Genomic DNA, 230,596 nt, shown 5'->3' on the forward strand with positions numbered 1-230,596 from the left:
AAAGAGCCATGTTAAAATTCCACAGCTACATTATAATCTTTTAACCTTTATTAGCCAAGGTCATCTTCATGTCAGTATCAGGCACTGGGTCATCTGATCTTTTCTTAGAGCCTGTTCAATCCAGCGAGACACCGAAGTGCCTTTTCCAACGTCCTCAGCTCTCAATTGCTGGTGCTCAGTATTTTGCAAGACAGCACTTTGTATTTCACAGGATCATGCTCTGGGGCATCCTTATCAGAGCTAGAACAGTTTTCCAGCCACAAAAAATAAAACCTATGGAGTAGCATATACTGTACTGTGTATTTGAGATGCGACATCCACCTGCGAGGAAGTAAGAATTCTGACTTGACAGGCCTCATTCTTCAGTGAAGCCTATGCTAAATCACTCGCCAAAGAATATTAAAATCCTCACCAAAGACATTGTTGAGATCTTTACTAATTACTGATAGTTACATTGTTGTTTTAGCAGTGTCAGTCCCTGGATATTAGAGAGACAAGGTAGGTGAGGTAATATCTTTTATTGGACCAACTTTTGTTGGTGAGAGAGACAAGCTTTTGAGTCACATGGAACTGAAGAGCTCTGAGTGGCTCAAAAGCTTGTCTCTCTCACCAACAGAAGTCAGTCCAATTAAAGATGTTACCTTGCCCACTTTGACTCTTTGATAGTTACAATGACGAACACAGCAAGATAGATGCATTTGAGGCCCAGTTATCATTGGAGTCTCAAGCTAGCCTGTTTGGAGCATTTTTCTGACACTAAAATTCTCAAAAGCAGGCAATGTGTTGTAATATGTGAAAATTCTACCACTGGTTATGCCCGTTTGGGGCACTAATATGTGCATGCAGATTTCAGTGCACAGAGAGATGGAGAGAGGTTGGGGTCTGAAATATTAGGCCTTTTATGCTCTTTGCTGCGTGCTTTTTATGAATGTTGCATCATTTCTTTTGTGTTTTCCATTGTATGCTTACGTGCCATCATTCAACTTATTCTTATTCTATTCTAAACTTTTTAAAAAGGGAAAAATAAGGCCAGAGGACTTAGCAGAAGGCACCACGTCTGCCATGATTTAGCTTTTATAGACAATAACCATTCCTGGATCCCAGGACACAGTACACACCCTGATCAGAACCAACTACATCTTTACATGTAAAGTTCATTCCTCCCAGCTCCAATATTGACCTCAGTTTTGTACAACTGCACAAAAAGGGGAGCCAGGAAGAAGGTACAAGGAACCTGCCAGACTTTCAGTAGGAAATCATCTTTCTTGCACTCGCTATGTTTTCTAAGCCTTCCCTAATACCTTTGAGTTATTTTCTTTGGCATCAGAGAGTTTCTCTTTCAATAATTGCCGGGCTTGTGTTACAATACTCCTTGGTCACTTTCTCTTTACATCATCCCTAGTACCTTTCCCTTCTTCATGAGCTTTGTAAATAGGCTTCACTGCCCTTCGAGAGGGCTTAATTATTTAACATTAGCCCAAGTGAATTTGTGCTGAACTAGTACTTCCATAGTGATCAACATGAGGAGGTACCAGTGCCCTACCTCAATGGATGGAGCAGCAGGAGGGGGACAGAAAGAAGACAGAAGAGGAAAGGAACAGAGGTGTGTCTTCACCTCTCTCTTGCTGTCTTTCCCCAAGGACCTTGCTGGTGGTTAGTAAATTACTTTTATGCACCAGTTTTTACCTGCTAATACACCTCACATATGCTTTGGTGGGACAGGGCCCAATCATTTACACAAGGCCCGATTCAAAAGACTCCCATGGATTTCATTGGACTTTGTTTGAGTCAGGTCCATAGAGAGAGGGTACCTGAAACCTTGCTGCGGTTGTGGGAACTGAAAAATGCTCTTGTCATGGGGCAAGTGCAGTACTACTAATAAATAGCACTTTGCCTTTATATGGTGACTTTCATTCCAGGACCTCCATGCACCGTACAAACCCTTGGTGAGATAGCGTATGTATCAGTATCCCCAATTTACAGCTAATGATACTGTGGTCCAGAGAGATGAAGCAGCTTGGCCAAGGTCACCCAGCAAATTCATGGCAGAACCCAGATCTCCTGCCTTCCTCCCCATCCCTGTGCCTTAACCGTAAGATCATCTCATTCCCCTTCAGAAAATGACAATCATTCCAGGTTAAAGTGTCACGTAATCCACCACGCTCATTAGCCCTTAGGGGATATGAAGCGCAGGTACTGACATTGACTGAAGTAAACTGGGGAGTACAGCACACATCTAAAGATTACAGCTCAGATGTGGGAAATGTACAGCGGCAGCCCAGTGTTGCACAGTGTGTGATTTTCAACCCCATGTTACATTGACTTGTGGTAACCAGAAGCTATTATTGCTATGGGAAACAAAGGAAAACAGAAGGATCTTGGGAGAACACAAGCAGGTTAGCCGTAAACAATGGGGAGAACAGAGATCACTGCAACTGTGAGCTACAGAACAAACATGTCTGGAAAGCACTTCAAAATTTGTAGCTGCATAACACATAAGAGTGCAATGAGCTTAGATTTGGACAGGTATTAGATCAAGAGGCAGACAGCAGGTTTCTCAGCTCTCTTTGTTTTGTGGCTGTACCGAGTAATGGGTTTTGCACAGTGTTTGCTAGTTGCCCTGTAACTGCAGCAACCAAATAACCCACATTTAGAGGAGTTAATTGTAACTTGTTCATAAGGAAGTTTCTTTTTCTGAGCTAGTAGGAAATCCTTAATTTTCATGACAATGGAAAGAAAAGCAAGTGCCCGGTACAAGATTCAAAAGCATCTTTAGGAAACTAACTCCCAATTTAGAATATGAATAGGGGCCACAAATTACCTGGGATAAACATTTAGCCAGTATTTGACTGCTTGCAAACTAATTGATTTTGCCAAGTGCACTTACATGAAAGACAAAAAAAGAGTCTTTAATGTTAGTTTCACTTCAGCATAAATGAAATATTTCTGAATTGTTTTAAAAATGGATGCTCGGTCCACGCAATCTGTTCATTATACATATTTTATATTTATAGTTTTTAAATTTTGTGTCATTTTTGTCTAATGTGGGAATACTTAAAAGAGAAGCTTTAAAGGAATCAGAGCATCACCTGAAGGTTCTATAACAAAATGAAGACACTTACCCCCTCAAACATCTATTTCCATGCAACTTGCAATATGTTGTTTGATTGTAATTTGCAACACACACTGCAACTAGCAGAAATTTCTTTCATAGTATGTGTGCTCAGGGTAAAAACAATACTAAACACTGCTGATTTCATTTGTCACAAACTTTTGCAATGACACCTTTGTGAACTTCCTTTGAAATTTTTTCATAAATATTGGTCTATGGCTAAGCTATAAGGATAGTATGCTTGGACGCTCTCCATCTGGGGAGTTCAGAGCACTTTAGAAACATTAGTTAAACTTCAAGACACATCCCTAAAGTGCAGTAAGTATTGTTTATATCCATTTTGCAGGTTGGATTAATAAAGCAGAGAGAGAAAGATCAAAAAGCCAATCCAATGTTAATTGGAATCCATAGAAAGACACCCCATTTTGGATCAGGTTCTAAATGAATTTCTCAAGAACACAATAGTACTAGAACCCAGGAGACCCCCTAATCTTTTGCTCTAATGCTAGATAGATTAATTTTTTAAAGATACCTTGTATAATAATACTGATAATAATATTTTGCATATATAGTTAAAAATAAAATACCCACCAAAATTTTCAAAACTGGTTCCTTTGACAGGGATAAAGATTTTTTTTTAGGTTTTTTTTCCAACAATTTTCAGGGATTTTTTTATCCAAACTTTTATTGAAAATGTTATCAACATGATTAGTGAATCTTTTAATCCAAAATTTGATCCAAATTTAATCCAAACCATTTCAAAAATGGCTTTGTAAAGATGAAAAATATTAAAACGATAACATTTCAATAAAAATATGAGATTTTTAAAAAAGAAAACTTTTAAAAAATATTTTCAAAAAGAAAGGCACACAAACGGCTTTTTGATTAAAATCTTTTCATCCAAAAAATTTCAACAGCTGTGGTTGTTGGCTTTGCTGTGGTCATGGACATATTTCATAGAAAGCGAATGACACAGATTCACTGATAACATGCCTGCTCAATATTTTTTTGATGTCAGTTGCAGACTTAGAATAACTAAGAGCATACTGACAGGTTTCAGAGTAACAGCCGTGTTAGTGTGTATTTGCAAAAAGAAAAGGAGTACTTGTGGCACCTTAGAGACTAACCAATTTATTTCATCCGATGAAGTGAGCTGTAGCTCACGAAAGCTTATGCTCAAATAAATTGGTTAGTCTCTAAGGTGCCACAAGTACTCCTTTTCTAAGAACATCCTGTTCTCTAAAGGGGAAAAGTTGTGTGTATCGTTAAATCCTCCAGAGGTTAACGCTTACTTCTCACTGACATGCTTCCAGTCTTCCCACCAACATCTCACTTATAAGCAAAACCCCCACAAACGATTATGGACTATGCATATTTTGGGCCCAACCTTGCAGCAAATAGCTCATGCCAGTGACACTTACTCACCTGACGGAGCACTAGTCATGTTGACTGAAGGTTTTCTCTCTATCACCAGGTAAAAATACCTTCTTAAAACTCACATCTTCCACAATGTCTTCTAACAATGATTTCTTCAAGATAGCAATTCCAATTCAAATCAGACATGTCTGTGTGTTTTAATTGTCTTGCCTCTGACTGTTTTAGCACCCAACCTCCCCAGACAAGCTGTCCCAGAGAACTAGTAGAAACTCCTAGAAGTAAATGCTGTGGGGTTGGCCTTTAAGATTATATGCTTATTGGGAAAGATACTATGTATTTTATACATTGATACAGCTCCAAATACACTGGTGGTTCTCTATTATAATTTGTAACGTGGTAGTTCCCAGAGGTCCCCATCAGAACTGGGGCCTGTGCTAGGCTCTGTACAAAACACATAGAAGACCGTCCCTACCCCCAGGATTTTACAGCCTAAACAAATAAATACAGACTAGATGTGTGTTCAAGAACACAACTGCAGCTAAGGTTTACAACACATGTGTAACACATCAGCAGCATCTACCAAAGCCATGTTGGCATACAGGAAAGTGAAGGAGGCCTAACTGAATGGACGTGGCAACAGCCCTAATTCAGGTAGATGAGAGGGGTCTATCAGCTTTGAGTGGTTTGCTTTGGAGGGTGCTTTTATGTAAGCCTATCAAGATAATAAAGAGCTTAGTGCATGTTTGCGGCATTTAAAGGGTAGCTGGCTATTTGTTCACATTTATTGCAGGTTGTGTCCTATCCTTTACAAAATTCAACTGCCCAAAGCTATTTATGTAAAACTCACCCCCAAGCCTGAAAACCCCCCATACTTCTTGATTTTTTTTTTTTTTAATTTTTTGTTGCTAAACCCTCATTAACTCCACTCATGCTGTCTCACTCTGTCTGCCAGGGCTTAAGAAGTGCTTTTTTTAAAAAGCAACCAATTAGCACCTCATCAGCTCCAATTAGAGGAGACAAAAGCAGTGTAAAGATAACTCAATGAGAGGGGGTGGCACAACATCATGTAATCACTTAAGACAGCATTGAGCATTCACTGTGCTAACTGTGCTGGGCCTATTCACCTTTTTTTCTTCCCTTTAGATGCATTTAAGACTGTTTTGCTGGGAAGCCAGGCCTCCCAGGAGTCTCATAGTTCCCCATTCAGGGACTACCTGTTTACAGCTCACAGAGCAGAAGGACCTAAACAATCCTATATTGTACGCTTAGTGCTTCCTTAAACGTAGGCCTCAATAATGGCATGTTTTCAGTGGCTGGGCAGAATAAGTTAAAGGCTGGCTTTATACTCATTAAGTGTTCTAGCTGTACTGTCTTCTAATTACACGGGAGGGCAACAATATAGTTTTTTCAATGAGAGTTCTTTGGAGCAGTTAATTTGGTGCCTGTACTAAATGCCCCAAACATTAATTAGTGTGGAAGGAACCCTAATTTCCTCAGGAGCTTTCCTCTCCATTTACTCCCCTTGTTTTCACATAGGCTTGGATGAGCCTCTATAATGAAATTACCTCATTAATGCCTTTATTCTTGCACAGTAACTCATTCAAGATCTACCATTTAGCTTTAATTTAATGCTGTCAAAAGCAAAAGGTGCATTCACGGCTTTGATGAGTGAATTTTTTTCTCTCTAAAGGGTGGACAGATTTAAATTATTAAGATGGCAAGTAGTGAGTTATAATTGGATACAAGCAGCACTTCAGTGAATATTAAATGCTTTCAAAGCCTGGCCTATGTAGTCTGCTGACTATTAACTGTGTCCAGCAGGTTTTTCTGTGGTTTCTGAATTAACGGCATCTTAACTACTGTGACGCAAATTAAGTTTAATTTTTCTTTATAAAACCAGTGGTGATGCCTTTTATCCACATGACATTCAGTTCAGTTTTTCCCATTGTCCTAGCCTGACCTCATCACTTGCTACTACTGGGAATCTGGGGCTTCATCCTGTACTCCTTATGCACACACAAAACTCCCACAGTGCCTAATGGGAGACTTGCCCGAGTGAGGAGTACAGGATAGGGATGAATTGCAACTGCCACTTAGCTCTTGATGCTCCCTATAGGGTAACCAAAGCCAAATGAGCTTTCAGGTAGAATCCACCTATCTGACACACAAACAAGCTTGCATTTCCTTTTTAAAAGTAATGATACTTAGCACTTATATAGAGGTTTTCATCCATAGAACTCAAACGACTTACAACTGCCTTCACCAAACAGGGGCACTCCACCAGAGGAGTAAATCACATCATGGAACAAGCCGCTACACTTACACTGAGAGAACCTGCTTTAATACAGAAAAAAAAAAGACAAAAAACCCCACAAACTGCACGCTCCTTGTTGTCACCTACCACCTCACACAAGAACTCATATGGGGTATCATGAAACAATTATAACTCATACTTGATGGGGCCTACATCCTAAAAGAAACCTTTCCCAAACCCCCTCTTCTGGCCTTCAAATAACCCCCCACCTTATCAAGCTCATCATCGGACGCAAGCTCCCTGCACACGAGGACACACCAACTCAAAGCAGCACCAGACCCTGCCATAACACCAGACATAAAACCTGCAGACAGATCTCCACTGCTACAATGATCAACACTCCTCAGAACACACCTTTCAAGCTTAAGCTTATGCTCAAATAAATCGGTTAGGGAAAGCTTATGCTCAAATAAATTGATTAGTCTCTAAGGTGCCACCAGTACTCCTTTTCTTTTTGCGAATACAGACTAACACGGCTGCTACTCTGAAACCTTTCACGATCTGTGGGTCCTACACATATCTATCACAACATGTGGTATACCTCATCCAGTGCACTAAATGCCCCGGTAATAATGATGTGGGTGAAAGCAGACAAACACTATGCTCTCAAACTCACACAGGAAAATGGTAAAAGTTAAAAACACTGTATCACCCACGGATGAACACTTCACAAAACAATCACTCTATTTCTGACCTCTCAGTCCGTACACTCAAAGGAAACCTTCACAGAACCTAAAAATCATTACAACAATCTGTAACCTACTAGTCCCCTTTTTTTGTCCAGTGACTTCAGAGGTGTTAACTGCCCACTTCACTTTGAGTGGTCTCCTGCAACATGTGCTAATGCCTTTTCTTAACAATCTGTTCTACCTTGTATCTAGCTGTAACACTCTGAGGCCTGGTCTACACTGCAAAGTTAGGCTGACGTAAGCCACCTTGCATTGACATAGTTGTGCATGTGTCTACACTTGTATTTATTTCCCACCGATGTAAGTGCCCCATTACACCAACATCGTAACACCACCTCCCTGAGCAGTCTTGAGCCAGGGTCGATTTATAGAGGTCAGCGCAGCGCAAGTGTAGACACTGCATTACCTATGTCGACCCCAACAGTCCTCTGGAGGCTGTCCCACAATGCCTCACACTGACCGTGGTGGTCACAATTGTGAACTCCACTGCTGAGGGTTCATGTAGACCGGCAGCCAGCGGACCCCACGCCCAACTTTAAAATCCCTGCGATTTTTTGAAATGCCTGTCCCTGGTTGTCCAGCTCGGTGAGCACACCTCTATCTGGTCTCCATAAGTGTGTGCAACTGCACATGCTGGCTGGATGCTCCAGACAAGCTCCGGCCTGGAGTAGACAGGAGATATAGGATCTCCTGGCCTGTGGGGAGAAGAGGCTTTGCAGGCACAACTCTGAACCAGTGATAGAAACATCAACATCTACAAGCAGATTGCCCAGGGAATACAGGAAAAGGGATATGACAAGGATGAGCAGCACAGCCATGCGAAAGCCTAGGAACTATGGCAGGCATACCAGAAGGGCAGGGAGACCGACGGTTAATCCAGTGCCATCCGCAGACCTTCCACTTTTACAATGAGCTGCATGCTGTACTTCGTGGAGACTCTGCCTCCCCCCACCCACACAAACCACTGTGGATACCCCTGAGGAGCCTAAGTCACAGGCCTCTCTCGGGAACAGCGATGAGGAGGAGATGGACAAGAAAGAGGAGGCGGCATACTGGGGACAGGCGACTGAGTGAGGGGGTCCAGCTGTGCCACGAACCAGGACCTGGTTTTGACTCCACCTCAGTCCAGTCCATCCCAGCAGCCGAGCATGGGCAAGCCCAATGCTGGGGAAGGAGCCTTGGGCAAAGGTGTAAATACATTTTCCATTACACTGGTGGCACCCCCCCAAACTGAGCAGGACACAGGTATTGACTGCCCATTAATTTACTTGTGCTAGAAGAGAGAGTAATACAACAAAGACAGGTAGAGTTGCTATCTGCTTTTCATTCCCCTCTAGAATGGGGTGTATGGGGGGGGGGGCATGCGGAGCACTTTATTTATGGACAGAGCGATGTCTCTTGAATCCTGCAGAGAGATTCTGATGAAACTTCCATGGAGGTATTCTGCAATCCTCTCCCAAAGAAGCCTTACTTCGTCCTCTGCAGAGGACAGTTTCCCATGCCAGTTAATGATAACTTCACCAGGCACCATTGCTGTAAACAGTCTAGTAGCATACAGGCCTGTGCTCTCTGTGCCTTTGTTACTCTCTCAGGCATGTATCTTGGGCATGAGATATCAGCTAAAACTACCACCACCTGGGGGAAATGGTGCAGTATTCAGTGCCATTGCCCTATGATCACAATTTCATGCAAACGAGCTGAGCGTGGCACTGGGAATCAGGTACTCCAAAGCAGAAGTGTCAATAAACTTGTTTAACACTTTCAGGGAGCAAGGGAAGGAAGGCAGCTCTGAATCTTGAGTTTCACATAAAAAGAAAAGGAGGACTTGTGGCACCTTAGAGACTAACAAATTTATCTGAGCATAAGCTTTCATGAGCTACAGCTCACTTCATCAGATGCATTCAGTAGAAAATACAGTGGGGAGATTTTATATACACAGAGAACATGAAACAATGGGTGTTACCATACACGCTGTAAGGAGAGTGATCAGGTAAGGTGAGCTATTACCAGCAAGGGTGGGGGGGACCTTTTGTAGTGATAATCAAGCTGGGCCATTTGCAGCAGTTGACAAGACAGTGTGAGGAACAGTAGGGGGAGGGAAGTAAACATGGGGAAATAGTTTTACTTTGTGTAATGACACATCCACTCCCGTTCTGTTCCTACTGTACTGACAATAGTACCTTTATGTGTTTTATCTGCAGACGCAGCCATGGCAGGCTTGAAGGGGACCCCTCCACACCTGAGGAATGACTCTCCCAGATAAGGATGAGGAAAAAAAGAGGACATGTTCTGTGAGATCCTGTAAGCCAATGCTGCATCAGACCTTGAACAGAGGGCCTGGAGGGTGAATATTGCGGACTGTTTGGAGAAGGAAAGCGTGGACAGGAGAAAGGTGCAGGAAACGGAGAGGGAGATGCTTCCTGTGCTTGCAATGGTCATGACAGTAGTGCAGATCTCTGCAGGCTCCAGGCTTCTGTCTGAGATGGCAGATAGCAACAAGTACCACGCTGATTCATTGGAAATAGGTGCAAAAATTATGGGATAAAGATAACATTATGGGATGTACAACACTGAATTATGGGAAGGTGATCCTTTTCTCCTGGTCACCACTGTGCGAGTCGTTTCTGCCCCACCGTGATTGGCCAAAACTAGCCAAAAGACAGTGCGCTGGATGGTGGCAGGTTGGATACTGGGATACCTACCCATGGTGCACCACACTCTGCATTGACACAAGCACTCCTGGTGAGTTCACACACCGCCAACACAAGGAGCCATGTATGCACACGCATAAACGATATAGTAACTTTGGCAGTTATATGCTGATGTACCTTGGGTCAGCAAAACTTTGTAATGTAGCCATGGCCCGTGTACCTTTCCCAGACCTGAAGAAGAGCTCTGTGTAAGTGCCAAAACTTGTCTCTTTTGCTCCAATAAAAGATATTACCTCACCCGCCTTGTCTCCATCATATCCTGGGACCAACACAACTACAACAACACTGCAAGCAAAAACCTTTGTCAGTTTCACCAATCACAAGCTTCAGAAAAAATCCTGATCATGACAAGGAAATGATGTACTTAAAGGTGTTATGTGCACAGAAACGAGTGAAGTCCAGGGATGTTTCGCATTATATTTTATCTGTGTGAAGTGTATGCTCTGAAATGGTGCTAGACTGGCATGCCTGGAGACTGAAGGCCTGTATTTATCCACAGGCAAGTTGTAGCATGGGTAGTGGCAATGCAAGCGGCCCTGCCAATGCGTTTCAACTCTGTCCTGGAGGCATCGGTCCTATGCATAAAAGGATAGTTGAGGATCCATGTGACAATAATGTTTCCTTTTTATTTATTTATTTTTTATTATTATTAGTGGCTTGATCCCAAGCCCACTGCCTTTAATGGAAAGACTCCCATTAACTCCACAGGGCTTTGGATCAGGCCCTTGTTCATTAATTTGCTATTAATTGTTTGATGTTTATATGCTGCTTAGAAGATGTGAAATGCTGTATTTCCTAAGAGCTGAGTCGTACAGTTTTATTTTCTCCCGGGAAAGAAGGCACAAGAAGATTTGCTCAACAGGAAATCTTTGGTTTTGTTATATAAAAATAATAATTGAGTTTAATTAACAGAGGACCATACAGAATGGGCTGTTTTTTGCAATTTTTTTGTCTTCATATTATTTGCAGGTGCAAGTTAGGTAATTTGCAATACCCGAATACTTGATTTCGGAGAGAAACAGTAGTGACAATAAACTTTGTCTACAGTTAAGTGTGGATGCAAAGTCACATGCTCATTCATGTGTGTCAACAATTTGTGGTCACAGAAACTGAGGGAAGATTTCAGAAATCTGGTCCTTGATCTTTAATCCATTGCTCATCTTCCCTCTTTTCTTCCTTTCTAAATGATCTAAGATACTTTAAATGGAGGAATATTTACTTTGATGCTTTAGTGCTTAACCTGGCTCAACACCATTCCCCCTGCCTCTGGCTGAATATTGTCAAAATTGCATACAGAAGAGATCATAATGGGAAATAGAGAGGTAATACCTTATCCTATGCTAATCATTACCTACTGGGACCCCCCAGGCACCCAAATTGCGTAATGGTCGTCTGGTTACTATCCTTGAAATCTGGCCCATTACAAGGGCTTGCCTGTTATTTCTGGGGGGAGATAAGGGGAATGAGGTAGAGGAAATGGGATTTGAGGGCCAGGAGCTTTTTATTTCCTGTCTTTGTTACAGATTTTTCTCAATTTGGTTTGTTTTTTTTAAATGGCTCCTTTAAGCCACATATCTGTGCTCTCTGATGTGCACTGGGGCGGGGGGCACTAATTAGGGGCTCAGCTCTCTTCTAGCCCTTTTCAGTGTTGCAGGCTTCCTCTCCAGAGCTCCTCATTGATAGATTGAGTGCCACTGGAGAGAGGACAACTTGAATGTCCGCAAGGGCTTGCACAGCATCATGCTGGCTGCACATTGAAATACTGCACAGTACATTACCAGGAGCCACTCAACCCAAGGAAAACCATCTGGCAAAGGAGTTCATCTCAGCTGGATGTTCACAACACATGAGAGTCCCTGAGCATGTTCAGATATGAACTCTTATAGCATGGTGCTGAGTAGGGCATTAAATCCCTATTTAGAAGGTATGTACCAATTTTCCAGTAGACCTCCAAGCACTGTATTATTGACTAGCTAGCAAATGAAAGTTACCTTTAAAAAAACCCAAAAAGTGTTGCTGTAGGGAAGTCTTTGGGAATTTGGGGAGGGAGGAGTCAAAATCTGAAAGGCCATTAAGGTCTACAGATTGGATTAATGTCCAACACTATATTCAAAGTTGAATGTAAAAACAATGCAATGAAACCGAGGTAAAGAAAATAGCTTGTTGAAAATGTGGCTGCCCATTTCCTCCAAAGGTTAGGCACACACAAACAAATCAGGCCCTCCACTGGTTTCTGGTTCAAAGCCTTGGTCCTGATCTTCAAATCCCTTGGTGGAACAAGTGCAGCTACATTAGAGGCTGCATCTCCACCTACGTATCACCACCACAGTTGCACTCCTCTGGGACAATGCAGATCACAGAGCCCAGTGTGAAGAATGTAGGTAAGAGCTAGGGGCAAGCCATTCTCATTTGAATGCACTGGCTGCAGAACAAACTTCCAGAAGAGCGGAGTCTTATCCAGTTTGAGCACATGTAGGTCATGCTGTAAAATCTTCCGCTTTGCTAAAGCCTTTCTAACATAAGCCGATGGTGTTCACAGCAACAACCCTTCCACCAGCACCCATTCTCTCCCCCTCCAAAATCCCCCAAAAAACAAAAGAAACAAAAAAACCCACTCTCCTGCAAGAAGAGCCAAGAACTCCGTGAAGTCCATCGGGGCCCTTGTTATACCAGGCACTCAGATACTATGGCGATGGTTGCCAGTACAAAACAGTAAGAGGAAGAAACAGAGCAGTGGGGTCAGAAATATAAGAAATGTTATCCTATAAATTAAGAAATGCACCCCTCTTAAAACTTTTGGATTTGGTCAACTAACTAGCTTTCGCTACAAGGGCTATTCCTTTGTCCAAACTACCCTAGCCAGCTGAAAAAGGTGAATTGTCCAAGGAGCCTGATGAAGGTACCTATCAGGTAACCCATCTGTAAATATGGCTCCATCATCCAAAGGGGAGTATTTAAATTTGCAGTGGAGATGAGGGCCTTGTTTACTAAAAGAGGAAATAGTTTGATGTAGGTCCAGTGGCAACACTGAAGGGAAGTAAATTGTGTGTGTGAGAATGATTTGATGGAAAACTTAGTTTCTGATGATTGATGATCCTGAGCTTCAACGTACCAAATCATGCAACTCTCATGACAATGTAAAGGCTCACAGTTTACATATTTTGAGAAGTGATTACTCCTGGACTAGGACAGGGGGTTGAGATGATGACAGAGCAGTAGATCTAAACTTCTTCTTCTTATGTGGCATCTCTATTACTGAAGGTTTGCAGTCACGGTAGCCCATTCTGTATGGTCCTCTGTTAATCTCTATGTGGATAAATAGTCTTTTTGATCCACACAGGATACCACATCGCCCATCCCAAATTTTTTTTTCTGCCTGTGTTCTTCTGCCATCAATCTTCCTGAAAGGGCCTGTAAGCATGCATCGCTCACTGAACCTCTTTAGAACATGTCCTGCAAATAGATTCTTTTCTTTCCCCGTACAATCTGTCACAAGCATTTGCCAAGTTCTAATAATCTCCAATACTTTGTAGTGGGTTATATGATCTATGATATTTTCAGAATTCTTCTGTAACACCATAAATGAAAGGATTGTAATTTCTTTATTATTGACTGTTCTTTTATGATCAGTTATGTCCATGTTTCACAGCCATAATTTAGCACAGAGCAAATGTAAGTTTTTAAGAGTTGGAATCTTGTCGTCAGATTTATGTCCCTTTTCCTCAGATGTTTATTCTTCCAGAATGTCTCTTTCGCTCTTGCTATTTTGATGCTGACATCAGTTTCCAATTTTCCATCTTCTGTAATGATGCTTCCTGAGTAGCAAGCCCTAAGTTACTGTGAGAAAAAGAGAAACAGGAAGAGAGGAATAACTCAAACAAATAAAAGCACATACAAATGACATTTTTGAGGAAATGTAAGATTATGAGGATGAAAAAGTGGGCAGATTTTTAAAATGAGGAAGAAAATGGTGAATAACCAGGCTGAAGTAAAAATTGCAGAATCAAGGTATTGAGCAGACCTCACTAAGGGAACAAATAGAGGGAGTAAGGAAAAGATGTAAGTAGCAGTGAGGCACCATAGTGCTAGCAGAAATACAGTTTGCAGACATGACCCTGGGTCTCATGTCGGCATCTCATAGCTGGTACTGTAGGATAGAAAACATCATGGATAGATGAAAACCGAGCAAAAGCTGCAGTTGATCCAGTACTGTTGGACTGTAGCAGAACAAACATATTGGGAAGTAAACCAGTTTTGAGGAATTATGAGCTGTTTGGAGCTGGCGCTATTGTTTTGTACATTACCTCGCACAGTGGCATTCTGGGCCATGATTGGGTCTCCTAGGTGCTACAGTAAGACAAATATATAAACGAAGCTAACTAACTAAAATAAATAACAAAAGAATAGGATGCACTCTAAAGAGCAGGACTTTGCAAACAATTTCCCCCAGAACAATACCTTGACCAGCCTTCGGGATGGGTAGACAGTAGCAAATTGGAAAGTTGGCCAAAAAAACCCCAAACAATCAATGCCGCCGATCACGGAAAAGTTTTAGATTTGTAAGGCAATAAGAGTCATTTTAAAGGTAATGTAGCCCATATAGGGGAGACAGGCAGTGTACTAGTGCCCCCTTCTGTTCATGGAGAGCCTCAAATGAAGAGGCAAAGCAGTAAGGAGACCATACGCTGGGGAGGGGGAAAATAAGCGCATGAGAATGCGAAGGGTAGCTTTACAGAGGCAATCAGAGGAGAAAGTGACAAGTATAAGAGTGGATGAAGAAACAAGGAGGACATATTACCAACAGTGACACTGATCATGTAAAGGCCTTGAGGAATTAGAAGAAGAACATAAAGAGGAAAATCGGGTTCAATACACAAAAATGTTAGATGCAGTTCATCTGAATGGAAATGTTAAAGGTCAGATGCAAAATGAATGGAAAAGAAAACAGGGACCATAAAAGCCTGTGCAGGGATGATTTCGGTGTCTTGGACTTACCTGAAATATGGCTGGGAAGCAAGATATCAGAGAATGTATATATTGGGGATATGCATTATTAAGAGATTAAGGGAGACTTGAAAGAAGTGAAGGAAAGTCTTCCTATAGCAGCTGCCTGGCAGGGCCAACCCTCCTTGTTTCCAGATGCTGACGAGGTTCAGGCGGGAGGGGATCACTCCTTTTCAGCCGCAAGTTTCAATGCTTGGTTTCAGCCCAGAAGTGAATTTTAGCCAAAATCCCTTCACTCTTTTTGGAGTTATGGAAAAGTGAAAAAAAAAATGAATGAATTTGATTTAACATGGGGAAAAAATGGTAAGACCCTTTTAGCTCAAACGTAACTCAACGCTAGCTGGCCTTTACAATTTGAAATATTCACAGAGGCTGGAGTCTCACGGAGATCTAGGCTCTTTCATTGTTTCTTCTTTTCCCCTCCAAGAAAGAATAGTAGTTATAAGATTTACAAACTCAGAGCCTCATCAGCTGGGTGATAGTAACTTTTGCTAATGCTGGGAGCTGTGATGCTATCTGTGGTTATAAGTTATTTACATGATACATCTGTCCCTGTGAGCCTACTGCTGTAGTCTGAAGGGTTAATGTCTAGCTATTCCACCTGGAAGCAGGCGGGGCACACCCTGACTGTCTCCTAGGAGCAATGCACACATTGCTCTATCCAAGGACAAGGGCTAGATATGAACCCTGAGAACTTGATTGTTTGGACAGCAACTGTGGGAGGTTTTTTTAGCCTGGGCTCAAGGCCTGAGAACCAGGATTGTAGTAGATAGAGGATGGTAACTAAGCATATGAATCAACGTCATACATTCCTTTGTGTAGCAGTGTGTAATGCTTAGGGGGAGAAATATAATAAAAGGAGAAGGTGGAAGGCAGGGGGGGCAGAACAGCCCATCTCCGCTGACCAGCCTGCTTGCTTGCAAAAAGCTGTGTTCTGTCTCATCACTGAACCGCAACAACTGGCGCCCAAACGTGGGGCCCTCAGCACTCACCTCGCCCGGCAAGGGTTTCAGACGCGTCACTCATCCACTTCGTGGATCCCGGTGAGTATTTTTCATTGTGGTAAGTATGGGAAGCTCCCTCTCTGCTTTGCAAGTGCAACACCGTAATGAGCTGCAGTATTTGCTGCGTAAGGCTCAGCATGACTGCCCGGCTCGAGAACTCACTCTCCTGCTACAGGAGGTGCGTGCCAAGTGCCCATGGTATCCTGAAGCTGGAAGCCTTAAGCTAGCGGACTGGGAGCGATTGGGCCAGACATTGCACAAAGAGCCTCGGGCACCCGTGCAGGCTTTACATGCCTGGCACCTCTGCCACGACGTGGTACAGCGTGTCGCCTCGGACAGACCCTCCCTCGCGAGGCTGGTGCTCTCGCCACCCCCGTCCGCCCCTGCAGCCATCCCCCCTCCTGGCGATGCGACACAGCGTGTCGCCTCGGAAAGGCCCTCTTCAGCACCAACAGAGGAGCTGCCGATCCTGCCACCCCCGTCCGCTCCTGCAGCCATCCCTCCCCCTGCTTCGCCCCCAGTGCCTCTATTACCACCGCCTCCCTGGCCTTCCCCACCGGAGCCGGTGTGTGATCACCCTCCCCCCATGGGGCCCCCCGGAGAGTCATCTGCATCTGCTCAGAAGCTTTCGCTGGTGCAGCAAATGGTTCACGCAGCGAAAGCTCGATCAGATCTTACAGCAGAGGAGCTGGCTGATCTGGTCTCCGTTTGCCCGGTGACCTGGCAGAATGATGACCAGGGCAACCCCGTGGGCACCTGGACCACTCTGCCATACTCGGTGGTTAGAGAGGTAAAGAAAGCAATTCGTGAATTTGGCCTGACTAGCACCTTTGTGCGTGGTCTCATTGAAGGGATGGGTGCTGGGTACTCCCTAATCCCTGAGGATTGGAAAACGCTGCTGCGCATGATGTTGTCACCCAGTCAGTATGTTATTTGGCTTAGTGAGTATCGGCAGATGGCAGAACGCCAAGCCCAGGTATATAGAGAGCAAGGTATCATTTATGAGCATTTGGCAGGGGAGGGCCAGTTTGCTACTATTGGGATGCAGTCTCAACTCCCTCAGGCCGTCTTCCCCATTATCTCCACCTGTGCCCAGCATGCCTTCAAGAAGGTCCCGGATTCAGGCAAGCCTACCAAAAGCTTTGTCAGTATCCGTCAGGGTGCCTTAGAGTCCTTTTTGGATTTTACCAACAGATTGCAGGAGGCTATCCTCCGACAGGTGGATAACACTGAGGCAGCTCACGAGCTCCTGTTAAAATTGGCAGTTGAAAATGCAAATGAGGATTGCCGCCGTGCTCTCCAGGCAGCACAAGTCTCTGGTATTTTAGAGCTCTCAGACATGCTGCGGGCGTGCCAGAACATTGGCACACAAGCCCACAAGGCTGGAGTTCTGGCTGCCGCCCTCAGAAAAACTGGGAAGGAGGGGAAGCGCTGTTACCGCTGTGGAAAGGAGGGTCATTTTCAGCGGGAGTGCCGCTCATCTAAGGCACCAGCCCGACCCTCAAAGAAGTGCCCCAAGTGTGGGAAAGGTTATCACTGGGCTAATCAGTGTCGTAGCGGGTCGGGAAACCGCGCGACGGGACCCCCCGAACCCAGGGCCAAACGGGGGTGTTTCCTACTCAGGCAATCGCTCCTCTGCCTTGGAATCCGTAGACTCTATGAGGGCAGCGACTGCTGGAAGTGCAGGGCTTGATTTGATCATGCAGGAGGACACTGACTTTCAGCTGCCAGGGGAGGTCTGTGCCATACCTACACAGGTGATGGGACCTCTCCCTGCCGGCTTTGTAGGTCTTGTTCTCCCTCGCTCACATGCTGGGAAACAGGGCTTTTTTGTCATTCCAGGGGTTATTGATGCTGATTACACTGGCATTATTAAGGTTCAGGTGTGGACTCATCTTCCACAGTCGCTCCCGCGTGGACGGTCAATTGCACAATTGATTTTAGTCCCCTATCAGGTGCCAGCTGCCGAGGATCGAACTCGGGGTGGAGGAGGCTTTGGATCGACGTTGTCTCACTCGCCGTCTTACAGCATCTTCTTGCCACTCGTCATTTCCCTTACTTTGTTGCTCATATTTGCAGTCATACCCCTCTGCCTGGGCCACTCACTGAGGGCAATGCACGCGCCGATCGCGCGTTGCGTGGTCAGGTAAATTCCCTTTTTTCTGACCCCATTGAAAGCCATGCCTTTTTTCATCAGTCTGCCTCTGTTTTGGCCCGGCAGTTCCACATTCCTGCTGATCATGCACGTTCTATTGTTCATTCCTGCCCCCACTGTGCTGCTGCTGCTCCTACTTTTTCTTATGCTGTTAACCCCCGAGGTACCGCAGCAAATCAGCTGTGGCAAATGGATGTTACTCATGTACCACAATTCCGCCCCTATTCATTTTTACATGTTTCCGTTGATACTTATTCAGGTTTCCTTTGGGCAACCCCACAACGTGGGGAAGCCACTAACAAAGTTATTCACCATTTGCTGGCCTGCTTTTCTGTTATGGGTCGCCCTTGCCAAATTAAAACAGATAATGCCCCAGCCTACTGCTCTGCAGCCCTCTCCACCTTTTGTGCCCGCTGGGACGTCCGTCTTAAACACGGAATCCCTTATAATTCCACGGGCCAAGCCATTGTTGAACGTGCCAATCGCACACTCAAAACCTTGCTAGATAAACAATTAAAACAAGGGGAGCTGCATCTCCGAACCTTAGGAGACATTCAACAACAGATGTATATTCTTTTGTTTACTTTAAATAATTTAACACTGAATGCAGATCAGCAGACCCCTGCGGATCGGCATTTTCACAAATCTGAGGTACTGGAAAGACCGCGTGTCTTTTACCGTCAGCTGCCCGATCCACAGTGGCTGGGCCCAGCACCTCTAATCACTTGGGGTCGGGGATATGCTGCTGTGTCTCTCCCTGCAGGACCGTTGTGGGTTCCAGCCCGGTGCGTGCGACCAGCACTTAAACAACATGGCATGGCACCAGGGGCTGTCAAATCCCATACCAGAGTTTCAGCTGACCTTGGAGGAGACCGCGTTGCCCCCCGAGTCGACAACGGCGGGACGGAAACGGAGGAGGCGTAACGTCCCAAGCCAGCCCGTGACAGGGGGAGCAGTAAAAGCATTGGTCGCCACGGCTCAACGAAAACTGGCAGCAGATCAGCAGCCAGAAACTCCTAAGACTTTGTTTGTGGCGATTCTCGCCCAAATCACTGCTAATTCTGTGATGATTGTGTGCCTTTTGTGCCTGCTATTTCCTGTAGGGGTTGGCTCGGAAGCGCCTCCCCCGTTACAAGCCCGAAGGAGAATAAGATACTGCTCTTTGCTTATGCTAATCTTTTCTCCCAGTATTTTAGCATGGCTAATTGGGGCCCGGCCAACTATACTCTGCCTCGCACGGCTATATTCCTTCACACACCGTACCCGGCCGGGGCTCACAATGTCACCTGTGCACGTGTAGTTAACTGCACTAGTACAAAGGTGCCCTTGGGCTGTCAAAAAATTTCTTAATCCCTTTTAAATTGTTCCCATGCTGTTGATGTTTCATATAATTATGGCCATATCATCCTACCATCAGGATGGGTTTTTACTTGTGGTTCATGCACCTTTAATTATATTCCTGCAAATTTAAGTGATGGCACCCTTTGCTGTCTTAGTAGAATGATACTTATATTGCCTTTTGCTGGTTACAATTGTAGTAAAAGAAGTGTATCCCTTTTAGATGATTATATTGCAGATGTTAAGCTTTTGGTTATTTTGTGTTTGTAATCATTGGGCTTATTTTTTGTTGTTGCTGTGTACAATGTATTCCTTCCTTGTTAAGACTTTGTAAAATTTTTGCCCTGGAAAGCTCCCCAGGTTATGTCCTTGTCTGTCTGGGAGTTAAATAGCATGATAAAACAAATTGGCGGCTACCATGAGATGGCCAATTATCAATAAACAAAAAAGGGGAGATGAAGGGTTAATGTCTAGCTATTCCACCTGGAAGCAGGCGGGGCACACCCTGACTGTCTCCTAGGAGCAATGCACACATTGCTCTATCCAAGGACAAGGGCTAGATATGAACCCTGAGAACTTGATTGTTTGGACAGCAACTGTGGGAGGTTTTTTTAGCCTGGGCTCAAGGCCTGAGAACCAGGATTGTAGTAGATAGAGGATGGTAACTAAGCATATGAATCAACGTCATACATTCCTTTGTGTAGCAGTGTGTAATGCTTAGGGGGAGAAATATAATAAAAGGAGAAGGTGGAAGGCAGGGGGGGCAGAACAGCCCATCTCCGCTGACCAGCCTGCTTGCTTGCAAAAAGCTGTGTTCTGTCTCATCACTGAACCGCAACAGTAGTCCCCAGGTGCTGTAGATGGATAATTGAAGCCAGTGTTCAGAAGAGAAGGTCAGATCTCCATCCCGCTCTTTAGTGTAATCACTAGGCACACTTGAGTGCACTGCTGGTCTCTCTCTGGGGAATGCTAGAGTAAAAGGTGAGTCTTTCAGCCTGAGGGATGGGATCAGACGAAAATGCCACATTTATCCAAATGTTCTTCTCGTTGGATGGCAAGGTTGATAAAATCAGGAGCTCAGAATGCATTATAAACAGGGATAGTCTGCACCTCACTATTCACAATCACAGAATGTTCCTATTTGGGCTTACTTAGCTCTCTCTTACTCCTCTCCGCAGATGAGCCCCACCCCTTCTCCTCCTGACCTGCTAATGCTAGAGAAAGTGCTAACCTACAACTATCTGTTCCTATTTCTGTCTGTAACTTAACATGTCAGATATAGATGCTTCACAGGGGATTATGCAACTGCCTTACTTATCACATGTGGTCCATGCACTGATTAATTCCTAAATATGACCGGTGTCTATGTAGAATACCTGCTCAAGTGTTCAATTTATTTGGATCAAAAGAGCCATGGCATAATCAAGCGTTTAGTTGAATGAGCAATTCACTTTGAATAGCACAAATATTTGGATTCAAGTGTATGTCAGTAACGATCAATTGAAATCTTAATAATGAAAGCCTGTGGGAACAAAATGGGTATAAAAGAGAGGGAAAGATTCTTTGTGGGGGTAAGTCATTGCAGAATGACTACCCAAGAGGTTTCCCCACTGCAAATATACAGGTTAGTTAGGTTCTGAGCTAGAGCAGAATGGGACACAGAGCTGACGATGAATCAGTCTGGCCAAAGTACACAAGTACAACCCACCTTCATATTCTGTCCTTTGTTTTCTTTGGTTTTAAAAGTCTAGGATGAGAAAAATGATAACCTCTTGATGTTAAAAGAATGTAAGGAAGTTGCAGGACCTGCTGGCACCACTGGGTAATTTTAACTAGCCAAGCACACACTGGTTGAATGGCCGCTGGGGCCTGGTTAGGGGAAGTAATTATTCTCACATGCTATTTGGGAGGCGCTAACTCACAACTCAGCCTTGTGAAATACATCAGAGTTAATAACGGCAGCAAGTGTAGGGCTGTCAAGGTTCCTCCCCCACTCTGAACTCTAGGGTACAGATGTGGGGACCTGCGTGAAAAACCTCCTAAGCTTATCTTTACCAGCTTAGGTCAAAACTTCCCCAAGGTACAAAATATTACACCCGTCGTCCTTGGATTGGCCGCTATCACCACCAAACTAATACTGGTTACTGGGGAAGAGCTGTTTGGACGCGTCTTTCCCCCCCAAATACTTCCCAAAACCTTGCACCCCACTTCCTGGACAAGGTTTGGTAAAAAGCCTCACCAATTTGCCTAGGTGACTACAGACCCAGACCCTTGGATCTTAAGAACAATGAACAATCCTCCCAACACTTGCACCCCCCCTTTCCTGGGAAATGTTGGATAAAAAGCCTCACCAATTTGCATAGGTGACCACAGACCCAAACCCTTGGATCTGAGAACAATGAAAAAGCATTCAGTTTTCTTACAAGAAGACTTTTAATAAAAATAGAAGTAAATAGAAATAAAGAAATCCCCCCTGTAAAATCAGAATGGTAGATACCTTACAGGGTAATTAGATTCAAAACAGAGAACCCCTCTAGGCAAAACCTTAAGTTACAAAAAAGATACACAGACAGAAATAGTTATTCTATTCAGCACAATTCTTTTCTCAGCCATTTAAAGAAATCATAATCTAACCCATACCTAGCTAGATTACTTACTAAAAGTTCTAAGACTCCATTCCTGGTCTATCCCCGACAAAGACAGAATATAGACAGACACACAGACCCTTTGTTTCTCTCCCTCCTCCCAGCTTTTGAAAGTATCTTGTCTCCTCATTGGTCATTTTGGTCAGGTGCCAGCGAGGTTACCTTTAGCTTCTTAACCCTTTACAGGTGAGAGGAGCTTTCCCCTGGCCAGGAGGGATTTCAAAGGGGTTTACCCTTCCCTTTATATTTATGACAAGGGCGCTCCCGTGATGAAAAGTGCCCTGTGCACAGTTAGGGTTGACACTGTAATGCAGGGTGACTTTCTGAAACAGGTGACTCAGTGACTATGAACTTTAAATGGGTAGATTTTTAAAATGAGGAGGAAAATTGTTAATAACAGGCTGAAGGGTTAAAACAAAAAATAAAAACTCAAACCACAGAGTTTTGGAATCTCGCAAAGAACGTCATCTTTGAGGCACAGAAGGTGTGAGTACCTCTAAAAAGAAAAGGCAATGAGTAGAGAAAAACTACATGGTTAAGCTTCCACATGAGCTTATTAGGGCTAAAAAAAAAAGCATCCTTTAAAGAACAGAAAATGCTTTCAGGATGACATCAATAGACAGGAAGATGCAGAGCCAAGGAAGATATTAACTGTAAATTCAAAAAAGGACACAAGGCCAATCTGACTAAGGCACCTCTTCTGTCACAAATACTTTCCCATCTCTGCCCTCCAATGTGTCTGTAAGTGTCTAACCTGTGCCAGGGAAACCCCTGTGAACACAGACTCTCCACAGGGCTGCAACACTGCTAGCACCAATGGCCACCCACAGAGCTTTGGAGAGCTGCAGTGACAGTCCCTCAGAAGTGGTCTGCTGGTGCCGTGAACCTGGTGTGGCCAAATGATTTCGGAGTGAGTGGGTGTGGAATAAATACACTTTGAAGGAATGTGAGCTGAATGAGCACAGCACAGAGAATCACCCCTGAGAGCTAGTACCTTTCATACGGAAATGGCAGTAGGAGTGTGAGCCTGTTGATGCTCCCAAACTCTACGGGGCATTGTAATTCAGGAAGTTCCTATAGTTTAATGCCAGGTAGTAGGGGACAAAAGACAGAGACAAGGCTCCTCTCACTCAGCAATTCTGAAATATGTTTTTGAAAACGAAGTAAATTCCCAAACAAAAAGCTCTGTTATTCTAAAGTTAAAGGTCAAGCGTATGTACAATACCACTTACTTAAAGGTTAGAACGAAACACTTCAGAAAAACATTAACAGAAAAACAATAAACAGGCACTGGAAAACCAGGAAATTCTGAGTTAAAGTTAAACTTAGTCATAGATTAATAGATTCCAGGGCTAGAAGGGACCACTGTGATCATCTAGTCTGAGCTCCTGTATAACACAGGGCGTAGAATTTCTCCAAAATAATTCCTAGGGCAGATCTTTCAGAAGAATATCCAAGCTTGATTTAAAAGCTGACAGTGATGGAAACTCCATCCTGACCCATGGCAAGTTGTTCCAATGGTTAATTACTCTCATCATTAAAAATTTACACCTTATTTCCAGTCTTTAACCTAAGCTGGTAGAAATAAGCTTAGGGGGTCTTTCATATGGGTCCCCACATCTGTACCCTAGAGTTCAGAGCGGGGAGGGAACCCTGACAATAAATAAAATAAAATAAAATAATAATAATTAATAATTCCTCATGCCTTTGATTGGGTACACTCTGGAACTGCTAGCACTGTACCACTATGTGTGGAATTGGGAACAAAGACAGACTGGACATGGTAACCTTAGGGCAATTTAATCGAGGAAATATGGACACGTTGAATTTCCCTAATGATTCAACTGTGCCATCTGCTGGGGAGCCATGGAAATACAGCACTGTAACTGACTTTTAATACAGAAGGTAACAAGGAACTCTAGAGCGTCTTTTACAGTTATTAGTTGACTCTGCATGGGATGATTATTTTCACCCAGTAATTTCTTCTTGTAGTTTCATGTGCCTCTTGATATGAAGCATTGGTCACCCGTTGCTTTTCCCATTATGCTCCCTGCCTGTGGAATCTCCTTACTCTGGCGACTTACGCAGAGTCTCCTACAGCTTTAAATTAGTTGACATTTTATTTAATTAGTTCTGCATTCGTTTATCAAAGGCTTGATCCCACAGTGCCTAAGGTCAAGCTTCCCAGATGGCTCCCTGTTTTGCACTGTTGGGAAGTGTTCAGAGGTACCTGCCAGAAGAGCACCCTATAAAGAGAAGTGATTGATTAATCATAGAAGCTAGAGGTGGAAAAGCCTGTTAGGTCCATTACTCTATGTATATAAGTAAGAAAGGCAACAGCTGAGGAGAGTGAAAATATAGTTCTTTCTTCTGAGGTTCCTGCCTCCAAAACCCATGGATCCATAGCCTCACCCCACTAAGACTAACCCCAAACATTCCCTTTTATGCAGCTGATATGAAGGGATTATACTATAGCAGGACAGAATCAAACAGCAGTGCCTGGAGGTCAGGGAGGTGAGAGATTCCAGCCAAACTGAGGGTCCTTCCAGGTAAAGGATAAAGTAGACTGGTGGTGCTGGGGACAATTGCACTGCAGCTGTGTGTGCTGACCCTCTCCTCTGGCTAGAGGATTGTGGCTAGAGCCTGTCAAGCCAGATCCTGACAATGAATTCAAGTATACTGAGAAAGAAAATAGAAATGGGGAGAAGAGAGAGCAAGCAATGGACTCATGTCATACACTGTGCATTATTGTTGCGTCTGCCGACATACTGAGCCAGTGCTGTGGATGTGAGTTCTTTTGAGTGGCTGAAATAGACAGTGGAACATCCTTTGTTCACAGCCAAAAATCTACAGATTAGCACTACCCCGGTTAGATCTGATGCCAGCTGCCAGGCACAGATGTTGATTGTGCTGTAGTTTATTATTCGTAGCTCCTGATTAGACATGTCCCCATGTCCTCAGTCCCAAGATATATGAACAGTAAAAAATATCTTACTGGAGTGAAATATCATTTCCTTCCCGCGCCAGCCCACCTACCAAATCATGGCACCAATTTACAGCCACAGCTAGCCCAATCTAAAACCAGGGGAAGGGAAGTTTTCTTTCTAGTTACCCTCTTTCTCACTGGGGAACCCAATTCCAAACCAGTCTGTTCCACTGAGATGGATTTATGAGTCTCTCTCTGTGCCAAAGCACAAGCTCTACCTTTGTTTTTGTTTTTTTAAAGGACATTATTACATAAAACCAAATGTAACACTTCATTTGTCACGTCTTTAATTTCCTGCCTGTCCCCAACGTTTAAATCAGTTCTTGTGATACCATCTGGATTTCCAAAAATGTGCTCCCCAAGGTAACTTGAGTTGTGAAATATTGGGCAACACATGACCAAGTTTTTCATTTTCTCTGGGAATGTGTTTTCGAAAATTTTGATGCTGTGTATCAGGAGAATGAAGAACTGTTCTTGATTTTATTACCTCTTTCTTGATCAGTCTCTGATCAGATACAGTCTATATTCCTTTCCAGTTGACCCCTAGCTCACAAAACCAGAAACCAAAACAGTAACATACAGGATACTACCCATGATCACACTCCATAAGCAAGTCAACATGCACAAGATAAATTTGAAGAATGTGTGAAACACACTGTAAAGTACATAGTGTAACTTTATAGGGAAGACGGTAGAACCGTACATTAAAGCAAGACAAATCAAAAATCAAAAGCATTTTCTACCTGAGATTGATTCTCCTAAAAATTCTCACAGTTGCTACTACCAGTCCAGCTCCATCAGTGGTACCTTCAATGGGACTGGTAGCGTAGATGTAGCTGCCTGTATTTTAACCACCAAGGCCTGGATGCACAAAAGGAATTAGGTGTTTTTGACACTGCACGTCACAGCATCTAACTGTTAGGCACATAGAAAATCACTGCAATGCATAAAGCCTGAGTTAGGCGCCTAGGTTTCTCTATAATGACTGGGGAGAGATAGGTGCTTTAAATTGTGATTCACAGAAGCCAGCACATTAGGCAGGGACCTGCCCGAGCTAGCTAATGGGAGATGCTAACCAGAGGGGTGTGCTAAGTCCCACCTCTCTCACGGATAGAGGCACCTTAGTCCAGGTCATGGGTGGCAGGTGAACACACCTTAGGGGAGGCTAGCCCCCGGTCCCTCCTGCTCTGTCCAAGGCCCAGCCTCTTCTGCCCCGGAGTTTCCCCCGCCCCTGGGGGTGGAGTGTGGGTGAGGCCATGCCAGGTTGTTTGGGGAGGCACAGCCTCCCTCTCCCTACGATACCCACCGCCCATGGTCCAGGTTGCAAGGAGGCGCTCATCTCTGCTTGCGATTCTCACCCAGGATCCCTCTTCTGGAGTAAGGAGCCAACACTATTTTTGCAAGAAAATGGGGGAGGATGGAGGAGGACCTCCCTTATAACTTTTAGCCTAGTGGTTAGGATAGTCAACTGGGAGACCCCCAGTTCAAGTGCTCTCTCTGCCTGAGGGGGGAAAGGATTTAACAGGGGTCTGCCACCTCTCAGGTGAGTGCTCAAACCACTGAAGCTGTGTACTCTGGATAAATAATTAAAGGGTCATTGGAGCAGGGGACTAGATCCTGGTCATTCACAGCCTGGGTGAGTGCGCTAACCATCGGGCTATCAAGGCACGCTCTCTCTCTCTCGGGATCTTATGACTCCTTAATCATTTATTCACAGCTTCAACGGTAGAGACTGAGGGTGCCCAATGTCAGAATATCCCGCTGCCCAGTGATTGGAGCACTCAACTAAACAAGTGGTAGATCCCTGTTCAAACCCCTTCTCCTGCTCAGATGGAGGGGGGACTTGAACCGGTGGTCTCCCACATTTCAGGTGAGTGCTGTTGTGATAACTGGGCCTGCAAATTGTGAGTTCAACTGTAAAAAGTGAGTGAAAGTTCATCAGTTGTCATAATAACCTATAATAAATATTAATGAGAAAAGGTACACAAGGGACATACACAGACAGACTGAATTAGCCCAAACTAAAAGGCCTCCTGACTAACTCAAGGACTGTGTTAAGAGCGTGCCAGTAAACAATAGAAGTGTGGGACCCAGAACTCACTGAACCAAAATTGGTGTGTCGGAAACTAGGCCTAATTTGTGGACAAAATAACAAGGAGACGGGATAGTCCACTCATCACTCCCTTTGCAGGTCCTTAAAGAGACTGTGGGGACAAAAATTAGCTATGGGAGTGAGCTTCATCGTCATGGCTTCCTGAGACCCCAGACCTTCTTGGTCCTAACCCTGACCACACCAGGCAAGAGAGAGGGACCCCGATGACATTGCCCCTGCCACTGGTCTAGCTGAATCCTGACCACCACCTGGGTTGAAATGGATTGGACTTTAACAACAACAAGTTCCAGCCCATTTCAGCTAACTTCTCTTTTCTCCAAAAAGACAGGTGTTACTATCTTTGATACCACTAAGAGACTGTCAAACAAGGGGGGTTTTCCTTCTAAAAACTCTCTCCACCTAGAGGCGAAGGGCACAAGAGACGTTGTTAAAATGAAAGCCTTAGTTAATACTTTACATTTCAAGTGCTGTAATTGTTTTTCCCTTCTTTTCTGTAGATTTAATAAATGGTCAAAGGATTTTAATGGTGTGTTCGCCATGGTATTAAGGAGACTGAGGTCGCTGTTTATCAAACCCCAAACCCCAAACCCCTTGTTTGAATTTTTTTTATTGCTGGACAGCGGCTGGGTTATGTCACTAAAGGGGTTGGACTAGATGACCTTCTGGGGTCCCTTCCAACCCTGATATTCTATGATTCTATGATTCTACTCAGGCTTCAGGTTGAGGCCCAGTTGGCAGGGCTCAGGGCAGTGGGGCTTTGGCTTTCTGCCCTGGTCCCCAGTGAGTCTAATGCTGGTCCTGCTTGGCGGACCCCCTGAAACCTGCTTGAGGCCCCCCCAGGGGGCCTCACTCCCCTGCTTGAGAACAGCTGGTCTAAGGCACCTGTCTCTCCCCATTCATTGGAACCTAGGCCCTTAAGTCAGGCTTTGTGGATCACTGTGTTGTTCCTGTAATTTGTTAGACCCTGCGACGCTCGTAATCGCAAGTCCCTTTGTGGAGCTAGGCCTTTCTGCCTTCCCAGCCATGTCAGAAGCACCCCCTCCCAGTACTTCCTGAGGGCGGGGTCTTTCCCCTCTGGACGAAGCCATGCCATGTAGGGAGTGTTTGTGGATGTGCCACACACAGAGATCCAGCAACTGGGCCACAACACACTCCTTGAAATCCTTCTGGCAAAGAGTTGATAACTCTTCTAAAAATGGCCCTCTTTTCATGCCTGGCTGAAATAGGAACAACTTCTATTTGGTTCAAAAAACAAGACTCAGCTAAAAAAATTATAAAGTTAAGCCAGTTATGGTTTACTGTTAGCTATGGAGGAGGCGTTTAAGGCCCTTAAGCATAGAATCATAGAATCATAGAATCATAGAATATCAGGGTTGGAAGGGACCCCAGAAGGTCATCTAGTCCAACCCCCTGCTCAAAGCAGGACCAATTCCCAGTTAAATCATCCCAGCCAGGGCTTTGTCAAGCCTGACCTTAAAAACCTCTAAGGAAGGAGATTCTACCACCTCCCTAGGTAACGCATTCCAGTGTTTCACCACCCTCTTAGTGAAAAAGTTTTTCCTAATATCCAATCTAAACCTCCCCCACTGCAACTTGAGACCATTACTCCTCGTTCTGTCATCTGCTACCATTGAGAACAGTCTAGAGCCATCCTCTTTGGAACCCCCTTTCAGGTAGTTGAAAGCAGCTATCAAATCCCCCCTCATTCTTCTCTTCTGCAGGCTAAACAATCCCAGCTCCCTCAGCCTCTCCTCATAACTCATGTGTTCCAGTCCCCTAATCATTTTTGTTGCCCTTCGCTGGACTCTCTCCAATTTATCCACATCCTTCTTGAAGTGTGGGGCCCAAAACTGGACACAGTACTCCAGATGAGGCCTCACCAATGTCGAATAGAGGGGAACGATCACGTCCCTCGATCTGCTCGCTATGCCCCTACTTATACATCCCAAAATGCCATTGGCCTTCTTGGCAACAAGGGCACACTGCTGACTCATATCCAGCTTCTCGTCCACTGTCACCCCTAGGTCCTTTTCCGCAGAACTGCTGCCTAGCCATTCGGTCCCTAGTCTGTAGCTGTGCATTGGGTTCTTCCATCCTAAGTGCAGGACCCTGCACTTATCCTTATTGAACCTCATCAGATTCCTTTTGGCCCAATCTTCCAATTGGTCTAGGTCCTTCTGTATCCTATCCCTCCCCTCCAGTGTATCTACCACTCCTCCCAGTTTAGTATCATCCGCAAATTTGCTGAGAGTGCAATCCACACCATCCTCCAGATCATTTATGAAGATATTGAATAAAACCGGCCCCAGGACCGACCCTTGGGGCACTCCACTTGATACCGGCTGCCAACTAGACATGGAGCCATTGATCACTATCCGTTGAGCCCGACAATCTAGCCAGCTTTCTACCCACCTTATAGTGCATTCATCCAGCCCATACTTCCTTAACTTGCTGACAAGAATACTATGGGAGACCGTGTCAAAAGCTTTGCTAAAGTCAAGAAACAATACATCCACCGCTTTCCCTTCATCCACAGAACCAGTAATCTCATCATAAAAGGCGATTAGATTAGTCAGGCATGACCTTCCCTTGGTGAATCCATGCTGGCTGTTCCTGATCACTTTCCTCTCATGCAAGTGCTTCAGGATTGATTCTTTGAGGACCTGCTCCATGATTTTTCCAGGGACTGAGGTGAGGCTGACTGGCCTGTAGTTCCCAGGATCTTCCTTCTTCCCTTTTTTAAAGATTGGCACTACATTAGCCTTTTTCCAGTCATCCGGGACTTCCCCGGTTCGCCACGAGTTTTCAAAGATAATGGCCAGTGGCTCTGCAATCACAGCCGCCAATTCCTTCAGCACTCTCGGATGCAACTCGTCCGGCCCCATGGACTTGTGCACGTCCAGCTTTTCTAAATAGTCCCTAACCGCCTCTATCTCCACAGAGGGCTGGCCATCTCTTCCGCATTTTGTGATGCCCAGCGCAGCAGTCTGGGAGCTGACCTTGTTAGTGAAAACAGAGGCAAAAAAAGCATTGAGTACATTAGCTTTTCCCACATCCTCTGTCACTAGGTTGCCTCCCTTATTCAGTAAGGGGCCCACACATTCCTTGGCTTTCTTCTTGTTGCCAACATACCTGAAGAAACCCTTCTTGTTACTCTTGTTACTTGTTACTCTTGACATCTCTGGCTAGCTGCAGCTCCAGGTGCGATTTGGCCCTCCTGATAACATAAGCATGTGCTTATGTAATAGGCTTGGGGAAAACACTATGCTAAGATTAATATAACATTCCTTTCCTGTACCTCAGCTTACCTCTCTACTGGGGTACAGAATAGAGTTTAGTCTTTTCAGAACTTATGTAAAATATACAGAGTTAAATCTCAGAGAACAAAAGTGACACAAAAATCTCTAAAGAAAAACACATTTACTAAATCCATCCAAGTGTGTGTGTGTAAATGCAAAACAGTTTACTTATAAAACAATTGTGATTATTGCCAATAACAACTTTTTAAAGATAACACTTTCAGGATGTCTTCCTCAAGTTTTTTCCTACCCCAGATTTCAATGCAAAATGTCAATTATGCCCACACACATACATATGGTGCCCTAGGACTCTTTTATGGGAGGATTTACCCACTTCCGTCTCTGAGTTGTGGTCTCCAAAACCTCTGTAGAGCTGCAAATTCCTTTAAGTTCCTATAGTCTCCTTCAAATTCCCCTTGAATCTCTGCAATTTTCACAGCCTGCAACCATTCCAGTCCTCCTCTTCATCTACAATGTGAAGGAACCTGCAGTTAAATCCAACAGAACTGGAAAGTCCCTGGAACACGACACTTACAGCCACTCCTTCTATGGTTGCGCCATTACTGAATGTACTGTTTGGCTCCCATTCCTGCTATTTATAAACTCCTCCCCCTCCTGTTGAGTTCCTGTTGGTTCCACTTTCATAGAGTATCTCTGGGTGTCTTCTGCCAGAGTGCTTGCCCACCATGGAAATCACCTAAGTCGCTTCAAACCGCTAATGAGTATTCCTAATGCCTACCACATGCAATTTCTGGATGATTCTTACCTATCCAGCAGGGTCATCCCATCCAGCTCCAGCCAGTGTGCAGGCACACAAAGCACCACAAACAAAAACATAAACCAAGTAATAAATGAACATCACCTCTCCAGCGGAAAGACTGGGAATAGTACTGTTCTTATTCTTTGTAATTGCTGCAGGATCCAGCCTGGTCCCACTGGGCTAGATGCTGTTTGCGCACATAAGAAGACATTCTCTTCATCCCATTTACCATCTAATTTATCGGGTCAGCCTGTGTGAGAATTGACTGTTTCAATTTTCTCAAAAAGAAAAGGAGGACTTGTGGCACCTTAGAGACTAACCAATTTATTAGAGCATAAGCTTTCGTGAGCTACAGCTCACTTCCTCAGATGCATATCATGGAAACTGCAGCAGGCTTTATATATACACAGAGAATATGAAACAATACCTACTCCCACCCCACTGTCCTGCTGGTAATAGCTTATCTAAAGTGATCATCAGGTGGGCCATTTCCAGCACAAATCCAGGTTTTCTCACCCTCCACCCCCCCACACAAATTCACTCTCCTGCTGGTGATAGCCCATCCAAAGTGACAACTCTTTACACAATGTGCATGACAATCAAGTTGGGCTATTTCCTGCACAAATCCAGGTTTTCTCACATCCCCCCCACCCCCATACACACACAAACTTATTGTCGGCCAACCCAGAGAAACAAATTCCTGCGGCATCCTGATGGATACTTGGAACTTCATTAGCTCAGCGGGGACAGAATGCAGATCCTTCTGCTTTCATGGTTTCTGCCCCAGCCACTGGGCTAGCCGAGAATCTCCGTTAGCTGCAAGCACTCTTGGTAGCTGTGTTTCTTCCTATGCCATACCAGGCACCCTGGACTGGGAATTTGGCATGATCATGCAACTAAGTCTGTATGGGCACAGCTGCTTGGAACACAATGCAGAGGTGCAGGGGTGTGCCTGCAGTGTCAATTACAGGATCAAGGCCTTAGTCACTGCCCTTGGTTGTTGGTGTGGTAATTTCACCCGGCCTCGGGGGATAGAAAGTGGGTAAAACCAAGATAAGGTGACTGTAATATCACAAAAATTGTCTGCGGGCCTCTGGGCCCTGTGTAACTGCTTTTGACTCACTCTTGTAAGTGGCCTTATCTGACACCTCCCAAGCATGCTGGGAGTACACACAGGATAGTCCCTGCCTCAAAGAGGTTACAGTTTCGGTTCTTCTGAGAGAGACAAAGGGTTAACAGAACAGAGGGGAGGCCTTGTGAGGCGGGAGGGCATGATTTACAGCAATAGGATTGCACTGTTACCCAGCAAAGGTTAGTACACAGCACAGCGAACATCTTTTGTTACAGCAGCTTTGCTGAGTCCCTTGTTCTATACATCGTAGCACTAGCTGGGCTGGGCAAAGTAATTGCTAAATTTCATGCTGACAGACGGCACCCCTTTCAGTGTTAAGTATGCATGAGTTAGTGAAACAGTTCAGCACGCAAACCACAGCCCCTCTCTTCCCCCAGCCAGATCCTGTTTTGCCAGGAAAAATGTCCTTTCTTGGTCACAGAAAAAAAAAACCAAAAAAACAAGCAGCAACTGAAACGCAAAAATACTCCCCCCTCCTAGCTTGGGGTTTCTTACCAGCCCCAGGAGTAACAAACAGCCTCACCTGTCCTTTTCCTGGAACAGTGGCTCTGATGGGCTCTCCCTGAAACACCTGTATGAGCCTGACTGGGTGTTATTTCCCTGTGTGCCAGGGACAGCATAAAACCTCTGCATTCTGCCATCACACTGCGACGCTGAGGGATGAGGGTGGGTAAATGACTTTCCCAAGGTCACCCAGGAAGTCGGAACCAGGATTCTGACAGAGCATTCCTGACTCCCAGCCCCCATTCTAACAACTGGATAATAAATATTGCCTCGGACATTGACATTTTTCACGGTATTTTAAACTATGAGCTTCCCCTAACGTAGCTCCTCTGTTCTGCTACACCAAAATGCAAACCACGTTGGATACGCCAACTGTAAACAAAGAGACCCTATGACTAATTATGTTTATTCTGACATAAAGCAAATTAATTTACATTAAATGCTTTCATGCACAGACTGTGTTGAACCTTGTATAATGAGTATGACAAGCCTTAGGACTTCAAGATGCTGATAGTTTAGTTAACAAAACGCAGAAGAAATCTGATTATCGTTTTCATGTGGTTTTAGAATCGTGTTTTGAAGCCACTTCATTGTAAAATGATTTCCAGCTGTTATTTCCTCTTTGAATTTGTTTCACATTATTTAATTTGTGCAACTTTCACATTTCTAGACTTTCAAAAGGGAAAGTACCAGCATCTGGCTCTCTCTATTTCTTTTAAACATAGGTTTGTCAGTTTTGAAATATACTTTTTATGGTATATAATCTGCAAACAAAGGAAAGACAGATTGTAACTGCGCCATCTACAACACTGGCAAGAATGTATCTGAGTGACATGGCCAAATTCTGCTCTTATTTACACTCATGCATGTATATAACTGAGAGCAGAAACAGGCCCAGTGTGTGTATTGTTACTAAATAAAAATGTGACAATGTCAGTCATTAAGATGAGCCAGAGCTGGTCCAGAGAACCAGATTAAATACTGTATTACAGTGAGAAAAATGTAAAAGGAAAAATAGCCAAGAAAGTACTCCAGACTATCTTTAACTTCACATGCTGAAAGACAGCCCTTTGCCTCATCTACCAGGCACATCTATTTGTAAAAGCAAATGCAAACTATTTTGGGATCATTAGCAGTTTGATGTAACTGTTTCTGACTCTCATAAAATGACTGGCACGTGTAATGTGGCTGTGAAAGGAGAGATGCGACTGTGCTGTGGTCTGAGGCTAAAGTCTCTTCAGGTGAGCAGTTAATTGCATAGCAGGTGACCATAGGTAGGTTGCGTTCTGAGGTGTCACAAATGATGGAATCGTCTGAGTGCTGGCTTAACAAGTCAGACTATTTCAGTGCTACTTTCTTTGTTAAAACGTGTCTGTGATTATTGACAACTCGTCTTGGGACCCTCAGCCTAAGTGACACACTAATTCATGTGGTTTATGTACCCTAGTGGAAATTTTAGTAGACTGTAGAATCAGTCATCTTGCCTCTGCTGGTGTCTACTGTAGGAGTAGTAACAAGTAGCTTAGCTCCCTTGTTCAAAACCTATTTTCCCAACTTGAACCAATGGAAAGCGATTGTAAATTTGGATTTCTGGTAAAAGGCCCAGTTTCTCTCACTTCTTCTTGTCTATGGCCTGAGGAAACGAGTCTGTTTCTCAATAGGCAATGTGTTGTGCTGTGAACGTAACGTCTACTGCTACCAAGCAAAGGCTATTCATTTTCTGTACTTTGCGCATAGTTTAAGCCATGTCCTTATCTATCAGTGTCAGCAGGAGCTGTGTGGCTAATTCCCAGAGCAATAGCCATATGTTTTTGCAACAAAATTTGCAGTCACAGTGCTATCACAATATAGATGTTTCCCCACTTGGTCTGTGTAATGTCAGAGTTCATAAATAGCACCTCAACTCCATAGCACCAAAACAATCAGTGTGAATCTTAACTAATAGCCATGATCACCATGATCTGTCCTGGGGGATCTCAAGACAAACCTGGAGAACTGATTTAGACTGCCTACAATGAGCTTTCTCTTAGTCATGCACCAGTGGGAGTTCCTAACAGTGGTAACAGTGGCAGGGTGCTATTGTAAATCAGCTGCCAGCATTTTTACCACCATGTCATCTAGACCTGTTCTGAGAAGGTGCAGACACTATGGGGTTACTTACTTCAGGAGCCAGTCTCCATTGGCATTGTGAGCAACAGCTGGGCTGCACCAATGGTAGTCCACTAGTGGGTGTGATGGTGGCAGACTAGGTGACAGGTCATGCCGAGGTCCACACATCTCAACTAAACACTGACAAATACAGAGCTGGAACCAGTCTCGCTCACCTGTGGGTTAGTATTGTTAAAATAGGTATTAGAGTTATAAGAATGTGTTTAGACTTAAGTGAATGCTTGTGAGTTGCTCTCACTTATAACATCTGTATCCCATACTGTAAGGTCATATTTGCATTGTAAGCCTCTGTAACCGTGTAAATCACCAGACAAGAGAGAGAGACATTAACTAGCTTGAAATGCCGGCCTACAATAAAAGGTGTTATGACCTGCCCCTCAGAGAAAGCCCTTTAACACCAGACAAACTATTGTGGATCATCAAAGCAGACAAAAGACTTTACTGATTTCTCTTTCCCCCATGAAGAGGAGAATGCAATGAATTCCCACCATCAGCTGAGCTGGCAACTCAGAGAACAGGGAAGGGAATAAAAATCCCTGACAAGGGACAACAGAGAGATAGAAGCTGTATCTCTGTGCTGCTTAGATTCTCAAGGGCAAGGTTTTCTAGGCATAAGCAAGAGATCCTCAAATACTCCGCTTGGGATAGCCCTAAAGGACATATAGAGCTTGCTTCTAATAGAAGCTATTACTTTTTGAAACTTAAGATTGGAACTCATTTACAAGAGTAAAGCAGGCAAACATATAAACCCACCAATAACTCTCTTATTCCCTTTTCCTAGTTAATAAATCTGTATATAGTTTATTATAAGGATTGGGTGCAAGTGTTATCTTTGGTGTGAGCTCTAAGGTGCAATTGACTTGGTGTAAGTGACTGGTTCTTTGGGACGGGGAGTAACCTGAATACTGCTCTGATGTTTGGTGTAAGGGATAATCTATCACAAAGGCAAGCTTGCCTAGGTGACGAGATAGATCAGTGTATGCAAGGGGACTATCTACGACTCCATGGTTAGGCTGTTGTAGTGCCTGAGGCATTTACACTTAACAAATGGTTGCTGAAATCGAAGTATAGAAATCATGGCCAATTTGGGTTTGGGGCCCTGCCTCTTAACAGCTTGCCCTTAGGTTGGTACTTATGCTCTTGAGCTACTGCAGGACAGCTTGACAGTGGGAACAGTGTGGAAACCACGACAGGGCCCTTAAACACATATCTCTACCTTTTAAAGATCAGCAGTGTGGATATAGCAGTACGTACTAATTCATTAATACCAATACAGTGCGGATACAGCAGTATCATACTCCCATTTCTTTGAAACTCTTGGTAGGTGGATCTACTCTGAAAAGTGATTCTGTAAAAATGACTTCCTGAAGTTTCATGTTAATTGCCCTCCAGAATGTGGAATAAAAAGATGGCGGTGTGTTTCTCTTCCCCGCCCCCCATCAGTCCTCCAAACTGGTAATGGAGGGTTAAGCTAAGTTATTTCTTTCTTGTGCATCATCGCTAGTTATAAATGTCCTGGCTCTCACTACACCTGTGTATCCTCACTGTCTTCCATTTTTGCATGGACACCTGTGCATCCCCGTGGCTTCACCGAGTTTGCACAGGTGAAACTGACTGGAACTTAGTAAATAGTTCGGCTGGCGTTGCACAAGAGAGAGCATGGCCAGCTCACTCCAATGTAAGTGTGTTGGCTCTGCAGGGCTAGTCAAAGTGAAAAGCAGTAAACATTGTATTCTTATCACTAACAAAGTGCATAGACCTCTGAATACAAAAAAAGGACCAAGCTGAGTAAGAAGGTGCCATGATTACATAACCACCTTTTAGAAGTGAACCATATTCTGTTGAGTTAAGATCAAAAGTGGAAAACACTATGTAAGAGCTGGGTATTAATGAATTAGTATTATTAATGACCTCACAGGAACATTCACCTGCTGCCTCCTCCCAAATAACAGTTGACAAAATCAAGCAGGACCATGTGTGCATGCATGAATGCGTACGCGTGCGTGTGCACACCCACACATTGCCAACTGGCCACATACATGGAACACCAACAAGAATGAAACTAGTTTCCCAAAGTAAAGATTTCTGTCCAGGGAGAGCAGGCCCATTCAGTCCGCTGGTAGAGAGAATTGTTATAAATGAACAGGTGTTACATATTGCTGCAAAAAGCAGCTTTATGTTGGGAATAATATTCATCAGACTTTGACCACCTAGAAGTTCACAGTGCTACTAAGGTATGAGTGGTAAGGCTGGGTGAAAATTTTCCATAAACACTATTTTTGATGAAAAATTGCTTGTTTTTTGACAAAGCGAAAATGTTCACAAAAGGTGTTTGCTTTCCATGGAAAATTTTGACACTTTGTCAAAAAACTGACCACCTGAAAACCAAAAGGTTTTCCTTTTTGGGTCAAAACCCCAAAAATTTTGATTTAGAAATACTGCCAGTGTGTCTCATAAGAGCTGGGACAGCCATGATGCACTGTGGCATCTCAGCAAAAGGGGAGACTCTGGTGCATCATGGGAGATGTGGTCTGCCCAGGTAGTCCAGCCCATAGAAGATAAGGAGGGCATGAGACACCTGAACTACAATGCCCATGAGGCACTATGGCAGCATTTCTAATTTGAAATATTCAGCATTGATCTGAAAGATTTTGGCTGAAAAATTTCAGGCTTTGATTTTTTTTGTCTAACAGTTGAAATTTTTCATGGAAAAAACCCCCCATTTTCTGACCAGCTCTAATGAATAACATTGTGCACCATCTGAAAAGATTTAGTAATAGATTTCTCTATTTTGATACAGAAGGGCCTGTATAACATACTTTGTTACATGTGAAATAATAAACAGGAATCTGACTCATGTTTCAGGGGGCTGATATTCTTTTGTAACTCCTAGCCATTTTGTTTTTACCAAAACAAAACCTGGAAAGTTTCAGGGAAAAGATTTGTAACAAAAGCAACTCCCAACAGCATAAGAAAAATATCTTTGTTATTAAGAGTACATCATATAATCATTTTTATATGCATCTTAGTATTTCATATACTTATTATAAATAACATGAGCAGTGTAAAAAAATGTATAACTGGAACAAAATTGTGAGTCCTGGCAAATTAAAAACAAATTCATGGACCCAATTCTCATCTGCCACGACATCAGTGGGGTTCTAATTTATAAACTATGAAATACAACCAGGAAGTGACTTGATTAGAGACTCTTTTACACTGTGATACAACAAGCTATTACTTGAACCCTACTTCAACTTCTTTTTTCCCCCTGGTTTTCTGATTTACCATGACTACACTGGACATTTTCAGGCCGTACTTTTTGCTTTACTATTCCAGCTTTACACGAATGGCTAATCTCATATTGACTTTGTACACTGTTGGGAGACTCAAAAATTTCTTCCAGCTTTGTTGATCTAATTTTGTTAAAAAACTAATACCAACCCATTAACAATACGAATTCTGCCCATTACTACATATGTCTGAAAATGTTTCAATTAAATATTTATTTCCACTATTAATAAAATAATGAACTTTTCACCTTAGTATCCTTCTCTTTTAAACTTAGCACATTTTTAATTCATCAAAATAATATTTCTTTCTAATAAAATTATACATGGTATTTAGGAGATGAAACAAAAGTTGTCATGTGCATGAGACTAAGTAATGAAACTAGCCAGAAGGGTGACTGTTGCTGTATCCATATGTTGGGAACTTGGTTGTTTTTTTTTTTTGTTATTTTAAGAATTATAAAGGAGTAAGTAATTTACAATTTAAAAAGCCTCGTCTTGAATCGATTTATCTTATCTGGATTTTTAGTGCTTCAGGTAGGTCACAGAAAATACCTAATACCTTACCTTTTTCTCTGAGGATTTGTGGGCGTGTGTATGTATATAAGTCTCTCTCTCAGAATCCTAAACTGAACAATTTCTGCTACAACTCCTTTATTGTGAAAACTATCATATGGTTAACTGAAAATATAAGAAGAAAAGTCCCTCCCAAAGATCTCTGCTCTGTAAGCACACCTAGGACTAGATCATCCCAGAAGAGGTCACTCCTGCCAGAGGAACTCCTGCTGCAACGTGAAAATGGCAGACCTTGCTCAATAGCACCATCCCCCAAGTCCCTGGGACCCAACCAAGGCCCTCTGTGGGGTTGTGAATCTGTGGTGGGGCGGGGCAGGGGGAGAAGGAAGCCCAAGGATGAGACCAGAAGTATTGCTCAGTTAAATCTCCTACCCCAGAGATCTACAGCGTGTTTGCTCAAGAAGTAACACCTTAGGCCACGTAACATTTTCCATGGTTACCCTCCTTTTAAGGATGCCACAAAGGGAGTGGCCAAAAAGGGAAGCCCATTCAGCATAGCTTCCCCAGAACTGGGCTGCCACAGATGAGGTGGACAGAAAGCTGGCTAGATTGTTGGGCTCAACGGGGAGTGATCAATGGCTCCATGTCTGGTTGGCAGCCGGTATCAAGCAGAGTTCCCTAAGGTCGGACCTGGGGCCAGTTTTATTCAACATCTTCATTAATGATCTGGATGATGGGATGAATTGCACCCTCAACAAATTTGCGGATGACACTATGCTATGGGGAGTGGTAGATATGCTGGAGGGTAGGGATAGGGTCCAGAGTGACCTAGCCAAATTGGAGGATTGGGCCAAAGGAAATCTGATGAGGTTCAACAAGGACAAGTGCAGAGTCCTGCACTTAGGACAGAAAACTCCCATGCACCGCTACAGGCTGTGGACCGACTGGCTAAGGGGCAGTTCTGCAGAGAAGGACCTGGGGATTACAGTGGATGAGAAGCTGGATATGAGTCAACAGTGTGCCCTTGTTGCCAAGAAGGCTAACAGCATATTGGGTTGCATTAGTAGGAGCATTGCCAACAGATCGACGGAAGTGATTATTTCCCTCTATTCGGCACTGGTGAGGCCACATCTGGAGTATTGCATCCAGTTTTGGGCCCCCCACTACAGAAGGGATGTGGACAAATTGGAGAGAGTCCAGCGGAGGGCAACGAAAATGATTAGGGGGCTCGGGCACATGACTTATGAGGAGAGGCTGACGGCACTGGGCTTATATAGTCTGCAGAAGAGAAGAGTGAGGGGGGATTCGATAGCAACCTTCAACTACCTGAAGGGGGGTTCCAGAGAGGATGGAGCTGGGCCGTTCTCAATGGTAGCAGATGACAGAACAAGAAGCAATGGTCTCAAGTTGCAGTGGGGGAGGTCTAGGTTGGAAATTATGAAAAACTATTTCACTACAAGGGTGGTGAAGCACTGGAATGGGTTACCTAGGGAACTGGTGGAATCTCCATCCTTAGAGGTTTTTAAGGCCTGGCTTGACAAAGCTCTGGCTGGGATAATTTAGTTGGGGTTGGTCCTGCTTTGAGAAGGGGGTTGGACTAGATGACCTCCTGAGGTCTCTTCCAACCCTATCTTCTGGGCTGGAGAGGCATGAGTGGGAGAGGCATGGATGGCCTTGGCCCCTGGAAGAGCCCTATACACAGGTTGTGGGGGCTCTTCCCCATGCCTGTTCCACTGGGGACAAGGGCCTGCAGAAAACCTTGTGCCCAACCAATTGGAGTGACATGATGGACATTCCACTAGGGGAACCTTACTAAGGCCCAGATTCAGGAAGGTACTTAAACATATGTCATAGATGTCAATGGGACTACTTGCACACTTAAAGTTAGGCATGTGTTTAAGCAACTTCCTGATTCAGGGTCAGAGTTCTCCTCCCATGGGTATTGCTGCACACCAGGGCAATCTGTCCCTTTGGGTGTCCAGAAGCTTTAATTTGCTGTTTTCCTAGAACTGAAAAAACAAAGCCGAGAACTAAAACCAATGCCTTATTTTAGATCACATTTTCTGTGGTGGGAAAAAATCTTGATTGATTTCCAAAACATCCTGTTCAGTAGTTTATGTTCCAAAAAACCCTCAGGTTATTAATGCATGGAGAATATCAACCTGATCCAGCAGATTAAGTGCATGACATAATTGTATGTATGGGTATATATACAGTTTAAGATTGTGACTATAAATAGTTACCTCCATGAAATTAACTAAGGGTAGGTCTACACTACAGGGCTATGTCAACCTAAGTTACACAACTCCAGCTACGTGAATATTGTCGTACTTTGGATCGACTTACTGCGGTTTTCACACCACACTGGGTCAATGGGAGAAACTCTCCCATTGACTTACCTTATGCTTCTCATTCCAGTGGAGTACAAGAGTCGACGGGAGAGCAACTGGTGGTTGATTTAGTGGGTTTTCACTAGACCCACTAAATCAACGCCTGGTGGATTGATTCACCACATGTCCATTCCCTGATAAGTGAACACAAGCCCTAAGTGGGCCATATACAGCTCACCTAACACTAGTTTAGGTCTTCCATTATGCTGACTCAAAGATTATTCCACTTCTGGACACACCTTCCTTCCCACAACCCCAACCCCCACTGCTTGGTTCTCAAAATATTTCAATCTGCAGCTCACAAAACTCTTCAGAGCATTGAAGGTCCATGAGCTACTGTAATTAGCCTAACCTTTACTGATTATGTAGTCAGTTCTTTTTAATTTGGGATATATACAAAAGATCAAGAAAACAGGAATGAAGAAAAAACTTATTGCATATGATCTGCAGAAATATACCCATAGGAAGGAATTGAAAAGGTATCTGAGGATAATTTGCAAAGAAACTTCGCAAATTTCAAGATTTCCTGAGATTCCCTGCTCCTTTGCTGACACACTGCAGGGCTAATATTAAGAGTTTGAACTACATGGTTAATATAGTAGGGGTATGTCTATACTGCAATTAGACACCTGTGACTGGCCTGTTACAGCTGACTCGGGCTAACTGTGGTGTAGACGTTCAGGCTCGGGGTTCAGCCTGAGCTCTGGGACTCTCCCACCAAGCAGGATCCTAGAGCCCAGGCACCAGCCTGAGCCTGAATATCTACACTGCAATTAAAAAGCCCCTTAGCCTGAGCCCTGCGAGCCCGAGTCAGCTGGCATGGACCAGCCAGGGCTTTTTAACTGCAGGGTAGCCAACATGGACAGTACTACTGGCATAGGAATTACAGTAATTGCCCTCTGGAAGGGAGACATGAAAGGAGACCCCCCTCCTCCCCCCAAAAAAGCCCCAACCAACCCACGCATCTTGGAAAGGTGCTGCTTATATCACTGTCCATACTTGCTCCAGGGAGAACATACAAGCCCTGGAGATGAAGTGGAGCAATGAGGGGTTTTCTTTTGCACTTGTCACAGGGAAGCTGTCTTAACACTACAAGTACTGTAGGAAGAGGAACCATGCAAATAAAATGCTTGTGCTTAATACACTGGAAAAACTGTGTAGACTATAATGGTGGCAAAGTGCCTGCCAGGTTCAGGAATCTTCCCGGAGAGGTAATATACGTCATAGATGACTAGGGGTACGCTAACTTGTCAATCCAACTTTTCAGTATGGATAGGTGTGAGGAATGAGTTCCCTGTTAATTCTTCAATCCCGCTTTCAAACAACGATTTTCTCTCTGGCCCCGGGGCAGTGACGTGACTTTCTCCAGAGTTCACCCATGCCATCCCAAGCACCAGCGACAGTGTTTGGTCATATGTACTCCTTTATTCACTGCTCTTCATTATATACTGAGTCAAAGATTCTTGTGACATATTACACTTAGAAGAACGTCAGTTACCTTCAACTCAGACAGCAGATGCTAGTGCTAGTCGGTAGAAACAACTTGGATGAAAATTCTTTTGCAAACATTTGGCCTCATTCTGATCTCATATACATCAGTGTATCACTGTTGAATTCAATGGGATGACTTTCACGGGTGTAAGTGAGATCAGAATCAGTTAGTGTACCCCAAGTCATCCACAATGTATATTGCCACTCCTTTCAGATAACTGAACCTGACAGTCATTTTGCCACCACCAAGGGTTGGTTGATTTTATCTGTGTGAATCAGCAAACTTGTCTCATTCACACCAGTTCTTCCTCTTAGTAAATTTCCTGCTCCCTTACCCACCCCCACATCACGTATAGACCATATTCTCTCATTGCACAGCCAGAAATCTATTGCTGACTAGATCTGACTGCCTACACTGGATGAGCAGTGGGGTATTTTTAAGGGACAAGCAGAAGTAGTTTTAGGACACACGCATCCCCCAGCTTTACCTTAGCCCTCATTGTATGACACTTCGGACTGACACTTAGCCAACTAATTTCTATTACAATAATGTCTACATACACGAAGCACAAAAACTGACAAAGGCTGGAATGTATGTAACCACCACTAGTAGATGTCTCTGTAAATAGAGAAAGCTACAGTACATGGGGACAAGAAAAGAGAAAACTGGAAAATTATCTATATATTTTACATCATCAGTGCATTTTTATATTATACAACTCTGAACATCTCTCTTTGCTATATATAACCAAACCTAGCTAATGATGGGCTGTTTTGTGCATCCTAGAGTCTTTGGGTGCAATCCTTTGCTTGTAGTCCTCTCCAGAGCCAAAGTCTACTGTGTCATGATAGTTTGTAAATTCCTGAGGTAATGGAAACTCCTCTGCTGATGAGTGAGTCCTGTGTCCAAACACTCGCTCCTGCAGCTCAGCAATGTCATTTCTGATGTCTGCCATCATCAGCAACAGAAAATCGAATGAGCCTGGTGGGCCCTGCAAACATGACGTGTGATCATTAATAATACCTGTTACTTAGTGCTTTGATATTTTCCAAGCACTGCCCAAATATTAACGTACTTATGCTCGGTGGAGTACTTTAACAAAACATTGCTTGGTGTTGGCTGCCTGAAATAAAACATCTCCCCTTCAATCAACCTGGAATAACTCAGAAAAGCAGCTTCAAATGGTAAATGTGTTTAGCAGACAGGGCTCCATCCTGCAAGATGCTGAACACTTCTGAGAGTAGCCAAATGCCTCCGAGCCCCTCTGGCATCAGCCCTCATCATTTCAGGAAAGTCCTCTGCACTGAGCAGGCACAGAGCATAGTTCAGAGGAGATTCTTTTCCTCATGCTCCTTCTATTTTAAAAAATAAATGACTTACTTTTTATGAATGGAAGATTTATAATAAAACACAATCAATAGGAGAAACTGAATTTTAAAATGAATCAGTTTCTCTACTGTGACCCAAATGCTGTTTATCAATTATTAAATACATTTCCATTTGTAAAAATGTTTTTCCATCTGGTTTTATCTCATTTGACAAAACCATAATGGTTTTTAAGTTCTCTTCACATGGATAAGTACACTGTGCCATCCTCAGATTGTGGACGCGCTGGTGGACCACCCATTTAAGAATCTGCCCTGTAGAAACAAGAGTCTGAAAGGATTTAACAGGCTGCAAATATTCATCTTTGTCCAGTGCTACGTCCCACTCAAATCCCAGGTAAGTCCTATTTTGAGGATGTAAGTGGTGACTAAGGGCCAGATTTTTAAAAGGTATTTAGGTAGCTAAAAATGCAGATAGGTGCCTAGTGAGATTTTCAAACTCACGCCAGTGCCTAACTCCATTGGGAGTGCTTGGTCTGCTGCAGAGGACTGAATTTCACCCTGACTGAATAAGTATATGAGAACAAATACTCTGCATTGCATCTCTCTCTCTTCTTCTTTTAATCTTTATTTGTTAATTGCACCAAACCCCAATTAATCCCTTCTTATTGGATGGTGTTCCTTTTAAGCAAAATGTTTGCTAATCCTGTTCCAATCAGGCACCTGTTACTGCCGTTTACTATTATTAAGCTAACTAGTTCTGTGGGAGATGTCCCAGGATAGTGCCTTCTAACAATGTACAGTACACCATAATGGCATTGTGATGCAATGTATCCACTGAAGAGAGAACAGGGTACATAGACAAGTGTTACGCTTGATGAAATCTTTAGGTACAAAATCCTGATACAGTAACAGAGACATAGAGGGATTGCTTTCACTATAGGTATCCGACTGTGACATTGTTACTAGATCATGTCCTTTCTCTACTGTGGGAATCCTAGGGGGCTGGCAGTGATACTTACAGGTGGCCCTTTTGGTCCTGGCGCTCCTCTCTCCCCCTGTAATAAATACCATTTTAATTAGCTGTGATTAAAGCAAGCAGAAAATGACATAGCTTTGCCTCAACTGAGGCACTCATTCATCCCTGTGGATCAAGAATCCCTTGGTAACTGTAGGCTTCATCCAATAAGGTGACGTAAAATAAGAGGAACAGGTAGGACAGCTTCCATCTAGCCTACACACTGAGGATTGAATCAGGGACCTCCAGAACTTCAAGCAAAAGCTCCTAGAAGCTTGGCCTAAAGAGCCAATCCTCCCTAGTTCAGTCTGCAATAGACTCATATCCCAGGCACACTGCGGACCTGCCACATGCTCTGACCAGTGGGTTACACAGGTGCTACAGGCTAGTAGGCCAGCTAGAACATTTGCCCAGCATATGCCATGAGGGAACTAGCAGCTGGCTATGAGAGCTAGGGGTTGCATGGAAACCTCAGACATATTTCTTTGTCAGAGACTGGTCTTCAAGGCTGTCTCAAGTGTCACTTCTATGTACAACTCTGAAGCACGTTTAAATGTCCATTACTCCTGGCCGGCAGTTGGAGTAATTGAAATTCCTACAAGTGGCTGCTATGCACCCACTTTGAAGTCACTGGATTTAAGAACCGATACCCTGGCTACATGCTCACCCACTTTCCCCCAATTCAACGGGGCTTGTTTACTGTAGGTGTAGAGGGTTTCACATATTCCTCCTCACTAGGCAGAAGCACAAGCACAGAGCAATTACTCACATTATTGTTTGCGTCTCCATGCTTTCCACAACCACACTCAGCAACCTGTAAACTTACACCCCTATTAAATACCCCTGAAGACAAAATTGCAAATCTTGGCTGCCACAAGGAACTACAGGAGCAATCAATTTCTGAAAGGATTGTAGAAAACAAGGTTTACAAAATGGCACCAGTAGCTTTCCAATAGCCTGAAGTTATTTTAAAAATAATATATAGTAATTGTCAGTCAAAATTGGTGCTGGTTCTTAAGGATTTTTATGATTTATAGAGTTCATCATAAAAAACTACAACCAAGAAAAGAGTACTGACCACAGAGGAAGTCACATTTCACTAGAGGAGAAAGACTTTACTCATTTATTATAGCACCGTAATCATTATTTGATTGAAGAGCTGATGTTTTGGGTCACCAGCCACATGTAAAACTAAGTGTTTGCGACCATTTGTTATACATGTAAGATAAAAGTTTTCCAAATACAATTTGGTTTTTTTCTGAAGGTATTCAGATTAACAAGAAATGACAGATTTGCACAATCTCTTAAAATAGAAAATCAAGACCAAAAAAAAACCAACCAAAAAAGAAACCCCAGGAAAAAAAGAGATCAGAAGGACATAGGCCCCGATACTCAAAGGTATTAGGTAACTAATTCCCATGGAAATTAATGGAAGTTAGGCCCCTAAATACCTTTGTGTACCTGGGCCATAGTCACCAAGAGAAAAGAGTGAGGAATTTGAAGACTTGGATCAGTCAGATGGAAGCGGCAGAAATTGCATCAGGGTGAAGACGGAGATCAGAAATCAGTATGAAGAACTCAATGCATTTCATGCATGCAACAACAGAAGTGAGAGAGACATGAGCACTTGCAACAGGGATTTTAGGAAGAGAAGTTTCATATCATAGAAGTAATTAGAGCATCTAAAGATAAATTGGTTGATTACTTCCAAAATGGCTGTGATTATCTTTTCTAAAATACATTTTTATTTATGGCCCAGAGACAGATATCTCCACACACAATATGTATACATTTAATAAGATGGCCATCCCATTATAAAAAACAATTACATGTAGGAGCACTTATGTTCCAGCTGTTAAAAATAAAATTACCCACACAAATACTTCTTTTTAAGCTCCATCTTTCCTTGAACACACAATTTGTAAGCATGTTGCTAGAAAGTTTATGTAAAAAGTCAATAGGTCTTTGGCTGCTAAGTGTCAAAGTCACATTTGAAAATGGGACTTAGGCTTCAAGTCACTTAAGTGCTTTTGAAAATGTTACCTTCAGCAACGTAATTATCCTATAAAAAATCCTCCAGCAACCAGTGGGGGTTTTCATTGCAAAACAATTGCAGGAAAATACCCTTCATGGATAAAACAAAGCAGTGGTTTTACCTTGTGAATCAGGTTTCATTTTGACCCGATACCCGATGAAGGACTTGATTCTAATATTCTACTATGGTCATACAATCATAGAAAAGTAGGGCTGGAAGCGACCTCAAGAGTTCATCTAGTTCATCCCCTTGCACTGAGGCAGGATCAAGTATACCTAGACCATCCCTGACAGGTGTTTGTCCAACCTGTTCTTAAAAACCTCCAATGACAGGGATTACACAACCTCCCTTGGTCGCTTATTCCTGAGCTTAACTATTCTTAGTTAGAAAGTTTTTCCTAATATCTAACCTAAATCTCCTTTGCTGAAAATTAAGCCCATTACTTCTTGTCCTGCTCTCAGTGAACATAGAGGACAATTGATCACTGTCCTCTTTAAAGAAGGATATAGAGAAGGAAAGGGCAGATGCTCAGCATAGAAGAGGGGATAAGCATTTTCAAGAGCCAGGGAACATAAATGAAAGCACAAAACAGAGAGTAGGATGAGGACACAAAGGGATTTGTAGGTGGGGAAGATTCAGCAGTGCATAGGGAGTAAGAGAGAGACGCTGAGGATATGGGTGCAAATGCATGGATGGTCTTGAAAGTGAGGGTAAGGAGCATGTACTTGATGTGGAAACAGAGAAAGACGTGGAAGGTCTTTGAAGCGGGGGGTGGAACATGATCAAATCAGTGGGAGAGGAAAATGATCTTAGTATTTGGAATAAACTGATCTGCAATAGCAATCAGTGAGATTGATGATAGCGATTGGGGGATGTATGCATACGGGAAAAGATTAATCCTTCTGGCCTCACCTTGGTACCATCTCTCCCTGGTGCCCCCGGCGGACCCTGCAAGACAAAGGAATGGTTTTCACAAGAATGGAAAGGCTTGTGTATGCATGTGGATGGTGGGGGGACACACTGCATGTTCTTGATAGGAAAGTAAAATACTGACCACTGGGCCCCGTCTGCCCTGCTTAATATGTGATATATCAGGCGATGGTCCAATGGGTCCCATTGATCCTCTAGGACCTGGTTGGCCTGGAGGTCCAGGTGAGCCAGGAAATCCTGGACTTCCTTTTGGTCCCGGGGCCCCTATAAATTAAAAGTGATCCAGTGAAGGTTAATACCCAGTTAGAGACTTTCCATTAGTGTATCAATGTAAGCAGCAAAGTATACAATTTCCCTAATGGATTCCCTTTTCCTTTCTCTCTTTTCTTTAGGATAGTACTTCACTGATGAGCTGCAGTAATTCCACAAAACCAAAACACAGCAATAAGGCAGTCAGGAACAATTCCATTATTCAGAGCAACAGCACCTTTCTTCACTTTCATCCCAGCATCACAAAGTGCTTCACAAACATTAATTAAGGAAACCTCATGAACAGAACTAGACTACAACTGCTATCAGACAGGTGGTCAGGGATATGAAGAGTGGGAAATGAAGAGAAAAGCAGAAATGTCTCAATACTAACACAACAAAGAGCAAATGGGCAAGTTAAACTAAAGAAAAACCTTTTGTAAAAAAGGAAGCATCAGCAAACTTGCAGCAATGGTGGATTTAAGGCTCTACAGAGGAGAGGCACAGAAACAATCAGGACTTTCAAGTTTAGCCCACTTTTATTGGTGATGTGTTCCATCTTTCTTCTACCTGATACATGAGCAGAAACGTGTACTGTTCTTCTATTCCACTTCTTATACTCATCAGCTACAAGGTGACTGTTGACTCAGTACAAAATATACTTTTAAGAGGCGAAGCAAGACAAATGGTTTATATATAGGTCAATAGAAACATTGCCTTTCTTTGCCTCTCAGAAGTAGGCATCATATTGGAAACAAACAATGTTCTCATAATAAGCAACACTAATGTGATATCTGGCTGAACTGCTTTATAACCAGCAGATGATGCATTCCTCTTCACAGTGCATGAACATGAAGGGCACAAGAAATGAAAGTCAAACACTGAGGTGGAAAACAGAACTAAAAATATTTATGACTAGGGTTTGCAAAGGAACCAGACACCCAATTCCCACTGACTTAGCGTGTCATTCCATTTGAAAATCCCAGCCTACTTGTTCACTAATCACATAGGAAATAGATTAGCATAGGTAGTTTTCAACTAGAAAAAGATAATTCTACAGTACCTTGGACAGCGCAGGTCATTGAGAAACTAGATGGAAGAAGTGTAGAGACTACAGTCAAGCCTTGTTCAGAATGATTTCAAGAAGATAATAAACAGTACATTGCAGTCAGAGTCTTAGCCAGAAGAAGTGTCTAAAACAATATTGTCTTTGCACTGATGACATACCATAGACTGAAGACACTCTCCTCCAAGAAAATAAAGCAAAGATTTCTTCTACTCAGAGACTAACTTTCGAGACTAATAAATTTATTTGAGCATAAGCTTTCGTCTCTAAGGTGTCACAAGTACTCCTTTTCTTTTTGCGGCTACAGACTAACATGGCTGCTACTCTGAAACCTGTCAGAGACTAAAGGAGACTGTAATGATAGGAATCAATTAAGTAGATAAGAAATCAAGCCAACTAAGGAATACAGCTAGAACTCTGCAAAACTTCCTAATGAAACCCAGAACCAGGTAAAACTCTCTTGGGTTTGTTACTAATCCAAAATTAGACCTAAGTTAACTGAAGTTAGTGAACCTTTTAGCATATTTGACCTTAGCTTCAAGGTAACAAGGCTGAATTATAATCTTATAAACTCTGTGATTTCTCATGGTTTCAACCCCATGAGACAAAATGCAAAGTGTGTCAGTGGAGTTTTGTTTTTGTTTTTCAATGCATTTGAATCCAGAAATCAGCACTAAAGCAATGAATGAATTCATGCAAAAATATCATGGGAAAAAGGTTTGTTTGAACCCTTGCAAATTAAAAGCACATTTCCTATTGCGTTAATGAGAATGGGCTAAAGTAACAGGCATTTCTGAAATGAGGTGAGGACAGTTTCAGGCTGAGTTACAAAAATAAAAAATGGTGACTGAAATATACGAGATACCCCAGGAAGAGATGGGAAAAAAAATCTATAGGACGTGTATGTGAGGAAATGTTTGATGAAGAGAAAATGGGAAAGATATCGAAGGCACTGTCAGATTGTGATGTGGTGGACTGGCAGATAAAATCAATTTTAAAAGAAAAATGTTGCACACTTAGAATCATATTAAATGAAACGCTTTTTGTTCATATCACTATTTTATATTTGATTTCTCCTGGCTTGCATCTTACCTGGAGGGCCTTGGTGTCCTGGTTGCCCAGGGGGGCCTGGTATATAGGCATTAGATGCAAGCACCTTTTCACCAGTGATTTGTTTGCTAAGGTCTGCAGCGTTGTTTGGTAGCAAAGCAACCTGAGGGGGAAAAAAGAGAAAGGGTTGTAGATCCACTCTAGTTCCCCAGTTTCAATGACAAGCCTTGTTAAATTTCTCTGGAAACAAAGTGAGTGAAACTTTAAAGGTCTTGATGCAGATGAGGTATTTACTACTAATATTCTCACTATTATTTATATTATGGCAGTTCCCAAAGGCCCTGTCAGGTTTGGGGTTCCCTTGTCCTCGTTGCTGTACAGGCACAAACCAAGACATATTTCTCTGCTTCAAGGTGCTTACAATACAATGCCCCAATCCTGCAATACTAGACTGCATAAGGGCAGACTGTTGTACTAGGGTGCAGCCCCCCTGATGACTATGGGGCTCTGGATGGGCACAACTGCCTGCTCACGTCTTGTTCATTGGAGGATCAGGGCATATTTTAAGACAACAGCCAACAAGTGAGTGCAGCAAACGATACAGAAGAGCAGAAGGAAGGGGGCACAAGGGGAAGAAAGAGGACTACAGCAATAAGATCTCATGGCTACACAGCCTGGCAATGTGCGTCACTTGATGGCCCCAAATCACTGAAACTTAAAAAAAGTTAACAATTCAAAATATTCCCTATCAAACCATAACCCTGTTGTTGTGACCCCTTTATGTTTGCACGGCACACCCTAGCCCCAAAGAAGTGATCCATTGGCGCATGGTTGATTATTTCTGTATTAATAATTAATTAATTAATTAATGTGTTTGTTTCCCCCCTCTGCATAGACTCCCCCCATCTGCCCCTTTACTCAGCACCATTAGTTCATTTAAATATACCTGAACTGCCCCCGCAGCTCCTTCAGATGGTTTGCCTCGCCCTATACAACCCCCACCCCCTACCCCCTCCTGTCCCACATGGGACTGTGAGGTCACTATGGCCCCTTGTTTCCCCACGCTCTGCTGCTGTCTGGGGATGGTGGCAGATAGCTGCAGCTGCCAGGGTGCAGAAAGTCCACTGATCAGTTCAGCGTGTTCTCTGATATCATGGCAGTCTGGGGCTATGGAGATGCCAGTGGGACCTGCCCATCATCTAACTCCCCTTCCCTTTCCTATACCTGTCACAACCCAGGGTGCATCTCCACTGCAGCTGGCAACATGCTTCCCAGCGCCAGTAGACAGACACACGCTAGTTCTGCTTGAGCTAGTGTACTAAAAATAGCAGTGAAGCTGGGGGTAGCGCAGGAAGGACAGCTTGGAGTACAAGCCCACCCAGGCCCCCTGGGTACGTACTCAGCCAGCTAGTCTAAGCCTCCACCCACGCTATCCCCTGGCTATACTGCTACTTTCAGCACATTCACTTGAACAGAGCTAGCATGTGTTTTTCTACCCGCATTGGGAAGTGTCCTCCCAGACACACCACAAGAGTCAGTCTCCTAGTCCCACAAAACAGCTCATAGAGCTCAGAATGGCAGATCACATCAGGGCTCCAGAGACTGTACAAGGGTTGTCACATAGTGCTGCTGGAAGAGGGCAGGAGGCTGCTGGAACTGTGTTGCCCCTAGGGGCTGGTTCATTGAGTGGCCAGGGCACAGGTAGCCCCCTCCACTGCTGCTGTTGAGTTTCTCCTTCCTGGAGGTTGCTGGGGCCCTCTGAAAAGACCACTTCCCTCCCCCGCTGTGAAATTCTGTGGAGGAGTCCAGATGATGTGGGGCTGTTGGAAGGGACAGGGAACAGCTGGGACCATGTGCCCCACTACCTTTCTTCGGGGCTGGGGGGACTGGGGAAAGAGGAACTGAGTTTGGGGAGGAGGGCAACTCAGTTAGGCCTCTCTTCCTGCTCTGTGGATGGTTTTGCAGAGGTAGGACTCTCCTCTACTTTCCAATTACAAGCGTGGGAGATCCCAGAAGTGGGAAAGAGGGGATCCTAGGTGATTATCCGGGTCCAAATGATCATATATCCAGTAGGGAGAGACCAATGGTATTTACTCTGAAAAGCTGATGAACAATGCAAATGGGGAGAAAGTAGAGAAGTAACAACAAAATTCTTTAAACTAGATGAAGTCTCATTAACTAGCCAGTCTCATGAGGAAACATCTCTTCTTCTTCCTTGCCTGCACTATATCTCTTCCTTTCCCTCTCCCTCTATTGTTCTTTAACCCTGTAACTGTAGGATTTAACTCAGAAAAGAGTTCTGGAAACACGCTGTATGAAAGTAGCTGAACAAAACAAAGTTGCACTGTACGAAGAGATGCACATTGTGTATCTGAAGTGCTCTTATGCATTAAACACCAGGCACCCTTGTCCAGATAATTAAAAACATTTCACTGTTAAATTTTAAAATATTCTGAAAACCTTCTGTCCCCCAAAAATCGGTCCAGGGGAGACAACAATCGTCGAATCGTGGAAGTCAATGAATGGCTACGCAGGTGGTGTCGGAGAGAAGGCTTTGGATTCTTCGACCATGGGATGGTGTTCCAAGAAGGAGCAGTGCTAGGCAGAGACGGGCTCCACTTAACGAAGAGAGGGAAGAGCATCTTCATGAGCAGGATGGCTAACCTAGTGAGGAGGGCTTTAAACTAGGTTCACCGGGGGAAGGAGACCAAAGCCCTGAGGTAAGTGGGGAAGTGGGATACCAGGAGGAGGCACGAGCAGGAGCATGTGAGAGGGGAGGGCTCCTGCCTCATACTGAGAACAAGGGGCAATCAGCGGGTTATCTCAAGTGCCTATATACAAATGCACAAAGCCTGGGAAACAAGCAGGGAGAACTGGAGGTCCTGGCAAAGTCAGGGAATTATGATGTGATTGGAATAACGGAGACTTGGTGGGATAACTCGCATGACTGGAGTACTGTCATGGATGGATATAAACTGTTCAGGAAGGACAGGGAGGCCAGAAAAGGTGGGGGAGTTGCACTGTATGTAAGGGAGCAGTATGACTGCTCAGAGCTCAAGTATGAAACTGCAGAAAAACCTGAGAGTCTCTGGATTAAGTTTAGAAGCCTGAGCAACAAGGGTGATGTCGTGGTGGGAGTCTGCTATAGACCACCGGACCAGGGGGATGAGGTGAACAAGGCTTTCTTCCGGCAAGTCTCAGAAGCTACTAGATCGCACGCCCTGGTTCTCATGGGCAACTTCAATCATCCTGATATCTGCTGGGAGAGCAATACAGCGGTGCACAGACAATCCAGGAAGTTTTTGGAAACTGTAGGGGACAATTTCCTGGTGCAAGTGCTGGAGGAACCAACTAGGGGTGGAGCTCTTCTTCAAACCGGGAAGAATTAGTAGGGGAAGCAAAAGTGGATGGGAACCTGGGAGGCAGTGACCACGAGATGGTCGAGTTCAGGATCCTGACACAAGGAAGAGAGGAAAGCAGCAGAATACGGACCCTGGACTTCAGAAAAGCAGACTTTGACTCCCTTAGGGAACTGATGGGCAAGATCCCCTGGGAGAATGAGGGGGAAAGGAGTCCAGGAGAGCTGGCTGTATTTTAAAGAATCCTTATTGAGGTTACAGGGACAAACCATCCCGATGTGTAGAAAGAATAGTAAATATGGCAGGCAACCAGCTTGGCTTAACAGTGAAATCCTTGCTGATCTTAAACACAAAAAAGAGGCTTACTAGAAGTGGAAGACTGGACAAATGACCAGGGATGAGTATATAAATATTGCTCAGGCATGTAGGAATGGAATCAGGAAGGCTAAATCACACCTGGAGTTGCAGCTAGCGAGGGATGTTAAGAGTAACAAAAAGGGTTTCTTCAGGAATGTTGGCAATAAGAAGAAAGCCAAGGAAAGTGTGGACCCCTTACTAAATGAGGGAGGCAACCTAGTGACAGAGGATGTGGAAAAAGCTAACGTACTCAATGCTTTTTTTGCCTCTGTCTTCACGAACAAGGTCAGCTCCCAGACTACTGCACTGGGCAGCACAGCATGGGGAGAAGGTGACCAGCCCTCTGTGGAGAAAGAGGTGGTTCGGGACTATTTAGAAAAACTGGACGTGCACAAGTCCATGGGGCCGGATGCGTTTTATCCAAGAGTGCTAAAGGAATTGGCGGATGTGATTGCAGAGTCATTGGCCATTATCTTTGAAAACTCATGGCAATCAGGGGAAGTCCCGGAAAATTGGAAAAAGGCTAACGTAGTGCCCATCTTTAAAAAAGGGAAGAAGGATGATCCTGGGAACTACAGGCAGGTTAGCCTCACCTCAGTCCCTGGAAAAATCATGGAGCATGTCCTCAAGGAATCAATTCTGAAGCACTTAGACGAGAGGAAAGTGATCAGGAACAGTCAGCATGGATTCACCAAGGGAAAGTCATGCCTGCCTAATCTAATTGCCTTCTATGATGAGATAACTGGTTCTGTGGATGAGGGGAAAGCAGTGGAGGTGTTATTCTTCGACTTTAGCAAAGCTTTTGACACTGTCTCCCACAGTATTCTTGTCAGCAAGTTAAAGAAGTATGGGCTGGATGGATGCACTACAAGGTGGGTAGAAAGTTGGCTAGATTGTTGGGCTCAACGGGTAGTGATCAATGGCTCCATGTCTAGTTGGCAGCCGGTATCTAGCGGAGTGCCCCAAGGTTCTGTCCTGGGGCTGGTTTTGTTCAATATCTTCATTAATGATCTGGAGGATGGTGTGGATTGCACCCTCAGCAAGTTTGCGGATGACACTAAACTGGGAGGAGTGGTAGATACGCTGGAGGGTAGGGATAGGATACAGAGGGACCTAGACAAATTGGAGGATTGGGCCAAAAGAAATCTGATGAGGTTCAACAAGAACAAGTGCAGAGTCCTGCACTTAGGACGGAAGAATCCAATGCACCGCTACAGACTAGGGACCGAATGGCTAGGCAGCAGTTCTGCAGAGAAGGACCTAGGGTTTACAGTGGACAAGAAGCTGGATATGAGTCAACAGTGTGCCCTTGTTGCCAAGAAGGCCAATGGCATTTTGGGGTGTATAAGTAGGGGCATTGCCAGCAGATCGAGGGATGTGATCGTTCCCCTCTATTCGACATTGGTGAGGCCTCATCTGGAGTACTGTGTCCAGTTTTGGGCCTCACACTACAAGAAGGATGTGGAGAAATTGGAGAGAGTCCAGCGAAGGGCAACAAAAATGATTAGGGGATTGGAACACATGAGTTATGAGGAGAGGCTCAGGGAACTGGGATTGTTTAGTCTATGGAAGAGAAGTATGAGGGGGGATTTGATAGCTGCTTTTAACTACTTGAAAGGTGGATCCAAAGAGGATGGATCTAGACTATTCTCTGTGATAGCAGATGACAGGACAAGGAGTAATGGTCTCAAGTTGCAGTGGGGAAGCTTTAGGTTGGATATTAGGAAAAACTTTTTCACTAGGAGGGTGGTGAAACACTGGAATGCGTTACCTAGGGAGGTAGTGGAATCCCCTTCCTTAGACGTTTTTAAGGTCAGGCTTGACAAAGCCCTGGGTGGGATGATTTAGTTGGGATTGGTCCTGCTCTGGGCAGGGGGTTGGACTAGATGGCCTCCAGAGGTCCCTTCCAATTCTGTTATTCTATGATTCTATGATCCCTACTGATCTGCAGCCAAGAAAGTTACTAGCTGGGAGTGACCACAGGTGGAGTTGGGAATTTTGCTCTGCCGAACAGAATTTAAGGAATGTTTTAAAGATACTTGGGGCAAATTCATTCCTGGTGTAACTCCGCTGACCTCCTGGATGAATTTGGCTGACTGGCTATTTCAGTGTTCGATTCCTTCACATTTGCATTAGAGAGCTGTATTCTAAAGCACAATGATTCTTATTATCTGGCATTAATTTGTCCAGTCACTTGGAATTCATTGAATTGGATGGTCTCAAGACTCCTCTAGTTATTGCTATTCATTGTTGACATACACTCACCTGCCAACGGTTTAAATGTAAGGCTTTTAATATAAGGAGATGGTAACACTATGTGCCTGTAATATGCAGCAACTTTCATGCAAGGCTCTCCATCAAGGGATGGAGACATTTTGCAAGCATTAATGACTTAAGCCTGGGATGGAGCTAAGTGTTAGTGTCTGTTTTACACCTAGGTATATTGAGACAAAGGCAGGTCAAATGACTCACCACACGTCACACAACAAGTCAGTAACAAAGCCACCGGGGCCCAGGTCACTTCCTCTCCTCTCCTTCTCACTCATTGTAATGCCCCAATATCTACAGCCCTAAGGCTTCAGCCAAGGCAGAGAGAGAGGAAATGAGACCAAGAGCCCTAATTTTGTTTCTTTAAAGAAAAGAAGAGAACTGTATTTTCGAGGAATGGGAATAGGTGTGGTAGAAGGGTTTGCTCTTATCTTCCCCGCTCATCTGACACTGATCACACCTTGCCTGATGAGCTCCTGGCTCAGCTCCTTGTTTGAGCCCTGTTTTAGGGCTGTCAACAAGGGACAGTGATTGTGTAACCCTACCCAGTCTCTCCCAGTCTGTTAATCAGCCTGTTAAGCCTTCTTGCTGTTCACGCTCAGTGCCTTCACTGATGTCATTCCACAACACCTGGTTGCCACACATGGCAGCTGGGTTGGCTGGAGTCCGAAGATTTTTCTTTACTGCAGAGCTAATGCAGGCTCTTACCTGGATGTTGTCCCTAATCTGGCTCCCATCCACACACAACACCCTCTCAGCCGAGTGTGGTGGTGCTTTACACCTCAGCTAGCTTGTCTGTCCTGGGGCACAGGCTAAAACTCAAGTGCAGTTTACACTCTGGGAAGGGGGAGGAGTTGAGTGGTCAGGGTGGGATAGATATTTCCCAGGAACCCCAGAGGAAGCACAGATGCTGGCAGGTCTCTGAAGCTCAGGTGGCCAGTGGGACTCCTGAGGGACCCTCACCAGAGACACACTCTTTATGCTTTATTGGGCCCTTTGTACTTTTATCCTTTGTTTCAAATTAAAATATCTGCACTTCCCTAATCAATTAATTTATGGCCTGGAGATGTGCCAGCCACTATTTTAGCTATTACCCAGGGATTGAACCTGGGACCTCCAGAGCCAAAAGCATGAGTTGCTACAGCTTGAGCTAAATAACAAGGTTCTGTGGGAAGGGGTCTGTAACAGATCCCCAGCCTTTGTGGTTTAAGCATAAGAGGGACACATAACACACACTGATCCCTGGGTTATACAAGCTTGTTATCTTGGGCTGTGATCTCTCATGAGGCGTGAGTGGGATTGTGCTACCACTTGGTTGGGAAGCATTTAAGAACCATCTAAATGCTTCAAGAAGTGACAGTGGTGACTCTGTAAATGAAATCCTTCTCTCTGTGTAGGTATTAAACCAATGCCCCAGCACAGATTTGGGGCTACATTCCGCCAAAGATGCCATTTTTAGATTGAGAGCTAGAACTAAGTCTTGACCACTTGTGAGCATTAAAATTTCCCTTGCACTTTTGGCAGGAGAGTTCTAGGTGTCTTAGAACCAACGTCTCTATAAATTCAAACTAGTAAGTAAAATTCTGCCAATCTCAAATTTCATCTGGACTAAGCAGCTGTGTAGTATTTATATGCACTGTTGAAAAGCATGGAATGTTTCACCCCATTGATGGTCCCATTTGAGTGATGGATTAATTAATTTCCCCTGTATAGATTTTATTTTAATTTGTGGCCTGGAGGTTACTTTGGGCTCTTTCAGGAGCCCAACTGCTATATAAATGCCACTCATTATAGTCATTACAATGACCAGTTCTTCAGTTTATGTTCTGAACAGGAAAAAATGTGTGTAACTGCAAAGGATCGACATGACCAGAATATAAAAACGTCTTCTGTTGCTTGGGTAAAAAAAAAAATCACTTGTACTGTCAACAAGCCTCTTTATTAAATAATTTAGTAAGTAAAAAAAAAATATCTGCAAAGCCAGCATACACACATGCCTCCCCACTGAGTCAGCTGGACCTGAGACATGCACTAAACATGTCAAGTAAGTGAGTCCCGGGTCTAGTTCACTAACTTTTATATCTCCTAGCCAGAAACTGCCTGTTATACAAATTGGTGCCAAACCATGTGTTTCTGATGTTGACTGTTATCCTCTTAGGGATTAACTACACTCACTGACCTAATTCATATTTCACTTTTTGGATGGATTGGGATAATTGTCCAAAATGACCTTGGTTTTCTCCATCCATAACTCAAAAGCCAACTTTTCCTCACAACTTACCTTTTTCTGTCTCAGTGTAAAGTTTTGTGTGGACGGATGTTTAGGGAATGGCAGTGCTAGAAACAAGATCCTCCCACCATCAATGTTTCATGTTACCTATTGTAGTTTTGAGCGGTTCCTATAAGAACTGTAGACTAGTTGATTTTGACATGGTTTGACTGGACTGATTTCTAATAAAGATGCTTACATATGTCTTGGTGAGTAGATGTGCATGATTCCAAGCACTGGATTGCTGACTTGATATATTTTTTATAAATTCTGACAACTCATTTGCATGCTAGATATCCTCAGCCTAGTTCTTCAACTGGCTCATCCCAGTTTCACTAGAGCTATCCTGAAAGCTGCAAGGTTCAGGGTCAGCACAACTTTGCAGTCAAGATGTTGCACTAGTACATCATGGTGACATTGAGTCCCACTGGAGAAATCATTCAAGGTGGCATCTCTGTCTTGATCCCAGCCCTACTACTTATTGGTTCTGCCATCCGTGGTACAATCCACTACAGGCTGAGGCTATATGAGATACTCTTAGGAGAATTCTGCGCTACTGCACATGTGCAGAATTTATGTCCCTCACAGATCTCTTTGCTTTCTTGCAGAAAAATGCAGGGAATCAAATGGAAGCTCAAGAGTGCTCATGCAACCCTCCCAAGCAGTATGTTTTGGGTGCCAAGGGCAGCCGGCAGAGAGGTAAATCACTCTGGGGCAGGGGGCGAGACTGGGGAAGACCTGGCTGGTGGCTCCAACTCTGCACCATTCTCAGTTGCTAGTCCCGGCTGGGCTGGGCAGGGCAGGACGGGACTTCCCTCTTCCCCTGCATGGCACCCGGGGCTGTGTCAGACCCACTCCCAGATTTCTCCCCCAGCTGTAGAAAGCTCTGGAAACTCCCTTTCCCCCGTGCTTCCTGCATCCATTGGCCCTCAGCTGCAGGGGAAGGGATCATTGTACAGGGAGCTGCTCCCCCATCCACCCAACCCCCATGCATCCAGACCCCCCCTACCAAGCCTAACCCCTCCACCCCCACACCCAGAACCCCCAGACAGCCACCCATACCTGTATCCCCACCCCACTGAGCCACACTCCCCCAGCATCTGGACCCACCACATCCAGACCCCCTGCCGAGCTCTATTCCCCCCACAACCAGCCCCCTCCTGCTGAGCCCAAAACACCTTCACCTGGACCTTCCTGCAGAGTCCCACTACTGTTGCACCCAGAACCCCCCAACAAACCCCTGTGCATCCAGACCCCGCCCCACACCCGGATCCCCCACTGAGCTGCCCACACCCAGATTGCCCCCCACAGAACTCTCTCAACCCACACCTGGATCCCCACAACACTAAGCCTCTTCACACTTGGGTCCTACCTTGCTGAGCCTGCTTGCCCACAACTGGTGCACCTGACATGGAGGGGCAGGGCCCTCAGGAGTTTCTGGGGCAGGCCTGGTCCTCACACTGTGTCAGGATTGGGTGCAGCCTCAGCCCTGAGTCAGTGTCCCGGGGAAGAGCTGCACAGTGATCTCCCATCTCTGTGCAGTCAGTGGTCTGTGCTCCCCAATGCCATGCTGGACCCTCCACACTTATTTGACAAATAAAATTTGCAGAATTTTAAAATATTGTGTGCAGAATTTTTAATTTTTTGGCACAGAATGCTCTCAGAGTAATGAGATAAAGGCAACCTAGATAGGCAGGGCCTAGGCATTAAAGCTCTTGCACATGCCTCTGTTAAAAGGCCTTGTTTCCTGTTTGCTAACCTTTTCCTCCAGGCATACGTGCCTTATTCTCATACAACAATTCTAAGTCAGGAGAGTCACTCCTGATCAGCCAGCATGTTTTGCTGTAGACAAGACTTAATTACCAATGGAGATAAGCACACACGCTGAAGTGTTTGCAATACCCACCAAATCTGAGAGCAGGTTATTTAGTACAGGATTTGATGCCAGGCTTCTCAGTTGGGAACAAATAACTGGGCAACCAGCCCATTCAAAGAGCCATATTTACTGTAAATAATTGCACGTAGTAGCACACAGAGGACTTGTCATTTTCTTGGATGCTGTTTGTTTACAGCCAGCATTGCTGTCCTATATGCTGTTTTCATTAAATTAATATTACCTCTAACAAGAGCTGGTTAGAAAATGGAATTTCTGTTCTGTGGGAAACTGCAACATTTCAAAATTTGTTGTTCTGAATCAGAAAGAAAAGTTAAAATTTCCAACTTTCCCACACAACAGAAATGCCTAAAAAATTTCATTCTAAACCATCAAAACATTTTGTTTCAATAACGTCAAATTACAGAATAAAAAATAACACATTAAAATTAGCATATTATAATTTAAAAGTTGAAATGAAATAAAATTAAACAGGAAAGTCCAAATGAATATTACCAAAATGTAAGGAGAAAGTCAAAATGACTCGCTTAGACCTCCTTTCACCAAAATGTAGTTGAAATTGACACGTTCCTGCAAAAGTTTCCATTTTGACAAAACTACATTTGGACTGGCTATACCTGTTCTGTGCAGGCTCAAGCCCTAAATGTTGTGCATTTGGAAGGAATAAAAGGGGAAAAGATGATGCCACTTGTCAACACAACTGGGTTCAAATCCTTGTAAGTGGAACTGGATTTCATGGTCTTATCCTAGTCTGTGGTGGGCATCTGTCTATATCTCAAAGCTACCACTGAATTTGATTTGATTAGCAATCTGTTTGGATGAGGTCTGTGGAATAGCAATTGCTGCCATTCACACATGATTTTAAAATGCTGCTACACCCTATTTCATGAACACAAGCCTCACGTGGCTGTGATTCATCAACACTGGTATGTTTAAAGGTACCCTAAGAAGAACTGCAGCTGTATCTAGTCTCTAATTTACACCTTTAAAATGTACAATGCAATGATGTGACTGACAAAATGTTTGTACCTTTTGCTTTAGTTGTAAAACCGTCTGCTTTATCTGATGAAATTCCTTACAAGAGGCACAACAGGTTCCTGCTTTCACCACGTTGTCAGCCTTCTCAGAAAGCCCAGCTAAAATTAAAACAATTTCCAATATATTTTAAAAGGGAAGAAAACCCAAAGGAAAGAAAAGCATACAGCAGTTGCAAAAGCTACTGTGCCACAGAACAGCCTTTGCGGTTTTTATGCTACCCAACAGTGTGAAAGGAAGAGAGGCTCATGCCATTACCAGCTTTTCAATTATGAATCACAACGTAAGGCTGAGCAATTTCACAGAGGCAGTACAGGCCACATTTTAAACGCAGCTGTTTCCAGTTAACAGCCTGAAATGCCCTTTTCCTCTTTTATATCTGAAAATGTTTACACTTGTACTTTTATCTGTGCATTTACACTAGGCCAGCCCTATAGATCCAAAATGATTTACAATCCCCTCCAACCGCCACTTTTCAAATATTGTAAATGATACTCAAACCCCATGCAACGTGACAATCTTACTCAATTTGCACAAAACCGGTCTTTATCAACACTGACTATTCTGCCGTGCAATGGAGCTCCAAGAGCGAACAGGGCTGAGAATTGGGATTCGTGGTAAAGATTTACAGCCAAGTTAGAGAAAAGGTCACTATAATCGTTAGGTATGTAAGAATGAATCTGTTGTGGAATCTGCAGAATAACCCTGAAAATAAGCATTTCAACCTTATTATTGTTGGCCTCACACAGAGCTAATCACTTTAGCATCACAAACAAACAATCATTGTTTTAATAGTTGTCCCACATGTAGGCTTGCGTAATGATCATCCACAAGAGCCAATAGTAGGAGGGTTCAAACGCTGGACCTTCAGAATTATGGTACAGACTTCTGCGACTGGAGTTAATGGAGGAACTCTAGTAGCAATAGTAGCCGTTTGCCTCTAAATGGACCAGCAGCAGCACGCTTAGCTATTGTGTTATGCTTGCTCATTTGAAAACATACTTTAGTATAATTGTTTGGGTCATGTTTTCATAAATGTGCACTGCTTTTGAAAAATAAAACTGCAACACTAAATACAAACAGGCTTTCTTTTAGTATAGTATTAAGGACATGACTTTTGGATATATATATATTTACTGTGTCCAATGTAAAAAAATTCACATTCATCATGTTCTTCTGTAATACATAAGGATATGATTCTGTCACTGAAGTCACGGGTTCTGTGACATTCTGGGCCCTCCGTGACTTCTTCTGGGCCAGGGCTGGAGCAGCGGCTACCAGAACAGCTGACCGGTGGCCAGCCCCGGGCTGCCAAACAACTGACCAGAAGTCACCCCAGGGGCCACCGCAACAGCTGGCCAGCGATCAGCACCGGGGCTGCTAGAGCAGTGGCAGCCGGAACAGCTGACTGGCAACCCAGCCCCTGGGCACTCAGAACAGCAGTCGGGGGGGGGGAACCGCTGGAACAGGTGACCTGCCGTCTGCCCCAGGGCCGCCAGAACAGTGGCTGCAGCCAACCTCAGGACTACGGGAACAGGGACAGGTCACGGGCTTCTGTGAATTTTTGTTTATTGCCCTCAACCTGTCCCTGACTTTTACTAAAAATACCCGTGACAGAATCTTAACCTTAGTAATACACCAGGATACTAATACAGCTTCACAGCCAATTGATTTTTCTGTAGGATTATTCTACCAGACTCCACACCCAGGAAGCCTTTTGGGATCCACTGCAACAAGTAGTTCTGCCTTTGAGAGAGAGAGGTTTATTTTTCTTATCTTGGTATGTCAGATCAGAAACATGCCCTGTACTTCCTTGTCCTAAAGTACGAAGAAGAAGATGATAAAGAGGAGGTAAGGTTAGCTGATCATCAGTATTAAGGGTATCAGAATTAGTCATGAATAGTCAAAAGATTAGGAGATTCAGACAAGCATCTAAGCACTCATATGCTTATCAAGTGCCTCATTTAACACTCACTGTAGCCAATAGGAGTCTTTTCACTGATTGCATTGGGCATTAGAACATCCCTCAAATACTCCTCTGAATTTTATTTGGTCCTTTTTTCAGCTAGAAATACCAGGCTCCTTTGTGAGCTTTCCAGTGCTTCCTAATAGTGTACAAGATGGTAATACTTGGAGAACAGCTTCCCTCATCATATTCGCCACAGATTCATCAATTTAAGACCAGAAGGGATCATTATATCGTCTAGTCTGACCTCCTGAATAATACAGGCCATAAAATTCACCCAGTTGCCCCCTGCACTTAGCCCAATAAGTTGGGTTTGGCTAAAGCATATCTTTGAGAAAGGCACTTAGGCTTGATCTGAAGACATCAAAAGATGGAGAATCCACCATCTCCCTTGGTAGTTTGTTGCATTGCACAGTTACAAATTTGTGCCTTGTTTCCCATTTGAATGTGTCGGTCTTTAATGTCCAGCCACTGGTTCTTGCTGTGCCTTTCTCTGCTAGATTAAAGAGCCCTTCAATACCTAATGTTTTCTTCCTGTGAAAGTACTTCTACACAGAAATCAAGTCACCTCTTGATCTTCTTTTTGATCAGCTAAACAGACTGAGCTCTTTAAGTCTTTCCCTGCAAGGCATTTTTTCCAGACCTCAAATTCTGCACCTTCTCCCAACTTTTCAACTTCTTTTTAAAAATGTGAATATTTTTGTGCCAGTATTTCTAGACAAAAGCAGGAATTACAGAGACATGCATCATTTTAAAAATAAAAAGATAATCAGGCTTGTCTGTTTTTAAACTACAGTAAAGATGTTGGTTTGGAACAAGTATTAAACCAAAGTCCCTTTCAATTTTTATTTTATCCCAAAGAGTTCACCCCCCACACCCCTGATGACTGGACTGTGTTGAGAAATGTTGCTGAAAGCAACAACAGTCAGAGAAAAATTGCCAGCTTTCTCTGCTGTCTTTAACCCCATGCAATCCCATTGGAACCAGTGGGACTGAGCGGTGTATAAGAAACACTGAATTTGCCCCTAGTTCTAATATATAATCCAGTTCATCTGTACGACCGATGTAGAGCAAAGGTCCGTGCATCAACAAAATATCGTTATAATAGTTGACTGCAGCCATCAGTGAGGTGGTCTAATAGTTGGAAAGGATCATGCTGCAGAGAATTGTGTGAATCTAGTTGGATCCAGTAGTCTCTGTGACCATCAAAACACAATCCAACACGCTGGTGAGAACAAGGATAAGATATCTCCCTATTTCCTGACTTGTGCACGGCAGGATTCCCCTGATGTACACCAAAGGGAGGTGATGTTCTGACCATGAAAACAGTCATCCATCACTACCTTGTGACCCCAGACATCAGATCCAGAGTGTGTCCACTTCTGAATAGAACCAGAATCCATCTGGGTCATGCCCATTGGTCAAGGAAGCAATGAGATTCTGAGGCAGTCATCATTGGTGCAGATACTGAATTCAGGCAGAGTAAAACTTGGCAACCCCAGGGTTCACCAACACTTCAGTGGGATGTTTAAATAAACAGTTTGCATTGTATAAAACTTGAATCTGGGGGCTAAACTACTTGACAGAGTCCCTTTGAACCTGTCCCATCTTAGAAGGCCTCCTACAGTACAAACAATTAAGTCCAGCTCACATGATGTTTTGTTGGCCTTCTTCAGAGCCCTTTACCTCGTTACTGGTGAGCCCTGCAGCTGCTATTGATAAGAAAACTGCTTGGAGAGGCAGTATGTTTCTTTAGCATATGCTGGAAGTCACGATCTTGCTTATGCTGGAAGAGAGAGAGATCCTGCCAGGAGGAGATCTCTACAGGGAGCTGTTCTGAATGCATTCTTTGCACAGAGATTATTTAGTTTATCATCTGTGTTGTATTATCTGGGCTCAGACTGCAGAGAAGGTTTAGTTTGTCCACCTTTGAGTGTGTAACTGTATTGTCTCTGTAATGTGAAAAATGACTGCTGAAGCAGCAAGGATGCAGCCCCTTTTGGTGCCTGATGTACAAATCCAAAGCATATTTAATCCAATCCACTGCTAGTAGGATAGGGCCAATTCTTCTGGCTTTGCAGAGTAAACAATTATTAACTCTCTGTGTAAGGTATGTTATATTTGGAATTATGGTGAGATGTCAGATTTTTGTCTGTTTTTATGTTGTCTCAAATAAAATATTGTCAGAAAATTTGCCTTAGTGTTCCAGCGACCTATATAATGTGACTCTATTGTTCTTTATAAGGTTATTACAACTTAAATGTGTTGCTGTTTTATAATGGTGCAGGAACTTACATTTACCACAAGGTGGCATATAATTTATAGACCTGGAAGTCACCTGCTGAAAATCCTCTTGTTCTGCGTGCTCGCCAGTATTTTGCAGGCTAGTGTGCTTAATACAAAAATAGGTAGGGCCAAATTCTGCTCTCATTTACATCTGAAATCTGTAAAATTATTCTAGATTTACGCTGGTGTAACAGAGCAGAATGTAGCCCTTAGATTCTGCATGCTGCCTCTCCAACTGCTGCTGGTAACTGTTTGAGAGATGGTGTCTTATGCCACACAGGAGACATGGATTATAGTGGAAAGAAAACTGTGTTACAAACTGCTGTTTGCAGATAGCTGAAGTTCATTTACAAATGCCTAGAATATTTTCAACAGTCAATAATCCTGAATGCTATGGACATTCCTCTGTCAGAAAGCTTGAATTACAGAGGAAATGTTAATTATACATATATCTGCAAGGGTATTAGTGACAACACACTTTTTGTTAATGACATCTTTATAAATAAAAGAATTATAAATGTTTGAAAGCTACAAAGAGCAATCGCAGAAACCTAGGGTGCTCCAGATACATGTTTTCAGTGGGACAAATAAAAATTACAAAATGTTTGTGCCTATTGTCCAGCTGGGGTTTGGAAAAGTCAGTGATATAAAATGTACTTTCAGTCATTAATAGGTGAGCCAACTGTAACCTAAAGTTCATCAAAAGATGTTTTCAGTTTTTTTCTTTTTCCCCCCCTCTGTTACTAACTTTCTGTATCTGTGATTAATTTAAATTATCCCAACGTTTATTAATTTAAAGGCATTGGATGATGGCAAACACTTTTATACTTAATACCAATGTTCAAATAAAACAAAAAGCCGAAAAGCTCAACATTCTATATTTATTGGAACAAATTCTGATCTCTGTTGCAACAGTGCCATCCAATTAACTTCAGTGCCATGGAATTCAAGAACTCTACAGCCACAGATGGAATTTAGCCTACTGGTTTAGATTATTAAAACATAAGTTGACTCTCCAGGTATGATTTTGGTGTGTGCCTGAAAGCTCAAAAGCACTAACACTGGGCCATCTGCTAATCTCATTGGTATTAGTGTAAATACAGACTAAAGCCACTTTAGCGATTTTGGATTTATGGAGGTCAGAATCTGGCTCATTTTCCTCTAAGTGAGATCCCACACTGGACTAAATTCTATTCTTAGTTACTCCTGTATTAAGATTTGGCTTATTATTATTATGTTAGCTGCAAGTATTTTATGTGTTTCAGACAAAGTGGTCTAAATTAAGTAGTAAGAGCTAGATTCATTATTCACCCACCCTTCCCCTCCAGGGAGAATCTTTTCCACATGCTTCAAAATACTAGCTTTTCATTTTCACTCCTCTCACACGCAGACATTACAGTTCATTAAATGCTAATTACAGGGAAAAGGTAGCTCCAGAACAAGCCATGGGAATTGCCCTGGGAACTCAAGAGTACAGTATCTCAGGGGCAGTAAAAGGCTTATGCTCACATAGATTTTTTTACATTGTTACAGTAGTGGTCTAGTTGATGAGAACCTAGGTTTGCCATGAATGTACACTATCAAGACACTGAATGAGGTACACATATCTTCTGTATGGATCACATTATGAGACAGTACCTGGTTGCCCCCTCCCATGGCTAAAGGAGAAGAAATCACCAAGAGACTCTCCTACTGGGGTTTTCTTCCCAAACATTCCATCAGCCAGAGGGCCGTGTGTTTTGCACCCCTGCAGGACAGTGAGATGCTAGCCCCAAAACCCTGTGGAGCCCCTGAGATGTTCAATGGGAGGCCAGGGCCATCCATAGGGGTTTTCTAGACAGTGACTGTTCCTAGGAGCACCATGGACAGAGGACTATGGAAGCATGGTACAGCCTTTGGATAGTTCACTTGCTTTTTAGTAATCTAAAGTCAATGGACCAGATTCAGTTCTGTTACCCCAGGGCACCTGAATTTGGCATTGGCTGTATTACATTTCCACAGCTCCCTCTCTATGATGCATCAGTTTTCTTAGGCTATATTTGGCCCAGGATATTACTGCACGCTAGTATATACCTTTGTCTCCTTTGGTGCAAGTCCTCCCGTCATCTTCTCGGATATAGCCTTCATGACATTCACATCTGTAACTGCCCAAGGTGTTGACACAGATTTGAGAGCAGAGAGTCTCATTGTTTGTGGCACACTCATCGATATCTGAAGTTGAACAAATGTTGAGAATCCCCCAAAAGTTACAGAGGTTCAGAGATCAAATAAGATATTTCCCTTACTGGTTCCATTATCTGAAGGGATTCTGAATGGATGGTCAAGCAACCACAGAACTTCAGGGGGCCTGGGCCACAGTTTCACATCAATTATAATTATTAACATGCATGGCCCTTTACACATGACTACCTCTTGACAAGTCCTTGCATCAAAACTTGATCCTGAAAACCTTGGCTCATGTAAATACTCACCCATGCAAGGTAGCGCTACTGAGTTAGCTGGGAGTGGTATAAATCCCTGAATTAGGAGTTACAATCTGAATTGAATCTCAGAGGTTTGCTTTCATAATTTAACATAATTTCCCTGGTTTTCAGTTTGATGTGAGAATCATGCCCTGTTTCATTGCCAAAGACCTTGAATACTGCTCAGAGACTGCATGGGGAAGGAATTAACAAGGGGGGGGGGGGAAACTTATACAGCTATTTACTTAAATCAATTAAAAGCATGCATACTAAAAGAATGAAGGAAAGTAAAAGGAAAGGGTCTAGCACTATTCAACTTCTTCTTTGAAGAATTTCTAAAAAATTGAAAATTCTGCCTGACGCAGGACACAGCCTTAACCAAAGATAAATGTGACATGTTCTTCATACCCACCTAGGCAGTAGGGTTTCTCTCTGTTCCTGTGTCTCTCACGGTCATACCGGTATCCAGGATAACATGTACAAAGGACACGTCCAAAGTTATCTGTGCACTGCTGTTCACACGGAGCTTCTGCACACACATCGTAGTCTAAAGAGAGAAAAGCGTGCTTAAGGGAAACATTGGAAGCAGGCCCATGTGTTTAGGACAACCATATGATTTGATATTTTATCTCATCTTATGTTATTGTTCATTAACAAAGTCCAACTGCATTATCACAGCAGATGGCAGAAACATAAGTGAGATTGTCACAAAACGTAACTAATGTTTTATTGGGGAATTATAATTCCTAGCCACAGCTTTTCTACAGGTCTAATAATTTGAGAAAGAGGCACTTTCTTTGTGTTTGTACAGCACCTTGCACAATGGGATCCTAGCACAAATAAGGGTCCTAGGTGCTACAATATAATAAAATAATAATTAATATGCTGCTTTGGTTGCAGAGAATTAGTAATTATTCTCAGGGAAATATTTGCTTTTTTTCCCCTCCCCAAATTCACAAGTGACAGAAGCAACAGCTGCTGTGTAATATACTATACAATAGCTTACAGATAATTCAGTGGCAAATACATTGAGAAAACGTTTCAGAAAGAAAAGTTAGTTAAAAAAAATACATTAACTGCACCAAACCTACCCTAATTGCCCAAGCAAAGAGCACATAGTTAATAAGATATCACCGTTTTTAATAATATAAATGTGCTGACTAGCATCTGATACTAAGCCTCTTACCAGAGTGTAGTGGAGCTTTCCACTTGGCCCTCTGGGGGTATAGGCTGAAGCCCAAGTGAAGCTTTCATTTGGGCTGGTAACCATTCACTTTGCAGTGAGGATGCAGGCTAAATCACACCAGTGATGATAGTCATCCAGTGCTTTCCCACAATTCCCCCCAGAAGTCCAGAACCATAGACAAATTCTCCCACAATTCACTGGGAAGGAATTACAGAGTGGCTCATCTTACCATAGCACTAAGATCCATGGGATATGCCCCCAGAAGTCCGAGTGACATATACAGGTGAGTGCAGTACCAGAGAGGACACAATGATTTAAGTAGGGCTTTAGAGTCTGGATGCTAATGCCTTGGCGAGGCTAACAATGCTCAGACCAAGATGCCAATCACCCAAGTTAACTCTGCAGTAAAGACATTCCCTCAGTGTGAAGGTTGATTAGCTGGAGAAGAAGGGGAAACTGAGGCAGTGGCAGGGCCCAAAGCAAGTCTGGATAAGCGCTGCTGCAGGCTCTTAGAGTTTATATCAAAATTCATGACAGTGTTGCTTTATATCATTTAAAAAAAACTTCTACACGTTTAATTCAGAGTTTATAAAAGGGCCAGTCCACTGTTTCTAACCTTTTAAAAAATATATTATTTTTAATTGTTGCTTGTATTATTTTGGCAACAAGGACCTGTAACCGTGGTCCAGGAACCCACTGCCTCAGGCACCGTACAAACACAGAACAAAAAGACAGTGCCTGCCCCCAAAAGCTTGCAATTTAAGAAAATGTAAATCTAAGTAAAATCTAAATGTTTTTGCCAACATTCCAACACTCTTTGCATATATACCGTACTTTAAAAATTATTGATTGATTGTTGAAGAAATATTCTGATTCATACTAGTGACTAGCAGCCACCTTGTGAATTGCAGAATTTTCCAAAAGATAAATGTCATAACAAATTACTGATAGATGGTAATGCAGGTTCAGCCCCATCACAGTTTCAGACTTAACTGCACTTTGCTCCCACTCCTGGTCTTCCTTGAAGGCACCCTCTAAAGGTCTCAGGCTCTCAGCCATTACTTGTGTCAGACAGAGAGCTGCACTTCTCTCCCCGCAGACCAGGGTTTGAGGCTTGTAGCCCCTCTGCACCACAGTGTGATTTCCCCAGCAGGTCTGACCAAGGTCTGGCCCATGTGGTTAACCTCTCTTCAGGGGCTACAGCAGTGTACACCAGTTACCAGCCAGTCTTCATACAGCAAAATACTTTCATTCTTAGAGTAAAAGCATTACAGAAAAAACAAATGGAAGTTCCTATATACATGAGAAAAGCTTACCCAGAGACCACCCATCAGTCCTATGGGGTCCCAGTAAGCCAAAGTCCTTCCAACCCTTCGGCAAGGGTTGGGACCCCCCCACCACCACCTTGGACAGAGGATCCTGTCCACTTGCTGAATCAAAGGAAGGACCTGTGCCAGTTCAAGCTCATCCTTTTATACCAAAAGCCCTTTCTTTGTTTCCTAGCCTCTGGAAAAAACCCACTTGAACCAGTATATGCAACCAGGAGGCGTGGAGGGGAGAAGCTCTCTTAAACGGGAAGAGGCAGAGAAATAGGAAGGGGAGTTGTGGCACATCAGGTAATGTGTTTCAGTGGGCCTGATCAATTCAGCGTGCCCCAACTCACTGTGTTTATAATCTGTATCTAAAAGGTATCATGTAATATGTCATTGGAAACTCACTGATCATTAATATTATTTCATGATTTATATATGGGGTGTGTATTAAGAGTTATGGATATAGGCAGGAATGATGACTAAAATTTGCATAAGCCAGGCATGTCAGGGGGAATTGGTAAGCAGCTCTGCCCTAGATGAAAGAATGCGTATTTGCTTCTCTGCCTAGCACAATCATCAGGCAGAGACAACGAAGGGCCATTTACATATTAGGTAAACAAAGCTACCGAGCTATCAAGAGGGGGAGGAGATAGCTTCCAGCAGAGAACAGAAATGTTATCTGCGCGATAAAGTCTGAACCTCTGCATGATTAAGTTCAGGGGGATCTGAACCTCAAATGATAAGTAATTGAATCAACTGATTGAAGACAATATTACTGTATTATAAAAGTTTATTGAGTGAGATGTTTTATGAAAGCAAATGACACACTGGTGATTAATACCATCGTAAAATGTGTGCATAAACACTGCATAAGGAATGATGGATTTCCATTGATATTAAGCTTTACAGTCTTAACAAAAGGAGAAACAGGTCTCGCCCAGACAGGAGGGAATGTCACAGCTATTTACCTGTCTCCTATATCAATTAAGTATGGGGGAATCAAAACAATGGAAGCCCCATTTACATACAGGGTGATGGGAAGCTCATAGAAAGGGGAAAACAGAATGAGGTCATCCTGCCTCTTGAAACAACATCACTGAACTTTGGAAGACATAAGCAAAGACGGAAGCCATCTTTGGCATCCATCACTAGACAGACACAAGGGAACAGAGCTCTTGCAAGCTGGGAAAGATGGCTCTTGCATGCTGAGAAAAATGGAGGAGTTGAAGTCTCTGCAAACTGAATATAGGTGAGAAACCTGCTTAGGCAAAGACCTTTCACCTAGGAAGACAAGGGAAGCCAGCATCTTGTACTTCTGTGGAAGGTCCTGACTGAGGGAAAGTCAGCCATGGCTGAGAAGAAGGAAGACCAATGAGAGAAAGCATCTTGAACAAAGCCTGTAGCTTACTAAATTTAGTTGTAGACTTTTAGATGCATTTTCACTTTTATTTGCTGGTTTCCCTTTCTAACTTTATTCCTTTTACTTGGCATCACTTAATCTATGTCCTCTTGTTAATACATTTGTTTTATTTTAACTATAAACCAACTCAGTGCTGTGTTTGAAGAGCAGAAGAAATTGCTCACCTTGTGCAGTAACTGTGTTTCTTCAAGATGTGTGTCCCCATGGTGCTCCACTTCAGGTGTGCATGTGCCTCTCAAGCCCTTAATCAGAGATTTTCTGTTGGCAGTGTCTGTTCAACCCATGCACGTGCTATACGACCTCATGGTGCACGCCAAAGTATATGGAGCCGCAAGGGTGAACGGCGCTCAGTTCCTTCTCTATTTGAATGTCCAACAAAGAACAGTCTGAAGCAGAGGGGAGGAGGACAGGTAGTGGAGCATCCATAGGGACACACATTTTGAAGAACCACAGTTACTGCACAAGGTGAGTAACCTCTTCTTCAAATAGTGTCCCTATGGGTGCTTCCACTTCAGATGACCTCCGAGCAGTATCCCCACATGAAAAACCCCCTTGTTTGACAGTCTCTTAGATGAGGAGTACTAGTGGCACCTTAGAGACTAACCAATTTATTTGAGCATAAGCTTTCGTGATCTTATGCTCAAATAAACTGGTTAGTCTCTAAGGTGCCACTAGTATTCCTTTTCTTTTTGCGAATATAGACTAACACAGCTGCTACTCTGAAACCAGTCTCTTAGATGGTATCAAAGATGGTAACACCTGTCCTTTTGGGGAAAACAGAAGAAGTTAGTTGAAATGGGCTGGAGATTGTTGTTAAAGTCCAATCCCCTTTCATCTCAGGTGGTGTTCAGGATTCAGCTGGAGCCAGAGGAGGAGCAATGTCATCGTGGTCCCTCTCTCTTGCCTGGTGTGGTCAGGGTTAGGACCAAGAAGGTCTGCATTCACAGGAAGCCACGATGGTGAAGCTCACTCCCATAGCTAATTTCTGCCCCTGCACAATCTCTTTAAGGACCCTTAAGGAGCTTCAGAATTGAATCTAAGATTGAAGACAGTACAGCACAACCAAGCATCGCATCAGATCTGGTGTTGTGGACCAAGGCATTGTGTTTACAAAAAGTATGCACTGAAGTCTGTGTAGCAGCTTTGCATATCTAAGACACTGGAATGTTCTAGATTAAAGCTGTGGAAGTTGCCTTTGATCTGGTAAAGTGTGCTATTATCCTTGGGGAAAGTAGAGCACTAGTTGTGTTATAGCAAGCGATGATACACCCAGAGATCCCCCTTGAAAGTCTCTGTGTAGAGATTGTGGACTCCTTGGATCTCTCTGTGATAGAGACAAAAAATCAAGGTGATTTCCAAAATTGCTTGGTCCTATCTAGATAAGAGACCAATGCCCATCTAACATCTGTCTCATACTGAGATATACGTGGTTTAGGGGAAAATACACCTGGTAATGAATGGCCTGGTTAATGAAAATCCAACAGCACTTTAGGTAAGAATTTACGGTGGCCATTAACAGATCTTGTCCTTGAAAGATATCATAAATGGAGGGTCTGCCATCAAGGCCCCAGTCTCCCTAAGTCTGTGAGCTGAAATGATGGCTACTAGAAAGGCCATCTTCATAGATAACTGAAGCAGAAAGCAGGTTCAGCCTATGGCAAACAAAGGTCCCATGAGGTACTTAAGTACAGGTTGAGATCCCAAGTAGGAGTAGGATCCTTAAACTGTGGGAGAGGTTCCCTAAACACTTAATAAATCTTGAAGACATAGGGTGAGCAAATATGGAAAACCCTCCAGTGGGGGATGAAGTGCTGATATTGCAGCCAGATGAACCTTAATAGAGATAACTGATAACCTGATTTCTTCAGGTTCAGCAGGTGCAAGATGACTGAAAGCAAAGAAAATTCAGGCACTACACTGTCACAGTGACAGTAGTACTTGAATCTTTCCTATTTCTGAAGGTAATTTTAGTTGACTCTTTTTCACTGTTTAGTAATACTTGTTGTACTCCTGTTGAGCAGGCGGATTCTAATCTTCTGAATGCCCTGAGGCAGAAGCCCCCTCAGTTGGGGTGAAGCACGCTATCTGCACTCTAGGAGAGGAGATAAAGGATGGTTGAAAGCTTGAATGCAGGTTGGACACACAGGTGAAGCAGGTAAGAATACCAAATCTGTCTCAGCCAGCTTGGTACTATAGGGATGACCCTGGCATTGTCCTGTCTGATCTTGTTAATCATGCTTCATATTAGCAGTATTGGAGGGAATCCATAGAAAAGGTCAAATAATTCTGGCTGCAGCATGTTGATGGACTGAAGAATGGACAGGTGATAAAGAAAGAGACCAGAAAGGATGAAGCAGAGTTTTTGGCAATGGGGATACTGAGGAAGGAGAATCTGACCAGGGTTTGTCTACACTAGACTCTTATCTCCAGTTAATCTTCATCAAGAAACTCACAGTAGTGAACATATTTGTAAAAGCTACCATGGATACTCCCTGAATGTTTGATCCAGGCTACAAGCATGTATGCTTTGCTTTAGGCTGAGCCCAGAGAAGGAAGAGAGAATGGAATTGTCAACCATGAATAGTAAGACAGAGATAGAGGAAGTTCTGGAGAAAAGATGAGAAGTTCTATTTTTGGCATGTTTGGTTTGAGAAAGTGGGGCAGAAGGAGATGTCAGAGAGGCAACAATAAAATAGTATTTAGCACTCAGTCTCAAACTGCTTTTCTAAATATCATTATCCCCAGGGTAGGACAAGGTAGAACAGGGAAAGGAGAATGAATGGAAATGACAGGAAGAAGGTTGAAGATCAATGACAATGCCATTGCCTTAGGGAGGAGAGACTATTTAAAAAACACCTGCCCCAGAAGGAGAACCAGGTCTTTCTGAGGCAGACATAAAAGAGTAGATGGAGCAGGGTCTGCTTTAGCTCCTAAGCCCTTCCTTGTACTCACTGCTAGTTGCACAGGAAGACGGTACTACAATTGCTTTCTTGGTGTTGTGATTTGCCAGTAATGGCTAAAAGGCAAAGATATACTTTAATAAAGAAGCTAACAACCTGAGACATCTGTAATATACTTATGTGCCTGGGTTTAGATATGCATTTCAAGCACACTCATACTGCCAAGATTATGATGAAACGATGTGTGGGGAGTGGTTACATTTTAACAGAGTAAGTTAAAAGAGTGTTTCCCTGAATCATAGTGTTTCTAGTTTATACACTATGGCCCCGAACAGTTTCAGCTGTTTCCGCTGTTCCTTAGGTCTGTGAAATTCAAGGTGAAACTCAGGTCAGGTTGATATGAGGCCTAATGGAGGATACAAAGAGGGAGGTAGAGAAACCACAGCCAGCGAACAAGTTCATTTAAAGAAAGAAATGCTCCAAGCTTGTTAAGATCCAGAGCCCAGGGACAGCATAACTAAAGTCAATGGAATCATAATTAAGAGCTACTTTCAGGTTCACCTAAATCTGAATACGTCAAAACTAGAAGCACCAATTCTCTTTTGTTGTGGCTTTTTTCTTATCCATAACCCTGTTTCTTCTCCCACAATCTCTGATTCTTAGTGAATAATCACTACAGACACAAGCTATTTTACTGGAGACACCATCCTAAGAAAGCCAGGGGATGGATTTGCAGAAAGCCTGCATTCTTTCCATTCTATATGGTTTCTGTTTCTCCCTCTCTCTCTCTCTAGTCTACAAAACCAAAAATTTCTTCAATCCAACATCATGCTTCTACTCAGTCTCGGTCTCTCACACTGTAGCTTACCATTCCTGCCATGAGCTCCCTGCACAAACACAAAGGCAAAGCCCAAAATCAAAATCATTAGCATAAGCAGACCAAGTTGAACTGATCTCATTCAAACATCATCCATTCTTGCAGCAGCTCTGCTGGGTCTTGTGCTGGGAGCACTTTGAATTTCTCACCACATTGACAGCACGAGGATCAATATTTTTAGGAGGTGGCTGTTTTTTGTCACAAAGTGTTGCTATCTGACAACGAACTCACTCACTCACCCAGGGGCAAATGGCAGCAAGATCCACAGCTGGGAGGAACCTGTTGGCCAGAATTTATAAGCCAAAGAACAAGCAGTTCACTGGGTCTCTCAAGAACGACTTTACCCTACCCTACCATGACCATATTCCCTTCAAAATGTTTACATCTCATCCTAAGAAAGCTCACTGACCAACTCCATAGTCCCAGTGTGGCATTGTCCTTGTACAGATGTGTTACCCAGCACAGGCTTTTTATTTTCAGCTTAAAGAGTTTGCCTGCAGCAAGAGGATTTTGCAGCTTTGCAGTCAGTCTTAGCTCTGCATATATGGCTTGATCCTGCACCAGGGAAGTCAGTGAGAAGAGGAGATGTCTTATGTGAAGAAGTTTTGTGAATAACTATTTTATGGACTGGTCCAAATCCTACTGAAGTTACTGGAGAGACACCCGGTGATGTCAATTGACTTCAGATTGTGCCCTTAAAATTCATGCCTGTCATCCGGTAGCACCATGTGTTGTGTCCATGAGCTACAGCTTGACTTGCAAAGGCATCTCATTCTTTTCTAAAAGATGATCCAAATTGTGATGTTCCCCTCCATATGCTTTATGGAAGTATTCTTATGAATATGACATTACTGGAATATGCTTTATGCTAAATACCCCTTGTATGGTGTCATTAGAAAGCTTATAATCTACTGAGTGTGTTCACCCTATTTGTTTGCATGTATTATTTCTATGTCTGGAGTTAGGAGAATAAGACATAAACTTGTATCACTGATGTAAACATATTAAGTGGAGGCCATTAAGGGTGCTCCAGAAAGAATCAGTTGTAAATGGCCTTAGTTACTTGAAAGCCTTCCTGTGTACAGCCCATGAGGAATGGAAACTAGACCATGTCACCTGATAATGAAATCCATCCTAAATCTGGTACTTTTCCATTTAGAAGGAGGGGTGGGGACCCAGAGAGACAAAAGATTCTCGCCTTGTGCCAAAACTATAAAAGGGGGTGGAGCAGGACTAAGCGGGCTGCCAGTCATGAGAAAACCACTACTTACACCTGAGATGCCTGCTGGATCTAACAAGGACTGTACCAGGGGAAAGGATTGGGCCCAGACTAGGAAGGAGTCTAGTCTGTGAAAGAAGCTTACTGGAACATCTCTGAGGGTGAGATATTACCTCTAATCAGTTTCTTAATGTATTAGGCTTAGACTTGCATGTCTTTGCTTTATTTTGCTTGGTGACTGACTTTGTTCTGTCTGTTATTACTTGAAACCAGTTAAATCCTACTTTTTATACTTAATAAAATCACTTTTGTTTATTAATAAACCCAGAGTAAGTGATTAATACCTCAGGGACCAAACAGCTGTGCATCTCTCTCTATCTGTGTTATAGAGGGCAGACAATTTATGAATTTACCCTGTATAAGCTTTATACAGAGGAAAACGGATTTATTTGGGGTTTGCATCCCATTGGGAACTGGGTGTCTGGGTGCTGGAGACAGGTAACCTGCTGAACTGTTTTCAGTTTAGTCTGCAGCTTTGGGGGTGTGGACCAGACTTGGGTCTGTGTTGCAGCAGGCTTGCATGTCTGGCTCAACAAGGCAGGGTTCTGGAGTTCCAAGCTGGCAGGTAAAATGGGCTCAGAGGTAATTTCAGCACATCAGGTGAGCTCTGTGACTGAACCCATCACAAAGATGTTCCAAGACCTTTGAACTCAGGAGTTCCAAAAACTGTATTTACAAAATATGGTTTAGCTTCACTCACTAATGCCAGTAAGAGAACACTCCCTTTCCAACACAGCATGAGCTATGCAGAATAATTCTCATTGCCTTTATGGACAGCCCTGTGTAAGAGGCAATGTCTAAGCTGCACTACCCCAGGAGTATACCCCTCCGAGGCACTATCCTCTCCCAGCCTCCACACTGCTGTTGTTGGGAGAGAAGGAATAATTAGCCGCTGGCCTAGCTGCACTGACTAATACTCCTGGGTGAAATGGCTCTCAACATACATCCAAGGGCAGAATATGGCTCTGTGTGTACACTAATTCATATCACAAGATCTATACACCCAGATGTATGTAGGGAAAGCCAAGACCCAGCTTCCTAGTTGAAATATTTTGAAGACACAGAATTTATCGTATTGCTGTTTCTGGTAACGAATCCCACACTGATACACCAGGGACAACCAAGCCTGTGGTTAATTCAGTATTTTCTCCCAAATTAACAGCACAGAAAGCAGAAGAAATGAGAAATGGCTAATGGCACTGGGATGTGAAGGATTAGAACAATAAAATCACATACCTTCGGGGATGCATTGTCCAAGAACAAATTTATAACCCTTACAGCATTTTTTCCTGAAAGACAAAAATACAATAAAATAAAGTAAAATAAAAATGCTGTTTAAAGGAGATACGGCCTTTAAAAACAACTTTTTAAAAGGGTTTAAAAGTTCTATTTGAGAACCGATCTCAAAAATAAATTTAAAAAGCCATTAATTCAAAAAACTGATTAATAAACTGGTGATTTCTATTCCTGGGTATACAGAGAGATTTGAAATGATCCATACTAGCACAAACGGTGCATGGAAAACTTCAAAATGAAAGGCTTTTTCCCCTCCTAGATGCATACTGATCTCTAAGTGGAAAAGCAAAGTTCTTCAGCCCCAAAAAGCTCTGAGCATCGTGTCCCTCTGCTCTGCCTCAGTCAGGGCTTTCTGTGGCTCTTATTTAGGCTGGATGACTGCGCTTTTAAAAGGTGAGTGTTTGGAGAGAAGTGGAGAAGTTTGTGGAGAGCTTCTCAATTCCAAAAAAAAAAAAAAAAAAAATTCATGGAGGGTATGGAAGTTTGGACGAGAAGATGCCTGTCGAAAAAGACCTGGTACTATTTCCTAGGGCAAGAGCATTTTGGATCTTTATTCACTCAATTCTAAGGCAGGGTCCTTAGCCAAGATTTTCAAAAGTGACTAGTGATTATTGGTGCCTCAGCTTCTCGGTGTCTACTTGAGACACTTTAAAAGGGCCTGATTTTTGGAAAGTGATGAGCACCCACCATCTGAAAATCAGGGCTCGAACTGGGCACCCAAACACAGCAACCCAAAATCATTAGTCCCTTTTGAAAATCCTGGACAACTTATGCCTCTGTGTGGAAAGCACATGACATACTTCTGGAGCTATACATATAAACCACCATGATCATAACTTTCCTGACATGCCATAGAGCGTTTCCAAGCATCTGCCGCGCTAAAGTAAACTGACTGAAGGGCCTATATCTCTGCTAGTGGTACGCACAAGATTAAATGTTATAATTCATTTCCCATATTTGAAAGAACTCTGGAAAGATGACCAATTAAATAAATGAGCTATTTTAACTACAGAAAGATTAATAGGGCACTTAGAATGTTCTAGAAAGAGGGACACTTAAATATTAACACCTCTATATGGTCTGAAATTTCTTGAGCTGTTCACTACATGAGAAAGTTCTGGGTGTAGGGAAAACGTGTAGGCGAGTGTGAAATCACATTTAAACATAGGGCATTATTTGTCTGTTTCTATTTTGTACGGCAGAGCTACAATAAGCCTCCAAGTTTCTTGATAGCATTTCTAAATACATTCTAATCGATACAATCTTTACAGTCCTCTATTAGAGCGATACTAAGTGCCAAGACTGAGGGATCTTTTCCATTCCTTGTGGATTGCCAGCACTGCTTACCCAGAAGTAACCTGTCATTCAACCTCCTGTGGAATTAAATTTAAATTAAGTGACTTAATCTGGTTTTTGAAAGCTTGGGGATTTTAGAGATATGGACTCTAGAATGTTTTGCAGACGTGCTGAAGTAAAGTGTCTGGTAAGCTAAGAAGTAATCACTCTTCTGTTTTCCTCCTTAAATGTATAATTGACCCAGGAGAATGCTAACGCAATGGAAGTCAATGACACAAATGCACCCCCTAGGAGACCCAGAGTTCATCACAATATATCATTATGTTGCATTTAAAACAACTATCAGTTGCAACTGACCATTTAAAACAAACAATATATTATTCCAAACTATGTAAAAACAAACTTTGGCTGCACATTTTATACACTTTCAAAGATTAGCTGGAATATAAATTAAATATAATGAAGTTTGGATGGCTGCAGGGGAAGCTTTGCCTTGTTATGCAAACACTGGTCCTCATTAGACTTCACTACAAACACTGCTGTGAAGTCTTATCTTCAAGACAAACAAATGAAGGAGGAAAAAGTTCAAAGGTGCATCAGGGAGGCTGTTCAGATGCTTCAAGCTATGCAGGCGGCTTTCCAAATGCACAGTCATCGCCTTTCCTCTTCAGGATAGGGCGAGACTGATAGCACAGTCTCCTTGTAGGCAGTAGAGGCACAGACCAGTGAAGAAACCAGCTGGTAGTAGTAGAGAATGTAATAAACTACTCAGATGCTTAAAGCTATGCACATGCTTTGCAGGATCAGGGTCAAAATGCTCAGTATCTTTCAGGATTGGGTCTTATCCTCCTAAATCAAATACTTGTGGGTTTTTTTGCAAGCTAAACTGTGTGAGTCTAAAGATAATGTATCTTCCCTTCTGAATTATTATGTTAGCTTGTTCCCCTGCCCTGTACAAACTCCTTCCCACCCCAGAATGTGCAGATGCTCAAAACTCTCATTGACTGTGAGGTCTATAAAAACTTGACAACAGTTAGGCTGCTGGCATGCTGAGACCACAGCCAATCATGCTGACCAATACCGTCTCATTGTGTCCTTGTACTCTCCCATCTTTTTATCCATCTGTATCCAGCTATTGTCTCTTGTCCAATACTTAGATTGTAAGCTCCTTGGGGCAGGGACTGCCTTTGTTCTGTGTTTGTACAGCACTTACCACAACTAGAGCTCCAGGTGTTATAGTAATACAAACAAACAAATAATACATAATAATAATAATGAGGGGGCAGTGTCTCTTCATGATACTGGGTGTAAAAGAGGTTCCCCAACATAAGAAGCATTGTGACACTGGACCCGACCCAAAGTCTATCTAACCCGTATCCAATCTCTGGCAGTGGCCAGTTCCAGATCTTGTAAGGAAAATGCAAAAACCCCAAGACAGGCAGATGTGGGACAGTTTTCCCCTATATAGGTCACTGTCACGGAGTCACCGGGCAATGCTCTGGAAGTGCTCCAGATGAAGCCAGTCAGGACTCTGGGGGAGCCTCCTCTCTCTGAGCAGACTGTCTCCAGGGCAAGAAACTTCCACAGCTTCCACCTTCCTAGGTCTGACCTCGGAGCATTCAGCATCCCCTGCCCCACCGTGCACTTCCCATAGCAAGTCTGCACAGGCCAGGCTCCTGGGGAAGCCAGTGGGCCCTGCATCTCAATTCCACAGTCAGACGTGACTCTCAGCCAGTGTAAAACAGAAGGTTTATTAGACAACAGGAACACAGTCTAAAACAGAGCTTGTAGGTATAGAAATAGGACCCCTAAGTCAGGTCCATCTTGGGGCACGGAGGCCATACCCCGGGTCTGGACCTCCCCCATCTCTCCGGCCAGATCCAAACTGAAACTCTCCTGCCCCTCCTCTCGCCTTTGTCTCTTTCCTGGGCCAGGAGGCCACCTGATCTCTTTGTTCTCCAACACCTTCAGTTGGCACCTTGCAGGGGAGGGGCCCAGGCCATCAGTTGCCAGGAGACAGGGTGTCAGCCATTTTCTGTGCAAACACCATCACACCGGCCCTGTAGGGCTCTCCAGCAATCACACACTCTTATCCCACCACCTAGATACTTAAGAAATGCATAGGGGAAACTGAGGCACCCACACAGTATTCAGAGAGAACATTAAGAACAGTCCCACTTCGTCACAGTCACGTCCTGATCGCTAATAGTTAGAGACTGGTTTAAGCCCTGAAGCATGAGATTCAGTAGTTCTTCCAGAATGTCTGTTGTCATTCATTTATTACTACTCTGGGTATTCTTGGTATCCAGATAAAGAGCCAACCCCTTTTTCAGTCTTGTTAGGTTCTTGGCCTTAATGACACAGTGAGGCAATGAGTTCCACAGCTTAATTCCACAATGTGCAAAAAAAAACAAAAAAAAAAGAAGAAGTATTTCCTTCTCTCGCTTCTGAATTTCTCACCATTTAATTTAACTGAATGTCCCCTTAGTCTTGTTTTATGAGACAGGGAGAACAGAAGTTGCTGATCTCCCCTCCTCCGGATTATCCCTGCTCCTCTTCATGGTAGCTTTAAGTCATGAGGGAATGGCATAAAAAGGACCTAACCAGGCCTCAGAAACTGCATTCTTGCCCCCATACAATCCACTATAAGTAAATTCCCAATTCAGAATATAGGCTTCTTTTCTTGATGCCAACTCCTTTTTTGATACATGACTTTTCTAAATAGCAAACATTAATTTGACATGATTTTGCAAGGGGATCTGATAGGTTAGGGTTAATGCACAGAAAATACAATACTATAGTACTTGCTGCCTTGAACATCATATTACAGCTCTAATTCCAATTAACACAGCCTGGGATGTATTCTTGATGACCTTTACATTCTTTAGGCCAGCTACATTCCTGAAAATCAATTTATCAAAATAACTGACACTTAAGTTGATTATTAACAGAGGTACTTTAATGCTAAAACTTATTCTTAGAACCTGGCTGACATTTCTAATCAACATTGCATAATTATGATCTCATTATAGATAATAAGAAGCAAGCAGGCTGCTACTGATCTTTCTAAGCACTGAACAATTTTCTTCATGACTGTCGCTAGGCAGTTGTACATTTAAGTGTGAATCAAATACAGTGGATAATATTTAGCTGCCTTGGAATGTGAAACAGTTGTGGATCTGCTGTGAAATTAGCTTGGTTCATTATTAAGTTATATTTCCAAACAACAGTAACTTTTTGGCACACCTGCCTTTCATATCATGTAACAGGGTGGTCTACCTACCAGAAAATGTTATAACAATGTTTCCTGTCAGTTTCCCAGGTTTCCATGAGCTCAATCATATAGTGTTCATTCAGGAAAAGCACTGTTTTAAATAGGAGTTTATCCTGAATGAAGACTGCAGGAAGCCCCATCTCCCAAAATCTGGCACCTGAAGTATTAAAAGAGTCACAGTATCAGGGAGAAAAGGAGTACTCGTGGCACCTTAGAGACTAACCAATTTATTTGAGCATAAGCTTTCGTGAGCTGCAGCTCACTTCATCGGATGCGCTCACTTCATCGGATGCATCCGATGAAGTGAGCTGCAGCTCACGAAAGCTTATGCTCAAATAAATTGGTTAGTCTCTAAGGTGCCACAAGTTCTCCTGTTCTTTTTGCGAATACAGACTAACACGGCTGTTACTCTGAAACCTGTCATTATGCAAGGCACTGCATTTAGCCATATGGAGTGGAAATCTATTAAGGAATGCATCCGATGAAGTGAGCTGCAGCTCACGAAAGCTTATGCTCAAATAAATTGGTTAGTCTCTAAGGTGCCACAAGTCCTCCTTTTCTTTTTGCGAATACAGACTAACACGGCTGCCACTCTGAAAAGTATCAGGGAGGTGTCATAATTCTACAGCTGTCAGCATTCTGTAACATTCTAATTGAAAGTGTGTACATGGCCTTAGATGTATATAATATTCATCCATTTCCAGGTATCCATCCTCTTAATGTAGTGAGAGGCCATATCAAATCGAGCTGGTCAGAAATTAGTATTTTTCTCGATGGAACATCTTGGTGAAAACAAAACACATTTTCATCAAAATTCAGTGGCAAACTTTGCCTTTTTTTTTTTCCAAAATGCAGGAAAATTTTCAACCAAAAACTCAAAAATCAAAACACTTCAGGTTTTCAGGGGAAAATTTTTAGATTTGGGGTTTTCCAGTGAAAAATCCAAAATTTCAAGGCTCTATTCCACGAAAATTTTCATTTAATCGAAAACCCAATTTTCCGTTGAAAAAAAATTCACCAGAAAATTCTCAACCAGACCTACTCAAAGAATATCATAACATGAACTTACAACAAACTATGCACTATCTCACAGATCAGAGGTTCAGCAAGAGCTTCAAGTGAACCTGCTGTGCTTAATAACACAAGGGAGCCTTTGTAATATGTACACAGAAGGGATACTTATTGTGACGGTCCGAAGTGCTTCTTTGATCTTCCTGAATTTCAGAAATATGCAAGACTCTAAAAGAAATACAAAAAAGGCATACTTAACTTCTATACCTGGCTGATGAATTGTTTAGAAGTGAACCAAACTGCTACAAAAATCTTTGTTTTTTAAAAATTATATATAAAATCCAAATGAGCTCCTGCATTGCCTGTCAAATCTTGCATGGACAAATAAGGCCCATATGTAGTGCAAGAGTGCTCAGTAACCCAGTAGCTGTGGGTATCTATATTTCACATACACAGAAGATTTATGCCGTTTTGGGCAACATGATCTAAAACTGAAAGAACATGCTTTGTTTTTATTTGGGATACATACCAAAATCTTGAGTAACAGCAAATGGTGTAGGCAGAAGTTCAGTATCATAAGCTTTGCCATGGTTTCTAGACTGAGTCCTCTTTTCTAGACTGAGTCAGCTATCTGAAAAGATAAATGCAGCCAAGGCAGCATTTACTATCCTGGACATCTTACCTGCAAAAGTGGGATTCCTCTCTCTTCCTCTGCATATTCCTCTCATTGGTCTAGTTCCAACTGACATTGCAGTCAATGGAAAGACTCCTTGTGACTTCATTGGTAATTGGACTGAGCCTATGATCATCAGAACAAAATGAGCTGGGACTACATCACCACATTAAGGCACTCTCCCTCTTCTGAAGAAGCCTTTCCATTGATTTCAATGAGACTGAATAATATAAGGAGCAGCAGGTGCCTATTATCTAAAACAGGGGTAGTCAATTATTTTTTGTCAAGGTCCACATTTCTTGGTCAAGGTATAGTCAAGACCAAGACTCCAGAGAATATAATTTAAAAAAAAACAATAATTATAATAATAAGTAAATAAAAAGATTTCGGGGTCTGTTCAAAAGCATCTGGCGGTCCAGATTTGGCCCGCGGTCTGCTTATTGACTATACCGGATTTAAAGAATCTTCCTGGTACCTGGGACCACAACATATGTACTGTGTTGACACTAACTCATTGACTAATTTCTTGGAGAGCAAAATGAGAATTTGGACTGAGTAAAGATCAAGAAGATCCCCATGGGACAAGGAAACTGAAGAAGTCAGAGACCTGAGAATCAGCTGGTGTAGTAAAACACTTAATTTCTTGAAAGTAAGATTTCAACTGATAAATGGATTTTTAAGGATATGAATGAAGGTCATGTTTCTGACCAGCAATTGCAGTTAGTAATTCAGTCTAGTTGTGCATTACTGTTTTCTTTAAAACAAAATGCTGCTTGGCTCTAGTTATTAACATTTTTATCAGGAAAGAAATCCTTTTTTGGTTGCTGTTAAGGTGAAGCCCTTGATAAGACTGAAAATGCATGCACTATATTACTCATTCTCCAAACATATGCCACAGGCCAGATCCTCAGCTGTTAAAAATCTACAAAGCTCCATTGATCCTGTGATTTTGAAAGCTTTCTGACATGCTATTTGGCTGTCCGTTACTGAAATGTATTATTATCTGATTCTCTCTCTCTCTCTCTCTCAGCCATTTGAAGTGTTGTTTTCTCCTGGTGTTTTTATGGACACAGGAGTTTTATGATGCGTGACTAGAAATTGTGTTTCTTGGCTTCCTAACTTACAGAGGACATTGCAAAAATGACAGAATGATGAATTACTTTGCAGGGCTACTGAAGAACTCAGTATTTTCACATGAAGGAAACTGGCTGCACATCCATCGATAAAGAGACACTGTGATCTTGACTCTAATCAATTTCAAAAGGTGTGTTCAAAAGAAATTAACTACAAAACTCCTTCAGTAAGACAACGTCTCACTAAGATCAAACAGATCCAACTCTTGAGGCTCCTGGTGATGGATGTGCTGAGATGAGATAATAACCAGCTCACCTGGAAAAATGGATTCTTTTGAAACAAACAATTTGAAGATTTGGAATTTACTAAAAATCTCCTAACCTGCACCCCCCAAAAGATAGTTAGGTGCCTACCTCTGCTTGGGATTCACAGCTGTGAACCCGCTCCTGGATTTAGGCACCTAAGCCAGGTCCATTCAGCCCTTTCTTAGGAAAACCAATAGCCCAGTGGTTCAGGAACTCACCTGCAATGTGAAATGCCTGCTTTTCCTAATTTGGAGCAGGGACTTCAACTTGGGTCTGCAATATCACAGGTGATGCCCTAACCACCAGGGTATTGGGTATTCCAGGGTGTTGCTTTTTTAATCCATTCTGTTGGAGCTGTTCCACTTTGTATAAATAAATTAATATTCATTGGTGCAGGAGCTTGAATTTAGCACGCCAACAGGACAGGTGAGTGGCTCCCCATCCACCCACAAGTCGCAGACCAGAATAGTCCCAGTCTGGTTGCCCCCCGCTGTTTTTTGTGTGAGGCGCAGTCTAGTAGAAAATGCATAATGGATCAGACCCTGCAGGTGACACAGGAAGGGGAATGATTTTTTTGAAAATCCTTCCAGGTCTTGAGGTAAGGAACCAGGCAGCTCAGTGGCACCAGGACTTAGATGGTTTTGCACATGTCCACCAGCAGAAATGTAGGCACCATTGGGACTTTTCCAGCAGAAACATAGGTCCTCTAGGGTTAGCTGGCAGGGGAGTGAGGGTTTTGAGGATCTCAGTGTGCCTAAATGTTCGATGTAGACACCTAAAGTGGTAGTTAGGTGACTAAGTCCCTTTGTGGGTCTGGCCCTTAGTCTCTTTGTGCCGCAGTTCCCAATTAGTAAAATGTGCCCCATCTCACAGTGGGGTGTTTCTTTGAATATATTAAAGACTGAGAGATAATCAAACATTATGGCAATGGGAGCCATCTAGACTTACAAAATAAAGCCTGACCAGAGCAGCAGCACTCCCCTACCACATATCATTTGATCACCACTCTTGTGACCGATACAGCTGTAACCCCTCTTTCCCACTAGACAAAAACCCCTCTCTTAGCCCTCTGAGCCAACACTCCTTCGACACACTGGCTTTGCAGCATGCCCAAAAGGTCAATGCATTGCAAAGCTCTGCCAAGGGAAAGGGGCCCTTAGAAAGAAAATCCCACCTGCAGCCTCGTAACAAGGGGGGATAAAGTTCCAGGGCCTCTGCTGAGCGTAGCTGTGGCAGTAGGGCACAGGGGACAGAGATGGTCTCACCAGTTGGCAGAGCCAAGCTGTTGAGATTCCGTACTTGTAAGGATGGTTCCTGTGACCCTCCCTTCTAATTGATAATTAAAGAAAACAACCTTACTGGCATTTCCATTTCCAAATGGTACAGACTGGGTTCTGATGGAAGTGAAAAATGAAATTGCAGAGCTGCCACCTGTGATATGTAACCTATTACTTAAATCAGCTTCTGTACCAGATGACTGGAGGATAGCTATTGTGACGTCAATTTTTTAAAAAAGGCTCGAGAGGTGATCTTGACAATTACAGGCCAGTAAGCCGAACTTCAGTACCAGGCAAACTGGTTGAAACTACAGTAAACCACAGAATTTTCAGACACATAAATGAACACGAATTGTTGCAGAAGAGTCAACATGGCTTTTATAAAGGGAAATCATGCCTCACCCATCTATTAGAATTCTTTGAGGGGGTCAACAAACATGTGGACCTGGGAGATCCAGTGGATATAGTATTGAGACTTTCAGAAAGCATTTGACAAGATCCCTCATCAAAGGCTCTTAAGCAAAGTAAGCTGCCATGGGATAAGTGGGAAAGTCCTCTTATGGATCAGCAGCTGGTTAAAAGATAGGAAACAAAGGGTAAGAATAAACGGTCAGTTTTCAGAATGGAAAGAGGTAAATAGTGGTGTCTCCCAAGGGTCTGTATTGGGACCAGTCTGTTCAACATATTCATAAATGATCTCGAAAAAGGGGTAAATAGTGAGGTGGCAAAATTTGTAGACAATACAAAATTGCTCAAGATAGTTAAGTCTAAAGCAGACTGTGAAGAGTTAAAAAGAGCTCTCACAAAACTGGATGACTGGGCAACTAAATGGCAGATGAAATTCAATGTTGATAACTGCTAAGTCATGCACATTGAAAAACATAATCCCAACTTTTCATACAAAATGATGGGGTTTAAATTAGCTGTTACCACTCAAGAAAGAGATCTTGGAGTCATTGTGGGTAAATTTCTCTGAAAACATCCACTCAGCGTGCAGTGGCAGTCAAAATAGCTAACAGAATATTAGGAACCATCAGGAAAGGGATAGACAATAAGACAAAAATATCATAATGCTTCTATGTAAGTCCATGGTATGCCCACATCTTGAGTACTGCATGCAGATCTGGTCACCCCATCTCAAAAAAGATATATTAGAACTGGAAAAGGTACAGAGAAGGGCAACAAAAGTGATTAGGGATATGGAACAGCCGATATGAGGAGAGATTAAAAAGACTGGGACTTTTCAGCTTGGAAAAGAGCCAACTAATAGGAGATATGACAGAGGTCTGTAAAATCTTGACTGGTATGGAGAAAGAGAATAAGGAAATGTTATTTATTCTTCACATAACACAAGAACTAGGAGTCACCCAATGAAATTAATAGGCAGCAGGTTTCAAACAACCAAAAGGAAGTACTTCTTCACCCAACACACAATCAACTTGTGAAACTCATTGCCAGGGGAAGCTGTAAAGGCCAAAACTATAACAGGGTTCAAAACAGAAGTAGATAAATTCATGGAGGATAGGTCCATCAGTGGCTATTAGCCAGGAGAGTCAGGGATGCAACCCCATGCTCTGAGTGTCCCTACCCTCTGCTTGCCAGAAGCTGGGAGTGGATGACAGGGGATGATGGATCACCTGATGATTGCCTGTTCTGTTCATTCCTTCTGAAGCACCTGATATTGGCCACTGTCGGAAGACAGGATACTGGGCTAGATGGACCATTGGTCTAACCAAGCATGGCTGTTCTTATGAGTTCTCAGACTTTTTGGGAAGCCTCAATGTTGTTCTGTGGGGAAATACATAATATTGGCCTTTGCCACCGCCAAACATAACCAGGCCTCAAGAAAGGTATTTTTCATGTCTACACAATATATCTTAAATCTTGATGCTGAACTATCATATTATTTCCTGGAAGTGTCGTGTAAAATAGCCACAGTTCTATTCTGACATCACCAATCAGCGGGGCGGCTTACCACAGGCAGTTTGAGAAAGTTTAGCTTAATGATGTCTGAAAGCGGCAAGCAAAACTAGTATGTGAACTTGATCAAAGCAAGTTTAGAGCACAGTGTAAGTGTGTGACTCCAATAATGCTGGGCAGTACGTCCTCTGCCTACCTTAAAGAGCCACCAGTTAGATTCACTAGGTACCTCCAGAAAGTGAATGTATATCACCTTCTTGAAGATAATGCGGATAAAACTGGAATTTTGGTTTCTTTTTTCCCCCTTCTTTTTATGGTTTTGGACCATATTTTCCTGTTTTTAAATGGGGGTTAATGCAAGCGAATGTTCATACAATTTTTGATTAGATTGTCAAAAAAATAATGATATGATTAAATAAGAGGGGTGACTAATATTGTCTGCTCAGACCCAGTTTTCATATTCTTATGTGCCGTCAGATTTCTATGCTATCTCCCTTCCCTCCTCTTTTGACAGCTCTGTTTAATTTGTTGACCTATACCAAGAAATGATTGTTTAAATGCACAGGTAAAATTTATTTGGATTTCAATAAATCAAATTTATGATAACAGATGTGACATTTTGGAAAAAAAGTAAATAACTTCATTTTTTATATAATTAAATGATTTTAATATATATAAAATCATTTAATTATATTGAACAAAGCCATGCTTGTTGTATATTGTTGTATTATAGATATATATATTTATACACACACACACAATAAACATGGCTTTGTTCTTATTTGCTACGTGTTTGTTGTGTATAATACAACAATATACAACAAACATGGCTTTGTTCAATATAATTAAATGATTTTATATTCATTCTCACAGGGTGGCAAGGTAGGATTTATTCTTATGTGATTTCTTCTGCAAAAAGTATTCATTTTCTAAACCTCATTTGAAGACATCCAAAAATTGAGCCCACTTGACATTTAAAATAAGAAAAGAGAATAAAGACGTTTTTTCACCATCGACGACTTCCAATTAGAGGACTTGGAGCCAAATTTCCTTCTTAGCCTGTAAACAGCATGTCTTGCTGATGGTGCAGGTTCAGTTATTTATCTAAACAAAGGTGAGCCAGAGTACAGTGCTAATCATTGCACATCTGTCCAGTGTCTTGGAATTCTTAAACTTCCATGACTCTTCATTTTGTGGCTCCAATTTCCTACAAAAAAATGCATTCTAGATAGAAAGCCATAAATTCCATTTCAGTACTGAAAGCAGTGCCAAAGCATGCTGTAAGGAACGCTGTGCTCATTAGCTGGCTGCTGTTCTGTTGCTAGGTCACTGAAGTCAAACAGAAATAAGTTGTTGGCAAGTTGTTAGATTTACTGAATCCAGTCCAATTTATATAGCATCTTTCATCACAAAATGCTGTATAAGCAATGCCCAATAAAACCTTTTTTTAATAAACAATAAAGGCAACCACACAGTTCACATATGCACGCACACCCAAACACATCATACAAATAGTACAAGGAATTCAGATTTTAAAAGTTAGGTTTCCAAATGAGACAAATATTGAGTGAAGTCAATAACACTGTCCAAACTGGGGAGGCTGTTGCATAAGAGCTTGACCCTGTTCTCCAGAAAGTCAATGGCAGTTTTGCCACTGATAACAATATGATTAGAATTAGACCCACAGACCAAGATACAGGACAGTACTTAAGCATGTGGTTACCTTTAAGTATGTCCCATTTACTTGCACAGAATGGAATTGGATGCTTAAATGCTATCCTATAAAAGGATGTTTTCCTGAATCCGGGTCATAATTTGCAGCATAAATAGAAGAGGGTGAAATCCTGGCCCCACTGAAGTCAATGGCAAAATGCCCATTGACTTAAGTGGGGCCAGGATTTCAACCCCCCCCCCACCACATCTCTCTGCCCCAACCCAATGTTAGAAGGCCTTGTTTCAGAAACAGCTATTTGGTTTTGACTTGTCAAAGAAAGGGAACATGTGACATTTCCCTGAGGTACGCAGTGTTGTGAGGCACCTTGCCCCACCTGTCCTTAGTACGGGGTGGGCAAACTATGGCCTGGGGGCAGCATCCGGTCCTCCAAACATTTTAATCCGGCCCTCGAGCTTCCACCAAGGAGTGGGGTCCAGGGCTTGCCCCACTCCACGCGGCACCTGGAAGCAGTGGCATGTCCTCCCTCTGGCTCCTACACTTAAGGGCAACCAGGGGGCTGTGCACGCTGCCCCCGCAGCTCCCATTGGCCGGGAACCATGGCCAATGGGAGCTGCAGGGGCGACACCTGTGGACGGGGCAGTGTGCAGAACCACCTGGCCGTGCCTCCGCGTAGGAGCTGGAGAGAAGACATGCCACTGCTTCTGGGAGCTGCTTGAGGTAAGCACTGCCTGGAGCCTGCACCCCTTATCCCCTCCCATGTCCCAACCCCCTGTCCAGCCTGGAGCCCCCTCCCGTACCCTGAATTCCTCATTTCTGGCCCCACCCCAGAGCCTGCACCCCAGCCAGAGCCCTCACCCAACCCCCAATTTCATGAGCATCCATGGCTCGCCATACAGGTTCCATACCCAGATGTGGCCCTCGAGCCAAAAAGTTTGTCCACCCCTGCCTTAGTACGAGGAAGTCTTGTCTATGCTTGCTACGGATCAGCTCCCTGGCACACAAGCACTGCCTTCCAGGCCTTCGCAGGCTTTGCTTGCTCTGCACAAGATAGTGATAGGCACATGTCAGCCCCCGAGTCCTCTGAGCATCTCTCTGGACTGCTCAGCTCCTGTTCTACTGAACACTCCCAGAACTCTTAGGGTATGTCTACAGTGCAGTAAAACACCTCTGGCTGGCCTTTGTCAGCTGATTCGGGCTCGTGGGGCTGTAAAACTGTAGTGTAGATGTTTGACCTCTGGCTGGAGCCTGGGCTCCCAGATCCTGTAAGGAGGGAGGGATCCCAGAGCCCGGGCTCTAGCCCGACCTGAATGTCTACAATGCAATTTTATAGCCCCAGAGCCTGAGTCCCATGAGCCCAAGTCAACTAACACAGGCCAGCCACGGGTGTTTTACTGCAGTGTAGACATACACTTAGATCTGTTATTCCCAAAGGCATTGAGTTGCTATGGGCTACCCAGGGAGCTGTCCCTGAGGTTTGACAGGGAGGCAAGCGGTCACAGAGAGAGGCACTACAGAAGAATCTCTAAAGAAATAATCCTTCCAGACTTTCCATATGGAAAAAGGCTAGATACTTAGCAAGCAGGCATGTGTGTAGGCTGGTTTATTGGTTTAAAGATGTATGTTTTCTCTGAAATGCTTTCATTCCAAATGAACAATACTTTGCTTTGAGGTAGCTGTTTGGTCACTGATCACCACTGGCATTGCTCCAGAGGGAACAGAACTGAAGAGTTTGAGCTTAAGTCATACCTGCTGAGCTAACTGCAGTTAATACCTGAGGATTGCTACTCAGGATATGGTCTGAGAGTGGGAGAATCACTTGAATCCCACCTGAGCACAGGTGATGGCCTAAGACCGGAGAAGGGGGTGCACATTCAATGAAGGGGTCAGAGTAACTGTGACAGATACCACAAAAGAAAGCAATTTAAATTCTGAGAATTCCTTTACTCCTTCAGAACAAACATTTTCATTCAAATGTCACTTGCACAAAGTTTTACCAGCCTGATATTTAAAATTTATTAGCCTCTGCTTCTCTTTCATACTATACTGGAATTTCTTTTTCAGTCACATGTATTCCTGAGAATGAAAGGACAATAAATTTCCAGTACTCTGCATTTATCAAAATAAAAAAAGTCCCCATGAATCTGTATGGCTATGAATCAAAAACCTGTCAACCCCCTTCAACAATATGCTGCTTGTAAAGTAAATCACACTAGTAAGCTGCTACCTTGCTATTCCTGCTTCAGAAAAATCGCTAGTTGTCTCCTGGGCACTGTTTACATATTGTCTAACGACTGACGGTATAAATTTGATTTTTTGTGGAAGGACTGAGAAGGCGCACACTTACCTGGATTTAATGTACACATTTTAACACAAAATGCTTTGATATGACCAGTAATGGCCAGAGATATAGGGTGAAATTCTGGTCCCCTGAAGACAATGGGAATGTTGGAGCTAGGATTTCACCCATCCTTAAACAAGTCCTAAGAAAAAACAGACAACTTACCTTTCTAATCACGCTATATGCATGGAAGACAAATGCTTGCTACATGATTGCTTGAAAAGTTTTAAAAAGTGGAAAATACAAAAAAAAAAAAAACCCTGAAAAAATTTCAGTTTTTCAATTAATAACAAAAAACATTTTTTTGAAAACCTGAAAATATGTTGGTGTTTTAGTCCCCTCCCACTTCCTTTATCTGCAAACTATAGTTCAGACCAGCCATATAAACACACATTATGCTTTAATAGGGCTAATAAAAGGGGGCGTTCAAAACAATTTTGAGCCAAATCAGCTTGGAAGAAGAATTCAATTGAAAAAATGTGAACGATAATTGTGACTCACTAAAGGACACCTTACTAAATGCTCAAAAAGCCACAATTGAGGAAGAAGGTTTTACTGGTTAAAAATCTGACATCCTTTAGACAGGAAGTGAAGGCAGCTGTAAATTTTTTTTTAAACGGAAGAAAGGGGAAATTGACACAGTAGTTAATATAAATTAGAAGTTAGGAATTGTAGAAAATTGATAAGGGAAGCCAAAGGACACAAGGAGACCTCTATTGTCAACAGAGATAAGGACAATAAGATATTATATATTATAAATTATATATATATATATTAATTGAAAACTTGTGCCTTTTCTCTGTTATTGTTGATAATTTTACAATTTCCATCTAGTTCTAGACCAATACCATTGTCAGTATTGGTCTATAACTAGATGGAAATTGTAAAATTATCAACAATAACAGAGAAAAGGCACAAGTTTTCAATTAATATTTCTGTTCTGTATTTCGGGGAAAACTAGATGATACAATCTCATCATATAGTAATGATAACACTCTTTCCATTCTACTAGCATCTCTGGAGGATGTTAAACAGAACCTAGTAAAGTTGGACATTTTTAAATCAGCATGTCCAGATAACTTGCATCCAAGAGCTTTAAAGGGCTGTGTGATACTCTCCCTGGACCATGATTGCAATAGGTCTTGGAGCACTGGGGAAGTTCAAGAAGAAAGTTAATGTTGTGCCAATTTTTCAAAAGGGGAAGTGGGATGACCTGGGTAATTTTAGGCCTATCAGCGTGACATCAATCCTGGATAAGATAATGGAGCAGCTGATCTGGGACTCGATAAATAAAGAGTTAAAGGAGGGTAATGTAATTAATGCAAATCCACATAGGATTATGGAAAATAGATCCTGTCAAACTAACTTAATATCTTTTTTTGATGACAGTACAACCAAAGTCTGGTTGATAAAATTAATAGCATTGATATACTTGGACTTCTGTCGGTGTTTGACTTGGTGCCACATGACATTTTGATTAAAAAACTAGAATATAAGCTTAGCATGGCACACATTCAATGGATTAAAAATGGGATAACTGATATGTCTCAAAATGTAACTGTGAACAGGGAATCATCATCAAGCAGGTGTGATTCCAGTGGGGTCCCACAGGAAGTAGTTCTTGGCCCTATGCTAGTTAACATTTTTATGTATGACCTGGAAGAAAACAAAGTCATCAAAGATAAAATTTGCAGCTGACACACAAATTGGGTTGGTGGTAAATAATGAAGAGGACAGGTCACTGATTCAGAGTGACCTGGCAAGCAAACAACATGCATTTTAATACAGCTAAATATAAATGTATACATCTAGGAACAAAGGTTGTAGGCCATACTTACAGGAAGGAGGACTTTATGTTGGCAAGCAATGACTCTGAGAAAAATTTGGGGAGGGGAGTGGGGAGGGTGGACAGTCAACTGAACATGAGCTCCCAGTGTGACACTGTGGCCAAAAGAGCCAATGTGATCCTGGGATGCAAAAATGGGAATATTAGGTAGAAATAGAGATAATTTTATCTCTGTATTTGGTAATGGTGTAACCACTGCTGGGTTACTGTGTCCAGTTCTGGTGCCAACTGTTCAAGAAGGATGTTGGAGAGAATTCAGAAAAGAGCCACCAGAATGATTAGAAAATATACTTTATTGTGATAGAATCAAGGAGCTCAATTTATTTACTTTCACAAAGAGAAGTTTAAGGGGTCACTTGATTACAGTCTGTAAGGAGCTACATGGGGAACATGTGTTTAATAAGGGGCTGTTCAATCTAGCAGAAAAAGTTATAGCATGATCCAATGGCTGGAAGTTGAAGCTAGACAAATTCAGACTGGAAACAAGGCGTACATTTTTAATCGTGAGAGTGATTAACCATCAGAACAATTTACCAAGGCTTGTGGTGGATTCTCCATCACTGATAATTTTTAAATCAAGGTTGGATATTTCTCTAAAAAGATATGCTTTAAGAATTATTTTGGGGAAGTTCTACGGCCTGTGTTATACAGAAGGGCAGAGTAGATGGACACAATGGTACCTTCTGTCCATATAATCTATGAATCTCTCTTTCCCCCATTCTTTTCCCTTGGCAAAATAGGAAAAAGAAGAAAAAGGTGGGGACAAAACAACCCCAGAAAATGCAGAAAATTTAGAATGAAACAAAAATTTTCCTCCAAAATTTTAGATTAGAAAAATTGCATTTTCAAACAAAAAATGTTGACCAGCTCAGATCAATATTGATATATCAAAGCAATGAGACTATGGAAAAATTGTTCTGTTAATACATTTTCTAACATCAAAAGCAGCACAAAGAACATGGAATTAACTTCTCAATGTGAGTTAACAAAATCGCTATAGGGACAGCAAAGAAATTATTTCAAGTGTGTTTAACTTATCCAGATGTTTCTCTCTTTTCTGCTTCATTTTTCTCAGAAAAGACCTTTTAAAGATAAAACTGATAATTAAGACACAGAGTTAATGAATTGGATGAGAAAAGAAATAATTGTTCAAGTGACCATGCCAGATGAATGTTTATTACCCAAGGAGATGATAAAGACATATGCTACAGATAGAAAAGTCATTATTTGGCTCGAGTACATCTCTATTCTATGAACCACTTCCAGCATAAAGAAGTGATTTGCTTGTAAAATAACACTGTATAAAAGTTTGGTGAATTATATAGTGTTATTATAATGTAGTCTCAGTGCCATGGATTATTTTTAGACATGCTCAGCTGCAGGTTATTTGCTGCAGGGTGGATTATGCGCAGTGAGTCGTGAAGCTGTTGAATCAATCATTATTAGTATGATTTATTTATATTTATATATATTTAGAGAGCATCAAGGTGGGTGAGGTAATATATTTTATTGCACCACCTTCTGTTGGTGAAAGAGACTAGCTTTCGAGCTCCACAGAGCTCTTCTTCAGGTCTCTTAGCGTATGTCTACACTGTAATAAAACTCCACACAGTTGACTTGGGATCACAGGGCTATAAAATTGCAGTGTAGACATCCAGGCTTGGGCTGCAACCTCAAGGGCTCTGGGACACCCCCCCCCCCCTTCGGCTATCAGGGCCCGGGTTCCAGCTCAAGCCTGGACATCTACAGTACAATTTTATAGCCCCCGCAGAACGAGCCTGTGTCAGCTGACTTGGGGAAGCCACAGGTGTTTTATTGTAGTGTAGACATTAGAGTATGTCTACACTGCAATGTAAGCCCAGGGTTAGTAGAACTTGACTTACCAGACCCTGTGTTAGTTAACCTAGAGCTTGAGCATCTACATTCACTTGTAATCCCAGGTTAGGAATTGTTGAACCCTGGGTTCCAGCCTGGGGTTTCAGCATCTACACTACATTATGCAGACCCAAGTCCAACCAGCCATATTCCAGACTTCCTAGTGCCCTCCCAAAATGTGGTTGCTCTAACCCTCTGTTCATGGTACAGGGTGAGAAAACTTGACTGACAAGAGGCCAAAGAAAGTAAAAGAAAGTGGGATACTTTTGGTGGACTCCCAGACCACGAGTCAAGTGGGACTGCTTTTACATTGCAAAGCAAAGGGGCTTGAACTCATTTTGACTCAGGTGAGGACCCTCCATCCCTGTGGGGTCCAGGGACGCTGAGTCCAAGCCCTGGGTTAGCACAATTTGTGTGTAGACAGAAGGGAGGTTAGGCTTGAGCCTGAGTTTTAACCATGGGCTTACAGTGTAGTGCAGATGTATCCTTAGGTCTTCTTTGAGACAGACTGCTGCCGTTAACAGGAGCTTACACACAAGGCAGGCAGCTGCAACGGTGAGGGTGGGAGCAGATAGCATTGCAGTCAATAGATAATGGAAGGTGAGGTAAAAGAAGTGGTTTTGCAATAGAGCACTTCCATTAAATCCTTTGTTTAAAATGCAAGGAGTAGGAGGTCAATCCAACTCCCTTTAATATCACTGAAGTCTGTTCTTTGACATTAATGTGATCTGGGGCTACCATTCTGGGCACAATCTTCTCTCAGTGTATGTGCATAACTCCCTTAATGTCTCTTGTTGAGAAGAGTGGTGGTCCTGACTATATTTTTCTTTTTAACTAAGGCTTGGGCTACACTAGGAACTTATGTTGGTATAACTACATCACTCCGGGATATGAAAAACCCACACACTGAGTGATGTAGTTACATGGACCTAACACCCAGTATAGTCAGCAGTATGTCGACGGGAGAAGCACTTCTGTCACCATAGCTACTCCCTCTCTGGGAGGTGGAGCACCTACGCCAATGTGAGAAGCTCACCCATCAGAGTAGGAGGCATCTTCGCTAAGTACTACAGCACTATAGATGTAGACAAGCCCTGAGTTAACCAGTTTCCTGTCACTTCCTACAGTTACCCTGCTTCACATAGTCCACATAAAACAGCCTGTGAGCCTGTTCCCTTTTTGAATTTGGTGCCGACGACCCATTACTCAGATGTAGTGTGTAGTCACCAATGCCGTGATCCAACTAAGCAATCTGCAAGCAGAACCCCAGCACTAAGTCTGAGGAGAGATCAGCTCAACAAACAGCTGATGCAGAAAGCTGCTGCCCCTCTCCATCACTACTCATGGATCTTGCTGCTGAAAGGTTAACTTGGTCCTGAATAGCCTCCCTGCCAGGGTCCAATGCAAGCCCTTCATCTAGTCTTACTGCCAGCTGCGCCTCACCTCCTCCCAGAGTCTTGCTGCCACAGGAGAGAATCCAACCCATAACAACTTCCGGCCCCATTTTCCTGTAGCTATCTATCATGGTGGGCCAAGCACTCAGAAGCCTGGCCTTCACCACACCTGGCTCCGAGAGGAAGAGAGGGTTGTAGAAGTGGCCTTTCTTTCCTACAGCAGAGCCCGGGGGACAAGTCACTATATTTGGGTGATACCTTATCTGAGATGCCTGCCTTCCATTCACTCCCTCTGCCAACTGTGGCATCCCTCTGGGATTCCCCCCTTATTCCACACTTCCTTGCTCCACCCCAGCATTTGAGTGTCATCTATTTCCTCTCATCTTCCCCGCCCCAATACCTCCTCTCATCCCACTGTCTGAGGGTGGGAGGTAAATCTGCTGGCATCACGGCTGCTTGCTTTGGGGTTGGGAGGGCGCGGTGAAGAAAAGGCTGACTTTCTTTCCCGACAGGAAGCCAACAGAGCGGAAGAATGGAAACCCAGCCAACAGAGCAGTAAAACTAGCGGTGGAGTAGCCGCACGAGCGGCCTGCAAAACTGGTAGCCCCAAGATGCCAGAATGGAGACGTGCAGGCAAAACCTGTTTACCCCTCTGGGATGCACAAGTGCAGGCAAAACCTGTTTACCCCTCTGGGATGCACAAGTGCAGGCAAAACCTGTTTACCTGTTTACCCCTCTGGGATGCACAAGGGAACCAAGGACAAAGGTCAAAAGCTCAAGACTGTCCCATCTATCCACAGTGAAACCGCTGGAAAATCTATGCTGGCTTCATGACCCTGAGCTGTTGGGGGCTGTGTGTCATGGAAGGATTAAAATTCTCAAGAGCATTCGCAGTTGGGATCAAATTTCCACAACTTCTCTGCCTGCCATTTGGCTCAGCAGGATCAAAAAGAATTTTAAAAAAAAAGTAAATTCTTTATTTATTTTAAAAAATAGAATTCCCATCTTTCCTTTGAAAGGAAAGGCAGACAGCTAGGATTGGTGACTTCCAGGGCTTGTGCTACTTGGGAAGCAGAAGATATTTTTAGCTGCATCAGCCCATTAATCAGAGAAACTGAAGCAAACAGATTTGGCACACAGTACGTCTTGTGGGCAAGTATGTGTTTTACTTGGAGAAGGTACTTATTGGGTTTTTTTAGCTTTTGATAAAGTATGAATAAAATTTATCTTTAAAAATGAACATCTCCAAGGAAAAGCAATGGAGCGTGTCATTTTTAGGCATTGAGCCCGCTGGGTAATATTCCTACAAATAATCATTTAGAAATCTGGGATTTTTATCCTTATTTTTATTCTGCAATTTAAAATGGATCCAGGATTCTTCTTCACAGTCTGGCCTGAACTGCAATGTAATGTTGCTTTGCATTTTGGCCACATTCTACTTTAGAAGTGGATGCATTTCATTAGTGAGTAGAGTGATTCCCTGTGGAGATAATGTGGGTCATTTTTCCTTGTAAAGTTCTTTGGGTGGAAGGTATTCTATATCTAAAATTATTTGATTTTAGATGTTATGGACGGTCAAAATAATACATGCAGAAGCACATTCAACATTTACATTGTTCCAGGGTCATTGTTGGGTTTTGTTGCTGTTTTGTTCAGTTGCTTTATCAATTCTGTTAATCACTCTAATTAAAAGAGGACAAAACAGTCTTGTGTTGCTGCTACTTTTTTGCTACAATTTTTTTATTAATTTTTTTTTGAACACTGTTTTATTGGAGCTCCCTTCGTATAGTAGAAATCAGTTTGTGGCTGCCTGGCACATTTCAGTGTTACCGCAATATTGATAACAGATTTTGTTTCTTGCTACTTGAATGGGTTATTATATATGTATTAATTTATTAACTATGTAAGCATTACAAAAATAGTAATGTTTTAATACTGTAGTGTCTATATCGTAACTGGACTTACTGTGTACACACCGTAGCTGTCTCTATGTGTATATTTTAAACCAAAACACAGACATTCACCTGTCCTTTACACCAATGTAAATCAGAGGCAACTCTACTGAGGCTGGTTGACTAGATTCTGCTCACAGGCGAAAATTCAGAGCAAATGTACTGAAGTCAATGGATTTGCTCTGCATTTACACTGGTGTAAATGAGATTAGGATCTGGCCCCAAACCGTTCCAATGGATATTAAACCAAAGTGAGCTCAGAATCTGTGCTACAGGCCAATTTAATATGAGCAAGTGTTAGAAAATATCCATTAAATGGGTTTTGATATGTATTGATATTTGTTGTTATAAAATATTAACGTTATTTTAGGAGAGGTGAGAAGAGACATTGAGATAAGATCACTGGCTTCTGACCTCTCAGTAGGCATAGCATTTTATGAGGCTTGGAAAGGGCTTACTTAGCTTTACAGGGTTTGATCTTTTTCATTTTGTCTGGGAATGTGTTTTTCTTAAGAATTTCCCCGCTCCCCACCCAGATTGTCTTATTTAGTCAGATTTTCCCCTCATTATAGACATTCCTGTATCGTTCATAACATAAAACTTTGCTGGTAGAGAAATATAGTTCGCTTGGCTCGATGGATTCATCCACACATGCACAGCTTCTTTTAACTCACTTTCAAATGTTTATTTTCTTCTGGTGATTGGTTTTTGTTCTGTCTGCCTTTCTTCTAAGAGCCATGACTAAGGTATGCTTCCTGCTGGCAGCCTGGTTAGAGATGTACTTGATGCATGCCACATGTTTGTTTATTCATGTGAATACTTCTCTCTCTCTCAGTATCATCACTGTGGAGTTACAGTCACCATGTACTGGTTTGTAGACTAAATTTTGTCCATCTAGACGAAACTGTCTTTTGAACAGCCGAAGATGTCAGTTTTCATTTACATCCACCACCACGTCAGGTATTTTCCTTCTCTGTCCGCATGTTTAAGCTATGAATGGTCACAACTGCTTTGGATGTTTTTAACTGCCGTTTTCATCTAAATACTGTCCTGGGCTAATGGACTCTTTCAGGATCTCTTTCACTGAATATAATACGCCCCAAATTAATGACCCCACCAGGCAACTCTTAAGAGATACTGAGAACCCTCATCTCCCACTTAAGTCAATAGGTCTCAGCACCTTGTGCAATTCAGCCTAAACCAGTGTAGACCAGCCCAAAGTTTATCAGAACACATACATTAGTATAGCTAAATCTCTCAAGGTGTGAAAAATCCACACCCCTGAGAGACATAATCCCACCAACCTAACCCTAGCTGTAGACAGCATTAGGTCAACAGAAGAATTTGTCCCTCAACACAGGGCATGGCTACACTTGCGGATGTAGAGCGCCAGGAGTTAAACCAGCCCTCGGAGACAGCAGCAGGGGAAGCATTGCTGTGTGTTCACACAATGCCCCTTGTGACTGTGAAGCATGTCCACATTAGCAGCTCTTGCAACGCCACAGAGAGCAGTGAATTGTGGTAGCTATCCCAGTGTGCAAGTGGCTGCAGTGTGCTTTGGAAAGGGTTTACAAAGCGTGGGGGGCAGAATGTGTCAGCATGCTATCTTGTAAGTTCAGACAGTGGAAGGGGGAAACCCAACATCAGTCCCCACCCCCTGCCTCTCTCTCTCACACTCACACCTGCCTCTGCAGCAGGAGCATTCCACAGAAACAGTTTGCTTTGTGTCCCGGAGCAGATAAGTATGCCGGCTGTCAGAAACGGAGCTTTGAAAGGGGATATCCACATGCCTGCAGCCCAGTTCAAAACAATGACCAGAGTGGCCGCTTGACTTCAAGGGATTATGGGACATTTCCAGAGGCCAATCACAGCACAGTAATACAACACACTGTCCACACTGACATCTCAGTTTTTCAGCCAGGGCGCAGCAAGCTCTATGCTTCTTGTGGAGGTGGATTACCAGGGGCGATCCAGCAGTGGAGTCCGGGCACTCTATGTGCCTTGCCAGTGTGGACACCTCAGGAGTTAGGGCGCCCGGGGCTGACTTAATGCGCTCTAACTTGCAAGTGTAGCCAAGGCCTTAGCTACCGCCTCCCAGGGAGGTGGATTAACTACACCAATGGGAGAACACGTCCCATCACTGTAGTGAGTGTCTACACTGAAGTGCTACAGTGGCGCACCTAAAGCACTGCAGCTGAGCCATGGTAGCATTTTAAGTGTAGACATACCCTTTGTGTTACTGCTTCATTGACAGAGAGCACCAGGCTCGAGTTAAGAGACTGATTTCTGCCGGGGGTGGGGTGCTGTTCTACCTACACTCTGTAAATAGCACTATGGGTTACCCGATGGTGAGGTTATCCAAAAAGAGGACGTTTAGGTCCAAGTTTTATGAGAGTCATTTGCATTCCACTGGTGCAATACAAAATCATCTGTGTTGAAAAGGAATAGGTTGGGTAACTGCAGTTTATCTTTGTTTATCCTCCTTTTATGTCTCATCTTCAGTCATCTGTTTCTCTTCCTGGAGGATGGTTTCGGCTCATTTCCTCAAGTCTTCTTTGTTTACTTACAAAGGCTATTACTACACATGGAACTGGGTGGGCTAGCTGCCCTCAGTATGTGCAGTCAGAGTCCCTAGGCTCGTACTTGGGGCGACTAACCCATGCCACACCTCACACTGCTGTGCCTACAATCTACTTTTAGTGCCCTAGCACCCAATGCGCTAGTGTGAGTATGTCTCCTTGAGTAGACATACCCTACATTTCAACCTAATTGGTTCGTTTTGTAGCACTCATTCCAGAGAGATTCTAACTGCTTCCTTGGCTGTTCTCACCTTATCCTAGTATTAGCTGAAGCATTCAAGGTATAGGGTTTGCCCTTAATCTAGTTATGGGTAAGAGTTTTTAGTATCATCTGCAAACTTTGCCAGATCGTTTATGAATAAGTTTGGAATTGGTCCTAGGACTGACCCTTGGGGAACACCACTAGTTACCCCTCTCCATTCTGAAAATTTACCATTTATTCCTATCCTTTGTTTCCTGTCTTTTAACCAGTTCTCAATCCATGAAAGGACCTTCCCTCTTATCCCATGACAACTTAATTTATGTAAGAGCCTTTGGTGAGGGACCTTGTCAAAGGCTTTCTGGAAATCTAAGTACACTATGTCCACTGGATCCCCCTTGTCCACATGTTTGTTGACCCCTTCAAAGGTTAGTGTATGTGTAGCTAAAATGGACATGAATGTTCTTTCTTGTTAAGTTCTGTTACATTAAAACCTTGATAAATTTATGGATTTTCTTTCAATTTGCACAGAATTTTTGAGGTGCTTTCATTACTCAATAAAACTCTATTCTTTGGAAAATAATTCACTTTTAATAATTCCCAACATATGGACAGAATGCCCGGCAGCAGTGACAGCACCCACTTAGCTGTTATTGTACACTGACACAACTCATAGGATCAGAGACAAACACAGTGTAATAATCATAGATGTACAGGAAGCAGCACAGAATTAATAGGTGCATGGTCAGTATTATAGTTATAAATTTGCACCAAGCACCACACAATTCCAAACAGCCTTCAAGCGACAGGGCCAGGTAGAGCACAGTACACCACAATGCATTACTGTGGCTCACTGTTAAAGTGCTCCTTCAAAGCCTTCCTGAGCCACGTAGTTCCACACTGATCTCTTCCAACACTGCTTGTGTCTGGCTGTCCAAACTCAGCAGCCAGCTGCTCCACCTCTGTGGCAACTTTCCCCACTTTGCTTCACAGTTATTATGCAGGATGCAGAAGGCAACTATAACCGTTGGATATTTTTCACACATAATGACAGGTTTCAGAGTAGCAGCCGTGTTAGTCTGTATTCGCAAAAAGAAAAGGAGGACTTGTGGCACCTTAGAAACTAACCAATTTATTTGAGCATAAGCTTTTGTGAGCTACAGCTCACTTCATCAGATGCATAAAGTGGAAAGTACAGTGAGGAGATTTTATATACACACAGACCATGAAAAAATACACATTGTAAGGAGACTGATCACTTAAGATGAGCTATTACCAGCAGGAGAGTGGGGTGCGGGGAGAGAAAACCTTTTGAAGTGATAATCAAGGTGGGCTATTTCCAGCACATTTCCAGGAATTAACAAGAACCACTGAGGAACAGTTGTGGGGGGGGGGGAGGAGGAATAAACAAGGGGAAATAGTTTTACTTAGTATAATGATTCAACCACTCCCAGTCTCTATTCAAGCTAAAGTTAATTGCATCCAATTTGCAAATTAATTCCAATTCAGCAGTCTCTCGTTGGAGTCTGTTTTCGAAGTTTTAACCTCTCCAACGCATTATCAAGGATCTACAACCTATCCTGAAGGACGACCCATCACTCTCAAAAATCTTGGGAGACAGGCCAGTCCTTGCCTACAGACAGCCCCCCAACCTGAAGCAAATACTCACCAGCAACCACACACCACACAACAGAACCACTAATCCAGGAACCTATCCTTGCAACAAAGCCCGTTGCCAACTGTGCCACATATCTATTCAGGGGACACCATCATAGGGCCTAATCACATCAGCCACATTATCAGAGGCTCGTTCACCTGCACATCTACCAATGTGATATATGCCATCATGTGCCAGCAATGCCCCTCTGCCATGTACACTGGGCAAACTGGATAGTCTCTACGTAAAAGAATAAATGGACACAAATCAGATGTCAAGAATTATAACATTCATAAATCAGTCAGAGAACACTTCAATCTCTCTGGTCACTCGATTTCTGATCTCAAAGTGACTATCCCTCAACAAAAAAACTTTGAAAACAGACTCCAACGAGAGACTGCTGAATTGGAATTAATTTGCAAATTGGATACAATTAACTTAGGCTTGAATAGAGACTGGGAGTGGTTGAGTCATTATACTAAGTAAAACTATTTCCCCTTGTTTATTCCGCCCCCCCCCCCCCCCCCCCGTTCATCAGAGGTTCTTGTTAACTCCTGGAAATGTGCTGGAAATGGCCCACCTTGATTATCACTTCAAAAGGTTTTTTCTCCCCCCACCCCACTCTCCTGTTGGTAATAGCTCATCTTAAGTGATCACTCTCCTTACAACGTGTATTTTTTCATGGTCTGTGTGTATATAAAATCTCCTCACTGTACTTTCCACTTTTTGCATCCGATGAAGTGAGCTGTAGCTCACGAAAGCTTATGCTCAAATAAATCGGTTAGTCTCTAAGGTGCCACAAAGTACTCCTTTTCATTTTTCACACAGAGATCAAAACTTGTGTGTAAGAAACAGCAGCACCCCTTCAGTTTAGACCAGTGGTTCCCAAACTTGTTCCGCCGCCTGTGCAGGGAAAGCCTGTGACGGGCTGGACCGGTTTGTTTACCTGCCACATCTGCAGGTTCGGCCGATCGCGGCTCCCAGAGGCCGCAGTTCGCTGCTCCAGGCCAATGGGAGCTGCTGGAAGCGGGCGGGCCGAGGGACGTTCTGGCCACCACTTCCAGCAGCTCCCATTGGCCTGGAGCAGTGAACCACGGCCACTGGGAGCCACGATCGGCCGAACCTGCAGACACAGCAGGCAAACAAACCGGCCCAGCCCGGCAGGGGCTTTCCCTGCACAAGCAGCGGAACAAGTTTGGGAACCACTGGTTTAGACATTCAACTGTCATTCTGCACCTGCTGAGCTGGTAGTTGAATATTTTCTTGGTACTATTGAGGTGGCTGGCATACAGCTTCATGAGCCAAGGGAGTAAGGGGTAGGCTGGGTCCTCCAGGATCACTATTGACATTTCAACATCGCCAGTGGTAATCTTCTGGTCAGCAAAGGAAGTCCCTGCTTGTAGCTTTCTAAACAGTCCTGTATTCTTAAAGATGCGTGCATCTTGCAGCCAGCACTGATGTTGGTGAAACGTCCCCAGTGATACACCAGCGCTTGCATAACCATAGAAAAATAGCCCTTTCTGTTGATGTACTCAGTGACAAGGTGGGCTGGTGCCAAAATAGAGATACAAGTGCTATCTATTGCCCCACTGCAGTTCGGGAAACTCACTACTGCAAATCCATCCATTATGTCCTGTACATTGTCAAGGGTCACAGTCCTGACTAGCAGGAAATGATTAACGGCCCTGCACACTTGCATGACAATAGCTTCCAAATGATTTTCCATCTCCAAAATGATTTCCCACTGACCAGTAGCAATCCAGTGTTGCAAGTTTACACAGTGCTATCACCATTCACTTCTCCACCATCAGTGCAGCTCTCATTTTGGTGTCCCTGAACTGAAGGGGCAAGCTCAGCATACAGATCCAGGAATGTGGCCTTGTGTATCCAAAAGTTCTGTAGCCACTGCTTGTCATCCCAAGCCTGCATCATGATGGGATCCCACCCATCAGTGCTTGTCTCTCAGGCCCAGAAGCAGCTCTCCACTGTTTGCAGCTCTTCCATGAACACCATCAGCAACCGTGAATTAGTTCTCTCTGCACCACACAGCAATCTGCCCTCTAGGAAATAGTCACATGCCCTGCAGCCTTGCTTGTGGCTCTGCAAATACTGGAGGATAGTGCGTTCTGTGCTTGCAATGCTCATGATAATAGTGCAGAGCTGTGAAGGCACCATGCTTCTGTCAGAGATGGCTGTCAGCGACAAGTCCCATGGAGGTTCATGGGATTTTCAAAATAGGCATGAAATTATGGGACAGAAATAGCTTTATGGGATGGAGAAAGTTGCATGATGGGAACATCATGTCTTTTGTAGGTGACAAATCTGAGGAATTGTCACAGACTGAAGTGTCACTAGAGCAGGTTTTGGAATTAATTGAGAAACTTAACAGCAACAAGTCACTGGGACCAGATGGCATTCACCCAAGAGTTCTGAAAGAACTCAAATGTGAAATTGCGGAACTATGGTTTGTAACCTGTCCTTTAAATCAGCTACTATACCCAACGACTGGAAGATAGCTAATGTAATGCCAATATTTAAGAAGGGCTCTAGAGGTGATCCTGGCAATTACAGACCGGTAAGTCTAACATCAGTACTGGACAAATTAGTTGAAACAATAGTAAAAAATAAAATTGTCAGACACATAGAAAAACAAATTGTTGTGCAAAAGTCAACATGGTTTCTGTAAAGGGAGATCGTGTCTTACTAATCTATTAGAGTTCTTTGAGGGGGTCAACAAACATATGGGCAAGGAGGACCCAGTTTTATATACACACAGTCTAACCGTCTATCCTCCAGTAGACATAATATACTTAGATTTCCAGAAAGCCTTTGACAAGATCCCTCACCAAAGATCTTATGTAAATTAAGTTGTCATGGGATAAGAGGGAAGGTCCTTTCATGGATGGAGAACTGGTTAAAAGACATGGAACAAAGAGTAGGAATAAATGGTAAATTTTCAGAATGGAGAGGGGTAACTAGTGGTGTTCCCCAAGGGTCAGTCCTAGGACCAATCCTATTAAATGTATTCAGAAATGATCTGGAGAAAGGGGTAAACAGTGAGGTGGCAAAATTTGCAGATGACACTAAACTGCTCAAGATAGTTAAAACCAAAGCAGACTGTGAAGAACTTCAAAAAGATCTCACAAAACTAAGTGATTGGGCAACAAAATGGCAAATGAAATTTAATGTGGATAAATGTAAAGTAATGCACGTTGGAAAAGATAACCCCAACTATACATATAATATGATGGGGGCTAATTCAGCTACAATTAATCAGGAGAAAGATCTTGGAGTCATCATGGATAGTTCTCTGAAGACGTCCACACCGTGTGCAGCAGCAATCAAAAAAGCAAACGGGATGTTAGGAGTCATTATAAAAGGGATAGAGAATAAGACGGAGAATATCTTATTGCCCTTATATAAATCCATGGTATGCCCACATCTTGAATACTGCGTACAGATGTGGTCCCCTCATCTAAAAAAAGATATACTGGCATTAGTAAAGGTTCAGAAAAAGGCAACTAAAATGATTAGGGGTTTGGAACGGGTCCCATATCAGGAGAGATTAAAGAGGCTAGGACTTTTCAGCTTGGAAAAGAGGAGACAAAGAGGGGATATGATTGAGGTGTATAAAATCATGAGTGGTGTGGAGAAAGTGAATAAGGAAAACTTATTTACTTGTTTCCATAATATAAGGACTAGGGGCCATCAAATGAAATTAATGGGTAGCAGATTTAAAACAAATAAAAGGAAGTTCTTCTTCACTCAGCGCACAGTCAACCTGTGGAACTCCTTGCCTGAGGAGGTTGTGAAGGCTAGGACTATAACAGGGTTTAAAAGAAAACTCGATAAATTCATGGAGGTTAAGTCCATTAATGGTTATTAGCCAGGATGGGTAAGGAATGGTGTCCCTAGCCTCTGTTATCAGAGGGTGGATATGGCTGGAAGGAGAGAGATCAGTAGATCATTATCTGTTAGGTTCACTCCCTCTGGGGCACCTGGCATTGGCCACTGTCGGAAGACAGGAATACTGGGCTGGATGGACCTTTGGTCTGACCCAGTATGGCTATTCTTATGTTCTTAACTTGACACTGCAGTCCCAGTCAGCCCTCCACAACTTGTTTCTGCCCCACTGGGCATTTCCAAAGCTTCCCCAAAAGACAGTGCACTGAACAATGGCTGGTTGTACACAGAGATACCTCCCATGGTGCACCATGCTGTGGATTGAAACAAGCATGTGCAGCTCTGACACAAAGAGCCAAGTATGCACATGCACAAATGATATACTAACTGCTGCAGATTTATCCCAACAGCATTTGTGTCGGCGAACGTTTGTAGTATAGACACACCTCAACATATTTTTGAGTTTCATAGGCTAGGGTTACCACTAACGCTCGCAATTTGTATTTCACAGGGGATTAATCTCACCACAAAGACCAATATCTCCCAAATATGAAAGAAACCCTCCTACAACATGGGATAAAAGTTGGAAGTGCTCTATTGTAACATAACACAAATGCTATTTTAAACACTGGGGTTCTTCTGAAACTGTAATAGGTAAGAGTGTTATAGAAAAGATACAATATTAATGAAATCTTGTTGACATTCTGTTTCTGGGTATTCCAGATCATTTGTACCTGTGATATCTCACAGATAGTCTCAGAAATATACATCATACCTATGAATAAAGTTCTAGTCATATACTACATGGAAACATGCACAATCCTCGTACATGTTTTCCAATGATATGCAAGACAGGTTTAAACTTTCCAAATTCCAGTGCGTTGAAAATCTGAGGACCAAGCTGTCTGACAACAAGGCGTACAGCTGTTTCTATGAATAGTTTACACATGCATAAGCTATGGCAACCAAATTGTCCAAACTGGCCTAGATAATCATTCTGAACGATAGGAACATTTTTTTTTGGTTGATGGCGATTTCCTTCAGCCTTTCCTACCATTGCACAAACATGTGATTAGTAAGCAACTTTTCCTGATTAGAGAAGGGAACATGGTTTGGGTTTTTTTGTTTTTTACATTCACAAGATGGTTTAACCAAGGAAAATATCTTTTGCATAGTTAAAAGGGGAATGTGAGGAAATGTCCTGCATAAAGATTTGGAGATAGACAAGTAGAAAGTTCTCTACAAGGCAGTATCAAGAAGCTGCTCACATAGTTTGGGCTAGCAGTCCTCCAGTGAGGTACCTTTTCTCTCAGAGCACCAAGTCTAATCATTTGTGTGTGTTGGGCCTTTTAAGAAATGATGTAAGTACAAAAACCCTCAGACATGGCCCCTCTTAAGAGAACATCAGTCACCAGCTATTTAGATTTCTTGCTTTTAGGTCCCTTCAAGAGGCTTGGTATGCAGTTCTACAGCTAACAGTTGTAAATCTTGGCAATTTGTGGACAATTCTGATTTCATGCTCAGTGGTTTGCGCATTGGCCTGCTAAACCCAGGGTTGTGAGCTCAATCCTTAAGGGGGCCATTTAGGGATCTGGGGCAAAAATTGGGGATTGGTCCTGCTTTTGAGCAGGGGGTTGGACTAGATGACCTCCTGAGGTCCCTTCCAACCCTGATAGTCTATGATTCTCTTTAGTAGGAAATGTCAAGTGTCCTAGATTTTCAAGCACCAACAGAAGTATCTGAAGCCCAAGATCTAATTTATCAGGAGGGGAGCAATTGCATTTGAACAGTCCTGCATATGTTACTTGTACCAGTCATAAGAACACTTATCTGCTAGTAATGTTCATTATGAAGGCTGTGTGTCTGTTGCGGAAGTCAGGGATTCTGTGACTTCCCATGACTTCCATGACTTCTGTAGAGGCCGGTGCGGCTGGCTCTGGGGCTGCCTGAGCAGCTTGGGCAGCCCCTGAGCCAGCTGCACCGGCCCATTGCTGGGGCAGTCTCAGGACACCACAGCCCTCCCCCCTACCAGCAGTAGTTTGGGAGGGGGCTCAGGGCTGAGGCAGGAAGTTGGAGTACAGGGTGGTGCTTACCTGGGGGGGCTCCCTGGAAGCGGCCGGCATGTCCCTGCAGCTCCCAGGTGGAGGGGCCAGGCGGTTCCCGGCCAATGGGAGCTGCGGAGCCGGTGCTCGTGGCGAGGGCAGCGTGTGGAGCCCGCCACCTTCCCTCCCCCTAGGAGCTACAAGGACATGCCGGCCGCTTCCCGGGAGCCATGCGGAGCTGGGTAGGGAGCCTGCCAGCCCAGCCAACCCTCCCCCCCAGCACCAGCGGGGGTCCCAGGCCACAGGCCCCTCCCCCAGGCCACCTCCCCTGCACCCACGGCGCTCCCCCAGTCCGCCCCCCCCAGAGCACCCACAGTCCACCGGTCCAAGTTTTAGTTATAGTATAAGTCATGGGCCGCGGGTTTTTGTTTACTGCCTGTGACCTGTCCATGACGTTTACTAAAAATACCTGTGACTAAAACATAGCCTTATTCATTATACACCATTCTAATTCTCTATTAAAGGCATAGGTTTAATGGAATTATTCCAGGAATTAATTTAGTCCATTGTTTTAAATATCTCTGCTATGAGATTTAATTGAAGAAAACACCACTTTCTTATACAGCACCTATTTAATGATGTACTTGCTTTAAAAAAAACAAACTGATTTTTTAAAAAAATTATTTTTAAAACAAAGAAGTGTTTTCCTGTGACTTTGTTCATGCTACCCTGTTCTTTTTCCAGCAAGGGATAAACTGATCATGATTCCTATTCTTCAAACAGTTAAATATGTGACTAGCTTGTAACTTTATGCATATGAGTTAGACCAGTTTAACACAGTGAGACTACTCATGTGTATAAAGTGCTCACATGCAATTCAGGACAGGAGCCAAAGAGATTGATGGTACAGGACAAATCATGAAACTGAGTATATACTCAAAGGCTGTCAAATGTACAAAGTAAATTAACCTGAAAGTTCAGAGAATTTTTTTTCTGGTACCTTCTTGCAGTTATAATGCTCTTATATGTTACTTGTAACTTCAGTAGTCTAAACTTTCAGACAGTAATGTGATTCCCAAGACAGTGTCCCTTTAATGAGTGTAATATAGACTGTGAAGGAAGTCTGGAAGATAAGAGAGTCCTGTATTTTTCCTACTCTCTGACCTGTCACTGAATTGTTGTGTGACCCCGGGTCACTTGGGTAAGTGATTTAATCTTCTTGTCCCTCCCATAAAAGTGGGTTAACATTGGCCCCCACTGAAACAAATACATGCTGCATGGAGCTAATTACATTAGCCTATGTTAACCCCAAAAGACAATAAACCAAATCAGCCCAAGCGTAAGTCAATGTCAAGATGGTCAGATTTACACTTTTCCGCCCCCCTTCAATATGCCCATCACACTAATTTAGACTCACTCATTTGCCCACATGTAACACATATATCTAACCCACACATTGCTCTGAGTCAGGCCCACTATTTCCGATCACACACCAACATATCACTATGACGTTATGTTTTATCCAGAATACTCAGACGCAGTCCCTCTTGTTTCTTATTTTGTTTACAATTTAATTTTATATAAAGATAAAATATATATATATATAACATGCCATGTTAATCTAACTTGATAAATTCAGGGCAGATAGGTCCATCAATGGCTTTTTGCCAAGAGGGTCGGGGACACAATCCCATGCTCCAGGTGTCCCTAAACCTCTGATTGCCAGAAGATGGGACTGGTTGGCTGGGGATGCGTCACTCAGTAATTGCTATGTTCCGTTCATCCCTTCTGACGCATCTGGCACTGGCCACTGTTGGAGGACAGGAAACTGGCTAGATGGACCATTGGTCTGACCCAGCATGGCCATTCTTATGTTCTAACAATCTAAATCTGATTCTGATCAGTTATTTTAAAGTGCAAAATTGTTTCTGGAACAAGCAAATAAATCTGAATATAATTTTGCATGTGGCATACAAAGTAGAATCTACACAGAGTAATGGATAATGGCCTATTGAAAGGAATATTGTGTAGACTCCCCCAAAGAAACTTCACTTGTTACCTTTACAGAATTTATTTTCTCTCCTCTCTTTTATTATTTTCTGCTGTTTACTTAAATTACCTTGTTTATCACCATTACTGCACTGCTGGGCAAATGTGTTTGGCATTTCAGCATTTGCATCATCTGCATTCCTAAACCTGGAATCTCAACCAGATGTCTGACTTCTCTCCAAGACACTGTCTGTACTCATGTAGCTCACGAAAGCTTATACTCAAATAAATTGGTTAGCCTCTAAGATGCCACAAGTACTCCTTTTCTTTTTGCGAATACAGACTAACACGGCTGCTACTCTGAAACAGAACTAACAGAAATCCATCATTTACACTTATCACAACTGCACAGTTAAATGACTGAAAGAGGATACATTTCTCTGCAGATCCATACAATTGTAGCCAGCTTTGACATTGGTTTCCCCGCTTGTCCAGATCCACAGATTAATCCCTCTCAATTTAGAAGAGGTTCCGAACATATAGGGAAAGCTGAATATTGAGCAGAGTATTTCATTGCAGAAGCAAGAGAATTTTGTCTTTAGTAAACAAGCAATCTAGAGATAGCAAAACTAAAAAAAGACCTGTTAACACAATAATCCCTATCAAGCATCTGAACTGGGCTCCTTTGAGCCAGGTCAATATCTATTCTCTTTTCTGTACAGCTACCTCCACAATTCTAGCACTCAATAAATGATAAATGTCATCTTGTTCAACTGGACCTACAAACCAAGTACAGAAAGTACTATCCACTGGATTTTCTGTGTAAGTACAGCTGGTCAAGTTTTTCCAAAATTTGATTTTGTGAGAGGGGAAAAAAGGGGGGACATTTTTCATGAAAATTGTTGTGAAAATGATACCCTGGTCTGGACTGGATTAGTGAAACACATACAATGCCTAATCTCTGAATGGGAGCTCTAGCTACTACATTAAAAATACATAATAATTTCAGTGGTATCCATCACTACAATAGCTGTGTGCCACATAGCACAATTAAGATTTGTATAGGCCAGTTCATAGTGCTTAATTTGTAATGAAAAAGCAATTTTTTTTACATCCATAACTGAAGCAGCAAGCCCAGAGTGCCAGGGCTATGAACTGCCAAGCCTAGAGGTGCTGCGGCTCAGCCCTGGCAAGCCCTGGCATAAATTAAGCACTGCCAGTCCATAGAAAGCTTGATAGCAGACTCTACTCTTCACCTCTCCCAGGTTCAACAGTTTTATTATTAATTACTTGTATTGCAGTAACACTCGAGTCCCTGCCATTCACCAGCCCCCTTCATGCTATGCGCCCTACAAACAGCAAGAGTTTGCAATTGAAGTATCAGACAAGAGACATACAGATGAGGGAGTTAATACATGATGAGGATGTTCTCAATCTTTTGATGTCTTGTTTAATAGAAGGCGGAGGAAGGATGGACACAAAGCCTTTGGTGGTATTTAGTAGCATCACTTTCAGCATCAACACAAGTGTTGTTCTTCAGGGGGTGTTAATCTACTCAGCATCTATCTGCTGATAATGAACAAGTATCAGCAACACCAGACCTTACTAACAGAGCTTTGCTGGTGTTACAGACCCTGGCTGGCCTGTGTGGAGCATTTAATGCAACTTAGTGTCAGAACTCCCTCAGTGCTGCCAACGCCTTTCCCCACAACAGGGAAAGACTCCACCAAGGGGGAAGCTCTGGCACAGCTCTGGGGCCTCCCCCCACTGCCTCCCCCCTGTCAGAGCCTTTCACTGTCCCATGTAGCTATGCACCACAGTATGTATGCAGCCTGCTTTTCACTGCAGCGTGTAGCTACATGTAGTCTAGCCCATACCACCAGTTTAGACAAAGCCTAAGTCAGAAAGCTCCTTATTTTACTGATAAAAATAAGCTTCTACTGTTAATAGCTAACAGTGCAGAGCCATTTCAGTTATGCCTGAGTGAGAATGGATAATCTTAGGCATTGCACACCATCAGCACATTGTCAGCTAAACTCTAATTGCACCGTATTCATCAGTCAGGATGATAATCGGGGCTTGTTTATGCACAAGTTGCACTGATTTAACTTAAATCAATTTAGTTAAACTGGGGCAGCTCTTGTGTTTCTCATATAGTTTAAAATGAATTATATCAGTTTAGTTGCACCTGTAAATTTACTGACACAAGCTTAACCAATATAAGCTAGGTTTGAATCAATATAAGAAGATCCACACACAATGTTGCACTGGGTTAACTAAAATCATTATAAAATCATGACTTTCATTACACTGCTGCAACTTTGTAAATAGACCAGTCCTCAAATGGAGCACAGCCTGATTATGTTTAGTTTGTAGGGCTGGCAATCTGGAAGAAAGACTTATCCAGCTACCTCATTTGACAAGGAAACTACTGAGAGAGAATAAAAATAGAACCCCACCATGTTCTTGATCAAGTCACTATTAGGAACAGAACTGAATCTTGCATTCTTTTCCAATGTTCACATGGCAGAGAAAAACTAGAAATAAGATGGATAAGAAGGTCTACAATATAGTGAGAGACAGAGGCACTGTTCAGCAATTTAAACACAGAATTAGGAGACAAGAATTCCAGAAAATCCAGAAAGTCTGCCATTGATTTGCTGTGTGGCATTGGGCAAGTAACTTAATCTCTCTGTGCCTCAGTTCCCCATCGAGATAGGCATACTTCCTTACCACACAGGGATGTTGTGAAGGTTAATTGTAAAAGGCTTATTATTATCAAACTTCTTCTAACAAGGCCATGCTAGAAATGAAAAGCTGCCAATAACTGATAAATGACTAGTTATTTTGTATGTACTGTATGATCAAAGTATCAGAGCATCAATAATTACCCGGTAGGCAGAAATGAACCAGTAATGACTAAGTAGGACATTCGAATACTGTCCTCCTCCACAATAATACAGTATGTACTTGCCGAATTGAAAGCATTTACAAATTCTGTAGCTGTTCCTACCTGTCAGCAAATTCTAAATACCTGAATTTAATTCTCCCAGAAGAGGCCAGCTGTAAAAGAGTAATTAATGTGACACCATCACAGCTGGCAGCCCCCAAGTTTGACCTTTGCTGTTTCTTATGCAGTACCCACTTGTCAATTTAATGTAATTCTTCAGATATTTTTTGAACACAAGTTCTTACATGCACTTGTTTCTTTACAAATAAAATCTCCCATAATCATGGCCAAACTTACAGTAATGAGATAGCACCCACATGTCCTGGAGAGAAAGGGAACAGAAGAGGAAGCAAACAGCAGAGCTGTGTAAGCTGGGGTTGCCACCTCTGAGGTGGGGGGGGGGGGGGAGGAACTGGCAATGGGTTCTGAGAATGCTTACACATTTCCCAGAACATCTACCACAAAATAGGGACAATCCTTGGAAAACCTGGACAGGAGGCATCCTTACTGTGAGCCCTGCAAAGTTCATTGTATGCTACTGAACTGAGCCCTGCATTTTGGTTCATGAGGGTTTGCCATAAACCAAATACTGTCCTGTTTGCTTGAAGGTGTGAGGGGAACATCTCAACTTCCACTCTCATACTAAGGACTCACTACCTCACTACTGACTACCAACAAACCCCACAGCCCTTGCCCCCCTTATCACTAGCATCTAAAGGGAGGTCTCAGAGACCTATTTCCCCTCCCACTGCCTCCTGGCCCAGTGGCCCCCTCATTTGGTCTTTGGGGGTGCTCAGTATCAAGCTGTCCCACAATGGCTCAAAAGCGAGAGTACCAACCTCAGGGCAGACTGTTAAGAAACAGGGCATAAACCCCAAACTGGTGGAGATTACACCAACCAGGTATGAGGTGTGAACTCCTCAGGCACTTTAACAGCCTAACCACAGAGTCATAGACAGTTCCCTTGGGCACTCTGATCTATCCTGTCACATAGATAAGCCTACCTTTGTGATTCCCAATCCCAAAGGAGGAGTCACTTACCCCAGGTCAATTGCATTTTAGATCTCACATCAAAGACAATGCTTTTAGCTAATCCTATAATAAACTATCAAGATTTATTATATAGGAAAAGGAAACAACATATACACACAAATGAACTCCAATCTTAACTTTCAAAAGTTAGTAGAAGCTTTTATAATAAGCAAGCTCTATATGTCCCTTAGGGCTAACCCAGGCTAAGCACTGGGGTTTTGTTGCTTATGTCTAAAAGACTTTGCCCAGAGTCCAAGGAGCATAGAGATACATTTCCTCCTTGGTAGTGGTTTTTATACCCTTACCCCCTTCTGCTTAGAGTTACACACTCAGGCTATAGCTACACTAAAGAGCTTAGAGTGGACACTCTAAGCTGATGAGAGAAAGCTCTCCAGGCAACATAATTACTCCAGCCTTTGCAAATACCTCCAGCCCTTAGGTCGGTGCAACTTATGTGGCTCGAGGGGTGGCTTATTTACACCCCTGAGCGACAGAACGTATACCAATGTAAGCGGTATATAGCCTCAGCAGATGGAAGGAATTCACTTGCATAACTCATCGTCATGGCTGGGGCGAAGGGGAAGTAAACAACAAAGTCTTTTGTTTTCTTTAATGTTCCACCCTTGTCTGTCTGGTTTCAATGGGCCTTCTTTCTTGGGCAGGATATAACACCTTCTATAGGGGACCAGCATTTCACACTAGTTATTTTCTCTCTCCTGTCTGATGTTTTACACGTTACAGAGGCTTATGACACAAAGGCTTAAATATGACCTTACAGCGTGGGATACAGATGTAATAAGTGAGACTAATGCATGCAGTAACATATAAGCATAATTCTAATATCTATCTTAACAATACTAATCCACAAGACTGGTTCCAGTGATGTACTTGTCAGTGTTTAGTCGAGACATGGGGACCTTAGCATGAACTAGCACCCGGTTGGCCAACATCACAACTGGTGGTGGCCACGTCCCACTACTTGTACCACGGAAAGAACTGCCGGGCTGCGCCACAAACTTTCTGTTCTCAAAGGTCTCCTGGGAGCGTCTAACTCCTCCTATACCATCCATTAGGACAGTAGGAGAAGGAAAGTGTCCCCCCCATCCCGCCTATCACGTTAGGCCTTAAGTGTCACTGCCTGTTCTGTAGCTTAAGTACAAACTGCTGCAGTGGGAGGAAAGGGGTGTGTTGCAGGAGAGTAAGGGCGAGGCAACTTCCTAGCCACAAAAATCTTTGGAGGAGCCGGCTGCTCTGCCTTGCAGCCACCCAGCACGCCCCAAAGGTGGAAGAAGGGCACCGCGTGAAACAGCAGGACATTGAACTTGCCTTGAAGAGGCACCAATAATTTAAGTAGTGGGATTCTGGGAGTTGTTGGGAGGGAGGAAAGGAAAGGGTGGTCACTGGGAGGGAGCCCAGCAACCAAGGGGGAGATATTATAGAGGAGAATGCAAATTTCCCCTTCCTCCTCCTAGGTTTGCAAAAATCTACTCAACCATGAAGCCAGACTTAGCTCAAAGCATGTTCAGGGTTTGATATAACTGTTTTGGACATCTCTAGCAAACACTTGGCAGCTTCAGACTTCTAAAAGGATTACTGTAAAGAAAAATGAGCAAAATAACCAGCAATAGTTTGACAGCTTCCCATAGCTCCAACTTGATATTTCTTTGCCTGTACGGTATAAGGGCAAATGGTGGGTACATTTAAACAGTGAAATTCTGTATGTAAAAGGAAATCCATTTTAGATGTAGGCCCCACTTTAGTGCCGAGAAGCAGGGAGTTCTCCGGGAGGAGTTAGTTCTCAAATTCGGTATTCTTGATTCTGATGAAACGTGAGGATGTTTGAAACATGTCCTCACAACCATCTGTATGGTGACTGATTCAACTCTCATTTTAGTCAATAAAAAGAGTATCATTAGTTCAGGGGGACCTTATTGGGCCTATACTGCACTTCCATATAGCACTGACGTAGTTAAGAAAACATTTGAGATCTTATAAAAATGACAACCGCACATTCACCAGCTAAAGCTCAATAAGTTTTACAACACAACCGACACAAATGTCAACCATGCAATTTCTGAACAGGTTTTTGTTGTTGCTTTTTGACAGCTACAGCAAAGCATAGAAAAATGATTGAAATCTCACTCATAAAAATTGGGCAGTAAATTTCATGCTCAGCTCTGTCCATGAAGAAATGTTTATTCTCTGATGCCAAAAACCACAAGCACCCTAACGTTTTCCCCATCTTAATTTCCATTCCGACAAGCCACTGATGAATCTGTTACCCCTCAGGACATCCCACTGAGAATAAACAGTTTTATAAGCAGTTCTTTATATCTGCTCTCATAATTCCTAGAGAAAGGCCACACACTAGTTAATAAGCTATTGAGAATGACGCCATCAGAAAGGGAGCTCCAGTTTGTTAACCAGCCCATGAGTAATTGCGTTTTATGGGTTGAAGAAGAACCGCAGTGAATTTGTCAGCTTTCTACTTCTGGGCTTTGGGACACCCTTGGTGTCTAGATACCCATGGAGGCGCTATGGCTGGACAGTCCTATGAGAAGGAATCCTCTCATCGCAGGCTTGCTAGGAGTGGGTCACAGATTCCACCCGATCTGGCCACTATGTCCATGCTCTCTGCCTCCCTAACTCGAAATGTGGGGTGTATTCCTGCGTCACAGCTCAGAGACTTAACTGGCCACATGGCCCAAACAGGAATGCCCCAGCTGACAGCTATGCAACAAGAATCTAAGGACCCTACAGATGCAGCAAGGGGCTATCACTCAGGTCTGTCTGGGAGGTTCTTCCTCCCACGCTCAGCCTCACAGGTTCCTTCTATGGGACTCCACTCTAAGCCTTCCATGGCGATTGGCAAGGCAGTGGCGTGAGCAGCACAGAACCTCTATAGTCCCAGGTTTCAACCTTGCAGGTTCTTACAGTCTGCTTTATGGACACACCGGCAAATCTTGGGACACAGATCCATTAAGTCTACGTAACATTAAATGGGGGGCCTCACTCAGCTCCAACCCGTTATATCCAACAGGCAAAGGGTGAAAGCGGTCCATTAAGTGAGGCTCCTCAATGCAGATGTGGTATAAATATATAGCATGCAAATAAGATCAGTTTTTAGGATTGAACATTTTACCAGCTAGGAAATTACTCCTTTGGCTTTCAAATGACAAAGATTTGTAGATCAAATTATTTTTTAGCCCCACATTTAGTTTAATTCCTAATGAGAGAGGCTAATCTTCTCTTACAGATACATTTTGTGGTATACAGGAGGTTAAACTTCCCCAATTTAAAACCTATGCATCCTGCTGAAAATACATTAATGAAACTAAAGCGAGAGCAGATTACATTAGAGATTGCTTTTTATGCCCACTCACCCTCCCACCCCACATCTTCATTAGTAATTTTATCTTGGTTGGCTTTTTGCATTAGTCTAATGATATAGCAGCACATAATCAGACCACCATCTGATGTGACTTGTAACAAGCACTGAGATTAGAATTTTCAACTATCAACAGAGGAGAGAGAGTCCCATGAAGACTGACTCTTCCACTTCCCACCAGCCTGCAGGAAGTAGTTATGGCTTGTGAGTTTGAGTCAAAGCATTTTTGTCAAGGCTTTTTCCCATTACAAGGCTCTCCCCAAATCATTACTTTCCAAGCTATTGAAAGAGAGAGAGAGACAACCAGGTATGGATTAAAGTTCATCATTGGAAATATTGGCAATAAATACATTATGATACAGGCATGACCTATTCAGACACTGAAGTAAAATGAATGGTCTATATTTTACATGGAAAATGTACTCACATATCCAAAAATCTTACACAGTAGAAAGCATCAACTGTGTGTGTATGTAAGAAAAATCCCCACTGTAATTCTGGGAATTATATGTGTACTGTGTTGTATACAGACAGGTTTCAGAGTAGCAGCCGTGTTAGTCTGTATCCGCAAAAAGAAAAGGAGGACTTGTGGCACCTTAGAGGCTAACAAATTTATTTGAGCATAAGCTTTCGTGAGTTACAGCTCACTTCATCGGATGCATTCAGTGGAAAATACAGCAGGGAGATTTATATACACAGAGAACATGAAACAATGGGTGTTACCATACACACTGTAACAAGAGTGATCAGGTAAGGTGAGCTATTACCAGCAGGAGAGCGGGGGGCGGGGGGGAGGAACCTTTTGTAGTGACAATCAAGGTGGGCCATTTCCAGCAGTTGACAAGAACATGTGAGGAATAGCAGGGGGGTGGGGGGAGGGAAACATGGGGAAATAGTTTTACTTTGTGTAACGACCCATCCACTCCCAGTCTTTATTCAAGCCTAAGTTAATTGTATCCTGGACACTACAGTGCTAATAAGCAATGGTCACATAAACACCACCCTGTACCGGAAACCTACTCACTGCTATTCCTACCTACATGCCTCCAGCTTTCATCCAGACCACACCACACAATCCATTGTCTACAGCCAAGCTCTACGATACAACCGCATTTGCTCCAACCCCTCAGACAGAGACAATCACCTACAAGAACTCTATCAAGCGTTCTTACAACTACAATACCCACCTGTTGAAGCGAAGAAACAGATTGACAGAGCCAGAAGACTACCCAGAAGTTACCTACTACAAGACAGGCCCAACAAAGAAAACAACAGAACGCCACTAGCCATCACCTTCAGCCCCCAACTAAAACCTCTCCAACGCAACATCAAGGATCTACAACCTATCCTGAAGGACAACCCATCACTCTCACAGATCTTGGGAGACAGGCCAGTCCTTGCTTACAGACAGCCCCCCAACCTGAAGCAAATACTCACCAGCAACCACACACCACACAACAGAACCATTAACCCAGGAACCTATCCTTGCAACAAAGCCCATTGCCAACTCTGTCCACATATCTATTCAGGGGACACCATCATAGGGCCTAATCATATCAGCCACACTATCAGAGGCTTGTTCACCTGTGCATCTACCAATGTGATATAGGCCTGTGAAAGTGAGGGATCGTTGTCCAGGATGGGCTGTAGATCACTGATGTGCTGGAGAGGTTTTAGCTGAGGATTGTCTGTGATGGCCAGTGGAGTTCTGTTGGTTTCTGTCTTGGGCTTGTCTTGCAGCAGGAGGCTTCTGGGTACACATCTGGCTCTGTTGTTCTGTTTCCTTATTTCCTCATGTGGGTATTGTAGTCTTGAGAATGCTTGGTGAAGATCTTGTAGGTGTTGGTCTCTGTCTGAGGGGTTGGAGCAAATGCGGTTGTACCTCAGCGCTCGGCTGTAGACCAATCACATCAGCCACACTATAAGAGGCTCGTTCACCTGCACATCTACCAATGTGATATATGCCATCATGTGCCAGCAATGCCCCTCTGCCACGTACATTGGCCAAACTGGACAGTGTCTACGTAAAAGAATAAATGGACATAAATCAGACGTCAAGAATTCTAACATTCAAAAACCAGTCGGAGAACACTTCAATCTCTTTGGTCACTCGATTACAGACCTAAAAATGGCAATTCTTCAACAAAAAAACTTCAAAAACAGACTCCAAGGAGAGACTGCTGAATTGGAATTAATTTGCAAACTGGATAAAATTAATTTAGGCTTGAATAAAGACTGGGAGTGGATGGGTCATTACGAAAAGTAAAACTATTTCCCCATGTTTATTCCGCTCCGCCCCCCTTCCCCAGACATTCTTGTCAACTGCTGGAAATGGCCCACCTTGATTGTCATTACAAAAGGTTCCCTCCACCCCCTGCTCTCCTGCTGGTAATAGCTCACCTTATCTGATCACTCTCGTTACAGTGTGTATGGTAACTCCCGTTGTTTCATGTTCTCTGTGTATATAAATCTCCCCGCTGTATTTTCCACTGAATGCATCCGATGAAGTGAGCTGTAGCTCATGAAAGCTTATGCTCAAATAAATTTGTTAGTCTCTAAGGTGCCACAAGTCCTCCTTTTCTTTTTGTGTTGTATACAGTACACTCCAGAGTTAGGCTTATGCCACAGAGTTTGGATCTGGATTCAGATCCAAACTTCCCCAAAGTCTGTAGTTTGTGATTCAGCTAATGTGCCCTACTTCCATTGTAGCACCATCTTTGGAAGCTAAAAATGTAGTAGTAATAATAATCAAGACCAACCCTACAAGATCTAATCTTCAGTGTGAAACCTTCCTTCCCCATCCCAGTTTGCCCCCAAACTCTTCTTCCATACCATTGGAGAGGGTTAGGAATGGAAGGTGAAACAATAAACAACATGAACAGGTCTGGGATACGTATTCCTGGACAGAGTAAGAGAAACAGCTGATAGAAGTTTCCTGTTGAACAGGAAGTGGGGGGAAACATGTGAAAGGCACAATAAAAGGGAAGATGTCTCAATCCCACACAAATGTCTTGATCATCACAAAACTTACTGAGCAGTTCAAACAATACCCGCGATGGTACAGAGGCGTGAGGGTAGAATATCACAGCAGCATTTCAAACTGCCCCTCAGGCATCCACCACACCATGTCAAGGGCTCCCTGTGTCTATCAACACCACTTAAATAGGCCCCAATAACGGTAATTTGTACTTTGAGGTCCTCCAAAAAAAGGCAGTAGAAGAGCTTTGCAAATATTAAATTTCACTGTGGGGCAAAAGTATCACAGTATTTATCCAACTGTAAAATAAATGGAACTGAGTCCCAGCGAGGTTAAAGGCCCAGTCCTACATTCCTTCTGGTTGCTGAGCAACCTCATCTCCCATTCATGTCAACGGAAGCTGAGGGCCTCAGCACATTCAAAGAAACACTCAGTACACCAGAGGACTGGAATATAAATGACTCAGATAAAGTCACGCAGCAAGTCAGTATCAAGGCACTAATCTGCAAATCCTAACCCTGTGTAAGGGGACTGTTGCCCCCTTACTAACATTCAGTGGGGGTGTTTTAGTTGCTAGCTCCCAGTACTAAAAAGGGAGAAGGGTCGATGGGGAATCAGGACCCTGAGACTGACAGCCCCCAGGAACAATGGGGAGAAGCCAATGCTCCAGGTCAGCCTGAATGACAGGGCGGGCAGGCTAATCAGGGAGGTCCCCTCCTCTGTGTGAGCTGGTTTTGCCTGGGTCAGACAGAGAGGGGCCAAGCTAAGGAGAAAGCAGGGGCCCAAGCTGAGCTGGGGAGCAGAGTTGGGCCAGATCCAGAGGGACCAGAAAAGCAGCCCAGAGAGAGCAGACCCTGTCCTGGGAGCAGAGCTGCAGCCCCAAAGCCAGAGGCACAGCCCAGAGAGAGCAGACTAGCCCTGGGAGCAGAGCTGCAGCAACCAGAGCCAGAGGGGCCAGAAAAGCAGCCCAGGAAGCAGGTCAGTGCTGGGAGCAGAGTCACAGAAGCAGCCTGCAGAGCAGACCTGCCCTGGGAGCAGAGCTGCAGCAACCAGAGCCAGAGGGGCCAGAGAAGCAGCCCAGGGAGCTGGAGGCAGAGCAGCAGCAGCGCTGAGACAGAGTGATGGAGCTGAAGCAGTCTGGAGCTGGGTGCGGTGAGCAGTTGGGGAGAGTGAGGGGGACCCTGGGCACGGGCCCAGCACAGGGAGATGCCTCAGCCAAGAGGCTCTGCAGGCCAGGCTTGGATTGTAACCCTGACAGGTTACAATCCCATTTTTCCTTATTCTTTTTAAAATTAATTGTTGATTAAATAACTTGCATTTGCTTTAACTTGTATGTAAGTGGGTCAGAGAAGTGCCCAGTGTAGAGAGAGTACCCCCGAGTGGGGACACCCCAGCCCCTGTCCTAGGTGACCGCAGCAGGGTTGGGGGGTCGAGCCACCCAGGAATCCTGGGCCCAACCTTGTTGGGGTTACGAGGACTCTGCCAGACAGGAGAGTGGAAGAGGCGTCCTCAAGGGCAGGGAGGCCACTGGGTAAAGGAAGTGGGAGCGAGGACTCAGATCCTTTCACTCGCCCACTTCTCCGGGGTAGTGCAGAAGCCAGGAAAGTTCCCCACAATAGCGGGACTATACCTCCGCTTACACCTGCACTAACCATTGCTTCCCTATTATCAACCCCTTAGCACAGCAGATGCAGTGGAGAATCAGTAGCAATCATTATTTGTTAACATTCTATTTAAGTTTTTATTAAGTCACCCAGCACCTTGGTATTTTAGTGCCGTATCAACTGATCTCAGTGAACCATTAATAGCACAAGGTGGTATGTTCTACATGAACTTAGATCTGACATTTGCAGCCGCAGCCACCAAACATTTAAAACAAAGGCAGTTACATATTCGAGTGCATTTGGGAGTCAAGATAAAGCAGCCCTACAAGTGTTATGACAAGAAAACTTTTAGTAAAGATGAAGCAGATAGCCTCTGTTTACAAGAACCCTTTGTGAATGGAAACTGTAATTGAATTTGAAAGGACAACTGCATGGACAGAATCTCTCTCTACTGAAAGCAGCAATAATTTTGATGTCACACTGCAAGGTAAATGATCTTTCCCCAGTAAAACAGGATTATGGCTGCATTCTTGTAGCATACCTGACCTTGAGTATGCTCTGAAGTGCAGAGAGTGAATAATATCTCTCCCTTGCACTGTGCTATGTGTCCCTGGCACAGCCTAATGAAAGCTTATGGAACAACTAAGTGAGTTTACAGAATAACTCAAGTCATTTTTCTGGTATGAAAGCTTGACAGTTTTTTCCAGTAGGGATGGATACCAGCCTGTTTCTGCTGTTTCATTGTCAGCAAGAAGCATGTGAAGTAGGTGATGGGTTCTGCTCTTAATCTCACGTTTCATTACTCAATTGATAGGTTTAAAGAACATGGGGATTTAGAAGGCTGCTCCAATATTTATTTTGCCACTAAACATTCCATGCAAAGACCAGACTTTGGGTTGTATCTTAGTCCACCTGAATGGTAAGTTAGGTTTTGGAACTACTCAAAATGACCTCAGCTGAGAAAGACAACAATGGACTTGCGGGGAGGGTGGGGAATTGTATGTAGGTGTTTTGCCAAGAATCTTGTCCATTATCATAGGGTTTGTTCAGAAGCTATAAGAAACAAGCCCTAATGTTTTACAGTCTCATATTGACACATGACTGGGAAAAGCAGGTATCCTAAAACTTCTGTGCTCTCCTTACCCCAGAGATTCACAGCAGCCATGGAAATGTACTATTGGCAGAAAATCTAGAAAACAACCAGCAGCAACACCAGCAACTAGAAAAATGCAGCCTTGACCTGACTGGCCTCTAAGTGCTACGACAATATAAATATGAAATAAGAACCACCACCACCAAAACACCAAGAGAGAAACAGAATTTCAGTCAGAGGTCTTTCCCCAGCAAGCCGTCAGATCAGAGCCATTCCGAGAGAGAGGCAATATGCACAGAGGCAGGATGTTAGTCACAGTTAATTACAGGTGGACTATAAATCCAGGTGGGTGTCAGGATCCTAACAAGGACAGTCAGAATCAAGGTCAGAGAAGATTTAAACCTGAGGCCGGGAATAGTGGAGGAGTTTGTAGTCAGGTTCCAGGCCAGGGTCAATATCAAGGGCCAGAGTCCAAATCAGGTTTCAGGGTCTGGGTCAGGAGATGAAGTCCAAATCCAGCTGAGGTCAAAGCCAGGAGTTCAGGAACAGGAATGGTTGTGGCAGCTACAGAAAATCCACACTGTTGCCTGGACACTTCCTGGAATGCCCTTTACCTTTATATAGTGCAGCAGGGCCAGCTCTAGGATTTTTGCCTCCCCAAGCAAAAAAATTTTTGGCCGCCCCCGCTTTTTTTTCGTGCTCCCCCCTGGCTCCGCCCCAACTCCGGCCCTTTCCAACCCGTTCCCCAAATCCCCAGCCCCACCTCCTCCCCCGGGCGTGCCACATTTCCCCCCACATTGCTTCCTGCGGCTCCCGCAACCTCCCACCCTAGCTCACCTCCGCTCTGCCTGCTCCCCTGAACATGCTGCCGCTCCGCTTCTCCCCCCTCCCTCTCAGGCGAGGGAGAGGCAGCACGTTCAGGGGAGCAGGCAGAGCGGCGGTGAGCGAGGGTGGGGGTTGAGTAGAGGAACCGCTCCCCACCCCAGCTCACCTCCGCTCCACCACCACCACCACCTCCCCTGAGCACGCCGCCGCTCGGCTTCTCCTCCCTCCCTCCCTCCCAGGCTTGCCGCGCGAAACAGCTGTTTCGCGTGGCAAACCTGGGAGGGAGGGGGGAGAAGCCGAGCAGCGGAGGCGAGCTGTGGTAGCAAGGGCACATTTCTAGGGGCAGCATGGCCAGCGCCGGAATGCCGCCCCTATAAATGTGCCGCCCCAAGCACCTGCTTATTTTGCTGGTGCCTAGAGCCGGCCCTGTAGTGCAGGGAGCCAGTCAGCAGCCAGGAGGTCAAATCCCTTGAGGTGAGACTTCCCCTAGAATCATAGAATCATAGAATATCAGGGTTGGAAGGGACCCCAGAAGGTCATCTAGTCCAACCCCCTGCTCAAAGCAGGACCAATTCCCAGTTAAATCATCCCAGCCAGGGCTTTGTCAAGCCTGACCTTAAAAACCTCTAAGGAAGGAGATTCTACCACCTCCCTAGGTAACGCATTCCAGTGTTTCACCACCCTCTTAGTGAAAAAGTTTTTCCTAATATCCAATCTAAACCTCCCCCACTGCAACTTGAGACCATTACTCCTCGTTCTGTCATCTGCTACCATTGAGAACAGTCTAGAGACATCCTCTTTGGAACCCCCTTTCAGGTAGTTGAAAACAGCTATCAAATCCCCCCTCATTCTTCTCTTCTGCAGGCTAAACAATCCCAGCTCCCTCAGCCTCTCCTCATAAGTCATGTGTTCCAGTCCCCTAATCATTTTTGTTCCCCTCCACTGGACTCTCTCCAATTTATCCACATCCTTCTTGAAGTGTGGGGCCCAAAACTGGACACAGTACTCCAGATGAGGCCTCACCAATGTAACCCTAATCTGTTTCCACAGTGGGCAGTGGAGTGCACCTTATAGTTGCTACGGGGTGGCAGCCTGAAGCGGTCAGTTACCTGGCAGCTCTGCAGGCCTAAGCTCTAGACCCATGGGGCTTTATAATGAATCCTTCTTATCTTTAGTCTAACCCCTATGTGCCCCTGTAACAGGGGAAACTGCAGGAGAGAGATAATTTACCAAATACAATTAAATGTTCTATACCGTAGCATGCTGTCTGATACGTGCATAACTCCGTCACAAAGAGTACAGTGGGCATGACTAAAAAGCCCATCAAATACCACATAGCTCTGAGTTCCACCACCCAAAATCAGGGCCAACAAAGGGCACTGGACCAAAGGTGTTTTCACAAAGTTCTCCCAATCCCTTGTCATCAGTCACAGGCCCCAGCAGCCAATAATCCCTGCGTGTGAAACCTTTGGGTGGGCTAGAATTTATTTTACCACTTCTCTCTTAGTGCTTCCCCACAACTCCTACAGAAAAGCACATGGAGACCAAGAATTCAGTTGCTGAGGATTTTCAGCAAGGGCCGCATGGAGTCAACCTCCTCACAACAAAATCCAAACAGAACAAGAGGAATGAACTTAATCCTTAAGTACCAACTTCATAAAGATAAAAAAATAGTCATAGTAGCAGCTTAATTTCCACTAAATAAAAAGGCAACTTCATAATCCACATACATTATCTTTACAGTTAATACCTGAATAATACACATGATAACCAAATTAAATCTCAACAGATAAACCCCCATGGAAACACAGGCAGAAGTAACTCAGAGCTCCAAAAGCTTAGGTTGAGTTCACCTGAGTCTCAGAGTCTTTGCTCATCAACTTTATAGAGTCTGCTAAGACAAAAGCACTGCAATAATATCATCCTTCCTCTTGCTGGCAAAAATCTCCAGTTAGAACCCATGTAGAGGCTTTCTCCTCCTCTGCTGGACTGGAATCACTCAGTTTGCTAGTCAGCTAATTAACCTATCAGTACGAAATATGTAAATGAAAAATTACAAATCTGAGAATAGCAAAATATAGATGACTCTTTCCCCATCATCACATTTAAATGAGAAAAGACTTGGTGAACCAGACTGGCTAAGACAATTTGATTACAACCATTTGGCTAAAGTCAGATAACATCCAAGGTATACAATGAAAAAGAAAGACATTAGTTTGCTCTCCCCATTTCCCCTTTCTATAACTAAGACTGCCAGAGTTCCTCTGTTGTAAAGTTAACAATATCACTAGCCTGCTGCAAAATGCTTCAGAGTTAGGAGAAAACAGCCTGCTTGCTGCTCTGTGGCTGAGCCTCTCCCAGCCCACTCCTGTCATATGTCCTGTAGGAAAGCAGCTGCCCTGACTACTTGCCCTCAGTGGAGTCTATTGCTCAATAGGCTCCCTGTAGTTTGACTGTGCCCAACCCTACCACACCAAATTCCAGAAACATGTGAGCCTGGAATGCTACTTGTGCATTGGCCTAGCAACAATGACCCAGACACAACTCATTCCTCCCCCACGTCTCCTCTCTAGATCTCTTAAAAGAGATGTCTTCCTATTAGGCATGTTTCATGTGTAGATTACATATATGCACCTCAGAGGAACCAATATGCATAGCTTACATTGCTGTGTGCAGTGTGATGATGTCCCAGGCATCTGTAACTGGGATCAGAAAATACAGACTAATCTCTTACCAGCACTTCCATGAGTCAAACCTTTGAAGAAGGTACTGTACTGAGAGTGCACTGCACACAGCAACTCCCAGGATCCACCCATCAGTTAGCAATCACCAAGCACATCCAGTGTTTTTCTTAACCAATTTCCAATCTCCACGTGCTCTTGAGACCTTGGATTGCAATAGATTGAAAACTCCACATACACTATACATATTTTAATCAGTGTCCGATTCAGGAATGCCAATTTTGTAACAATTTATAAAAGCACCATCCAAAAATAAAAGGTAAATCAATTAAATATTTGGAACCAATAATTAATTCAGTTCAAATGTCTGTTGATCTGAATGCTACGGATGTGCCTGAAACATTTCAGATAAACAAGGTGGTGCTGTATGTTAAATGAAGTCACATGGCAAGATTTTCCTACATAGTAAACGCTAATAGGCAGCCACTATTCAAGACTTGAAATTTCACCAAGGATCTCCCTGGCAGTCACTTTCAAAAGGATCATCGCTTATTGCAAAAGGGAGTTTGTTTAATTAATCAATTACTCCATTACTTCCAAAGACATGCTTTAAACAATGGAATAAATTGTTCCAGGCTTTTCCGGAGTAAACTCTGCCACATGAAAATATCCATGGTGCAGAACCATTAAAAAAATTAGATCTATAAGACCAGCAGGGTTGAATAATTGTGGGAGAACATTGTCAAGAAGCATAACCGCATGATAGCACAGGAGCCAAAGAAAACAAGTCTGCTCAGGGGCTTTCCTTTGCATAGATGAAAAACAGAAACATCAAAATCAAACCCCACAGGTAGGAGTCTTTCACTACAAACACTTTTCTAATTCCAGGTGGTGTTTATTTTTTCTATCGTTTTTAATAATTTATAGCAGCTTTAGATACGCTAAAGGCACTTAAACATCTGGAATATACTCTGTGATGTTTCATACAGTGATGCACTCTGTGTTGAAAGAGTTGGGTTTGTACAATGAGAATGGTCTTTTAAGTCAGTTTTTACTCTGATATTTTTCCTTGACATGTAAAATGTACTGTGAGACAGTGCCACCTCCTCAGCAATAAGGAAGTGAAAGCTGGGAGCAAACAGATCAAAACTTAAATGCTAACAGAGAAAGAGAAACGTAAACAACTGCTGCCAGTGGCAAAATGGCCACTACTACTCCGCAAAATGTAAGAAGGACAACCCTGGAAAGGCATGATTGGGAAAAGAACCCATGAAAGGACAACCATACACCATGGTGGGGACTGGGAAGTAACCAGAGTGTTCCTGGGGAAAAGACTGTTTTGGTAACACTGCCTTGCCCATCTCCACTCTATCACAAACGTATTCCATGAAATACATATCAGGTCTGATCTCAGTGCTCTTGAGATCACCTGTTAGCACGCTCATCAACATGCCTACTTTGCACGTGCACTATTGGATGCATTGACAAAAATTTACACGTTGGAATGTCTGAAAGAGCCAGATACTCAGATATACCATTAGCGTTGTTACAATGCTAAACAAATCCAATAGTTATAACGCGCTCACTATGGATTTAAATGCAAAACATATAATTGTGATGACTAAAAATCAGTAGTGCTGCCACAGGTTATTGCTCAAATGACAAGAATGAATTCTCCACCATTTCCTACAATTGAAGATCAAGGGGGAACCAAACGGGGCATTCTGAAGTTACAAATTTGTTACAAGTAAAGTTCTGTCTTGGCAGTGAAAACACTACAAAAAAGAAGTCTGCTGTCTGCGTTTACTAACTGTAGGGATTGAGCCTACATCGGGCTGAGCGCTCCCAACTTGCATCAAGCCAAACGGGATTTGAGGGTGCTCCGCACTATTCCCTCTAAGCTGTGCGCGTGCACACAGATCCTAAACCCCACGCACACGGCGAAACACTGCGCACCCAAAAATTTGCACAGAAGCACAATTTGCACAGAAGAAATTTTTTGCACACACAGCCTGCCAAAAATTTGCACAGAAGACATTTTTTGCACACACAGCCTGTCAAAAATTAGAGGGAACATTGGTGCTCAGCCACTTTCAGGCCCTTACCAGAGTTCAGTTTGTGGTGGTGAACTCCCAGAATCTAAGTATGTATACTGCAAACTGCCTGCATCATTAAGGCTGAGACACAGTATGCCCCGGAATGTATCCCTTCCTCTTCCACTTCAGCTGTAACTTGGGCTTCTGTCTTAAACTTCACACTAGCTGGGACACCTGTGGTCACTGTGGCATTTAGTACTTGGCTGAAAAAGTGTGACAACGCTGACAGAAGAAAATCAGCATAGCAAAAGTTCAAGCTATTTACACGTACACACCATTTGTGCGGCTGGCCCACAGCTGCAGCTTGTCTCCAGACAACGATAAAGTAGGAGTCATGTTTTTAATACCAGAATGTGAGAAGACTTCATATCACCAAGGACAGGAGAAAGTGAACTGCAAAAACACTTCTCCCACGACATTCCTTCTGAGTGATGATTAATGAAAGCACATAGTCAGCTATAGTGCAATTATTGGATATGACATGCCAGCGAAATACATATGTTTGCATAACAAAGGAGAGAGATGAAGGCAGTTTCCCTGAAGGCTATTAAACACAGGGCATGGATTAGTAGTAAAAAAAGAATAGCAATCATCTATCCTGCGTGCAATTTGGATGCTTATCATCCATCTACTTCATCTTGTTTTAGATCCTTACCACTGAAATATAAGACTAAAGCCATGTCTTTTCTCCTCAACTTCATATTTTACTTTGTGACATAAAACATGTATGTTTCTTTCTTTTGTTTATGTTTAGGTCCCTCCTATAGATTCAAAACATACAAAAAAATCAAGGGATCAAATGATTTTCAAGTCACTGGAGAATACTGAATAGTATAGCAGACATCAGGCAAAAGCTGGAAATACACCTTAAAATAAATTAGCGAGAGTATAACACCACCACTAATACTTCGGTGAAATCCTAAATCTATTACATTTCTTACAGCAGAACTGCACTAATGACTGGGAGAGCTATTGTGAATGATCAAGTAAGTAACAACAACCCACCAAAAGCAGCAGTTTTACTCTATGTCAGAATTAGATATGGATAAAATGAAAACCTTTTGTCTGAACCACAAACCCAGAATCTTTGGGAACTCTGGTAATGGAACTTAGATTTGAACCCCCATTTCTGGCTGAATTTTTCATTGAGAATAACAAGCTTTTCACACAAAAAGAAAAGAAAGTTTTGCCAGCTGAGATTCTTCTAAAACCTGTACAGCTCTACCCTAAACTCTAAACCCTACAGGCTTTCTTGTCCCTATGAAAAATAATGACCATAAAGAATATTTCCACATGAAACCCTAGGGAACAAATTATCATACTTCTCTGGAAAACACAATTATTTTCTCTTTACAAAAATGTTTTTGTGCTTGCTTCCAAGAGGTAGGCAGGCAAGCAATATAGCCAATAGAAATAGTGTTTGATATTTAATTTAATATCATATATGCTGAGTTTCTGCTTTCTGGCACCATTCACATGTCCATTTTAATTTTGGAAAAGTCCACTAAAGTTAATCATCAGATCCATATGGCACTCTTCTAGTGTGAATTCCAAGCTAAGACACTTTAATTAGAAGTATATTAACTCAATAGGCATGTGTGTACATGTTAACATTCATCTGCATTCATTAGTACAAATGTTTGTATAAGCATTATGAAATAGTGGCAAACAAATTACGTTTTAAGTGTCCAGAAAATATGGCCTGTATGCAATAAAACAAACATTTTAAACAGGATGTGTTAAGTTTTTCATGTTGGATATTAATGTTGCTGGGATTTTTTATAAATAACATAGTAAAAACAGTAACTAGAAAAACCTTAAAATTCCAAATAAATATTCATATATTTTCCACTGTGCTGCAAAGTGCCAAAGATACTTTCCAACACTGCTAAGGTTATCCATTATACACACATCTATTCACACAAACACACACACACCTTTAAATACTAGAAATCACGAAATACCCCAGCAACGGGGTGAATGGTATTTGCTTTGAAAAGCAATAAGATGTATTTTTTTTATTGTCTGTCTCAATCACATCTGAAGAATTCTTGACATGGGCTTTATGAAAACATTGGCTTCCAAGAATGCCTGACTTCAAATAACTAACTGAGTGCCAACAAGAAGTTCTCAATTAAGGAGGATGCTCAAGGATATATTTAAGGCTTAGTTCCTATGCAATTGTTAAGATTAAAAGTTTAGTTCAACATTTATACCTGGTGGTAAGTTTAACTCCATTATCATCAATGGAAATACACCAGAAAATAGTTTACCTCCAATGCCCCTGTATTATGAATACCAAATTTTTGACAATACACCACTGACTGTGAAATTGACATAGTCAATATAGAGAGCAGAAGCTAAAAAGGCAATTACAACAAACCAAAACCTAAAACCCAGCTTCCACCTGGTTCAATATTTCAAACACAAAGTAGGAGACATTTTATTAACTTTTCCCATCACTCTTTAGAATACTGGCATTTTCCAGACTTCCAGCCAAAACAGTAGTAGTAGTATGGTTTTATTTACTATTTAGAAATGCAGTAGCCTCCAGGCTCTGCTAAACAGGTTCCAAATGCTGTTTGTCCAAATCCAGACATTATCCTTGCACCAAGTACTTTATTACAGGACTCAACCAGATGTCCTCATTCGGTCAAAACTAATGCTGTGTGTTTAACCTGTGCCAGTCAAACCATTCTCCTCTTTTCTTGCTGTAGCAATTGTCCTCCCATTCACTACAGAGATACTGAAAAGTTCCAAAATCTTATTAATTCTATGCAAGCCAGCTCTTCTGGAGGATAATACTGAATCACATAGCACCTGAAATTCTGAGAGTATGTCTACACTGCAGTTGAAAGTAAACCTCCTACCCTGGATAACAAGGTTCACGCTAGCATGCTAAAAATAGCAGTGTGGATGTCACAGCTCAGGCTGGAGCTCTCCAGACCCCCATCTATCTATGCTTGAGACCCAGAGCTGCAATGTCCAAACTGATATTTTTAGCGCACTAGGTCTGGCCCCTCTTGCATAAGTCTCTCTCTCCAGACTGGGACGATGGCTCCCAGCTGCAGTGCACACGTATTCTGCATGACTCCAAAGAAGAGCAGGGCAAATCACTGATTTTCTGGCTGTTCCAAAAATGAAATAAAAAAAAAATAATAATTTCAGGCTTAGTGAAATGTTTAGTTTAGGTTTTGAGCTTTTAAAAAAATGTTTACTTTTTTTAAACAAAATTAAAGTAAATTTCTAAATGAAAAATCGAAACAGTTTGTTCCAAGAAATTAAACAACTTAATTTTGTCTGAATTTTGGGTTGGGGGAATGTTTCAATTCTACACAAGTTTGTGAAATGTTGCAGTTGAACTGAATCTGCATGTTTCAGCTGAAAAATGTCACCCAGCTCTAATTCAAAGGAAAATGTGGGTGAGCAAAAAAACAAAAACCCCAGGATTGGCCCGTGTAAACTGTATTAATATTTTCCCCCTTAATGTTGCAACTTGAGTACTAGAATCCATACTAGTTGGAAGGCTTTCCCAGGTTCTATGCTAAGATTAAAGTTGTGAAGTCAATTTCTCTATAAATAGCTGGGATTGTACTGCAAATCACAATGTATAAAAACAGCTTGAGGTTCTTTTACATCAATATAGACAGTTTTACTACACGGAAGTTTAATTAAAGTGGGTTCTACTGCACTTAAGATGTAATATTTAATACAATCAACCAACCCCAACAGAGTGATGAGATTTTATATTAAGGCTCCAAATATATTCTGAGAACAATATTAACTCTACTGTAAATATATTAATTCGGTCTTATCATATTTGCAATGTAACCAGATCCAAAGATTGTGTATGAGGAGATGATTGGATAAACTATTCTTGTGAATACCTTATCAAAGCAATCTGTTCAGGAATTATACACAGACTATGGATTTTTGAAAATTTAGTTCTTTTATGCTTTGTGAACATATTTCAACCAGTGGGCTTGTTTATAAATAAAGCTGGCTGAAAACTTTTCAGTTTTCTTTCAGAAAATGCTGTTTTGTCAAACTAGAAATGCTTTGCAGGAATATATCTACTTCAACTAAACTTCTGACAGAAAAAATTCAGAATGATTCAAAATCATTTTGGAGTATTTCATTTTGGTTCCCATTTTATTTTGACTTGTAATAACAAAATCGTTGTTATATTTATTTATATATTTAATACTCGATATTTTATATTCTAACATTTCAGCATTATCATTAAGGGCATAGTGATGTTTATGAATTAAAATGTTTTGGAATTTCCATTCTGCAAAATATTTCAAGATTCTGACTTTCTGCCCTGATTCAAGAGGAAAAGAAATGTCTGAAGATCAGCATTTCCCATGGGTCAGAAATTCCATTTTGTCATCAGCTGTTTTTGTGAACTATTTTTTATTTATGGTCTGTTTCTGTTCATCTAGGTCATATGGTTCTGGTTCAGCTCCCTGACTGAACAACAGAGGGCCTGCTTTTCAGAGGCACTGAGCACCTGCAGCTCCCACTGACTTCAATTGGCCAGGTGGGTAGAGGTGAGTGACTAGTTGATTTGCTGGTTTAGGGGCTGAACTGAAAAATCTGGGGGGGAAATTAGTTGATTTTGAACCACAACTGAATTTCAACTTAAAAAAAAATAATTCTTCAGTTTTTTTGCCAAATGCAGCTGAAATTCATGATTGTTTTGATGTCCCCCCACCCCAATTTTTTTTTGGCAAATTTACTGTTCACCAAAAAAAACGCACCCTGCTTTACTTGTGGGTGTTCAGCACTTCTGAAAATCAGGGCCTGAAATTTTATAAACAATAATGAGTATTTTAGTGCAAATAGTGAATACCTCTACTTGCACATGAATACCCTTGTTGCCATGGAAATCTGGATGTTTGTATGAAAAACAGCCATTCTCTAAAATTTGTGTGACCAAAAAGAAAATGAAGAGCATCTGTTTTCTGCAGACAATCTGTTCTGTTCCATTTACCCAGGAAATAGAACATGAAATTTTGCTCTGAGCTCAAGCAGCCATTCTTGTCCATTAACTGTTCACAGGGACCTCTTTGGCCAGTTCATGTTTACTGAATTTTTAAAAAAAAATATTTTAGTACATAAAGATCTGTTTCCACAATTTCACTTTTTGTCTATAGATGCTTCATCAGCACACTGGAGCATTTTGCAGCCACATACTAGTCTTCACGTTTTTCGTTTCATGCTGACTTTTAAACCTGGGAGAACAGCAACAGTGAATTAACAAAAAGGTTATTCACTATCGTCCCAAGTCAGATGAGGGAGCAGCAGCTGAATACATATCTCAGGCCTTTGCAATCTTACATATGAAAGGGAAGTATAATTTTAATAAACACTTGCAGAAAAGCAAACTATTCCAGGTCACCTCAGGGTTCTGGGGGTGGCTTTTTTTTTTTTTTTTTGGCAATGTATTCAGATTAAGACCTGGAATTAAGTAATTTAGTTAACATGTTTTCATTAAAAAGGTATTAAGCAGTTCTATGCTACCAGCTGTTCATGAAGTTGTACCTTCAACCACTCCAATGTCTCTTTGCATTTAACCAATGTTGGGCACACAACCAAACTGTAGGCGTCCACACTTCACTTTATGATCCACCATCTGATTCATGGTATGAAATTAATATAACCAATAAGATTTCTGGATAAATCAGTGAAGTAGCTGGATTTTAAGAGGACTGCATAACTGAGTAATGAATTCCATGGTCCAAGTTGAGAGCTTGTCACAAATGGCATTAGGGAAAGAAAAGCTCTGGGCAATTGTCCAGGTTTCTTCATCGTCTGAAGCATCAAGTAGTGACTACTTGATGGACCAATCAATAGTCTGATCTGCTAAATAAGTCCTCTTTTCCTAATGAGGTCTCCATAACTCCCAAGCCATGGCATCAGAAACTAGTATCTGCAGGAAGATTTTCTTTTCTACCTGCCCTCACTGAATAGTTGTGGGTCTGATGTGAGATGCAATGCCTCTCCCTTATCAGTGTTTGCAGAACGAATTTTTGGCTCAGTAATTTTTCTGCATTACAGTACTGCTCGCAATGGAGCAAGTCATTGTGCATGCCTACAGGGGAGGCTGGATCTGGTGGTACTGTTCAATTTAACAAATAATCTGATTATAATTATTAACAACAAATCTGGCCTCTAGCCTAAGTGAAAGAGATTTTATCCCAATCTTTTCAAAAGGAGAATTTAGTCCAATCTTCCACAAATCTCTTTGTTTCTCAGTCTTCTTTCCTTGTAAGCAGCTGCCTGACAGCAGTGGAGGTGGTGGGTTATCTTGACCTTGTCTCTTTGCATACATATAGCCTCAGCTGCGTAGGTTGCAGGATGCAGTTTGACCTAAGAATTTCCTGAGGTTCAGCCAGTACATCATGCAACAGTGGATTTCTGCTCTGAGAGTTTTAGATCCCTGCTCATTCAGAGCTACATTCAGATAGCCTTACTACTGTTTAGCAGCACCTTACTCCAATGACTTGCAGTTGACTACCTTGTGGAGTAAATCACTACCCAGTGGGACTGAGAGCATTAGAATCTGGTCTCTAACAGTCAGAGCAACTACAGAGAATACATAATTCCCCTCTCATTGGGCTATTACTGATGCAATGGGTTTTTTGTAAGTGGATAGTTTTTCTAGCACCATATAAAAGAAGCGATGGGCATGAAACAGAGTTGCTAGATTGCAAATGGGCCTGATTAAACGCCTGTGTATTTTTAAAAAGGAAACCAAACCCTTGTGCCCTTTCAGGGCTGGGACTGTCTCTTTAATGTGTTTGTACAACACCCACTACAGTGGGACCCCAAACCCAGTCAGGGTTGTTGGGTGCTATATTTACTGCTACCACTTGGACCAACTCCTGGACTCCTTACTTGCTTTTCTCTTGGTCCTTATATAGGCTGAAGTCTGAATTCAAATTTTGCCTGAACAAAGACTACTAAAAATGGAGGACTAGATTATGGAATTTAGTAGGTGCCTACCGATGTTCTCTAGCATGCATGGAGAACATGCAATTTTCACTGTCGCTTAGAATGAAAAAAACCTGTTCCTTGCAGCATGCCATGCAAAGGATAAGGGGCTGTCACTTCACCTCTTCCCTACCCCTTTCAGAGCAATTTGCATCCCTATAGGCAGCAGTTGTCCCTGGACTTTCAAGGGTAGCACTTTGTGGTCTTCTCCCCAACATACATAAACTAGGCCAGGGATAATCTGGCCTCACATAAGAACTTCAGGATTTAGCCCCACAGGAATAAAGCTTCTTCACTTGTTGTGGAAAGCACAAAAAGTAGAGACGGGCCTTTCATGATCTTAAATACCTCAGTGAAGTTCCCTCTAGGTCTTCTGGTATTAAAACTACATAATCCCAGAGTTTATAATCTCTCCTCACATGTAACTCCTGCCCGTCTGCTAACCACCTGCATTTACTCCGGCCTGGTCCTGTTCAATCTGAGCCCTGGTAAACGATCATGACCCCATTGTGCTAAGTGCTGTACAAACACAGAACATAGCTTCTCACCAGCCAGTATTGCAGTTTCTCCATTGGGCCAGCAGGGGATGCTGTGTAGCAGACCAGGCCAAATTTGAGTGGTGTTACAAGCCAGTATGTCAGGTTACAAGGCCACTCGTAGAACTTTGGCCTGGCCACCCCTCTGTCATGGCAGCTTCACCAAATCTGCCACCCTAGGCCTACAAGGAGAGGGGCAGCAGGTTGTCATGAACAGCTTCTGTCATTGCTGCCCCTCACGCCCTGCCACCACAAGGAGAGAAAGCAGAAGCGGTGGCTTGGCCAGAGCTGAGGGCAGAGAGAGCCGGCCTGATCCCTGCCCCTGGCCGACAATTGGTGAAACTCCCCCCCTCCCTCCCACACAAACACGCGCACGCCCATCTCCCCAGGATGGCACCAGCATGCAACCTCCCCAACCCCCGGAAGGATAGGACCAACCTGGTGACTCCCTGCCCCCCATTAGCAGCTGCAGCCTCACTGTGAAGGTGGACGCAAGATGCTGATACAACCTCACCATGTTTTTCTGAAATGATGCCCCTGTTTAAGTCCCATTTAAATCAGTGAATGAAGTCAACATGATGTAAGCACTGTGCACAGCTGAACAGGGCTAGACTTTATCACATGCTTAAGTGTACTGCTGAATGTGGGCTGAATTCTTTTTAGTGCAATACCTTTAGTGACTAATATCCACCAGCGAAGCTTGATCAGCCCTGTTCCTACTATTAAGGACAATATTCTGCCACCCTTACTCAGCTCAATACCTGACTCTATAAGTAGTCTTGCTGAAATCAAAGACACAAATAGTTCCTGCTCCAAGACACTTGTGCGTAGGGTGACCAGATTGTCCCGATTTTATAAGGACAGTCCTGATATTTGGGGCTCTTTCTTATATAGACTCCTATTACCCCCCACCCCTGTCCTGATTTTTCACACTTGCTGTCTGGTCACTCTACTTGTGTGGGAATTGGGGGTGGGGGGCAGGAACTAATGTGAAGCCAAAAGCAGATGGAATTTGGAGGAGTTTTTAAAAAAAATGAAGATGACTTAATTCTCATTGGCACTGCAGAATCAGAGCAGTGTCCAACTCTTACCTTGGGTTCAGTCACCTCAGCTTCTTCTTCACACCTGGCTGGTACGATATCCACATAGTGACCAGAAGCTCCTAGTGAACTCCAGGGACACTCATGGCAGGCGTGTTGCTGGTGGGGTGAGGAACGTGTGCATGGAGTGGTGTGGATAAGTGTGTAGGGAAGAGAGAAAAGTGACCACTCCTCTCTGTCCCCTCCCTTGCTAAGCAATGCCCCACCCTGACATCCTGTGGATTTGACACTGTGCAGAGACTACCGGTGCAAGGACTCAGGCCGGGCAGATGTTTGCTGGGCGGCACCGTGGAGGGGAGGCCAGCCTACCAGCATGTGACCTGCCTGGGGACTACAGCTGCCTAGAGGATAACAATTCCGTTTCACAGCAGCTTCTGAGGTTTCCAGATCTGTTTTGGTTCCACATTGGAATGAAAACAAAACCCTTTGGAAAGAGAATTGTGTCTAAATGTCCTTTTTCAGCTCAGAACTTGAGCTTTTTGATTCAGGACTGTTTTTGGGTTCAGGGCTTTGTGGTTACTTCTGGAGAGAAACAGGCTCTCCCAGTTTATAGCTGTCTGGGCTATGGCACTGCCTTGGGAGACCCAAAGCTTCAAGTTCATGCTCTGAGCAGTGTCTGATTCATAGTGATCTGGGATGAAAATGCTGCTCTGAATCAGGCAGAGCAGGAAATTAAGCCTGTGTCCTAAACCCCAGCCTATAGTATCTCAGTATCTGTCATAACCAGGGTTATGTTTGGAACAAGCTTCCCCACAGCTATGCTAATGGTCAGATTGTGCAAGCTGCTACTCAAATTGGTGCATTCTTACTCACATGAGCAGTCATGCTGACGTCAGTAGAACTAAGCGCTCACCAATGGGAGTAGCTTGCACAACCTAATCTTAAGTGTCCTCTTTGCTTCCCCCCCCCCTTTACCCCCCTTCTCCTGCATAAACTTAAAGTTAAAATAAAGTTGGGGAAGAAGAGAGAAGAACCAGCTTTTTGATAGTAGATTTTGGCATTTTGATGCTTTTACTAATCTCTTTACTCAGCTCTAAAAAGTAATAAAACATCACTACACACGAATAAGTCATTTTCCTTGTTTTTTATGATCTATAGCACCAAATCAGGCTTATGATCAGAACACTGCTGAGTATAATCCAGCTGAGGCAGTATTATTGTAGCTGTCAAGAATTAGTCTTTTTTTTTAGAAGCTGGAACCAATTGCTAGTTACAATGAAAGAGGAATCTCAATACAAATGGCTTAGGATTTCCTGTTATTGCAGATTGATTTTTGTGATGCAGGACTAGTATCCTCCTCCTCACCCCCACCTCCCAATAATTAAACACATGTGAAGTGGCATTCTTTCCAGTCCACAACAATGACTTTCTTGGGGATTGTTTTGACAATGCTTTTAAGTGAAATATTTTTCATAAGGAAAATTTATATAAATCAGTTTGTTTCTCAAAGTCATGGTTCCACAATGATATCATCTTGCACCAATTTGTTTTTTAAGATGATACATTATTTGAGAAATGTCAAAATGTGTAACTCCCCAAAAAGTTATTTATTTTGATCTGTTTCATGTGGTTGAGATCATTGGGACTTGCTTCCAAACGTACTGTTGGTGCAAAATACTTAAATATAAAATAAATAATTTTATAACTTGAGCCTTAACTATATTCTATTGTATTAAACGACAAATATAAGTGTAACTGTGATTCACTCCAAGGATATTCTATAGTACATTACAATGGTAGATCTCTGCTTAAGCAGTAACACAGTTATAAAATTGTTGTGTTTGATAGGAAAAATTTGCTGTGTTTATTAGTGTCTAGAAATTCACTATGGTTCCAATCTTCCATTTACTTCAATAAATCCTGTGGCAGGAAACTGTGACACTCTGTTCCTCAAAATAGTACCCTAGAACCCCCATCTTCACTACGGTCAATATTTATTATATGTTTTGTACAAAACATACCTTGTAAGTAAGATACTACTTTAAAACAGTGATATCACTGTTGAACATTAACAGCCTGTTGGATTGTATATGCTATCATTGTATGTGAAGTTATGAAGTTTTGCTATGTTACTGAAATATGTAGTGAGGTAGGGAAGACCCACAGCCAGGCTTTCAGGTACAACAGTGGAGTAGCCAGACACACTGACGGCTCACTGAAGGGAATCCACTCTCCCAATGACCATCTCAAAGAAAATGTGTAAGGGGACTGTTGCCCCCATACTAACATTCAGTGGGGGTGTTTTGGTTGGCTAGCTCCCAGTACTAAAAGGGGAACGGTCTATGGGAAACCAGGACCCTGAGACTGATAGTCCCCAGGAACAATGGGGAGAGGCCAATGCTCCAGGTCAGCCTGAATGACAGGGCGGGCAGGCTAATCAGGGAGTCAGGAGGCCAGGGAGGTCCCCTCCTCCGTGTAAGCTGGTTTTGCCTGGGTCAGACAGAGAGGGGCCAAGCTAAGGAGAAAGCAGGGGCCCAAGCTGAGCTGGGGAGCAGAGCTGGGCCAGATCCAGAGGGTCCAGAAAAGCAGCCCAGGGAGAGCAGACCTGTCCTGGGAGCAGAGCTGCAGCCCCAAAGCCAGAGGCACAGCCCAGAGAGAGCAGACTAGCCCTGGGAGCAGAGCTGCAGCAACCAGAGCCAGAGGGGCCAGAAAAGCAGCCCACGAAGCAGGTCAGTGCTGGGAGCAGAGTCACAGAAGCAGCCTGCAGAGCAGACCTGTCCTGGGAGCAGAGCTGTAGCAACCAGAACCAGAGGGGCCAAAGCAGCAGCCCAGGGAGCTGGGGCAGAGCAGCAGAAGCAGTGCTGAGACAGAGTGATGGAGCTGAAGCAGTCTGGAGCTGGGTGCGGTGAGCAGCTGGGGAGAGTGAGGGGGACCCTGGGCAGCGGGCCCAGCACAGGGAGACGCCTCACCAAAGAGGCTCTGCAGGCCAGTTTTGGATCGTAACCCCAACAGGGCGGGGGCGACACTGGAAAGAAGGGTCCTACCACTTAGGGCCTGAGAGCGTGTGGCCACCACTAGAGCAAGTGTCCAACCCACAGCATCCCTGCAGCACAGCCAGGGCCTGAGAAGGAGGCCTGGGACTTACAAGGAACAGACTGTGAACTGCCCTGACATTCCAGAGACACTGTTTGTGATGTTCTGTGCCACAGAGCGGGTTGATGCGTTTCCTTTCCCATTTCCCCTTATTCTTTTTAAAATTAATTGTTGATTAAATAACTTGCATTTGCTTTAAATTGTATGTAATGGTCAGTGGGTCAGAGAAGTGCCCAGTGCAGAGAGAGTACCCCGGAGTGGGGACACCCTAGCCCCTGTCCTAGGTGATCGCAGCAAGGTTGGGGGGGGTCAAGCCCTCCAGGAATCCTGGGCCCAGCCTTGTTGGGGTTACAAGGACCATGCCAGATAGGAGAGTGGAAGGGGAGTCCTCAAGGGCAGGGAGGCCATTGGGTAAAGGAAGTGGGAGCGAGGACTCAGATCCTTTCACTAGCCCACTTCACCGGGGTAGTACAGAAGCCAGGAAAGTTCCCCACAATAGCGGGACTATTCCCCTGCTTACACATGTATGCAGTGGAGACTGCTTGACCCACATCATAGTGAAGGACCTTTCCAGCAAGCTGGAAGAAATTATAAAGAGGTGAAGTGACATTATGACTTGGCCTCACTCCCTCCCCTCTCTCCCCGGAAGAAAAATTTGGAGGACAAAGACTTTGAACTGGAGAGGGAGGTCCCGGGCTGGAGGAGACTCCCAGCCTGTGTAATGAGGAACTATACCATCTGTCAGGGTGAGACACTGCTTGATTCAAATCCTGTTTAACTTTTAGAACTCAGACTGAGTTTACTTTTATTTCTTAGGTAACCAGCTTTGATCTCTACATTTGCTACTTATAATAATTTAAAATCTATCTTTCTGTAGTTAATAAATCTGTTTTATATTTTACCTAAAATTGGTCTCAGTGCTTGGGAAATCTCAACTCAATTTACAAAGGCTAGTGTGTGTCCTCTCCACAGCGAGGGCAGGGTGGACTGGGTAATGAACTTACACTGGTCAGGCTTCTGACCAGGGCAAGATGGTACAGTTCTGGGGTGCAAGGCTGGGGAGCTGAGGGGAATTGGCTGGAGCCTCTCTATTGTTGGTTCATGAGTGGCTGGAAAAAGCATTCATGTTACTCATTTGGGTGCGTCCCTGCCTGTGGATGTCTATGTAAGTGCAGCACCTGTCAGAGGTTTGTAGCTAGACAACATCATCACAGAGTGAGAGGGATACCCCAGGTTGGTGGGACAGAGGGCTCAGCGGCTTCATACTGGGAACCCCATCACAGAAATGCACTGTCAAGAACAATATTTTCTAAAACATAGTGCTGTGACCACTACAGTAACAAAACAATTTCAACTGAAAGAGAAAACTTAAGACCAGAGTCTATGGATTTTTTCTAATATCAAGCAGCCAACCAACTCTGCAATAGTCCACCAAGTGCTATTCAATGTGAATAAGACCTGTAGTAATTTGGGTCCAATTTTACAAGGTGCAGAGCATCCTTGTTTCAGTGGAAGCTGGGTGTGCTCAGCATCTCACAGAACCAAGGCCCTAAAGTCTCTTGGGTCTCCATCTTTATGTTACAGCCAAAATTAAATGCACCCCAGTTTGGTCTAGCGCACATTTGCTGGGCTTAAGTAGAAGTCCATCCCCCCTTGGGCACAGGGAAGAGGAGTGTGTGAAAGGAAATCTATTAAGCAGTTTCAGCAGTTTCATAACAACGCTAATGGGAAATGACCACGCGCCCCACACTCCAAAGGAGGATACACTTCTTTGGCCTCCTTCCCACCAGGAAATGGTGTTGTGCAGTACAGAGGCATCAGACATCTGAAGCCTGAAGTGAGCTCTTTGTATGTTCATTTTTCATTTTTATTAAATGTGGGATAACATATCTTTTGTTACTTCCACTGAGGCAATTCATTTGCATCCACAGTGGCTTCAAGTAAAGGCAGGACTTCGTTTTTACCTTGGCCAAGCTTTTCAACCCCCCACCCCTGCTTTTCAGTTTCTTTTGGTGCCAGATGATGAATGTTCACTCAGGCTTCAACATACACCTCCAAGTTTACAAGGACCTGTTTGTAAAAATCGCCCCGCTGTCTTCTGAGAATTGTTCACAAAAGCAGATCTCCCCCCGGGGGATTACATGGTACCTTTGAAGACTGCTTGGCTGCATTTCTGCTCTTTATTTGACAAGGTATTTTAGCTCTCTGAAATGACAGAGTGCTCGGTGTTGCTGAAAAATGTATGGACCAATTTATTATTATTTATTCCTTTTACATAACAAAACACCTAGCTTTCACCTGGCAGTTTTCATCCAGACATCTCAAAGTGCTTTGCAAAGGCAGTATTGTTATCCCTATCTTATGCATGGGAAAACTGAGGCACTTAACAGTGAAGTGACTTGCCTAGTGACACCAAGCTGGCCAGTGGCTGAGCCAGGGATAGAACCCAGGTGTCTCGAGTCCAAGGGTACGTCTACACTGCAGCTGGGAGGTAGAATTCCCAGCTCAGGTAGCAGTACATGGGCTAGCTCTCATGGAACTAACTCAGGATAGCAGCATGGCCACAGAGACCCCAGTGGGTAGCTCAAGTCACCAAATGTGCCACAACGACAATCCTGCTATTTTTAGCCTGCTAGCTTGATCCAAGATTATTCCTTCCAGCTACTGTGTGAACATACCTCTAGCCCGCTGTCCCATTCATTGAACCAAACTCCCTTCCTCCCCCAGAGATGCGCATGGCGTTTTACATAACAAATATAAACAGAGCTGGGCTGGTTTCAGAGTAGCAGCCGTGTTAGTCTGTATTCGCAAAAAGAAAAGGAGGACTTGTGGCACCTTAGAGTCTAACCAATTTATTTGAGCATGAGCTTTCATGAGCTACAGCTCACTTCATCGGATGCATCCTGTGGAAAGTACAGAAGATCTTTTTATACACACAAACCATGAAAAAATGGGTGTTTACCACTACAAAAGGTTTTCTCTCCCCCCACCCCACTCTCCTGCTGGTAATAGCTTATCTAAAGTGATCACTCTCCTTACAATGTATATGATAATCAAGGTGGGCCATTTCCAGCACAAATCCAGGGTTTAACAAGAACGTGGGGGGGGGGGGGGAGCTGTAGCTCACGAAAGCTCATGCTCAAATAAATTGGTTAGTCTCTAAGGTGCCACAAGTCCTCCTTTTTTTAGAGCTGGGCTGGTTTTCAAAAGTGCTGAGTGCTTGTATCTCCTAGAGACATCAACAGGAAGTGCGAGCGATCACTTCTGAAAACTCAGACCCTGAGTTCCTGTCAGCTTACAATCAAATACAGAGGTTTGCAAACTATGCGGTGCACCCTGTAGGGGGGCGAGGAGAAACATTCAGGGTGGCAGAGCTGGGGCTGGGGTCTGGGCCAGCCACCCCGGGGAGGGAGCGCCACCCAGCTCTGCTCCTGGCCCTGGGCTCTACTCCCTGCCCTGCGCCTGGGGCCCTGGCTGCCATCCCCACACCCAGGTCTCCACTCCTGACCCCGCCTGTCAGCCCTGGACCCGGCTGGAGCTCTGCTGCTGGCTGCACCCCCACCCTAAGCTGAGGCCCCCTTACCCCTGTCTGGGGCCCCCTCTCCCGGAGCTGCGGCCCCGCTCCTGCCCCCAGCTTGGAGGGGGGAGGGAGCGGACAGGAGTAAGTGGTGGTGAGGTAAAAAGTTTGGGGACCACTGATCTGATATGATCATGACAAGAAAGCGTCAGGTGAGGATTTCAAGGGTTGGGGAAGGAGGGTTGTCCCAGGTCCACGCCATGTGTCTCTTCACAAATGCCCTCTCTCCTCACCCAGTACCACAACAGAATCATGCAGAAGGTAGCACATAACGGTGTATGTCGCTTAAGGTGAATGTTTTCTGTGAACAAAGGTGCTCAGTCAGTGCAGGTAGCTGTGATTTACACATTGCTATTTATTACTTTTGCTGAATCTGGCCCCATGCATTTAAATTGCTTCCATGATCCACACTGCACTCCAAATAATGCATGTTAAAAAAGAGAGACAGGAAGAAGCATGGAATCTTTTTTGGGAAAACAATTACATATTTCCGTTGCAAACACATGTACTCAGCTCTCATTTTTAAGCCCACAGCCATAATAATTATTTTTAGGCATGTACTATAGACCTATATTTAAATGGTTTTTATTATACTGTAGCTAGGAAATAAAATCATTGCACAGCAGAGCTACTTTCACGCCAATATTCATCAATCATTCAGACTAAAGCCAGCTCTAGCTGGCTTAACTCCTGTTTTAGAAATTTACCCCCAAAAAAGCAAAAAAGTCCAAACTTGTCTGTGGCCAAACGGGAGAGATACGAAGTAATTCTGATATGTGGTGATCTCACAGAGGAAGACAATTTCCTCCCATTTGCAGAACTACTATCCAAATAGCCTCGCCAAACTGAAATTTCAGTTAAATTATTTAAGTATGTTCAACTGGAAAAGTGTATTAGAAAGAGCATGCAATCTAGCATTGCTGTTATTACTCATACAGCATCAAAGGCATGTGTGTGCCTTTATAATATAGATGACAGATTCCCTGCCCCAAAGAACTTGCAATTTAAGTAGAGGAGAAAACCCAGGGAAAGAGTAATGTGCTTATGCACTTAAATATTCACTGGGCCTAGAAGCTGTACTAATAACCTATTGCGTGATAGGGCCTCTTCAGCCTCTTGGAAATCTTTAGGGGAATTAACAAACTAGTAGATAAAGGAGAAATGGTAGTTATAATTTATTTGATTTTTAAAGGCCTTTAATAAAGTCCCTTACAAGAAGCTGTTACAGAAACTTAAGTAGTGATGTGGAAAGAGGTAAAGTTCTGGCATGGAATAAAAACTGGAAAAGAGAAACACAGAGTAGGGAAAAGCTGCCAATTTTCAACATGCAAAGACTTTAAAAGCGGGGTAGGGATCTGTATTAGCTGTTAATAAGTATCTGTCTTCAGTTCAAGAGGCAGTGATGATAAAGATGGCAAGATCTATGGACGACAAATTATTCAGGTTAGTTAGGTCTACAAAGCATTCTGAGGCACTTCAAAGGGGTCCAAGAAGGTTAACAGACTGGGCATCACAATGGCAGATAAAATTCAGTGGAAACAAGTGAAAAGTAATGCACCTCCAGCAACCAGCCAGGAAAAAGATTCAGGCATCACTGCGGATAATTCAGGGGAAACACAGTTGGGGGAGGGGGGATAAAAAAAACAGCAAAGAAAATAGACTAATAGTAATAATAGTACAGCATTGTGTAAATAAAAAGGTAGGCTAGCTAAAACACTGATAAAATCTAGCCCTTATTTAGGGGCCTAAATGGAAGCTTAGCTTTCTGGAAAATCTGAGCCCAGATATAGACGCTGAACCTTTACCAATCTGGCCGTGAGCTATTCTGAAACTTTGGTCCATAGTCTATGCAATAAAAAATGTGAGACACTTGCTATCTAGAAGCTGTAGCTCACGAAAGCTTATGCTCAAATAAATTGGTTAGTCTCTAAGGTGCCACTAGTACTCCTTTTCTTTTTGCGAATATAGACTAACACGGCTGCTACTCTGAAACTTGCTATCTAGGTATTTCCATGGGCTTATTTAGTTACACTCAATACACACCACTGCATTTGCAAGGTACATGGGTGGGCAGGCTGGCCAAAGCATGGCAGCTGTCAAAGATATTAACCCACTAGTTAGGCAGGTATTAGTCAGTAGCAGGACTCAGGAAAAGCTCTCAAGAACTAAAATAAAGGGCACAGGGAGTATCCCTACTATTTAAAATAAGCATAAGAAAGCCAGATATTGATGGCCAAAATAAACAACAACAGAACAGACATAAATCTTCCATGGGAACTAGGGCACTGAGGAAGTTTTAGCACCTGGATTTTAAGCATCTAAAGCTCCCTAAAACACACAGCTTGGTAATGTGGCAGCAACATTGACAGGGTGAAGGTGACATAACTAGCAACAGCTGCTGAACTCATCAGTAGTCAGTCTGTTAGGAAGGGAAATTCTGTGTCTCCTCTCAAATCACCCGTAAGACACATCAGGAAACATGGAACACTTAATCTGCCCATCCATCTCCCATCTATGTGACAGGCATAATTTATTGAATGCTTCCTTTTATTTAGATAATTTAATTGGAGAATCATTATCTGGTAATTTGGCCAAAAGTACTTGGGTGGCTAACAAGTTAGCTGAGCGATCCCTTTCCAGTTCAAAAAGTAAACTTGGTGAAAGCAGAGCAAAGGTACATGGTAGCTATGGGCAATGCACTCATCGCTTGGCCTGTCACATTTCAGGACTGATGTTATTCTATTCTGTGTAGGTTCTTACACTGCACTTATCATAATATCTGAGTGCCTTCCAGTAGTGCATTAAGCAATGTGACTACACGTGTCATGTGTTGCTTGTCCTCAGCTCTTTCTTTTTCTCGTGCATTTGTCAGTACAGTTCCATGCACACTTCGGGCACTGTATAAACAATAAATGACAAGAGAGGAGGTTTTTTTTGACAGAGATGGGTGGATGGCCACCTTTAGAAATAGACTGCACCACTGGAGCAGTGTAGAGCAGCCAGAACAGGGTTGAGAATCTGGTCCTCTGCCACTACATAGCCATCCAACTACCAGATATCCCCAAAGCAATTTGAAAGAGATTTCAGAGGGACACAGCAGTTTACAGACTGATGAAACACACAGTTGCTATCTCAGTGGAAATAACCTCCACTACTTGCAGAATTAGATTTTTGTGTGTGAAAACAAGCATTTGTGAGCATAAATCTCTCTCTGCAATTATAATTTGTTGTTTTTTCTGGACTGAAATGGATACACCTGTAATATTTTCAGGCACGTTTTCTTAGGCTCTTTAAAAATGAAATCATTTATGTAAAAATGAAAAAATCTTCTATTTAATAGCATGTATATTTTAATAAAAGATCTTTGGCCCAGAAATCAGACTAGAGACCCATAAAGAATTAAAGATGAAGATTTTATAGTAGAGGGTTTTGTATTTTAATTACTTTTACCAAATAAATTTTAAGAATATAAAAAGGAATAATTACAAAACGTGCCTTATCTACCCAAGAAACAGGGAAGGAGTCTCCACATAGACCAGTGGTTCCCAAACTTTAACAACCTGTGAACCCCTTTCACTGAAATCTCAAGTCTCGCGAACCCCTCCTAAAAATGAATATTTCCAGGGATTTTCTCCTTTACCTGAGTATAAATTATAAAAGCAGTGATCTTGGAAATACAAAATTTGTTTTTATGACATGCTTATTGCATGCTCTTTATTATTAATCATTACAGTATTTTTATTACATTATGAAAACAGCAACACTCTTCCAAGATCTCACTTTCATAGCTTGTATCACTTTGAATAAGCCTGTTATAAGACAAGGCTCCTATGTTTCAACAAGGAGTATCAGATGTGAAACAGCATGAAGGGATTTAAGAAGCCAACTCAGAGAGTTCCTCCTACACAAGCATTCAGGTCTTGAGCAGTCCAGGCAAACGACGCCTGTTAAAACAGAGCTTAAAGTTGTTCTTCATAATTTTAAAAACAATACTAGCTGCCTATTTAATTTTAAAAACAGCAAAAAATATCCACCTTCCTTTCCATTTCTTATAAGGAGTCTTGAAGTTTAAATCTTTTCAGTGTGATAGATATACTTGCTTTGATCTGCTTAGCTCTTGGAAGTCCAGGGGCTCCAGGCTGCTGGCCCAGTGCTGCCTGGGATCCCTAGGGATAGCTCTGTCCTCCATTAGGGCATTTTTTCCCTGAGAACCCCCTGTAACATTTTGCGAACCCCCAGGGGTTTGTGAACCCCAGTTTGGGAACCACTGACAGACATATTCAGGTAGTTTTTGAAAAGTGCATTATGTACAGCAATCAAAGAAGCTGTTCCACTTTATCAAATCAAAACATGTATGCAACATTATGGTTCCCACAGCTACCACAAGTTAAGCACCTTTATGCATGTGTAGCCTTTTTTGATAACTGTATATGGTGTTAATTTTACTGCCTCCATCTATGTGCAATGCGGCCATGTTTCAGTTGCAATAACTTTACATTTCCTAACTTTATTGTGGTTAAAGTCTCCACATTACCATAATATTTGACAGTGGCTTCCCTTGTGGATTTGATTGGTTTTGTGTTTTGTTTGGTTTCAGATCCTGTTTAGTAAAGGAGAAAAGCATTCTATAACATGTATTGTGGCTTAGGACAGGGAATGAAAACACCATTACTTTGTCTTCATTGTGACAAGAGAGTGTGTTTTTACCATAGGATAACTAACACACATTACCTATCCCACTGTAAAATCTTAGTGGAGAATAAGGCATTGTAGTTTTACTAAGACGAATTAGGCAAGGTCAGCCATGGGCAAGGGATATAATGTTGACCTTGCTTAGCTACCTCGCAGTAAACTATGGGGAGCTTCTCTCTGTGGTGGGGCACTCTCTCCCGTGGAGTGCCCCCTTGCGACCAAGCATAAAGTTGCCAGTATCTTTGGTCCCAGTTCTTCCTGCTTGCCTCTGACTCCAGGTCTTGTGTGGCTCAGCCCTCTGGCCAAGTCACAAAGTCCTCCATGAACTTAGCAAATTCTTTTTGAAGCCAGTTATATTTTTGGTCTTCAAAATATCTCCCAGCAACAAACTTCCACAGATTGACTGTGTGAAGTAGTACTTCCTTATGTTTGTTTTAAACCTTCTGCCTTCTAATGTCAGAGTGACCCCTGGTTCTGGTGTTTTATGAAGTGGTAAATAACACTCCCTCATTTGCTATCTCCACACCATTCATGTTTTTATAGACCTCTATCATATCCCTTCTTATTGTCTCTTTTCTAAAATGAACAGAACTGGGATAGTCTCAGTCTTTCTAATCTCTCCTCATATGGAAGCTGTTTCATACCCCTAATAATTTTTGTTGCCCTTTTCTGAACCTTTTCTAGTTCTAATCTATCTTTCTTGAGATGGGGTGAGCAGAACTGCATGCAGTATTCAAGGTGTGGGTGAACCACGGATTTATATATTGGTAATATATTTTCTGTTTTATTATCTATCCCTTTCCTAATGGTTCCTAACATTTTGTTAGCTTTTTTTTTTTTTTGACTACCATTGCACGTGAAGCAGATGTTTTCAAAGAACTAACCACTCAAGAAAGAGATCTTAGAGTATGTGTGGTAATTTAGACCCCATCCTTTTGTATGTATAGTTGGGATTATGTTTTCACTGTGCATTACTTTAAGATTTATCAACATTGAATTTCACCTGCTGTTTTGTTGCCAATCACCTAGTTTTGTGAGAGCCCTTTGTAACTTTTTTCAGTCTGCTTTGGACTTAACTATCTTGAATAATTTTGTATCATCTGCAAACTTACTATACCACCTCACTGTTTACCCCCTTGTCCAGATAATTTATGAATATGTTGAACAGCACTCATCCCAGTACAGATTCTTGGGGGACCCCACTATTTACCTCTTTCCACTGTGAAAACTGACCATTTATTCCTATAATTTATTTCTTGTCTTTTAACCAGTCACTGATGTGTGAGAGGACCTTCTCTCTTATCCCATGACTGCCTACTTTGCTTAGGAGCATTTAGTGTGGAACCCTGTCTAAAGGCTTTCTGAAAGTCCAAGTGTACTACATCAAATGGCTAACCCTTGCCAGATGATTGTTGACACCCTCAAAAGAATTCTAGCAGATTGGTGATCCATGATTTCCCGCTACAAAAGTCTTGTTAACTCTTACGCAACTTATGTTTCTCTGTGTGTCTGGTAATTCTGTTCTTTACTTATAGTTTCAACTAATTTGCCTGGTACTGAAGTTAGACTCATTGTAATTGCCAAGATCACCCCTGGAGCCTTTTGAAAAAAATCAGCATTAGCTTAGCTATCCTCCACGCATCTGGCACAAAGGCTGATTTAAGCAATAGGTTACACTCCACAGTTAGCAGTTCTTCAATTTTGTATTTGAGCTCCTTCAGAACTCTTGGGTGAATACTAGCTGGTCCTGGTGACATACTGCTATTTAATTTATCTATTTCTTCCAAAACCATCTCTGTTGACCTCAATCTGCCACCGTTCATCAGATTTGTCACCTAAAGAGGAACAGCTCTGGTGTGGGAATCTCCTTCACATCCTCTACAGTAAGGACTGATGCAAATAACTCATTTAGCTTCTCCACAATGGCCTTGTCTTCCTTGATTGCTCCTTTAGCTCCTCGATCACTCCACTGACTGTTTGGCTGGCTTCCTGCTTCTGAGGTACTAAAAAAAATTTTGCTGTTAGTTTTTGTGCCTTTTGCTAGTTGCTCTTCAAACTCTTTTGGCCTAATTATACTTTTACACTTTCCATTTTCCTCAGTAGGATTTGACTTCCAATTTTTAAGGGATCTCTTTTTGTCTTTAACCGCTTCTTTTATTCTATTGTTTAGCTATAGTGGCATTTTTTTTGGTCCTCTTATTGGGTTTTTTTAATTTTGGGTATACATTTAGTTTGAGTCTCTATTATGGTGGTTTTAAATAGTTTCCATGCAGCTTGCAGGCATTTCAGTCTTGTGTCTATTCCTTTTCATTTCCATGTGACTAGCTTCCTCATTTTTGTGTTGTTTCTCTTTTTGAAGTTAAATGCCTCTGTGGTGGGTTTCTTTTGTATTTTCCCCCTTACAAGGATATTAAATTTAATTACATTATGGTTGTTATTACCGAGCGGTTTAGTTATATTCCCCTCTTGGACCAGATCCTGTAATCTATTTAGGACTAAATCAAGAATTACCTCTCCCCTTGTGGGTTCCAGGACTAGCTGCTCCAAGAAACAGTCATTAATGATGTCTAGAAATTTTCTCTGTATCCCATCCTGAGAATACATGTTTCCAGTGAATATGGGGATAGTTGAAATCCCCCATTATTATTGAATTTTCTGATTTTGTAGCCTCTCTAATCTCCCTGATCTTTACACAAATACTGTCACTATTCAGGCCAGGTGGTCGGTAGTATATTCCTGCTGCTAGAATCTTGTTATTCAAGCAGGGAATTTCTTTCCACAGAAGTTCTATGGTACAGTTTGATTCATTTAAGATTATTATATTTGACTCCGTCACCAGCATGACCTTCTCTGTCATTCCTCTGTATTTTGTATCCTGGTATTACCGTGTCTCACTGACTGTCATCATTCCACCAAGTTTCTGAAATACCTATGAAATCTAAATCCTCATTTAACACCAGACACTCAAGTTCACCCATCTTAGTATTTAGACTTCTAGTATTTGTATACAAGTACTTATAAAATTTGTCAATATTTAGTTGTCTGCCTTCATGGGATGTAATTGAATGGGACTATTTTTCATTTGACTGTTTCTCTTCAGTTCCTATGTGTACTTTGTCAAATTCTATCTTCTCTTTACTAGGATATAGAGCAGGGGTTCTCAAATTGGGGGTCATGAACCCTCAGGGAGTCACAAGGTTATTACTTGGGGAGTTGAGAGCTGTCAGCCTCCACCCCAAACCCTGCTTCGCCTTCAGCATTTATAATAGTGTTAAATATTTTTTAAAGTTTTTTTTAATTTATAAGGAAGATTGCACTCACAGGCTTGCTGTGTGAAAGGGGTCACCAATACAAAAGTTTGAGAACCACTGATATAGAGAATCCCTGTTCATAGATCCTCCCCTAAGGGATGTCTCTGTCTGAACACTGTGTCCTCCCAACCTGTCGGCTTTCCCCCAGCCCTTAGTTTAAAAACTTCTCTATGACCTATTTAATCTTACATACCAGCAATCTGCTTCCATTTTGTTTTAGGTGGGACCCATCCTTCCTTAGTTTCTAATAAACCTGAATCCCTCCTCTGAACACCATCATCTCATCCATGCATTGAGACCCAGCAGTTCTGCCCATCTAACTGGCCATGCACATGGAACTGGAAGCATTTCAGAGAATGCTACCATGGAGGTCCTGGACTATAAACTCTTACCTAGCAGCCTAAATTTGGCCTGCAGGACCTCTAAAATTCCTGCTGTTAAAAAATTCCTCAGATATAATATTGATGGGTGCAGAATAAGGAATAGAATAGAACTGTTGCATGCACAGAACAAAAGGAGGCTGGGGGGAGGAGAGCCTTGGGGAAGAGCTCAGGAACCTTCAAGCACCATAATCAGAAAAAAAGTGATACCTTTTGCCTGCCAAGAGTGTCTCTGGACAGATGCTGACATTTTCACTTGTGGTGGCTGATGTAGCCCATTGCCTTATTATTTCCATGGCTATTTGTCCAGAATATGGAAGAATTAGCTACACATAATATATGGTATAAACATGATGATCTGTGCAGTTTTTGCAATAGTAAATCTGAAGATGGCAAAAAAAGAATGAATGGTATAAATTTACCAGATGGTGAAATACAGTTTTTAGTTAATATGCTGTGTGGACCAGCTCAGTGTTGGTTTTTCTTGAGTTATATCATAGGGCATCTGAGGTCTTTAAATTTCTGTCACGAGGCAGAACAATTGAATGCTTTCTGCACTTTGTGATATACAGAGAATTTAAATGACACAGACCTCCTTCAGCGAGTCCAAAGCCTTTTCTTTTTCCTAAGCTTGACATGTTGGCTGTTGAATATGCTTTGCTCCTCTTAGTGGTGGAGAGATATAAATGGACCTTTACATCACTAACTGAACAAATGAAAGTGTCTGCATGAACAGTAGTTTCCAGTGTTTTCCAGATATTGCCACATTAGTCTCACATTTTAAAAAAGGATATTAATAATAAATGACTGTAAAATATATGATAAAATCCTGGCAACAAAGCAGAAGACTACAATCCTCATTCACTCTAAACAAACACGTGTGCGCACACACACACTTGAGATCCTCATCTTTTCATGATTGCACAGGGAAGTATGGGAGAGCAAGACTTGACAGAGTAGCTTCAGGACTATAGCTAGGTGAAAGTTTTCAGATTAAGCTTTTTTCACCAAGAAATGCATTTTCGAGTTGACCAAAACATTTAATGAATTCATGTGAAATTCTCCAGGCTGTTTTAGCTGAAGAAAAAATTCCAAAAAAAGCTAAAGCTTTTTTCTTTGACATTTTCAAAATGAAAAGTTTCAATGCCTCAAAATTTTAACTTCCATTTTATTTTTAAAAATTTTAAAAAAAATTATTTCGGGTCAAACTAAATGTTTCGTTCAACTAAAAAATAAGTTTTAAATTTTTTTTGGTTCAGCCACCGAACAAAACAATTTAACTATTTGCACAGCTCTACTCGGGACCTCTGCTCTTCTTAGTGTATTGCAAAATTCCTGTTCTTTCTCCAAGAGGACAAAACACTCCATCACTCTTACAGTGCTTCCCTCTGGTGGCCCATTAGTGGAATAGTATGGTTTGCCAGTGGCCTCAACAGAGGCCCTTTGAGCCTCCTGACTGGAGGAGAAGATGCAGTGGGGAAATGTACTACCTCAGAGAGAAGAAGAGGAACTAAATGAAGATAACATCAGAGGACAAAAGAAATGTTTGCTTAGAGGCTCTAAATAAACACAGGCACAGGGATGTGCCAACACAATAAAAAATGCACAAGGCAAATTAAAAAGCCTCTCCAGGTTAAAAATGCTGCTTCTTGTCTCAGCCTTTATCTTGCAGTGGAACGAAGCTACAAAACAAAAGCCTTCTTTTGTAAAACTAAAACCAGACACATTTGGAATTTTGTGAGGGTTTTGACAACATGTGTAATGGGTGGGTTCAACACTGAATTCATGCCAACAGCACAAATCACAAAAGCTTAGTTTCTGTTTTTTTCAAATAAACCTTGCTGAACATGGGCTGGTTCTCTTTATTTGATTGAATATCAAAAATAAAACCTGTGCTAATATGATACATATGATAGAAAGGTTTTAGAATCATTTCAATTTTTGGAGGCTAGTCAAAAGTTTGAAATTAAAAAGGCTAATAACACTTCAGAAATCTGCAGCACTGGGGCTGGGGATGATCATTCTTGGCTTTAATGCGAATACTGAAAAAAAGCAGAAAGCTTCTCCAACTCACTGCATGATCTGGCTTCAGAATCCTAGTCTTCTAGAAAGCATACAAACATTCAAATGTATAACGAATATCTGCAGTTCCACCCACATGAGATTCCTTTTACTGTACCTTGCTGAAAAAATGGCAATATTTATGCCAAGCTAGGAAAAAGAATGGTTGTTGATTTAGCTTTCCTCACTCCCATAAGGAATGGAGTATGGTCTACTGGCAATGCATCCTTTAAGGCAAATTCACAAAGGTTAGTGGTGACTCATGCTGTACCCATCACAGTTGTTTGCATACCCAGTGCACGCAGCTCTCCCATTTGTTCATAAATAAGCATTTGCACATGCAAGATAAGTTGTTACATACAAATTAACTTCTGTGAATATTCCGTTTTTTAAAATTCAGATTTCCACGACCTGTTTTGAAGGCACAAATGTGTGGTTCTGTGTGAAGGGTGTCAGTGCAAATTTTGTGGGCACACCTGAGGTGCCAGTCTGAAAATTTGGTGGCCAGTTGCAATGGTGATTTTTTGGTGCCGATATGGAAGCTGTTCTTCCAGAATCTAGTGAGACTACAAATTATTTCATGGACAGTAGCCCAATGAACAGCTAGAGAGAAAAGTGATTTTTCATCCACAACTGACCAGGGCTAAATTTGACCTAAAGTATCAAGAGCCCATTTATAAATCTTCTGAGATATCCAGTCCCCTCTTTGCTGCATACTAGCTTTATAGAGTTTATGGGATGACCCAGGATTACTAGTATGTACTACTATTTAAGCAAGCTGAATTCAACAAGTTTAACGAGGCTCAAGATCACAGCAGGATGTAGAGACTGTCAACCAGCACTTTGAATTTCCTCATGTGGGTTTAATTTTGGTCATTTATCCAAGGTCACAGAGGCCTGTTCACACCCCTAGCATGCATGCACAGAACCCAGGCAGCATCCTGCCTTAATTGCTCACTAGGCATGAGGGGCTAGTGCAGGCAGAAGCTCTCCAGACACCAAAGCAGCAAGACCAAATGAAAAGGAGGACTTGTGGCACCTTAGAGACTAGACAATTTATTTGAGTATGAGCTTTCGTGAGCTACAGCTCACTTCATCGGATGCATACCGTGGAAACTGCAGCAGACTTGTTTCCACGGTATGCATCTGATGAAGTGAGCTGTAGCTCACGAAAGCTCATGCTCAAATAAATTGGTTGGTCTCTAAGGTGCCACGAGTCCTCCTTTTCTTTTTGCGAATACAGACTAACACGGCTGTTACTCTGAAGACCAAATGAGTCTGGAGTATGGGCAAGCCCCCAACACTATCCTCAAGGCATCTGCCAGTTTCCAGCAACAGGCAATGGGGAAGCACGTCAACAGGTTAGGATGCTGGACAACATCACCCCACAGTGCTCCCGGAAGACTTGCTGCCTGCCCCTTTTCTACACAATTCGCAGGATGCTTCCCCTGGGCTGCTTTAGCACTGCAGCTTCTCAGGAGAGGAGCGAACAGCAGGACTTTGCCCTAACCAATTTAATGTTCACACCACTTCTGAGAGGCAGGTATTATCCCCTCCATTTTAGAGATGGTAAAACTGAGGTAGAAAGTTTGCCCAAGACCACCAAAGGTAGCCCATGTATAAGCTGGAATCGGAACTGAGAAATCCCTCTGCCCTCACAAGCACACATCTCTCTGCTATTCACTGGGTCCTGAGGTAGGCTTACCAACTTTCAAATTGCACAAAACGGAACACCTCTGCCCCATCCCTGTCCTGCCCTTCTCCAGGGCCCCACACCTGCTCGCTCCATCCCCCCTCCCTTCGTCGCTTGCTCTCTCCCTCACTCACTTTCACCGGGCTGGGGCAGGGAGTTGGGGCGTGGGAGGGATGAGGGCTCTGGCTGGGGGTGTGGGCTCTGGGTGGGGCCAGAAATGAGGGGTTCAGGGTGCAGGAGAGGGCTCTGGGCTGAGGCAGAGGGCTGGAGCATGGGGAGGGGGGTGAAGGCTCCAGCTGGGGGTGTGCGCTCTGGGGTGGGACCGGGGATGAGGGGTTTGGGGTGAAGGAGGCAGCTGGGGCAGGGTGTTGGGGAGGGTGCGGGCTCCGTGAGGGAGTTTGGGTGTGGGAGGGGACTCCGGGCCGGGCCAGGGGGTTGGGATGCGGAAGGGGGTTCAGGGTGCAGGGGCCTGGCAGCACTTACCATGGCTCCCAGAAAGTGGCTACCAGGTCCCTGCAGCCCCTGGATGCATGGGCAGCCAGGGAGGCTGCTCACACTTCCCTTGCGCCCACAGGAGCAGCCCTCGCAGCTCCCATTGCTCGCAATTCCCAGCCAATGGGAGCTGCGAAGCCGGCCCTCTGGGTGGGGGAAGCACATAGAGCCTCCCTGGCCTCCCACGTGTCTAAGGGCTGCAGAGACCTGGCAGCCATTTCAGGGAGCCATGTGGAGCTAGGGCAGGCAGAAAGCCTGCCTTAACCCTAGGCCCCCACTGCGCCATCGACCAGAGCTGCCAGGGTTCCAGTCGAAAACCGGACGCCTGGCAACCCTATCCTGAAGCAATGCATTTGAAGCCAATGGGAAGGCTCCCATTGACTTCAATGGGTGCTAGATCAGTCCCAAAGCACTATACCCATAGAATCATAGAATATCAGGGTTGGAAGGGACCTCAGGAAGTCATCTAGTCCAACCCCCTGCTCAAAGCAGGACCAATCCCCAACTAAATCATCCCAGCCAGGATTCAAGAACAGTATTCCCAACCACAAGAATTCAAAAATCATGAGTCAGGCCCATCAAGAAACATGAGGTTGCCTTAAAAATCATGAGGTTTTTAAATGAATAAATGTAGGGTTCTTTTTATTTACCACCTGATGTTTGAGCCTTTATGGTTCACATTTTTCGAACCCCTCACTGCAACCATCAGGGCTAGAAACCCCCCCCCCCCTTTTTTTTTAAATGAAAGCTGAGATGTCTCATAACAGCATGACTCCAGGAGCTGGGGCTTTAAGAAAAGCACCAGATACCATAAGATTTATGATAAAATTGTGAGGGGCAGCAACACTGTCATAGTCAAGGCAGGGACTTTCCTAATTGTTCTCCGCAGCACAGATTCCACATCCCATGCTAGCCTCCTTGTATTCAGCAATCTGCCAGCTGGTATCACAATCATTTATCAATGAAAACCTTTCAATCCTCCACAGACAATTCCGACGTTGCTTTTAGCACACACCCGACTCAAATCATTTTAAATCGCCTCCCTGAATTATGCTACACTCTGGCCATTTAAATTGACTTAACTATTCAGAGTAAAATAAACCATAGCCCTAGAATAACATTGGAAGATTAGAAAAAATGAACATCAGAAAATGAGAAGATGTATCTGTTTTGTCTTAACTGCATAATCCACTTCTAGTATGAATTTGTAAAAGACAAATCTGGATGAAGATCTTTTAAATAAGCCAAGAATAATAAAAGGGAGTAAAAGAATGACAGCCTGCATTACTTAATCCAATACTTTTAATCATACCTCGGGGTGTTCTCCCACTTTGAAGCACTGTGTTTCTTTCTTTGAAAACTTATGATTTTAAATGTATTTCATTTTCAAGCATCTGAAAATAATTAGGAAACTAAAACAGATTGTCAACTTGCAAATTATACATGTGCTTCAAATGTCCATAAAGATCAAACATTTAAAAACAGGATGACAGTGGAACTGGAAAAAAATCTGTATATAAAGAGAACAGATTATTCATCGGTTATTTAGTTCTGAACAGTATCTGGAGAGTCAGGCTATCCAAGTGGACTCTTTGTCCTGATTAAAATCAATTTCCAGTTATTAGAAGATGCTGTTTTCAATATTAGTGCAGTCATCTAGGAGTTTGCACAGGTGTGTTGAGCTCATCATGTGGTTGGCAGACTTGGACTTAGAAAGGGGCACACAATGTGCATTGGGATAGATTAATCATGCAACCTGCCCATGGCTCATGGCAGAGGTACCTGTGAGATGTAGAGTCAACATGAGACATCCACACACAAATACATATTCACTTCATCCACCTGAAGACATTCCATTTAAGCAGGGATCATTTCACTGCCTATCATTAGAATGAAGGCTCTCATATACTGCAGTACTGGCCACTGTATAGGAACTAAACAGATAGACAAATTCCTTGGGAGATTAAAAGTGCTCTTTAAGTCTGACTCAATTATATGACTTGTACCATGCAACATAAATAGCTAGCGATTCTTAAGGAACTCCAAAGGCTTTTTTCAAACTTTGGCACACAATTCTAGATTCTGCCCATCCCCATCAAATTGGCATTTAGGCCTAGGCATGTGCTTCAGCATGCGCTGAACTTTAAGCACGTGAGCAGTCGCAATGATGTGAAGCATATGCTTAAGTGCTCTGCTGGATTGGGACCACAACTTTTTTCCCCAGCAAAAAATGCAGCATCGGCAATAGCAAAATGTTTTACCAAATTATGTCTGTTTTGCCAAATTGTTTTAGTTGGGGGGGGGGGGGGGGAGGGAGAGAGAGCAGGAGACACTAAAAAACCAAAAAAAAGAAAAAATCCAAGAAAACCTAAATGTTTTGAAACAAAACTTAATTTGTTGGTTCAAATTGACTTTTCATTTCAAACTTTCCTTTAATTTTATTAAAAATCAAAAACATTTTAAAATAGTCAGAAATGAAACAAAAATTTCAATTTTGTAAAAAAAAACAAAACAAAACAAACCCCCCCACACACAAAGCCCCCCAAACTTTTCACTCAACCCCAGATATTTTTTTTAACTTTTTTTGTTCACACCGTTTTTTGAAAAATGTTATTTTCATTTCAATCCAAAACAATTATTTTCTGATTTTTTGGACAGCTTATTTGCTCAGCATTATTCATCAGGAATGTTTGGGCATCTTTTTTTTTTTTTTTTTTTAAATTGAGACAAAATTTTCCCCCTCCCCTTTTTCCCCATCCCAAATTGTCATGAATTTAAATCTCTGCTCTCCTTTGGACTATACTCTGATTAGAAGTAGATTCTGCCCTCTGATATTCATTTTCCAATTAAGTTCAGTGGATCCCAGTGCAGAATTTCACCTTTAGTTTACTTGGCCATTCATGTAGGCAATCTGACCTTTCATGGACATAACACCAGCATTTGGTCCTTTATGTCTTTTAACCAAGATTAGTGAACTTGGGTATCCAATTTGCTACACCTTAAAGTGGCCTAGATTTCAGTAAGGGCTCAGCACCCAACCTCTAACAATCAGGCCCATTTCAATGACACAAAGTAGGTACTCAAAAATCAAGGCAAAATTACTAGCTATCTTTGAAAATCCTGGCCACACTGAAATGACACAAGACACCTTTTACAGAACATCTAATTTGAAGTGCACTACACCCTTCCCTGGGATGCACTCAATTTACTAAATCTTTTGAGCAGACTCAATAACACCATGTGAAACATAATATCTGTTTCTGAGTTTTTCCTGATATGCCTGTACTATATTTGAGTAAGCCAACTCTGGTTTTAGATTTACAAAGATTAAATTACAGGATGATTTCTTCTCTGTCTCTTTTTTTTCCCCCCCCCCATATACTGACCGGTTCAGTAATTTTATTGTTTATTGCCCTTCTGGGGTTAAGTCAAAAGGTCTCAGCTGTAGTTCTTATGTTAGCTACCCTCTGCTTAAGCTTGGAAAGGTCCTGAGGTACTCAACTGCTCAGTGCAAAATATGGGGCTAGACTGCTGTAAAGGCACACACAGACTCAAGAAGCCCAGTGCCTCTGACGGTGATAGGAGGGCTTTGGGCCACAATATCCCTGCAACACCCTCTTATGTTTTACACTCTCCTTTCCCCTTGCACCCTTCTCCTGGCTGGTGTGGGCAGGAGTGGGAAACAGGGCGACACTCCTAACCCTCACCACCCACTTTTGGAGCCTAGTACCTGGGTAAGTGTTTGACTTGGGCAGTCTTTGCATGCAAGTACTGTGATCATAACGAGCACCTAGGCACTTTGCCCAGCCACCTCTACATCATGTGTAGACTGTATTTATACAGTCTGAACTTACTCCCTTCCTGTAGTTTCAAATTCTGAGCAACAAAAATTACAGTACGATGATAACGTTCAGCTCACACCTTCTCTTCAAGACTGGCTGTTCCTCCCTCAGACTACTCAGCCCACAGCCTAGATCCTCTCTCTAGAAAGCCAATAGAATCTCCTCATCCCTTTCTCAACAGAAAGAACACCTGCCAACAGGGTGAGGTTTCAGGCAAACCCTGCCAGCCTGTTACATGCCCCAACACAAGAACATACAGGGAGCTTTCCTTCCCCACCTTGTGCAGCCACAATCAGGCCTGCAGTGTTCTCCTAATTTTAATCCTGAAGATTTTTATAGATATCTTGGTGGGATACTTTATCTTTAACAGGTAACAACTGCTGGGTATCATAATTTACACAGGGTTCAGTCCTTACTCAATAGGAGTTTTGCCTGACTAAAGGCTGTGCAAGGACTTCAGGATGCACCCATACATTGCAAAATAGTCATATGGTGATGAAAAATAAGCTATTAGGTACAAGAACTATCATTTAATAACAACAATGCACTACTTTTTATACAGTACCTAGCAGAGTGGGATCCCAACATGACTCAGGTCTCTTGGAGCTCATACTATATAAATGTTTCATAATACCAAATAACAGTGATGAGCCAGATTCCCCATTGCCCTACACCTCATACAGTCAATTACACCTCATACAGTCAATTACATGCAAGGTAAAGCACAAGTAAATCAGCATGAAAGTGATTTACCCACTTTGCATTGATATAACTGACCACAAAGGTGCAGGACAGCAGAGAATCTGGTCCAAGAGTAACTCTAATGGAGGCAACAACATTAACATCCACTTAGCTGTAGCTGGGGGTCTGTTAATGCTGTGAAAAGAGATACTGAGAGTCAAATTCTGTACCCAGTTTCACTGGTGTAACTATAGTATGGTCACTCTAGATTTACACCAAAGAACTTTGTCATATGTCAAAAATACACTCTGCATATGAAGTACTTTCTTGTTAATGAAAAATATATCTGTCACGTTCTACACCTCGTGGGAACACCCTACACCCCCATGTTCTTCCTTAGAATATGATTGTGCGATATCCAATGCAAAGTTTGTCATGTTGGGTGTTTTCAGAAGGCTCATGATGTACTGAGCATTGTTATGGTAATGTTATAGTAATTGTTGTTATAGTAATGTTATAGTAATTTTATAGGTTGTAATTTCACGTATATAGTTATGAGGCTGAAAACGTGTCCTCATGGCTTAAAGCAAGCCCAGGCAAAAACTCCCCAAAAGCATAGGGGCAGTTCACACCTCATCAGGGCATGTATGAGACAAATCCAGCCCAGCCTCACAGGAACAAAGGACACCGGCCTAGGCAATAACAAAGGATCTGTTGGACTCCCGAGTGAGTCATCCCCCTTCCTTTGGTCAGTTTCGGACTGCGATGAGGTAATGCTCAGCTGACTCTGAAGGCGGGCGGCAAAGCCAAGAGGGAAGAAAGAACAGGATAAAAGGGAGAGACGTTTGCCATGCTCTTCCTCTCTCTTCTGCCTCCATCTACAGACATCACCACCAAGCAACTGAAGCGCTGATCAAAGAGGGAGCCTGGCTGAAGGGCAACCAGCCAACCTGTGGTGAGAAGCATCTAAGTTTGTAAGGGCACTGAAAGTGTTAAAATCAGCTTAGAATGTGTTTTACTTTTATTTCATTTGACCAAATCCGCCTTGTTATGCTTTGACTTATAAATTTAAAATCTATCTTTATAGTTAATAAATCTATTTGTTTATTCTACCTGAAGCAGTGCATTTGGTTTGAAGCGTGTCAGAGACTCCCCTTGGGATAACAAGCCTGGTATGTATCTATTTCTTTGTTAAACTGATGAATGCATTGTGACAAAGTTCCTCCTCTGCCCTGGTGGGTCCTGCGCTTATTGGTGGATTTGCTTGCCACAGAGGTTCACAGCAGCCCTCAGTTTGGCCACTTTTGCTAGTGGCTCAAACCTGCTGTCCACTCAGCTAACCTCATTACTGGCCAGCATGGGGGGGAACAGAGAACAATCCCCGCAGTCTCTGTGCCCCACCTAGTGGGTCGGGGACAGGCCAGATCCCTTTCCAATTTAGGGCTTCCCTTCTGGTGTTTCTCAGAGACCAGGACAACTCCTCCTGTGTCTGATAAGGAGTTAGGGAGATGGCGGGAACCCGGGTCCACCCTCTGCATGGGGTTCCAGCCCAGGGCCCTGTGGATAGCAGCTGTCTACAATGTTCCCTGTATCAGCTGCGTGACAGCTACAACTCCCTGGGCTACTTCCCCATCGCCTCCCCCCGGCACCTTCTTTATCCTCACTGTAGGATCTTCCTGCTGAAGCCTGATCACACTTGTACTCCTCAGTCCTCCAGCAGCATACCTTCACTCCTTGCATGCCCTCCTACTAACTGAGGGGGGGTCCTTTTTAAACCAGATGTCCAGATTAGCCTGCCTGCCATAATCGATTCTAGAAAGTTCTTAATTGGCTCCAGGTGTCTTGATTAGCTTGCCTGTCTTAATTGGTTCTAGCAGGTTCCTGATTACTCTAGGGCAGCCCCTGCTCTGGTCACTCAGGGAACATAAAACTGTTTATCCAGTGGCCAGTATATTTGCTTTCTACCAGACTCCTGTACCTCACTGGTCTGGATCCGTCACAGCATATAAGCTTGTAGCATTCAGTGAGCATAACTGGACACTGCAAGATGGAGGTTTCTAGGTTGTGTCTGGGATCAGAGATATTGGCTAGTGTCATTTGGTTGCACAATCCAAGCACCTTACATGCTAGAGGCTGTGCGTGAACAGCCCAGGAGTGGGGGTTTTCACAGCAGAGCAGGGTAAGACTGGCTCCCAGAGTCAAGGATTTGAGTGACCTAGCAGATCACCAGCCCAGATAACACCTGGGGAATGTCACAATATCCTTGTGTGCTTTTTTTCAACCCTTATACATCAAACTTTGTTTTAATTTACTGCATGCTTAAAGAGGCTGTTATGACATCCTATAACAAATTGTCTTCAAATAAAGTAGTAAACATTCTTTACTCCTAAACGATATATACCATATGTTGGCCTAGCCATGCATTCCTTGTGGCCAGCTAAGTATTTATAAAAGTTATTCTCAATCTCATACGATATGATAACAAACCAACCTTTGGTGGGGGTAATTTATAATAATGTGTCACTGGCGAGTTTAATTTCAAAACACTTTAACTTTTGTAATTTTAAAGAAGGCCCACTTTTGTTGGACTTTTCCCTACTTTTTTAATGATTTATTGCTGGTACCATATCACAGCTGTACAAAGAAACATTCTACATCCAAAAATAGTAGCAAAATAGCTAAGTTGTCATGCGAATTCTGGTTAAACTTATACCTAGTGCATCCCTCCACTCTGGAGAATGGAGAATAGACAAGATGCCATTTGATAAAAGGGATAAACATGATCCTTGCTGTGACAATTTGGGAAATTTGTCTATTTAAAAGTTATGAATTCTGGTTGATTTTACAAAATTGCTCTATTGTTGAATGCCTCAGTGTGTACTGAATAAGCAATTTGCTAACATGGTTTGTGTCATGTACAATCCCCAACCTGGGCTAGGTAGGTGCTACAGAAAAAAGGAAGGGTCATTCACCTGAATGATCTTTCATTCAGGTAGAAGCACCTTAGACCAATGGGACGGCTCCCCAGGTTGTCTGCAGGGGGTGGGGTTGGAGCAGTGGAAAACCTCCAGCAAAACAGAAGGGGGAAAAAAGGGTGTTAAGAGCTGCTCTTAAAAAGGTCCATGCTCACCTTTTGACTACCAGACCTGAATAAGCAAAGGGGAGCTAGAAGCATGAGTCACAAGATAGATTAGTCAGAGCCGTAACCAGGAAGAGAAACTGAGCTGGAGGAGTGGGGTCCAGAAGGGGACCCAGGACCCGTGAAAGGCACTGACTAAAACCCAAAGAATGTTCAAGAGCGGTGAGGACTTTGAGTGAAGAAACCGTGTACAACTGTTTATTATTTTGCCTAGATTTGTGTCTCTCATGTGATTTGTCTGTGAGGAAAGTGTGATTGGTTTAGAAATTCCTCTGCAAGTCTGTGCATTGCTTGCTTCAACTATCACGTCCCTGAAAGGCTAAACCATAGAGTACTCATGGGGGGTGAAAGTCTGTGGACCAAGTGTTTGAGGAGTCAGTACTGGTCCTGTGGGCTGAGGGCAGTCTATTCCCTACAAGTGGTACCAGACAGAGAGACAGGTGTGTGCCCAGGAATTGTGTCAAAGATGCCAATACCTGTGACTGGACCCTGGAGCATTTAGAAGCACATGGCTCCAAACCAGTGCTGAGAGAATTTTTTCAGATGAATAGTTTATTCAACAAAAAAATGTAGTTTCCATCATGTGGAAACTATTATTGAATTTGACCCAATTTGTTCTGATCAGCTTCAGAAAAGTAAAAAAAGAGAGAGTATGGACATGAGATAGGCAGGTACTCTGGCCCCAGGGCAAAAGGTTGATATGTAGAAAACACACATTTGAATTCCCACTCTGAAGCAGGGAGTTGAACTCAGGTTCTCTCTCTGTCCGGTGAGTGCCCTAACCATCAAGCTTTTGGCTAGTCTACTCTCAGTTTCTCCTATTGAAGTTGTTCCATTTTTATACATATTTAACTATTCACTGGGTCCCCAGCCTGCTGATGAAGGCACGCACTGGGGAGGTTGGAGATGTGGAGTCAAATCCCCCCTCTAAGTCAGTCAGAGAGAAGATATGAATCCACACTTCCTACTGACCAGGAAAGTCCCTTCATCACCAGGCTAGAGAGTCAGTCTCACTTCTTCTACTTGGCCCAGTGCATATTTAGGTATATATACAAAGGGGAGCTTCAATGGGAGAGAATGAGAGGCACCCACCCCAGAACAGCCTATAGCCTGGTGGTTAGGCTGATCACGGGCGGGGGCACAGAGGAGGGGACAAGACCCTCCTCCAGAGTAGGGTTTCAAACCTGGGTCTCCCACATCCCAAGCAAGTGCCCACTAGGGCACATGGACACACACGCAGAGTTTTCTGATGCGGACTACAACGAAATGGACTTTTCTGATCTGTTGACAAATTCTGAAGGTTTTTGTAACTGACCCTAATATTTTTTTCCTGAGTTTTCAGTTTGCTCTCCACAGTAGCATAACTAGGAATGGAAATGTGGGTGGGCTCCAACTTATGGTGGATGGGCAACATCCAAAACCTGAGTACCCACCTTCAGGATGCATGGCTTAATAAAATAAATAAATAAATAAATAAACAAACAAGCCTGTTTGTTGTTAAATATATATAAATATACTTAAACTTGGCATTCACACAGGCTCAGATTTGAGTGGGAGCTAAGGCCCAGGCAGGCCCACCCATGGCTATGGCCCTGGCTGTCTGAACAAAAAAACAAACAAACAAAAAAATAATTCACCCAGCTCTAGTCCAAACACCACCCCCTTTGGCGAGTGTCCAGCCGGGGGGCTGTACCAGGTCTGTGACACTTGCATAACACTTTTAATCAACCAAACCGAACCACACTGTGGTTCAACTAATACTTTAGTACAGTAGCTGGAACAAAATTCATGCATATGCAGAAAGACAGCTGTCCCAGTGCAGCACCGTTGTTATACTCCACTCTGATTTCCTATTTAACCACTGAGTCCTCCAGAGTAATGCCATAAAGAGGTTCATTTGGGGATAGGCTGTGGGTTATGGAACACAGTGAGAGGATTTTAGCACATAACTGTCCGAGCTGGCCACTCCAAATCTCACACAGCTTAGTCTTGTTCCTGGGAGGAATAACATGCTTGGATGTTCTCCATGGGCCTGTGCTCAAGACAGATTTTGCAGTAGTAATAAATCCCAGTATGGGTCATCAGGAATGGGGACCCAACCCAGGACCTCTGGATTTTAAAGCATGAGCTGTGACTGCCTGACCCACTTCTGTTAGACAAGACTGTAGCAGGTTTATCAACCTCTATCTGCAGCTCAACCATCACTAGGAGGGAATGGAAATCCAGATCCATAAAGGGACTTAGGCACATAAAACCCAGATTTAGTTGCTTAAGTGCTAGTTTTTCGCACCACTGCAATCCACAAAACCCCTGCTCAGATGCCACCTAAAGTCACTTGGTGCCTAAATTTTCACTGTAGAAGTCCCATTAGCACCCTATGTTTCTGCCTCTCTGGGCATGGATACTGCTGCCTAAAGTAGACCTACAGCTGCCTACCTCACATCTAAACTCCAGCGCAATCCTCAAACCAGCAAGAGAGAGGCAGGGTGACGCCTATGTTGACTATGGGGTTCAATCCAGTAGGCATGCTCTGGGCACACCCAACTCCACATACTATGTTTAAGTCCTTTTGTAGATCCAGGTGAGAGTGCCACACTGTATGGATGTGAGTTACACAAAATTGTGAAAGCCCATTTTGACAAACTCAACTTGGGGCTTTAGTTTGGCCTGTACAAAATAATCTTCTGACACAAGCCCACCAGCCATGCATATGTTGTGCCCTCTGTCCAGTACTGGCCCATTGTGACCACCTTTTTTCCCCTCTTGCGCTTCCCTGAAATTTTCTCTTAGACATGTGTATTTTTTGGTTTTGTTGTTTACATTTTATTTATTTGTTGTGACCACAATAAATAAAATGTGCTGAAATCCCTGGGACAGTCAAAGAGTAAGGGACTGCTCAGTGTGAGTAAGTGTGGCAGAATAAGGCCTTTTATTTGCAAAAAGACTGTCCTGTGTACACCTCCCATTACCACTCATGCAGACCACCTTCCCTCCCACTTACAGTCAGTGGGGCAGCTACTGCCATTGATTACATGGAAAAATAGGATTGTGGATATGTAAATATGTATAATGGGATTTGACAGCTAGAAGCAAGGAGAGTCAGCATCATGTAACCGGGCAGATCTCCAGAGACCATATGTTAGAGAAACTCTACTTCTGGGGTTGTTCATTTGAGTTAAACATGTGCATTATGCCGAGGGAATTTCATTTGCATTGAACATGGAATGTTAAAGATTTATGTTAAAATGTGTAGGTGATTATTTTGCTTTCTTCCTTTATTTATTTTTTGTTGCCTGGAATACTCACTGGGAATTCTGAAACTAAATTTTAATTGGAAAAAAATGGTATAATTGTAGCCAAATAAATGTGGGCATATGCTGTTAAACAATGAAGTTAGATGTGTGCCGATTACATACCCATTTAGACAAAAGGGCAGGTTTATTATTAGACCTTCAGATTCCATGCATCCCAATTTAAATATTATAATCTAAAATATTTGGAAAGGTTTGTGTAGTCTGGTTTAACCTATGGTTAAGGAACATTTGATAAAGTAAATGGCTGATCTTTTTCTTGAGCATCATCCTGTATAATATACCTACACGTACACAAGAAATAAAGGAACTGCATTCCTCTTAGGCTAATGCTCCTTATATCTCGATACTTAGCTTGGTAAAATGGAAAAAAAATAGAAATATAAGAAAAGTGACTTCATTTTGAACAGAGAAAAGTACCAGTTGCCAGGAAGGGAAGAGCTCGTCTCTGTTTCGTTGGAGGTGGGTCATAGGGCAACAGGTGGAATGAAAAGCCTCAAACAGAAAAACCTTTATGTCATGCTTCTTTAGAGGTTTCTTCAGGCAGGTTTAAATCATGGACTGTGTCACACAGCGTTGGCCTTTGACTCTCACTAACTTCTGTCCTGGGGCACTTTACCACACAGGCTTTTGAGATTTTTAGGCCTATAAAGCTCTACAATATGTGCTCATTTGAAAGTATTACTACATAATTTCACTGCAGGACAGGGTTACAAAGGTTGAATCTAAATCCTGATTACCCAGAGTCTGAACACTTCACAAGCTTTCCCGTAACGAATCAAGATACACAATTTTACAGCGCAGCATACAGTAGGCTACATCAGAACAGTCTTATCACAAAAGATATTTAATTGAAATGAGACACTTGGACTAATTAGGCTTTTTAATAGACTAATTATAGATCATACAACTTACTGGAAAGCAAAATGTAGCTAGGATTTATTTAATCTTTTTTGATTAAATCTCTTATAAATTCTAAACTTTTGAATTAAGCCCTCGGCTCCAGAGCTCAAATTAAACCATTTAAGTGGAGTAGAGATACACTTTGATGGGTCTCCTTACACTCCCTAACATCTGATAAAAGCCCTCGGAATAAACAGTGCCTCTAAATTACCAGCCAGGAACATGCCAAATTTGCACAAGGTGTTCTACACAACAAACACGGTCTATTACCTCTCTTTGTGGAGCTGTAAGATGTTTCGGTGCATTAAATAGCTGATTATTTATAGCACCCAAGCAAATTCTTACTTTTCAGATGGACTCAGATGCTTAACTCTCAAAAGGGAGAACTCTCTCACTTCTACCTCCTTTCTCCCCCCCCCACTCCCACTTTTGGTCCTTACTGCTTTCTTTCCTTGCAGGCATTAGCAGCACGACAGTTAGCAGCCACTCTGTTCACCTCCCATATACACAGTGTTGTGTAAAAAGAAAAGGCGTACTGGTGGCACGTTAGAGACTAACCAATTTATTTGAGCATAAGCTTTTGTGAGCTACAGCTCACGTCATCGGATGCAGTGTTTTGTGACATTCATCACTTCTAGGAAGTGCTAGGAGGGGGATGGATAGTAAACAGCGTAGACTATTGCTGGGGAACAGTTCCACTCTTAAAAGAATGCCACAAGCTGTCACCTTCAGGCCGCAACTAAAACCTCTCCAGCGCATCATCACAGATTTACAACCTATCCTGAAAAATGATCCCTCACTCTCACAGATCTTGGGAGACAGACCAGTCCTCGCTTACAGACAGCCCCCCAGCCTGAAGCAAATACTCACCAGCAACCACACACCACACAACAAAAAAACTAACCCAGGAACCTATCCTTGCAACAAAGCCCGATGCCAATTGTGTCTACATATTTATTCAAGTGACACCATCATAGGACCTAATCACGTTAGCCACACCATCAGGGGCTCGTTCACCTGCACATCTACCAATGTGATTGATATATGTCATCATGTGCCAGCAATGCCCCTCTGCCATGTACATTGGCCAAACCGGACAATCTCTATGCAAAAGAATAAATGGACACAAATCTGACTCATAACATTCAAAAACCGGTAGGAGAACACTTCAACCTCTCTGGCCACTCAATAAAAGATTTAAGGGTGGCAATTTTGCAATAGAAAAGCTTCAAAAACAGACTCCAAGGAGAAACTGCTGAGCTTGAATTAATATGCAAACTAGATACCATTAACTTGGGTTTGAATAGAGACTGGGAGTGGCTGGGACATTACACATATTGAATCTATTTCCCTAAGTTAAGTATCCTCACACCTTCTTGTCAACTGTCTAAATGGGCCATCTTGATTATCACTACAAAAGGTTTTTTTTTCTCCTGCTGATAATAGCTCATCTTAACTAATTAGCCTCTCACAGTTTGTACGGCAACTTCCAATTTATCTGTATGTATATATATATATATATCTTCTTACTATATGTTCCATTCTATGCATCCGATGAAGTGGGCTGTAGCCCACGAAAGCTTATGCTCTAATAAATTTGTTAGTCTCTAAGGTGCCACAAGTCCTCCTGTTCTTTTTGTGGATACAGATGAACACGGCTGCTACTCTGGAACCAGATAAAATATGTGTAACTTCATCCCAATTCAGTTTTATTCTCCAACCTTAAATTCGGGGATGGGGGGTGCAGGGGGCAGAGTGGGGACATTACTTCCCACTATATGGGACACGTTCCAGTTGAGGATTCCAAAGCAGTATTATGACTCTACTGAGCAACCAGCAGAGTGCTGAGGTTCATTTTCATAGTCCCCGTAAGTAAAAGAGCTTATGGGTAGACCTGAGGAAATAACTGAGTTTTTGGTTCAGTGGACGCACTAAAAAAATCTGAACAAAATTCAATTTGTTTCAACCTGAAACTGATTTTTTTTTCAGTTTTTCTCACCAAAACGAAAAACTGGGGGAAAAAAGTGTGTTAATGTCAATTCAAATTGACCTGGTCTAAATGAACCATTTTACCTTTAAAAAAGAGAGTCCTCTTTATCAGCTTTAATTTTTTTTTTTAAAAAGTCCATTCTTAGCCCTCATCGTTGAGCAGGAAAATATAAAACGTCAGCCAAATGTACCCCAAGGACTGAAAAAACAAACGGCACATAACAAGTACTTTCTTTTTTAAATCTCATTATTCACTGGGGACGGACTCATGATTTTTGAATGCTTGGACCGGCAGTACTGAACAGTGATGGTATATAGGACATATATCATTGTCTGCACTGAGTGAACATGGAGAACAAACTAATTAAAGAAACCATAAAGGTTCTTTGGGGTTGCACCAAGAACAATCAATAATTAAACACCCACTGTCCCCATTCCTGTGCAACCTAAAGCCTCTAGAATAACTCCTGTGACTACACCAGCCTCCTGTACTACAAATAGGTTTTCTCCTCCTGCAGTTCTGCATTAACAGCACTCTTTCCCAACTCTCTTTGACTCCTTTGCCCATTAGCTACCTTTGACTCTCTCTCAAAATCCTCCCCCAGTCCTAACCCAGGGTCCCTTTCCATAAAAGGCTTTCCTGAGTTTTTCAGAGAAAAAAAACAAGAAATACCATCTTATCTCCTGTTCTTCAGCAACGCTCCATTCCAACATGGCCTCCCCCTTCTGTTACTGTTGCATAGGCTTGTTTATCTCTAACTGCTACAACCAGCCCCTTGGCTCATCTCCTTCCAGCTACTAATTCCTCCATTCTCATACTTCCTTCTCATTCTCTTCTGGCCAGTTCCCCTCAAAGTACAAGTATTCTTGTATCTCCCCCATCCTCAGAAACTCTACCCTAGATCCTGCCTGACTTCCCAACCACCATGCCATCTCCATCTTCCTTTTGTCTCAAAACACAAACTCCCTATTTACAACCATTCCTGTTCTCCAACGCCACACTGGAGATCCTCCAGCCTGACTTCCACCCATTCACTCTGCCAAAACTGCTCTCATCAAGGTCACGAGTGACTTCTTCCTACCTCAGTCTCAGGGTCTCTACTCCATCTTTCTCCATAGTTGCATCATTTGAGGCTCCATCACTGTCCTCAACCTAAAGGCCAAACTCTACTCTGAACTATGGGTTCCCACTCAATTGAGTGACATTTATGAAACATGGTGGTGGTCTCAGTCCCATTCTTCATGGGGGAGATGGTGTTCATGGCAGCCACGTAAGCACACCCAAAGGGCTTCTATTTATTTATTTATTAATTAGAGTTATGGATGCTCTAAAGAAAATGAGGCCATCTATTTAAGTGCCTAAATATGATTTTTGGCAAATAACTTTAAACACCAAATTTGAATACCGTGGCTCTAGTTTCCACTCACACAACAGCATTTCTCCGTCATGTTCTTCCAAGATGCCCATGAAAACACCTTTTTTCAGACCTCCTCCTTTAAGAAACAGGAGTGTTGGAGATTACAAGGATGCAGTTTCACCATAAGTGAAAACTAAATGTATACAATTCCCTCAGAGAAAAAGTGTTTTGCTTTAATCACAAGGCTACTGAAAGACAGAATTATGCTACAGTTTTCACTTTGGGTTTGTGTGTGAATCTCTGGTAAATGGACAATCAAAACTAAATACTGGGACTAAACAAAACACCAGAACAATTAACCATTGGGTTTAACACATAGATCTCAATTCAGCAAGATATATTAAGCACATGCCTAACTTTAAACTCATAGATAGCCCCACTGGCTCAGTTTACTTGGGCACGGTAGCTGGAATTCAAGTATTAAAATTAGTCACATGCTTCAATATCTAGCTGAACGGGTACCCTCTGCAATATCATTTAACAGAGAACAACTGAATTCAAGACAGACTTGACTAGAGATAAAACAAAAAGCTATGACTCCTGTAGGCAACGTAGAAGTTGCATTTCTCATTGTATGTGCCATTTTCCTCAGTATTAGGGTGACCAGATGTCCCATTTTTAAAGGGACAGTCCTGTTTTTGGAGATTTTTTCTTATATAGGCGCCTATTACCTTCCACCCACTGTCCCGTTTTTTCACAGTTGCTATCTGGTCACCCTACTCAGTATCAGTAACATTAGAGGGTAAGCATTTTTTAAAAAACAATCTGAATTTGCATTAGAATTACTGCCCAAGAGATCATTATAAACGTTCTAGGATTTGCCTGCAGTAGTAGATTGTCTAATGGACATAATCTTATCCAAAAGTAATAGGGCTAACCCGTCACAAAAATAATCAACATTAAGTACATTTGACAGGAGGATTAAGAGTTTATTTGTAGACTCAGCTAATTGCCTGGGATTATCAAGTATTTTTGGTAATATCTCAGCGGAAAGTTAATCTTGCAGTTTCAAGTGTGACTCAAGACCTTGTCAAATGGTTTTTCAAAATTGCATTGAGGATGTGGGGCCAAGATTTTCATCTCCGCAATCATCCAGTTTTCACTGCTTCCTTCACAAATCTCTAATATTGATATGGTACTATAGAGAGGTTTTGTATAAAATAATAAGAATAATAACTAATGGGTCTAAACTTGAAGTCATTACTTAGGAAAAATTTCACTGAAAAGTGAATAAGGACTTTGGGGAATAGCCCAATAATAAATCAATGTCACCAGGAAAGGTCACATCATGAGCCAAATTCTGCCCTTGAACATACCTTAGATTCATATTCCTGTAACTAAGAGGGAAAAAAGTAGCCCTATTTGTGTTGAACATGAGCATTCTGTCTGTCAGGGCAGCCATTCCGTCAGGCAACCTGTCTGTCAAGGCCAGCCATTCTCCATCTCCATAGGAGACAAAAGGTGCCACAAAACAGCCAGCGTAGAACATGTGGACGTAGACCTAAAGCCAAATAACTAATCACACACTTTATAAACCACATTAAAATGCAACATAGACTGTACATGCTCAGGGGGTTACTACATGAAAATACAGATATGATTCCATGATTCCACTGAAAATCTATGGTAGCAAGAACTATGGATCTTTTTACTCTAATAGAAAGAAGACTTTTGCATCATTACCATTAACAGCAGAACACAGTCTCTGCCTATCCTAGCAGAAAGTAATTTTAACACTGCTCCATATATTTCATCCCTACTACTTTTAGGCTTAGTGGTCCATTGTGCCCTCAACTGCATGGCATGTGTTTTCATAGAAAAATACAGGTACGTTGTTGTTGTTGGTTTGCTTGCTTGCTTGTTTGCTTGTTACAGGAACATAGCAGTTTGGGGAATACAGAAGACTATTTGAAACGTTTCAGTCTATTCAAATATATGGCAGAAATGAAATATTCCTGAAACCATGATTTGAAGAGTAATATCATATGTTCTATAATCAAGAGAAAGTGAAAAAAAATCGTTTAAAATCGCTAAGTCCAAGATGGATGCAGGGATGCTAATTTTTAATACGGTTTATTTTTAATCTTTTCGGAGTTTACAATTTTGACCTTTAACCACATCTACCTGTTTCTTTAAATGCTTATTTTGAGTCACCAAGTGCTGAGACAGTTCTTGTGTAAAATACATGATTTAATATCAAATGGTTTCATGTTCTCCTATATTAACAATCCAGTTAGAGACGCAGGACTAGAAAGACCTATATTGGGATGGGCAAAGAGCAACCAACAGATTGCTGGAATATGGCCCATGGGTGCCAATACAAAGTGGTGGCATGGGCATTGCTGGACTGGAGCTGCTGTTTGGTGCCTGTTTTGACCACCACTATGTTTAAATGGATTCAGAAGTGAGGCTGTAGGCACATGGAGACTGCTTGAAGAAGAGTTCTGAACTCTACCAGACAGATAATTAATAACTGGGACTATGGGGCTGGTCATACTCTGGATACAGATTTTGGGTTTTGCTAATTTTTAATCTCATGTAAATATATGGCTATTATGTTTTTTCCAGCTAAAAGGTATTTGTGGTTTCACATTCCCAAGGACTCTTGAGTGCTTGTGAGTGGAGAAGAATCACCCGTAAAGGTGAACGGGGGATTAAAATTTTAAGTTCCTAAAACCAGGGAGTGAATAAGGTTTGAGGTGGGGGGCTCCAAGACAATTTTATTTATTTTAAAAAGGTATCCTTGGACAGCATTGAATCCAGCCCTTACTATGGTTAATGAGACATGGCACAATGTTTGCTATCATACCATGGTGTTATGAAAATTATACTGTAATTCCTTGCATGGAAAAAATAGCATTAAAATACATAATGTAGTTTCAGCTGTCTTTTAATGAAATGTAGCAGGTGGAAACGAGGCGAGAAGGCACCCTGTGACCAGTCTGCTCTTTGAAGAACACCGTTGAAATTTCATACCGTCTCTAGTTTACTGTCCTAACCCAGACAGTAGCAAGTACCAGACGCTTCGGAGAAGGTACAGAAACCCAGTAACAAACAACCTGGGAATAACTTGCCTATAGGTTAAGATTCTTCCTAACCCCCTCCCCCACGAACCCCCCCCCCCCCAGTTAATGGATGCCTATGACTTGAAACATCAGAGTTTGTATCCTAAAGTCATTGTGGATGCTCTCAGCATCCATCTAGATATCCAGCCTTTTTCAGAATTCTATGAAGCTCTTTGCCTCGATGACACTTTGTAACAATGAGTTCCACCATTTAATTATGCATTGTATAAAGCAGCGTTTCCTTTTTATCGGATTTTAAATGGTTGCGTGCAGGTTCATTGAATGTCCCCATTGCTCTCGTCAGTAAGTCCATAGTTTGGACAACCTCTTACCTTGGATTGTGCCCAGCTCCTGAAGTTCCCATTCAGGAAGCTGTTGGAGTGATTTTTCTTCTTTTGGCTGATTGCAGAAAAAGGGATGTTAGAAGTTTGAGCTGCCTTAAAATGTAATTCTAAACTTCTCATACGTAGTGTATGACGCAAAAGGCATTCCGTGTATGGTTTGTCTGAATTTTACTTCTGAGGACAAGTTCAAAATAATGTACTGTGACAGACCCAGACCAGCAGTAGAAGGTACCCAGGAGTACCTGGTAGAAGGCAAATATATGGGCCACTGGATAAACAGTTTTCTTTTCCCTGAGCGACCAGGGCAGGGGCTGCACTAGAGCAATCAGGAACCTGCTAGAACCAACTAAGACAGGCAAGCTAATCAAGGCACCTGGAGCCAATTAAGAACATACTAGAATCAATTATGGCAGGCAGACTAATCAGGACATCTGGTTTAAAAAGGACTTCCCATCAATTAGTGGAGGGTGTGCAAGGAGTGAAAAGGTGTGCTGCTGGAAGACTGAGGAGTACAAGCGTGATCAGGCTTCAGGAGGAAGATCCTGCGGGGAGGATAAAGAAGGTGCTGAGGGGAGGCGATGGGGAAGTAGCCCAGGGAGTTGTAGCTGTAGCTGTCACGCAGCTGATATAGGAGATGTAGACAGCTGCTATCCACAGGGCCCTGGGCTGGAACCCAGTGTAGAGGGCGAGCCTGGGTTCCCCCCAACTCCTGATCGGACACAGGAGGAGCTGACCTGGTCTGTGAGCAACACCAGAAGGGAAGGTCTAATTTGGAAAGGGATCTGGCCTGTCCCTGACCCACTAGGTGGGACAACAGAGACTATGGAGATTGTTCTCATTTCCCTGATGCTGGCCAGTGATGAGATTAGCTGAGTGAACGGCAGGTTTGAACCTCTAGCAGAAGTGGCCAAACTGAGGGCTGCCGTGAATCTCTGAGGTGAGCAAATTCGCCAAAAAGCGCAGGACCCACCAAAGCAGAGGAGGAACTTTGTCACAGTACCTAAAGTTATGCCATTACAATAAGATTTACAATAAGGTGCTGTATTTCTTTTTAAAAAAAGAAAAGGAGTACTTAGATGTAAAAAAAAATTCCTAAAATGCCCTATCTGCAGAATTTCCAACAGTATGATCACATATCATCATGTTTGTATAACTGTTATATTTTTTTACCCATTACACATAACTACTGTTTATATTAACAGAAGTTCTCAGCAATATGAAAACATGAAGGAAATAGAATCCTGTATTTGTATCGCTCTGTGTACACATCTTGCTAATTTCCCAGAGGATGAGGAAACTTCATTACAACACAGTTTAAAAAAAAAAAGACAGCATACTAAGACAATTGGTTTCCTAACAGGAGAGCAATTTGTACCAAACTGAAAATGCACAGCTAGACCATGACTGTGGAAAATTATTTAACTCCATGAAACAGTGGCATGCTATAATGCTGTAGAATATATGTTGTTTAAAGATCATGGCACACCATTAAATGTGAGCACTGGCATGAAACCTGTTTTCACTCCGCATTCTCTCACTTTTACTTGTTTAGGAGGCAATTAGATTTTTAAAAAGCCACATCTGATTATACAAGTTCTTTTTGTGACAACATAGGCCATTTACAGAAAAACTTCCGGTTTTACCATTGTAAAGTATAACACACAAACTAAAAATAGCAAATGAGGACCAAGTGCTTTAATAAGAAAATGACTGGCCTTCTGCATCTGAGATTGGAGACCAAGGCTGTAAAAATAGTGGGGTGCTGTTAACTCCAACCCTAGTGTGCAAGAGTCCACCCCACAAAATCATTAACAAATACAGTAATTTGACACAAGCAACAGGTCAGTGCTTGAACAAGCACAAAGGCTGAATTTCACTTCGAGAGAGGGTGGTCCATCTAGGTCACGACTCAGGTCGGTGGGCAGGCAATTTAAGGAGGTGTGCAGCTGCCTGCACATGATGCATGTCCAGAGCGTTTCAAACCCCCAGTTACTCCAGCTCTTTATGAAAAATCATCCAAAGAGACACTAAGGGGCTGATCCAAAGCCCACTGAAGTGAATGGAAAATCTCCCACTGACTATGATGAGCTTTGGATCAGGCTCAAATACAATACTGGGGCTTTCCAAAATATAACACTTATTTCTTAAAAATCTATATAACAATATTCTTAAGTTAGATTGTAATAAGGAATCATTCCAAAGATATTTTGCATAGTGCACTATTAAAGTGCCATTTATAAATGGACTAAAATGATTTTTAAAAAACTTTTAAAAATGAATCGGTGCCCTTTTTATTTAATAAGTGTTTACTAAAACTATGGCCATTCATTAAGTGTAATGTTCCAACCACAGCACACTCCAGGGGCTGAGCAAACCAAACTGAGCAGAGTCAGCCAAAAGAATATGTGTTTCCCAACTCCTCAGCAACCTCTATCCACACGCAAAAGGAAAGCTGAATCAATCAATCAAAAAAGCTGCAGGCGGACAGATCAGCAGTATCTTAAATTGCCACCACCTGGGTATAGGCTTGAACTGAACTTGGTAGTCCTTGCATATGCAAAACTTCCACTGCAATCAATTAACATAACATAAGAACGACCATACTGGTAAGACCAAAGGTCCATCTTGCCCAGTATCCTGTCTGTCGACAGTGGACAATACCAGGTGCCCCAGAGGGAATGAACAGAACAGGTAATAATCAAGTGATCCATCTGCTGTGGCTCATTCCCAGCTTCTGGCTAATAGCCATTGATCTATCTTCCATGAATTGATCTAGATCTTTTTTTGAACTCTGTTATAGACTTGGCCTTCACAACATCCTCTGGCAAAGAGTTCCACAGGTTGACTGTGCTTGGAGTGAAGAAATACTTACTTTTGTTTGTTTTAAGCCTGCTGCCTATTAATTTCGTTTGGTGACCCCAGATCTTGTGTTATAAGGAGTAAATAACACTTCCTTATTTACTTTCTCCATACCAGTCATGATTTTATAGACCTCAATCATATCCCCCCTCAGTCATCTATTTCCAAACTGAAAAGTCCCAGGCTTATTAATCTCTTCTCATACAGAAGCCGTTCCATACCCCTAATCATTTTTGTTGCCCTTTTCTGAACCTTTTCCAATTACAATATATCTTTTTTGAGATGAGAGCACGCAGTAGTCCAGATGTGGGTGTACCACGGATTTATATAGAGGCAATATGATATTTTCTGTCTTATTATCTATCCCTTTCTTAATGATTCCCGACATTCTGTTTGCTTTTTTGACTGCTGCTGCACATGGAGTGGATGTTTTCAAAAAACTATCCACAATAATGCCAAGATCTTTCTTGAGTGGTAACAGCTGATTTAGACCCCATCATTTTATATGTATAGTTAGGATTATGTTTTCCAGTGTGCATTACTTTGAATTTTGGAGGGAGGGGATTAAGGCTGGGGACTGTGGTTGTGGTTAAGGCACTGCATTGAGAGTCAAGTGACTTCAGTTCAACCCCCAGCTCTTTCATGAACTTCCTGTGTGACTGGGCAGATCACGAGAGGCCTTTACGCTGACTTTAGTAGTCTTTGGATTGGGTCCTTCATTTCTCTGTGCCTTAGTTTCTCCTCAGTGAAATGGAGATGCTCCAGTCCAGGGGTTGTGAGGAACTTAAAAAAAAAAATCCAACAACAAATAACAAAAGCAACATTACCTCACACAAACCAAGGACTGTGAAGTAGAGAGGTATAGGAGTGGCAATGCCAATGGAATTGTGCTTTTATTGACGTCTCAGTCTCTCAGTTAAGACTTTCCATTTCCTCGTCATTTTCCCAAATACTTAACTTTCTTCAGAAACTGGACATGCTGACATGGAGCAAGCTTAGAAAAAATAGCCACATCTTTAATTCTCGCAAAAAAATGCCAAGCCTCAAATCTCTCTGCAAAAAAGCTCTAAAATCATTTTGTACTTTTTCTTGCGCCAACAATGAGTCGAGGTCATAGTCTGGATTGCAGAACTGATTGTGTTTCATCTACCACACGAAAGGTCTTCCAAAGTTGCACTAGATTTGTGGTCTGACATTCGAAAACATGCCGTTTTCAACTATATGCTGAAATCTGATAAGAACTATCTTCAGTATGTGGCAAATTTCAGATTCTATTCTATTCTAACCTCACTTACCTAAAAAGTTCCACTCCCTCACTCACATGCATGCAGTAAGTGCAGCATTTGGGCCCCAATTCAGGAGACTATGTGTAACCCCCACACCTCCTGGGGGTGGTGGTCTGTCCCAGCTAGTAGCACTGAGACCACTTAGAGAGAGAGATAAAATGAGTCTGCTCTACAGCCTTAGCTAAGAGCCAGTTGGCTTTTAGCACACGCGGTAGAGGCTCATGCACTAAGCTCCAAGAGGTCCCCAGTTCGATCGTGCCCGCCAACGACCGGGGTCTGTCGGTATTACATATACACGTGCTTAAACTACCTTGCTGAATCAATGCCACAGTGAGATAAACTGCAGAACAAGCTCCATTATCTGAACACATAAGTAAGCCCACTGAGTACAATCCAGCCATCAATATTCCTTTTGGTTTCCAAAGAAATATGTCAGGTTTCAGAGTAGCAGCCGTGTCAGTCTGTATTCGCAAAAAGAAAAAGAGGACTTGTGGCACCTTAGAGATTAACCAATTTATTTGAGCATAAGCTTTTTTTATGCTCAAATAAATTGGTTAGTCTCTAAGGTGCCACAAGTCCTCCTGTTCTTTTTAAAGAAATATGTGTCACTTCTCCAAAATATTATTGGCATTAGCAAAACTAAATTATTGTTAAACCCCCATTAAAAATTCCTTTGATTTTTATTATATGGTCTGAAATCATATGCTTTTAAACCACATGTAAAGCATATGAAATGTTTTTAATTTTCACTCTTGATAAAGTGTGTGACTTGAACAAATTTAAATGGCAAAAGTTTTAAACTTGTTTACATTTCACAAGCGTTTTTAAAAAAGGGGATTAACTTTAATCACATAATGCTAAATGCTATTGTGTGGGAGTTTTGTATTTTCAATTAAATGACTTTCAATAACTTACCATTATAAACATCAGATCATAACCTCAAAGCCTACTTTAAGGAGGCAATATATCTTTGAAAACATTTCCGTTGTGTGGTCTGAATGCTAAAACTTCACTGGCAAAATGTCAGTGCAAGCTCAAGTAATTTTAGCTTTTATCCCACAGTAAATATCACTCTTCAGCTTTACTCCTCAGAACAAATCAATATTAAGGTTTTGTCAGCGCTTAAAAATCTGCATTGATAACAGCTCTGAATCGCCCGTTTTCAACACCAACTGATGGGGTAGTGTTGATGGCAGCTAGTTGTTGGCGCCCATTGTCACAGACTGCAAATTTTTAAGTGATGACAAAATCTAAATAGGCCAGCTCAGTAATGAAAGTATAATGTTATCCTTGGTTCTAATACACAGTCAGAGAAATAAAATATTCATCCCTACTTGTCCTTTGCTCAGTACTATCCGTTTACTTGGAGTGTCCTGTAAATCTTTGGGAACACCCTAAACACTTGCCTTGATGTTTACACTTGTCAGACATTGGTGGGCTATTCTGATATCCTCACCTTAGGGCCTGCTCCTCACAGGATGAATGTCTCCTGTAGCAGCCTGCTAGCACAACACTTCTGGGCCCAAAGTAAGCTACACTAGAGTAGCAATGGCTACATACTGCACCGTGTTCACAGCCCCTGCCCTACTTCTGTGCAGTGGGATGTACCCCCTGCCTGCATAGCTAGGGAAGAGAAAGTGCAGGAGATGTGATGAAGGTCTTAAGGATAAAGAGCAGATGCTCCGTATACTGTACTTTTGAGCTAGTCGTTATGCAGCCATTTGGGAGCCTAGTAATTACCTCTCCTCTTAGGTGAAGAGTAACTGCTACACAATTACTTCTGATGGGGTCCATATGCAGCACATCCGTGAGACCCGGGAAATGCCCCACAAAGAACTGGACATCTACCTAATCCATTAGTAGCTGTCTTTTAATGGTATCCACTGAAACGCCAACTTTTGTCCACTCCAGGTGCCTTATTCTGTCTTAATTAAAAAGAAGCTTATTAGTAGTTGTACCTGGGAGTACTGCACTCAAATTATTCTTCCAACTCCATTTAGAATTATCTCTCACACATCTATTTGTTCTGAAAAACCAGGGTCATTCCCAAAATATAACCCAAATGCACCGTTCCCACAACTGATTAACCCAGACAGTTTTTTTTTTTACCTAACATGTCAGATATCAAAAATGAGGAGTCAACAGTATGGAAAAAATTCTACTTGTAATGTAACAGAAAGTATTACAAAGAGAAAATTCTATATTGTGTATCCTTGGTGCAATAGGACACTTGCATAGATTCTACTCATACAGCCTTCATGCCCCTTCAGTGTTTTCAATATTACATAAACATTTCTCTGTCTCACACACACACACACACACAAACACACACACACACACACCCCTGTTAGCCACAATGCAGTATTTTGTGACATAGACCCTACAAATCAGTGGAGAGGGAAGTTGTACTTTTTAGATACAAAATGTTGCTTCTTACATTAGATACGTTAGTGCTTAGGTCTTAGTTGTCACATTACAGATAAGTGCGTCACACCACTGTTTTTCAGCTGCATTAGGTCACCTAGACTGTACCATGTCCCGTTTTTACCATGTCACAGTCCAGCTATCATACCACAGCAAGAAAGCCTGTGTTTGTGGCAAGTCTCTCAGTTCACTGACATAAATATACCACAGGTTTTTGTGCATTTTACACATTTAAAATTAATCTCCATTATGTTGTGTTACACAAGTTGACATGGGTAGCTATATTGTCAGCTGGTGTAAGTTGATGAAGGCCCATTGATGGAGCCATGCCACTTTATGCCAGCTGGGAATCTGGATACTATCCAACCAGAAGAAAACTACATCCCACTTTGCTCATCCAAGAGTTTTTTGAAAAGGTACTTTATTAATTTCTATATATAATGCTTAGTTTACTCATGCTGACTCTAATAATTTAGATCACAATAAAAACAGAAATATTTTAAAGTACATCACAGTGTTAGCCTATATTTCAGTTTCCCTTTAAATAACATGAGCAATATCAGTGCAAGATTACATCTGTCACAGATTAAAATACTATTTCATGTCTCATTGTAATCCATGCATTAGTTATGGATATTGGGAATTGCCACAAATCTTTATACTGTTAAACCCCAGTGATAGATTTTTGCATTTGGATCTCTGATTTAGCTGACAGATGTGTGAGATCACATATATTCTGAGACCTACCCATGCCTCTCAGGAGGCTGAAGAACACAAATTATCTCAAAACTTTCCCCTCCAGATTTGCCTGTTTCAGATGGTTCCAAGCAACTAAATGTTTCTTATGGTCTTCCCCTATTTTTGCTCAAGTTGTACCCCTTAGGAGATGTTTGCACAAGACAAGAGCACAAGACATGGTCATACTATTGAGACCTGATTTAAATACAGATACTGTTACTAACCCATAATAAGTAAAGAGACAAACTTAGGCACCCAGACAGATGTACATGCCCTCGCCCCACCCTTTTTAAGATGCCACAATTAATATGTATTTTTGTTTTTCCTTAAATTAGAGATCAGAATTCAGTAATACAGCAGCAGCAGAGTTAAAAAATCAGGCCAATTTTTTCAAATTGCTGTTGCATCCAGATAAATCCCGCCTGATTTTCAAAGGTGCTGTGAGCATGCACAGCTGCTGCTGAAGTCAATCAGAACGGCAGGTACTCACCACCTCTGAAGATCAGGCCACTTATTAAGCAGATTATATATGAATTTGTTTTAGTTTAGTAAGCTGAAGTTTTGAAAGAATGGCCCCCAGAGCACACTCTTCATAAGGGTCTAACTGTCTCTGAAAACACTCCAAAACGTGTTACATGCAACTATTTTTGTGCTTACTTTTCTATTTGATTAATAGAAGGAACCACTATGATCATTTAGTCTGACCTGCATAGCACAGGCTGAACAACATCAATGAGTAAATTCCATCAGTGGTTGGAAATACTCTTCAGTAAAATTCACTCATGGCTTGGTCTTCCTTATTACGATACACAATGAACTATTTAAGTTACTAAACCATCACTATGTGCACATTCTAGACTGAGCAACCATGTGATTACATTGCTGTAAACTTAGTCCTTCTTTGCCCTATCCCCTCCTCACAGTTAGTCATCACCCCTCTGATTGTGTTATGTCTCAAATTTCGTTTGGAAGCTCTGACTTTCTTCTGTGAAGTAACTAGAATGGCCTGTGGGCATTGTCAAGGACCACAGTCTGCTAACTTTACTAACCCTGAGTAATCTTACTTTGTGCCAAGTCTCATTAAAATCAACAGAAGGGGGCAGAAACAGGCCCACAATTATATTTTTACTCCAGCATTTGTAACTGAAGCCTTGACTTCTAACATAACATTCAGAAATGATTTTCTACTCCTCCTGTATTTAAGCACACTGTTTCTGACTACATTTTCCCCAGGACTTGTTTACTTTGACTTTCTTCTATAGATCTAGGTCTCCATTAAATAGTAAGGTTCTCTGCTCGTCAGAAAATATTCCACTATTATGCAATTTCTGGGCAGGATAGGAACCACGGATCCAGCCTCCGCATCTGGCCACTGATTCAGCTCAAAATTATCTGTCCTGGCAGAACTTTATTTTTTTAAAGTTAACTTTCCATCACTGTGACCTGGGAACACAGACACATGGAGAGGTTCCAGGAAGAGGCAAGCTCATTCGAATGGATTAGCAATCCTAATTAGGATTCTTGGTGCCCTATAGGATAGACAGGATGTATTTTTTTTCTTTGTTCCCTTAAGCAAACTAAGGACCTGACCATCAGCCCTTGGGACACACCATTTCTGTGTGAGAGATAATGCTTCTGTCCCCAGCATATCAGATTACCACCGGTATCAGTCAAACTCTTCATACTACTAGCAAGCTCTCCAGTCCCAACCATCACTTCATTTTCAGCTTTTATTGACATAACTGCTGCTCCCTCTGTTACTCCAATTTTAAGGGTCACTGGAGAGTCAGACTCAGGTCATTCCACTGCACCACAAAAGTCCATGTTACTATTCAATGGACAAGAATCTGTGACCCTCCCCAAAGCACTGTAAAAACAGGGAACAGAACAACTAATATCTCATTCTTCTAAGGGAGAAAAAACCCCAGAGCTAAAACCAACAGGCTCTGCGCCCAATTTGAACGGACAACATACATGTAAAATGCTCTCTATTGTTTTGCCTGTATCCTGAGCCATCCAGTCCCAAAATTGCTATATTTGGTGACTCAAATAAAGGGCAAAGTTCTGCTCTTTTACCCACATCTATAGAAACAGTCTCTCATGTTATAATTAACATTTGCTCTGTGCAGCATAGGTACAGATTATTGTAAAGAGATCCCCAGAGCACAATGAGGAGAATATAGTCCAAATACCATATCCTTTCTTCCAGCCCAAACCACTAGTATAAAACTGTCAAGTAATTTTCAGAATGGACATTGTCAAGTAACATTGTTTTCCAAGAATTAATGCATGTGAATGACATTAAGGCTCTGACTCCTTTTAGCTTTTAAACATTCCACACAAAAAATGTAACATGATTTAGGAGCACAACAAAGTCTGACATTTTAGAAAGGCACATCCTTTTAGTAACGAGAATAATCCTTTCAGAGGAAAATGTAGCAGCTGGGCTAAGGTCACGTCTACATTACAAACTTTGGTTGACACAAGTCTCGTCAGGATAAAGCTGCTGCAGTTAGCTGTGCACGCCCACACTTGATTCCTTGCGTCGGCGCTGCACATCCTCCCCAGGAGTGCTCGTATAGGTCCACAGTGCGATGCGCCATGTGTTGGTATCCCTGTGTGCAACCCACTACCATCCAGCGTACCCTCTTTTGGGCGTTTTAGCAAAGCATGGTGGGGCAGAAATGAGTCATGCAGGGAGCAAGGGGACAACTTCCCAGTGTGCAACTGTCTCCATTCTCTAATCTCCTCTGTATCCCATAATTTTTGCACCTTTTTAAAAAAATCCCATGAATTCATGTGGCATTCCTCACTCTCCGCCAAGTCTGAAGCGGAAGCATGGAGCTTGCACACCTCTGCACTATTGTCATAAGCACAGGACACACAATCCGCGGATATTTGCGGAGCCATAAGCAGAACCAAATCAGCAAGGAACATGACTATTTCCTAGAGGACAGATTGCTGTTGGACATAGTGAGAACCAGTTCAAGGTTGTTGGTGGTGTTCAAACAACCACAGATGGTCATGCTGCGGAGCTTAGGCAAGCTAGTCCCTACCTGTCCTGGCCCCGCACTGCGTCCCAGAAGCAGCCAGCAGGTCTGACTCCTAGGAGGGGGGTGGGAGCCTCGGGGCTCTGTGTACTACCCCTGCCCCGAGCACAGGCTCTGCACTCCCATTGGCCAGGAACTACGATCAATGAGAGCTGCAGGGGCGGGCCTGCAGGTGAGAGCAGCGTGCAGAGGCACCTGCCACGCCTCCACCTAGGAGCCAGACCTGCTGGCCACTTCCGGAGTGCAGCGTGGAGTCAGGACAGGCAGGAAGCCTGCCTTAGCTCCCCTGCTGCACTGCTGACTGGGAGCTGCCCAAGGTAACCCCGCGGCCTAAGCCCCTGCCCCAGCCCTGCACCCCAAACCCCTCATACCCAGCCCCACCCCAGAGCCTGCACCTCCAGACAGAACCCTCACCCTCTCCTGCACCCAGCCCCCTGCCCCAACCCAGAGCCCCCTCCCACACCCAGAATCCCTCTTCCCCACCTCCCATCCTGGAGCCCGCTCCTGCACCCCAAACCCCTCATCCCCAGCCCCACCCCAGAGCCCACACCCCCAGATGGAGCACTCACCCCTCCCACACCCCTGCCCCAGCCCAGTGAAAGTGAGTGAGGGTGGGGGAAAGCAAGCCACCGAGGGAGGGAGAATGTAGTGAGCAGGGGGTAGGGCCTCAGGGAAGGGGTGGTGAAGGAGGCATAGCCTTGTGGGAAGAGGCGGGGTTAGGATGTTTGGTTTTGTGCGATTAGAACATTGGCAACCCTACCTTATGGGACATATTTGCAGTGCTTTGTAGGATACTAACTATTCACCCATGAATTTCCAGGACCCAGGGATTGAGTTCCCATCATACCACTTTTTCCATCCCATAATGCTTATTTCATCCCATAATCCCTGCAGTTTTTTAAACCTCCCATGGTCACGCGTGCTGCTTGCCAGTGTCCACCCTCTCTTCGGCAAAAGCATGGATCCTGCAGAGCTCAGCACAATTCCAAGGACCGTTGCTAATACAGGATGTACAGTTCTCTTGTATTTGCGGAACTTCAGCCAATGCTCTATAACCGGCTGCGCGAGGAGGAAGAAGAGGAGATGTTTGGATGCCCATGAAATGCCAGGTTGCTGCTGGCTTTCATGGAACAGCTCCACATGGTGGAGTGGAGCTTTCGGGCCCCGGGAACAAGCCCTGATTGGTGGGCTCACATTATAATGCAAGTATGATACGATGAGCAGCAGCAGCAGAATTTTCAGCTGTGAAAAGCCGTGTTCTGGGATCTGTGTGATAATTTTGTCCCAGCCCTCCAGAGCAGGGACACCAGAATGAGTGCTGCACTGATAGTGGAAAATGATAGAATCATAGAACTTCAGGGTTGGAAGGGACCTCAGGAGGTCATCTAGTCCAACCCCCTGCTCAAAGCAGGGCCGATCCCCAACTAAAGCAAGTGGCAATCATGCCCTGAAAGCTTGCAACTCTGGTCATTGCTATTGGTCATCAGGCAATCAGTTTGGAGTTGGAAAATCCACCACAGGGGCCATTGTCATGCAAATGTACAAGGCCTGTAAGTGTATCCTGGTGCACAGGATTGTGACTCTCAGCAATATGCAGGACATAGTGGATGAATTTGAAGCAGTGGGGCAATAGACGGCAAACATCCCTAGTCTGGCACCACCCCACCTTGCCAGTGGGTACAGGAATAAGTACTCAAAGGCAATCAACAGGGAAACTGTGTTAGAAAAGCACAAGCATCCCCATGATTATAAATATGCCTCTAGAAAATACTGGCATACTATGTCTAAAGTGATGTTTGCAAAGAATACACAAAACAAACATTACTCTCTGGATATATACACACCAGTTTTTCAAATACACAAACCGAGTTGGCAAGCTCCCTACTGCAGTTATAAGCCAGAATATAATTGAATTTGTTTACGTCAAGCCCATGTTAACTATGCATATACTTATAATTATTATCTAGCTGTGTTTCCATCTTGGTTAAAGGCAAGCTAGCACACAAAAAGTGTGTTCGTTCCTTTTTTGTTCCTTTACGCATTATGCATTCCATTATGGAATGTTTGTTTTGTTTGTTTGTTGTGAGTACACATTAGAAACATCCGATCTTTACTTTCCATGATTTGCTGAGGCTTTGGCAAGCCACACTATGGACACCCACAGAAAAAGGTCTTTTTTTTGTTGTAATCAATATTTGCTCTGTTCGATGGAGGACTGAAGAACTAGTGAGATTATGACATCACAAGAGGAAAGACAGGAAGCTGAGCAACTGGGATGGGAAGCAAAATTTAGTCAGGCTTTTAAAAACTCTGTGGTTTGTTTGTTTTGGTTAACACAATTTCAACTCACAGATCTGCCAAATACTTAGGAGAAAAGCAGTCTTTGTGAAAAATTCAACATCCATCCTTTTCAGCTGAGTGCTAGGAAAGCTCATATTCCACTTTTTCAGGTCTTCTATATAGTCCCCAGGACAAAAACAAGTTCCTAATATTTCTTAATTTAAATACATTTAAAAATAAATGTACATATTTATACGTCATAAAGGAACCAAACAGAAAATCCTTTTAAAGGGGAACTGCAAAGTAACTTAAGTTATCATTTAAAAAGTTAGTCGCTTTTTCTTCCATGTTAAACACTAACATTAATATACCTGTATTTAAACTATCCAATTTTGTTGAGAATTAAAATATGTAGTTCAATACATCTTTTGAAGGAAGGGTTATTTTCTGGGAGCCAAAGATTTGGATTTTTCAAATTCAGTATGCTTTCCACATGGTCTTTTTATAAATAGGTTTTGAAGAGTTGAAACTGCAAGTTATATAAAACCTATTGAAGAGGCAAGTTCAAAATATTCAAAAAAGTTCAAAAAGCTATTAAAAATTGCTTTTCGGAAAAGCAACAATAGTTGTAGAATCTTGCACTATCCCTGTTCATATAAGATCAGAGCTGAACTGGACAAAATGGATTATAACTGTGCCACAGTATACATCTCTAAAACTGTATCACCAGATGCGACTGTTGCGATGTAACTGGTAAGAGATAACATGCTCCTAGAGTTAAAGAAATACAGACCTGACTGAACCTTCCCAAGACAACCGTCTCATTTCTTGATTTAGAAAGCTGAACTCACAGACCAGAGTGAAATTATACAAATTCCATGAAAACAACATAGGAACAAAAATTTGAAAAACAGACCTGAGTTTTAGAAAGTTTAAATAGTTGTGTTCCAAGTTCACTACTAATCATTAACTTCTTCTTCTCCATCTCCCAATAAAACATGAGAAGGAAGAAAAAATTCATTAAAAATTCATGTGTATTTCACTTCTCATGTAGCTTTAATCATAGAATCATTGAATCGCAGGACTGGAAGGGACCTGGAGAGGTCATCTAGTCCAGTCCCCTAAATTTAGGGCAGGACTAAGTATTATCTTTCTAGACCATCCCTGACAGGTGTTTGTCTAACCTGCTCTTAAAAATCTCCAATGATGGAGATTTCACAGCCTCCCTGGGCAATTTATTCCACTGCTTAACTACCCTGACAGTTAGGAGGTTTTTCCTAATGTCCAACTTAAACCCCCTTGCTGCAATTTAAGCCCGTTGTTTCTTGTCCTTCTCTCAGAGGTTAAGGAGAATATTTTTTCTCCCTCATCCTTGTAACAATTTTTATGTACTTGAAAATTATCATCATATCCCCTCTCTCTCTTCTCTTCTCCAGACTAAACAAAATTTTTAAATCTTCCCTCAAAGGTCATGTTTTCCAGACCTTTAATCACTTTTGTTGCTCTTCAATGGACTTTCTCCAATTTGTCCATCATTCCTGAAATGTGGTGCCCAGAACTGGAGACAAGACTCCAACTGAGGCCTAATCTGCATGGAGTAGAATGGAAGAATTACTTCTCGTGTCTTGTTTACAATACTCCTGCTAATACATCCCAGAGTGATTTTTTTTTTTTTTTTGCAACAGTGTTACATTCTTGACTCATATTTAGCTTGTGATCCACTATGACCCTCAGATCCCTTTCTGCAATGCTCCTTCCTAGGCAGTCATTTTCCATTTTGTATGCATGCAACTGATTGTTCCCGCCTAAGTGGAGTACTCTGCATTTGTCCTTCTTGACTTCCATCCTAATTACTTCAAACCATTTCTCCAGTTTATCCAGATCATTTTGAATTTTAATTCCATCCTCCAAAGCACTTGCGACCCCTCCCAGCTTGAATATCGTCCACAAACATTATGAGTGTAGCCTCTAGGCCATTATCTAAATTATTGACTAACATATTGAATAGAACCGGACCCAGAACTGATCCCTGCAGGACCCCACTCGATATATTTTTCCAGCTTGAGGTGAGTGTTGAAATTAATATTGTTCTGAAAAATTTAGCCCATGTGAAATGAAGAAAGCTTACTGGAAGGTAAATAGAGCAAATACAGTTTGCAGTTCATTATGGTTTAAATCAAAGGCCTAAACTAGGAGCAATTGCACTTTTCATATTATCAACAATGAAAACACAGAACAGATTTTTACAAAGTGTTGAGCCTTGTAAAGGACTTCTGATGTTTTTCTTTTTACTGCAGCTAAGAAACAAAACTCTCTAAGGCTACACTGGAGAACCTAATAGTTACGATTATTTGAAAGCGCAACACGCTTTGGATACAATTCATTAAGATTGAATTAATTGAAGACTGCAAATCCTGTTTAGAGATTAGCCCAATCTGTACATTTCTGATTTGGATCAGAATTTCCTGAAGAGATAAGGAGACCTGGATCTAGAGCTGAAATTCCCCAAGGTTTAAGGGAGTTTGGAGCCAGCAACTTCTCTCTATGTAACCTTAAATAAAGTATAGTTTGCCTTATTACTGAGATTTATACAGAGCATGTGTATCACTGCACACACAAAGGGTAAATCTACAACACAAACTAAGGTGTAATTATAGCATGAGTAGGCAAACCCAAAACTTACTTTAATCTAGTGTAAACAACAACAGTAATGAACACATAAGTGGCATGGTTTTCAATGCAGGCTTGCCACTCCAGCCCTAGCCTGCCAAGGACCCTGGATACACCCTTGGATTGCTAGCCCATGCCAGAGTACATACCGTTGCATCGTCACTACTCTTGTTACCTGTGTAAGCTAGATAAAAGCTAGTGGAGTATGCCTACCCACACTACAAGAACACCTTAATTTGTGGTGTAAACATGCTCCCCTCTTCACCCCAGATCTCTAAATTACACCAAGATGAGAAAAGAAACCAATTCCCTGATGCACTATCTTCGATTTGCACAGCAGAGAAAGTAGTCACAAAACGTGAAGTTGCCTCAGTTCTCAAAGCAATGAATTTACGCATTTAACTGCTATGATTTGCAGATGATCCAATTTGTCTTTGTTTCAGATCTTTCAAAAGTGGAAGCCAAAGAAGGTTTCTAGGAGTCAGGCCTTGTTCACATAGCAAAATTGCAAAGGTTTTGAAATAAATTCCTTTTTAAAGGAAGGAAGGATGGTCCAGTGGTTAGGCTGCAAGTCTAGGAGTTCCAAGTTCAATTCCCTGCTCTGCCACAGATTGCCTGTGTGACCTTGGGCACGTCACTTAAGGAACATCTATCCTGCAAAAAAATAAAAAAACAAACCAAAAACCCTGTGGTGGGGAGTCTCAGACCCCAGTCTATGGGCTTGGGCTAAGATGCTAAAATTAGCAATGTAGATGTTCCTGCTCAGCTGGAGACCAGGCTCGGAGACCCTCCCTGGGTTTCAGAGCCTGGGCAGGAACATCGACACTGCTATTTTTAGCACCATAGCACGAGCCCCGCAAGCCGGAGTCTGTAGATCCAGGCTCTGAGAGTTGCTGCCTCAGGTTTGTTTGTTTTGTCGTATAGCTGTACTGTAGCCTCTTCTATGCCTCAGTTCCCCATCTGTAAAACCGGGGATAACTCCTCTTCTCTACCACACAGGAGCCTTCTGAGGACAAATACATTCAAGACTGTGATAAGCTTTGAGAGCTACTGTTGAAAGTACTATGTAACAGCTAGGGGTTAATATAAACCAGTACACTGCCCACCAGTGCTAATCCTTCTGCAGCCCAATGTATTGCAGTACAGAAGCAGCTTATTTCTGTTTAAACTGAGAACTGTTCCCAACTGACAAACCAAAGTGGAAAAAAACCCAACTGCCCTGAGACCAAGAGGAGAACACTAATGGTTTGCACCCATGGAACTATAAAGGTTTATAGTCACACCTTAAATTATCCCAATGCACTTTCCCATGTAGACCAGGCCTCAGTTGTGCCCTCTTTACTCACACAGATCAAGGTGGCAAGGCTGCTTCTTCAAATTCACTTTCTGAAAAAGGTCAGCAGCTCTCTTAAGAGTATGGGAATGATTTAATTTAAAAGGAAAGTCAAACCCTAAACAGCCCTGTTTTCCCACATGTGAAAGAAATCAGGAAAGTCTGCAACTGGCAAGAGTGATTGATACATGGTATGGGAACATCCGATTTGTTTCAGACACGTCTCTTTTTATTAAGTGGAACAGGGGTTCAGTCTCTGAGCAGATGTTGTGAATCTCGCTCTACACTCAGGTCTATTTCTATCTTTTTCTACCTGATTCCCCTCCTCAGATCATGTCAGACAGTGTAACACCATGGTATTTTAAAAGCTACAGATGAGATGATGTAACTTTGCCAAGCTCCGCTGCTGGTGGCTCGCTCTCTCCTGGAGACATCCAATTCCTCCTCTAGCAGACTTAACCGATCCCTCTGGACTGCTGCTTTTTTCCACTCAGTCTCATTTTGAATACAATTAAAGTATTTTGAAGCAACTAAAAGACAATATTCATTTCAGTACAACCAAATGTAAAGTCATATCTAGGAACTGCCAACTACATTGCTTTGTGCACAAAGATATGATGCAAAGGCAAATCAGTTTTTTTAAATCCTGCTCTGACCACAACCAAAAATCATGCAAAAATCTTTGGTGAGGAAAAAAAATCCTGCTCAAATTGCAATAATTGCTGGGTTTAGACAATTCATGTTTAAACAAAAGCCGATTATTTTGAAAGACCTGTACCTCAACACACTGTTGACCAAGAGAGTTTTAGGAACCTCTGCACAAATTCTGAATTCCAGAGGCCAAATTCTGCCCCAATTTACACCATTCCCTCATTTAGGCCAATATAAATCTAGAGAAATTCAACTGAAGCCACTGGAACTACTCCAGATTTAGACTGGTGCAACAGAGCAGAATTTGAACATGGATCATTATTTCTTGCTCTTAGTGGTTGAAAAACAATATTCAGGTTAACTATCAGCCAGCTGTTTTAGAATGGCTATTATATGGAGAACGAGCTCCCATGACAGTGACTTTTCCATTGCAGAAGGGCAGCAGTGTTTCTGTTTAGAGATAATTTTTCTAAGGGCTTGTCTACACAAACTCTTAGTCTGCAGCAAGCTGGGGTGTAAATCTATCCCGCTCTAGGTACGCGCACGAAGCATGCACGTGGACCCTGCTGCCGCACACTAAAAGTTTTCTAGTGCACTTTGATCTACCCTGCTTTGAAATGGGAGTAGATCAAAGTACACTAGGAACTTTTAGTGGATGGCAGCACGGGTGAAAGTAAGTCGAGTGACTTACCGGTATGCTGGGGCCAGATCTGGCCCCTGGAAGGGGTGGGGCCTAGGACAGAAAGGGCGGGGCTGAGGGGGTCAGAGCCAGCCCTAGCCCACCCTGTAAGGTAAGTGCTCCTCCTCCCCTGGGGTAGCAGCAGCAGCCTGGGGCTCCAGCAGCTATTTAAAGGACTGGGGCAGCAGAGGCAGCTGGAGCCCAGGCCCTTTAAATAGCCCCCGGAACCCCCTCTACCCTAGGGCTCTGGGGGCTATTTAAAGGGCCTGCAGCTCCCCTGCTTATACTGCCCCAGTCCTTTAAATAGCCCCCGGAGCTCTGGAGTAGTGGCGGCGGAGCTCTGGCAGCTATTTAAAGGGCCGGGGCGGTAGAAGCAGGGGAGCCCCGGGCCCTTTAAATAGCCGCTGAAGCCCCACGGCCGCTACCCCAGGGTTCCAGCAGCGGGGCTCTGGAGGCAATCTAAAGGGCCTGGGGCTCCAGCCACTGCTTTAAATTGCCCCCTGGGGAAGCCAGGCTGCCCCAGTATGGTGCACCGGCTCTTGCCGGTATGCCGTACCGGCTTACTTTCACCTCTGGGGTGGGGTAGATTTACACACATGCTTGCCATGAACTTATAGCTGAGCTGTACTGCATAGCTATGTCTTTCAGGGCTGTGAAAAATCCATACCCTTGAAAGATGTAGTTAAACTGACCTAATCCCCATGTAGACCGCATTAAATCAACAGAAGAATTCTTCTGTCGACCTAGCTACTGCCTCTCTGGCAGGTGGATTAACTACAGTGACAGGAGATCTCCCTGTCACTGCAGTGAGTGTGACAGGTTCCCGCAGGGTTCCCTGTAAGTGCCACCTGCAACTGGGATACCACTGAGCCCCTCTGACCTACCAGCCTGGGCCCCCTCTCACACTGTGCTGCTGTGACAAGTTACAAAGCTTGCCAAGCTAGCTCTTTCACCAACATACACACTGGTAGGGACACACCCAGCTGCAGAATTTACAGGCTGCGGTGATCAGCTCTGCATAGGGAAGCTACAGCTAAGGAATTGCCCAACTACTCAAGAGCACACACTCCTTTGAAGTGTAAACCCAAAATTATACTGCCTTGCACTACACAGAGATCTGTACAGCGTAAGCTCTTGAAATTTGCCCCCTCCCTCAATGTGGAGAGGAAACATACAACAGCTTCTTGTCCCAAGTTATAACTCCCACACACTGGTTTGTGATAAAACAAAAACAAATTGATTAACTACAAAAGGTAGATTTTAAGTGATTATAAGGGCTAGCAAATAGATCAAAGCAGGATAGTTAATAAATAAAAATGCAATCTAAGCTTAATATAGTAAAGAGATTAGATATAAATAGCAAATTCTCACCCTAAATGATGATGCAAGCCAGCTGCAGGCTCTCAAGAAGCAAGCTGTGCTGGCTCACAGCTTAGCATCCCCAGGTATTCCTTTCACAGGCTAGAAATTCTTCCAGCCTGGGTCTAGCACTTCCCCTGAGTTCAGTTCTTGTTCCTCAGATGTTTCCAAGAGTCTCCTTTGGGCGGGAAGTTAGTGAAGAACCCAGATGATATCACTCCCCTGCCTTAAATAGCTTTTGCATATGGCGGGAACCCTTTCTCTCCAAGCCTGGTTCCCACACCTTTCAATGGGAAAACACTGGTATTCCAAGACGGAGTCTAATACCAGGCGATCTGGTCACATGCTCTGTAATGTTATAGCATCCATGACTCGGAGACTGTTTATAGCATCCTCAGGAGGCTCCCTGGTGGGAAATAATCTTCTTCTAAGGCCTATTGTTTTCTCTAATAGCCCTTCCCAGCTAGCCATCTAGACTGATTGCATTCTGCCTATTGGGCATTCCCCAGGTGTAAACACAGTTGTAATACAGATCTATATAGTAATTGGAAACAACAGTTAACAACATTACATTGTCAAAACAAATGGCCGTACAAGAAAGTTCACTGCAGACTTTTAATCAAATTATATCCCATTAATTGTCTAGGAGTATTTAATAGAATGGAAGGCCAGGCCTACTATAAGCTGGTTGACATAGCTAGATCAGTCAGAGGTGTGAAAAAAACCCCATACCCATGACCAGTATAGCTCTGCCAATCTAACCGCCAGTGCAGACATAGCTATGTTGACGGAAGAATATTTCCATTGATTTAACTACCATTGTTCGAGGAGGTGATGTTGCTATACTTAGGGTATGTCTACATTACGGAAACCATACCAGCATAGCTATGTTACCATAGCTATGCAGGCATAACCCCATAGTGTAGACAGAAGATTTTTTTCTGTGTGTAGGGACACCACCTCCTCAAACAATGGTAGCTACATCAATGGACACATTCTTCCATTGACATAGCTGCATCTACACTGGGGGCTAGGTCGGTGTAGCTTCGTCGGTCAGGAGCATGGCTTGTTCCACACCACTTACCAATGGAGCTATGTTGATCTAGCTTTTAAATGTAGACCAGGCCTGAAAGTAAAAACCCCTTCTGTCAGTGCAGGCTGTGTCTACACTACGGAGTTACGCTGGCATCATCATCGTTAGTATGCTAAAGGGAAATTCAGAATAGGCTGTGTGAGCAAAAGTACTAAAGCAGGAACGTGAGATAGATGGATAAACAACTGCTGTTGATAGCCAGTAATGCCTGTGGTCCGAATCTCACGAGCATCCACCTCACAAAGTCTTCTGAAGACAATCCATTTAGTAGAGTAAAGCAGGAAAATAAGCCACTTTGTTTTGGTGTTCGAGGGGGTGTTGGGTTTTTTGGCTCCTACTAATAATAAAAGAATTTTGTTGCTATCACTTGCAAGACACATGCTTCAATAATTTTGGATGCCAACTGAGATATGCATACATAAAATAGATGATTTTGTGTAAAAGGCTAATTGTGAAACTTTGTACAATAATACAATAAAGAAAGGTTATAGTATGAAAGAAATGGAAGGAAATATAACCAATAGAAAAGTGCCCAAGGAAGTGTTCATTTTTATTTTGTCTCCAAGAAGAAGAAAAAAAACCTGATATCTATTAGAATGCCTATAATTGAAGGATTCTTCTGCAAAACATGTTTATTTCTAACAACATTTAACTTATATCTAGGTTTATTCATCACTGACCCACCTTTCCTTGTGTGAGCAGATCTTATCTGTTCAAAAATAAGGATCACATCAGTAAAGCTCAACGTAAATACGAATATGTTAAGGAACCAGGATTAGTCTGAGAAGAGAGATCACACTGGCTACAAGAAACCTTTTACATTCAGTTATTGAAGTCTGGCTTCAGAAAGGTCACTTGCCATTTGTCCAGCCCTCTCAGCCATACATTTTGTAGTATTTCAGCTTCACTTGGCCTTAGCTTTCCTCCCCAACAGCCATACACAACAACTGCAGCAAACAAGCTGTAATAAAAGACATAGAATGATAGATTCCAGTTCCTTTACTCATCTTAATTAGCACTGAGTCTCATTAAGTTAGGGGGACTACTTCTGGAGTAAAGTGCCTGATGACTGATTAAAATTCATGTCCTCAGGCATTTTCCTGAAATACACATCATGCCTATCAAGAAAGCAACAAACCGTATTTCTGAGAATTCTAATCTCTGTCATCTTGACTTTTTCTAGGTTAGCCAGGATACACAGGCCATGCACCACACTAGGATATGAGGTTTTTTAAAGTTGCTTTTCTAATACTTAATCATTTCACAATTGATATTGGATTTCAGTAAAATGACCTCATGCAACATGTTCACCCAATAGACCACTAAAGTTTATTTCCAAGAGCTGAAGATTAAGACACTATTTAAAATCATATTTGCTGTATTTGCCTTAATCCTTCCTTCCGGAGAAAAGCACTACAGAACAATGCCACACCTTCTGCCATACAGAAGATCTCCATAATCTTGAATACAGTTCCATCATCTACAATCAACAGGAAATGATCTCTAAAAAATACCATCCCCATGTTTATTCCCACAGATATATTTTGTTATCCAGGAATCACTTGTAAAAACCTTAAAGAAAATTAGAACAATCCTCTTTTTTGGAAGAGCTCTTAACTTTAATGGCGAGAAGGGCATCTGCAATTCTAGAAGAATCTTTTATTCCTGATATTTTTCAAATACCCAGCAGACTATATTGCAAGGGAAGATGTGTAAATAAGTGTGTTTATGTGTATGAGAGAGAGAAAACAATTCTTTCCCTTTTACTACTTGTTTTCTGCTTCTTTTTTCAGTCAACATAGCTATTTTTACTGGAGATATTCCAATGTCTCGTTAGCTTATTCCCACTGTGGAAATTGTCTGGATAGTTTTGTAACATAAGAAAACATCACAGAAATCTAATTTGTGTCTCTGTGGATATGAAAACTATACTCCAAAAAAAAAAAAAAGCAACAATTTTTTTCCCATCTCACACAGCAGTAGCTCAGCAAAAACAACGAGGAGTACTTGTGGCACCTTAGAGACTAAAGAATTTATTTGGGCATAAGCTTTCGTGGGATAAAACCCATTTCATCAGATGTAGTTCAGTGATCTTGTATGATTACAAAATCATTACAGGCAGATAAGTCTAACAACAATTCAAGGGGTTAATTAACAAGGACTCTTTTGGTATAATAATAATATAACATCTTATCATCTACATCAAAGTTTACACTTTCAAAACACTTCATAAATTTACCTGTGTATCAGTTTATCTTTACGTTCTCTACAAAGTAATGATAAGTCCCCATCCCTCTATTTTACAGAGGAGGATGTAATCAGAACCAAATTCTGAAGTAGACCTCAGTGGGGGTGACTGAGGGCAGAATATGGCTCAGAAATGTTAAATGACTTGCCCAAGGACACACAGCAAGTCAGCCAAGAGCTAGTAATAAAATTCCTGGCAAGTAGACCTCTGCTTAGACAATACTGCGTCCCAAGATCACACTGCCTCCCTGTGATACAAGTCTGGAAGGGCAACATAATGCACCTCTTAAGAAAATTCAATAAAATTGGTACCCAAATTGTCTTTCCTGGTACAAGGGTGGGGTAGGGGACAAGGAACAGCAAACTTAGACAGATGATTCAGATACACAAACACAAATCATGGGGACATTCTGAAACATGAGTGATGAGATGTATTTAATTTGTTGCACCAACTTTTTATGTATTTATTTTTCTAAGAATGTCAGAAAGGGCTAAATCATTAACTGGCACAAATAGGCATAGCTCCAGTGAAGTAGGTGGATGCCAATTTAAACCTACTGAAAATCTGGCCCTCTAACATTTTACATGACCAACCAGGGACCAACATAAGAAAGGCCATACTTGGTCAGACCAATGGTCCATCTAGCCCAGTATCCTGTCTCCCGACAGCAGCCAGTGCCAGATGCTTCGGGGGAAAGAATAGAACAGGGCAATTATAAAGTGATCCATCCCCTGTCATCCAGTCCCAGAATCTGCGAGTTAGAGGCTAATAGCCATTGATGGAACTATCCTCCATGAACTTATCTAACTCTTCCTTGAATCCAGTTTCACTTTTGGCCTTCCCCACATCTGCTGGTAATAAATTCCACAGGTTGACTGTGCATTGGGTGTGTCAAGGTTCCTTCCCCACTCTGAACTCTAGGGTACAGATGTGGGGACCTGCATGAAAACCCCCTAAGCTTATTTTTACCAGCTTAGGTTAAAACTTCCCCAAGGTACAAACTATTTACCTTTTACCCTTGCCACCACCAAGCGTCTAACAAATATATAACAGGGAAAGAGCCCGCTTAGAAACGTCTTTCCCCCAAAAATCCTCCCCAAACCCTACACCCCCTTTCCTGGGGAAGGCTCGATAAAAATCCTCACCAATTTACATCAGTGAACACAGACCCAAACCCTTGGATCTTAAGAACAATGAAAAAGCAATCAGGTTCTTAAAAGAAGAATTTTAATAGAAGAAAAAGTAAAAGAATCACCTCTGTAAAATCAAGATGTTAAATACCTTACAGGGTAATCAGATTCAAAACATAGAGAATCCCTCTAAGCAAAACCTTAAGTTACAAAAAGACACAAAAACAGGAATATACATTCCATTCAGAACAGCTTATTTTATCAGCCATTTAAACAAAACAGAATCTAACTCATATCTAGCTAGATTACTTACTAAGTTCTAAGACTCCATTCCTTTTCTGTTCCAGGAAAAGTATCACATAGACAGAGAGAGCCTTTGTTTCTCCCCCCTCCAGCTTTGAAAGTAACTTGTCTCCTCATTGGTCATTTTGGTCAGGTGCCAGTGAGGTTATCCTAGCTTCTTAACCCTTTACAGGTGAAAGGGTTTTTCCTCTGGCCAGGAGGGATTTTAAAGGTGTTGACCCTTCCCTTTATATTTATGACAGGGTGAAGAAGTACTTCCTTTTGTTTGTTTAAACCTGCTGCCTGTTAATTTCGTCTGGTGACCCCTGCTTCTTGTGTTATGTGAAGGAGTAAACAACACTTCCTTATTTACTTTCTCCAACACCAGTCATGATTTTATAGACCTCTCTCATATCCCCTTTAGTCATCTTTTCCAAGCTGAACAGTCCCAGTCTTTTTAATCTCTCCTCATATGGAAGCTGTTCTATACCTTTACTCATTTTTGTGCCCTTCTCTGCTCCTTTTCAATTCTAATATATCTTTTTTGAGATGGGGCAACTAGAACTGTATTCAAGGTGTGGATGCACCATGGATTTATAGCGTCATTATGATATTTACTGTGTTATTACTGATTCCTTTCCCAATAGTTTCTAGCATTCCATTCACTTTTTTGACTGACACTGCACATTGAACAAATTGCCACCTGGAACTGGTGAACTACTGAGCCCCTCTGACCCATCAGCCTGTGCTCCCTTTACACTGTACTGCTGTGACCAGCCTGCCAAGCCCTCTCCCAGGATCCAGCCTGCACTTTAACCAGCACACATACAGGTAGGGACTCACCCAGCTGCAGAACTTACAGGCTGCTGTGATCAGCTCTGCATAGGGAGGCTACAGCTAAGGAATTGCCCAACTGCTCAAGAGCACACCCCCCTCTGAAGTGTAAACCCAACATTATACCATCTTGTGCTGCACAGAGATCAGTACAGCATAAGCTCTTGAAATTCTCCCCCTCCCTCAACATGGAGAGGAAATATACAACAGCTTTTTGCCCCAAGTTATAACTCCCACACACTGGTTTGTGATAAAACAAAAACAAATTGATTAACTACAAAAGATGCATTTTAAGTGATTATAAGGGATAACAACAGATCAAAGCAGGGTAGCTAACAAATAAACAAAAATGCAATCGAAGCTTAATATACTAAAGAGATTGGATATAAGTAGCAAATTCTCACCCTAAATGATGATGCAAGCCAGCTGCAGGCTCTCAAGAAGCAAGCTGTGCTGGCTCACAGCTTAGAATCCCCAGGTGTTCCATTCACAGGCTAAAAATTCCTTTAGCCTGTGTCCAGCACTTCCCTCCAGTTCAGTCTTTGTTTCTCAGGTGTTTCCAGGAGTCTTCTTGGGTGGGGAGTCAGTGAAGAACCACAATGATGTCACTCCCCTGCCTTATATAGCTTTTGTATATGGCAGGAACCCTTTGTTTCAAAACTTGGTTCCCATGCCAGTCAGTGGAAAAACACTGGTATCCCAAGATGGAGTCCAGCATCAGGTGACCTGGTCACATGTCCCTGTAGTGTTACAGCAGCCATGAGTCAGAGGCTGTTTGTAGCATCCTCAGGAAGGCTCCCAGGTGGGAAATTCTAAGGTCTATTGTTCTCTCTAATGGTTCATTAACTTGAATGGGCCCTTCCCAGCCAGTCTTCTAGTCTTTTGTCTAGGGGGTGTTTCCCATGTGTAAACACAGTTACATAGTCACAATATTCCTAACTTCAGATACAAAAATGATACATCCATACAAATAGGATAATCATACTCAGTAAATCATAACCTTTTCAATATCTCACATGACTTATCTTGCATAAAATACAACAGAATTATGCCATAATAATATCTCTATGAAGAATACGGGATGCAGTGTCACACAGATGTTTTCAGAGAACTATCCATGACAACTCCAAGATCTCTTTCTTGAGTGGTAACAGCTAATTTAGACCCCCTCATTTTGTATGTACAGTTAGGATTATGTTCTCCAATGTGCATTATTTTGCATTTATCAACACTGAATTTCATCTGCCATTTCGTTGCCCAGTCACCCAGTTTTGTGAGATCCCTTTGTAACTCTTCACAGTCTTCTTTGGACTTAATATTTTAAGTACTTTTGTATCATATGCAAATTTTGCCACCTTATTGTTTACCCCTTTTTCTAGATCATTTATGAATATATTGAACAGCACTGGTCCCAGTACAGTTCCTTGGGGGACCCCGCTATTTACCTCTCTCCATTTTGAAAACTGACCATTTATTCCTACCCTTTATTTCCTGTCTTTTAACCCGTTACTGATCCATGACAGGACCTTCCATCTTATCCAACAACTGCCTACTTTGCTTAAGAGACCTTGACAAGGGACCTTGCCAAAGACTTTCTGAAAGTCCAAGTACACTGTCCACTAGATCTCTCCTGTCCACATGTTTGTTGACCTCCTCAAAGCATTCTAGTAGGTTGGTGAGTCATGATTTCCCTTTACAAAAGCCATGTTGACTCTTTCCCAACATATTGTGTTCATCTGTGTGTCTGTTAATTCTGTTCTTTACTGTAATTTCAACTAATTTGCCTGTACTGAAATTAGGCTTACTGGCCTGCAATTGCCAGGATCACCTTTGGAGTCCTTTTTAAAAATCGGTGGTACATTAGCTATCCTCAGGTCATCTAATACAGAGGCTGATTTAAGAAATAGGTTACATAAGACAGTCAGTAGTTCTGCAAATTCATATCTGAGTTCCTTCAGAACTCTTGGGTGAATTCTATCTGGTCCTGGTGACTTATTACTGTAGAATTTATCATTTTGTTTCAAAACCTCCTCTATCAACACCTCAGTCTGGGACAGTTCCTCAGATCTGTCACCTAAAAAGAATGCTTCAGATGTGGGAATTTCTCTCACATCCTCTGCAGTGAAGACTGATGCAAAGAATTAATTTGACTTCTCTGCAATGGCCTTGTCTTCCTTGAGTTCTCCTTTAGCACCTTGACCATCCTGTGGCCTAAATGGTTGTTTCTGGTGTACTTAAAAAAAAATTGCTGTTAGTTTTTGTGTCTTTTGCTAGTTGCTCCTCAAATTCTTTTTTGGCCTGCCTAATTATACTTTTACACTTGAATTGCCAGAGTTTGTGCTCCTTTCTATTTTCCTCAGTAAAAAACAAAACAAAAACAAAACAGATTGGGCTTCTAATAAAAACAGAGTAGAATTATACTCACTGAGAACCCAATCCTGCAAAGACTTGCACACTTTGAGTTAATATATGCATATTAGTGTCAATGAGCAAAATGGGATACTGACATACAGAAGTGTCTGCAGCAATAGGGCTTAATTTAAGACCAGATGCAACAAATGGGTTTAACAAAAATTGAGACTAGCTGACCAAAGAAAACCAGGATTTTCCCAGTGAACATTTTTGTGTGGAAACAAAAATTCCCCTTTTGAAATTTCCCCAAAACGAAATTGAGGTTTCCTCACTGGCATGGGTGGCCTGGCCTAAGGATTAGCATTAGTAGCTGGCCAAGGGTCTAGGGGCCAGAGGAGTTAGCTTCTGGCACAGACCAAAGGTCCAGGAGGCAGAAGTCAACCACCAGAAATCAGTCCAGGCTGGAATGCCAGATCAGAATCAAAGAGACAGACTGGAGGCAAGGGATCAAGAGTCTGTCACCAGGAATCAGGCCAGGTCAGGGTACCTGGAGGTCAGGTTCAGGTAACAGAACAGGAGGGCAAGAACCAGTTACCAAGAGTCAGGCCTACTCAGGATACTGGAAGGTCAGGATCAGAAGGCAGGAAGAGGTAAACCGCCAGGCAAGCAGTCTATGGCAGGACAGAGCCCAGTTGTATGGACAATTTCCTGTTTCCTCCTCTGGCCTAAATAGGGGCTGCAGCCCAATCAGGAGCCTTGGATCTCTTCCATTCAAAGCATAGGAGTGAGGCTTGTGTCCCAGTTGGGCTTCACGGACCCCAGTCCCAACTGCTGTCAGAGTTGCTGGATGGACGATTGAAGTGTGATGACTCCCAGGACCCTCATGAACCTAGGTTCAAGACTCGCAGGGTCTGACATCACATTGTCCCCAAGGGGCACCCTCTGGTGGCTGTGGGTCTGGGCTTCTCAAGGCGGTTCTCATGGAAGGCTTGTATTCGAGCAGGAGCCTGGACATTTTCTGCTGGCTCTCTCATACGCTTCTGAGGATCATAAGCCTTCCCAATCCACCAGGTACAAAAGTTTACCCCACCAGCGTTTAGAATCGAAGATCTCATGGATGACGTATTTCTCATGGCGTTGTATGCATGCCGGTGGGAGAGCTCGCTAGGTCCTATGTGGAAACAAATTTTCAGTATGTGGTTTCAGGAGAGGTATGTGAAATACTGGGTGGATCTTGAGAGATCAGGATAGGTGTGGTTCATTGGTGACCAGGTTCAATAAGGGTTCAATATGGAAGACTAACTTATGTGAGGGTCTCTTCATGTGGATGTGCTCTGTCAATAGCTATACTTTTTGTCCCACTGAAAGGTTGGGCTTGGTTGACAGTGTTGGTCTACATGTCACTTGTAGTCAACTTTACTTTTTCCACGTGGCCGATGAATCCTCTGCACCAACCCTGAGGTAGTTGGGTTAGGTTAGGAGAGCTCATAGGTAGCTGTGGGTGGAATCAGATGTTGGCAAAGAAGGAGCTTTTCCCTGTGGAAGCATGATCTGTGCTACTATATGCAAACACCACATAGGATAATAGTGAGGACCAATCATCCTGATAGTGATTAATATAATATCAGAGGTATTTCTCTAAAACCTGATTGGCACTTTTCATATGGCTGTTGGACTATGGGTGAAGGCAGAAGAGAGATGCAGCAGGACTCTCAGAAAACATACGGCCTCCTGCCAGAATTGCAGGAGATGAAGTCCAGTGAGCAATGGAAATGGATCCCATCTCTTCAGCAGGGCACAAAGTGGGCCATTTTGGTGAAGTGGTCTACCAATGTCAAGACTGTCATAAATCCACTGGACTGGGCAAGCTCCACAATAAAATCTAAAGCAATAGCAGCCCAGGGCTGGGACTGGGAACCCAGAGGTTGAAGGAGACCAAACAGTGTGTGGAGTGGCATCTTAGCTCAACCATGCACTTCGCAAGATACTGCAAAGGCCTGTATGATGGGGCACATTCAGGGTCACCAGAAAAGATGGGATGTCAGCTGCTGAGTCTTAAAGTGGCCCAGGTGTCCTACCAGGGGGAGCTGTGTCACACCTATAAGGCTGCCACTCTCGCCTGACCCATGGGAACATAAATGAGGTTCTTCACAAGCGTGACCCCCTCTGGAGGTCATGCAGTTCGCTGTTGGTGGCAGCTAGTTTGTCAGGTGGAATTTCTGAGGCAGAGGCATAACCAATTGCATGACTAGGTTCTGGCGAAGGGCAGCATTCAGGAAGTTGCAGGGCTTGAAGATGTGGGCCGGTTCCTGGCCAGGTTCACAGAGTTTAGTATCAAAGATTTGGGACAAGGCATTAGCATTGCCATTTCCAGTTGCGGGACAATATGTGATGGTGAAGTTAATCTGTGAAAAAAACTGAGCCCATTGGAACTGCTTTTGGTTTAGTGCAGTTGTTCTCAAACTTCTGTATTGGTGACCCCTTTCACACAGCAAGCCTATGAGTGTGGCCCCCCTTATAAATTAAAAAACACATTTTTTATATTTAAACACTATTATAAATGCTGGAGGCGAAGCAGGATTTGGGGTCAAGGCTAACAGCTCGTGACCCCTAAGTAATAAATTTGCAACCCCCTGAGGGGTCACAACCTCCAGTTTGAGAACCCCTGGTTTAGTGCCTTTGCCCTGCACACGTTTTTGTGGTGAGGGTGTACTTCAGTTGGATGGTGAGAGGCTTCCAAATTATGTTTCCACTCCTCAAAGACCGCCTTCATGGCTAGGAGCACCTTACCCAGGATCTCATAGCTCTGTTTGGCAGGGCTAAGTTTCTGTGAATAATATGCCAGTGGGTGCAATATTTGTTTGGTTCCATGTGGCTGGGAAAATACGATCCCCAATTGCCATACTAGATGTATCAGCTTCTATAAGAAAGGCTTTCATGGCATGTGGGTGGGCCACTATGGGCACAGTGGTAAAGGTGAGTTTCAGCTGATTGAACGCACTCTGGGTTTCAGGGACTACTCGGACTGGGTATTCCTCTTGAGCAGAGAGGTGAGAGGCCCAATTCATTTCAAGAAATGTGAAATAAACAACTCATAAAAATTGGTGAACCCTAAGAAGCACTGCAGATCAAGCGTTGTCGGGGTTGGGCATGGGGGGCATCCGGCCACAGATGGCCTGGACCTTGCATGGGTCCATCTTGATCCCTCGGGGATCAGGATAAAGCCTAGAAATTCTGTGGAAATCTGGACAAACATGCACTTCTCAACCTTATCATAGAGTCTGCTGCTGTAAAGGCTCCAGGGCCACTCGAATGTGACCAGTGTGCTGTCAGGGTTGTTTGAGAAGACCAGGATATCATCCAGGTAAACCACTACATACTGGTACAGTATGTCCCAGGACACATAGTTCATGAAGTGTCGGAAGGCTGATCAGTCCAAACAGCATCACCAGGTATTCAAAATGACCATACTGCATTCGGAAGGCGGTTTTCCATTCATCACTTTCTCTAATTCGCATTGGGTCCAACGTAGTAAATATTGAGGCAACCCCTCCCAACCCCCCGGGATCCAGTAGCTCAGGAATCAGGGGCAGCAGTTGCCGGTTTCTTACTGTTATTGTATTTGATTCAGGGCATGGTAATTGACACAAAATTGTCAGAAAGTGTGAAAATGTTTTTTGGGTTTTTTTTAAACTTTCCCACAGGAGAACCGTTTTTTTCCGATAGAAAAATTTCAAATTCCAACAGGAAAAAAATCCCATTTTCTGATTAAATATGAAAACTGACTAGAGTGTAGCTAACGTGGGGTTTCATATACTTTTTTCAAGTTTATATTCTACAAAATCAATTGGGTAGAAGCTGTGCTGACGTAGGAATATGTGTGCCTTCTTCTGAAGGAAGTTAGCTGACCTATTTAGGTCTCAACACATTATATACCAAAACAACAATGTTTATACATTTAACTAAATTTATACACAGTTTTCCGGTTGACCGAAATGTTGCTTACTGTGTATGTATACAGTGAGAGTGCTATCACATGCAGTAAACATCTGTTTGCACCATGCTATTTACAGTTCAAGACTGTAGACTCTGCCAGCGTGGGGACAAAAAGTCTCATCATGCTCCCATTCCCAGTAGGAACGGACTTCAATGGAGAAGGTTCCAACTAACAGAGGACTCAGTCCTGTGTGGTGCTGATTGCCTTCTACTCCCGCTGAAGGCAACAGGCATTGACAGCACTCAACTGTTTGCAGGATCAGGCCCTTACAATTTTAAAAGATATTCCAAGTAATTTATAAACTTTGGGTCCTTCCCTGAAACTCTTCCTAAAGCAAGTGACGCTAGCAATTCTTTGTCATGGAGCTCCAAGTCTCTGACTTACTCTCTATTCAAACCCTCCACCTGACCCACTAAACCCTACCAATGTCCTGTGACTCCACTTTCACCCCATTTTTCCTCCCCATGAGCCTCTCCCTCAGCTCTGGTTTCTTTCATCCTTAAAAAAAACCCACCATATTTGACTGCACCTGTCTCTCCACCTGCCGTCCAATCTCTCTTCTTCTTCCTCTTCCCCTCCAATCCTTTGGGCAAGCTGCTGAATTAGCTTCCTTACTTGAGATTCACCACAGGACACACTTAAGTCCAGCCTCCAGACTACCCACTCCACAGACACCACTCTCACCATAGCCTGCAATGACCTCTTTCTGGCTAAGTCGTCTTCTCCTTTTGGAGCTTTCTGCTGCTTTTGATACTGTTGATTGCATCATCTTCCTTGATATCTGCCTTCCTTTGGCTTACGCACCTGTTTTCACCTCTCCAGATCCTCTTTCAGGGGTGTCTTTGTGGCTCTTTCCCCTCTCCATGCTCCTTGTCTTTGGGAGTTTCCCAGGGCTCTATTCTTATCCCTTTCCTCTTCTCCCTCTATGCCTCATCCTTGGGTGACCTCATCCATTCATATGTGATTACTTGCATCCTCTATGCTAACAACTCTTGTATATATTTCTCCATTCTAGATCTACCTCCTGTACTTGCATCTCATTCACTCGGACATCACATTTTGGATTGTTCACAGCCATCGCAAGCGAAACATGGCCCAAGATTAGCTTACCATTGCCTCTGTCCTCTATTTTTAAGAGTAAGGGTTATTTAAATAGTACAGTGATGGATGCAGTTCTCCAACTATAGAGAGATAGATGGCCTTTCTTAGCTCGATATGACATTTATTTATTTTTTAAGAAATATATTATAGAGAAAGTAATTTCCTCTTCAGCTATTTTTTGTTTATAGCATAAGTCATTTTAACTTATTCTCTCTCAAGGGCAACGATCTCTAAAATAAATGTGTTGTCAATGTTTCAGAAAGCAACTTTCCGAAAACAACACTGCTTTCCTTTCTACAGCTATGCAAATAAACTTTACAATGCAAGCTGGGTAATTAATGATTAAATCATTTGGCCGACTAGCCGAGACATCATATTTACAATATATCTAATGTGACCATAAACATGTTAACATTCAGCTGAGATGCTAAGGCTCCATGCTACACCTTTGAAAATTATTTAAAATGTATTTGTTAAGGTCCTGTGCTTCTTTTTTAATAAAACAATTGTGAAACAAAGATACTGAACAGATGCAACAACTTCTAGATTACCGAGTATTCTGAAAACATGTCGGCATTCATCAGCAATTCTTGGTTAAAGAGTCATCCTAAATATATTCAAGCATGAACTGTGCAAGCTGAGTTATTGGCCACTGCCTAGAAGAATTAGATCTTCAACCCTCACCTACAGCGAGAGGTTAATGAGACTGCAGAGCTAATGTGAACACTGCTGGTTTACACTGGAGGCTACACACCACTAATTTCCCTATAGAAAAGACTTTTGTCCTTTATACACTTGCAATCCTGAGATGAATATTCTCCTCCACACATTTAAACTTCCCCTTTGGTGTAACTTGTATTTAACTTATAATAAGCCTATTCATTCTCCAACAACAATCCTTTTTAAAAAAATCAAATTATTCCTTTGGACTTTGCCTTTCTTGTCTATTTAAAATATTGCATACAACAGTGTTCCCAGCCTACTTGAAAGGAAGGGGGAAAGCCTTTTTGATGTGGGTTCACTATTGAATTGCTGCTAATATCGATCCAATGAGCGTGGTCTTTATGTGTGCCACCTAATTTAAATTCCAGTACAAACTTATTAATGGAAATGTATGCATTTAGCTTTCATATGTAACTGAAAATATGTTGCCTCATTGTAACTAAACTCTTTACTGTACTAATGTTTCAGTTGTTCATATGCTCAGCAATGACATTTACTGGATAAGAGGGATAAGCCTGTATTAGTGAGAAGGATTCCTAATGCAGAACTAAGATCTGAGACTACTGTCTGTGACTAAACTTGGGGTTTTTTACACCAACAACTCTCCTGAGTCAGCATCGTGCAGGTCCTGTTCTTTATCTGGTTTGATTATAATTGGAATAATTTAGAAGAGAAAGCAAAGAACAGTAATGGAACCATGTTTGCAACTATTGTGTTTATAACAGACACCAATAAATAGTTTGAAAACTAATCAGTTAAAACTCAGGTAAAGAAACTGGGCAGTAGAGGAAGAAAAATGATAATCAGAAATTTGAAAACAGGTGGGCTAACAACCATCACTGTAAATATCCATTCATTTGTGCTGTGGGCCCAATCCTGCAGCCCTTAGCAGGAATACGTTTTACAGACATTAATAGTTCAATTGACTGCACTGGAATAATTCATGTAAGTAAGTAGAATAAGTAATGTAAGTAAAGGTTCTCGAATCAGACCTTTTACTTGTATCTTGATATGTACATTAATACCAACTGAGTGCAATGCAATCACTGTGATTATAACAAACTCCAAGTGAAATGATACGAATATTGAAATGTTATCAGTGAAACACAGATAGGGAGAAAATCTATGAGAACTCTGTGGAAGAGGTAGAGGAGACAAAAATAAAGTATTAAACTCACAGCGCTACAAATTTACACATGTGGGGCTTGAGCCTATGCTCCTATTCCCTTTAACAGTGCAGGATCAGGGCCATGTGAACCATACCAATGAGTATGTGTTTGCAAGATCAGAACACATGGGCCAGATCCTCAGCTGGCGTAAATTGTCACAGCTCCATTGACTTCTCCATATGTCTGCTGACTGTCTCTCCTCTACTCCACCCGGAGTTCTGATAGGATTTTAATTGAGCCCTGATGATTCACACCAGCTGAGATTCTATCCCATGGTTTGTGGGGAAGCGTTACAAAAAATTAAATGGAAAACTAAAAATAGGAGACACGTTGGTATAAGGTAATTGCACCTTTTCTGTTTAAATATTTCTTTTAAAATTAGCTCTCCCTGATTTTGTGGAATCATAATGAGGACAAACATATTTTCCTTCAAAGCTAGCTAGTGTGTGGTCATCAAAGGATTGCAGAGCCAGTTTGCAGAGGGAAGGCAAGTGACATTTAACCTTTTGTTCTCTAACATCATGGACCAGCAAATCTTCAAATACAGAAGAGGAAAGAAAGTAAGCCAGATTGAGCAAAGGGTAAGTGGGCCAATGTACGTGCCTATCTGTGATACGCTCTCACTACCCCCATGTACCTAGAATATACAGTAGGAAAGAGACATTTTTCAAACTGGTAAAGGAGAGAGAGAAAGGAAGGAAGAAATGTCAAGGAAAGATGCAGCATTTACTAGACTTTTTTTTATTCCAAGTACAGTTGGGAGTACAGGGTTCTATTCTTACAAAAGATTATTTTTTTTATAAAACGGAGGCAATCTGGAAATATTTTAATTGGAGCTAGTTAGGAAATGATTTCTCCCACCACACACACACACACAAATTAGATGAAAACAATGACAAGATGAAATTTCTCTTTCCTATTTCCTGTCTCTACTCATCCCCTTTTCTGCCTATTTTAGTTCCCATCTTCTCTTTCTCTTCCTGGTTATTCCTTTCCTTTACTCTTTCCTCCGTCCTTTATCTGTCTTGTGTATTTAGACTATAAGCTCTTCAGACCAGGGATTGTCTATCCAGCACAATGGGGCCCCGATCTCAGTTACACTCCCTATATGCTACAATAATGCAAATAATAATTAATAAAAACTAGATCACACTGCCTCCCTATTTTATTTAAAACAAGGGATGTGATCAGATTTTTTTAAAGACAAAATAGTCTGACCCTCGGGAACATATATGATACCCAGTATAATCTTAAAAGTCATATTCCTGCTGGTGGCCTATATTTACTACATATTTTGTATCAACCACAGTGGGCCCTTAGGCTACTATTTTGTTGGTCTGGAGTCTTTGTGCTAGACGACATGCCCCAAAAGTCAGTTCATATTTAACCCTATAGTCTGTAGATCAAAACCATGGCGCAGTGCACCTGGGTTTCATTACTGATCAAACCACCAAGGAGGGCACTTATCAGATAGTTCGTGGCTTGCCAATTTTAAAATTCTGAGAACTCCTTTGATGTGACCATCAAGAACCTTCCATATACACAAACAGCTATTTGCCAGACATTATCCTTTGTAGTAACTCCTGCCTCAATACATTATTCACAATAATTACACCAGTTCACAGGAAGATCATAATTATATTGGTCCATTTCACAGTGAACTGAGTATATTGCGGGGAAAGTATAAATAGTTGCTTTTATACAAGTAAACCCACATAGGCATTGATTTTTGCTGTTACTCAAGCGCTATTAAAAACATGTATTTATGGGACTTTGAGGCTTCTCTCTTCAGTTGTCTTGATAAAACATCATTACTAAGGGTAATAACAGTTTCAGGTTGGGAATTTCAATGAGAATTAAGCACCTCATTTCCAGAGGCTCCTTTGAAAAACCCGCCCTTAGCCTCCATACTGCAAAACATTATGATGCATTCACATTTTGGGGTAGACGGGAGGTTATTAATAAAGGATAAACAAGCATTAGCAAAGTGAAAGCTTGGCGGCAGAGGGCTGCATTCAGAAAGCTCATGGAGTACATGGTGCTGAGCTGGGAGGTGATTTGTAGAGTTGCACAGAACTGGTTACACTCTTGTTCCTAAGAGGAGTGATAATTTTCCCCCAGCAATAGCTGGTGAGCATGTCACTGGCACACTATGGAGCAGCAGATACATCCATTGCGCCAAGAGAAAAAAGCCCTTTGCAAGACTCCTCCTGACACACTCCCTTAGGAAAATGAGAGAACTTGCATTTTGTATTGCATAATTTAGATGTCTGTGTAGCATTCCAACTGAGCTTAGCCCAGAGGGCTGTCATCCAACATGGACTAGACTTCACAGAGGGTGTATTAATCCTCTGCTCTTCTGCAGCAGACTGCACGTTTTGACACCATTTGTGGTCTTAATGGGTTTGCCAGGCAGGCAACCTCAGATCCATAAGATGATCTTCTACCAACAGTTCCTGAAAAAAATTTGCCTCTTTTTCTGTGTAACAAATTTGGAAAATATGTATAAGTGTTACCACGTGTGAAAGTGCTTTTCTCAATGTCTTAAGGTTTTGTATATTGCCAACAACCACAATAGCTAAGTGCTTCAGAGAGGATTTGGGGAGGTTCTGGTTTTTGTGCAGAAAATCACTTTTGGAGCATTATAGAAGCTATCATCTGCATCCATCTTTGATTACCATTGAGAGGAAGGATCGTCCAGTATTTAGGGCACTAGCCTAGGACTCAGAAGACCTAAGTCCAAGTCCCTGCTCAATCATAAACTTCCTATGTGACCTTGGGCAAGTCACTTAGCCTCTCTATGCCACAGTCTCCCATCTATAAAAGATAGGGATAACAGTACTTCCTATCCTCTCAGGAGTGTTGTGAGGATATGTACATTAAAGACTGTGTTTCTCGGATGCTATGGTAAAGGGTGGGGGGATATATTAGCTAAGGCACACAGCTATATCCTAACCCTTGGTATTGCATCTTGTAAGCAGCAAGTATATCATCCAAACCTATATTAGCCTCCGTGAAGACTTGCAAGAGATCATATATAAATGTCAAATGTGTTTGGTACACATACTGTAGTATTCTAAGAGTGCAAACACTGATTTTCATAAACATTCCCAGTTAAACTACATGGTGACAGCATAGCGATTCTACTGTGCTTTATAAAAAGGAGCCTGTGACCTTGGTATGGGACACATTTTTAATTAAAAAAAGAAATAAAATACTGGAAGACTGGATTGGTAGTTGTCAATGGTAATTTTAGGCCTGGTCTACACACAGTTTTTGTACGAGCATATAAAGGATGTTGGGTAGGGGTGTAATTCTTTTACTGACACATTTATATCAGTTCAACCACTAATGTGGGCACAGTTATGCCTGTGTAAAGGTGTCTTATTCTAGCATAGCTCATTCCCTTTCCTGAACCAGTAGAAGCACCTTTATACTGGTATAACTGCATCCCCACTAAGGGAGGGTTGTACCACTTTAACTATACCAGTCTAGTTAAAGCAGTTTAAACTCTTAAGTTGTACAAGATCTCTGTCACTAGCTCAAATGTGTCTCCAATCAGTAATGGTGGAAAGTCATCATGACCAACTACCAGCAATTCAGGTACCTACATAAGATGTGTGCATGCTGTTGGTTTTGTTCCTATTAACAGAGGTCCACATCATACTTCACCACAAGAGTTGACAACAATCAGTTCCCTTGGTAGTCTCAGCAAAGATGTCAAGCCAAGGACTGAATGGGCACAAAACCTTTGTTACTAGGGGTGCTACTTCAAAGTAGTAGTGAGGATAAATGATTAGGTGGCATGGGGAAGTTTATTCCACTGCCATGGTTTACCTGTTTTGTGAAAAAATAACAATGCTACATTTTCCTATAAACTATCCCTATTCACAAGCACTAAGTTCTGCCCAAGGATGTCAAGCTAGAGTAAGAACAATTAAAAAGCAAAGACAGCAGACAGACAGGTAGCTATTAGAAGCACTTCTGTACTCAGCGTGACCACAGTTATACTTATTACTGCTTGAGAAAGCGCATTGTGCTACTGATTTTAATCGGAATTACTAAAAGTCAGATTCTGAAAATAGCAAGAAAATGGGCCAAATCCTAAAGATGCTGAGCACCTGCAACTCCCATCCAAGTCAGTGGGACTCAGCACATCTCAGGATATGGTCCCACGTTTTTGTTATGGTGCCTAGAGGCCTAAGGCGCTATATATATATATAGTAGAACTTTTATGCCTGACAGATGCATTGACATATCTAATTCTGAAATTCCCATTTTCAAAATGATGACTAAATAAGATTCATTATTCATTTCTAGTCACAGCCACAATATGCTGGGCACAGAGATACCAGCACTGTCCCAAAGAGCTAGCAGCTCATTGCACTTTAAAGTATGTGAAATGAAATATATTAGTTTATGGAAACAAACAACCTTGGCAAAAGCGTTGTTACAGATGTTGTGGCTGTTTACTTTTCTAAAACAAAAACAAAGCACAAGTAAAATATAACCAAGAACATCTCATCCTCTTGAATTCTTAGCAAACTTCCAACATAGCTCCAAGATAACTGGGGCTTATGTGTTCTTTTGCCCTAATTGGATAAATATCATTTACAATCTTATATTGCAATGAGAATCAGGGTTATGTTGATTCCACTGAACGTGATGACAGCAGAGTTTTGGATTAGAAAGGCAATGGAAAAGGTGTCTGGAAAGCAAAAAAGAGTCTTGAGATAAAATATCACCTTGGCTTTCTCTGGCTGAGAACTTCAAAAAATCTATGTAGTCAAATTAACTGGGAAGCAATGCAACATGCTTTTCGGGGACTCTGGGAACTAAGAACTGAACGTGGTCCCAGGGGACACATCAGTGGAAGTACTGCCCTTTGTGGAGCAGTTCAGTTCTAACTTACTTGCAATAACTTTTATCCTTTAAGAATGTGTAAAATGACACAGTCTATAAAAATTGGACTTTGCTAGCAACAACAGCATTCAATAGAATAAAAAGAAGTCTTTTTTTTAAAATGTGATCTTCAGTTAGCATCACAATTAGCTAGCTTATAGGCATACATTTATTTCTGCCTTATATTTGAATTATCTTTTTGTTATAAAGTTTAGAGTATCCTTTTCATGGCAGAATTCAACACCTGCAATACTATACTGATTACAGTTAGATATTTTTAGCTGCCAAACAATTATGAGATAAGAAAACGGACAATATTCCATAGTTGTACAATTATTATATCCTGTTTCAAAAGCCTGCATGGATTTATTGTAGGGAAATACTGGCTAATCTGATGGATATTGTTAGTACTTAAGAGACTGATAACTTTTGAAATCATCACTCTCTTCATATATATTACCCATATTTTGAACAAGACTAGAATTATTATTTAGCACCTACTTTAACCCAGCATCATGCTTCACTCAATTGTACCAACCTCTCAGGAGACAACTTATCCATGATAGTGATTAGCATGTCTAGAGCACTTTCCTCCCAAGGACCGCAAAGCATTTTACAAACTGTAATTAGGTAGGCCTCATTCATTACATCCCATGAAGCCGGTACATTGTGCACATTTTACAGACGGGTAAACCAGGAGGACTAACAGTAGTTTCAGGCGTGAGTGATTCTGGTCCCATCTGAGTCAATGGCAAAATTCTCATTGACTGCAAGAGGGGGAGGACTGGTCAAACACAGAGAATCCAGGAATTCAAACTCCCAGTCCTTATTCCAAGTAGTAGATAGATCAGGGTGGGCAAACTACAGCCCACGGACCACATCCGGCCCCTCAGACCTTTTAATCTGGCCCCCCGGGAGTGGCGTCGGGTCAGCAGTTTGCCCTGCGCTGCCTACCCGACGCTCTGACGTGTTCAGGTGGGACCTGTGTGAGGGCACACTTACTGCGGCTGCACAACCCAAATGCACCATCAGAGCCTGGAACGTGCAAGCCCTTGTGCCGCTACTTGCTGGCTTAGGAGACTGCTGTTTTAGTAGTGTTAATTTTCCATTGTTGAGGATAAAACAAAGGATAGTTGGCCAGGGAGTGACAGCTGCATTGTTCACATTAATCAAACAGGGCGTGAAAAGGGGGTAAGTTTGGTTTAATCATTGTAATACTTTGTTATAATAGTATATTTATAATTGTAAGTAAGGTTTAATGTTTATTTCCACTAAAATGTATCTTTATTAAATAAAGTTTATTTGAATATCTCTGCATTGTTAATTTCGTGAGCATTCATGGCCCACTATACAATTTCTATACCCAGATGTGGCCCTCAGGCCAAAAACTTAGTCCATCTCTCTCAGAGGTGGGCAATCTCTTTATTGCATGGGTGCATGTGCACCAATATCAGCACAGATTAGTAAGGAAGAACACAGAGTGTTTTAACACGGATGCTTTGTAAATGTCAGCCATGCAAGTTTAGTGAGCAGTTTGAACTAAAATTTGCTATAGCGATATAGAAGTCCCAGTCCTCTGAGATACCTAATACCCTCCTCTCCCATTAAAGTACAGAAACTGGAGGGCACTCAGCACCCTTTAGCAGATGCTCAAGCACACAGGGTTGGACGCAAAGTAAGTATCTACTGTATCTGGTGGTTTCCATTACTTTGGGACAGAAACATTCTCTCATTTTCCCATCTGTTGCTAAAGTGTATTTTGCCCTGGACTGTTCTTTTATTCCTATAGTTTAAATTTCTGCATAACTGTAATGTTTGTTAAACATTTTTTTATTAGAAAATATCTCTACTAAACCTCTAGATCAGTGTTTCTCAAACGGGGTCCACGAGGGTACTCCACAGGCCCCGCTGACCAACACCTCCCCCTCCCTCCCAGTGCCTCCTGCACACTGGGGAACAGCTGTTCAGCAGCGTGCAGGAAGCACGGGGAGGGAGGAGCAGAGATGGGGCATACTCAGGGGAGGGTACAGAAAGAGGTGAGGAAGAGGAGGGGAGGGGTAGGGGTAGGGTCTTGGGGGAAGGGATGGAGTGGGGGCAGGACCTGGGGCTGAGCAGGGAGCTTGGGGGTCTGCAAAATATCTTAAATCAAAATGGGGGTCCTCGGGTTGCTAAAGTTTGAGAACCACTGCTCTAGATTATCATTCTGGAAGATCATACCTATTATAAACCAATCTCCATTGTATCATAGAATTTAAACATAATATAATTTTCTCTCACCTGAAAATACTATGGGGGACTTACTTGATTGTGAGGTTAGGTTTTGTTAGTTTTCAAAAAAGGAGGACAACTCCAACAAGTATTCATAAGTTTCCTAAATTGCCCTCCAATATTCTCTGGTATGGTTGTGGCATTACATTAAATTACAGGCTAAGCCTCCTTAATTTGGAAATAACCATATTTACAGAACTATAATCCTAACCACTGCCATATTCTCATGGGAACAGAGCTATTCTATTTTATGATAAAGTGGGTGCAGTGTGTCCTATTTAACATTGTTTCATAGAGGAACATACAGTTGGTCACCACAGGTCAGAGTGGAAACCTCCATTCAATCACGTACCAGATCACTGCTGAGTGCAAGAATAATATAGGACACCACTGTATGACATGAAAATGAGTAAAGCAAACTATCCACAAAAATACCTATAAGCAGTGAAAAAAGCTTACTGGGTTGTCAAGTCTACTGCTAGGGCTAAACCAAGATGTACAAAATGAATGACTTATCAAATACAAGCCAAGTAATACACAGGTACCCTGGAGAAGTAAAGGAATTTTGCTAATACCGTTCTAATTTGGCATACCAATAAAATTATTAGGGTCTGTTTAAAGGGGTTAAGCAGACTAAATATGCCATATGCAAGTATCTGAGAGGGTGGAGACATTATAATAATTAAGGGCTCAATTTTACCTTCCTTGTGCTGCTCAGATTCTCATTGATTTCAGGTGGAGCTCTGGCTGCCCGAGAAATGCAAGATCAAGCCCTGTACCCTATTGTATGCTTCGCAATGACCAGAACTTACTGTGTATGGATACAAAAGCTTATTATTGGTACATGCAACTTTATTTATTGTTAAAAAAAAAAAAAGTAAGGCTTAAAAATACTGGCCAGGCTGAAGCACCAACTGCTATTCAAATCTGTTTCTCTGTTCTCTTGTGGAAATAAATAAAAGCACCATCTAAAAATAAATACAAACCAAACTAAGCCAAAGGGCCAAACTCTGCACATGCTAGAAAAAAAATACATCTAGTCATGTACAAGGTCACTATGATCACAAGTGAATAATATCAAAATAGTCTCTTTGGCTTGGCCCTGCTTTTGGCTCATCTTTATTCATAAACTCACAATCAAGCCACACCCTACCTCAAGCCTCCATTGGCTTGCTCACTATTAGTAGGTGTAACCTGCCAGTGCACTGCGAAGGAAACACATTAGCATTAACTGGAGAATATTCATATATTTTAAATTCTTCTGGGGGTAGCCTCACAGATTGGGAGGTAGCATAAGCTGCTACCATAGTGACGCCTCTTGCTTCTCCATCTCAGGCTGGGGTCAAAGCATGCACCACACTAGTAACACTTGCTACGGCTGATCAGCGGTAAAGTCTGATAGGGATGACAGCCTCCTCCGCAAGGTAGGATTAGTGTGGTCATGCAGCACAGGACGGATGTTCTCTAAACAGAAAAGCAGAGCCCAGAAATGGGGAAGCTAATCAACTATTCAGACTTATTCTCATTGCCTAGGGCCAAATGCTACACCAGAATGGGGGTAAGTGGGAGACCTGAGAGAGGTTCTGTTGCGGGGCTCTTCTTCCCCTCACAATCCTGAAGGTTGGCAAGAGATGACTCAACACTGCTTCCACTGCTACAGTGTTGCAAACCCTAACAATATTAGGTAATTTACTTAGAGCCCCAGCTCCTGGAGACAAGTGATTACATGGGAATCACAGCATTAATTAAAAATAATGAAATAAAAGGACATCCTCGCTAGAGCTTTTTACATCCTATGAAAAATCGTGAAAGTTTGAAAAACAAAATTCTTCCCACATCAGGATGAAATGTGAAAAATTTCAGTTTTCCACAAAATAAAATTCTGAAAATAAATTCATTTTGTTTTGACGAATTAAAAAGGTTTCATTTCAATTTCAACCTTTTCTATTGTTTTAATTTAATATCAAATACATTTCAAATTAAAAAAATCAAAACTTTTCATTCCAAAAATGTCAAACCAGACATTTTTAAATGGATTTTTTCAATTTTGTTTCAAAACAAAAATGTTGTCAAAAATCTGTGCAATGCTCTGAAAAATTTCATTTTTTTCAAAATGGCATTTCCTTACAGAAAACAGCGAAAATGCCCATGTAGTGGACAAAAGCTCAAAAACATGACCCAAGTGAGCCCTAAAGACCCAGAAACCGGAAGGCAAGCAAAAAGAACCCAAAAGTTACTTTTAAAAAGAAATCTCCTGATTTTAAAGGCAATCTCATTACTTTTTCTGCCTGATTCATTGTGATTTTTTAAAGCGTGGGGTAGGCAGTACAACTATTACAGACATGGGCTGTGACGCCATTGGTACCCAGGCAAAGTCTTGCCCCACTGCACACAGAGCAGAACGACATTGCTACTGCTGCATTTGGGACCCCTCGAGTGTGGGAGAATTTTACAAATTAGAGGATTCCTAGACAAATTGGAGGGCTGGGCCAAAAGAAATCTGATGAGGTTCAACTAGGACCTGTGTGGAGTCCTGCACTTAGGTCGGAAGAATCCCATGCACCGCTACAGTCTGCTAAGCGGCAGTTCTGCAGTAAAGGACCTGGGGATTGCAGTGGATGAGAAGCTGGATATGAGTCAGCAGTGTGCCCTTGTTGCCAAGAAGGCTAATGGCATATTGGGCTGTATTAGTAGGAGCACTGCCAGCAGATCGAGGAAAGTGATTATTCCCCTCTATTTGGCACTGGTGAGGCCACATCTGGAGTGTTGTGTCCAGTTTTGGACCCCCTACTGCAGAAAGGATGTGGAAAAATTGGAGAGAGTCCAGTGCAGGGCAACGAAAATGATGAGGGGCCCGGGGCACATGACGTATGAGGAGAGGCTGAGGGAACTGGGCTTATTTAGTCTGCAGAAGAGAAGACTGAGGGGGAATTTGATAGCAGCCTTCAACTACCTGAAGGGGGGATTCTAAAGAGGATGGAGCTCGGCTGTTCTCAATGGTGGCAGATGACAGAACAAGGAGCAATGGTCTCAAGTTGCAGTGTGGGTGGTCTAGGTTGGATATTAGGAAACACTATTTCACTAGGAGGGTGGTAAAGCACTGGAATGGGTTACCTAGGGAGGTGGTGGAATCTCCATCCGTAGGGATTTGGTCCTTCTTTGAGTGGGAGGTTGGACTAGATGACCTCCTGAGGTCTCTCCCAACCTTATCTTCTATGATTCTATCTTCAGGGAGGCCAAACACACCTCAGTACCTGGACCTCACACTGCTCATTCTGCACCTTCAGTCTTTAAACTCTCCAGTCGGGGTTGCTCTCTCAATGAAGCTGCCTCATCTATCTGAAAACTCTGTCTCTGAACCACTGACACTTTAAATCCCACTCGGCAGCCTTCCTTTTCTCCACTGCTTATTACCATCTCTCTGTGAAACGTTTTGTGGTACTGTGGGTTAAGGAACTGTATGCAATGATGGGCTCTATTGTACCTTTAAAAAGTAAAGCCATGGGGATGGGGGAAAGGAAGACAGGAGATTCAGCTGCGGGTTGGGGCAGGGACCAGTGGAGAAAAAAAGAAGTGAGTCATAGCACCATCCAACCCTTTCTAGAGTGTGTGATGATACACTGGCGCTCTCTGGGGGCAGCAGCGACTGTGCTGTGACTGTGCTGTGACTTGGCTGGTCGTCTACACTGGCATATTCTGTAACCCCAGCCGTACCTCAGAGATTCATCTATTCCAAGGCTGGAAGGGACCACTGTGATCATCTAGTCTGACCTTCTGCATAACACAGGCTGGAGAACTTCCCCAAAATAATTCCTAGAGCAAATCTTTTAGGAAAACATCCAATCTTGATTTGAAAAGGGTCAGTGATGGAGCATCCACCACAGCCCTTGCTAAATTGTTCCAATGGTTAATTACTCTCACCGTTAAACATGTACGCTTTATTTCCAGTCTGCATTTGTTTAGCTTCAGCCTCCAACCACTGGATCATGTTAAACCTTCCTCTGCTAAACTGAAGAGCCCATTATTAAATATTTGTTCCCTGTGTATATATTTATCAACTATAATCAAGTCATCCCTTAATCTTCTGTTTATTAAGCTAACTAGACTGAGGTCTTTGAATCCATCATTATAAGGCATGTTTTCTAATCCTGTAGTCATTCTCCTTGCTCTTCTCTGAACCCTCTCCAAATTAACATCCTTCTTGAACTGTGAGCACCAGAACTGGGCACAGTATTCCAGCAGTGATCACACCAGTATCAGAGAGATACTGATAAAATAACCTCTTTGCTCCTACTCAAGATCCCCTTGTTTATGAATCCCAGGATCTATAGGCTCTTCTGTCCACAGCTTCACACGGGGAACTTATGATCAGTTGATTATCCACCACAACCCCCAAATCTTTTTCAGTCACTGCTTCCCAGCATAGACTCCCCCATCCTATAAATATGACCTACATTCTTTGTTCCTAGATGTACATGTTTAAATTTACCCATATTCAAACACACATTGTTTGCTTGCCACAGGCACTGACTTTCCAAAGTGCCAGGGGGTACTCCATCCCTGGCTTCTGCCCCCACTCCGCTCCTTCCCCCAAGACCCTGCCCCCACCCTGCCTCTTCCCACCCCATCCCCAGCCCTTCCTGCCCAGTTCTGCCCCCACCCCATAGCGTGCTGTGTCCTCGCTCCTCCCCCCTCCCACCCAGAGCCTTCTGCACTCCATGAAACAGCTGATTGGAAGAGGGGCTGATCCATGGGCCCAGCCAGCGGGTGGGAGGCACTGGTGGAGTGCAGGGCTGAGCCGATAAGGGGGTTGCCAGTGGTCCCCCAATTTTTGTGGCATCTGCAAACTTTATCAGTGTTGGTCTTATGTTTTCTTCCAGGTCGCTGATAAAAATGTTAAATAGCATAAGGCCAAAACCATTCCCTGAGGGATCCAACTGGAAACACATCCACTAGTGACAATTCCCCGTTTACAGTCAGAGGAGAGGCAGGACCTGTGTGCACTGCAAAGCTACATTTCAAACCACCTATACCTATACTAAATAAAAGGCATTGTGAAAAGAAAAACAATCTGTCACCAAAAGAGGTTTTTAAAAACTCCCCTTTGTTTTCTATCATTTAGGGACTTCTTTAATGCCTTTCACTAGCACTAAAGTGCTTTCACCGTATCGCATGCTCCCTATATGTAATAGCAGACAGATCACTTCTCGCACACACACCCCAATGCAGTTACCTCTGGAAGTGGCTCTGTAGAGGGAAGTGCCTCTCAGAGGCTAAACATCTTGTCTGAGAGAGACTAGATTACTCAGAGGACATTGGTAATTAGATATTTGTTTGCTTGCAGTTTATGTCTTTGACAAAGTCTCTGGGTACATTTACAGCAGTTAGAAACAATTCTAGTTTTGTTAATTTCTTGCAAACAACCGTATATAAAGAGGACATTCCTCAAATTTACAAACATATAATATAAAGTGGAAACTCAGAGACAGTATCTCTGATCAATAACTGCAGGAAGGCCATTCTTAAAACATAACATCCTTCCCATCAACTTATCTCAGGCAAAGGCCTAAGTAAATAGATGGATTTATGAACCATACCCCAAAGGTTAAACTCAGGCTCTTTCAGATCAACAGGAAAAGTGAGTATGACAGTCCAAAACCACTCCACTAAGAACATCTGGCCTGCACACCCCAAACATTCAAATCTAGGGGCTGCTAGCTAGGGCATGTTGGCTGATTTTAAATGCAGCCCTCATTAGTGCATGGCAAGAGGAAGTGTCAGTTATGCAAATCATGCAGGGTTTCATACATCAATATCATTCCCTTGAATTGCACCCCTGTGGAATATGAAACCATTCACTTCTAAGACATATGCTATAGCCTGGCACAGATGAAAACCAGCAATGATCGAAAGCCATAATTATATGATGGTGTTTTCAGTGGGTTCATAATAGACAAGTATCTATCTAAATATATTTGTCACTATTGGTACCTTTGTTGGTAGTCACAGCACAGAGGTCAATGGTGAAATGGGCCCAGGGATTGAATTATCCCCTTACCCCTGTTGGTTGTTCACTCAAGAGTAAGATTTAGACAAATGCTACCAGAGCAATGTATTTGGAAGCCTATACTGCTACTCCTCAGGCTGTACCTTTCTGTGGATGGAGAGCTGCTATAATTTAGCAAATGTTACTAGTACAGCAGGGGTTACCTGTTACAGTCCCTAACTCAACCTCACCAGAGCACGTGCTGGATACATTGCATCCCATTCACTCCACAGAGCAACTTCCCTGAGTCTAAGCGCTAAGCAGATACAGCTGCTGAAAGACTTTGCAAGGGAAAATGACCAAGCCAGTCAAATGTTAAACATTTCTTTCTGGCTGACTTTAGATACAACTTTTATAAACAACATGCAACCATTAAACCAGCTATTCATCTTCTCGATAGGACTGTCATGAATGTTTACGTGTGTACTACTATCAGCGTCCCATAGCCTACAAACTCCAAATACACACACTTACACACACAAAATACACACTCTCACTGTCACCACACACTCGCTGATCACAACAGTCACACTAGTGCCATAACACCCCATCCATCATAACACACACACAAAGAGACCGTCAGGCATTCTCATACAGACAGACACCCACTCATAGGATTGAGCCAGGTCTGGGAACTTCACTACACAATGTCTGGTGCCACACCAGCAACTGTGACCACTCTGCCTGGCACAACAGCCTTCAGGAGGCTGTGTGTTTGATGACGACACTCACCACAATACAACAATCACACAACTGCCATAATACACCATCAATCACAACACACAAAGACAAGCACACACTATCACTACACAATCCCCTGCCACACAAGAGTCATACACGCCTGCCAGAGGCAGCAGTCACACTGTGTAACAAGCACACACTCTCACAGCCACACAACACAACACACAAGTGTCACACACACAAGGAGACGGTCATACATTCTCATACCGACAAGCACACACCAGCTGTCACAACACAATGCACCTCCCCACAAACACAGGAGGCAGTCCTATTCTGGTAGCAAGTACGCACACTCTCACAACACAGTGACCATACCGCACAAGGCACCGGTGGCACACACTCAGGAGGTGGCAGTCCCACATGCTGGTAACACACACACACACACAGAGAAGAGGGAAGTCCCCGTAACAAACACACACGCACACAGGAGGGAGAGCTCAGTGGTTTGAGCATTGGCCTGCTAAACCCAGGGTTGTGAGTTCAATCCTTGAGGGGGCCATTTAGGGATCTGGGGCAAAAATTGGGGATCGCTCCTGCCTTGAGCAGGGGGTTGGACTAGATGACCTCCTGAGGTCCCTTCAGCCCTGAGATTCTGTGTGATATCTGAGTGTGTGAGCAGTCCCAGGTGCTGGTAACAGCATACAGAGGAGAAGGCAGCAGTCCCCGCAACACACCCACACCCCGAGGCGGCAGTCCCACGTGCTAGTAACACGCACCCAGAGAAGGAGAACGCACGCAGGCACACACACACACAAGGAGACGGCGGTCCCACGTGCCAGTAACACACACACACACACACGCCCGTGCTGGTAACACACACACGGAGGAGGAGGAGGAGGGGGTGGCAGTCCAGGTAACACACACACACAAGGAGACGGCAGTCCCACGTGCCGGTAACACACACACACACACACAGAGGAGGAGGGGGTGGCGGTCCCACGTGCCGGTAACACACACACACACACAGAGGAGGAGGAGGGGGTGGCGGTCCCACGTGCCGGTAACACACACACACACACACACACAGAGGAGGAGGAGGGGGTGGCGGTCCCACGTGCCGGTAACACACACACACACACACACACAGAGGAGGAGGAGGGGGTGGCGGTCCCACGTGCCGGTAACACACACACACACACACACACACACAGAGGAGGAGGAGGAGGGGGTGGCAGTCCAGGTAACACACACACACAAGGAGACGGCAGTCCCACGTGCCGGTAACACACACACACACACACACACACACACACCCGCCCGCCCGCGGCCCCGCCCCGCTCACCTGAAGCAGGTGGCCAGCTCGCCGCTGGGTTTCAGGCACGGGTACCGGCTGGTGGCGATCTTGTTCTCGGAACAAACCTCCCTGCGGGGGAAGCCGGAGAGAAGAGGCGGCTTTAGCCAGAGCCCGAGCGGGGCCGGGCAGCGGCGCGGGGGCGCCCCGGGCTGGGGCTGCCAGGTGCAGCCCGGGGCTCTCGGCGGCGCGGGCGGGGGACGAAGCGGGGGACCCACCTGTCGCGCTCCTCGGGCTCCTCCCGGTAGGTCCAGGTGTGCCCCAGCGCCAGGAGCAGGAGCAGGGCAGCCAGGCTCCGGGGCAGCCGCCGCCGCCCTGCCTCTCCCGGGCCGCTCTGCAGCACCATCGGGCGGCCTCTGCTTCCGCAGCTCCCTCGGCCTCCTCGGAGAGCAGCGCCGCAGCCCCTGCCTACCCCGCCTGCCGAGGAGGAGAGCGGCCCCCTGCGGCGGCCAGATGGTAGCGGGGGGACGTGGAGAGGAGCGGCCGCGGCAGCCAGATGTTCCACCGGGGACAGGCAGCGGTACCCGGGGGCTGGGGAGTCCTCGCCAGAGGCACAGGCACTGAGGATAGTGGTAGCCAGATGTTGCAGAGGGGGCAGGCAGGGGCAGCTAGGGGACGAGGCAAAGGCTCGAGGTATCTAGATGTTGCAGAGGCGGCAGGGGCAGCTGGGGGGGGAGGGCTGGCGATGAGACAGACGCTGGGGTAGCCAGATGTTGCAGGGGGGGCAGACAGGGGTAGCTGGGGGGTTGACAACAGACAGACGCTGGGGTAGCCGGATATTGCCGGGGGGGGGCAGACAGGGGTAACGGGAGGGGGGGGGTTGAGAACCAGGCAGACGCTGGGGTTGCCAGATGTTGCCGGGGGGGCAGACAGGGGTAGCTGGGGGGTTGACGACAGACAGACGCTGGGGTAGCCGGATATTGCCGGGGGGGGGGGCAGACAGGGGTAACGGGAGGGGGGGGGTTGAGAACCAGGCAGACGCTGGGGTTGCCAGATGTTGCCGGGGGGGGCAGACAGGGGTAGCGGGGGGGGGGGGTTGAGAACCAGGCAGACGCTGGGGTTGCCAGATGTTGCCGGGGGGGGCAGACAGGGGTAGCGGGGGGGGGGGGTTGAGAACCAGGCAGACGCTGGGGTGGCCAGATGTTGCGGAGGGGGTGTCTAGGGGCTTCAGCAAGAGGTGGGGCTGGACGCGGGAGAGAAGTTCCCTGGAGCCTGAGTCCCTGTCCGCAGGCAAGTGCCGAGGCAAGCCGCGCTGGAGTTGTGTGGCTGTCGGGGAGGGGAGGTGTGTATTTACGGGGGGCCGGAGCGGGGGGGGGGATCAGTTTCCTAGCGTAGGGATCTCCCCGGGCTCCTGGAGACGCAGTTCTTCGTCTCCTGTGCTACACGCGGGGACATCGCCCTTGCCCTGGTCCGTTTTAAATGACTCGCGCTCCAGACTCAGCCCTGTGCTCTTTGCTGCCCAGCGATCCTGCCGCCGAAGGAAGAGACCGAAACACGCCAGAGAGACTTGGATGAAAAAACGAAAGGTCCCAGAAACCGAAAGACTCTGAGACAGAAACCCCCCAACACTGTAAAGCTGCCCTCGGCAGTAGGAATGATGGGAGGCTGAGTGCCGGCACATGGCTGCCTTCCAGATCCAGCCTTATCCCACACGTCTCTCTCACAAGGACAGCGTAGCCACAGGATCTCTGCTACAAGTGTTGTTTACCCTTGTGCGCAGTTACCCCTTCCGCCCCATTCCCAGAAGGGAGATCAACTGATAAAACAGTGCATCAGCTGGGGCCCACTGCACCGTGTCATCCTGCTTTTATAGTTCGGGCGCAAATACCACAGAGGAACAAACCCGCCTAATGACCCTACGCTTGCAAATTGGGAGGAGAGCTGAGAAACACTAAATCCCTAAATGGGCTTTGAGAGTAGGGGGTGCTGTCTACAACCATGGAAGGCTTTGGGACAAAAGAGAGCGCTTACAGCTACAGTCCTTTCACCTGTAGCGCTGGAAACAGTTTACAGAAGCAGCATTATAATCCCATTTTACAGCCGGAGAAACTGAGGAACAGAGTTTAAAGACCAAATTGTAGACCCCTTTACGCCCACCACTAACCCCGCTGACCTCGCTACAGTGAATAAAGCCACATTGTGAATACTGTGAGTAAATTGTTCAATACCACCCAGGCAAACTGGAAGGATTGAATTTCAGGGCCTTTCAGAAATTTCCCCGAACTGCCAACCAGACTCTGCTTAGCTATAACAACCCCACCCATAAACAGTTTTGTTCTATTACATACACTAGCAAAACTGCTTTTCTTAACATGTGCTTTTATGTTTTGGGGGTATTTGAAGGTCCTATCTCACAATTATAATAAGCTGCTTCTGTATCTCACTAAAGCATAGATGATTGTTATTGGCAGATTTTTGTTTTCAGTAGGGAGATGCTTTAAGTGTTTCTTCCATTCTAGTTCCTTCTGGTCAAAATAAGGAGTAGGCAGAGACAGAGCCCAGTCCTACCTCACTGAAGTCCATGAGTTTTGGGGGTGTTCCTGGCAGGGGTAAGCCCTAAACTTCTCATTCAGACTCTCTCAAAATCTGAGATAACAGGGAACAAAAGACAGGAACCTGATGTTTGGATCTCGGGGCTTTGTAAGCACCTGTTTCCATATAATGTTCCTTCCCTTCCCCTCCACTCCCCAAGGAGGATAGTATCCAATAACAGAGTTTGAAAGGAAGAGAAGCTTGCACTGCTACAACCCATACTCTGC

At 42.9% G+C, this 230,596-nt stretch overlaps 2 protein-coding genes across 3 annotated transcripts; one reads left to right on the plus strand and one right to left on the minus strand.

Moving 5' to 3' along the window:
* The first annotated feature begins 15,786 nt into the window (after nucleotides 1-15,786).
* On the plus strand, nucleotides 15,787-20,512 carry LOC140911175 (uncharacterized). Its single transcript, XM_073343657.1, has 2 exons — nucleotides 15,787-17,001; nucleotides 19,130-20,512. Exons 1-2 carry the CDS (start codon nucleotides 16,276-16,278, stop codon nucleotides 19,664-19,666), a joined length of 1,263 nt encoding a protein of 420 aa, XP_073199758.1. The 5' UTR covers nucleotides 15,787-16,275; the 3' UTR covers nucleotides 19,667-20,512.
* A 23,156-nt stretch (nucleotides 20,513-43,668) lies between these two features.
* On the minus strand, nucleotides 43,669-228,522 carry CCBE1 (collagen and calcium binding EGF domains 1). 2 transcript variants are annotated; one of them, XM_073343658.1, is made up of 12 exons: nucleotides 228,056-228,522; nucleotides 227,829-227,909; nucleotides 78,781-78,833; nucleotides 68,982-69,116; nucleotides 68,181-68,318; nucleotides 61,850-61,956; nucleotides 50,716-50,836; nucleotides 49,621-49,680; nucleotides 48,433-48,572; nucleotides 48,291-48,326; nucleotides 45,348-45,383; nucleotides 43,669-43,991 (listed from the first exon to the last, which is right to left on the minus strand). In XM_073343658.1, the coding sequence occupies exons 1-12, from the start codon at nucleotides 228,181-228,183 to the stop codon at nucleotides 43,758-43,760; spliced, it is 1,269 nt and encodes a 422-aa protein (XP_073199759.1). In that variant the 5' UTR covers nucleotides 228,184-228,522; the 3' UTR covers nucleotides 43,669-43,757. The 2 variants fall into 2 exon arrangements, with proteins under 2 accessions (XP_073199759.1, XP_073199760.1); XM_073343659.1 differs by lacking the exon at nucleotides 49,621-49,680.
* Between the last annotated feature and the right edge of the window lie 2,074 nt (nucleotides 228,523-230,596).

This window comes from Lepidochelys kempii, chromosome 5 (assembly GCF_965140265.1).
Source record: "Lepidochelys kempii isolate rLepKem1 chromosome 5, rLepKem1.hap2, whole genome shotgun sequence".
Taxonomy (NCBI): domain Eukaryota; kingdom Metazoa; phylum Chordata; order Testudines; family Cheloniidae; genus Lepidochelys; species Lepidochelys kempii.

What these genes read in the sequence shown, in the direction of transcription:
- LOC140911175 (XM_073343657.1), top strand. Translation starts at nt 16,276, where the DNA reads ATGGGAAGCTCCCTCTCTGCTTTGCAAGTGCAACACCGTAATGAGCTG. An exon ending in CATACTCGGTGGTTAGAGAG is followed by an intron (nt 17,002 to 19,129) that starts GTAAAGAAAGCA and finishes CTCTCCCTGCAG; the next exon opens with GACCGTTGTGGGTTCCAGCC.
- CCBE1 (XM_073343658.1), bottom strand. Translation starts at nt 228,183, where the DNA reads ATGGTGCTGCAGAGCGGCCCGGGAGAGGCAGGGCGGCGGCGGCTGCCC. An exon ending in TTGCACCAAAGGAGACAAAG is followed by an intron (nt 61,957 to 68,180) that starts GTATATACTAGC and finishes TTTTAATTTTAG; the next exon opens with CTGGGCTTTCTGAGAAGGCT. An exon ending in AATGACCTGCGCTGTCCAAG is followed by an intron (nt 48,573 to 49,620) that starts GTACTGTAGAAT and finishes TTTAATTTATAG; the next exon opens with GGGCCCCGGGACCAAAAGGA.